At 38.3% G+C, this 286,611-nt stretch overlaps 7 protein-coding genes and 2 long non-coding RNA genes across 11 annotated transcripts; 7 read left to right on the top strand and 2 right to left on the bottom strand.

Annotated features, from left to right (window-relative positions):
• The first annotated feature begins 29,066 nt into the window (after positions 1 to 29,066).
• CXCL8 (C-X-C motif chemokine ligand 8) lies at positions 29,067 to 32,261 on the top strand. The gene is given in 4 exon segments (NM_001083951.2): positions 29,067 to 29,222; positions 30,182 to 30,317; positions 30,596 to 30,679; positions 31,112 to 32,261. Coding segments are annotated over 4 exon segments (306 nt in total). The 5' UTR covers positions 29,067 to 29,158; the 3' UTR covers positions 31,134 to 32,261.
• A 77,591-nt stretch (positions 32,262 to 109,852) lies between these two features.
• Positions 109,853 to 112,019, top strand: CXCL6 (C-X-C motif chemokine ligand 6). Its single transcript, NM_001081886.2, has 4 exons — positions 109,853 to 110,009; positions 110,170 to 110,302; positions 110,416 to 110,499; positions 110,863 to 112,019. Exons 1-4 carry the CDS (start codon positions 109,904 to 109,906, stop codon positions 110,879 to 110,881), a joined length of 342 nt encoding a protein of 113 aa, NP_001075355.2. The 5' UTR covers positions 109,853 to 109,903; the 3' UTR covers positions 110,882 to 112,019.
• Positions 112,020 to 120,757: 8,738 nt separating this feature from the next.
• On the top strand, positions 120,758 to 122,333 carry PPBP (pro-platelet basic protein). The gene is made up of 3 exons (XM_005608719.4): positions 120,758 to 121,043; positions 121,375 to 121,522; positions 121,664 to 122,333. Exons 1-3 carry the CDS (start codon positions 120,917 to 120,919, stop codon positions 121,809 to 121,811), a joined length of 423 nt encoding a protein of 140 aa, XP_005608776.2. The 5' UTR covers positions 120,758 to 120,916; the 3' UTR covers positions 121,812 to 122,333.
• Positions 122,334 to 126,675: 4,342 nt separating this feature from the next.
• Positions 126,676 to 127,640, top strand: LOC100630489 (platelet factor 4). Of its 2 annotated transcripts, none has more exons than XM_005608718.4 (3): positions 126,676 to 126,864; positions 127,138 to 127,264; positions 127,434 to 127,640. In XM_005608718.4, the coding sequence occupies exons 1-3, from the start codon at positions 126,762 to 126,764 to the stop codon at positions 127,534 to 127,536; spliced, it is 333 nt and encodes a 110-aa protein (XP_005608775.1). In that variant the 5' UTR covers positions 126,676 to 126,761; the 3' UTR covers positions 127,537 to 127,640. The 2 variants fall into 2 exon arrangements, with proteins under 2 accessions (XP_005608775.1, XP_003364722.1); XM_003364674.5 differs by having other exon boundaries at positions 127,135 to 127,264.
• Positions 127,641 to 147,858: 20,218 nt separating this feature from the next.
• LOC138923458 (uncharacterized) lies at positions 147,859 to 184,981 on the bottom strand. The gene is made up of 3 exons (XR_011437089.1): positions 184,935 to 184,981; positions 151,355 to 151,467; positions 147,859 to 149,991 (listed from the first exon to the last, which is right to left on the bottom strand). It is a non-coding gene; the product is annotated as an uncharacterized lncRNA (long non-coding RNA).
• CXCL2 (chemokine (C-X-C motif) ligand 2) lies at positions 163,949 to 165,288 on the top strand. The gene is made up of 4 exons (NM_001143955.1): positions 163,949 to 164,048; positions 164,144 to 164,267; positions 164,387 to 164,470; positions 165,273 to 165,288. Exons 1-4 carry the CDS (start codon positions 163,949 to 163,951, stop codon positions 165,286 to 165,288), a joined length of 324 nt encoding a protein of 107 aa, NP_001137427.1.
• A 23,264-nt stretch (positions 184,982 to 208,245) lies between the features above and the next one.
• Positions 208,246 to 237,961, bottom strand: LOC106783014 (uncharacterized). Of its 2 annotated transcripts, none has more exons than XR_001380480.3 (5): positions 237,709 to 237,961; positions 237,080 to 237,216; positions 228,626 to 228,691; positions 228,079 to 228,150; positions 208,246 to 212,766 (listed from the first exon to the last, which is right to left on the bottom strand). It is a non-coding gene; the product is annotated as an uncharacterized lncRNA (long non-coding RNA). The 2 variants fall into 2 exon arrangements; XR_001380482.3 differs by having other exon boundaries at positions 228,087 to 228,150.
• Positions 237,962 to 267,003: 29,042 nt separating this feature from the next.
• On the top strand, positions 267,004 to 269,081 carry MIP-2BETA (CXCL3). The gene is given in 4 exon segments (NM_001143793.3): positions 267,004 to 267,194; positions 267,290 to 267,413; positions 267,532 to 267,615; positions 268,405 to 269,081. Coding segments are annotated over 4 exon segments (336 nt in total). The 5' UTR covers positions 267,004 to 267,082; the 3' UTR covers positions 268,421 to 269,081.
• Positions 269,082 to 278,496: 9,415 nt separating this feature from the next.
• Positions 278,497 to 280,122, top strand: CXCL1 (chemokine (C-X-C motif) ligand 1 (melanoma growth stimulating activity, alpha)). Its single transcript, NM_001309480.1, is given in 4 exon segments — positions 278,497 to 278,674; positions 278,770 to 278,893; positions 279,001 to 279,084; positions 279,404 to 280,122. Coding segments are annotated over 4 exon segments (324 nt in total). The 5' UTR covers positions 278,497 to 278,574; the 3' UTR covers positions 279,420 to 280,122.
• The last annotated feature ends 6,489 nt before the right edge of the window (positions 280,123 to 286,611 follow it).

Raw genomic sequence — 286,611 nt, 5'->3', positions numbered from 1 at the left:
TAAAATTTTTTTATTTAGTATTATCTTGAATCTGTATGACAAATGTTTTAAAAATGGTTTTGTGAAGCTCTGGCCATTTCAACATCTTGAAATGTTCAAATACCAAATATTTGTTGAATTCAATTGCAATGTTCTACCTAGTGGCTAGGCAAAAGCTAAATGGTTTAGGTCTGAATTCTCATTGTAGAGAGTAAGTAGTCATAATATATTTATAAAATTAATATTTTAATCTTCAATCATATCCGTATAAAATTAGAGGTGACAGTGGCCTCACTTAGATATGGCAGCGTCCCTCAATGTTGAAGAAGCAGTGGCATCAGTGATGGTTTTCATTTGTCTTCGGGAACTGCATATGATTAACCTTGTTATACCAACAATTTTCTCACAGTTGTGATTCTAGTTTTGAGCAATTGCCCAATAAAAATAGAAGCAAATAATACATTTTTATCCTTTCTTGTCTCTTCATAAATCAAGCCGTATCTGTTATTCAACTGTATAAATTTGAATTAATTATTATTTTTAATCTCGTTAAGGGCAACAATTCTTTTTTTTTTTATTGAGGTGACATTGGTTTATAACATTATATAAATTTCAGTTGTACATCATTGTATTTCAGTTTCTGTGGAGATTACATCATGTTCACCACCCAAAGTCTAATTACCATCTGTTACCTTACACATGTGCCCTGTCACCTCTTTCACCTTCCTCCCTCCCTGCTTCCCCTCTGGTAGCCACCAATCTAATTTCTGTACCTATGTGTTTATTGTTTTGTTATTTTTATCTTCTACTTATGAGTGAGATCATACAGTATTTGACTTTCTTAATCTGACTCATTCCACTCAGCATAATACCCTCAAGTTCCATCCATGTTGTTGCAAATGGCAAGATTTCATCTTTTTTATGGCTGTGTAGTATTCCATTGTATATATACACCACATCTTCTTTATCCACCCATCCCTGGATGGGCACTTAGGTTGTTTCAAGTCTTGGCTATTGTGGATAATGCTGCAATGAACATATGGGTGCATATATCTTTACGAATTCATGTTGTTTGGATAAATACCTAGCAGTGGAATAGCTGGATTCTATCTGTTGGCCATCCATGTATCTTCTTTGAAAAAAGGGCTGTTCAGATCTTTTGCCATTTTTTAACTGGATTTTTTGTTTTTTTGTTGTTGAGATGTGTGAGTTCTTTATACATTTTGGGTATTAACCCCTTATTAGATGTATGGTTTGCAAATATATTCTCCCAATTGTTCTGTTGTCTTTTTGTTTTGTTGATGATTTCCTTTGCTGTGCAGAAGATTTTTTTTTTTTTAAAGATTTTATTTTTCCTTTTTCTCCCCAAAGCCCCCAGGTACATAGTTGTATATTCTTCGTTTTGGGTCCTTCTAGTTGTGGCATGTGGGATGCTGCCTCAGCGTGGCTTGATGAGCAGTGCCATGTCCGCGCCCAGGATTCGAACCAACGAAACACTGGGCCGCCTGCAGCGGAGCATGCGAACTTAACCACTCGGCCATGGGGCCAGCCCCAGAAGCTTTTTATTTTGATGTAGTCCCATTTGTTTATTTTTTCTTTTGTTTCCCTTGCATGGTCAGACATAGCATTTGAAAATATGCTGCTAAGATGTCGAAGAGCATACTGCCTATGTTTTCTTCTAGAAGTTTTATGGTTGCAGATCTTAGACTCAAGTCTTTAATCCATTTTGAGTTAATTTTTGTGTATGGTGTAAAATAATGGTCTACTTTCATTCTTTTGCATGTGGCTGCCCAGTTTCCCCAACACCATTTATTTAAGGCTTTCCTTTCTTCCTTGTATGTTCTTATCTCCCCTGTCAAAAAATTAGCTGTCCATAGATGTGTGGGTTTATTTCTAGGCTCCTGATTCTGTTCCATTAATCTGTGTGTCTGTTTTCATGCCAGTACTGTGCAGTTTAGATTACTGTAGCTTTGTAGTATATTTTGAAATCAGGGAGTATAATATCTCCAGCTTTGTTCTTTTTTCGCAGGATTCCTTTGGCTATTTGGGGTCTTTTGTTGTTCCAAGGGCAGCAATTCTTAATTGTTACCTGGAACTAAAGAAAGTCAGTGAAGACCTAAGTGGTCCAAAATTGGTCCAAAATGCCAAGCTAAGCTACACTTCAGTTTGGATGCGTGCAGCTAAAGGAAGCCTGTTTTATTCTGAGTGACTTTTCTTTTGGAAATTTACCAACTTGCAACGTGAAGGCGATTAAGTGGAGATAACAACTGTGCAAAATAACTGGCACTATGCCTGGTTCAAATAGGCACTTGGAAATGTTACTTCCTGCCACTCCTCTCTCTTCCTCCTGTTTTATCCCTTGAGCGTCCTGAATTATGCCTATTCAGCTACATTATGTCTGGGCATCATGACTATTCAGTTCCTTGAAAGGCATGCCTTCTGTTCTTGACCCCCAAGTATCTCCTTCTTACCCTTTCTTCCCCTATCTCCTCTTTTTCTTTACTTACAACTTCAAATCAGGACATTCAGCTTGTTGAAAGCAGATTAGTTCCAACACGATAATGCTTAGGTCACTAGGCACACAAATGATGCTATGCAACATTTTAAAAAAAGAAAGAAAAGAATGAAAAAAATCCCTAAGATGTTATGGGCATTGCTAACCTGTGATATTAGACCTAAGAAGTCAGAGGATGGCCCTTTCCTTTTGCACTTCCCAAGATCCAGTCCTGGGCAAAAAAGGATCTTGTTTCTCTAATCAGTTTGCTTGTCCTGGGAATGGGAGCAAGTACAGTCTTTTCTTCCTCCAAAGTGATTCTTGGACAAAAAGTCTTCAAGAACCACCACTCCCAAAAGTAGTTGTGGTGTTCAGGTTGTGGTTGGAAACCTCAGGGTGACATTGACCGGATGAGGCAAGAGCAACCTAATGACCCACTTCTGCCTCCTGTTATGGTCTTGGCTAAGTCCTTGGGCAGCTCTCCTTCCAATAAGAGACTCTGTGTCAAACTTTCCGTAGTGTCTTTAGGTTCCAGTTGGTTATGGTTGTCTTTCTGGGCTTGATATCTATCTGTCTTTACTTCTGACTCCAGGGTTTGGTTTTGGTTTTGGTTTCGGCTTTGTTTATCATCTGGGTCCTAAAACTGACCCCATTGTGTTTCTGAACTTAGTGTTGTCAGATCTTGGTTCCAGATATTTATCTACTTGCTCTAGTTCTTGATTCAAGTTCTAACTTTCCTTATGGTGGGAAAGATTTGTCCTTCAATCTGTGTCCCTTATACCTGCTTCCTTGTTCATATTTTCTTTCAAATGGACCTACTTGCTGAAATTTTCTTCAATATTCAAAATTCAGTTTGATTGCATGCTTTTCCAAGAAGCCTTTCCTAATCCTCTCAGTTACAATAAATTCCTCTCCTCTCGGCTCCAGTGTTTTCTGTATCTTAGTATTTCTCCAATTTTGTCTTAAATGTAAAACTATCTTGAAAGCAAAGATCTCCTTTGGAGCCTATTCCTGTGCAATGCCCTAGAGAAAGTAGTATCCTTGATTTACTGAGTTGAAGGGCTGGCCATTCCACCATTGTGATGCGTTGCAGTGGTCAAAGTTCAAGTGCTGACTAGATGGCATCTAGATAAGAGCTATAGGACATATGGCATGCAAGAACAGGCTTGTTCAATATCAGGCTTTGCATGGTCAAGCCCAAAACTTGACCATTGTTCCAAGGAGATAAAAACTTCTCGCTGAAGTCAAACACAAAGTATAGGACTCAAGTTTGAAATACGTTTCTAAGACTCAAAATGAAGCTGATGAAATTGTGTATTACAAGAAGAGAATGCCATGGCATTATTTTTCAGTTTCCATAAAACAAAGATGAGGGAGCATCAGCTGAAGATGAGAAGGGCTAAACGTAGGGAAATCTAAAGGAACTAGTACTTTTTACAGTGAGTAACGCACTTCATGAAGTCATTCTTCTACCACTTGTAAGAAGTTTATATAAATTCACAACTGCTCCTCTAGTATCCTTCAGTAAACAAGCAGTGGTATGGGAGAAAGAGAACTCGACTTGGAATCAAGCAGTCTGATTTAAGATCTAGCTTTGCACTACCAGATATGTGAGCATGGTAAAGTCACCAAAATGCTCTGATCTTTGTGTTGCCCTCACCCCCTGCAAAATGGTGATATAATAGATCCTGTGGTGCTCATTCCTATCCCCTTTCCCCTGGGCCAGTGCACCCACTTCCAGCTGCTAGGAATGCTGGCTGATAAGGGCTGATGGCTGCCCCCTTGACAGAAGAAATGCCCTTGTCTGAGGTGGTTATACACCCCACTCCATTCCTCTGATAGCTCATAGCCAATGAGTAGTTTACGTCGGTGATGGGGACTAATAATGCCTCTCTCACAAAGTTGTTAGGATGAAATAAGATAGCATGAAAATGCCTAGGATGCTAAAGTAAATGTTGACATTTAAAAAGAAAGAAAGAAAGAAAAAAAAGAAAGAAAGAAAGAGAGGAAGAAAGAAACAAATAAGAAAAATAGGAACTAAGAAAATTGTAGCTGTATGTTGTTAACCTGTAAGGTTAGAGTCATGATGTCAAAAATGTCATAATGACCTTTTAAACTTTCTAGGTCAGAATTCTAGGCGGAATGATTGGCACACTTTAATGACAAATTACGTCTAAAAACAAGCTTTCTAAATCATCAGGAGAAATGCTGTCTCATGGCAGTGCCAACAAGGTGTGAGACAAGAGGATGTTATCCTCCCTGTTAGTCTGTCTTCCTTAACAACTTCCTGGCAAATGACAAATACTCATTCTTTCAAATAAGTAGAATGTTTGACGTTGCTCATTTCTACTCTTGACCCATTAGAAGCTGATTTAAGATTTGGTTTGATTTAGGTCTTCAAAATAAGCAACTATGAGTAATTCTTTCAGTGAATGGTAGTGATAATAATTGCACTATATATTGAGTGTCTATTGTTTGTTGATTATTCTACACACACTCAGAGTATTGGTTAATCCTTCAAGGTAGTTATAATTATCCCAAATTTGCACATAAGGAACCAGAGATTTCCTCATTTAATGATTTGCTGAAGGTCACACTACTGGTAGGTGTGTTAGACTCAGGATGGGAAGCCAGGCTTGTCTCACCATATGGTCTGTGCTCCACAGAGCTGAATAGGGGTGGCATGAAGATATGTTTATGTCCACATTTTTATTTCATAAATTTGACCTAGGCCTAAACACCAGAACACGGAAGAAGAGTAAGTATTATGGTATGAACTGCTCTTAACTCAGATATTTACAAAGAACCATGAAAGGGATTCCTAAAGGAGGACTTTGTTTCTTCATGAGTCATAAGGGAGGAATTGAGTGGTACAATTATTTCATAAAACATGAGAATGGGGGCTAATGTGACAGACTGCTCTTAATACTTACATATTTCACAGCTTGAGAAACAACCCTCCCAACCCTGGGTTCAGGATTGCTCAATTTTTCACTGTCATTGTGGGTACATTGTTCAAAGGCAGAAAAAAGATGTAGGTAGTGATAGGTCCGGTAGACTCGGTGGCTGCAAAGATAAACACAAGTTACAAAGAACAGGATCAGATTAATCTGAGTTGAGAAGACTAGGTAAGATTTTTATTGCCAAACAGAAATATTTCAAGTCTCCCATGAAATATCTTTGGCTTTAGCCCATTTTTCAATGACTCCTCTCCAAAACTGGTTAGTGTTTGAAGAATGTTGATCATTTCCTCCTTCAAAGATGGTGCTCAAACAATTTGGTGCCTGCTAATGTGAATCTATTCTGAAAGTACATTTCAGAAGCACCAATGAATGGCTCATGAAAATTCTCTCTGGAATCACATTAATTGTATTCTTAACAATTGCTCAAAATTCAAGATGCTGATAATGATTGCTTAGTAAAGTCTATTTAATCTGGAGATTAACTCACTAACCTTTTCTAGATAGATTATAATCTTTCCCATTTTTAAATTCTTTTTTGTATATTTATTTTCCTAAGACTGGTCAAATCATCCCAAGGCAAGAGAAGAAATGTCAAAATGACACCCCAATAAACTGAAGACTAGCTGACCTAATAGGATAGTTCACATAAATAATGAGTTTAGACCTAATTTAGTTAAAGATTACTGAAAACTTTCCTGGTAATGCTTGCTTATCCTTGCTTCTCCTTTAGACCAGCATATTCAAGCTTGGTTTTGTAACAGCTCATATATCTTAAAGATGTTATGATTTTAAAACAAGAACATAGACATTAGAAATTTTAATTCTCTTCTGAAATGTACAATATTTCACATTTTTTTAAGGAGAGAGATCAAAAGCAAACCATGTCATGACTTTGTTCTAGCTATACCTTGAAAAACCTCAACTTTTTGTGAGTGATTGGATTGAAGAACTTTAAAGGATATGACATTCATTTTTTCTGACAGTTCCCTCAAATGAGACCAACCTGTTGAAGTTCCATATGTAAATTCATCACTAGGACAGCTGAAGAAAAAATCGTGATGATGAGTCTAACATCCAGTTTAGTAGATGAAGAATCTGATGTCCAAAGAGACTGAGTGGCTTTCTTACAGTCACAGAGCAGGCGAGCAGCTGAGCAAAAGCACAGAACCCAATTCCCTGACCTTCCAGCCAGTTTACACTACTTGGAAAGTACTTTTTAAAAAGGAGAAATTGAGTAGAAGCATTTAATATGCTTATTAGCCTTTAATGTTGCAGGACAGACTCCATTATCTGAGGTTTATCTGGTCTGCTAAGCATGCAACAAGATGATTTTAATAGCTAAGAGTTCTTTAAATGCTTTACTGTGAAAAAGTGACCTAAATCTCTCAGTAAAAGGAAAATGAAGGGAAACGATGTTTTAGATCTGTCCATAAGATGAAATCCCAAATCCAAGTCAGGTCATTGGATGTAGATTCTTTATAGAGGTCCTCAAATATAGCTTAGTCCTAATGTCATTAATAATGTTGTCCCTTTTAATATTTAGAGACTTTGTCCCACTTTGTAAATAGAAATGCCTTGCTCATGAAAATACAGCCAAATGTTTCTAACTTCTTGAATTATAGCTGCCTTTTAAGTTTTGAATACACATCATTTGCCAAGGTAAAAAATGGGAAATATAATCCATAATGTAGAATTTGGACTAGATCATGTCTAAGGACACTTATAGCTCTCAAATTTTAGGTATGACCCTGAGTAGCGCAGTAATTGCTATCTCTTATGTACAATGAGATTACATGGGATAAATTTATCCGTTCTGTGAGCATCAGCAAATGGGAGAGAAAAACTCTCATCACCAATGTTTATTAGTAGTCTTAGTATTCCAAAATCCAAACATAATAGAACTTTAAAACAGCCTGAAAACAAAGAGATTTAATAAGTCTTTCTCAAATAATTATTATAATACTGGGAAACTTGGACAATTAAGGCACATATCACTATCTGCTAATTTCTTCATTATACGAGGATTGCACATCGTGCAGCTTCTTTATTATGATGCTTCATGGACTAATGTTCTCTCAGATGTGAATCATGGATCATTGAAAGAGACTTGTAGATTCCTAGTCCTGGAAGAGCTTTGAGCTCATGGTGTGTGGTTAAGAAGGCAGGCCTTGGAATTTGATATCAAAGTTTGAATCTTATTCTGTCATTAGTCCCTGTGGCACCGTGGATAAGCTGCGTAAACTTTTCTGCCTCAGTGTCCTCATCTACAAATTGAGGATAATAGTAGCGCTGACTTCATAGGGTTGTTGGGAGGATTAAATGACTTACTACATAGAAAGCACTAGGGAAATTTCCTGGTACATAGAAAATATGCTGTTAAATATTCTTTGCTATAACTGCCTAAAATTCTCATTTAATAGTCAAGGAAAGTGAAACCCATCAGGATCAAGTGGTTTTCTTTACATTTCAGAAAACAGAGCTTTATCTGCCATAGATTTAAATCCATGTAATTAATCCCAGTGGATTCTACAGCATGTAATGTCATCTTGTGCTGACAGCTCATTTTGGACTTTGAAAATAACTTTTTTTCCATAAAAAAGTGAATTCAATCTGACTCATGTGATCCAGCATAGGATTACTTCAAGTCTGGCTTTATAAGTCATCAGAATATGTAACCGTCTCTGCGTGTTAGGAGAACTGGAAATGCCCTATGACAGAAGTGATTTCTCTCCACCCACAGAATGATGCCTGCAATTCGTTTATTTTAAGGATTTGTTTCCTGTTTCCACACGTTTTTCTGTCAGGGAGAACACTTTACGTTTTATTAATCATTTATGTCATATTTAAAAGACAAATCAAAACGGAGTTTTGAAAAGGGGAAAGGAGAAGAGAAAACAAGGGTCCTGGGCCTGAGAAGTGGAGCATAGAATTGGGTGGTTTGGGAATTTGATAGAAGACTTCGTCACAAGTTTGCTTGTAATCAACTCTCTGCTTGAGTACTCCTAAAGTAACACCTGTCCTGAAATTAACGAGTCTTACTCTGTTTGTAATGCACTAAAGCATGTGCGGGGCACAGTGGAGGACATAGACTTAAAGGACATGGTCACCATCCTTACATAGTGCCCAATCTAGTAAGAGACAGAAAACAATCACACATGTAATGACAGCAGATTACCAAACCCAGCAGAGCTGGTGGAAATGAGTAGGAGTCAGTGGGAAATCACAGTGGACCAGCACTTTTCACTCTTGCAACCAAAATACCTTTAATGGCCAAGGAGAGTGCATGTGGAGCCTAGGGATTGGGGACCTGCCATGGAAGCCTAATGGCCCATACAAGTGGGAAATTCCTTAGAAATCACTAGTTTAATTTTAATTTAAAGATTCCTGCAACACTTCCTACTTAACAATTTTTCCTTGATTATTACTGTTATTTTTTTGATGAGGAAGATTGGCCCTGAGCTGACACCTGTTGCCAATCTGCCTCTTTTTCCTTGAGGAAGAGTGGCCTTGAGCTAACATCTGTGCCCATCTTCCTATATTTTGTATGTGGGTCACCACGACAGCATGGCTTGATGAATGGTGTACGTCTGCGCCTGGGATCCTAACCTGTGAACCCTAGCCACTGAAGCAGAATGTGCCAAACTTAACCACTACCTCACCAGGCCGGCCCCTTTCCTTGATTATTTTAATGCACCATAAAAGTGATATTTTAATTTACTTTACACCCATTAAAACTGATTCTCCAGGGAGATGCCCATGTTGATCCTGTGGTTTCTTGTATAATCTGGTAGAATGCTGTGTAACCCCGAGGACCAGGGTGCTCCAATATGATGCTCAGGGGTATGAAAGCATACAACCTAACACCTACGGTCTTTCCTGTGTTCATGTCTCCATTCATCACCGCCGGTTGCCTGTATATTCCATTAAAGCCTATGACTTGTGGCCAGGAAGAAAGCAAGTGTTAGACTGGCCTATGCTTTCTCCTCCATACTCTAATTGCAACCTGCTGACATCCCAACACCATTTGGATCAATAACTAGCAGAGGGAGGAGAGGATCAGGGAAAAAGTAAACCCATGTAGGAGTTGCATGGTGATCACAACCCTTCAGAGTCCTTAGCACTGTCAAGTGTGCCTGTTGGGCCTAGCTTCCCCATTTGAAACCCAACATTTATAGGTTTATTTTTTTCTGTACTAAGCAGCAAAAACAAGGAGATACTAGAATATGACCATTCTGGGTAATAAATAAAGATAAATTGAAATAGTACGAACATTCTCTACTCCCCTCACTCTCCTCCCCACTTTGGACATTAGTCAGAGTTTTGTATAATGATGATATATGTTTATGTTTGTTTGCATAATAAGGAAAATATAATTTGTTATAATTTCCAGGCTGAACTTTTTTGTCCTTCAAAGTATTTTTTTTTGAGATTGAACTTTCAGAATTTTGTGTTTAAAATAATATGGTCTACTCTGTTAGCAATTTTCAAACATATAATACAGTATTATTAACTATAGTCACCATGCTGTACGTCACATTCCCAGGACTTATTTTTTATTTACTGGTAGATCCTAAAAGTTCTCATCACAAGAAAAAAATTTTGTAACTATTTGTGGTGATGCACGTTAACTAGATTTACTGTGGTGAACATTTCAGAATAGATACATATATCGAATCATTATGTTGTATACCTGAAACTAATATAATATATGTCAATTATATCTCAATAAACATATTGATATCACAAATATCTCAAATTCAGTATTTAGACATTTTTTAATTAAAAAATTTTAGTGGACAGCATTAATAAGTTTTAACAAAAACTCATTTGTACCTAACACCGTGCCTAGCATTTAATGTAATGGGCATTCAATAAATATTAATTCAATGGCTGAATGAAAAAACACAGTAATGAGTGAAATTAATCACAGAATGTCTTTTAAAGAACATAGCAAAAGATGAAAGAAAGCACTGCCATAACTCTATCCTAGGTAAGTTCTTGACATTTTCTATTACTTGCATATTTTGGCAAATTAATATATAAGATCTAATCATTAAAACTTCAAAGAAATGGTTTTGTTAATTTACCTAGAAATTCACATTTTTAAATTTATAAATGAGTCAAATGAATCATCATTTTTATTTACTGGTCATTGAACTACTCTGTATACTTAGTAAAAGCCTAGAACTCAAGAAAGAGCCACCTGAATTGTTTAAGGTAAATCTCGTCCTCCTTCTGTTTTAGGAGGGAGGGGAAAATGTTCTACTTCATCCCCATACTTGCCATTGTTTGTAGGTAGAAATTAGTTGAAATGTGTCTGTGTTGTCTATATATTTTTTTTGTTGATTAAACATCTATAAGTCATCTAGCTAATTGTTGATCATCTGTGAGGTACACAACTGAATTGTCATTTTTTTTTTTAAAGATTTTATTTTTTCCTTTTTCTCCCCAAAGCCCCCCGGTACATAGTTGTATATTCTTCGTTGTGGGTCCTTCTAGTTGTAGCATGTGGGACGCTGCCTCAGCATGGTTTGATGAGCAGTGCCATGTCCGTGCCCAGGATTCGAACCAACAAAACACTAGGCCACCTGCAGCGGAGCGCACAGACTTAACCACTTGGCCACGGGGCCAGCCCCTGAGTTGTCATTTTTTGAGTTAAGCTCCCTACTTGTATTCACGTACTAGGTAATTTGCACCCTGGTGAGATAGTGTTAATGAGGAAGAAAAACAAACAGAATTGGATACCCCATAAAGACTGGGCAACAATTGCAAAAAAATTAGGAGAAAATCTGTCCTGAGGGAGCTGGATCCCTCCTATCACTTTGCTTCATTGTTTTCAGTTCTGGGAAGGAGAGCGAATTTCTAAGACTGTCTAGTCCAGGTTTGCCTAAGGAAATAGAAATTGATTTCATATGAGTCTTCGAAAACATGGAGCCAGCATGAATTCTTTTATCTGTTACCACTATAGAAATTATCAGCACTTTTTAATAGAAATTACTAACGTACAATTTATTAGCACATTTTTAAAGACTATCTCAAAACCTACAAGTTTCACATGTAAAAATGAAGCCAGAACACTTTAGGGAAGTGGCTCTTTGGTTCCTGGCTTTTATGTGTTTATGAGAAGTTGAATGAACAATTGTTTTCCTGAATTTGGTAGATTTACGTTTAGATTCGACATGTCATCTGTATGAAAGCAGATGTGGTTAGCAGGGTAGTAGATGGAACAGAATTCATCCCATGAAAATCTCCCATTAGGTCACATTCAAAGGGGCTTTTCTTTCCATGACACCGTGTTTTCTTTCACATAAAGTTCTGCCTTTCTTGCTCCCTATCCTCTACCAGAAATACAAATAATTTGCATATGGAAAAAGTTTTTGCCAAATTTTGAGACATACCTCATGTAGCTTCCTCTATATCTTTTTGTGGCTCCTCATAACAAAGTTAATGTGAGACTTTTATACAATTGGTGATTTATCCATAGGAAAACAATGCCTTATTCTTATTCGTGAAGCATCCATGATTGAAAATTCATTGAAGAAAGGGGACTTTAAGGGGGATTTCTGAAATCCTTGGGAAATTCCACACATGGTCAAAGGTCTCAAGCTTCATGACTCCTGCAGCAGGTCAGCAGATGACATTGCCCAGGAATTTATATTGAGTCATGCCTCAGGAATTGATCATAATGGAGCCCGAAGCGAGCTATGGATGACCACAGTTGCCATTTGGCTTCTGAGCCAGGAGGACTCCTGGAAGAGTTCCTCAATTCAGGAGATGTTTTCATGTTCTCACCATGCACTAGGATCTTGGGGTTCAGTTCAGAACCTCTTACACGGAAGTCACTGTCCAGAAGGGAGAAATAAAAGCAATCGCTTATGATACAGTATGTTAGGCTAGAGCAGTGGGTCTTTAAGTCTGTTCTCTGGACAAGTAGTATCAACTTCACCTGGGAATTTATAGAAATGCTAATTCTGGGGTTCCCCAGACCTTCTGAAACAGAGACTCTGGGAGCAGAGTTGTGTGATTTGTGCTTCAACAAGCCTTCCAGGCAATTCTGGTGTGCCCATTAGGCTAGAGGGAGGCTCACAGAATTTGCAGAGAGCAGATCTGGAGACCTGAACCCAGATGGGGCGAGCCGAGGGCAAGGTGGAGAGTATGCCGCTGCCTAAATTTTGCAAAGGATCAGCAGGTTTGTTGATCAAAAGAAAAAAAAGGCGCGGGGTGGGGGGGCATGGAGGAAGGGTGTTCTAGACAGAGTGCATGCTAGGGTCACAGAACCAAGAATGGAAAGACTGAAGCTGAGAATGGAAGAGGAGACAGACCTAGAGAGGACTCTGGAGAGGCTAGAAGCCACCCAGTGGAGAAGGACTTTTTCCATGGCAAGGAAGGTAAACTATATCCTGAAGCTCACGGGGTGGGGTTAGACAGTGAAGATTAAAAAGAGGGAAATACGTGATCAGATTTGCATTTTAGAAAGTTCACTGGCAGGAATGAGTGAATGGTGGAGGGCTGAAGCTTGAGGTTAGACCGGTTTGAAGATCTCAATGGTATTCCAGAGAAAGCAGGGCTCAGCCCCGCACAGTGGGGCTAGGGAAGGAGGGAGGGCTCCAAATGGGAGAGGCGTTTAAAAAAAAGTGACTTAGTAAAACCACATGTTATATCACAAATGATAAAAGTAGGTACTGACAAGAGAGTGGAAGGTGAAATGAACAGAACATACAATTGTTTGTACAGTATAACAGAAATTTTGAAATATATGCTTATAAATATAAATACATTATTGGAAGAAATATATACCAAAATCTTTACCTCTGAGTGGTGAGATCACAAATAATTTTTGTTTTCTTCATATTTTCTTTATTTCTCATATTTTCTACACTGAATGTGAATCATATTTATAAACAGGAAGTACAAGTGTTAAGTAGGTAGGAAAGAAGGAAAGGAGGGACGATGGGAGGAGGAAGGAAGAGTCATATTTGACGGCTGAATGGGATAACATATGGGAAGTCAGAATGGTTTCATAAAAAGGAATAAATTATAATTGCTACAGGAGTCTTTTAAACTACAGCCTGTCTTAAAATTACCCACAAAGCAGTCTTGACAGGCTGTAACACCGAGCCCAGCAGTGGGATGTGGAGGGGGAAGAGGAGAGAAGTGGATATAAGGTTGGGGGCCGAGCTAGGGGAGTAAGTAGATTGTGCCCTTCCTGGCTGTCCATCAGGTCAGCCAGAGCTGCAAAAGTCACAAGAAGGGCATGTGTCTTTGAGTCTGACGTCTTGGATGGAGGCTGCCCTGCTAAAGCTCTGCCGGGGACTGGCTGCCCAGACCCTGACCCAACCCAGGCCTTGCCTCACTGATTCAGAGCATTTTCTGCTCTAGTTGTTGAGATAAGTAGATAATTTGAATGTGTTGGAACAGAGATCCAATTTTTGATTGTCTTGGCAGCTACTTGTTTTATTTTCTGGACACATTTCCCTGCTACAAGAAATGACGTACAGTTCTAAAAAAATAATTAAAATAATAGAAGAAATCTATGTAGCAACAGAGTATATTTGGCAGGGATCTAGGCGTGAGGGAAGTAGTGTTACCAGATGATGTTAGAGAGGTTTGGGATCATGTCACTCATGGAGAAGCAACAAACGGCTAGTATTCCAGGAAATCCTCATAGTAACAATAATGAATCCTATCCTTTATCACTGTACTGAGCACTTTACAAACATTATTATTTAATCCTCACAACAATCTTGTCAGTTTGCTGAATGCAGGTAGATGTAGAAAATGACAGGCTCAGATGTTTAAATGCAACAGTGAACACACAGACACACACACACACACAAACACACACAGAGGAAATGAGCAAGTGGACAGGTACAGTTCTGGAAAACTGAGAAAATCTGAGGAAGACAGGACCACGTGCTTGCCTAAAATGCTGACGGCATTTCCTGAAACTCTCCCAGCCCAGCCTTTTAGCAGCTCTTCCTTCCTAGACAGGAGTGTGGTGTTACTGCTTTCTAGCCACGAGGTGGGGCTTGTATTGGGACATACTGTACAACAGCAGGATGCTTGTGTGAGCATTTTCCATTTAGAAAACTTGCTGCATTGCCACCTGGATATGATTAAGCATCACCCCTAGTAGCTTACTACTCATCACCTTACCAGGCTGCAGGATTCCACGGCACCCAGCATGGAGTACGTGCATAGTTCAAGACCCACATCTGGAACGCTTATTTACCATAGGAAAGATAAAACATCTGAGTTTTTCAGAACTTCTTTTTCACTCTCTTTGGCATATTTATGAAGGTAGGTAGGGCGTTACTGTGCTATGGGTTATTCCAGAAAGCCCCTGAAAGGTAAAGTTGAGCCTGAGCTACTTTTTCTCTTTTTTCTTTTTTTAGAATACTAGTATATTGAAGAAGAGAAGCAGGGAAGAATAAAGAAGAAGAGGAAGGAGAGAAGAGGAAGAGGAAGAAGAAAAAGGAGAAGGAACGTCAAAACAAGATTATAAGACTTCTTTAAATAAATGAAATGCCTATATTTAATAAATTGCACTTTTAGGATTGCATAAATATATTGCAATAGATTCATGTTATTAAAAATATAAGCACTTCCTCATGCATTCACCCTCGGTGTCCCAGATGGGATAAATAAGTCAAAGTTGAATATTAAACATGTTCCATTTTCAATCCTATCAATATATCTTTGTGGCCGAGGGTGTGACTTTATTCAGTGATAACATCAAAGTTCAGCTTTAAGACTTTTTATGAATTCAAGGCCCAGGACAAACATACCCCCATCCCTTACCACACCCCTTTGATAAAGTCTTCACAAAGCACAGATGTTATGGAAAAGATCTGATGGAGGGGGTGGTGATAGGGCACATTTCACTCTTGAAAGCAGCTTCAGACCTATCAAAAGCTTTTCCTGATGTTTTCAGACCTCTTAATTTCTAAACATAAAATTATCTTTTGAATTATGGTTTTCTGGATTGAGGCCACTGTGATATAAACTCGCTATAGGCTCCTGGACCTATGCCCACCCTGGCCTTAATTCTGCAGAGGTCAAAGAGCCCAGGCTTTGGGGTCAGAGACCAGGGTTCCGATTTGAATTCAGATTTGAGCCCAGCTGCTTGTTAGCTGCATGTACACAATTTTTGCTACGTAAGCCTCAGTTTCCTCACTTGTAAAATGGAGATGATAGTACCTGTTAGAAAAGAAAGTTCAACAGAGTAAATTTGAAGATCTAACTGGCTTTATTAAACGATTCATGAATTGGGCAGTATCTCCTCTATGAAACAGAAGGGCACTCTGAGGAGCTGTGCAAAATGAAAAGCTTTTGTAGGCAGAAGAGGAGTGGGACAAAGAAGTCGTAAACAAAAGAAAGGATTATTTTAGGTAAGGTCACCTTCCTTTGGGAGAAGGGTGAGGGTCTGTCTTGCAAATTACCTCACCATGGTTAATCAGGAAATTCCAGACTGACTGGTTAAAGGTCATACTCCTGGAAGGGGTTGAAACTGCAATGAAGTCTTGGTTTGCTGTCCTGGGGGCAAGTGATTCCATTTTGGTCTTGTTGTTTCTTTTTTTTAACACAGCAAACACATAAATTTGTGGTGAGAACAAAATGAATTAACTTCTATAAAGAACTTAGTACACTCAAAACTATATACAGATTCAATGCAATCCCTATCAAAATTCCAATGGCATTTTTCACAGAAGTATACAAAAAATCCTAAAATTTGTTTGGAACCACAGAAGACCCCGAATAGCCACAGCAATCTCGAGAAAGAAGAACAGAGTTGGACACATCACACTTTCTGATTTCAAATTATATTACAAAGTCATAGTAATCAAAACAGTATGATAATGTCATAAAAATAGACACATATATCAATGAAATAAAATAGAGAGCCCAGAAATAAACACAAGCATATACAGCCAACTACTTTCCAACAAAGGCACCAAGAATACACAATGGGGAAAAAATAGTCTTTTCAATAGATAACGTTGGGAAAACTGGATATCCACATGCAAATGAGTGAAACTAAATCCTTATCTTACACAATACACAAAAATCAACTCAAAATGGATGAAAGACTTAAATGTAAGACTTGAAACCACAAAACTCCTAGAAGAAAGCAGAGCCAAAAAGCTCCTTGACATCAGTCTTGGCAATGATTCTTTTTGGATATGACACCAAAAGCACAGGCAACAAAAGAAAAAACAAATAAGTGGGACTACGTTAAACTAAATGCCTCTTCACAGCAAAGGAAATCATCTACAAAATGAAAAGGCAACCTATAGATTGGGAGAAAATATTTTCAAGCCATATAAATGATAAGGGGTTAACATCCAAAAATATATAAGGAACTCATACAACTCAATAGCAAAAACAAAACAAAACAAAAACTCCCCCCAAAACCCCTGCCTGATTAAAAAATGGGCAAAAGACTTGAATATGCATTTTTCCAAAGAAAATGTACAGATGGCCAACAAGTATATGAAAAGGTGTTCAACAACATTAATCATCAGGGAAATACAAATCAAAACCACAATGAAATATCACCTCACACCTTAGTATGTTTGTATTGCTATTACTGAAAAAAATTATCAATAAAAGATAAGGTATGTTTGCCAGGATACGGAGAAAAGGGAATCATTGTACACTGCTGGTGGGAATATCAATTGGTCAGCCACTACAGAAAACAGCATGGAGCTTCCTCAAAAAACTAAGAACAGAACTACTATGTGATCCAGCAATCTCACTTCTGGGTATACATCCAAGGGAAGTGAAATCAGGACCTTAAAGAGATGTCTGCACTTCCACGTTCATTGTAGCATAGTTCACAATAGCCAAGATATGGATACAAACCGAGTGTCCGTTGATGGATGAATGAATCAAGTCAACAAGTTGTACACCTTAAACTTATACAATGTTATGTTTCAACTATATCTCAATAAAGCTGGAAGAAAAAAAGAGATGGTGATGCATAATGGAATATCATTCAGCCTTGAAAGAGAAGACCTTGCCATTTGCAACAGCGTGAGTGAACCTGGAGGATATTATGCTAAGTGAAACAAGCCAGACACAAAAAGAAAACAACCTATATAATCTCACTTACATGTGGAATTTTAAAAAGTTGAATACATAGAAGCAGAGAGTAGAACAATGGTTAGCGGGGGTGGAGAGGTGGAGGAAATGGGCAGATGTGGTCAAAGGGTGCAAAGTTGCAGTTATGTAGGAGGAGTAAGTCTAGAAATCTAATGTACAGCATGGTGACTATAGTAATAATACTGTATGGAATATGGGAATTTGCTAAGAGTGTAGATTTCAAGTGCTCTCATCCCACGAAAAAATGATAGGAGATATATTAATTAGCTTGACTGTAGTAAGCGTTTTACTGTGTCTATGCATGTCAAATCATCAGGTTTTACATCTTAAACATATACGATTTTTATATATTAAAAAAGAATCTAGTACAGTGACAAGAACACAGTAAATATTAAACTACCCCTCCCTCCTCACTTCCCTTCCTGCCTCGATCTTCTCTACGCCACCAGGCACACTCACCACTTCATGTGACCCTGGGGTGTACTTGATGAGCTCCACTCAGGACACGGTTGGAAGAGCTCTATTAAGCAAGAATTGCCCCATACTCAATGTAGCAATATTAGTTTAGATACTTTCTCGAGTGTCTAAGTTGATGGAGACCCCATCCTTCCAATTAATTACACTTAAGACCTTCGTCATAAATGAATTTTCTTTTTGTCACATCTCATACCCAATCCCTAAGGAATTTGTGCTGTCTTTAAAACATTCAGAATCTGACTACCAGTTACCACCTCTGCTGTTACCACCCTGGCCTGGAGTAAACAATTATCGTCTCTCTCCTGGATTTTTACAATAACCTGTAACTGGTCATCCTGATTTACTTTTGTCCCACTACAAACTCTTTATTCCCCCTAGCAGCCAGAGGATCAGACCCGGAAATGGCTCTCCACTCAGAGGGAAACCCAAAATCCTTGGAATGGCCTATAAGCCTTGTCTGATCTGGCCCCTACTCTCAGTCCTGCCTTCCTGCTCATTCTTTCCCCCTCTGCTCCAGCCACAGCGGCCTCCTCACTGTTCCTGAAGTACACAACCATGCTCCCAACTCCAGCTGTTACCTCTGGTTGTCCCTTTGCCTGGAACATTCACTCACATAGCCACTTTTAGCCAATTCCTATACCCTTCAATTCTTAGCTCAACCTCAGTCTCTCGAGGAGGCTTCCTCTGACTCAAAGCTGTAATCTGCTCGCGCCCTCACCCACCTGACCCCTGACCCCCCTGCCCTGCTCTACTTTTTTCCCATAACATTTATCCACCTAAGACACTCTCTGAGGGTAGCCTTTTCTGTTTCTGTTATTCATTAGCATTTCCCAAGCAACTAGAAAAGTGCTTAAGATATAGAATGTGCTCTGTACCTGTCTGTTGAATGGATGAATAATGGGCAAGTGTGGTCTCTTTGAATGTACTTTCAAGTGATAGCCATCACATTTGATGTTTTTGCTTTCCAGCAAATCACATTTCTTTCTTTCTTTCTCTTTCTTTCTTTCAAATTGTTTTTCCAACTCTAACCGCGTTACTTATTTCACAATAAAGGTTTAAGAGTTGCAACTTATCTAAGAGTCATGGGGAAACCAAGTAAGAGGAAACGGTGTCAGGAGAGAGACGAGCACAGGAAGCGTTTCCTCTCATTCTTAGGGGCTGAGGATGGGGGTTAGGAGTCTGATGGGAACTCATACCACCCTCATGACCTCCAATTCTAGGCTCTTTCATTGTCAAAATATTTAAAATTAAGGCCCTTCTCCTCTTAGTTAATGAGAACCTTGCAAATGACACTTTTTAATTAGCTACATTTAAGGGCAAATGTAAATTCTGTTGAAGTTTTCCTGAATCTGAAGTTTGGACAATTATCCTCCCCTGGCACGAGTGGTCAAGTTTCCCAGAAGAAGTTTTCCATCTGTTACGCATCTTCTTTGCTTCTTAGAATAATACATCAGACAGAAGGGACTGTGTAGACAAATTCCCTCATTTTACAGATGAAAAACCTGAGCTCTTAACAGGAGGAGGAACTAGTTTTTCTACTAGATTATGTTGTCTCTCTTCACTGAATCAAGATGGTCTTCTCCAGCCTTGGATCCTCTCAGGCAGGAGACAGTGGGAGAAAAAAGGGAAATGTGCTCAAAACCAAGTCTATGAGTCTTAGAGACACATGAGAGAAACTTCCTGAGGCAGTACAGACTCCTTGCACTCTGTTTGTTCAGGTTCAAATCCTAACTCTGCCTCCTAGTTGCTGGGTGACCCTCTGCAGTTTACTTAACGTCTCTGAGTCTGTTTCCCCATCTGTTAAATGGGAATAAATAATACTAAAATATAGGGTTAATGTGAATACTACAACAAATAAAACATGGTAGTAAGATCCTGTTAGTACAATTATTCTTGAGTTAGGCTAAAATCTAAGTATGTCAAGTCCGGAAAAGAAATGTGCCACTTTAATTCTTCTCATTGGCCTTAGCTCTCCAAAACCTGCTTCATTTCTCCCTGGTTCTGTTTACTGTGTGCTGTTGAGGTCCTGCTTTTCTGGCTGAGTCTGTTAGTTCTTATCTATTTCTCCTCTCTCTTGCCTGTTTTGTTTTTATCTCCAACTTTGTAGGAGATGGTGCCAGTGGTGTTTTTCAGGTCCACCACCTGCAGCTGGGGAAAGGGAAGTACATGAAAAGCTCATCCAACTGTTTTGCAGTGAACAGTTTTCCTTTGTTTCAAAACTCCACTGGATTCTTCGGGTGGTGGTTTCCTCCTTCCTGGTTTAGGGACCACAGGAAAGAATTTAATTTTGATGAGTAATGTGATGCAGCTGAAAAGGAGAACTCTCTAGATGTGGCAAATAGTAAATTATGCTAGATAGGAAAATAAAGTACCTAGAAACAAAAGGGCCCAAACCTGGAAATCAGATAACATCAGGCACCAGATTAAGCAGAGATGGATGAAAAAGCTTTATATTCTTATTTTGCATAAATTTAGGAAATTCTGAGACTGGCTCCCATCTCTAAACCCAGATACAATCTGAATTATTTTCTAATTTTGTTTTTTTAATGTGAAAATATCACATAGTTTTTTCTTTTCTTTTCTTTTTTTTTTTGGTGAGGAAGATTGGCCCTGAGTTCGCTTTTGTTGCCAATCTTCCTCTTTTTGCTTGAGGAAGATAGTCCCTGAGCTAACATTTGTGCCAGTCTTTCTCTATTTTGTATGTGGGACATGGCCACAGCATGGCTTAATGAGTGGTATGTAGTTCCACACCTGGGATCCAAACCCACAAACCCCAGGCCACTGAAGCAGAGTGTGTGAACTCAACCACCACACCACCAGGCTAGCCCATGTACTTTTTTTCTTGAATTGTATCTCTATTTGACCAGCTGAGAGAATTTTGAAAGGACTAAAATTTCCCCCTCCCCCTCAGCAAACTTTTGCCACTGGCACTGCCTTGTAGCAGATTAGCTAAGAAGGTTGCATTAGTTGAAAGTTACACTCAGTTTTCATCTTTTTTGGATGAATTTGGATTTTACTCCTGTGAACAACAAAAAAAACTGAAGGTCATTCATACCTTGAATTCATTTGATATGAAGATTCTCTTCCTCCTCCTCATTCTTCTCCTTACACGTCTCCATCTTCTGTTTTGAGAACTCCAGGAATTTCTTTCTGAAGTCTCTGTCCTGGGCATACCCAGAGACAGCAGGTAGCAGGTGGAAAATATCATTTCTCTTTCAGCTGACATGACTTAAAGATAGTAAACTTGGGATTCAATCATTATTCTCAAGTGTTATATCTCCAATTTACTCTTTATTTTTTAATTTTTTCGTTGAGGAAGACCAGCCCTAAGCTAACATCTGTGCCAATCTTCCTCTATTTCATCTGTGGGATGCCGCCACAGCATGGCTTGATGAGCCATGTGTAGGTCCACACCCGGGATCTGAACTGGCAAACCCTGGGCTGGCGAAGTGGAGCACGTGAACTTAACCGCTACCCCACTGGGCCGGCCCCTCCAATTTACTCTTTATTGATCTTATTCATTAAGAGTTTTTAATGGAGGCCAGTAAACTTCCTGAAACTTGATGCACAACTTTGTACGTTTACACTTGGGTGGATTTAGGGGTAAGCCCAGGGCTTAGAACTTTCATTATATTTCCAAAGGATTTGGTGCTTCAAATAATAAAGGTTAAGAACCACTGAGGTGATACCTAAAAGGGAAGATAATCGGTTTTTAATTTCAGCACATTCAAGGTTACTTAGACTAAATTTGTGGGACACCATTCATGTTCACTCTGGAAATACCGTCTGTGTGGTCTTCTTGACTCTCCACAGTCTGTGAAACACAGGTGATGGGAAGGAGGGAGCAGCAGAGCCCTTCTCCGTCAGCAGACGTCAGTCACTTGTACCCCCGCCTGCTGCTCTCCATCCCTCCCACTGCCCGCTGTATTGTGCATCTTACCCCAGCCTGGGAGGTACCATAAGAGATTGGATGGTTAATTCACTAAAGGAGGAGATTGCTGCCTGATTGAACTAGTTAATTTTTTTTTTTTTTTGAGGAAGATTAGCCCTGAGCTAACATCAGAGGCCAATCTTCCTCTTTTTGCTGAGGGAGCCTGGTCCTGAGCTAACAACCGTGCCCATATTCCTCTGCTTTATTTGTGGGACGCCTACCACAGCATGGCTTGCCAAGAGGTGCCATGTCTGCACCCAGGATCCGAACCGGGGAACCCTGGGCCGCCAAAGCAGAACATGTGAACTTAACCACTGTGCCACTGGGCTGGCCCCTGAACTAGTTACTATTTTGTCTATCCCCCACTAAATGAGAGCATGAACTAAAACCGTAGTTTCCATACTAGATTCTTCGGAATTCACGTAAATAAGACAATTGTCCCTGAGGGAGAACAAAAATAGACAAAGATAAACATTTTCACTTCCTTTTGTTGACACTGCTCTTGCTGGGGAAAGTTCTGAGAACTGGGGAATTTGTACTTTCATTCAAGAAATGTTTATAGAGCACCTGTTCGGTGTAGGCTAGAAGCTGGCACGCGGCGCAGATGAGGTGGATGTGGGCTCTGACTCTGTGGAATTTCCAGTGAAGTGAGTGAGACATAAATCAACCAACAACCATACAAATGGGCTGAGAACTCCTCTCTTTAACAGACTCCACCAACGCAGAGTTTGCATTCCAGCCAAATTGCGTCTTAAACACTCCACAATCCCCAAGGCCTAAGTGGGGAGAAGAACTAGTTAAGGTGAGGCTCATATTTTGATGCCAAAACTTTAAAACAATCAAAGTTTTAAGGAGTGTTGTGAGAAACAAAATATAGGCATTACAACGTAAAACCTGTTTTTCTGCTTAAATTACTTTGTTCAGAATGCTAAGAGTTTCATCTCACCTCAGCTCTTTAAAATATCATGTGTCTATAAAAACAAAAGATCAAAATAATAAAGGAACTTTTAAGAAAAGAAGAAAAATATTCTTATAAAATTGTACCACCTTGAATCAGCACTTTTAAAACCACTTTTTCCCTGTCACTTGACTCAATGCCTTGGGTGGGTTTTGTTTACCTCAAGACACAATTAAACACACACGCAAGTCCAGTAACCTCTAATAGAGCAACTTCCCTTTCTGCCAAGTGATTTCATTTCCTATGATCTGACTTCATATGAAAGAAATTCTAGTGACAAATAGTACACAATTGTTGTCATTCCATTATCGTAAACATTGGTGTAAACAATCACCAAATGTTTTTAGTTAAATCTAACAAAGAAAATTGGTGCATAAAACTTTTATTTTATAAATTTAATGAAGAAAAGAAATGAATACAAGTAAATATTGACATTGAATTTTTTTTTCATATGGAAGATGAGCTGATCTTAGATTTCCCAAGTCCAAATGCCTGTTTCCACAACCAGCCTCTTCCTCCAATGCCATCCTTCAATCTCCATCTCAGAATCTCCGTTGATTTGGGACATAGAATTGGAAATGATCCTCAATTCTCTGTGTATATCAACAGTACTTTCTTTTTTGTTTTTTAAAGATTGGCACCTGAGCTAACATCTCTTGCCAATCTTTTCTTTTTCTTTTTTTCTTCTTCTTCTCCCAAAAATGCCCCAGTATGTGGTTGTATAGTCTAGTTGTGGGTCCTCCTAGTTGTGGCATGTGGGACGCCGCCTCAGCATGGCTTGATGAGCGGTGCCATGTCCGCTCCCAGGATCTGAACTGGTGAAACCCTGGGCAGCCCAAGTGGAGCACACGAACTTAACTGCTTGGCCACGGGGCCGGCCCAAACTGTACTTTCTTTTAATATATTAATATGAATTGAATTATTAGGCATAAAGAAGAAAGTTCTACAATGGAAAGAAAAAAAAAGGAAGCTAGGTGTAAGCGTTAAGAGATCTGTTGTGTCAGTAAATCTTTACTTTTTGATTGGTGAGCTTTTAAAAAAAATGTGGTTCTCTTACTCAAGGCAAAGTTAATTGTGACTTAAGTGACAGACTAGAGGGCAGGAGCACTGACATTTAGTGAGCACCTCCTATGTGCCAGGCACCACCTTTAGCAATTCCCATATATTTCTCATTTAACTCTCACAGTGATCCTCTGGAACTGGTGCTTTTCTCATGTTACAGATGAGGAAACTGAGACTCAGCGATATTTTAACAGCTTCTCGTGGTTGTTTGGCTGCTAACTGATGGGGCTAGGCTTGAGGTCAGGTTTGTCTTATTCCAATACCTATGAATACCTTTACATTTAAGTTATTCTGACTTGATATTGCTCAAAATCAATGTCTTTAGCTGTTTGATTCTCCAACTTGTTATGACTGGAAACTGTCTTTTCTTTAAAAGGTGGGACACTTTTAGCAGCATGGACCAACTCTGCTTAGTATTTTTACAAATTGTTAACTGGAGACACTTGAATTTGAAAATGGAGCTGAAACGCCCTTGAGGCACTGGAGCAGATTGAGTTATAATATCAACACAGTTCGCGTCAATGTCTTTTTATCTATCAAAAGAAGATGTGGGGGCTGCCTGGTGGCATAGTGGTTAAGTTTGCACTCTCTACTTCGGCAGCCCAGGGTTTGTGGGTTCGGATCCCAGGTGCAGACCTACACATCACTCATCAAGCCTTGCTGTGGCAGCATCCCACATACAAAATAGAGGAAGATTGGCACAGTTGTTAGCTCATGGCAAACCTTCCTCAAGCAAAAAGAGGAAGACTGGCAACAGATGTGAGCTTGGGGCCAATCTTCCTCACCAAAAAAAAAAAAGTAAGAATATGCTTTAGATCTTTCAGCTAACTCTGAGTTTTATTGATGAAAATTTCAGGGGGCAGGTATTTTACGTTAATGATCTTAGCATTAATAGCACTGTAAGTTAAACTCATTGACAAATGCTTAACATTTTGTCTATGGTCCTCTTAGTCTTGAGGATTGCTAAAATGAGACTAATTTCCTCGAAGTGAGAAAAAAATCCAGGTGAGAGTTGAGACTTTACTACTGGGACTGGAAAAGGTGGCTCAGCAGCAGTTGCAACATCGGCAGAGCATCAGCTTGTTCAAGGTCTCTCGGTTAATAAGCATGGGACAAGAACTCAAGTTCACCTCACTTCAAAGCCTACATTTTCCTCACCACGTTCTGCTTTGTTATGTAGTATAAGTGTGTTTGGGCTTACAAAAAAGCCCTAATTCTAAAATAACTATATGAAGTGCGGGGTTGGGGGTGTTCGTTGGTTCAAGCTACCATAAAGAAGCTCAATTCTCCTGTGGGAAGTTTGATGGAAGAAGAGTTACGTATACATGTAGAAAACGTAAACGTCTATCTTTGCCTTGGCTCTTGCTTGAGCTCTTCCCTTTCTTGGATGATCGACTTGGTGCCATGCCTTTAGTGAAGGTCTTTGGGTGCTCTTTGCTGTTCGGTAAATGCTTCTCATGTCTCAGGAGCTGGTTGGAACTCAGGTAAACAGCTCAATGGTTGACAGTTCCATGAACTCTGCACTCATCTCTAGTGGGTGACTAAACATTTGTGTTTATGTGCAGCGTTGCTCCTCAGTTACGCTTTTCAGTCCACTCTGCTCTATTTCAAAGCAACACGTCCTCAAACAGACCAGAGCCTTTTTATCCCCCACTTAACCCCATTTAGTCCTTCTACTTACTATGCAATGACTCAAAAGGCAACCTTTACAGAAGGAGGACAAGACCAAAATTACTGCCCCTTCTAGTCGCTTTGTCTTTGTCCATCTTCACCTCTGATGGAGAGGATCCTAGGACAGCCTGCATCAAAGTTACATTGTGAGAGATGAACGACATTTTGCCTTATAAATAAATGCACTATTCTAAAAAAAAAAAAGAAAAAAAAGAGCACCTAGGCTAAGTGAAGCTCATTAGCTCAACCTCTAGGATAATGTCAGGATGCAATTGAGACCCCGAGAGGAGGAAAGGAGGGACGTGAGGAAATGGAAGAGGGAGGGAAATGAGGTACCTATGCAAGTGGGACTCAGCAAAAATACAGCAGCAACCCTGAGGGGAAATAGAGGAGTGTTGGCAAACCTCCAGAACCCTGAGAACTCCTCAGAACTCTTAGTGCCACTCATTTGATTGGGTTTTAATGATGACGGACTGAACCAGTCACAGCAGTCTGTCCATATGAGAATATCTTTGCTGAACACACCAACATCACTGAAGCAAAGAGACTGGGAAATTTCCTTTAAAACTGAGGTTTTGCTTACCTCGATCTTATCTGGCCCTCAATTTTTCCTCTCCTCATTCCACACATTGTTTTTCATACATGCTCAACAACGTCAGGAACCCAAATGGGCCATATTCTTACATCTCATTTCTTTGTACTTGCTTTTCCCTCCGCTAGCAATGCAGTCACCCCTTCTCCCCACTCCACTGGTCTTACTCTTACTCATCACCAATATCAAGCCAATATTTAGAAGTTGTTTCTTCAGAAAACCTCCATTTATCAAAACTAATCAGAAGTCCTCTTCACATGCTCCCAGAGCTTCCTGTAATGATCTGTATTATACCATCTGTCACTGTATCTTGCTGGCTTGTATCACTAATTGTCCCTATCCTGCACTAGTCTGCAAACTCCTTGAAGTCAGAGGCTATATCTTATTTACATAGCATTCACATCTACTACAATACCTGGCACTAGCAGATAATCAATATACATTAAATGAATAAGTGAACAATCCAGTTCCTGAAATAGTAGAGTTAAAAACAATAGAAACTGCATTATACATAATGAACATTTACTTTGCTATAGAACGTGATGTAACTCAGGAACTATTTTGCCTTCAAGTCTTAGGTTGGTTGGAGGGAGAAAAAGAAAGAAACATGATTGAACACAAAATGAATACCTCCTTGGAAAACACTCAAACATGGTGTTCTTCCTCCACACACACTTGTGTGGAACAGCTTACTGCTTTATCAGTCTTCCTGGGAAAGAAGAAAGATGTTGAATCAAGCTGAATTCCTCATAAATTGTGTACTTGCCCAGAGATGAATAGACTTTTGCCATTATAAGGTCCTTCCTAGTGCTCCTTATCCAAGGAAACCCAGACTAATTTCTGAGGACCCAAGAGAGATGGAGTAAGAAACTTTACTGAGTCATAAAAAGATGCCTTATGTCCTAGTGTTCTGAAGAAAAGTTCTTTTGACTCCCCTTTTTGAATGTGCTTGTAGGCCAGGACCAAAACTAGTTAAATTTTTGAAACATCAATCCCCCACTACTTAGATACATGAACTTGGAAATGCTGTTGCGTTTCCTCATCCGTAAAATGAGGACATTATTACTTTCTGATTGCTGTGAGGATTAAATTTACACACACACACACGCAGTGAACCTGGTAAGTAAATTGAAGCGATGTTTAAGAAGTTAACTGGGGTCACTACTCAAATCTTTCAGCAAAGAAAGTTTTCTCCTCAGACCACAAATGTTCACATTCTGAAACCTCATTGCTCTTCATCTAATTTTCAATCATTTTTGGTCAAAGAGTTTAAGTTAAATCCTATATTACCATTTAAATTAGTTATTTCCACAAGTCTTCTGGAAGCCTATAGATTTGAAGGCTCTCCGTACTTCAGATTTTCAATTTGAATTCTAATACCATCTGATTTTGATCTGGAGCTTTAATTTTAGCAAACCATAACTCAAAGGGATGTTTCTATTTTATTATATTGCTCCTATTGCATGCCGGAATCTGGCTGAACTTGGTGTTTCAGAAACCAGTCTTTCATCAAGACTGCCTCTAAGGCAAATGAGATTTTAGGAAACAATTTTTGGCTGAATATCTTTGCAGTTTGGAAGTCAATCATCTGAAAAGAACAAGAGACATACAAGCCATAGCTCTTGGGGTAGATGAGAATTCACCAGTTTAAAAGTTAAACCAAAAAGTTTACGTGTATTAACCTTATGAGATAGGCAGGTTTTGTTAAGCACTTTTTTTAGATATAGAAAGTGGAATTCAGAATGTTTAAAAGCCACATAAAAATTAGGCTCCTGATCCAGAGTTTGAAGCCAGATGCTCTTTCCACTAAGGATACACTGCTGCCTTTTTGTTAGATGCCACCTCATTCCCACCCCAACCAAGCAGCCATAGGGAACCACGTCCTGGAGCATAAGTATACCTTGTTTTTTTACCAGTTGAGTGTCTTTGAACTGGAATGTGCTGTCCCTATGTGGAATGTGTTGTTTCCCTCCATCTTCCTCTATTAAAGTCCTCCCATCCTTCAGCATCCTGCTTGAACTGCTTATGTAAGAGTCTGCCCTCTTACCCCCTGTGGGAATTAATATCTTGGTACCACTCATCTACCTGTAGTATAGTCCTTATATTGCTTTCTTCTTCTGATAGACCAAACTCTTTAAGAAAAGCACTCAGTCTTATCCATCTCTAGATCCCCCACATTATTCAGAAGTTACTTTATAATTGTTTGTGGACTGAGCTCTTTCTTTGTACAGCAGGCATGCCTTTTCATTCTGTTAAACATACGCTATAACACCAAATCTTTTGACAAGTTGTAATTTTATCCTCGAGAGCAGTAATAGCTCCTGAAAACTCTCCAAAATGCTTAGAAAAGGACTTGCCATAAATTGTGTCACTAATAAAAGCGCTTGGCCAGAATATCTTCTGTATCATTACAGCACATATAATTTACCTAATGAAACAATTATGCCATAAAAGAATAATCATAAATGACCTTACTCTAACCCCTGACAGATAGTGCTATGATAAAATTACTTACAAATAAAAAGGAATACAACTGGTAATAATTTATCATACTGAGAGGCTTGAATATTTAAAAAGTATTTTTAAACAACGTTTTAAAATAAACGTGTTTTTAAATAAAATAAATGAAATGAATTTTTTTAAAATATCAAATAAAGCTTTAATCGTGCTGCATATTTGATAAGAGACAAATAGAGGAGTCTGATGACTCAGCTCTGCTCTCGAAGGGCGGGTGATTGATTGCATATTGTGGAATTTCCTCTGACATAATGCAAGAATGAGGGTGCACATATTCTCCAGGGTTGCGATAATATAAAAAGCCACAGGAGCTCTCCATGCGACACAAGTCCCCAGGGACAGCAGAGACACAAGTGTCTACGACAAGAGCCAGTAAGAGAGCACCAGAAAGACAGCATCTCGTCTGAACATGACTTCCAAGCTGGCTGTGGCTCTCTTGGCCGTCTTCCTGCTTTCTGCAGCTCTGTGTGAAGGTAAGCACATCTTTCTGATCCACAGTGTCCTTGTGTCTAAATGCGCTCCTCAGATAGCAAGGTTATCCTTAAGGCTTTGATAACAAACATCTTTTTTTCAGGAAAAGAAAGTAATCTTTTCAGTCATTTAATATTAAATTGAAGTTTTAATTTTTTAGGCTATATCTATACAACATTTAGAAAAGTATAAAGTTTGATTAATATAGACACTCTATTCCTATCATTCATATTTTATGGTATGCATATATTTCATATAAACCTATAATTTAGAGTATATCTTATTGGGGGCCAAGTTACCCATATTATCTTATTGACTGTTGATATTGAGCAAGGTAGCTCAGGTAACTTTACTCCATGCACTATTGTATTGACCGCTTCAAACAACTGTCAGTTCTTGTTTGGTTTAAAGACACGATGGCAGATTACAGACCTTCTTGGGGTCCCTCCTATGCAACAAATACAGCTTAGAATGTTTATGGTATATAGTTTCTATATTTTTTTCTTCTCTCTTAAGCGTTAAGGATTTTGCTAAATATAAGACATCTCTGTGAAAATCACTTATATATTTCTATTAATTCTTTCTGAGGGCAATTTCCTTGTTGGTGAATCTTAGTTTGCATACTATAAATAGTACTGTGGTATCACAGAGGATTATGCAACACCAAGTAGAAGAAAAAGTACCATGAGGATGTCGACATCCCACGAAGACAACTCCAAGTCTTTATGTAGAAAGTAATTCAATGTTGTCAGGCATGACTGTCTTTAAAACAGAGAAAAAGATTGAGGTCAGAGGCTAAGAGAATATCTAACCCTGAATTTCAAGAATGAGTTTGCTAAACATGCGATGTTTACCAAACACACAGGTACAAAATTATCGCATAGGAATTAAAGAGGGAGCAGATAGCAGAGCAGAGGGAGTAGATGCAACCAGGCGTTAATTGGCTTTATTTCTTTCACAGCTGCGGTTGTATCAAGAATTACTGCAGAGCTTCGGTGCCAGTGCATCAAGACGCACTCCAAACCTTTCAATCCCAAACTGATCAAAGAAATGAGAGTGATTGAGAGTGGGCCACACTGCGAAAACTCAGAAATCATGTAAGTACTTTCAAAAGGAATTGGATATTTTACTTTAGCAAACTTAGAGTCGAGGAAGGTGGAAGTATCCGACAAAGTTCTAGGTACTAGGATTACAGTAGGGAGCAAAACACAAAGGAAAATTCTTTGTCTGCCTGACATTTAAATATGGTACCTTCCATGACTAAAATAGCTTTGAACTGAGATTTTATGCCTATACTTAAGCATCCATGACTTGAACGGCAAAGGGAAGTCTGAAACCCACTAAATATCCATTTTAATCATCTCTCTCATTTCAGTGTAAAGCTCGTCAACGGAGCTGAGGTCTGCCTGAACCCCCATACAAAGTGGGTGCAGATTATTGTGCAGGCGTTTTTGAAGAGGTAAGTTGGCTTTTTCAAATTTAGATTCTTTGTCTATCCTGAGACATACAGTTCAAAAGTCAGCCTATAAATTTGCTGCTGCTGCTAAAAATCTCCTTGTTTAGGTATCTGCCTCTTTGATTAAAAAAAAAAATAGCAGCAAAAATAAGTTTATTGTTCTCGTGACGGGGAAGACCACACACCTCATTTTGTCCAGGGAAGTCTGAGTTTATCCCTGTGCCTGAGTCCTTAGTATGGCTCCCTTCATTCTCAGAAGTGTCGTGGTTAGGATGATAACTTATCTGCTTTATTTAGAGTTAAGAATATAGAGCATTTCTAACACATGAATATCTAAGACTGTATTAATTTCTCTATCAAATATATTTTCAAGAACCATATTTTCTCCTTATTAGAACATTGTTAATTTGTAATTTTTATTTTGTTTATTTTCAGAGCTGAGGGGCAAAATCCATGAAGGAAAAAAAAGCACCAAACAACGCGTTCTCCATGGTTTCCAAGAATTCCTCAGTAAAGATGCCAATGAAACTTCAAGCAAATCTACTTCAGTTCTTCATATTCTATGTGGATCTGGTGTAGGGTTGTCAGATAAAATACAGGATGCCCAGTTAGATTTGAATTTCAGTAAAATAATGAATAGCTTTTTCATTGTCCCACGCAGTATCTAGGACACATTTATATTTAAAAAAAAAAAAGAATTATTCATGTTTACAGTAAATTCAAATTTAGCTGGAAATCCTGTATTTTGCTGTTGTTGCTAAATCTTGCAACCCTAGTCTGCTGCCCAGGATCCATGAGTCCCTGTTCAACTAAGCCTTGGTTTCTTCTTTAATCCTAAACTGGAGAAAAGCATCAGCCACTATCCTCCCTCACAGAGAGCTGAGGACTGGTGGAAGCACTTTAACTTATTTTCATGATCATGTAAATTATTTTCCAGTGTAACTTATTCACCTATTTATTATTTATATATTTATTTATCCATCAAATATAGTAATTATTTTTGCATGAATTTGGAAAAGTGGGAAAGGAAGCACGGTTGATAGGATAATGTAATGATGTTAGAGTGAATTTATATTTATTTTAAATATTAAATTATGTTATATTACAGAAATTTTGATTTGCAAAATTAAAAAAAAAACAAAACAGGACCCCCAGTTAATTTTGATTTCAGATAAACAGTGAACATTTTTTTTAGTATGAGTACATCATTATTTATCTGAAATCTTAAGTGAACTGGCCATCCTGCTTTTGAGACTCCTGGTGTTGTCGGGTCTCTGCCAGCTCTGTTACGCAGTGCTGTGCTGGATCACCAGACTCCTGAGTTAAGACTGTCTTTTCTCAAAACTGCAAAAATTCACCAGGCAATATTAACAAAGTAATTTCTTGCTGGTTAAAACTTATTTATGATGTGCAAATAGATTCTCATAATTTAAAAAGAAATATTGTGGTTTTTAACTCTGACTTTTTTCTTTTCACTTTAAGATGGTTTATGTGTTCCCAAAGAGATTTTCTTCTACTGTTTTTGATAGCATGAAAATATAAATGTAACATTAAAACTTTCAAAATCAAATTTATTGTCAAAGTCATCCAGAGTTTGTCTTTCTTTGGTAGTTTTAAAATTTGTTGGGAATCTCTTTGTTTATATTAAAAATAATATTTTGATTTAGAAAACATAAATGTTTCCCCTTAGCATTTTGTATATTATGTAGAAAATCACCGATCTTTATTTGTTAAAAAATAGAACTCCTCTCCAGAAATGGGTTACAAATTGTAGTCTCTTACGCAGAATGTTGGAAATTTTCTCAACTCCCTATTGTGTACCATTTTGCTAGTAAGGTTGACTTCAGATTTTCAGTTAACCAGCCCACATGTCTGTACAGCTAAGCACAGCTGGGTACTCAGTGAAAGAGGGAAGGGAGCACACATTATAGGGCCCTTCTCAACTAACTGAGGAATAAAAACGACATGTATGAGGCAAAGAAGTTTAAAATATGATCATATGAAAACACATCGGGCAAAACTCTTACCAAGAAAAACGTAATAATTTAATGAAAAAGCTCAGTGGATGGATTTTACAACAGATTTGACACAGATGAAAACGTAATTGGAGAACTAGAAATAAAACCAGAGAAGTTTATCTGAAATTCATATCAGAGAGATAAAGAGGAAGGAACTTGGAAAAAGAAGTTAAAAGACACAGATGATCCAGAGAGAAGGTCTTATTGATGTCTAATTGGATTTTTACATGCAAAAGAGAGAGGAAAGAATCAGAGACAATATTTGAAGTGACACTGGCTGAAAATTTTCCAGAAATGATGAAAAATAACAATCTGCAGTTTCAAGAAATCCAATTTACCAATGCGTAATGTTCTATTCTAGTCTAAAAACAAAGATCATAGAACGATTCACATTTATCCACCTCTCAGCTCATTTGCTATTGCTGTTGGGTATTTTAAGTCCTGCTTTTTGTGTTTTAAAGCTTCACAATGTGGAATGAGGAAGAGAGTCCTCTCTTATTTTCTCACTAGTTAGTTGACATTGTAACCTACTTTTTCTATGTCATTTAGCTCCTTATAATGACTCTGGGTGCCTGCAGCTGCCATTCTTTCTATGGGGCAATGTTGTGGGTGGTGTGGAGCAAAGCTCATTCTCTTTTCCAATTCCCAATGCACATTAACACAAAAGTGTACAGTTTAATAGAATTAATAAAAGATTTATGAGTACTGCACAAACAGGAGCCAACTGGAAATTCAACCCCGGTATTGACTATTCCTAGAAACATTAATTGTTTCTCTCTAGAGGTGATTTCTGCCTGCCTAAATTCCTTCTCAGTCTATGTTGTGGGCCCTCTTATGCTTTCTCAGAGTTCAACCTAAATTTCACTTCCATATTCTCCTCTTCAAATTCAAGTTCCCTTGTCCTACCCACTTTGTATTCTCTCATCTTGTGGATTTCATACATAGTGAATAATACAGATCACAAACAAGTAATTTTAATAACATGTTGACAAGAGACATACAGGGTTCTTCAGAAGCAGATAGCAAGTAGTTATAGAACCTAACTAGCCTAGGCTTCCCTGAGAAAATCTAAACAAGAATCTGTAGGAGTAGGAGTTAGCCACATAAAAGGAAGAAGACTGTGTGGGGAAGAGTGGTCTAGACAGCAGGGAAGTAATTTGTCAGCAAGAGCATGACATGGTTTGAGAAGTGAAAGAATTTCAGTGTAATTGAAGTTTGGCATGACAGAATACGTACTAACAGATTAAGCTATGCTAAATGGACTATGGAATGCTCTAATGGGCTTACATTTGGAATTGAAAACTTCTAGTCGATTCCAATTTCCCACATTTTAAATCGTGAACATTGTAAATCATTCTTCTTTCTGGGTCTCCTTCCAAAAGGAGGTGGGAAGTCATACAAGTAACTCAAAAGTCTGATCTTCTGGGTTTTTAATGCCATTTGAAGATTGAATCATCAAAGAACTCCCAACCTTATACAAAACCTCTTACTGTGTTAAGGACACATCTATAATATGATCAGTGTCCAACCCTGAAAGCAAAGTGAAGACATCTGCACCAATCTGGTGAATCTTAGTAATGAATATTTGTTTAAATCTACTTAATTTTGTGTTTATCACTTTAAAATATGCCAAATGATTTTCTCCACTCTCTCATCTATACTGTCACCAAGACAGCAAAGTATTCCATCCAAAAGGCAAGTAAGTGGATCAAATTGGAGATTAGGTGTCATTTGAACAAGCCAAAAAGGAAAAATAAAAAACGGTAAGAGAGAGAGAATGTGAGAGCAAAAGTTAGAGAGAAGGAAAAACCAGTCAATTTGCTGAATTGAAAATTTTGCTTCATTTTGCTTCAATGATATTAGTAAAATTATGTATACAGACACAGGTTTTATTTGTATAGACACAAACTTGAATGTGCAACATATTATTCCATATCTTTAATTCATTTGTGTGGGTTATAAATTACAAACCTATTTTTACCAAGTAGAAATATGAATGTAAATATGCAGACACACATACACAAAATAAAAAGGTATGGAGAGAGAATAAAGTGTTCACCTTAAAATTACACTAATTAAAAAATACTATAATGCATACATCATACATAGACCATACAAAATCAAGTAATTTTCATAATTGCCTTTTTTTGGCTAGAAATGCATCAATAAATAGATTCTGGGCCATCCCCAGTGGCCTAGTGGTTAAGTTCCACATACTCCACTTCAGGGGCCTGGGTCTAGCTCCCAGGCAAGGACCTATATTTCTCTGCTAGCAGCCATGCTGTGCTGGTGGCCCATATACTAAAAAATAGAAGAAGATCAGCATGGATGTTAGCTCAGGGTGAATCTTCCTCAGAAAAAAAGAAGAAAAAATAGATTCATAGGTTGAAGTTACCTCAGCAAAATCTTTTATTCTCAAGACTTTGGTAAATAAGTAGATAATTATTTTTTACTCTAATTCATCTATTTTGCCATCCAGGCTATGTTTGAAAACTTCAGAAGAGAGAATGAAAAACCATTCTGCTTTTTGTTTATGGAGGTAACTTAGCAAGCAAAAATTGCTTAAGACTGTATTAACCCTGCAGTAACAAAAGGAAGCTTAAGAAAATAATAATTGCTCCATTATTTACTTAAAAAAACAGCCAGACAGTAATTGCCTCAGGTTTGATAACCATCAGCTGAATTTGCAGAGATCATAGACAACAACTATGGAATTTTTCAACATAGAGTAAATATCAGACCAATTCCTTCCCACAAGATTTACTGATGGGGCAATCAGGAATTCTCCAGAAGATTACTTAAGGGTCAAAGAATCCAGCTCTTAATGAGTTGAGAAAGAGGGCTTTTACGTTCTTTGCGTTTCCATTGATAAAACTCAACTTGGATAAATACTATTGTTACAAGACTTTCTCACGTTATTTGGTGAGATGATAGGTACACTTAAAGCATAGCAGGTTGGAAAATTAAAGATAAGAAAACATTCACAGATATTTGAACTCAAAGTTTGTTTCAGACATATCTAAAGAAATGTTCTAATAGCTTTGTAAAAGATTGTGGTGCCAGGGCTGAACATAAACTTTGAATGTATCTAGCAATTCTATCTCATGAGGCATGATTTAGCTCAAGTTTTAATCATGTTATGATGTGATTCTTTCCACCCTCTGCATTCCAAATTAATCTTCTGCCATTCACCTCATGCCGCTCAAAATACCATCAAATTTCTATTTTTAGTGTTCCCCTAAATAAAATATTTGTGGGTTAACTTTTGAAATTTTCTCTTGAAAAATCTGTGGCCTGGGGATGTGTGGGTTGACAGTTCTGATGCTGCTACAAATGTAACTGAACAATTTAGTTGAACAATTAAGTAAGTGGATGGCTGATGGTAGAAGCCAGGTTCCTTCTGCTACAGGAGGAATTTTCAGATAAGCAAGAGGAGGAGGCTGAAATAATCCATGTAGTAATGAGTTAAAGTTGAAGACATCACTATGAATTTGTGTTTAGCTTATATAGGTACAGATGGATACATATAGAAATGCTTACGGGTATGTGTATATAAAAGAGTTAGTAAACAGATATATTTCTTCCTTTGTCAGCTGAGAGGACCTAAAAGCAATGACACTCCAGTAGCAACAAGCATACCTAGAACCCAGGTCTTGTTTTCTGAAACCACTTTCCAACACAACAAACCAGGCTCTTCAGAGAACTGACTGATCACAGGACTGGGGCAGGAAAAATATAAGTCTTGAGCATCTTCTAGCTTCAGAGATTAAGGAAGTGACTCCCTCCAAAAAAAAAATTGATGAGGATATGTCAAAGAGGAACAGGAGCCAACTGAAAGCTGGAACTATCTCCAAAGCTGGAACAAATTGAGAACAAACTTAAAGAAGTAGTGTGTTATATCCCAAAACATAAAGCAAATATTCACAAGTCCATACCGATGAAAATAAATGGTTGACTAAATAAACAAATGAAGAAGAGGAGATAAATCTCCCATGCAGAAGAATTCAAAAAATTCATGTAGATACTCCTTCCTCAAGGAGGTGTAGCATAACTATGCACTCCTGAAGTGTGGGCCATGCATAGTGACTTCCTTCCAAAAAACAGAGTTCGGAAGGGGAAGGAAGAAGAGTAACTTTACAGAAGAGAAAGCTGAAAAATACGATGTCAGCCAAGGTCAACACGAGTAATGATAAAGCGTGTTGATAGAATGTAATGATGTAAAGAAAATGGCAGTTTACTTCTGTGGTCTTCCTCCTGAAAACCCAGGATCCTAATCTAATCATGAGGAAAACATCAGGCAAATCCTAGTAGAGAGGCATTCTACAAAACACCTGACCAGTGCTCCTCAAAACTGTCAAGGTCATCTTAAACAAGGAAATTCCGAGAAACTGTTACATCTAAGAGGAGCCTAAGGGGATATGGCAACTAAATGTAACATATCCTGAATTGATCCTAGAGCAGAAAAAGTACATCAGGTAAAATCTATGAAAATTTGGAAAAAGTATGGACTTTGGTTAATATTAATAATAATCAGTTTGGGCTGCTATAAGAAAGTACTATAGACTGGGTGGCTTATAAACAACAGGCATTTATTTCCCACAGTTCTGGAGACTGGAAACCCACAGCGTGGTTGGCTTCTAGTGAGGATCTTCTTCCCAGTTGGAGTCTGCTGACTTCTGGTTGTAGTTTCTCATGGCAGAAAGCAGGAGCCTGAGCAAGCTCTCATGGCTCTTCTCACAAGGGCGCTGATCCCATACGAGAGCACTCCACTCTCATGACCTAATTTCCTCCCAAAGGCCTCATCTCTTAATGCCATCATATTAGGGGTTTAAGATTTCAATATATGAATTTTGGGGAGACAAATTCAGTCCATAACAATAATGTATTAATATTTGTTCATTAATTGTAACAAATGTACCCTACTAATATAAGATGTTAACAATAGCGGAAACTAGGTATGGGATATATGGGAATTCTCTATAATATCTTCTCAATTTTTCAGTAAATCTAAAAATGTCTATTTAAAAAAAAAAGCAGGGAGATAGGAACCAAAATAAATAACTAACATAGTTTTCTGCTAGTCACAATGAACCTGGTACAGGAAGCTGGTGTGTGGGGAGCATATCTCTTAGGCAGTGGGGAAGCTAGGTTTACCACTAACCACATCTATACAACCTTTCATCCTTTCCTTGAGGTCTGCTACTAGAGTGTGCTGGGCTTTGAGAACTTGCCAAATATCTATACATATTTCTCAAAATATGTCAAGGGTCTACAACAATAATCATAATCATATTCAGTGACTAAACTGGTTAGAAAAGTGTATGTAACAGCCAAGTAGCATCAGCAGAATGGCATAGGAATTGTGGTGAACTGCAGAACACATAGTCTGTCTGGAGTCTTAATAATTCAAATAATCTTAAAGCACAGAGATTGCCAAGTCAAACTCCTTTGGTTTCCAGTTTGGACCACAGAGTTGACTGATAAAAACTAACCCCTCAATGGAATGTGTTATGTAATAGGAAAATCTGATACTACAGGTGTTCCTTCTTTAATTAATTCCATGGTTCCATTCACGCCTACTCGCCTTAGATTAGGATTGGATGATCAGCGTTACAGTCCATGTGTTAAGCACAGTATGTTTTAGCTTTTTTGCATCTGGAATTGTGGAGAGAGTTGAGAAATACAAATAAATACTATTCAATAAATATTATTGATAAGTCAAATTATTCTTCAATTCTTCAGCATGCCCAATTAAAAAGAAACATGGCAAAGGAGAGAAAAGGACTGAAAGAAATCAAGAGAATAATGTGTTAATGACTGCCTCCCTCCTTTCCTCTCTGTTTTCCCCAGCTATCTATAACTGGCCCAACCGATGGGCTAAGCCTCAGCTTCAGTCTTCTCAAGTTATTAAACTAAGACTGGCAGGATGAATAAAAATACAAGCACTATACCAGACTCCCTCAGGAACAGATTCCAGCAACCGAGTCAGCGGGCTATTAGCTCCCATGTTCTTCTATCTAACCACGTTTTCCAATAATTTCTCTTAATCAGTCCCTGTAGTAATGTCTCCTTATATCTGTGTTCTATACTGACTTGGGGCCAAAGAAGGACTCATTTATTCATGCACCACTCTGAATTTTCTCTGTAGTTACCCTATCGTTTACCTCAGTCCTCTCCAAGGCTTAGGGTTCCAGCTTTAGTCTCAAGCATTAATTGGACTAACTAGACTAGTCTAGTTCCCAACAATTCCACTCTTTCAGTCTAGAGACAATTCTTCATCCTCCTTATTCCCATGCCCCTAACTGAAATCCTACTATGTTTGGACATATTCTCACTCCCAGTACAAACTGAGCCATCGCTTGGAATTCCCTGCCCACTTTAGTGAACCTTGTGATACTACAAACTGCGTGAGGTTCCACCACCCTTTGGATATGATATCACAAACCATAAAGTTACCTTAACTGGGATTTTCTGCTGCAGTTGACTTAGTTGTCTCCAGCCCTTTCTGAGGCCTGTCTGAGCTCAAGTGCACAATTAGCTACAATCTGTTCTCCACCTTATCTCAACTTCCTATTCTTCTCCCTGTCCAATGTTGACAAATCTTAGTATGATTTGAACTGCAATGATGTAAGAAACCAGAACAGAAGCTAGAGAGAGAGAGACATATGGAGATGGAGAAAGATTGCATTAAATATGAGGCCTGTACATAGAGAATAAAATATGGAGACAAAGTTCCCTTAATAAGGCTTTATTTTGACTCAGCTACAACTCAATAACTCTTGGCCAGCACCTACTAAAAGCAAAAGCAAATGCAAATACCTTGGCTTTGCTTATGGCTTTTTTCTTGAAGCATATAATATTTTCTTTCCTTGCACTCTGTCTTGGCAACTTTAGTTTCTGATCATTTCTTTTTCCTCCTAACTACGTTCCCCTACTTGTTCTCTAGATGTAATAACAGACCGGATTTCCAGTACTGACCCTTGGCTCCCCGAGTTGACTGTTACCTGTACTTGCCCCTTGCACTGTGTCTGCCTCTGACTGTTTAGAATGTCCTCCACCCTAATTCTAAAATAACCTTGAGGTCTTTAACTTAACCCTAAAGAGCAAGGAACTTGGCAGCCTGAGACAGAGATAGTCTAGAAGTATTATATGTTGAGTAGACGTAGGTGAGGAAGAGTCAACGGAATCTCGATAAATTATACTGGGTTCTCAACTTAAGAAGCATAAGTCTGAATTCAAGCTTGACCTAGCTGTATTTCTTTACCTTTTTTTATCAAAGTTAGGAAATTTTTATATAATTCTAAAAGTCCTCTATCTATCTATCTATCTATCTATCTACCCACCTATCTAGGGTCACCTGCATTCCCTATTACATTAAAACTATTTTGTTGTGATAAAATATACATAAAGAAACATACCACTTTGATAATTTGATAATGCTTAGCTTTACAGTTCAGTGGTATTAAGTATATTCACATTGTTGTGCAACCATCACCACTACACATTACCAGAATTTTTTCATCTTCCCAAATGGAAACTCTGTTTCCATTAGACAATAACTCCTCATTCTCTCTTCTCCTCCAGCCCCTGGCAGCCATCATTCTATTTTTTCTGTAGCTATGAATTTGACTACTCTAGGTACCTAGTATAAATGGAATCATACAATATTTGTCCTTTTGTGACTGGCTTATTTCACTTAGCCTTATGTCCTCAAGGTCCATCCATGTTGTACCATGTGTCAGAATTTCTTACCTTTTTAAAGCTGACTAATATTCCACTGTGTGCATGTGTATATATATAAATATATCATATATATGTATATAAATATAGATATATCTCACATTTTGTTTAACTATTTATCCATTGGTTGACATTTGGGTTGTTTCCACCTTTTGGCTATTGTGAATAATGTTATGAATGTGAATTGTGAAAAATGTTACAAACTTTGGTATACAAATATCTGTTCAACTCCCTGCTTTCAATTCTTTTGGGAAGATATCCAGAAGTGGAATTGCTGGATCATATGGCAATTCCATTTTTTGAGGAAACACCATACTACTTTCCACAGCAGCGGCATCATTTCACATTCTATCAGCAATGCACTAGATTTTCAATTTCTCCACATTCTCATCAGCACTTGCTATTTCTTTCTTTCTTTTGAGGAACATTAGCTCTGAGCTGACATCCACCACAAATCCTCCTCTGTCTGCTGAGGAAGATTGGCCCTGAGCTAACATCTGTGCCCATCTTCCTCTATTTTATACGTGGGATGCCTGCCAAAGCATGGCTTGATAAGCGGTGTGTAGGTCACTGGGCCGGCCCTTCTTTCTTTCTTTTTTTAAAATAGTAGCCATCCTAGTGAGTAAGGAATGGTGTCTCAAGGCGATATTGATTCGAATTTCCCTAATGATTAATGATGTTGAACATCTTTACATGTGCTTATTGGCCATCTGTACGTCTTCTTTGGAGAAATGTCTATCTGAGTCATTTGCACATTTTTAATTGAGTTGTTTATTTTTGTTGTTGTTGAGTTGTAGTTCCTTATATATTCTAGATATTAATCTCACATCAGATATACGATTTGCAAATACTTTCTCCCATTCCATGGGTTGCCTTTTCACTCTCTTGATAGCGTCCTTTCATGCACCAAAGTGTTTTATTTTGATGAAGTCCAATTCATCTGTTTTTAATTTTATTGCTTTTGCTTTTGGTGTTATGTGTGTTAAAACTTTCGTAGTATTAGATATCTCCCCAATTTCATCTGTAGGATTTATATTATCTAAAGTCCTAGACCTTAAGTAAAACATATCTTTATGAGGAAGCAAAATCTTGACAGCCAAAATGCCAAAAGTTCCTGTATCCATCTGGGGATTGTTTTCTGGCTCACAGGTGTTTGTTTTATGATACAAGGACTAAGAACTCGTAAGAAAAATATGCAGTTACTGAATGAGCTCTCTGAGGAGGCTCAATCTTCTCTCTTTCTCATGAAATTCCCCTGCCAGGAATCATTGGATGTGGGTTGTTATGGTATAGAGGTGAGTATAGGAAAAAACATTGCCATAGAAAAAAGGATTTTAATCTATATAAAGATTTGAAAAATTTACAATCTTGAGTTGGGTTTGGAATGTACCATTTCTTAGCTCCATGGTGCAACACTCATCGTGAGGCCTTTAAAATTTCCCAGGATGCTGTAATACTGATCAATTTCTCTCCTGGCTATATTCCTCTAGAAGCTTAAGAAAGTCACATCCACCGAGGGGATATACTGCTAATAGCAACAGTAAAATTATTTCTGAATTCTGAATTTCTGTGAAAATGGTGAGTAAATAATGCCAGAAATTTTATGCAAATGCTATATTACCACAAAGAGTTAGTGACAAAGACACTTTTAATAAAATGTTCCCTCACATTTCAGTATAAACAACTATTTACTCTTCTGAATGGTAGTAATAGTCACGTTTCACTTTACATAGAAAAAGAACTAGGTGCATTTATACTTATTTCACCATTGAGACATAGAGTGTTGCCACTAAAAGTTGCATATAGATATACTAAAAATTATAATTAAAACCTTACATAAAGTCTTCATGGAACCCCTTTTTACAGGGGCCCATGGCCATACAAAATTACATAAAAGGATTCTTCTAAATGTAAGGAAGATAGTCCTTAGCCTACCAAATTTTAACATAAAGGACTTATAATCTTTGAAAGCCTGACAATAAAATATGTATATATATTATACAAACACACATTGCATTCCTATGCCTGTTATTTAATTGGTACTTTTATATTCTTCCATTTTAGTACAGCATTTTTGAGAAAGCTAATATTATCTCATCTGTAATTGATAAGACTAAAATTCAGAAAATTTTAGGAACTTGCTTAAGGTTACCTGAAGTCGAGATTCGGACTTAGGTTTTGGTCTCCAAATCAATCCTCTCTCTGCATTACGTCACAAGATCTTGTCAGGCTTACTCAAATCGGTTTCATAAGAATTTATTAACAAAGATTAACAAACATCTGTTAATCTTTGAGCCGGAAAATTCAGGTAATATGTATGAGTGAATAAGCTACAGTTATTTTCCTTGAGAAGTGTTGGCTAGAAAATAGTCATAGGTACAATTATTTGCCATGGGTACAGTCAAATGTGCTGTACCCCACAGGCACTGGCAAAGGCTGTACAGCTCTGAGTCCTCATAGATAATTCTGAGTAAGGATTTTGTACTGTCGCCGTTACCTTTATAACTTAAATGTCAGCTGGAGCCCCCTGCCCTTGGGAATCTGGTTAAATTTGACCTAAACACTGAGTCCAAGGCTTTGTAAGAATCTAGATTCTGCCACACTAATCCTGTAAGATTCCAAAATTTACTCATTCTTCTGTGATCATCACAGTGCAAATCCCAAATCTTCACCAGATTACTTCCTCAGACATCAACTAACTCTAGACTATCTTTGCATTTCGAAACCTGTCATAATATTAGTTGGGAAGGAAAGGGACCCATGGAAAATCATATGGTCTTCTACGGCTCACTGGTTCATCTTCTTCATTCTCTTTCTCTTCTCTCATCTCAAATTCTTCCACTTTCTCGCACAAAATAATTCTACTTACATTTAGCACCCTTTGGAAAACTCACATTTTCCCCTATTTGCCCATTACAGTATGTTTACCAAAAATTGCAATTTTTTTATGAGGAATTCTGGTAAATAAAATACTTTTTTTCTCTTTATATTTTCATCCATCTTTCTCTCTTTCCCTCATCTCCATTCTCTGGGGACATTGCATTTATATCAACTGAAAGAATTAATATTTAATTTAACTATGGCATAATCATACTCAACAAACTATAACCAGAGTCTATGGAAAAGTACTAGAATTAACTACAATGGATTTTTATTAGGAATTGGTATGACTACTAGAAATGCTAACATAGTAGACAGATCAAGATCATATTTTACTGTTACTGTTGTGGTGGTGGTGGTTGTTATTGTATTGATACTCTTTGCCTCACTAGATCACTTTAAAAAGTGTTGACTCCTTTTATTGAGGCTTTAAATGTTATCTTTAAAGAGACTTTTTAGTCTCTCATTCTGCAATTGTTGTGTTAATAATCCTTTTCTTAAAAACAAAAACTAAAATAAAATGTCTTGAGTCCATCACATGTACCAAGTGTTGTGAGGGCTAAAAGAAGCAAGACCTATGCTTGCTAAGCACTGAATTATGAAAACGCAGAGTTAGAATGTTGATAATAATCATCTAGTCACTTGTTCTTGGGAAAACAATCTGAAGAAATGGAACTCTGACATTTGCAAATCACTTGTCTCTTGCTTGGGAAGAGCAACATGTGTCAGCCTGCTAAAATAATTCTTCCTGTATGGTTGCAAAAATCCTCTCCAAGCACGTAGCCTGCGTTTACTCCAGTAAAAAGGTCATTGTGGGTAAAATGAAATCAGGAGAAGAATAGAACTTAGTCTGTAATAATTTGATAATCAGTGTACGTTATTGCCTTAGGTCTTGAAAACAAGTTATACAACCATGAGGAACACCTACACTTCCTCATTCTTTTTTTCCTGTACGCCTTTTTGCTAACTCTGGCCAAAATGCAGAATTTGCATTTGTCAGTCTGAAAGCAAGGCATATAGAATTAGGGGTCAGTCGGATGCTAAGAAAGGGCAGAACTGGGATACAAGAGATTTCACAAAACTATTTCTGAGATCCTTTCAATTCTGGAGATAAAACTCTAATGCTAGGGATGATATTATCCATGCTTCCAACTAAAGGTTCTTTTGATATCTGATTTGTTTGAAAAAATAAAATGAATTTGGGTCATTTTGGAAACAAAGCCGGGTGCATTTACTGTACATATGACTGAATTCTACACTCTGGCCTAGCAAAAATCTTATGGGACCTGAGTAGAAAGGAGAAGAGGCAGAAACCACTCATCCTTACAAAGTCAACAGAATTGGGAACCACCAATCTTGGCAAGCCTCCCAGGACAAAATAGTAGGAGAAATATGGCATTTCTGTCACCCTATGTGTGGTAGCCATGGAAATAAGTGCAAGGACTTGTCCTAGCAGATCATTTCCAAAGAACACTCAGGTTACTGTGGCTGCTAAAATTTGCATCACTGGTCCATAACTAAAGTGCTACTTCAGTAAGTAGTCACCTTATTCATCTGTGACTGCAAAGAATTGGAGGAGGAAGGGAAGACAACTATTAATCTATTCATACCAGAAAGATACAAAACAAGCAACGTTTCTAATTCAAAGGGCAAGCGAAACTTAATAAAGGGGTAGAATAAGCAATAGCAATCACTCTCTGTTATAGAATGGTGCAGAAACAAAGCAATTGGAGATCCATCTAAGCAGGAGCACAAGTGTGCAGGTGAACAATGAGCAACATCTGCTGAAGTGAACATACACATTCCTTATGACCCAGGAAGTCCTTTCTTAGGTAAACCCAATAGAAATGTGCTTGTGTATTCCTAAAAAGACATGTAGTGGAATGTTCAGAGCAATATTAATTGTAGTGCTAAATTGAAAATTACTGAAAAGTCTATCAACAAGGGAATATATAAATCAATTATAACATATTCACATAATGGAATATTTTACAGCATTACAGCATTGAGAATAAAGTATCTACAATTATACACAAGAATATGGATGAATCTCATAAGCATATTGTTGGGTTTAAAAAGCCAGACACAAAATCCTACATGCTATATGGTTCCACATATAAAAAAGAAAAATAGGGGCTGGCCCAGTGGCGTGGTGCTTCAGTTCGCATGTTCTGTTTTGGCTGCCCTGGGTTCACAGGTTTGGATCCCAGGCATGGACCTACACACCACTAATCAAGTCATGCTGTGGAGTTATCCCACATACAAAATAGAGGAAGATTGGCACAGGTGTTAGCTCAGCGATAATCTTCCTTAAGCAAAAAGAGGAAGATTGGCAATAGATGTGAGCTCAGGGCCAATCTTCCTCACCAAAAGAAAAGAAAAGAAAAAAACAGGCAAAAAGTAATATGTGCTTTTTAGAAGTCCAAATCATGGCAACCTTTGGTAGACAGGATGTGATTAAAGAGGAAAGAGGGTTCTGGGGTACTGGTAATTCTATGTTTCTTGATCTGGGAGCTAGTTTAGTTTGTTAAAACTCACTGAGCTTAAAATATGTGCCCTTTTCAGTATACCTGTTATACTTTAATAAAAATCTTTTTAAAATGTTGAATAAACATTCTGTGAAGAAGTGTAGAATAAAATGTGGGTGAAAGGGAAAGAGAGTTCATCATGGAACGTGAACCTAGGGGAGAGGATTGAGGGTGACTGTAAGTGGAAGAATAGATTAGGAATGGTGAAATTCAGGGCAACATCATAATTCAGAGAGATCAAGCTAGGGTGCAGTTTAAGACGTACTTCTATATATGTGAGTAAGTCCAGATCCTCTGAGAAACAGATGTCAAGATAGGATTAGATATGCAAGAAGTTTATTAAAGTAAATGTGTATGAAGGAAAATGGAGAGGGAGCTGGAGGAGGCTGGGAGACCCATCAGACCACAACGCAGGTCTGCCCCCGAGTGAAGGAGGGAATGAGGGTAGGTTGGATGGAGGCATCTTGGACTGGAGTACAGTTCAAAGGAAAGTCAGTAAGATCATCAGAGAATCCTAGAGCCTTGTCTCCATCATCGTGGCAGTTGTAAAAATGTACCCCTTGGATCTCAGGAAGCCTAATTGACTGTTGGCTTCAGCCACTGTGCTCTGAAATCTCCCACTGATTTTTCCCCAAGACCAGGCTTCCTAGGCATTGCTCCCAGCTGACAATGATGCATGGCAGGAATACTAAGGTAGATCCCTTCCTGAGAGATGCAGGTGTCCTCTGACTTTGGCTCTAGGACAAGGCTTGTAATAGTCTTGTGCTGGTAAAGAGCTCTCCAAAATAAAAGCCTTGATTTGTAGCATTTGCCAGTTTCTGAGATGTAAATACTCTCACCACAGCTCTTTTCAAGCTACCGATGGTTTTACAACTGGCTGGTAAAATTTCTGAGTATCTAAGAAATGGCTCTCAAGAGTCAGTATCAGCCAGTACGCCAGAGCTCATAAAGTTTTCCTCCATAAACAAAGGCACAACAAAAGTTTACTAGACCAGAAACCTCAGACAATTTTCAAAATAGAGAGTCTTGTGTTTTCTTCTTTTTTTTAAGTAAGATAAATGGCTAAAAGCTATCAAAGAGAGGATGCTCCCTTGAGTAGGCTGACAGAATTATTCGAGAGGACAGTTCTACTACTTGTGACTTTTCTGAGAAACTTTGCAACTTGTGGCATGTACAAGAGAATGTGCATCTCTCTGTCCTTATGTTGGCATCTCCACCTTAGTTCAGCCAAGTCTGCACTATTTCCCTCATTATGAATTCCCTCTCTCTCTTTTTTGGCACAGTTTGATCATCTGGAAGTTGGCTCAGGATGATGGCTGTGGAATAGCTTTTAAACTCTTGTGTATCAGAGAGCAGGGGAGGGGAAGAACAGTGAAAGTTATCACAAATAGCAAATATTGATATAAGCTTAATTAAAAAATCGTAAGCCTTATGGATCAGTTCATCCACCCTTAGCTAACCAAGTGTCTTTTCTTTTAATTGATTAACTGATTGTTCCACTGTTCCTGAAGGATTGACCCAGACACAACAACGTGTATCATTATTGCACAGACTTCAGCGAGTTAGCCAGTATATAGCTGAGGGCAATTTTTTTTTTTTGAGGAAGATTAGCCCTGAGCTAACATCTACCTCCAATCCTCCTCTTTTTGCTGAGGGAGATTGGCCCTGAGCTAACATCCGTGCCCATCTTCCTCTACTTAATATGTGTCACGCCTGCCACAGCATGGCTTGCCAAGCGGTGCCATGTCTGCACCTGGGATCTGAACCTGCAAACCCTCGGCCACCAAAGCAGAATGCGCGAACTTAACCGCTGCGCCACTGGCCTGGCACCTGAGGGTAATTTAACCAACAAAATACACTTGTCAATTGAGTCTCTAAAGCTTGAGCTGTTAGTTTTTTACTGGGGCCATAGTGAGGGATAAACTATAGCTCACACATTCTGGTATATGAATTTCAGCCAAGGTAAATGTCTTCTTTTAAACTAGTGGAGTCCAGTATGTCAGGCCCATCCACCCCAATGATGAGCCCTTTTGCTCATCATCACACTCCTCATCCTCCTTACCTTGCTCTGTTTGGGATTTTTCTGTAGCACTCATTACCTTCTACCATACCTGATAATTTACATATTTATCATGTTTATTGTTAGTTATTATTATTCCCTACTAGGAAGGATTTGCCTATTTTGTTCACTTTTGTGTCTCTGATATCTACAATAGTACAACAGTGCTTAGAATTGTGCAAAGCTTATGAGGGCCAGCCCCATGGCTAAGTGGTTAACTTCACGTGCTCTGCTTTGGCAGCCCAGGGTTTTGCAGGTTCGGATCCTGGGCACAGACCTAGCATTGCTATTCAAACCATGCTGAGGTGGTGTCCTACATAGCACAACTGGAAGGACCTACAGCTAGAATATACAACTATGTACTGGTACGCTTTGGGGAGAAGAAGGGAAAAACAAAGATTGGCCACAGATGTAAACTCAGGGCCAATCTTTAAAAAACAAACCTGTGAAGGGCTTAATAAATATTTTGAAAGAATGAAGTGGGAGTAAAAAATGAACTTCTGGTTTTGCAAGATGGCAGACAACAAAAAAAACCCTTCTTCTTCAAAAGCCTAGAGATGTTAGATAAAATATGGAAAATCTCCTTTTGACTGTGTACATGAAATAAAGGGAATCCCCATAGAACTTGCATAACATGTGAATCAGTAGTGGCTGATGGGTGGGAGAACCAAATTTATCTTTATGGAATAATCTCAGACTAAGTTGTGTTAGTCACAAGTAAACTCCTACCACTCTGTTTACCAGTGACAGGGTGGTTTGATCCCAGATAGCCTAACATTGTCTGTCTCTCTCTCTCTTCCTTTCTTCTACCCTCTCTTTCCTCCTTATTCTTCTCTTTCCTTTCCTTTCTTTTACCTCCTCTTCTTTCTCCTTGTGCCTCTTCTTTTTTCCTTCTTCAAATATTTACAGAGCGCCTACTATACACCAGATATTTATGATTTAGTGTCTTGGTGATAGATAGATAGATAGACAGATAGACAAAGATATGTGTGTATGTGTGTATGTATATTTCCTAGAGGAAAGACTTTTACCTTAACCCTCTCTCCTTTCAAAAAATAAATCTGTCAATAGATGGTCAGAAACAATGGTGAGTATGTAACATTTTGTTCATAAAATGCTTCATCTAATTCAAATAGCATAAGTTTCTGTTGTCCCCATCATTCCACATCTCCAAGTGATAAGTAGGGTCTGGTAGATGTTAGTGTTCCTCAAAGTAATTCATGCACTCTTCTTTGGGAAGTCCTGGTGAGAGCAAACAAGTGATATTTGTTGAGCACCCAATACTGAGCGCTGTGCTAGGTACTAGATACAAAGGTACAGTCATTTCTATGAAACCTGTTTGAGACTCAGAGGGCAAACTAAAAACAAAGCAGCATGACTGGAGCATAAACAGAGCTCCTACCTTTGACTCAGGGGCTTTCACTGGTCCCACACATCACTTAGAGGACAAAGATTAAAGTGTCATGAGTGACACCATATGAAAAAGTTGTAAAACACTGACTTTTTTAAAACTTTTCCCCAATGACTGACCTATTTATTGATCATTTACCTCTACTTTGGAAATGAATATAATAATTAGTACAACTTTACAAACTTGTCTTTATTTATAAGGCTTCTAAGTAGCACCAGTTTACTACTAGGATCACATATTGGGTTGAATTGTGTGCAAACCACCTCCCTCCAAATTCATGTATTGAAGTCCTAACCCCTAGTACTTCAGAATATGACCTTATTTGGATATAGGGTCATTGCATGTAATTAGTTTAGAGAAGATAAGGTCATCCTGGAGTAAGATGGGCATTTAATTCAATATAACTGATGCCCTTATAAATGGGAGGAAAATTGCCCTATGAAGATGAAGGCCAGAGATGGAGGTGATGCATCTACAAGCTCAAAATGTCAAAGATTGCCAGCAACTACCAGAAGCTGGGCAAGAGGCATGGAACAGAATCTCTCTCATAACCAACCAACACTGCTGACCCCTTGATTTGTACTTCCAGCCTCTGGAACTGTGAGACAACAAATTTCTTTATTTAAGTCATCTAGCTTATGGTACTTTGTTACAGCAGCCCTTGCAAATGATTACAGAGTACATAAAAAAAAAGTAGCAAATACTTTAGTGATAAGCAGCGCTGTGTTCTTGCTTGGTGCGGTTATGTGGGACAGCACACATTCCTTCTTTTCAGGAATCTGCTACTGAAACACTTTATAATAAAGGTTTTAGCTAGAAGTTCTCACAATATATGGGAAAAGAGTATTGAAAAGTTGTTAAGAGCATGAACTTGGACCAAGAATGACATAGCATTAAATCTCTGTTCTGCCACTGCACAGCCATGTGAGTTGGGACAAATAATTTTTGAGACTCAGTTTTGTCACTCTTGAAAACTGTATATATTTGCCTATAGCATAGAGTTATTATAAAACTATATAATAGGTAAGTGAATGACACATAAAAGGCAATCAATAAATGGTAGCTATTTTAAATATATAATCCTAAGTGATATGAAAGACTTCAAATCCTAAAGATGTAAGTTCTCCTCAAACTGATTTATAGGTTCTATGATGTCTCGACCAAAATTTTAATTGAAAGTTTCATGAAAAATGGAACTTGACAAGTTGACTCTAAAATTGATATGAAAAAAGGCCTAGGATAACCAAGATTCTTAGAAAGAAGAAGAGGAAAGAGAGGAGACTTGACATACTGCAATCTTAGGAATTACTAGAAATCCATAATAGTTAAGACATTGTGGTGTTGGCAAATACAGTGAGAGACAAACAGATCACTATATTGAGATAAAAAAGTTTATCTATTTATTTTAAAAATGAAAATGACTTTTCTCACAGCATGAACAAAAAAAAAGCAAATCCAAATGCAATCTTTAAAACTCTTGGAAGAAAATATAGGGGAATGTCTTTTTGACCTTGAGATAGGGAAGGATTTTTAAAAATAAGTTGTAAAATGTACTACCTGATAGTGAATAGATCTATCCTTAGAATGGAGACTTCCCTTCTAAATAAAGGTCCCTTGCCCAGAACCATTTCAGTTTATACCTTCTGTAGTGGAATCTGTTAGACTTATTAAATTAGGTAAAGAAAAACATATGAACATAGGTCTATTTAATGAACAACTTGTGTTTTAGAAGCAATGTCAGAAGATCTTGCATGTCTATGAATGAAGATTCTGACCTACAGGCTGTGAGATCATGAAAGAAGAGGAGCAATTGTTCTCTCAGCCTTTTTATCTGTATAGATTAAGACACTAATCAGATTAAAGCATGAAATGGTTATAGAGTGTTTGGATAATTTTTATTTTGGAACAAATTGGCTTATAAAGCCATGGAGGAAAGAATTCCAAAATTGCTTGCTGACCAAAATAGTATCTTCTGACACTTGTGGGTAACTCTGGTTACTAGATTCTCAAAGCGAACTCTGTCCCTGGAGAATGAGTTCTCAGAGGACAGATAAAGTTATGTTTAAGGAGCTGCCCAGCACTAGCTGGCTGAGCAGGTTTTCTCTTTTGGACTCTTGGTGAAAATAGACATCCAGAAAGGGAAGAGAAGGTGTTGATCTATGGCTAACTTGCCTAAGGTCTCAACTCCAGCCACTTCTTGTTCAGACTCTTGGTTCTGATTAAATATCACCTTCCAAGACACGCACACACACACAAATAGGTATGCTCAATTGACACACAATTCCTGAGCAGATTTATAAAGTCGAAAAATACACAGGCGCATTTCTGGACGTTAACGTTCTATGTGGTGTCCAACAAATTCTACAGTTTGACTGGAGTAAGTGGTTATACCACAAATATGATGAGTGCGGGAAAACCACCTTGCAATCTCTCAATACACTAAGATTATTTTAAGATTAAATTTGTTATTCATTATATGAAAATGGTATCCCTGAGCACTGGCTCCAAGTGCATTGAAATTTATTAGAACCACTTCTTATATATGCTTCATGGCCAAGGAAAGGGAGGCCAGGGAATTTTAAGATACAGGATTTACCCTCCAGGGGTAATCAAGATATCAACAAAGTATTGATATAAATTTCTGGTGTTTCCTTTCCTTCCTTTCTTTCTTTTTTTTAGTAACATTAAAAGTTTGTTTGACTCACTCTTCCTAGTCCCCTTTGGGTCCTCTATCAGAGCAGGTGTTAGCTGATCTTGTTCTTAGAGGTAAGATGGATTCTTATTGAGAGAGCTGAGCTTGGAAAAATGTGATCTATGCAATTGCACTACTTGAGTTAAAGAAATCAGTGTGCAGAGAACTGGATCATAAAATGATTTTCTATTAGAAAATCTTCCCTCTGAGGTGGAAAATTAAATATTTTATAGAGTTTTTAAACTTTTATTTTGTAAAACACTGAAATTTAGTGGAGAAAAATAAATGTGATAAATACAATTATGGAAAACAAACCAGAATTATTATGATGAATGTGAGCTCTATTTTAAATTAATAATCCTGATTTTCTATAGGAACATTCTGATGAGAAAAAGAAGAAAAGGATCTGACCTAGAGACAGAAGCTTGTTTAGTGTAAGCTCAATTAGAGATAATAAACAAATATATTAAAACTAACATCATGTCAAAAAGCCATAGTCGTTAAAAGGCTAAAAGTTTTATACATTAAAAACATTTTTTCCTCTGGGTTGAAGCCATTTCTAGCTAGAGATAAGGAAGCCTGGAAAAAGTCTGCTCTAATTGCCATACTTTTAAGAAAAATTAACCTTAGATTTAAGATTCCAAGATTAAAATCCTGTCTATTCTAGAATCTTTTATTACTGGAACTTTTAAATGAAAAAAATAAAGTGTGGCTGATTTTGCTCTCTACTACTTCTAATTAAGACAACATATTTAGCTGATTGAATTATTTTATAGGTTTGGGTTCAAAATATTTGAATATATACATTTTTATCCTCATGGTGATAGTGAATTACTACTATTCAGAATCAAGTTGTAAGTGTGAAACTTTAGTGAAAAAGTTTGGATTTTGAACAAGGACTGAAATGGGTAAAATTGTCTAAATTTCTTATATTTCCTTATATAATCTATCACTGTCCAAATTGATATTTGAAAGTATATAAATATGAGCACAAATTTGTAGCTAAATTATTTATTTGTAAATAATTAAAGTCTTTTAAAATTGGTTTCTATGAATTGCATACAATATTGCAAATTATATGGTCCTGTAAAATTATTCCACGCGAATTTTCTAGGTAGAATTAAAAAAAGTTTCTCAGACACATTCTAGTCTCAATGTTGATTGTGTTGTGCTTTTCTGTTAACTTAGATTTTTTGGCTTCCTTAATTGATTTTTGTCAGTTTGGACTAATACAATTCCAAAGTAAGAGTCATACATGTATTTATGAAAACATTTTTGGAGAAATTAAAAGTTTCAGTATGCTAACAGCCAGGAATAAAAGAAAACTGAAGTATCCAGCAATTCTAATGTTCGGGGCGGGGGCTGGGTCATCTGGGGCCACAGATAATACTTAAACAGAACATTGAAAAAATTAAAAATCCACTTACATTTGTCTATAGTCTCTCTCTTATCAGTTAGAATAAATCTAAATGCTAAATATCTTCCAATGGGTAAAACTTTCTAATAATTCATGTTGTGTTAAAGATCATTGCAACATACACCTAGTTAATTTAATTTAAAATATACTAGGTCCTCAAACATAAAGAAAATAAAGATATATAATCTGCCCGTGTGTGCTATCTATATATTTTTGTTTAATTACAAATGGTCTTGGTTTGTTATAACAATAGTAAAATAAAGTATTATGGGCATTCACATTTTAAACTTGTTATTTTAAAATAATTTTAGTTTTACGGAACAGTTGCAAAGATTGGATGGTGTTCCCATACGTGCTTCACTTAGCTGCCTCTAATGTTAACATCATTTATAACCACGGTATTTTTTATCAAAACTGAGAAATTAACATTAGTATGATACTATGAACTAAACTACAGTCTCTTTCTCCATTATTGCCCTTTTTCTGTTTTAGGATCCAACCCAGGATACCATACTTGGTTTAGCTGTTGGGTCTCCCTCAGCTCCTCCGATCTGTGATCACTTCTCAGTTTTTTATGACCTTGAGCCTTTTGACGAGTATTGGTCAGGTATTTTGTAGAAAGTCTCTCAGTTGGGATTTGTCTGATGTTTTCTCATGAACAGGCTGGAATTATGAACTTTAGGGAAAAGAGGCACCTGATGTCGACATTATTTATGGCTGATGATGTTAACCTCGATCATCCGGTTCAGGAGACATCAGCCAGGTTGCTCCCCTGTAAAGTGACAATTTCCCTTTGCAAACCTCATTTGTTGGAAAGAATTCACTAGATTCATCTCATACTTAAGAGAAAGGAGTATCAAAGCATTCGTGGTCATATGTTAAAATCAGCATGGTAATTAAACATTTTGGGGGGATACTTTGAGGTTATGGGCACTTATTTTTGATATCTTTATTAAATATAATTTTACATTAAGCTACAGTTTTTTTTTCTGTTTTCTTTTTATTAATGTTATGATAGACTACAACCTTGTGAGATTTCAGTTGTACATTATTGTTAGTCATGTTGTGAGTACACCACTTCCCACTTTGTGCCCTCCCCCCATCCCCCCCTTTTCCCTGGCAACCACTGATCAGTTCTCCTTGTCAATATGTTAACTTCCACCTATAAGTGGAGTCATATAGAGTTCGTCTTTCTCTGACTGGCTTATTTCGCTTAACATAATACCCTCGAGGTCCATCCACGTTGCTGCGAATGGGCCAATTTTGTCTTTTTTTATGGCTGAGTAGTATTCCATTGTGTATATATACCATATGTTCTTTATCCAATCATCAGTTTCTGGGCATTTAGGTTGGTTCCACGTCTTGGCTATTGTAAATAATGCTGTGATGAACATAGGGGTGCAAGGGACTCTTGGGATTTCTGATTTCACGTTCTTAGGATAGATACCCAGTAATGGGATGGCTGCGTCATAGGGTATTTCTATTTTTAACTTTTTGAGACATCTCCATACTGTTTTCCATAGTGGCTGTACCAGTTTGCATTCCCACCAACAGTGTATGAGGGTTCCTTTTTCTCCACAACCTCTCCAACATTTGCCACTCTTGGTTTTGGATGTTTTTGCCAATCTAACGGGTGTAAGGTGATATCTTAGTGTAGTTTTGATTTGCATTTCCCTGATGATTAGCGATGATGCACATCTTTTCATGTGTCTATTGGCCATATTTATATCTTCTTTTGAGAAATGTCTGTTCATGTCCTCTGTCCATTTTTTGATCGGGTTGTTTGTTTTCTTGTTGTTAAGCCGTGTGAGCTCTTTGTATATTATGGAGATTAACCCTTTGTCGGATAAGTGGCTTGTAAATATTTTTTCCCAATTAGTGAGCTGTTTTTTTGTTTCAATCCTGTTTTCCCTTGCCTTGAAGAAGCTCTTCAGTCTGATGAAGTCCCATTTGTTTATTCTTTCCATTGTTTCCCTCAACTGAGGAGTTATAGTGTCCGAAAAGATTCTTTTGAAACTGATGTCAAAGAGTGTACTGCCTATATTCTCTTCTAGAAGACTTATTGTTTCAGGCCTAATCTTTAGGTCTTTGATCCGTTTTGAGTTTATTTTGGTGTGTGGTGAAAAAGAACGGTCAATTTTCAATCTTTTGCATGTGGCTGTCCAGTTTTCCCAGCACCATTTGTTGAAGAGACTTTCTTTTCTCCATTGTAGGCCCTCTGCTCCTTTGTCGAAGATTAGCTGTCCATAGATGTGTGGTTTTATCTCTGGGCTTTCAATTCTGTTCCATTCATCTGTGGACCTGTTTTTGTACCAGTACCATGCTGTTTTGATCACTGTAGCTATGTAGTATGTTTTGAAATCGGGGATTGTGATTCCGCCAGCTTTGTTTTTCTTGCTCAGGATTGCTTTAGCAATTTGCGGTCTTTTGTTGCCCCATATGAATTTTAGGATTCTTTGTTCAATTTCTGTGAAGAATGTTCTTGGGATTCTGATTGGGATAGCATTGAATCTGTAGATTGCTTTAGGTAGTATGGACATTTTAACTATGTTTATTCTTCCAATCCATGTGCATGGAATGTCTTTCCATCTCTTTATGTCGTCGTCAATTTCTTTCAAGAAAGTCTTGTAGTTTTCATTGTATAGATCCTTCACTTCCTTGGTTAAGTTTATCCCAAGGTATTTTATTCTTTTTGTTGCGATTGTGAATGGGATTGAGTTCTTGAGTTCTTTTTCTGTTAGTTCATTGTTAATGTATAGAAATGCTACTGATTTATGTATGTTGATTTTATACCCTGCTACTTTGCTGTAGTTGTTGATTGTTTCTAATAGTTTTTCTATGGATTCTTTGGGGTTTTCTGTATATAAGATTATGTCGTCTGCAAACAGCGAGACTTTTACCTCTTCATTACCTATTTGGATTCCTTTTATTTCTTTTTCCTGCCAAATTGCTCTGGCCAACACCTCCAGTACTATGTTGAATAGGAGTGGTGAAAGTGGGCACCCTTGCCTTGTTCCTGTCCTCAGAGGGATGGCTTTCAGTTTTTGTCCATTGAGTATGATGTTGGCTGTGGGTTTGTCATATATGGCCTTTATCATGTTGAGGTACTATCCTTCTATACCCATTTTATTGAGGGTTTTTACCATAAACGGGTGTTGGATCTTGTCAAATGCTTTCTCTGCATCTATTGAGATGATCATGTGGTTTTTGTTTTTCATTTTGTTGATGTAGTGTATCACATTGATTGACTTGCGAATGTTGACCCATCCCTGTGTCCCTGGTATAAATCCCACTTGATCATGGTGTATAATCTTTTTGATGTATTGCTGTATTCGGTTTGCCAGAATTTTGTTGAGGATTTTTGCATCTATGTTCATCAGTGATATCGGCCTGTAGTTCTCCTTCTTTGTGTTGTCCTTGTCAGGTTTGGGGATCAGAGTGATGTTGGCTTCATAGAATGTGTTAGGGAGTACTCCATCTTCCTCAATTTTCTGGAATAGTTTGAGAAGAATAGGTATTAAGTCTTCTTTGAATGTTTGGTAGAATTCTCCAGAGAAGCCGTCTGGTCCTGGACTCTTATTTTTGGGGAGGTTTTTGATTACCGTTTGTATTTCCTTACTTGTGATTGGCCTATTCAAATTCTCCATTTCTTCCTGATTCAGTTTGGGCAGGTTGTAGGAGTCTAGGAAGTTGTCCATCTCTTCCAGGTTGTTCAATTGGTTGGCATATCGTTTTTCATAGTATTCTCTTATGATCCCTTGTATTTCATTGGTATCTGTTGTGATTTCTCCTCTCTCATTCCTAATTTTATTTATTTGAGATTTCTCTCTTCTTTTCTTGGTGAGTCTGGCTAAAGGTTTGTCGATTTTGTTAATTTTTTCGAAGAACTAACTCTTTGTTTCATTGATCCTTTCTACTGTCTTTTTTGTTTCAATATCGTTTATTTCTGCTCTTATTTTTATTATTTCCCTCCTTCTACTGACTCTGGGCTTTGTTTGTTCTTCTTTTTCTAGTTCTGTTAGGTGTCGTTTGAGGTTGCTTATGTGAGCTTTTTCTTGTTTAGTGAGGTGAGCCTGTATTGCGATGAATTTCCCTCTTAGGACTGCTTTTGCTGCGTCCCGAATGATTTGGTATGTCATGTTCTCATTTTCATTTGTTTCCAGATAATATTTGATTTCTTCTCGTGTTCTCATTTTCATTTGTTTCCAGATAATATTTGATTTCTTCTTTAATTTCTTCAATAATCCGTTGTTTGTTCAGAAGCGTGTTGTTTAGTCTCCACATTTTTGCACCTTTCTCTGCTTTTTTCTTGTAGTTGATTTCTAGTTTAATAGCATTATGATCAGAAAAGATGCTTGATATTATTTCAACTCTCTTATATTTATTGATGTTTGCTTTGTTTCCCAAAATATGGTCAATCCTTGAGAATGTTCCATGTACACTTGAGAAGAATGTGTAACCTGCTGTTTTTGGATGAAGTGTTCTCTATATATCTATTAAGTCCATCTGGTCTAATTTTTCATTTAATTCTATTATTTCCTTGTTGATTTTCTGTCTGGATGCTCTGTCCATTGGTGTTAATGGTGTGTTGAGGTCCCCTACTATTATTGTATTGTTGTTGATGTCTTCTTTTAGTTCTGTTAAGAGTTGCTTTACAAATTTTGGTGCTCCTGTGTTGGGTGCGTATATATTTATAAGTGTTATGTCTTCTTGGTGGAGAGTCCCTTTGATCATTATATACTGTCCCTCTTTGTCTTTCTTTATCTGTTTTGCTTTGAAGTCTACCTTGTCTGATATTAGTATAGCGACACCTGCTTTCTTTTGTTCATTATTAGCTTGGAGTATTGTTCTCCATCCCTTCACTCTGAGTCTGTGTTTGTCTTTGGGGCTGAGGTGTGTTTCCTGGAGGCAGCATAATGTTGGGTCTTGTTCTTTGATCCATCCTGCCACTCTGTGTCTTTTGATTGGGGAGTTCAATCCATTTACATTCAGAGTGATTATTGAGATGTGGGGGCCTACCATTACCATTTTGTGTCTTGTTTTCTGGTTTTCTTCAGTTTCCTTTGTTTCTCGTCCCATGGTTTAATCTGTTCTGATGAAGAGCTGCTACTCTCTGTTGTTGTCCTTCTACTTATCTCCTCTGCTCTCGGTTTTGTAGCCCTTTTCCTTTTTTGATTTTTCAGGAATGAGGGTTTTCCTGAGGATTTCCTGAAGAGGAGGTTTTGTGGCAATGAACTCCCTTAATTTTTGTTTATCTGGGAAAGTTTTTATTTCTCCATCGTATTTGAAGGATATTTTTGCTGGGTAGAGAATTCTTGGCTGTAGGTTTTTGTCCTTCAGATTTTTGAATATATCATTCCACTCTCTTCTAGCCTGTAAAGTTTCTGCTGAGAAATCTGTTGATAGCCTGATGGGGGTTCCTTTGTAGGTTAGTTTCTTTTGCCTGGCTGTCCTTAGTATTTTCTCCTTGTCGTTGACTTTTGCTAGCTTCACTACTATATGCCGTGGGGTTGGTCTTCTTGCCTTGATAAAGTTTGGAGATCTATTGGCTTCTGTCACCTGAAGATCCATCTCTCTCACCAGATTTGGGAAGTTCTCAGCCCTTATTTCTTTGAATAGGCTTTCTGCCCCTTTCTCCTTCTCTTCTCCCTCTGGTATACCTATAACCCTTATGTTGCATCTCCTAATTGTGTCTGATAATTCTCGGAGAGTTTCTTCATTTCTTTTTAGTCTTACTTCTCTCTCCTCCTCTGCCTGCAGCATTTCTATATTCCCATCTTCCAAATTGCTAATTCTTTCCTCCATATTATCGGCCCTACTGTTCAGTGCATCTAGATTTTTCTTAATCTCCTCTATTGTGTTCTTCATTTCTAGTATTTCTGTCTGGTTCTTCTTTATCGTAGCAAACTCTTTTGTGACATAGCTCCTGAACTCGTTGAGTTGTCTATCTGAATTCTCTTTTAACTCATTGAGTATTTTAATGATGGCTGTTTTGAAGTCATCGTCATTTAGGTTATATATTTCATTTTCTTTGGGATTGTTTTCTGTGTATTTGTTATTTTCCTTCTGTTCTGGAAATTTAATGTATTTTTTCATATTGCTTGATGTTGTAGATTTGTGCCTCTGCATAGAGATAGAGTTTAGTTGCTCCTTCTACTTGTTTCTGCTGGTGTGTTGGGGGAGCAGCTGTTTATACTGCACCAACCAGGAACCCTATCAGCTGTTGCTAACTGGGCCTGGGCCCCTCCTCATAGTCACAGTGGTCCTTTGGATTCCCTCTTCTGCCGTGGGGGCCGTCACCGGGGGGCTTCAGGCTGCTGGTGCCTACTGTTACAGCCCACGTAAATGTGCTCCCTCCTTGGGGTCTGCAATGGTGTTATGGGCTTTTCCAGCGGCCAGGGGTAGGATCACTTATATTTGCCACTCTATCACTGTCGGCACCCACAAAATCTCACTTGTCCACTATGGGTCACAGCAGAGCTATTGGCATCTTCTACACTCTGTGGTTAGCTCACCTAGCTATGCTACTTTTGTCCCGGTGTCTTCCAGCCTTGTGGCTGCTGGATGGGTGCTCTCTACTGGTGCTGTGCAGAGGCTTTCACTGAGGCTGCTGTGAGCCTGTAGGGTTTCCCCCTAGGCTATGGAGCCGGGTCGCTGGAACTCCACCCAGCCCCAGTCCTGTTCCCCAGGAACTCGGGGAGCCCTTTGCCCTGTCTGGAGGATAGCTGGAGATCCTGATTTCAGTGGTAGCTGCTCAGCTGCTGCCCTGCCTGATATTCTCCTCTCCGGGACCCTCCCAGTGTTGTGGATGCTGGGAGTGGCCCCTCCGCTAACGGCAGACAGAGAGTTTTGTCTGCTGCCCAAGTGGAACTCTGGAGCTTCCCCCCTGGGCCGCGGAGCCGGCCTCTGGAGCTCCACCCAGCCCCAGTCCTCTCTGAGATCTCTGGCAATCCCTTGCCCTGCTGGGCGGGCAACAGCAGCTGGGGGTTGCCGCGCCCTCTGGGATTCTCTCCGGGACTTTCCCGGAGTTGTGGATGCTGGGTGTGGCCCCTCCGCTAATGGCAGACAGAGAGTTTTGTCTGCTGCCCGGGCAGAACTCTGGAGCTTCCCCCCGCCGGGCCGCGGAGCCGGCCTCTGGAGCTCCACCCAGCCCCAGTCCTCTCCGAGATCTCCGGCAATCCCTTTCCCCACTGTGCAGGCAGTGGCAGCTGGGGGGCCGCCGCACCCTCTGTGATTCTCTCTGGGACCCTCCGGGTGCCGTGGACACCAGGCGGGATCTCCCCGCCAATGGCAGGGCGAGACTCTCCCCGCGGGCTCAGGTGTGTAACTCTAGAGTTTCCCCTCTGCATTTAGGAGTAATTGCGGGGGGTTTAGGTAGGGTTCTGGTCACCTGTTTCCACCGTCGCTCCTCTGGTGTGTGCTCGCTCCTGCCCTAGGTGTGTGTTGATCTTCTGGAGGCGTCCGTTGGAAGAAAGCCGCTTGCAGGTACTAGGCTGTTCGGTTGGGGTTGGAGAGTTTTCACCTATCTCCACCTCCTCACGGAGGGAAGTCTGTCCGCCTTCCGATGTATAGTCGCGTGGGACTCTCAGACATCCTGAGACGCTATCTGGATATCCTTTGTTAAGTGATGAGTGTCCAAATAATTGTAGACTCAAAGGGGGAGAGACAAAGAGGACTACTCATGGCACCATCTTGGATCTTCTTCCATTAAGCTACAGTTTTAAAAGTTCGAAATAATACCGTAATTTAAAAATATTTTATAGAATAATAATCATAGCTAACGCAGAGTGCTTACTCTTTGCCAGGCATTGTGCTAAGTGTTCTGTCTTTATTATAGCTCTATGAGGTAAGTACTATTATTTTCTACATTTAACAGATGAAAATACTGAGGCACAGAGATGTTATATAATGTGCCCATTGTTACATGACTAGGAAGATACAGAGCTGGGATTCAAAGCTAGGAAATATTAGTCTGGCCCAGACCCTGCCTTGTCCTCTTAAATGTGATGCTACACTGTCTTTCTTTGAGATGAATAGATAGATAGATATATCAAGGTATATTACAATAGGTAAAAGAATGTGAGGATAATATTGAGGATTAAGATTCAAGACTCAGGACAATATTGAGGATTAAGATTCAAGACTCGTAAAACTTTCCTACTAAGACTCTGAAGTTAAAATTAAATTGGCACATCTAAATGGTCTAACAGATTAATTTTAAACACAATGAAAGTCTCATTCTTCTAAAATTGGTATCTGGAATATATTGCAAACTGCTACATATCAGTAAGATGCAGAAAAACAATCTAACAGAAATGAACAAGAATATGAATAGGTAATTCACGGAAACATAATAGATATTTAGTGTCATTAATTATGGAGGAAAATCAAATTTAAATCACAATAAGATAGTATTTCAGATCCATCAGATGGTTGATAATTGGTAAATCTGGTAACACTGACTTTTGGTGAGGATGTGGAGAAATGGGAATCAGACTTGGCTGGAGGACGGATAAAGGCACACAACCACCTTGGAAAGCAGTTTGGCAATACCTAGTTGAAGCTGAAGACAGGCACCTCTTACCCTAGCATTATCCCTTGTAAGCGTCTGCCCTAGAGAAATTCTCACCCGTGTACATCAGAAGTGATGTATAATAATGCTCACGAAACACTGTTGATAAAGCAAGATGTGAAAACATCTGCTGTCCCTCAGTAGTCAACCTGATAAACAATGCCACGGGACAGAGTTAAAAGGAAACAACTCCATCTGATGGGATTAACATGGGTAAACCTTTAAAACATAGTTTTGAATTTAAAAGAAAAAGGTATGTTTAGAACAATGCCATTTATGCAAATGTTAAAGCTCCGAATAATGGTACTGTATTTATCATTAATAGAAACATGCATGTATAGTAAAGGTTCAGAACATTAATGAGAATGACATTATCATAGGATTTGGGCAGTGAAGGGGAAAAAGAATTGGCCAACAGGGCTTTAGTATCCATACCATTTTTTAAATTAAAAAAAACTTGAAGCAAATATATTATGAATATAATGTTGCTTAATCTCAGAGGAAAATAGATAGGAAATTGTTATATGTATATATATTTTACTTTTTTGTTTAAAAGCTTTTATAATTGAATGTTAAAAATCTTAATGTGTTTGTGAATGTTTTCCCTTAACAGAGCAAAAGAAGAGAATTTAAATATTTCCTCCACCAAAAATCCCTTTGGGCTTTTACTTGCCAAACTTCCTTCTTCCTTGTTATGGGAATTAGTAACCTCGAACCAGATCCATTCTGTGGTTTCATTCTGAAACAGAAAATTTAGCTGGTTTATATAAAGCCCTCTATTAACCTAGATTCTAAGCTAGAGGTTCTAAAAGGAAACTATTTTCTCTGGCACAGCTGAAGAAAAAAGCCAAAACATTTGGATGTTGATACAACTTCTGGTGAAACCCATAAAGGTCCCCGAGTCTGTAACCCTTTGTGGTGTCTGAAATGTGGGCGTTGGAACTCTCCTGTCCCACCCATCTCTTGGTGCAGGGGTCTTCAGAGCAGAGTGGAAACAGTCTGAGAACATGCACGATGCTGTCTCAGGATTAATATTGACTTAATGCACTGCTTTTACTTGTTTTCAGACTTTTACTACAAGCGGCTGTCTCCATGTTCACAAGCCAGAGGACGTCAGCCACGTGTTACTGCTGACAGTATTGTGCATTTTACTTTTCTCTTTTTGGCTTATGCAATACATTTATATTTTATAAATTTTTATAAACTTTATAAACAAAAATTTTTATGAAAAAGATATTTTTTAAAGGTATAAGTGTGCACTTTTGTTGAGAAACAAAGACTTTTTTCTTCATATGTAAAGGTGATGAATCCCATATTCAATACAATGCCTCATACCTTTATTGGGATTGAATAAAGGCTCTCAGCATTTATCATGACAGTTTTAGTAAACAAGCACAAAAATGTATGATTTTTCAGATATAAAAAAATGACATCTAACCTGTGTTATTTGAAGTACTCTCAATCCAAAGAAATGCTTCCTGAAGAGTATCTTTCAATATGTACAATGCATATTTGATATATTTTACATAAAGTCTCTAGAAGTTGGCTGTAGTTGATTTTGTTAACCTTCTAGAAAATCATTGTAAAAAGATTAGGAATGCAGCAGTGCTTGACAATTTGTTTTAAATCACTAGGGGAACATTAAAAGCATATTACTTTTGCTTTTTGAATTTACGTAATTTTAAACAAATAATACATGTTGAGCCAAAACAAATAAAACCTTTGCTTCTAAATAGTATTTTAAACTTAAGGGGGAAAAATTCACAAATGATGTCGTTTTCATTTCTCGATGTTTTAAATTTATAAAGTTTTCTATTAATAATGATGCTAAGGACTTTTTAAAATAGCCTTCATTTTCTTGTTTTGATTCCTACTTATAAACCGTGTCATTTATCTTTAAAACAAAACAAGTTTAAGAACGTTTGAAATTATTCAAATTGTGTTTTTCAGAGGAGAGGACTCAATGTTAGTCATCTTTGAAAATTTTCATAACGTTGGCTGAGCCTCACTTGCTGGAATGAAAAATTCAGATGGATTTGGTGTCATCTAGGCCTCAGAAAGAGCAAATGATGAAGCAGAGCAGTAGACATTGCCCCACATTTCATGGATGGCTGAGTGAATGAATCAGCTAAGGAGTCAGCAGCATCCCCCACAGCAGTCTGAGTCTGTAAATCTGCTGAAATTCCAATCAGAGCAACAGATGGAGTCTGGACAATATTCATGGCTCCAGAGGGGTGTCGGCTTCCTTCTCCAGATTTAAGGCATGCAATTTTGAGGTTAGTGAAGATGACACTGTTTCCTATTTGTGACAAATCTTAAGAGTTGCCATACTGGCATTCCGTTTGAATAAAGATATGAAAAAGCAGACAGCTCCACATATATCTTACATACAGTAAAAAGCATCCTTTTAAAGTGTACTACTTGATGTGTTCTGACAAAGATACTGACCCATCTAGCCACTCATGACCTTGAGCACGTTTTCATGTGCTTATTGGCCAATTATATACTTTCCTCTCTGAAGTACCTATTCAAAACTTTTCCCTGTTTATTATTAAATGGTTTATCTTCTTCATGTTGAGCTGTATGAGTTGCTATATATTTTGATTATGAATCTTATCAATAGATATATCAGAAATATTTTCTCTCTGTTTTTGACTTGGCTTTTCATTTTCTTAATGGTGTTGTTTGAAAAGTAGCAGATTGAAATTTTGATGAAGTCAAATTTAACAATTCTTTTAATTTATGATTTATGCTTTTACTATCCTTTGCCCATCCTAAAGTCACAAAAATTTTCTTCTGTGTTTTCTTCTAGACATTCATTAATTTTAGTTTTTATGTTTAGGTATATGATACATTTTTAATTAATTTTTCTTTGATGTGAAGCAAAGATCGAGATTCATTTTATTCCATGTGGATGTTCAGTTGTTCCATGCCATTTATTGAAAAGACTATCTTTTCCCCATGGTACTGTCTTGGCACATTTGTAGAAAATCAATTGGCCATATATTGTGTTCTAAAGATTATTGGTTAAGAGTTCAGCCCCTGGAATTAAACTCTCTGAGGCAAATCCAGTTTCAACTCTTCAGGAGAGTGACCTTGAGCAAACGTATTAATCTCACTCCAGGGAGAAGTACAGGGAAGAGCTCAGGTCGATAGCCCTCAGCGACGTGACTTGCCCAAGGTTATACATGTAGGTGAGGGGCAGAGCTGGGACTTAAACCCAAACCATTTGACCTTCTGCTCATAACTCATTGGACTCTAATACACTGACTTTATTATTTTTTTAGCTTTATTGCTATATAATTGACATAAAACATTGTGAAGTGTAAGATTTAAAACATGTTGATTTAATACATTTATATAATGCAAAATGATCACCACCATAGGATTAGCTAACGCCTCCATCATGTCATATAATGACCATTACTTCCCCGTGATGAGAAAATTTAAGATCTATACTCTTGGCAATTTTCAAACACATAATACAGTACTATTGACTACAATAACCATGCTGTACATTAGATCCCCAGAATTTATTCACCTTATAACTGAAGCTTGTACCCTTTGACCAACATCTCCCTGTTTCCCCCAACCCCCAACCCCTGATAACCATCATTCTACTCTCCGTTTCTATGAGTTCGTCTTGTTTAGATTCCACATATAAATGATTTCATACAGTCCTTGTCTTTCTCTGTCTGACTTATCTCACTTAGCATAACACCTTCAAGGCCCATCCATGTTGTTGCAAATGTGCAACATTTACACACTTATATATATCACATCTTTATTCATGCATCCATCGATACTTTTGTTTCCATATTTTAGCTATTGTGAATAATCCTGCAATGAACATGGGACTGCAGGTGTCTCTCCAAAATCCTGTTTTCGTTTCCTTTGGCTATATACCCAGAAGCGGAATTGCTAGATCATATGGTGGTTCTGTTTTTAACTTTTTGAGGAACTGTAATATTGTTTTCCATAGAGGCTGCACCAATTTACATTTCTACGAATAGTGTGAAAGAGTTTCCTTTTCTCCAGATCCTCAGCAACACTTGTTATCTCTCGTATTTTTGATGATAGCCGTACTAACAAGTGTGAGGTGATATTTCATTCTGGTTTTGATTTGCATTTCCCTGACGATTAGTGATGCTGAACACCTTTTCACGTACCTGTTTGCCATTTGTATGTCATCTCTGGAAAAATGTCTATTCAGATCCTTTTAAATCAGATTTTCTTTCTTTTTTTTTTTTTTTGCTGTTGAGTTGTATGAGTTCTTTATAGATCTTGGCTATTAACCCTTTGTCAGATATACAATTTGCAAATATTTCCTCCCATCCTATAGGTTTTCGTTTCATTTTCTTGATTGTTTCTTTTGCTGTGCAGAATCTTTTTAATTTGATGCAGACCCACTTATTTTTCCTTTTGTTACTTGTGCTCTTGGTCTCATATCCAAAAAAACCATTGCCAAGATCTATGCCAAGGAGTTTTTTCCCTATGTTTTGACATGCTGTGTTTCCATTTTCATTTGATTCAAGACATATTTTGATTTCCCTTTTCATTTCTTCTTTGACCCATTATTTGTTCAAGAGTGTGTTGTTTAGTTTCCTCATATTTGTGAATTTTCCAGTTTTCTTCCTATTGTTAATTTCCAGTTTCATGCCATTGTGTTTGGAAAAGATACATGGTATGATTTCAGTCTTCTTAAATTTGCTAAGATTTGTTTTGTGACCTATCATATGATCTATCTTGGAGAATGTTTCATGGATGTTTGAGAAGGATGCATATTCTGTTGCTGTTGGATGAAATGCTCTGTATATATTTGTTTGGCCCATTTGATGTAAAGTATGGTTAAAGTTTAAAGTTTCTTTGTTGATTTTCTGTCTGAATGGTCTATACACTGTTAAAAGTGGAGTATTGAAGTCCCCTACTATTATTGCGTCGTTGTTTATTTCTCCCGTCGGATTTGTTAGGATTTGCTTAATATATTTAGGTGCTCTGATGTGAGGTGCATTTAGAATTTATGATTGTTATGTCTTCTTGATAAATTGACCCCTTTATCATTATATAAGGAGCTTCTTTGTCTCTTGTTACCATTTTTGGCTTAGAGTCTATTTTTGTCTGATACAAGTATAACTACTCCTGCTTTCTTTTAGTTTCCACTTGCATAGAATATCTTTTTCCATCCCTTTACCTTGAGCCTGTGTGTCCTTAAAGCTGAAGTGAGTCTCATGTAGGCAATATATAGTTGGGTCTTGTTTTTGGTCCAGCTAGTCACACTATGTCTTTTAGTTGGAGAATTCAATTTATTTACATTTAGAATCATTACTGGTATGTAAGGACTTACTAATGCCTCTTATTAATTGTTTTCTGATTGTTTTGTAGGTCCCTCATTCCTTTCTTACTCTCTTGCCAACTTCGCTTGTGAACTGATGATTTCCACAGTGATACGCTTTGATTCCCTTCGCTTTAATTTTTTTATCTACTGTAGGTTTTTGTCTTTTGGTTACCATAAGGCTCACATAAAACATCTTATAGACAAATAGTAGTCTATTTTTTGCTGATAACAATTGAACTTCAATCACATACAGGGACCAGAGTAGACAGCAGTGGTGGCTGGAGCCAGTGGTGTGCTTCAGGTGCTCGTGCAGTAACAGGGGCCAGTTGCACACACATATGTAGTGATGGGGCCAGGGCATGCAGCAAGGGCTGAGGCAAGTGTGGGTACACTAACAAGTACAGAGCCCTGGCTATCAGCATGCAGTCCTGTGGCTGCTGGATCTCACCACGAGTGTGCAGCAGTGGAGGCCGATGATGGGGGTCAGGCTGGGGGTATGCAGATGCACAGCTGGAAGGGCTAGCTGCAAGTGAGTACAGTGATGCAGGCCGGTGACAGGACCAGACCTTATCCAGGCCCAGAAGAAGTTTGGGGGCCCTAGCTATTGGTGTGTTTTCCCATGGCTGTACAGTCTCTCCCTAGGTATACACATGACAGTGGAGTCGTGATAGGCATTAGGCCAGTGGTGTACAAGTGCACAGCTGAAGGGGCTAGCGCTGAGTGCATGAATGGTGGTGGGGGTCAGTCGTGGTGTCTTGCACTCTTGCAGCTGCAGAGGCCTGGGCTGGCTGTCAGTGTTGTCCTGGACTCTAATAGAGGCAGCGGATAGAGAGCAGGAAGGGACTTGGGTGACTGGCATCAGAAAACATGAATACCTATAGGGCAAAAGCTGGTGAAATCTGCAGGGGTGTCTATGACAGCTGTACTGGTTATTGGTGAAAGATGCTGAGTTTGTCCACAGAGCAGGTCACTGTGAATTGTGATTGCTCCTGCTGTGTGGCTGCTCCTGGTAGCTTCTGTTTTTCTGCCTTGTTCCTAACAATCTCTATATGTCTCAGCTTTGCAGGTCTGAGTGGAATGAAACCAACCTTCATGCAATGCCCCAAAGGCTAGGAAAGCTGATTGCTTACTGTGGTCTTATTTTCCCAAGGAGGGGAACCTTTTCTAACTGGGGACTTCCCTCTTGGCACTGAGAAACACCGGCTTGAGAGACGGGAGGATGCGGGCAAAAGGAAGCTGTCATCCTTCTTTTTTGTGTGTCGCTATTCTCGGGTTTTTTCTTCCACTGTGTTGCTGAAGTTTCTTAAGAAGGCTCCAGAGTTCCCCCAGAGCTGTTTTTGTTTGCGGATAACTGTCTAATTGTTGATCTTTGTGCGGAGATGGAGGCTGCGGTCTCCTGGGCTGCCATTTTCATGATGTCGCTCTTACACTGACTTTCTTAAAAAGCCACGACTCTTTTGAATTCATTCCATAACTTTGGGAAAATATTCACACTTTAACAAGTTAAGTTTTCATGCTTACATGTGAGAAAAGTGCAAGAAGCCTACCAAGTCATTTGCAGTTTTATGAGAATAAAATCCTACTCTTTGTTATTCCTATAAGTGCTCTTCCAACCAAAAATATTGACTCAGGATTCCAAGAAGAGATTTCTCTCTCTCTCTTTTTTTTTCTTTGATGAGGAAGATTGGCCCTGAGCCAACATCTGTGCCAATCCTCCTCTATTTCGTATGTGGGTAACCTGCCATAGCATGGCTTGGTGAGTGGTGTGTAGGTCTGTGTGCAGGATCTGAACTCATGAACCCAGGCTGCCAAAACGGAGCACACCAAACAACCACTACACCACCAGGCCAGCCCCTCTCATATTTTTAATATTCATTTCAGGTGTCTCTTCTGTTTTTGTGTTATATTTATGTAATAGCTTGAGATAATCAGCTCAAAATAGATTCATATGATATAAGTATTAAGAATAAATAAGTTAAGTTAGTTAATCAATGCAGTACATGGTATTGTTATTTTAGAAGTAGTGTGGCCTTTCAAATTCTTTAAATAAGGCTAGGCCCTCCCTAACTCCTGCGATTGTAAGTTTCTAAATCAAAGCAGAGAAGTTGAAATATCAAAGGCATTCTAGAGAATTTCACACACAAAAAAGAAGAAGCAAGGGCCAGCCTAGTTAAGTTGGCATAAGGGTGGCATAGTTAAGTTTGGCGGTTAGGTTGGCGCACTCTGCTTCAGTGGCCCAGGGTTCACAGGTTTGGATCCCAGGCACAGACCTACACACTGCTCATCAAGCCATGCTGTGGCAGCATTCCACATACAAAAAATAGAGGAAGATTGGCACAGATGTTAGCTCAGGGACAATCTTCCCCTCACCAAAAACAAAAAAAAAAAAAGAGAAGGAAAGAAACAATACCTTTTCTTGCAAGGATTTATCTCTCATTTTCACTTTGAATTTTAAAAAAGGCTTTTTTTCTTTGAAATCAAAATGCTGAGTTGTCATATTCTCCCTGGATAATAAATTCCACAAAGCTTGTGTCATGAGTATGGTGTGAAATGAAATTGTACTGCAAGCAAATTTGGTTTGGCAAAGCATTTCAGAGGTCACAGCAGAAAATTTATTTCTTTTGAAATATCCACTTCTCTTTTCTTTGAAATACATGAATTCAAAAATTTATTCATGAGGCCAAAACATTTGGAAAACTTCCCTCTTTCAAAGATAAAGGGTTGATAAAGGAAACATTGCCTCCCTTAACAAAACAAAACACAAGGAACCTCTGTGGCCAGAGGTTAGGAATCAAAGTGTGGCGAGGTGGTTATCTAACTCTAGGTGCCAGGCTCTGTCTTCCTGAGTTTCCCCTTGGTGGATCCTTCTCATGGTGACCCCCACTGCTCTTGTCCTGCTGGCTCCATGGGTTCATGGAGCTCCCATTTATATTAGATCCACACATAGACAAACCCCTTACTTTGGGTTTTCCTTAATATAATTGAGACCTAACGAAACATTTTTTAAAATTATCAAACAAAAAGAAGAGAAAAAATACACCCAGGAAATAATGTCCTAGAAACATGTTAGATCACAAAGTTTTATACAGCTCTGTAGATATTTTGTGGGAATTTCTTACTTTCTACCTTGAGATCTATCACCGGGTGAAGGCTAGGTATCACCTGTGACCTGATGTTGAGGAGCTCTTTCGGAGGCCCTTTGACTTTACATAGTTAAAACCAAAGGGGCAGATGCCCAGTCAGTAGTTGACAAAATTATGTCTCATTCAGTTACAGTTCTCTCTTTGAGAAATGGGTGGACATAATGTGTACCAACAGAGATTGGAGCTTTATATGGGCCCACCTCATCCAGCAATTAACCTCCATATAAACCACATATAGAGCAACAACATAATGTCAAAAATTCCACATCTTAGATGGCCATAATCATGTAGCTTACTCATTTATTAAACTCCTTCTATGTGCCAGACAGTGTGCTAGGTGCTGAATTCTACCCAAGGCAAGAAGTACATAATATTTAAAGCATTTGTTTTTAAAATACTTGAATCAGGTCTTATTTTACCTACAAAAGGATTTCACTCATTTTTTAAAATAAAAAGTCAAAAAGAATTTTGCATGTGTGGTAAAGTATACATAACATAAAATTCACCAATTTAACTATTCTTAAGTGTAAACTTCAGTGACATTGGTACATTCACATTGTTGTGCAACCATCACCACTATCCATCTCCAGAACTTTTTCATTTTCCCAAACTGAAATTTGCACTCATTAAGCAATAACTTCCCATTCCCTCCTCTCCCTACTAACTACAATTTTGTGTCTCCACGAATTTGACCTATCTAGGTACCTAATATAAGTGGAATCTTACAATATTTGTCCTTTTGTGAATGGCTCATTTCACTTAGCATAATGTCTTCAAGTTTCATCCAGATTGTATCGTGTGTCAGAATTTCCTTCTTTCCTAAGGCTGAATAATATCCCATTGTGTGGATATACCACATTTTATCTATTTTATGACTATGCATTCATGGACACTTGGGTTGCTTCCACTTCTTGGCTATCGTAAATAATGCTGCCATGAACATGAGTGCATAGAATACAAAGTTGTTACAGTTGGGAAACCACATTTGTTTGAATCCTTGACCAGGAAATCTAGCAACAAACATCTTTTGAAGATTTTCAGTGATCCCTGCCTTCCATGAAATAGGAAATATAAGAACAGCAGTCTCTTTTATAGCTGACACTTACACCACTTGAATACCTACAAATAGATAAGAGCATTCTCAGGAAAAGTAAAAAGGAAATATCTAGGAATATTTAAATTGAATTTAACCTATAATTTATCTTTAACTAAAATAATTAAATTTTTTTAAAGTGATGAGAACATTATTTAAAAAGTCAAGCGTACAGAAGAACTTGTAATGAAAATCTATCCCCTCTCCCCCCTTTCAGCCCCCCAGGAACAACCAGTTTTAAAGCTTTTAGCTGTTTTGTTCTGGTAGGTAAAGCCATATCTCTAAATAATGAATATGAATCAAGATTTTTTTATTTATACATATTAATGACTTTCTACTGACTTTTTGCTATGATGGCTGATAATCTAGTTCCCTTTTATTTGTCTATCACATTCTGTTCTATAATCATAATAAGTGACCTGGATTTGTTGACTATAAAATTTGTAAATCATTAAACGGTGTTTACCTATTCTACAAAAATATCATTTACTGAAAACAAAAGTACTATATGATAACATTCTTTGTTGCACAGATTTTAGTCTATCTTGAAATTCAATTTTCTTTTTCTTTTCTATTTAGTACTTATTCTTATCTTATTCTTATCTTGTCCTTTTCCCCCCCCCCAATTCAAATATTATATTTTCCCAAAGATGCTTCCAGGACTCCTCAACCTCCTACTCTAATCTGAACAGGTTATTCTCTGAGCTTTTAGATGTCTGAAAGTATATTTCATCTTCTACCCTTATGTGCAATTGATAGTTTCGCTAGATATAGAATTCTAGGTTGAAAATTATATTCCTTCAGTATTTCTACTGTCTTCTAGTTTCAAATTTTGCTAATAGAAAAGATGGTCCCAATCTGATGTTTATTCTTTGCAGTGACCCAGATTCCCCCTTACAACCTTCTTTAGAAAGTTCCCTGAAGATGTGCTTCAACAAATCAAGTGAATAAATCTGCAATGAGAGAAGACACAGGTTCCAGCAAATAATGAATTCAATCAGAGAACAAAGTGATCAGAGAATAATCTGGTCAGATTAGAGTAGGAGGTTGAGGGGTCCTGGATCAGAAGTCTTTGGGAAAATACAATACTTGAATTAGGGGAGGAAAAAGGACAACATAAGAATAAGCAATAAACAGACAAGGAAAAGAACTTTGTACCTCATAATAACCTACTCATGGGGGTGTGCATGTGTTTTATTATACTGAATGCTTGCAGAACTACTTCAGCCTGAAAACTCACATCCTTCAATCCAGAAAATTCTCTTTTATTATTTCTTTGATCATTTCCTTCTTTCCATTTTTTCTCCATTCTCTTTTTCTGGAACTCCTATTAGTCATTGGTCTAATTCTCGATGTTTATTTCCCTTTTTCTTATATTTTCCTTGACTTTACACTTACTTCTTCCTTCTGGGATATTTTTTAAATTTTACCTTCCAATCCTTTCATTGAACTCATGACTTCACTTGTCATATTTTAAATTTCCAAGAGTTTATTTTTGTTCTCTGATTGCTCTTTTTCACAGCATGTTATTCTTGATTGTGAAATATCTTCCCTAATCTAAGAATACTAGATTTTTAAATTTCTCTTCCATTTTTTATTTTATAAACTTTTATGTTAAAAGTTTTAGATTTACAGAAAAATTGCAAAGATAGTACATAATGTTTTCATATATCCCACATCCAATTTCCTCTGTTAACATTTTACATTATTAGTGTGCATTTCGTCAAAATTAATGGGTGGATATTGATACATTGTTATTAGCTAAATTACATTCACTATTCAGATTTCCTTAGTTTTTATCGAATATCCTTTCTCTGTTCCAGGATCCCATCTAGGTTACCACATTACATTTAGTTGTCAAGTTTCCTCAGACAAGTCTTGGTTATGACTGTTGCTCAAACTTCCTTTGTTTTTGATGACTTTGTCAGTTTTGAGAAATATTGGTCAGGCATTTTGTAGAATTTCTCTCAATTAGAATTTATATGATGTTTTATCATGATTAGACTGGGATTATTGGTCTTTGAAAGGAAGCCTATAAAGGTAAGGTGTCTTTTTTGTCGAGTCATATCAAGAGTACCATATCAACTTTATCATATCAACATGACTTATCATTGAAGTTAACCTTGATTGTCTGGCTGAGGTAGTCTTCATCAGGTTTCTCCACTATAAAGTTATTAGTTTTTTTTTGCTTTTTCCATCCTGTACTATGCGGAAGGAAGTCACTATGTTCAGCCCATACTTACACTCCACCTCCATGAAGGCAGAATATCTACACAAATTATTTGGAATTTTTCTGTGGCAGAGATTTGTATGCTCTCCTCCATTTATTTATTTATTAAGTGATTCATTTATACCAATATGAACTTATAAATATTTATTTTATACTTTGGTTTAGCCCAATATTACTTTATTTTTTTTGCTTAAATTGTTCCAGCTTTGGACATTGGGAGCTCTTTCACTTGGCTCCTATGTCAATTTGATATATCCCAGCATTGTGTGTGTGTATGTTTTCTTTTAAGACTTTCTTGGTTTTTCAAACTACAAGAGACTCCAGGCTCATATAATATATTTTGTGCTCCAGTCTTAGCATCAGCCATTTTTCCAAGGATCTCTCATTCATTTTATTGGAGAATGGTATTAGAAACCAAGATCTGAGCACTAGATTTGCTCATTGCTATTGGGGCATTGTTGCTTCTAGACTCATTTAGTTGACAAAGCAAGAAAATATATGTGTGAATACTAACCAAAGTACAAACACATACCTATAGATAATTCTATATGTAACTATCTGTATTTATATTAAGGTAAGCATGAGTTCATACTGATGTCAACACTAACCAATTACCGCACAGATCATTCAAGCCTCCTCCCCTTTCTTATCTCTAACTTCCCACGTCAACAGCCTACGTATGAAGAGTTGAATTGTAGTTACATTAATTTTACAATTAGTAATTTGTCTTATAGACTGGATATAATTGCATAAACAAGAAAAAATAACATTTAGGACATATATCTATGTTGCCTTGCATGCTTCTATTCACCCTGAAGTCAATAGGCATTATATTCTTACTGATTTGGATAACTCATTCTTTTCCTAAAAATTTCACACCCCTCTTGACAAGTCTATAAGTAATTAACCTGTAATATCAAAAGAAATTTGACATGCTTAATGATTGGAAGTTTCTTTTCTGACACCTAAATGATCTTCTGTTCACAAGATTTCCAACTAGCCATTAGGGGACCAATTTACACATTTTCTTTACATCTGGCATATTAATGTTCACACCCCATTTTCTCTGACCTGTATGTATTTTTGTCCTTATTCCATTAAACTATTACATTTTCATTAAGTTATGATTAAAGACACGAAGAGAGATCTTATATACAGATACTATATGCTCTCCAATTTACATTGACTAGTAATATTTTTGCAACCTAATCCAGAATAATTATCCAAAATAATTGATAGAGAATGTCAAAATTTACCTTCAGTAAATATAGACAATAGAACAGTTGAATAGAACTCCTCTGTAAGGTTGTTGCACCAAATCCACATTTTTGTAAGATGATCTACATTTAAATTTAAAAATTTAGGGGCTAGCCAGGTGGCACAGCGGTTAAGTTCACACATTCCACTTCAGCGGCCTAGGGTTTGCCGGTTCAGATCCTGAGTGCGGACATGGCACCACTTGGCACACCATGCTGTGGCAGGCATCCCACATATAAAGTAGAGGAATATGGTCACGGATGTTAGCTCAGGGCCAGTCTTCCCAGCAAAAAAGAGGAGGATTGGCGGCAGATGTTAGCTCAGGGCTAATCTTCCTCATAAAAAAAAAAAAGGAAAAACTTAGACTATTTCTTTCCTATAAATTCCAACAGGGCACAATTCCTTCTATGCACATTTCAGTGCTTAACCTGGAAGTGGCATGTTGGAATCTAGTAGATTATCACACCACAGGAGAAGCAGAGCCAACTTTCTGTCTTTGGATCTTATAAAATTTTTGTCAGAATAACAGCAGAATTCCAAAATGTTCAATAGTAAACTTGTAGCAGTGGGAAAAAGAAAAGACACTAATTACTCCACTCTTACTGAGTACCTATTGTGGGCCAACTCTACACAATAATGCCATTTCTTTGTAATGTAATATTACACTACATTAATAATGTAATTTCATAATGTTATTCAAAATGTTATGAATAACATGTAATGTCATGTAATATTCATAATGTTATTTGTATTATTTCAAGATCATTCAACTCTAGAAAACTCAAGTGCAAAGACAGGTCCCGTATCTTTTTACTTAATTGTCCAATTCCATTGGACAATTCCATTAGACAATTCCATTAGAACTAAGCTGTACCTCCAGGATAACCAACTTTATCAACTAGAGTACAGTCTTATATACAGTTCGTTTTACCTTTCAAATTCTTACAGACTCCACCCATTTCCAAAGTTACTTAGGTCAGCACCTTTTTTTCTTAACTCCTTCAGTGAGGTTATTTCATATATTTGTATGACAGTTAGGTTGTTTTGTCACAATCTGGAATCCATCCTACAATCTCCTAAACGTTTTTTTTATTGCATACCTTAAAGTTTACCCTTTGCACTATAAAATTCTGTGGGTTTTGAATAATGCATAGTATAATGTATATACCATTACAATATCATACAGAAAATTTTCACCATCTTAACACACTACTTGTGTTTCACTTATTTAAACCACTTCCCCTCCTCACCAAAAACCCATTGACAATCCCTGATTTTTTTTTTTTTTTTACTATTTCTATGGTTTTTTCCTTTTCCAGAATGTCACACAAATAGAATAAAATAGTATGTAGCCTTTTCAGACTGGCTTCTTTCACTTAGCAATATGCATGTAATATTCATCTATGTCTTTGCATGGCTTGATAGCTCATTCTTTTTTTGGCACTGAATAGTATCCCATTGTATGGATACACCAGTTTATTTATACATTCACCTATTAAAGTCATCTTGGTTGCTTCCAGTTTTGGCAGTTGTGAATAAAGCTACTATAAACATTCTTATGCAGGTGTTTCTACAGCCATAGTTTTCAAATCAGTTGGGTAAATACCTCAGAGCATGATTGCTGGAAAGTATGGTAAGACTATGTTTAGCTTTGTAAGAAACTACCAAACTGTAATCCAAAGTCCCTGTATCCTTTTGCATTCCCACTAGCAATGTACAAGACTTCTTGTTGTTCCATATCCTTGCCAGCATTTTGGGGTTGTCGGTGTTTTGGGTGTTAGCCATTATAATAGGTGTATAGTGGTATCTCAAGTCCCTAATGACAAATTATGTTGAGCATCTTTTCATATGGTTACTTGCCATCTTTATATCTTCTATAGTAGAGTGTATGTTCAGGTTTTTTGCCCATTTCTTATTGGGCTGATTTTTTTTATTGATGAATTTTAAGATTTCTTTACATATTTTGGATACAAGTCTTTCATTTTTATAAGATATGCAACCCCACGTTACTCTTAATTCAAATACAGCAATAATATATTAAGCACATACAATTTAAAAACTCATGGTGCAAGTTATTTAGAATACAGAGATGAAATATGAGGTTTTTTTCACAAGGAGTTTATAATATAGAGGATGTGAGAAGAATAAATGTTAAAATAAAAACAGCTCTTCAAGGGAGAGTATACAGGCATCACATAAATGATTTAGCCAACAAATGATGCTGGAGTTCACAGGAAAACAAGAGAGCTGAAGGGAGCTTGATAGTATAGCATCATGGAAAGACAGAGCTGCCAAAACAAAAGAATAAAAATTAATTATTTTGAAGGTAGTAGTGGTAAGAAAGAGTAATGGTTAAATGATCCCACTTTATAGCTGAGAGACAAGAAAGAAAAAGCCTGTTTGCTGTGATTAGTAAAAAATGGGACTTTACAATTTAAATGATTTTCTTCTTTTCTATGTCAACGACAACTAAATGTGTCATTTAGAAAGTAGGAGCATAAATTAATCAAAAATAATCATGCAATAGAATTTAATTAAGTATAATAATACTGGTATACTTGACAAGATACAAAAACATTATTAAGACACAGAGCAGTATAGTTAAAGTTTGAAAGCATTCAATGCAAAGTAGCCTGGGTTCTCTCACAGCACAGGCATTGTACATTTTCTATTAGCAGGAATGTTGCAATTTCAGGCTTCAATGGAAAGTACCTCCTTTCTCCCTCAAATTTCCCATTTACTCTCTAATGCCTGAAATTCTCTTTTGGGGGTCACCGCCCTTCCTTATTCCTTCAACACTCGGATTAAAATGCCAAAAACAATAGCTGTATCAACCAGGCAGACATAAAATTTTATAGTAAGATGTGTATGACTGAAATCAGATCTTTTTCCTGAGTGAGGAAAAAAATATTTTAACAAAGGGGAAGTGCTAGAAGGAAAATGGAGAGGTCTGAAGAAGGCAGTTAGGCGAAGAGGAAGACAAAGTCCCCTCCCTCAGAACTTGATTATGGACCAGGCTTGCCAGTAACTTTTGTGACCACTATTCTTGGTTTCACTGTAGTGTCTATTGTTTCACCTTAAGAACAAATGGCCAGTTATTTATCGACCTACCTAGTGTCAGAAGCAAAATCATCAGCATTTCAAAAGGCAAACATACTTCACCCATTCATGGCCCTGGGTGGAACCAGAAGTTGAGCAGATAGTATATACAGGTGTGGCTTTGCATTATATTATACCGACTGAACTTAAGGGAAATATGTTCCTTAAGTAATGATGCCTTCCTTTGTGGTAATTCCCAGAATAGAGTTCTGAAAAATATTATTTTTAGGGAACTCATTTTATTTTCTCTCTATGATTACTCAATAGGGGCAAACAATTGATATTCCTAAAATGTAATTTCTGGTGCTTTTGGCATCTCACCTCTTCCATATATTCCATTGCAATTAAAATAGTGAATTTTGTTTTTATAGAAACATAGAAGAAAGAGGAGATCTTCTGTGGAAATCCCTAGTAAATTTTGTATACTGCTTATCCATCTGTGTTTTTAAAGACAACACCAAACAGTGTATTTTCTTTGAGGTCAAGACAGTTTTGTTACATGATAAAGATAGCAAAATGACTATGAGAAACTGAGGAAAATCATGAGGAGTGAGCCAGACAGTAGGAAAACGTCTTACTGCCCCAGGACTCCAGACTTGCTATAGAAACTCCCATTTTTGTGTGTTCATTTGTTTATTTTCCACTTTATAGTTTTCTGTTGTTTAAAAAAAATGCACAGGATTATTTTTGAAGACAAAGTTTAAAAAATATGCATTTTCTATAATTTCAGGGTCATTCCTCTAGGGGTATTATCAATTCAATACACAGAAGAGTCAGTTCTGTATTTGCCAAATCCCCAATGAAGTAATAAAGATCTTTATTAGAATTCTTAGCCCCAAATGCATTTATTCTAACATTGTGTATGGCTATGACCCTAATACATCTTTTGTGCTTTTGAGAGTGGATTGTAAGAAAGAAGATTGTGGGGAGTGGTTTTTGCAACTGAAGTATGGTAATGATTACCAAAACTGCCAGCAATAACACATGGGGTCACATCTCTGCTGTTGATTTCTTAGAAGTCCCTGAGGATATTCCCAACCTCAAAAGAAAGTTAGGCAAGACTTCAGTAGGAATGAAAGTACAGAAAGTGTCAAGATAGTATATAGATACTGCCACAAATAGAGTAAGAACATACTCATTTTCATCTAGAAAGAACCAAGTTTCAAAGCTTCTAAGTTATTAAATCATGCACAGAAATCATAGGACTTGATGTTATCTATGGATGCAACAGGTAGTTATCTTGGTTATGCAACTTACAAATTGCTGGGGCTTCCACCCTTCTCTCTGGCTTTGAATATCTTCTCCCATTCACCTGTTGTTGATTTATCACACCTTCATTTTGGAAGTCTCTGGGAAGCAGATTAAGAGGCATGCCTCATTAGCATAAAGAGGTCCAGCAGGGAGCCCGCAGAGTTCCCCTGAGCCATCTTCCTATAGCGCCTGTTCATGGGTTTAAAGCCTTTAGAGATCTCCCCGGAACAAGCCACCTCAGTGGGCTGGGTATACAGTTTTAGTTAACCTCCTAGGAAAGCTCTACTCTTAGCCTTTCCCACATCAGCTGGTCCACTGTTAAACTGTGTTTTCAATTTGGTTATGCCCAATTTATGGAAACTGAGAGCTGACAGTTTTCTCTCTAACTTTTCTTGTTCTATGGTACGCACATGAATTCCTCCATTTCTGGAAGCTGAAAATAGCCCTCTTTATCTTTCCCATTCCAACCCAGGTACTGAGATGTCTTCGTTAATTTACAGTGTTAAGAAAAAGTTCTGAAATTTGGAAATAAGATTACTGCTTAACTTTTCAAAGCCATACCAGAGTATTGTCTAACAAGCTCACGTAAATTAAATCTCCCTCTCAAGGGAATGTAACTTTGTTTAATTTTCTATTATTACTGATTTGTCCAGCCTCTGTGAAGTTAGGTTTTAACTTGTAGAGGATTGATAAGTACAAATTGTTTTTGTCCATTAGTGATGCAAATTATCTTTGCCCAATAGAAAAAAATAACATCAAATGTTACACTTTTATTACCCTGTGGGACACTAATCAGATTTATCTAGCTTTGCAATTTAGTCCCAGCATTCTTTTTCCCATTGAACCAGCATTTATCATCTCTCTAGTTCCATTAATAATGAGTTAAATAACTCATTTGGCACTTTCTCACTCTATATCTGAGCCATGATTTTAAATTATTTTTAAGTGTATTTTGATAATAATAATGTGCGTTTATAACATGAGTTACTTATTCTTTCTGATCTTTCTTAAGATCTTTTCCCTCTTACTATTCTTGAGAACTTTCTCTTTATTCCCTCCTTTCTAAGGCTAAATACTCCCCTTCTTCCCAGAAATACCTTTTGATCCCAAGCTTAAGGCAGCTAAATTTTATTTAATAGCTAAAATACTATATGACTATTAAGAAAAGAGGTTAAATGTGGGGACTGAGCTGGAGGTCCTACTCCAGCAGTGGGGAGGGACTTCCCTGAAGAAATCGAGGTTCCGTTAAAAAGTACAACACAATGGTTAGTCTGGTAGTCACACTCCAGCAGTGGGGAGGGACTTCCCTGAAGAAATCGAGGTTCCGTTAAAAAGTACAACACAATGGTTAGCCTGGTAGTCACTTACGAAGAAATTAGAATACTTAGGATGACAAGTTATACGCATGAAACTTTTGGTAAAACCAGAGAGTATGGGAAGCAGCATTTATATCTAAATGATGTAGGGATATAATTTAAGAAAAGCCTAGTATGTGAGAAGGTACTGTGTGTGCCAGAGCGGCAACAAGTCAATTAGAATCTGGAGAAGCAAACAGTTATTAGGATAGCCTTACTCAAAGGGAATGTTGAGTGCTCAGATGCAAAGATGAATTGGAATTTGCGTTGGATATTTTAAGGTCAGTGTTACATAAACAGTTAAAGAGCTGGAGAAGGTTGTAAGTAAATACAGCACATATAAGGAAGGATGAATGATTTAGGAATCTAAGTGGTCTAATTTTAAACAAGCCCTAGCTAACGGCTTTTGTCTTTATAGGGGACCTATACTAATCTAACGTGTATTCCAGTACAATTTTTAGGTACTGGGACCTCATATTTGAAGGTTTTGTTTCATTTTTTAAATTTCACCATAACTCCATTTTATGTGCCAGGCATTTGCTAGATCCTAGGAAAATACAGATGCATGATTTAGTTCCTGTTTTCAAGGAACACACATTTTGGGGGCAAATAGATTTGCTTTATTCAAATTAAGAAAAGAATTTATAACGTAATTATATGAAAGCCAAGTAATAACTTTGAAAGGTAGCCAGTTTTAAGAATGTTATTTTTGGAGAATATCAGGTGATATAAAATCATAACCATGACTCTTTCATCAGTTTTCTATTTCATCCTTCATAAATGTAGGATTCACTAAGTATAGTCTAAAAATTAATTCATTCCACAAACACTTATTGAGCTTCATTAGCTATCAGACGCCGTGCTTGGTGGTGCTGCTGAGAATGCAAGGAGCGATGATTGAGGTATGGTTTTGCCCATAAACCATAAGTTTGTTCATTCTCTAATGGGAAAGACACACATAAACAGCCAGATGACAATTCTAAATGTTAAGTGCTGTAACAGAGCTGTAAATCAAGTCTAGTGAGAGCACAAAAGAAAGTCACTTCCTGAGAGGCTGAGAAGGCATCATGGAGGAGGTGACATTTAATCTGAATCTTAAGGGGTGAGTAGGAGTTTGTGATGTGGGTACATTGATGACAGAAGAGATAAACAGAGGCCTGAGAGAACGCAGTGCATCCTAGGAACTGTAAAATACTCTAATGTGGCTAGAGCATAATGGGCTTAGCAAGGACAGTGGCAGGGAGAAAAACGGGAGAAGGAGATTCAGAGTACAAGAGACTTTGGATGCTAAATTGTGGTTTGCAACATTTTTTTTTGCTTCAAGTGATAGATGATGTTCATATGTATAAGATGCACTCATGGATACAAGGAAGGTTGTCCATAAGCTTTAGTGCTTTAGCTATACATTTCAAAATGATTACCACAAGTCTGGTTACTATCTGTCACTAGAAACAGTTATAAACTTCTTTTTCTTGGGGTGAGAAATTTCAAGATCCACTCTCCTAGCTATTTTCAAATATATAATACAGTATTATTCATTTTATAATTGGAATTTTATACTTTTTGACCACCTTCACAAATTTTGCCTACCCCCCGCCTAAGACAAGCACTAATCTGTTCTCCATAATGATAATTAGTGACGTTGAACATCTTTTCATGTACCTGTATGTCTCCTTTGGAAAAATTTCTAGTAGGATCCTCTGCCCAATTTTTAGTCAAATTTTGCTATAGCAATTTTAATAAGAGAAGAAACCATATTGTCATAAAATTAGGAGTAAATGAAATGGAAATTAATAGAGAAAAAAACTATTGAGAAACCTGATTATGAGGGAAGGTGGAAAATTGGCTGGTGGTCTGAAGAAGTGGTAGGGTCAAGAGATGTTTTAGTAATGATGGGAAACTTTGAACAGGCTTGTGGGAGAAAAAGAAAAGAGTAAATAAACAGAGAAATATGATAATTGAAGTAAAATCCCAGAGATGTTAATAAAGAAAAGGATCTGAGCTAATAATCAACAGCATAGATAGTATCTTGGGCACCAAAGCCCTGCTGTGATGGGACATCAAGTAAGAGTGGGTGCCAGTGCAGATAGATATAGAGATGAGCAAAGGACAGTTAACTTCATGCTCTCTTAAGGCAGAAAGGAAGATTGTTTGCTGAGGATAAGGGGGAGGGGTCACAGGAGGTGGGGTGCTTAACAGTTATTATTGCCTTTGGTTCACTTTCCTTCTGGGAGCCATACCTTGATTTTCCTCTGAGGAACCACCTCCATTCTCAATCCATGGACTTTCCGAAGCCACTCTAGGCACATGGCTCAGGTCTAGTCAATCAGAATATCACATTCTTTTGCACAAAGTGATTGACTCAGGGACAGGTTTGAACTTGAATGGAAGAAAATGAGAATTTTGCTGGGAAAGTCACTTAATGAACTTAAGAACGTAGAGGGACTGAGATCACCAGCAACCATCCTGCAACTACATGGAACCTGAGAATGGAGCCACACAGAGAAGATGGAGCCAGGAAACCAAGGCTTGGGGACTGACAATAGTCAGGTCCTGGATTTGGCTAGACTTGAAACCAATTCTAAACTGCAAGATTCAGTAAAATAGCCAATTAATTCCCTTTTCTCAGAAAGCTAGTTAAGTTTGGGGTTTCTGACACTTGAAACGGAAAAGTTACAGCTGACAGAGTAGAAAGGCTGAACACAGTGACTACAAGGGTGAATAAAAGAGCTTCTCAGGGGAAGAAAAAAATATTTCCCAGCAGGGATGAGACACCAGTTCATTAGCTCTGATATCATCTCTAAATTTTCCATAAATTTCCAGAAGGAAAAAAAGGAGATCACCCTACTCTACTCAGAAAGGCTTGGGTTTCTGAAGCTCCTGTCAAGAAGTAATGCAACCTATGGTTGTATCAGATTTCCCCAGCTTACCATTTCACTTAACACTTGTAAATGAAGGTGTTTCATTGTTTGTTTAAACATTATTAAAAATAAATGAACAAAATGGGAAGCCTTGTTCTGTTCAAATATGAGGTCAATGAGCCCACAGAATTTGCATTGGCAAAGCTAGTGTGGCCGCATGCTATAAAGTGTGATGGTACAAACTTACCCTGCCCCCAAAATAAATTCCCACATCTATCTTCTTTCTTCCCTTCTTCCCATAAATATGCTTCTAGTGCTTTCATAAGGGTTAGTCATTTGATTAAGGACTATGGATAAAATGGAAAGCAAGCAGACACAGATCGTTTCCCTCATGGGATTACAGGCTAATGAGAAAGTCAGACAATAAGCTAGCAATCACACACACAAAATATTGCAACTGCAAAAGTATTACGAGGAGAGTTCATCGTCCTGTTAGTGCACACAGAAACAAAAGTTGATAAGATGATATTTATCCTCATTATGTGTGAACCACTCTGACGTTTTCTATTCCATTCTTTTCTATATCCTTAAAAAAAAAATGCTGGCCACACTTTCCTAAATTTATTTCACAACCTACTGCCATGCAGGATTTGGCTTACTCAGAGAAGTCAGAGAAGCTTTCTTTAAGGAAATGATGATTGAGCTGAGCTCAAAACGTGAGTAAGAGTTAATTAGGTCAAAGAAGGGAAGAAAAGGTCATAAGAGGATGCAGCAAGTACAAAACCTGGAAACAAGAGGAAGCATATGTGTACTTGGGACTGAAGGAAGGACAATGTTTGCAGTGTAGAGAGCAAGAGGGGGTGCCTGGTGCTTGATGAGGTCGAGAGACAGATGGCCGATACCAGGCAGGATCTTGCAGGCCATGACTAGAATTGTTGCCTTTGAGGGCAATGAGATGGCATTGAAATTTTATTCTTTGAAAAGATTATGTGAGCTAATCATGCAAAAATAACAGTAAGGATGGATGTGGGTAGAACACTTAGGGTAAGGAACGATCATAGCTTGGATCTGAATAGGTGGCAGTGGATATGGAAAGAAGTGTCTTCTCAACATTAAAAAGCTAATTCCTACTATAACACAAACAGAATGGCTTATAATACTGATTCCCAAACACATGTCAGTTTCTTCATGATCAATCACCTAGGGAAGCTGATTGACAATATAGATCCCCAGGCTCTACTCTCAAAAATTTTGATTTGATGAGTCTGTGGTGGAGCTCTGATATGTGTATATATTTTAAAGTCCCATGACGATTCTGACGTGCAGCTAGGATAGGGAAGTAGTAAGAGGATGCTTCTCCTCTTTCTTCTGTACTCACTTCTGGAAAGGACCTAATCCAAGTCTTTGACTGTAAATACCATTCATGTGATAATCATTCCTGAATTTATGTAAATTCAAGCCCAAACCTCTCTGCTGAACTACACACTCTTATATCCAACTATTTAATACTTTAGATCTTTTTTTTTATTGAGGAAGTTTAGTCATGAGCTAACCGCTGCCTATCCTCCTCTTTTTGCTGAGGAAGACTGGCCCTGAGCTAACATCCGTGCCCATTTTCCTCTACTTTATATGTGGGATGCCTACCACAGCATGGTGTGCCAAGCAGTGCCATGTCCACACTTGGGATCGGAACTGGCAAACCCTGGGCTGCCGAAGAGGAATGTGTGCACTTAACCGCTGCACCACTGGGCCGGCCCCAATACTTTAGATTTTTAGTTGGGTGATCTGTTAGGAATTTCTAACATTAACATGACCAAAATAAAATTTTAAATCCCAAGCCATTCCCCATCTAATCTTCTCCTCGAGTTTCCCTACCTCGGCGATGGCAAATTCCTACCTCCCCTTGCTCAGGCTAATCTCAGAGTTATCCCTATTACATCATGTATGTCATGCGTCACATCAAATTCAGCAGCAATTCCTGTCAGTAACACCTTTCAAAGACACCCCCAACCCAACAACTTCTCACCAGCTCCAAGGTTCCCACTACAATGAGGGCATCATCACCTCACACCTGAAATGTTGTAAAAGCCTCCACACTCTTTGCATCTTTCTTTGCCTTCCCATGTTCTATTTTTCACACAGTGTATGGTAAACTTTTAAAAAATAAAAGAGATCATTTCACTTTTCTGTCCAAAATCCTCCAAACAGCTTTGTAATTCGCTCAGAAGACATCCAAAGTTCTCCTCATACCCTACAAGGCACAAAGCCTCCAATCTTACCACCTATGACAACTTCTTACTGATAATGCTCAGCGTTGGCTGGTCCTTAAACAGACCAAGCAAACTCGCCTTGGGATCTTGACACCTGCTGTTCTCTCTGCCTGAAAAACTTTTTTCCCCAGAGCCTGCAAATTTTATCCTCCACTTCTTTCTGGTTTCTGCTCAAATATCATTGTATTAGAGTCCTTTGTAGATTACTCTATATAATATATACAGGCACATCATACATACATACACACACATATCATTTTTTTTTTCTTATTTGTCAGTTGTCACTCCCAATGGAATGACTGTTCTACCAGAGAGAAACTTTGTTTGGCTTATTGCTATATCTTCAGTGCTGGGAGCATTGCTCAGTACTTAGTAGAAGCCCAATAAATATTTGATGAACGAATGAATGGCATAAGGAAAGAAGAGATGATGAGACAGATATGAAGAAATGGATGGGGATGACTGGCAAGAGCATGGAAAATGCACAATGGCATCTCTGACACACCTGCCAGTCATTGAGAAAAGTCAAATCCTATCCTTCTTGGCAGGCAAAGTTGTGCATATGCAAAGTGGACCTTGGGAGATGCAAGGAAGATATCAGGCAGTGGTTAGCTGTATTGGCTCTGCTGTCAGGTGGCCTGGTTTTGAACTACAGTTCCACCACATTCCTGTGTGACTTTAGCCAAGCAACTCAACCTCTCTAAACCTTTATATGCTTATCCAAAAAGGAGCTAAATGAGTTTGTTGCTAGATGGATTAAATGAAGATAATTCCTAAAGTATACTTGGTATAAAGTAGTTGTCGTCAAATACTAGCTGGTGTTTGTTGTTGTATGGTAGGATGGGGCTGGCTAGTGGTGGGATAATGAAAGAAAGAGAAAAGAGAATGATGAAAACAGCCAAGAAATTGGACTTATTCTGCAGCAAATATTTACACAGGTAAGGTCTTTCGCACCTGTTAAATGCTTGTCTACTGTAAGATGTAAATAGAAAACCAACAGTCACAATCTTTCTAGTGTTGACTTAGTTAGACTTCAGACTTCATGAATAGAACTAAGGCATAATCAGATGAAAGTCCAGATAAAAAGAGGAAGGCAGTTGAGAAAAACTGAAAGCCTGATTCAGCAGAGGATTTGGTGCGTCATGTTACACCACATCCTGTTATTTTTGTAGAACGTTAACTGATATCACGTGTCCTAACAGTACAAGGATCGTTGAGATTAACTTTACTCAGTATCAGCAACCATTGCCAGAAACAACTAAGTCCTGCTTTAGTCAACACAGCCATCAGATGATGAAGAAAAGAACAAGTGACGCATCTCTTTATAGTCCCAGTATTTGAAGAAATGATAGATGTTATAGCATTATAGATATAGAATTATATTTTCTATTCAATCACAATAATAAAGATATCAAAACCTCTGTAAGAACATGTTTTAGTATATTTACTCAGTTATTTCTATTTTCTCCCCATTTCCTCAATATACCTACCTGAATAGGTTAGTAAATCAAAGTATTAGCTCACATCAAATCATACCATTTAAGATTTCTATGATTCGTAAGGGTGCTTGAATAGATTTGGAGCCAATTCACAATTTCAGTGTTTACCAAAATATTAAATACTAAGATTTGTATCACAGGGATCAATGCAGTTAAGGTAACCAGGTTGGCAAAACCTCTCTTAGAAATGACTGATCTCAGAAACGGAAATACGCAGTTGGGCATTAACATTGTTTTTATTGGAGATCTCCTATTTGGCACGCCCACATCTAAGACTGCTAAATCGACAGACAGCTCATTCTTACCTCTGTCATTAAGTATCAGGAGTTTTCCGTGAACCCTGATGTTGGATGAGTTGACCAGTAATACACGAACCCTTAAGTCAGATCTTGAAGCAGAAAAGTCTAATTGTTGAACCTGAAACAAATATTTCAATGTAAAATTCAAATCACATCTGCTGTGGGACTCTGGAGAAAGGTATCTGCTCTGAATATGGGTGGAATGAAGGTCTTGGAAAGGCTCCCACTGTGCGTGTCTATCTATAGAGAAGGAAGGCTAATGCAACTCCCTGTTTTGGTGGGCAACTGTGGCTTAGACAAAAAGGCCATCAACCAACCAACTGGGGCTATAGCAGCATGAGGTCTGGTCCAGGCTCACAGCTGAGTGGATCAACTCCCCAGCAGGTCCTTCTGTGATAAGAAGAGGACAAAGAGAGAAGTGAATGAGGCTGCCCTGATGATGAATGAGGAGGAAAAGTCTCTGGTGCTATTTAACTCTTCACACAAGGCAGAGTCTTGGCCTAGTCATTGAGGCATGGAAAGGGGATAGAAAGGCAGGACAGAAGGCAAGCTTGAAACATGCTACCCCAGTAGATTCTCTCTAGGCAGTGTGGTTCTGGATCCTGATAAATCAAATATAACTGGGAAATTAACACACCTGAAAATGGTTTAGGGGTGAAGGAGAATATAAATTCATAAGTTATTTCTAGGGAATAACGGACTTTGTAACTTAATAACATCTCACATGCCAAATGCCCACCTAGCCTATCATAGCCTTGATTTATTATAGCTTATGTTTAGGGTTTTAAATATTGTGTGTTTCAGGCTCATATGATGTCTCAGACATAGAGGAGGAGAGCGGAGTCACACATTTCCCAGTCTCAGACATGACTATCCCTAGATAGAATTAGTGGGAGCATCCTTCCCATGGCTGCCAAACTGTAAACTAAGGGGTCCATATTGACTCCTCCTGTATCTGCTGGTCTTTATGATACCACGTAGGTATGATGGGGCAGCTGTTAGACCATCTTTTTTCCTGCATCAGAGCCCTTAGATGAATATATAAGATTTGAAAAGTGTGAGAGGCCTAGTTTTGTGGGAACTGTCCAAGGTAGAAAGGAAGGAGGATCCCTAGGAACTAATCTGTAAGTCAGCACCTATGGTCACCAAATTTTAAAAACAAATCAAAAACAGAGAATTTTTCTCCAGCCAGAAGCCCGAGCTTTTTCTTAATTTTATAGATAGACTTCTGTGAAGTTTGAGCTATGGTTGAGAACCAGTGATTGGATATGTCTTGATGTTCATGAAAGAATCTCTGATATATCAAAAACTCTGGTTGTGGTTACAGAACTACTCCTTTCTGATAGGAGGCTAAATCATTTTAGAGAAATATAGCAAAAATAGTCAGTTAAAAGAAAAGGAGACTGATGAAAATATGTTGACAAGTTCCTCCTCTAGAGGTTGTTCAATGACCAAAGATTATCAGTACCTCTGATACTGTGGCCTTACTATCAAAGACTATTAAATGGATATTTGGAATATGGAGAAGAGCAGAAAAGAAAGGGAAGGGAAAGGAAACGAATGTAAAAGAAGGGCTATGTATGTTAAATCCTTAAAAATCTAACAAAGGACAGAGGAAAATAGAAACCTCTTATGTGCTGATGCTAAAAAAGCTATTTCTGAGGACAGTGGAGAGAGAAACAAGAACAGATTCTGGCAGATTAAATTCACTTACAAAATATGAGAACAGATGCTAGCTTCAGCTAAATGCTTCTATGGAGACCTATGTGAATTGAGAATGCTGAGTGACTACCATATCACCCTAATTTTTGGCTGCAGTAATTAGAATTTGGGAGAAGCAAGAGAGGGAAGTGGTATTAGAGGCTTAAAGTAGGGATAAAAGGAGAAGACCACAAAGTCATCCCAGGGACCTCAGCTCATACCTTGGTTATAGGCACTGGTGTTGTCATGACAGCATGTTGAAGTCATGCCTTCCATGTTAAAAGCTTTGAGGGTTGTGGGTAGCCAGGATTCCTCCCTAAGTAGAGTCTACATTTCCTCAATCCTTGAAAGACTAAGATCTCAGTGACATACTCACATCTCTGCTACCACCAGGAGGCAACTTAGTTACCCACCAGAGGAACCCCTGTTTGGAACTAAGAAAATGGCCTCTCAGAATCAGTTAGAGAAGGGCCATAAAGATAGAAATGGTACAGAGCTTTAGTCTCTTAATGACAAATTAGACTCTGAAGTACTGAAGTCTATTCTCTACCTGATAAGCCTCTATCAGTTAGAGAACAAACTAAGAGTAGAAGGAGGGATAATTTTAAAGACCTTTCCTGATTAATATCTGCCCCTCCTGTTGCTTAATGTTATGAGAGAACAGCCTTGCCCCTCATACAGTTGGTGATCAATAATGTCTGTGGAGTAAATGCGTTAATAAATTTACAAAATAGGGCTTTGTGTTTTGTAGTCCTGATGCTTTTTCAAGCTGGGGTGAATTATGGAGAGGCTGAAATTCTTTGAAGAAATTATGAAATTGTAACATTAAAGGAACAGATGGACGTGGATGCTATGTTGCATGGGGCTCCAACATGAACTATAATAGTAATGACATTAACAAGACTATTTTTATCTTCTCTGAGGTCGTGGTACATTCTTGAAAGAGTAGTCTGGCAAAAATCAATCAGCTCAGCTATTAGAAACTAGAGGTGGGGAGAAAAGAAAATAATTGATAATCCCTTTTACTCTTGAGTATCTTTTAAGAAGATCCCATGAATTGAGTCCAAATAGCTTTTAATTAATGAAAGCTTCATTACCTGTAGATAGTAAAATATATCAAAGGGGAATTCATGGCTAGGGTTACTGTACTTTCTCTACATGAAATAAATGTTGGCTTTTACAAGGCAAACAGGATATCAAAATGTTAAATGACTCATGAAAGTGTTAGAATAAATCTTGGATAATTTCTTTATTAGAGATTAGTGACCTAAAGACATCTGTCATAGAGTTGTTGGCTAACAGTTGGCTTGAGAATTATTCTATGATCCCATAATCCAAATTCCTCACTAATTGAAAAAAAGAATTCTGAAAAAAAGCGCGTGAATGTCTGTTGAGTATGATACTCTCAATTGTCTATCTAAGGCTGGCCAAAAAGCTGCCTCCCCACACCCCTCCCCCCTCCCCCTCCCAAGCAAGATGACTTTTTTGGCTTGCTACAAAATTAGTGTTTACAATTAAGGTGCTATTACCAGGTACCAACAGTTGATGAGAAATAGGGGAAACCCACCTTTGTCTGCTCAGTGGGGTCACTCCTGCATTTAAATAGATGCTTCAGGAGATGTTATCAGAAACCCCTTGTAGGTTTCACCACCTAATGAAGAAGAAGGTCTGTGGTGAGACCGACCTAGAGGAGGTAGAGTAACTCCAGCAATATGTTGTGGCAGGACTGTGGATATATCTTGTTTCAGCTGCAGCAGTCCTCATGTAAACATCCACTGTCCTGCACTGCAGGTATGTGTCAGTGATGCAAACAGTGGTGTCCATGACCATCGGGGGTAGTCTGTGCTGTCTGCACTAGCCTGGTTCTCCTGTGTGGTTTTGAACATTGTACTTGATGTGCACCTTCTGAGACTGGCTCTCTGGCCCTCCTGGAAATTCTATGATTCTCCCAGTATCTTTTTAATACATTCTTTTTTGCTTAAATTGTTATTTTTTTACTTGTACCCAGTGACATCATTATCATTAGCAAGATATTAGGATCTCATGAGAGCCTGCATGGAGTCTATTTGAATATATCTCTTGAAAGGGCCAGTTTTGTGAAATGTTGCAATGTGGAGCAGATTGAACCCCAGGAGGGAGTGAACAGCAACAAGAAGTGATAGTTGACATCCCCCCTTAACCACATCCCACCAAATACAGGATAAGAAACTTTCTTTAGGAAGCAGTGTGGCAGAGTGAAAAGATCATAGGCCTTGGAATCAAAAGCTCTACCATTTACAATCTGTAACAAGTTGATTAAACTCTCTGTAACATTTTTCCTTATATATATACAAAGAATATAATATAATAGCATTTGTTTTGCAGGGCTGTTATAAGAATGATAGAAAATTGGTATGAAGTATTGAACCAGATGTTGGAGAAGATGAGAAGGGATTGGTAATGCAGAAAGAAGGAAATGACTTGAACATGAGGACAAATATTCTGAGACTGGAGACTACTAAATGTTAGAGTCATCAAAGCACTGTTTTAGGCCATGGCTTCTTTCCAGTGCTTTCTCTATGCTGATGTCTCTCACACAATATGTCCAGCACAGACCACTTCCCTGAGCTCAGCACCATATGCATCTTCCTTCTTGACATTGCCACTTGGATATTTCACAGGCATTTCAAATTTTACAGGCCTAAAAGAGAAGTCTTAATTCTACTACCATCTAAACACATTCCTTCCCCAGTCTTTTACATCTCAATAAATGGCATCACTATACACTCAATTGTATCCATCAAATAGCTAAGAATAATTTCTGGATTTTCCATTGCCTGCATCTATCCTATCAGCAAGCTCTAAGGGTTGCATCTACAAAGTATGTTCATAATCTTCCAACATCTCTGCGTCTCCATTTGATAACATCCTGGTCCATTCATCATAATTTCTCATCTAGACCAGGAGTTGACAATCTTTCTGTAAAGGACCAGATAGTAAATAGTTTTGCTTTGCAGGTTATATGGTTCCTGTCACAACTATTCAATACTGCCATTGTAGCATGAAAGCAGCCATGGGCAATCATGGTTGGCTGTGTTTCAATAAAACTTCACTTACAAGAACATGTGGCAGACTCACAGATGATAGTTTGCCTATGCTTCACCTAAACTGTTGGAATTGCCTTCTAGCTTGTGTTTCTGTGTCCAAATGTTACCCTATTAGAGTTCCATGAAGAAGTCAGAGGTTTTTTAAAATGGAAAACAGATCATATCTTCTTGCAACATAAAATCCTAGAAAGGCCTTTCATTGCAAATAAAATGAAATATGAACTCTGTATCTTGGCCCAGAAAATTCTAAATGACCTGGCTTTTATTTGTTTATCCAACCTCAATACACTGTCCCCCTTTCTAAGTTCCAATCATCACCAGTCTCCTTTTAGTTATTAAAACACAACAAGCTCTTTCTGCTTTTTCCCTTTCTGTTCTTTCTGCTTGGAACCCTCTTCTCTAGGCTTTTTGCAGGGCTGTGTCATTTTTATGCTTCTAGAGTCAGCTTAAAATATCATCTCCTCAATGATCATTATTCTAATGCAAGCATTCTCAGCCCATGTAACTTTTTATCAAGTTATGAAATTACTCTGCCTCCTTCATAGCATCTATTACAATCTCTATCTTGTTTCTTTGCATTTTATTTTGACCTCTTCCACTAGATTATAAATTGACAGCCCTGTTCATCAGTGTCTTTAGTTCCTAGCACAATAAAGATTTTCAATAAATAGAAACTGAGTGTATGAATGAATGAATTGTAAGTAGACAAAGCCAGGTACAAATAAAGAAGAATCTGAAGACAGGGACACAAGAATTGAGGAAATTGCTAACAGAGAGAGCCAGTACTTAAAGAGACCAGATCAGAGAAAGTTCAAACTATTGCTAGAGGGAATAAGAGAAAGAGCTGACTGAGAAAAAGTAAAAGCCTTTACATGGCACTAAGTCAGCATAAATAATTTAGAAAACGTGAGGTGCTATAATCTGAATGATCATATGATTTTTTAAAATCCACTTGGCACATATGGTAGCCATTATTATTATTATAGACTCATGAAAAACATTTCATTATTATGAAACTCTATAAAGGTACACTCTGGAGTCTTGATGAGAGAAAGAGGCCAGAAAGGCCATTCTAAGCACTAATCATCTGGAGTCACTTTTTTATTATTTCGTGTTTTAAAAGAGCACTTCTCAAACATAGTGTACATGAGAATCTTCTAAAGAGCTTGCTCAAACATATATTCATGGTAACATGCCCCACCACCCCCCGCCCCCACAATTCTGATTTAATAGTTCTAGGGCAGGGCCCAAGAATATTTTTTGCTTATTTTTTTTCATTGGGATGTACTTCACATGCCATAAATTCACCCTTTTAAAGCACACAATTTATTGGTTTTTAATATGTTCACAAAGTTGTGCAACCATGACCACTAATTCCAGAACATTTTCATCATCTCCGAAAGAAACCCCATACCCATTAGCAGTCATCCCTCATTCCTCCCTTTTCCTGGCCCCTGAAAACCACTAATCTTTCTGTCCCCATGGATTTGCCTATTCTGGACATTTATATAAATGGAATCATACAATGTGTAGCTTTTTTCTTTCTGGCTTCTTTCACTTAGCATGTTTTCCAAGTTCATCCAAGTTGTAGTATAAATTGGCACTTTTTATGGTTGAATAGTATTCCACTGTACAGATATACCACATTCTGTTTATCCATTTCTTAGTTGGTGGATATTTCAGTTGTTTCTACTTTTTCATCATTACAAATAATACCTCTATGAACATTCATGGACAAGTTTTTGTGTGGACATGTATTTTCAGTTCTCTTGGTTATATACCAAAGAGTGGGACAGCTTGAACATATAGTAATTCTATATTTAACATTTTAAGGAACTGCTAAACTGTTTTCAAAGCTGCTGTGCTATTTGTATTCCCACAAGCAATGTATAAGGATTCCAATTTCTCCACATGGTCATAACACTCGATATTATCCGACTTTTTGATTAAAGCCATCCTAGTAGTTGTAAAGTAGTATCTCATTGTGGCTTTTTATTTGCATTTTCCTAAAGCAATAAGGATGTTGAACATTTTTTCATGTGCTTGTTGGTCATTTGTATATCTTCTTTGGAGAAATGTATATGTTAATACTTTGCCCATTTTTAATTGGATTGTCCTTTTGTTGTCGAGTTAAAAGAGTTCTTTATATATTCTGGATAGTAGATGCTTATCATATATATAATTTGTAAATATTTTCTCCCATTATGTGGATTGTCTTTTCATTTTCTTTATAATGTCCTTTGAAGCCCAAAAGTCTTTAATTTTGATAAAGTCCAATTTACCTAATTTTTCTTTGGTTGTTCTTTTAGTATCATATTTAAGAAACTGTTGCTTAATCTAAGGTCATGAAAACTAATACCTATGACATCTATGTTTTATTCTAAGAGTTATGTAGTTTAGCACTTATAGTTGGGTTTTTGATTCATTTTGAGTTAATTTTTGTATATGATGTTAAGTAGAGGTCCAATTTCATTCTTTTGCATGTGCATATCGAGCTGTCCGCCATTTGTTGAAAAGACTATTCTTTCCTTTATTTACTTGTCCTGGCACCTTTGTTGAAAATCAATTGATCATAAATGTATGGGTTTGTTTCTGGATTTTCAATTCTATTGCATTGATCTATTTGTCTATCCTTATACCAGTAGTACATAGCCTTGATTACTGTGACTTTGTAGCAGGTTTTGAAATCCGGAAGTGTGAGTCCTCCAACTTGGTTTTTTAAAATTTTTTTTTAAGGTTTTATATATTTTTTTACTTTTCCTTCTCCCCAAAGCCCCCCAGTACATAGTTTTATGCTTTAGTTTTGGGTCCTTCTAATTATGGCATGTGTGACGCCACCTCAGCATAGCTTGATGAGCAGTGCTAGGTCTGCGCCCAGGATCTGAACCTGTGAAACCGTGGGCCGCCGAAGCAGAGCATGTGAATTTAACCACTCAACCACAAGGCCAGCCCCCTAATTTGTTTTTCTTTTTCGACATCATTTTGGCTATTCTGGGCCTCTTGAATTTCCATATGAATTTCAACAGCAGCTTGTCAGGTAGGCAGAGTTTTTATTAATTCCTCAAATGCTGTGGGCATACTGGAATGGTGCTTGTGGTTAGATATTTAAGGTTTTAGTGCATACTTGACAAAGGATAAAGTATCCTGGGCTGTCATTGGCTGGTACTAAACTTACTCTAGACAGTGTCTAGAATCTCCACCCCAAATCAGGTGTCTGTAGGCAGCCATAACTCTGAACCAAATCTCAAAAACAAACAAACAAAAAACAAGAAGCAAAGCCAGTGGCAGCATTATTAGACGCATTACAAGTATAACAAGTTAGTACATATGTGGTGTAGTGGTGTCACTACTCTTATGACTTGGAATGAGGGGAGAACTCCAGTTAGTTTCTATTTACTTTCACGTTAGTACAAGGTCAGGCTTTCCTTTTTATACTATCATTGACCCTGTCGTAGGATTTTATTTTCTATTTTGAGGAAACCATATGCAGATGAAATGGGTTGTCCACATGGCATATTCTACAATGAAGTTGAGCAAAATTTAAATGAATAGGTAGTCATGATTACTTCTTGATGTTCAATAGATGACATGCTGAATGATGCTAAGGGTAGGTCTTTAATGGTGGCAACCAGAAGAGGGTATATAATTCTTCAACAAAGGTGATTTATAGTGCTCATTTGAATGAGGATGGATGATTTGTAAGTTTTAGGTTAGATCCTGTGTGGCTCCCGGGAGTGACACTGTTTTTGGCAGAAGAGCAGGTTTAGTACCAATTGCTCCATCATGGCCAGGAAAGGAAGACCTGGAGAGCTTTTTATAAAGTGTACAGAGTAAAATAGTGTAAAATACTATTGCTAATATTACTGTATATTAGTAAAGTTAAACAAGATAATAGTACAGCAAGAGTCTTACAGAGTAATTTTACGGATTCAGAAAGTTAATTTCATTCATTCTTGTGGGGGTATAGTTAAAGGAAGGGAGACATTTTAAAAGCTAAAAATAGAAAGGAAGGATCCAAATTGGCCAATGCTACAGCCCATATCGATGCACGGCATAGTCATTGAATGCAGATCTGAGTGCAGCAAGTTAGTCCTCAGTAAAACCCAATATTTGTACCCTGGACAGTTACAGAATATGAGGACTCCTAAAAAGGCATAATATGGCCAACTATGGGAAACCACCACCCTTCTTAGTCGTGACATGGTGTGGCATATTATTTATGTACAGTGTGCAAGAAGAAAAAATTAAATGAGCCTAATTATATAATTTATGAAACTCTCTTGCCACTGACAGAAATTAAAGCTAACAAATTTCAAGGCAAGGAAATAAGATATTCCTCCTAGAAACTGGGGCACAGACTCGAGAGAAAAAAAGGCTAAAGTAGACAAAGAAAAAGAATAATTAATGTTTAGGTACACCCCCAGATGAATGAATGAAATTAACATTATGAATCCATAAAGTTATTCCGTAAGACTCTTCCTGAATTATCATCTTATCTAATTTACTAACATGCAGTCATATTAGTAATAATATTTTACACTATTTAGCTCTTTAAACTTTATTAAAAGCTTTCCAGGCCTTCCTTTCCTGGCCATGATGGAGCAACTGGTACTTGCCCTTCTGCCAAAAACAATAAAAAACTAGATAAAATGTATTAGGTAACAGCTTTGATGCATTGCACAATAGGCAGTGAAGGACCATAATCATTGAGAGAATGGAAACACATGATGTGAGCCCCTCAACCATCCTGACACTCTGCCTTGGGGAATTTTCAACCTGCAAAGAAGGGGAACACAGAGCTCAAGCAGAGCAGACACCTGAAGGAAATGCAATTGCTGGGACAGAGTACTGGAGAAAATGGAGTACTGCATAGGGGTTAATGCAGTTCCCTGGCCAAAGCCTGGGCTACTCAATTACAGAGTAATACTCTGTGAGGCCTAGAAAATATGACCTATTGTGTGACTGAGAGCTGATAGTGATCCCAGAGGTCTTACAGTGCTAGGAATGTTGCAGCTCTGGCCTAGAAAGAGTAAATAGAACTTGCTGAATATCTCCAGTATTCAGGTGAGATGCCAAAATATCTATAATGTGTGCCCTAAAGCAAAGGACATACTCCAGGGTTAAATTAAAAAAATAACTCATCCTGCAAGGACCAAAATAATCTACCAGTAATGTAATACTTTCTAGAATAAAAATCAATATCTTTTAAAAGAAAACATTATTCAACTCCTGACAAGATTGGATATATGGTGTTCTGCACATAATCAAATATCATTAGACACATCAAGAAGCAGGAAAATATGACTCAAAATTGAGAAAAAAAGACGTCATTCAAATGAGACCTAAGGTGAACGAGATGTTGGAATGGGAAGACAAGGATTTTAAAGCACCTATTATCAATATTTTCAAGGGTTTAAAGGATAACGTAGTCATAACTAGTGGATAGATGGGGGATATTAGTAAGAAAATGGCAGCCATAAAAAGGTGGAAATTTTAGAACCGAAAAGTGCAACATTACAAATAAAAAAATTCTCTGAATAGGCATGAGAAGTTGAACACAGATACAAAACACTAAAAATATAATTAGAAAACAAAAAGCAATATGGTAGACTTAAAATAGCCACAGCAATAATTATGTTACATGTAAATCAACTAAAAATATTAATAAAAAGGCAGATATTGTCAGACTGCATAAACAAAGCAGGAGAAAATTACAAGTTGACTGTAAGAAATGCACTTTAGATATAAAGGTACATATATATGAAAAGTCACTAGAGGGAAAAAGCCATACTATGAAGCATATGAATCCTAGAGTGGCCTTATTAATATTAGACAAAATGGACTTCAAGAAAAGGAGTTGTTTTTACACAGAAATGTCAGAGATGAAGAAAGACTTTTCATAATGATAAAGAGTCAATTCATCAAGAAAATGTAACAATCCTAAATATGCATGTGCCTAATAACAGAGCTTAAGTTACATGAAACAAAACTTATCACAGGCATTTCTTCAATCACAGAGATTTTCATAACACTTGGTAATTGATAGAAGTAGACAAAAATATCAGTTAATCTACAGTTGTTTGAACAATATATCAACCAACTTGACCTACTTGAATGAGAACAAGATAATTGTGTCCATTCTCACCCTTTCAACCTTACCTTATGCTGGAGATTTTAGCCAGTGCAATAAAGCCTGAAAAAGAAAGAACGGCATAAAAATTGGAAAAGAAGTAAAACTGCAACCTGTGGAATGGGAGAAAATATTTGCAAACCATATATCAGATAAGGAATTAATATCCAAAATATATAAGGAACTCATACAACTCAATAGCAAAAAAACCAATAATCTGGTTTAAAAATGAGCAAAGACCTGAATAAACATTGTTCTAAAGAAGACACACAAATGGCCAACAGGTACAGGAAAAGATGCTCAACAGCATTAGTCATTGGGGAAATGCAAATCAAAATCACAAGGAGATATCACCTCACACCTGTTGGAATAGCTGTTAAGAAGATAAGAGGTAACGAGTGTTGGAGAGGATGTGGAGAAGAGGGGACACGTGTACTGTTGGTGGGGGTGTAAATTGGCGCAACCACTAAGATAACAGCATGTAGGTTCCTCAAAAAATTAAAAATACAACTATCATACGATTCAACCACCCCACTTACATCAAAGGAAATAAAATCACCATCTCAAAAAGATATCTGCCTAACCCATGCTCATTGCAGCATTATTCACCATAGCCAAGACATGGAAACAACTTGAATGTCCATTGATAGATGAATGGATAAAATGTGATAGATAGAAATTTATATTTATATCTATATTTACATCTATCTATACAATTGAATGTCACTTAACCATAAGAAAGGGAGGAAATACTGCCATTTGCAACAACTTGGACGGACCTTAAGAGCATTATGCTAAGTAAAATAAGTCAGACAGAGAAAGAGAAATACTGTATGATATCATTTATAGTGGAATGCAAAAAAAAAGCCAAATTTGTAGAAACAGAGAATAGAACGTAGTTGCCAGAACTTGTGGGTGGGGATGGTGGGAAATGTTGGTCAAACAATACAAACTTCCCGTTATAAGATGAATAAGTTTAGGGGATCTAATAATCAGCAAAAAGAAAAAGAAGAAGAAGAAGAAAGAAAAATTACAAAATCTACTAGAACTAATAAGTGAATTTAGTAAGATTTCAGGAATAAAGTAAATATATTAAAAATCTATTTTATTTCTGTATTCTAGCAGCAAATAATTGTAAATTAAAAATTTTAAATATGGTTCACAATAGCATCAAAATCATAAAATAATAAATTCAATGAAATATGTGCAAGAATTCTACATTGTAAATTATAAAACATAAAAAGGAAAAAAGAAAAGATCTAAATAAATGAAAAGATATCTATGCTCTGTTCATAGTTTTGAAGGCTCATTATTATTGGGATGAAAATTCTCCCAAAATTGACATGCACATTCAGTGCAGTATCAAATAAGAATCCCAGCAAGCTACTTTTGGAGAAGTTGGTGCATCCCTAATAACATCTATATATGTAAGCAAAGGAATTATAACAGCCTATATAATTTTGAAAAAGAAAAACAAATTTGGAAGAATCACACTATCTGATTTCAAGACTTACAAAGCTACATTAATAAGGACACTGTGGTATTGGTATAAGAAGAGATGAATAGATCCATGAAACCAAATAAAGTACAGAAGTAGACACACATATATACCATCAATTGAATTTTGATAATGGCTCCTAGGAATTTCAGTGGGAAAAGATCTTAAAAAATTTTACTAGAATAACTGGATATCTATATTGGAAACAAAAATGAAGCAATAAAGCTCAACCACTACTTTGAATAGTTCATAAAAATTGAATTTGAGGGGCCAGTCCCATGGCCGAGTGGTTAAGTTCATGTGTTCCGCCTCAGCAGCCGAGGGTCTCCCAGGTTTGGATCCTGGGTGGGGACATGGCACCGCTCATCAGGCCATGCTGAGGTGGCGTCACACATAGCACAACCAGGGGCACTCACAACTGGAATGTACTGGGGGCCTTTGGGGCTGAGGAGGAGGAGGAGGGGAGGCGGAGGCGGAGGAGTGGGAGAAGAAGAAGAAGAGGAAGAGGAAGAAGGAGAAAAAGAAGATTGGCAACAGATGTCAGCTCAGGTGCCAATCTTTAAGGAAAAAAAATTTACTTTCACGTGGTCCATATACCTAAACATAAAAGCTAAAAGTGTAAAGCTTCTAGAGGAAAACATAGGAGAAAATCATATTTTAACCTTGGAGTAGACAGTGATTTCTTAGAGAGGACACACAAAAACAATTATTAACCATAAAATTAAAAATTGGTAAATTAGACTTCATCAGAATTTAAAACTCCTGCTCCTCAAAGACACTCTTAAGAAAATGAAAATTCAAGCTATAGACTGGGAGAAATAGTCACAATACATTTATCTATAAATCAAAGGACTTGTAACTAGACTATAAAATGAACTCCCACAAATCAATAACAAAAAGACAAACAAACCAATTTAAAAGAAAATGGCAAAAAAATTGAAAATATACTTCACAAATGAAGATTTACAAATGGCAAAGCACATGACATCATTAGCAATCGTGAAATAGTAATTAAAAACACAATGATTTACTACTAAATGCCTACCAGAAGCTAAAATTTAAAGAAGAGCAATGATGAGGATGTGTAAGAACACTCTTACTTTGCTGGTGGGAGTGTGACAATAATTTGGAAGTTCTATAAAGTTAGATGTATACATACCCTGTGACCTAGCAATTCCATTCCTACATACTTACCCAAGAGAAATGAGAATATCTATTTTCTCTATTCTCACTTTAAAAACTTATCCCAAAACTTAGCATCTTCAAACGGTAAGTACTTCTTGCCTCAGGATTATGTGGGTTGACTGAACTCATCTGGGTGATTCTTTTGCTTCATGCCCCTGGAGTCGCAGTCATCTGAAACTTAACTGGGCTGGAAGGTGCAAGATGATCACTCACATGACTGTCAGTTGGTGCTGGCTTTTAGCTGGAAGCTCAGCTGAGGATACCAGCTAGAGTGCCTTGGTTCTCTTTCATAAGGACTCTGAAGATAGTCTGGGCCTCCCACATCCTAGTGGTTGGGATCCAAGAGGGAGCATTCCAAAAGACAAAGATGGGAGCTCCAGATCTATTCTCATAAATTACATAGCATCACTTCTGCAAATTACATTGATTAAAATCAGTCACAGGAGCAGTTCAGATTCCAGGATGTGAAAAATAGATGCCACATTTCAATGAAAAGAGTAGCAATAATTTATGACCATCTTTATTCTACAACACACAAAAATATTTATATAATGGTTATAGTCAATGTATTTCTAATAGGCAAATTTTTAGCCAAAAACTGGAAATGACCCAAATGTCCATCCGCAGATGAATGGATAAACAAATTTTGATATATTTGTACAATTGAGTACTTCATTGAGTTATTCAAGGAATATTCAACTGAATAAAAAGGAGTATGGAGGAATATTCACAATAACATGGAGGAAGCTCAGAGGCATTAAGTTGAGCAAAAGAAACCAGGCATAAAAGAGTACATATTCAATGATCCCATTTATATGAAGTTCAAGAATAGGTAAAACTAAAAATCAGAAAAGTGGTTTCCTCTGGAGAAGGGAGATTAAATGGAGAAGAGCACAGATTTCCTGGGGAGATGAAAGTGTTCTATATCTTGATTAATTGTTTACATTTTTCAAAACTCAACTGTACGCTTAAGATGTGTGATTTCACTATGTAAATTTTACCTCAATTTAAGACATAAAAAAGAAAAACTATATATAGTTTTAAAACTTTTTCATAGCTATCCTATTTGTTCCTCTCGAAAGTCTTATGGAGAAGAAAATGATATTGATATTTTCATTTAAAGAGGTGATAAATTGTTTAAGATCATACAGATAGTGGCATAGCAATAAGTAGATTTCAGATAAGGCAAGGATTCATGGCTGAAGAACACTTTTTCTCTTTTTCAAAATTAAAAAATAATTTTAAAAAGTTTTTTAAATAGGCTTTATTTTTTAGAGCAGTTTTAGGTTTACAGCAAAATTGAAAGTATAGAGATTTCCTATATATTCCCTGCCCCCACACATGCATAGCCTCCTCCATTATCAACATCCCCCACCACAGCGGTACATTTGTTATAAATGATGAACCTACATTGACACATCATTACCGTGCAGAGTCCATGGTTTACATTAGGGTTCACTCTTAGTACTGTGCATTCTATGGGTTTGGATAAATGCATAATCAAATGTATTCACCATTATAGTGTCATACAGAGTAGTGTCACTGCCCTAAAAATCCTCTGTGCTCCTCCTATTCATCCCTCCCTCACCCCTAACTCCTGGTAACCACTCATCTTTTTACTGTCTCCATAGTTTTGCTTTGTCCAGAATGTTGTATAGTTGGAATTATAGAATATGTAGTCTTCTCAGATTGGCTTCTTTCACTTAGTAATATGCATTTAAGGTTCCTCTATGTCTTTTCATGCACTGATAGCTCATTTCTTTTTAGTACTGAGTAATATTCCATCGTCTGGATTTACCAAAGTTTATTTATCCATTCACTTACTGAAGGACATCTTGGTTGCTTCCAAATTTTGGCAATTATGAATGAAGCTGCTATAAACAGGTTTTTGTGTAGACATAGTTTTCAACTCCTTTGGGTAAATACCAAGGAGCATGATTGCTGGACTGTATGTTGAGAGTATGTTTAGTTTTGTAAGAAACTGTCAAACTGTCTTCCAAAGTGGCTGTATCATTTTGCATTCCCACCAGCAATGTATGAGAGTTCCTGTTGCTCACATCCTCACCAGCATTTGGTGTCGTCAGTGTTCTGGATTTTGATCATTCTAATAGATGTGTAGTGGTATCTTATTGTTGTTTTAATTTGCATTTCTCTGATGACATATGATGTGCAGCATCTTTTCATGTGCTTATTTGACACCTGTATATCTTCTTTGCTGAAGTTTCTATTAAGGTCTTTGTCCTATTTTTTAATCAGGTTATTGTGTTCTTATTGTTGAACTTTAAGAGTTCTTTGTATATTTTGGATAAGTTTTTTTTTATTAGATATGTCTTTTGCAAATATTTTCTCCCTGTCACTTGACTTTTCATTCTCTTGGCAGTGTCTTTCACAGAACAGAAATTTTTAATTTTAATGAAGTCCAGCTCATAAATTCTTTCCTTCATAGATCGTACTTCCTCAGTTTAAGTTATGATTTCATTTTCAAACCATCATAGAAAGCTAATTGGATATACTTCGTATAAAACTTTCACAACTTTAATTTATTACAAAGAACTAACTTGTGTAAAATCATATTGTGGGAGATACCAGCTTTGGTCTATTTCTAGTACATTAGCCACTACTATTTTCCTCTTTTCTATGATATAATCCTTGGTTGTAGTATTCACCAATCTACTTCTCAAATTTAAATTAGGGAAAAATGAAAGCTATTCCCAAGGAATATTCTGTCCCAAAGAAAACAACTTCCAGTCTGACTTACTGAATTTTTGGAAACCAAAATGATTCAAAACAAAACATTTCGTTAAAGCAGTTTTGTCAATTTATCCTCCAGGGGAAGCCATGCTTTAAAATGCCAACTGCTTAGCAAGATACTCCTAGTCCAACATTAGCCAGAATTTCTAGGATTTTGTGACTTTTGGTTTGGTGTTGCAACACCTCTTATATCAGTGGGCTCAATTTCCTAATTCCAAACTCTTGTGAAAATAATATTTCAAAAATGTATAAAAGTAGTTCATTCACTGAGAATTGAAGTTCACATTTATGAAAAAATTTATGGCAAGAAATGAACATGAAACATATTCTATTCCTATTTTTCTCTTTTGATCTTTGTTTTGTTGATCTTGTTGTTTGTTTTAGTCTATTTGGGCTGCCAAACAAAATACTATAGACTAGGTGGTTTATAAACAACAGAAATGTATTTCTCACAGTTCTGAACTCTGGGAAGTCCAAGATCAAGGTGCTGGCACATTAAGTGTCTGGTGAGAGCCCACTTCCTGGTTTGCAGATGGCACCTTCTTGCTGTGTCCTCACATGGTAGAAGGGGTGAGGGAGCTCTGTGAGGCCCCCTTTATAAGGGCACGAATCCCCTTCATGAGTAATCTGCCCTCATGACCTAATCACCTCCCAAAGGCCTTGCTTCTAAATACAATCACACTAGGGGATAGGATTTCAACATATAAATTTGGGGGGAATACAAACATTCACCATGGCATAGTTGTTGATGGTGGTGGTGATAGCGGTGGTGTGTATGTGTGTGTTTGACCTTTAAGTACATGAATATTGTCTTGGATACTTGTCAAATGTTGAGTCTTTGCTATTTGCTCACGTAGTGACAAAGGAGGTAAAGAGAGGGTTTTGATTACCTAGGAAGTATATCAATCACACACATGAAAATACATTACAATTATTCCCATTAAAACAGCAATCAATGAGTTTATAATACATATTAAATGAGAATGAAAGATATTGTGAGTTCATGCAGAAGTAGATATTCTCCTAAAAAAAGAAATATGGAAGTAATGGTGGTCAAAAATGGTATAGTAAATGACCATTATTAAGCACAGTATTAAAAGTTTAATATCCATAAAGGACCTCTGAAGTATCAGACAAATGACTTCTCAAAAGTTATTTAAAATAGCCAACTCCTAAAAAGATTTTTGTTTTGCTTAGCCCAGATCAAATTTCTGAAGAAAGTAATGAATGCTTCCTATTTCCAAGAAGCGCAAGGCTTTTTGAAAACATTTAAAACTTTAATCCTAAATCTTTTTTTTCCTGTGTATCATCTCTTGCCACAAAATTTTTTGCAGGCTTGCACAGCTGAACAAGAGACAACTAGCTACCCCATCCACCCAGGAGGTGGCAAGGAAAAGCCTACCGATGATTACTTGGAGTTAACTCAGTTTGGACTCAATCAAGATTCATTGATTTACTCCTTTTTCAAGCAGATTTATTCTGAAATGAGCAGCAAAAAAATTAGATGGTGGACAGAAGGAGAGAATACCTTCCTGACATTTCGCAGTAAAGCTGGGGCAACTGTAAGCAAAGTTATTCACTAAATGATGCTGCCACTTACTGGACTTACAAGCCCATTGTGGAAGGAGACAGACCACATTGATAATGCAATGTTAATCCAAGAGTAACTGGCTTTTTCTTTTCTTGTGCATATAAGCAAGTAACGCTCTCCTCCACTTGAACTCTTTATTGATTAATAAATTCTTATACTGATATTCTCGATGTGTTTAACCTGATAATGCTATGTCTACATCTTTTATTACTGCAATCATGTAGCGCTTTTTTTTTTTTGGTGAGGAAGATTGGTCCTGAGCTAACATCTGTTGCCAATCTTCCTGTACTCTGTATGTGGGACCCCACTACAGCATGGCTTGATGAACAGTGTGCAGGTCTGCACCCAGGATCCGAACCCGTGAACCATGGGCTGCCAAAGTAGACCATGCAAACTTAACCACTACGCCACCACGCTGGCCCCCATATAACATTTCTCATATAAATATAATATAAAGAGTAATGGATATAAAGGAAAATAGAAATATACAAAAATATTCGAAAAAGCCTAAGCCATACACTAAATCACATAATTAGAGTCTTCTCTGATTTGTTGGAAGAGATCAATTTAGAATAATTTTCTTACACTCTTAACATCCAACACAATATAACTTAATAAGAATGTTCCCTTGTCAAATATCTCTGACAATCTCTAAGTCACAGACAATAAATAATTTGGTTGATACTTTAGTTATGTAATTTTCTTTCTTTCAACATCAAATATTCTGCTGGTTTCTGAATATTCATTCAAATAGTTCAGATTCCAAAGACTGAAAATACTGTTTGAACTGGCCCTAAGAATAACCAAGAAACAATCTGCAACATAGGGAAAAGCTAATTCAAAATAGAGGAGCTCAAATGGTTAGTGCAGTAAACAGCCCCATTCTTTCCTCCTAAACTTTAAGATCCACTTGTAACTTAAATAAAACTGCAAAATAAAAGGTTATCACCATCTGTCATCAAATGTTCATAGACAGCTCGCTACTGAACTTGGAACTTATGGGAGTTTCCATGAGAAATACAAAACATCAACACTGATTTTAAAGAGTTTTTGGTTGACTTGAGAGAGACAAAAGCAAAATTAAGGAAAAATTAAATTCTGTCTCATGAGATAGTTATTACAAGTTCATTAGATGTTCAAAGACGAAAGGTGGAAGGAATACATTTCAACTGGCTTTGTCAGAATAAACCTTCTCAGAAAAGACAGGACTTTGCACCGGTCTTGAAGAAAGAGAGGGATTTCAAGAGCAGGTGACAGTTTCAGGCTGCTTAACCTGGACATCTCTTGGATGTTTGACATCATTGTGGCCCCAAAGGCCAGGAGTCAATAGACTAAGGATTTCAACAGCTTAAAATATGGTTGTTGGGCAACACAAGCAAAGTGGTTAACCAGATGTGGACAGCCATGGGGTGTTTGCCAGAGACTATGAAGAAAGTGGTTTGTAATCTGGAAATCATTAAAAATTTCTCTAGTGCTTAACTTCCAAGCCTGGATTTTCCACTTCTTAACTCTTTCTCTGGCCTTACTGTCCCTAACTGAAAAATGAGGATGGAGGGGTTTTTCTTATTTCCCTCAAAGAGTCAAGAGGAGGCTCAAAAGATAAGGAGCACGAAAGTCTTTTGGAAGCTGCAAACTATTAAAAATGTTTTAATTCATACTACATTATTCTGTGGTATCATGATTAAAATTCAACTGCTTTTGACAAACAGTAAATCTTTCAGGCTATCAGGATATTGATGTCATTTTGTGGATTGTTGTATTATAGCTTGGGACAAAAATGACACAGTACCTTTCTCTACTATCTAGACACAGTGCAGGTAAGGCCAACAGCTTCGCTTTGAATTGGTGATAAAGAAGCAATTAGTTTTGAAGAGCTCTGTCTCCTGTAGTAGTAGTGCTGTCATTCTCAACTACAGGGAGTCTTTGGACCACCCACATTCCTACATGTCTTTGCAAAAAGAGATGCCTAGACAGGAGCCAGACATGGGCAATGGGCCAGAACGATTTCAATGAGAACCCAGGTTAAGTTACACATTGCTTCCTGAGGAGATTGGGCAAGCCAACGGCCCACTTCTAGCGGGGACTTTCTATTACCAGTTTCCTAGCTGGAGAAATTTTTTTTTTCTTTTGTGCCTTATATTCTACAAACTATCCATGGTAAACGGATTCAGAGCGCAAACCAGGTGAAGTATGCACATCTACGCATATCAGGAGGAAACGGAAATCTCATCTCATAACCTTCCTTTGATCTTACCTGGTGCCAAAATTAAATCATATGTTCACTTAGATTTAAAATAGCTTATTTGTAACTAACCTAAACACACCCACACACAAAAACCCCTCAATAACCTATGTCGTTAAAGGTTTATTATTCTATAGTTTATTCCCTGTGGTTAAGTTGAATTTAATTGCCCAAGATTTTTAGTCACATTTTTGAAGTTTTGTTTTATCCACATTCTAATCTCTAAAAAAGTCCATATAATAAATCTGCAGGCTGTTTTCCCGGATCACTGCTCCCAAGAAGGATGAAGGATTATATTAGCTGAGTCAGGTATGATGCTGTTGGTATCAGGAAGCTGTGCAGAACAGAGAACTCCCCATTCAGTTTCCCACAAAGTAAGGCCAAACCTCTCAGCCTTCCTCAACTAGAAAATTTCTTAAGTTTCCTTCTAGACTAAAACTTCTAAACATCTATGACACCTCCTCCTTGTTCACCAATGGAGGTGAAGTCCTGCCAAAGAAGACGTGTGGGGGAGTTAATAAAATTCCCCAAGGTCACAGGGACAAGGAAAAGAACTTCATTCCATGACTGTTTTCCGGTTGCCATTGTGTTTACTGATTGTCTTTGCTGGCCTACTGTGAGGACAAGGGTCTTGAGAACAATCTAGAAGAGGATCTAGTTAGATTTCTATGAAAGAAAGCCTAAGTGCCATTCCAGTATCAGAGCCATGCCTGTCATGGAGTTAGACATGTAACAGAGCCAGCCGCTAAAATTTCAGTGTTCTAACTACTCCCACAGATAGAGAGAGGAGCAAGAGGGAGAGGAAGCTGGAAGCTACTTCATCCTTCAAATTCAGGGGGCAGCTCTGGGCTCGCTCTGGACTAGAGCAGGCCTATGGAAACAGTCTTGGTCACACAACTGATTGTGAAGCTGCATGGTTCCAGAAGTTTTAAGGTGTGAGTCACCCTTCCCTCCCACAAAGTTGAGTAAAGCCAGAGAAGGTGCTGTCTTGCTGCCAGATTGATTCAAATCCCTAGACCAAAGTTTCAGATAAGCCCCTCAAACTCATCAGCTTCCCCAAATTGGGTCAATTACACACCTGGCTGAGAAGCCATCGCTAGATCAGCTCTCAGCATTGCGTTATTCGGGACTCGCCCCACCCAAGCCCACCTCTAACGAAGACCACACCTCTTCCACTTCAATAGTGCATTCTACTGCAGAAAGCAAGGCGTCATCTTGCAGGGCAATTTGCTGGGTGATTTTTGACAACTTTTGTTAAACCACCTCGACCCGCATATGCTTGCTAACTACAAGCAGAGGGTCTCCAGTAAGCACACTTGGATTGTGGAGCCTGATTCTGCCACTGACTTCAAGTGGGAGTACAGACACTTTCATCATATTACCTTAGCTTGTAAAGCTGGCTGAAGTCCAAAGAATCATAAACTAATTTGACGAACCTAGCATGACCTGCCTGCAAGCAGAAGAGGTAGGCCTTTCAGTTGCGGGTATATAGTTCCTGAATGATAATAATAACTAATAATTAGGGTTAAGGATGTACAGAAATTTTTCTAAAGTCAGAGCTCCTACTCCTTTGGTTTCAGCCTTGCTCTTTAGATGGAGATGAGAAGCATCTCGCAGAGGGCTCTGTCCCCCAGGAGAAGCTGGCCTTCCTAGCCCTGGCTGGCCCAGGGGAAGAAATCTCCGCAGGATTGCTCTTCATCCCCGGCGGGAGCAGCAGCTCCGTCCACCGCGGGGCAGGGCTACAATGTACTCCGCGGGGACCGGACCGGTTGCGGGCAGCTCCTCCCAGCCATCCTCCTCCCCAACTCCCGCTGCTCTGCCCTCCTCGACCCAACCTCCCTTCCCCCGCCCCCCTCAGTCTAGGGAATTTCCCAAGCATCCCAAAGCTTGCGTTTCCTGCCTCGGGGAAGAGGCGAGTGCAAATAAAAGGGTTGCGGAGGGCTTGGGGAAGCCACAGTGCTGTGGAGCTTCCAATCTCCGCGCCTGCTCTTGTCTCCTGGTCCCGCGCCCTCTCGCCGCGCTCTCTTCGCCGCTATGAGCCTCTTGCCCAGCCGCGCCGCCCGCGTCCCCGGCCCTTCAAGCTCGCTGTGCGCGCTGCTCGCGCTGCTGCTGCTGACGCCTCCCGGGCCCCTTGTCAGCGGTGAGAGCGCACAGCACGCGGGACGCCGGGCAGAGCGGCGCGCCCCAGCCTCAGCGGCCGCCGCTGCGTCCAGGGCGCGGGGAAGTGTCCAGGGCAGGGCTTGCTGGGGAAGAGCTCCCCCAGCAACCTGCCTTATTTCGATGTCTCTCTTTCTCCCCAGCTGGTCCTGTCGCGGCCGCAGTGAGAGAACTGCGTTGCATGTGTTTAACCGTCACACCTGGGATTCATCCCAAAATGATCAGTAGTCTGCAAGTGTTCGCCGTGGGTCCCCAGTGCTCCAAGGTGGAAGTCGTGTAAGTCCCTGTGCGCTGCGGTGCCCACTGTGACCTTGACAAGAGAGAAGTACCCCTAGCCTGGGTCTTCAGCCCCTGCAGCTCATGGATGCATCCCCTTTTTATCTCTGCAGAGCCACCTTGAAGAACAAGAAGGAAGTCTGTCTGGACCCAGAAGCCCCTTTGATCAAGAAATTCATCCAGAAAACGTTGGACAGGTACTTGTCACTTTGATCTTTGTGGTTTCTTAATCTCTCTTGGGAGTGTAGACTTCTCAAGGTCTTTATTGTCTGCAGGATCTGGCTACAATATTCCAGACCGTGCTTAGAATAAAAAGGTTGTTCGGGAGTAGAGAGGAAGGTGGTTCTGGAATGTCCTTGGAAAATCCTTATCAACAATCTCATATGTAATTGCCTGAGAGGTTACACAGAACTCATGCCTGAGATGTATTTTTTTGTTAGTATAGTCCTTGAGCCCACCCTTTGCTTTTTATTGATCTTAAGCTATATGTTTTGAAAACAGGTTGGACTAGACAGAAGTGTGGAAATTTGGCTAAACTGATATAATTCTTTTCTCTACAGTGGAAACAAGAAAAATTGATTAAGAGAAAGGACCACGCATTGAAAAACTTGCCCAGTTCTTCAGCAGAGCAGTTTTCTGGGGATCTGTAGACTCTGGAGACAAGAATCAAGGGCTGGTTTTCTCCAGTGAGTTAGGGTTCTTCATGAAGTCCCCACTTGGAGAGAGAGTTGGGAGGACCGACCTATGTTTGTCCCTGCGGCTTTGTGCTCAGCTTTTGAAGTATTTAGCATAGTATTTCCTGTTATTTATTTGTTGCTATTTTATCTGCTATGTTGTTGAAGTCTTTGGCAATTGACTAAATTGTGAGTCAAGAATCACTGGTTGTTAATCTTTCAAGGTGACTTGTATTTGAAGAATGTATTCCTCATAGTGTTACCTAAAAGGCTGTGGATTTAATATGTGAATGATATTTCATTAGAATGCTGTATATGGAGATAAACTGTTGTCTTCATTCTTCTCATGAGACAGGAATTATTTTAGTATTGTTACCTGGGGAATATGTTAGAGAATTTCCTTACTCTTGACCTTGGGATACTATTTAAGTTACATTGTATTAGAAACCTGGGTGTATCATAGAATATAGTGTATGGCCTATATGTGTAGAATGTATTCCCTTCTTTAGAATTTCTAAATGTTGAAGTTCTATAAGGACTAATATATTCTTTTCATATAACTTTAGACATTTGATGTCTTCTTAGTATGGCATAATGTCATGAATTACTCATTAAACGTTGATTTTACATGGTATTTATTAACTATTTTATCAGGAGTACTATAATTCTAGTCACTAAATATATGTTTTGGACAGATGAAGAAGCTAGGAAATAGGCAAATTCCTTATTTCTAGTTTTTATAGAAATACATTCTTTTAGTTTTTTAAGAATAACAGCAAATGTAAAAATGATCTATACTCTGAAAGTTTTGAAAACATATCCAGACTATTTGAATATAAATTCATCATTAGTTTTCAAAAAAGTACATAGCATTGCTAATATTTGTAGACGCTTATGGTGTATCTTTCTAAAATTTTGACCATTTGTTATAAAGAGTTATATATGCATCACATTTACTATGTTAAAATTACACTTTTTAATTGTGTGTCATTGGTGAATTGTACTTCTTTTGTTCTTTGGAAAAAAATAAAAGACATAAATTTACTCATATTGTTTCTTCATTCTTATACTGCTACAAACATTTTATTTTTCTTTAGTTCTACATTATTTTGACAATTAACCGTGCTCCTCTCTGGCTAGAAGAGGAGACCCTCATTTCCCAATGTCATTGCATTAGCCCAGCCTTTCTCCAAGCTCAGTCCCCTTTCAGTTACTCTTTGCGAGTACCAGCAGCCTCTAGGTTCTTTAGAAAATCCAAATAGGTTAAGACTTCCCTACCTTAAATCCTTAACTGGCTCCCTACTTCCTGCACATGAAATAAAAGTTGTGAAGCATGGCAGATTAGGCTCTGTCTCATCTGACTCCTGATTACTGCTTTAACTTCACTTCTCCCTGACATCTTGGCAGTCAGGAGTGTAGTTCCCTAACTGGGGGGGGTGTCCTTTCCTAGGTCCAGGCCTTTGCATTTGCTGGGGCCTCCATCCAGAAGAGCCTTATCGCTTTGCTTTTCTGCCTGTTGGAGGAAGCCTTTCCTTCCTTCAGAACTCAACTCAAACAATATCTCTTTTGTGAAGTTTGCCTTGGCATTCCCAGCAGAACTGGTGGTTCCATTTTGATGTTCCCATAGGATCTTCTAGATACTTGAATTTACTTGAATATCAAATATTGCATCGCTTTTATTTAATTGCAAGTTTCTTTACCCTACTCTACTAAGGGCTTTCCCCAAGCGTCAACCATATTTCATTCATTTCTGCATCCCCAGTACCTGACACTGATTGACTTAATGATTAGTAAGTCATCCTGACACTGAGGTTGTCAGATAATGTCCCCAAATTGATAACCTGGCTCATGTGGGTGTTGAATAAATTCTAACTTTTTTACCCTCTTTTCTCCTTCTTGTCTACAAGTAATCCAACAAGAGCTTAGGCAGACACCATCCCTTCAATCTATAACACCTACCCCTCACTTTCACCTGGATAACACTCAGCCTTCCTTTGGGGACAGTTTACCTGCCACTTAGGGCCTCTCTGACCCTTCCCCCCACCTGATTAAGGCCTCTTTTATATCTTCTCATAGAACTTTGTTCTTTTCCTTCATAACATTGTGTCACCAACGTGACTATAAAGTCTGTAGAAACTACATACATGTGGTCATGTATTTATTGTCTATTCCAACTTCACTGTAAGTTCCATGAGGGCAGGGACCATGTACCATGTTCATTCCAGTTCTTAGGACAGCAGTGCTTAAACAGATGAATGATCTAAGCTGAACAGGTCCCACTGTCTCTCTAGTACGAAAATAGAAATTTCATGTAAATAGCTCATTTTTAGGAAAAGCAAGAAAACAAAAAGGCCTGTAATTCAGGGCTGGCCCAGTAGTATAGCGGTTAAGTTCATGAGCTCGGCTTCAGCAGCCCAGGGTTCACAGGTGCAGATCCCAGACATGGACCTAGCACCACTCATCAAGCCACACTGTGGTGGCATTCCACACAAAATAGAGGAAGATTGGCACAGATGTTAGCCTAGTGATAATCTTCCTCAAGCAAAAAGAGGGAGATTGGCAACAGAAATTAGCTCAGGGCCAATCTTCCTCACAAAAAAAAAGAGACAGAGAAAGTAATCCAATTAGTAGACATACACACATGTCCCAATTGGATTAATATATTATATATGATTATATTGGCATGTATTTGTATATATTAGTATATGTAATATATCATTAGCATATGTATATCTAATCTAAGCTATTCTACATCTTTTCATCTCTCTCCTTATATATAAAATATCAGATGAATATATGTTCTATTATTATATATTTATATATATACATAATATATAGAGAGAGAAACAGATACAAAGATACAGAAAAATTTACAGTAGATTCAAAGGGATGGGTTTGTGGACAAGTTTTTCCACAATATAGCAAAGCACAAAATAACTCAAGTTTTTAAAGAAATTCATTAAATCTCTGTGGTCTCTTTTTGCTCTCTCAAATAGTATTTTTTTTCTTTGAAACTATGAATTATACACTAATCCTGGGAAAACACTAAAAAAGCAAATCAGATTACCATAAATGTTTGAACTATAAACTTCAATGTTTTAAACAATGCCTGATTTATCATATCAGCCCCAAAATACTCATTGAATAAGCACCTAACAATGATAAATGAAAGCATATTAAATGCCCTTTGCTTGGGCAAAATATATGTTTTGTGAAGAAATAAACATTACAGGTTACTTTCTCTTCATCATTATTCATGATGTTTGTTTTTCCCCAAAACAAGATTTATAAGCTTAGTTTGCTCATAAATCATAGAATAAAACCTATTTGTAATACCCTTGCAATTCTATTTGTCATGCTTATGCTATAATTGGTTGTTCTATAAAGAAAAAGATTACAGTATAATACTGCAGTTTAATTTACAGGAACCTGAATGACAGCTACTACTCACCAATCCTACCATTACTATTGATCCTGCCACTAGCAAACTCAAGGACTAACAAATCTGGAGAAAATTAATCTTATGTATTTCTTCTAGGGAAATATCTTACATTTTTCTCATACAAACCCCTAAATATTATTTTCGTCCATTATCCATCTGAAACTCTCTCTCACATATGAAATCACTGGGAAGTGAACAAGTGGTCAGCTAAAATCTACTCTGTTATTGCCCCATTCCAGACAATTTCTAATGTGTAACTAATGCCTTTCATTCTACCAGACTTTCCTGTTTGCCTCTGGGTGTGACACATCCATATAATCCTTCAATTCCTGAAGGTATGACAAGATCAATGATAAAATATGACTAGTGGCTTTGTTCTGCTATCACAGTTTTAATTCTGGCACAAGGGAAAGAATGGCTGTGGGTAACTCTCATATTGTACGTAACTTCAAAAATGCTTCCAGGATGTTGCAAATTGAGAAATCTGCCAGATAGACTGAGCACCTGGGGATTTCGATGTGCCTCCTGACTAAATCAGGGAAGACAAGGAGAGTGCACATGACTCTGCTTTTCGCTGATGGTCCTGGTTTGCGTTCCATCCGCAAAATTAATATTACATTCCTAAGAAGGATTGCTCATACTTCAAATACATAGCGTGAAATAATGACATAGAAAGACCTAGAGTAGAGGTAGAAAGCTTTGTTTCTACAAAGTCTAGAGTCCTGTTTCTTAAACATTGAAAAATTGTAAGAACCCTCCCTCCCGAAAAATCCATGTTCTTAATGGATGTGTTTCCACTGCCACATAAATGTGTGAGGACTGTTTCTGATACTCCTCTAGGGTTAGAAAAAGAGAAAAATAGTTGATTCATTCCCAAGAAGAGAGGGGAGTGACGCTTCTTTATGGTTTGTGGTGCCGTACAAAGTCAGAGCAATTGTGTTTCAAATACAGTTCTGAGTCCTTTAGTTATGTAACCTTGGCAATTTATTTAACATCTCCATCCCTCAGTTTTCCCATCAGTAAGATCAGTACAATACTACCTATCTCACAGACACTAAGGGCTAATCCTGGAACAAAGCAGATGGCTGATAAATGTTAGCTCCTTTCCCAAGTCTTCTAATTCAAACCCTCCTCTACAAATGAGAAAACTGAGAGTTTCATAGTTTAAGCACTACTATTTCCTTTAATTTATCAATATTCTTTGTACTTATGCATGAATGATTAATTTTTAGTCCTTGGAAGAATGTGTCTCCACAAGCCTTTTTTAAGAAGCTTCTGGAATCAATGCATTCATATTCTTTATACATTTTCTGTCATTTATATGGTAACATGATTGACATGTATGGGGTATTTTCCTTCTTATAAATATTCATCCATCAAATATCCATTTCTTAATAATCTTGTTAGATACTGGACCCTGTCTGGGGTCCTTATGATACAGAGATTACAAAGACGAAATGTTCAGCCTAAGTTAAGGTCTTTTGGCAGCAAATGTACTGAGTTTTCTCTAACAAAGCTCTACTCAGAAGCGGAATGAAAAGGGACTAGATTTTCTAAAAAGAGAGAGAAAGGATGACTTAGGTGGGATTCTCTGAGAGGAGACATCTGTGCAGAAAGTTTTCCGAGGTGTGCTCTAAAAATGCACATCTGTCAGGAAGTAAGGAAGCAGCACTGGGCGGAGGGAGAGTCGCAGGGACAACAGAAGATTCAGGAGAGCCAATGGGAAGTTCTGGAGCTGGATGGCCTTTCAGAGGTATTTCTGAATTGTGGCAAGGAAGGCAGAACTCTGTATCTCCTCATTGACCAGTCATTAGATGTGGGCTACCCCTGGACAGTGAGCATAATTGTGGATGAGACAGTCCCTTTAGGCTGTGGGCTATGCCAGAGATGGCCTCAGTTGTGAGCTATCTGCAGCTATCATTCCCAGCAGCTGCAGAAAGCCAGGGTGCACCACCCAGAGGACCCTGAAAGGGCATCTAGGTAGTACATCATGGGTTCAGAGGGCAGGGGAGGGGAGGAAAGGGGAAGAGAGGAAATAGGAGAGAAGAAAAAAGGAGAGAAGAGGGGAAGGGAGGAAGGTAAGGGGAGGGAGGAGAGTGGAGGGCTGTGTTTTGTTTTTTATTTTCTTTCTCTTTCTTTTTCTTCCTTCCTTTCCCTTCCCTACTCTCACCTCCCTCTTTCCCTTCCTCCTCACCTCCTTCTTCCCTCCCTTCCATTCTTCATTTATTCCTGAGAAGTAAAATGCTGCTACTTAAAAGAGGAGGTGGACTAAGGTGCCCCAGCAGAAATCTCAGCCAGCAGCCAGCACCTCCCACATGGATGAGGCCGTTATGGACTTCTCAGCCATTCCCATTGCCCTCCGACTGCAGCCACTTACCTGGACTCAGGCAAGATTGACAGCAGAAGACTCTCTCTTTAACACACAGAATTCTCAGAAGTAATAAATTTTTGTCGTAAGCCACTAAGTTTGGGATTGGCTTGCTAAACAGCAAAAGAGGATCATCATGCATCTGATGTTGAAAAAATAGCATTAATCAACCTAAAATTAAAATTCTCAGGCCCGCAAAACTTTTCAGTGCTTCTGTGTAATAGGACCCAGGAAGATAGTTCCCCTTCAACTCTCCCACCCTCCTGGCTCTCCTCCCACACCCACCCCATGCTTCACCTCTGGACGGTATGCATCTTCAACTGAATGAGTGCCGGAGTAATTGAGGTCTGGACCATTCTTGTCAACTCAGAGTTACATGGAAAACACATTTGGTTCCAGCACTTACAGGAAATCGTTTGTTGGCTAGTATTTCAATTTGCTGATTAAGGCACTTTAACAAACTGACCCCAAATTTTATTATCCTTAAGATTTTCTGTACCAATTGCTTTTATGATGAACTTGCAGGTGACAGCTTATTTCCTTTATATTTGAGAGATGTCAGTCAAAATGTGCTATGTAAGGCAGAGTTAGTAGATGTCTTAATTTTAGTGGAAATGTTCCTCCAATGTCTCTAGATACTTTCTTCTGAAATAGCTAACAGATAAGTTGTGTTTTGAGTCTTAGAAAACTTGTTAGTTTCCTGAATGACTCTGCTATTTATACAGTGACTTAAAGGAAAAAACGATAAAGTAACTTACCACAAAAAAAAAAAAAAGAAAAAAAGGAAAACCAACCAGGCTGACAATGTAAGATTCACAAAAAGGCTATCAAGTTATTTTTAAACTCAAGAACCTCTGACACTAGTTTTCTATCATGTATTTAAATTATAATTTTGTATACATTAACTTCTTTTCATTGAATAACCAATTTTGAAATATCTTTTACCCATTTATGTACAGTCAGTTTATCTTTGTCTATACTGTGTTTCTTTTCATGGAAATCAAAGAAAATAATGCGAATGGCAGTAACAGCAGTTACTAGTAGTAGTAATAATAATAGATTAGTATTTATATTTTATTGCTTTGTGCAAATATTTGAGATTTCACTTTTAAAAAAGAAATAGTTAAATGTCTAAGCTACACAACAAAGCGAACTTTGCAATGCCTGGCACGTAGCAGGTACTTAATTCATATTTATTGAATAAATAAAAACTAGCAAAAGTTAATTAACCTCAAATGCTGACTAATAAGCCTGTGAAATTTTAGTGACACAAGAAATTCGTTAACACTTCCTCATGAATCTTGCTGACGTATCTTTTGTGACAAAACACGTTTGTTGATTAAGACAATGACTGGATGATACTCTGCTACATATCTACCTCTTTCCTGGCCCCAACTAGCTCAAATAGTATCATTAGCCGAGAAGAATTTCTACATAGCTTCTTCAAAAGGATTAGGAATGGTTGAGTAATCTTAGTAAATGAACCAGGAAAGAAATCTTGATAGTGTTTTTACCAGGGGGAAAATGTCCAGTGAACCAACAAATATGGTAAACAATATATGCGGGGGGATTGTGATGGACAGAAAAAGAAAGATCCTGCAAATAATGCTAAAAACTTTTATACCTTGCTCAGGAGATGGTTTTGAGCTTATGTTTAAATAAGCATACATCTGATTTGTGAACCAACAATATTTCAATCACAATAATGGGGAAATGCTATAAAGTCATCACTCAGGAAGAACTAGAAAAATGGGTGCTCTCTTTCTTCTGTTTCCTGTGGTGATTCTCCCCACAATTCACCCCACATCTCAGCTCTGAGAAGGATTCCAATTTTCAGTTTAAGCTTTTCCTTAAGCTTGCTTCTTAACCTACGAATTTCTGGGATTGAGAGAGATGGAAAATCATTTTAATTTAATATGTTTTACTGCTAGACTGTAAATTATAAGAAGAAAACAAATGAGGTGGAGAAAAATAAGAAATAAACTGAAAAACAGAACCTAAGAACTTAAATAGGCTTAGTCAGTAACTGTTAAACAGGGATAATTGGCTTAAAAGTTAAAAAATAAGGGGCTGGCCTGGTGGGGTAGTGGTTAAGTTTGCTCCCTCCCCTTCAGCGGCTCAGGGTTCGCCGGTTCGGATCCCAGGTGTGGACCTATGCACCACTTATCAAGCCATGCTTTGACAGGCATCCCACATATAAAATAGAGGAAGATGGGTTCAGATGTTAGCTCAGGGCCAGCCTTCCTCAGCAAAAAGAGAAGGATTGGTGGCAGATGTTAGCTCAGGTCTAATCTTCCTGAAAAGAAAAAAAGTTGAAAAATACAAAGATTGGGAAAAATTATTAGTAAATATTAGCAATCTTTCTTTTGGCAAAAAGTAATCTTGTACATTTACTATTTTGAGAGTTTCTTCTAGGATTTTAAAGGTATAAAACAATAAGCAAAAAAGAAAATAGGAACTTTAAATATTGTATAAGATTTGTATATGGTTCTAAGAGGAAGACAATTTGTGGCCAGGGCCTCATCCTTTATGCCCATCCTTCCAAATCACCTTTTTATATCACAGGTACTTTGGCCATGTGGAGTTTGGCTTGAGAATGTGGCTGATTAGAGAGGAAAGAGAAACTTTCCTTCACATGATACATATTCATTGATTTATTTACTAACACTAAGACTCACTGTCTATTGCATTATCCTACAAGCTACAGGATACATGAGGCATCAAAGAAACCTTGGACATGCCTCTGCCTTCAAAAGTGTACAGTCCAGTTGAGGAAGCCAGTCTTATGGATGGGCCAGAGACCCAGACAAAAACATATACAAGCCAGCATGTGTGAGTTCACCTCTGTATCTCTGTGGAGCTTTGTCCATATCATGTAGGGTTTGAGATCGAGGCCCTTAATTAGGGTCTGAGAATTGAAAAATACAGATCTGATTACAGTTTGGATAATGCACAACTAGAAACACCCTCAGGGTGACCAATAAGACAGAGGTTGGATGACAATTGCCCAAGCCATGGAACGTCACGCAGCCATTAAAAAGAATGGGGTAGAACTCATTGAGGCAGCATGAATGGATGCTGAAAACATTTTGAAGGTCAAAAGCTGTATAATTATCCCATTTATATAGAAAGATCTATGACTACCTCTATGTATATATATGTGTATCTCTATGTATTATGTGTGTCTCTATGTATATGTATGTTTATAAACACAGATAGAATTGAAAATGAATGCCAAATTGTTACCACCAGAAAGTGGGAACGTGGAGTAATGATGAAGAGGAAGTTGCATGTTTTATTCCACGTATATCTGCAGCGTATGAATCTTTTAAAATAAATTGTTATATATTTCTCTGTTAGATTACAAATAAAAGGAAAAATAAAGATGCTGGGTTTTGCTTTTTGGGGTATATTTTGATGGTAGAAACAAGTAGTTTATTTTCTAACACAAGGGAGGATGTTTGCTTCCAGTTTCTGGATGAAATTACAAAAGGCAACACATTTGGAAGACAGAAAGAAGCCCATAAACTAATATGCAAAGTGAAGTTTTGATGGCAATTGGCTAGTATTTTAGCCACATACTCCAAAGGAACCCCAACATTTATCAACAGCCAGGGTAGGAATATCTGCTTTCCTTGACAACCGGAAAGGGACGATAACTCTCCTTTCCAAGGGCCACATATTTATGCTTTCAGGTACTAGTCAAGTGTCTATTAGGCCTATGAATTGCATTATAGGAAAGGCAGGGAATATTACATAGTTATACAAGGAAAATACATGCAATATTTCATTCCAGTTCTTACCTAAGGAGAGAGTTAAATATGTGTAAGGAAGATAGGATTGAGAAAGGAAGAGTGAAGTAATGCATAAAATGAAATTTAGCAGGAAATTTGACTTGCCTGGTGTTTATCTGGGTTGGGCACAATTCGACCACTGTTATACGTAAATTACCACACATCCTTACTTCCCCTATCCCTGCGCTTTTTCTCCTTACTGGTCTTGAGGGAGTACGTATAAAAGACATCAGGAGAGCTTGAAAAGCTACTTCGCTGCAGACTTCTAGGCAGAGATTCACCCCCACACTGCGCTCTCCTTGCTCTGGGAACAACTCTAGCTCAGTCTTCTCCACCATGAGGCTCAGGCCCAAGGCCACCTCCTCCTGTACCAGTGTCAGCCCACTTCAGGTCCTGCCGGTCTTGCTGCTACTCTCACTACTCCCGACCACGCTGGTTTCCTCCACCATCACCATCGGAGAAAGTAAGAGAAACTTAATTCCCTTACCTGAAAGTGGAGTCCCGCTTCCCTGCAGCTGTGGCTGCTTCTGCTGCAGCTGTGTCTTGGGGAAAGACTGTCCAGGCGCTCCTGGGGCTGGAGAGGCCATTATACTAATAACTCTAAATAGAGGAGCCATGCTTAATGGGTACTCAACGTGTGCCAGGCATTCTGCTAGAGTACTTTACTAAAGGCTTACAGATCATCTTCACAATGGCCTTGTGAGAGAGGTAGAATTCACAAAGGGGCCTGAGGAAACAAGTTAATAGATAAGATCCCTAAGACAATCATGACCACTAACAGAGTGGTTCCACAGTTTCTACCCTAGCCAAAAGTGTGGACGATGAGCTGTATGCTGAACTTCGCTGCTTGTGTGTGAAGACCACCTCTGGCATTCATCCCAGGATCATCCAAACTTTGCAGGTGATCAGGGCAGGACCCCACTGCAGCAAAGTCGAAGTGATGTAAGTCCCTGCTTCTGTTTCATTGCCTCTTTAGGGAAGCCCTCCACCTCTATCCCCACCAATGCTGGTTTATCCAGCCCCGTGGATCCCTTCTGATAGTCAGGCCTGCACACTCACAGATAATTCTTTTCTCTCTTGCAGAGCCACACTAAAGAATGGGAAGGAAATCTGCCTGGACCCAGGAGCTGTCAGAATCAAGAATATAGTCCAGAAAATTTTGGAAAGTGATGGATCAGCTGCTTCATCTGTTCACATTCTGTCAAATCTTTCTGATTCCCAGGAAGAGTAAGAGTTTGATGCCTTGACTTTCTAGAGTTCTTATTTATCCAGGATGCCAATTCATACTGGATTAAACTTTGGATATGTTTTCCACCTTGTCTCAAAAAGTTACATGTTATTCTGAGAAGGCTGGTTAACAGATGACAAGATGAAAGTAAGCAAGCCTAGTTTCAAAATATGGTATATGGTTTACTCTCTAAATTTTGGCTGAATGTGGTACTGTGCTTTGCATTTCTTTATTTAAAAATGTCTTTCCTAATACATTTGTGTTAACTTCTTTTGCTCTACTTTGCTGTTGGTCTAGATGTGCCCATGGTGATTAATAGATTCCATAATGGTCAATGATATTAGAAATTACAGAGTCCAGCATAGAACACTTGCTCAATAAATGTTTATTAATATGTTTAGGGACTTAATAACATTTTTCGTTGTCTTAGTCCTAGGATGTCTTGTTTCAAACATTCTCAAAAAGATTTTTATAATGTTTATTTTAGACTTCAAATCCTAAAAATAATAAAGTTGTAGAATGTGAGTCTTGTCAGCTGTGGTTATTCACTTTAAAGCAAATATATTTAATACTAGTAGAGCAAAAAATATACACGACAAAGAGTATTAACATGCTCCATAAAAAAACTCCAGTATTTTCTACAAGAAAAATAATATTAATAATAATAATACCAGTTCTGCATTGTTAGTGCCATCGAGTTGATGCCGACTTCTAGTGCCCCTGTGTACAGGAGAGCAGAACTCTGCCCAGTGTTTTTGCGCCATCCTCTCACCTTCCAGCGCTACATCAGACAACACTCCACTGCTATTCATAGGGTTTTCACGGCCAATTTTTTCAGAAGTGGGTGGCCAGGTCCTTCTTCCTACTGTGCCGTAGTCTGGAAGCTCTGCCAAAACCTGTCCACCAAGGGTGACCCTGCTGGTATTTGAAATACCAGTGGCATAGCTTTCAGCATCACAGCAACACACAGCCACCACAGTATGACAACTGACAGATAGGTGGTGTGATTACCTGACCTGACGGGGAAATGAACCCGGGCCACTGCAGTGAGAGCACACAATCTGAATCACTAGACCACCAGGGCTGGCTGAACACAGGTTCTACTTGGTGTTAAATGTTTTACCCCAGTGTGTTTGTACATTTTTGCACTTACTTAATATCTACATGGTTACAATTTTAGTATTAGAATCAGCCTTGCAAATAAGTACAATAGAGAATTTAAACTTTACTAGACTTCTAATTATTATTTTATAATCACCAGAACTTTTATTCCTCAATTACTTAAATTTACACTCACACTATTCTTACAGAAGTATTACCATAAAATCAAAATTTGTTATTGCTTTGTTGTCGTATATTATTAATTTTAAAAGAATTGCTGGTGAAAAAAACCTTAATTACTTTTTAACACTTTGGTATTTCACAATATGGACAACAATAGTCACTAGTTGAAGATTTGTGCCATTTTTAATGTACTATAATAATAGCTAAACTTTACAGATGACTTTTAGTATGCCAAGCATATTAAGTGTTTTATATGCATGAATTAAACAATTCTTACAAGATGGCTGTGATCTGCTTAGGAGCATGTCCGTTCTCTGGAGAGAAAATAACTGGGTAACTTAGTTCTACCACTTGCTAGCTGTGTAACTTTGGGCAGGTTGTGTAACATCTCGGTGCCTAAATTTCTTCATCTCTCAATGTGATAATTATATTGTGTATCTCATATGCTGATGTGAAAATTAACAAAGTTAATAAGTTCACAGTGCTGAAAATAATGCATGACACACAATAACCCATATATACATGTGACTGACTATTGATTATTGTTACTATTAGCATTCCCGGTATTACAGAGAAGAAAGCTGAAGTTCAAAGAGGTTAGGAAATTTGCCCCATGATCAGATAACTAATAGGTGACTGAGCGGGAATTTGAAACTATGCTCTTAACCACCGCACCACTTTCCTTGATTCTTTTTTCTCTAACAAAGAGATTACATTATATATCACATAATGCTATTGACACACAAAATAGGACTTGATACTTAATAGCACACTGCATATACTATGATGGTTATAGGAAAAGAAATATGTTCACCTACTCAAACTGTACATGAACTTTGGGGAACTTTCACGTATTAAGCATCTAGGTCACAAACTTTGCATATTAAAGTCTCCTTTTATTATCTCCTCACTATTATAAGCTCAATGCCTTAAAATGTTTTGTCTACAAACTAAGTGCATTTATTAAGTAATCGTTAACAAAAAATATACATAAATAAACACATAATAAAGCAGCAAATGGTCGTTTTCATTAGTTTTTCTCTAACAATTCTAAATAGTTCAGACATCTTGTTTATTTGTCTAGTGGTTTTCTACTGAAATCCATTAAGGCCAGCTCCTGAGACATGACACAGGTTTTGCACTGTCCTATTACCTCCTAACATGCAGACGGCTTTTATTTTTGTGAGTATATATTGAAGTGTTACATTTAATGCAGAGAGAGAACGATTTAATTGCCACTTACTACTTCCTGGATTCCTTTAACCTGCAAATATTGAAATCTGGGGGTAAGGTTGTACAAATCCAGTATGTTGCCCATCTATATCCAAAACCTCCCCTTTTATCCAGTCCCTCTGCCAGTAACCCAACTTGAGATTTCAAGTTTCAGTTCCATACACATGTATGAATTACAACATATTCTGTGCCAGTCATTGGGTTGGATGCTGGACATACAAGTCACAGAGAATAGGCAGACAGGTTGACAAATAATCACAACTGCATGTGACACATGTTAATATAAAGGTATGCTCCAACTCCACAAAGAAACGGACACAGGAACAAGTCAAAGCCTCCTCTTCATCATTTTCAACATTTACATTTTCACTAATGTAGTACTTCACATTGAGTCCCTATCAGTATGCTAGATAAGCGCTGGGATCTCTCTCAAAGACCTTTCCATTCGGGAAATGTAGTTTAAGCCCTGACAATGGTTCCTTTCGTTTTTCTTTTTGTAATGCAAGTGCCTGACCTAAGTTTGAATGCTGAGGCATCCACTTCAAAGAGGCACCCACTGAAGAGGGCTATCTCCAATAAACACATTGGCAGCTCCACAGCTAAATAAAGAGCCAGCCCCTACCCTCCACTAGGCTCCTTTGTTTTACGGATTTGGGTTGATTCAGATAACTGACCTCAAGCTTTAAATTCCTGCTCTTATCTTCATTTACCAGTAAAGAGTGAGCCCAGGAAACCCTACGCCCTAACCCTCAACTCCAATAAAAGCAGAAGCTAGGCCTGTACGCGCGCGCGCGCTCTCTCTACCCACAATCTTGCTGTGTAATTTCCAGGTCTTGTAGGTAATAAACCTTTATTTTTTCAAAGTTTCCTGATGGTTATTGCTGAAGGTCATCTTGCAATCATAATAAGAACCACAAGGGCTGGTCCAACCACAATATTGCTTACAGAAAGACTGAGACCAGCACAAAACAAGAGAGAAACCATTTTAAACAGTTTTACATACACACATATATATATCTGTGTGTAAATATGTATGTGTGTGTGTATGTGATCTGTGAGAAAAAGGAGAAGCAGAGGATGTTACAAGATACAACAGCAGGGAATACATTAGCTTATCTGTCAGGGAAGCCCCCTCTGAGGAAGTGATACTGAAGCTGACACCAGAAATATGACTAGGACTCAGCCTACTGAAAGGGTAGGTGGGAGGAGAGTAAGAGAAAGAACATTCCAGGCCCAGGCATTAAATTGCACATCCCTGCAGAAGTCTGGTCCTGCTGAGAATTAAAAGGTCAGCTAGTTCCACACGGTGGGCCCCTGATGCCCTTCACCACTGATCAGCAGTGTGACAGCCTCTGGCTTTGAGATGAGAGTATACTTGGCCCTGATCAACAGCCAAAGTCGTTTTTCAGGGAGGGGAACATGGTCCATATCGATCTCTGAATATTTCCTGTGCAGGATTCTGTTGTATACCCTCCAGCCTCTCTTCCACATCTTTACCACACAACTCCCAGATGCTCTGTGTCCTCCCGCCAGCATCACTGCTCCCACCGCCATGCAGCCCATCTCACCCTGTCATTGGTACTGGCCCACGTCACGGCAGAAACAGGGAGATGTGGCCTACAAGCTCTCCTTCCTGACCTCCCTTCTTGGCCAAGGGGAGCGGAGAAACATTTAGACATCAAGTTTTTATAGAAAGAATGCATTCAATTACTACTTTTATAACTTTTCTCAGAGTGAAAGGAGAGAGGAGGCGAACAGACCTTGCTTCCCAGAGTGTGTTGGATGATGACTGGTAGAAGGGGCTAGATCCACTCTGGAGACACGGGGGGCCCTTCACATTCAGATGAAGGCCAGCATCTAGCCATCACCTAGAAACCAAATTCAACTTTTTAGTAGCAAAAAAACAATTACACACTACACACCTCTAACACACACAGCCACCAAACTCAACTCAGTGGTAATCCACAAGAAAGGCAGGCAGCAAAGAACAGCTCCTGCTAAGGCAGTTGGGAGCTGGGAAGGGAGCAGAAACCGTCTCCATACTGTGCAAATTGCAACATGGTGACTACAGAGAACCTGCTATGACACATGACAAACATAACACACATTTTATAAGGTTCAAGTACTGTTTCTAACTGCACAAATGTGTATGTATGTGAATTCAATTGGGCTTGTGGATTCTGCTACCAGTTCCCAGCCAAGACTGCTGACCCTGGGCTCCCTTTTTTTTTCCCCCTAATCTTGGCTGCCCAGAACCCAGCTCTTCCCCGAAGTGTCTCAGCTTCAGCACCGCAGTTTTCCGCCCTCCGTCCCCGGCTTCCAGACATGACGGACTGAGGGTATAAAACGGGCCTGGGCAGTCTCCAGAAGCCACCGCCCTGAGGACCCCAGCCCCTACTGCCTCTGCGCTCTCAGCTTCTGCTGGCATCTCGAGACATGAGCCTCGGAGGGGGCTCCCGCGCCTCCCGCCCCTGGCCCCGCCGGGGGCTGCTGCTCCTGGGGCTGTTGCTTCTGCCGGTCGTAGTCTCCGTCGCCAGCGGTGAGAACAAAGCAAGGCGGGGAGGAAGCGGGGGAGGGACCGGGGGCAGCCCCCAGGACTTGGTTAAGGGCTTGCTAAGTGTGCAGGCGCTGTGCCCAGCGCTGCCCCGTGCGCTTCCTCATCTGGCCAACAATACTTCTTTCTGAAGGAGGTATGATTTGTGGATGAGGAAATGAAGGCCAAACGCAGTGGGAAAGATCCCTAAGGAACCCTTGGCCGCTCATGGAGTCGCCTCTCTCTCCCCTGCTCCAACCTCTTCCCCACCCCCAGCAGATCCTGAAGCAGGAGAGGGAGACCTGCACTGCCTGTGTGTGAAGACCACCACCCGAGTCCATCCTAAGCAAGTCCGCAGCCTGGAGGTGATCAAGGCTGGACTCCACTGTCCTACCCCTCAAGTGATGTGAGTCCTTGCACTTGCTTCTTCTGTGCCCGCCTTCAGCCTCCTCTGCCCTTCCCTCCTCCCCTCCACACCCTGCTCCACCCCCCTCCACACCCTGCTCCACCCTGAGCCTAATCCCCTGGTCAAAGCCAGCAGCTGAAAGGCGCGCCTCTTCTCCTTTCCCTCGCAGAGCTACGATAAGGGATGGGAGCAAGATTTGCGTGGACCCGCAGGCCCCCCTGTATAAGAAAATAATCAAGAAACTTTTGGAGAGTCAGCCACCAGCTGCCTAAGTCTATACATTTGCTATCTAACGTATTTTGGTTTTTTCATTTTCAATCTGTCGAATCTGATGTTTTTATTGTCCTTCAAATTCTAAATAAATAAAATAAATCAAGTTGTGGTATTGTCAAAATATTTCTGAGAAGAGCAAAGAAATAGTGTTGATGCATCACAATTTCATATAAGAAAAAAACATCTCCAGAATTTTAAGCAAAAATATATTTCGAAGGAAGTTTTGGTTTAAGGCTTGGTGTTATATGTTGGCGGATACATATTTGCCTACTTGATTGTATTACTTAATAGCTACTTATTTAGATATTAATGGTTAATTAGCTTTGTCACTAAATATTAATAGCACTGAAACTTTACTGGGCTGCTTTTTAAAAACAAATAAATAAATAAATCAGACTGTTTTATCCCCTTAAGATGTATATTCTACACCAATATTACAAAATTAATAAAAATAAAACAAGAATCTATACTACTTAGTGGACGTATATTGATACTTTCCAGAGAATTACATTAAACTATTTTACTCTTTCTTTCTTTTTTTTTTGGTGATGAAGATTGGCCCTGAGCTAACATCTGTTGCCACTCTTCCTCCTCTTTTTTTTTTCTCCCCAAAGCCCTAGTACATAGCTGTATATCCCAGTTGTAGATCGTGCTAGTTCTTCTGTGTGGGACGCCACCATAGCATGACTTGATGAGCAGTGCGTGGGTCCACACCCAGGATCTGAACCAGAGAACCCTGGGCTGCAAAGTGGTGCATGTGAACTTAACCACTTGGCCACAGTGCTGGACCATAAAATATTTTACTCTTTATTGATCCTTTGATAAAGTTGACATTTCACAAAAATGAAATATTAAAAACAGTTCTAATACTGACATTACTACCTGTAGTGAATCCCACAGGTGGCAAACCTACAGAATTGGTTCTTATTACACTCCATTTATAGACCGTGAGTGTTGCTCTAAACATGCAAATAGCTTGAATAGATTTTTCCCTGAGTATTCCAGGTTGTGTAAAACCTTATTGGCACCATACCACTGTTCAGTGAACTCCTTAACATTGGAGATGTTGCGATTATATGTTAAACGGCTGTGGAAACCAGCAGAGGTGCAAGGTTGTAATTTTATTCATGCTTTAGGAAGACACCACTCTACTTTGGAGAGAAAGGAAGGTGTTGCAAGATGAATATGTTGTTTGCCTACTGCTTCTGTAATAAATTACCACAAACTGAATGGCTGAAACAACACAAATTTATTATCTTACAGTTCTGGAAGTCACAAGTCCCAAACGTCGGAGAGGCTAAACTCAGTGTCCTCAGAGCTACGTTCCTTCTGGAGCTTCTAGAGGAAAATCCATCTCTGTCTTTCTCAGCTCCTAGAGACCACCTGCATCCCTCAGCTGGTGGCCTTTTCTTTCACTTTCAAACTCAGTCACTCTGACCTCTGCTTCCGTTGTCACCTCTGACACTTCTACTTCTTTTTTTAAAAAATTATTCTATTGAGGTCACATTGGTTTATAGCATTGTTTAACTTCGGTGTACATTACTATATTTCAGTTTCTGTATAGACTGCATCGTGCTCACCACCAATAGTCAAGGTTTTATCCATCACCATACATATGTGCCCCTTTCTCCCTCTCGCTCACCCCTTGTCCTCTTCCTCTCTGGTAACCGCGGATCTGTTCCGACCCTTCTGTTTTGGCTGCCTCTTAAAAAGACCCTGGTGATTACCTTGGACCCACTTGGATAATCCATAATAATCTTCCCATCTCAAGATCCTTAACACATCTCCAAAGTCTTGTTTGCCATATAAGGTAACATTTTCATAGGTTCCAGAGATTAGGGTGTGGAAATCTCAGGGGAAGGGGCATTATTCAGTCTATCATAATGGGCAAGAAAGAGAATGTAGTTGAGGCAGGAGAGAACTACAGATCCTTACTCATGAACTAATGTCATTCCAAACTAATGTGGCAATGTTGTGTAGAGGTGGGATTAGACTGCTGGGAGAAAATGGAGGGTGGTACAATTCAGTCTCTTTGAGGAGGAGAGGGAGGCTTTGAGATGACAAACTACTGAAATAGACACTATTTATAGAGACTTATGATGTGCCGGAGTATCATCTAAACTTCCACACCCGCTTTGAATTAGGTAATATTATTCCCATTGTAGAGCTGAGATAACAGTCTCAGAAAGGGTAAGGAACCTCCCAACACCACAGTTTGTTAGAGGCTGAGCAGATCAGCTTGACTCCTAACTCCCTGCTCTTGCTCTCACACTGTGGTGCCTGTTACACAGCCCAGTGACCAGTTAGCTAATTCTTCAGAGAGAAACTGTTCCATGAATCAGCTCTTAGAGGTGGAGTAGGAATTTGCCAAGGGACAAAGGGAAGAATGGAACAGCCACAAGATGAAAAATAAGCAGAAAGACACAAGGTCATTAAGTCATCAGCACATTTACCATTCCACAGAGCTGGAGTGTCTATGAGGAGAGAGAATGATGATCTCCCAAGTACTTTTTGCCTATTTGGTATTTTTCACCTTCAGCCCACCTTATACACAGTCACCCAAATTATCTTTCCAAAACACAGATGCTTCCCTGCATAAAACCTTCAAGGTCCAAAGTCTTTAGCATGGAACACAAGACTGTGCCACAGTCACGTCCCCTTTGTGCCTTAGTTTCCTCATCTCTAACATGGGGATGTTATGAGTGTCTACTTCAAAGGTTACTGTCAGGACTAAATGTATGATGTATGCAAAACACTTGGCATAGTTCCCTATACATAATCTGTGCTTAAAAATTAGCAACTATTGATTGTTATTATCACTCTCAATTTGGTTCTCAATACACCATCTCAGTCATTTTGGAGTGTTGAGTAAGGCATTTAACGGAGTAATTCTTGGTGATGTTGGGGAAGGGGAAAATTCCCTTTCCACCCTTCTTGTGTTCTTATGGCCAGATAATAAAATTGACGCATAACCAGATCAACAGGAAAAAAAACCCACTATTGGAGAACATAGAGAAATGATGCTTGGAGAGTGAACAAAGCAGACAAGAAACAATAAATTTGTGAGGAATGACAGGACAAAGAAACTTAGATTTGAGATACATAATTAGTGAGGAATTTAAGCAGAGTTTAAGCTTGAAGTAGTAAATTAGCAAGGTTTGTTTATTCTCGGCACAGAATTCCCCAGCTCTGGTGATAAGGATGTAGGGAGAGCACTTTTCACAGTGAAGATTTATTTCCTGCTTTCAGGGCAAAACAGAGACAGGAGGCCAGAATGCCCTTTTTGCTTCTCAAGTAACTTTTATCCAAAATACCCAGTATGTTATTGTGGGGTATTTTGGGGTGGCCTTCCCTGGGTACCGGCAGATCCCTTTAAAAGTAGAGCCGGTAGATTGTTTCATTTTTTTCATTGAATTAACGAATTAACCTTTTAGTCTTGAAAATAGGTCAGTTTAGTTAAACAGTTACTTTTCTATTTCAGGATGCCGTGATGCAGGTGAGCTCCCAAAGTTAGGTCTATGATGTAAGCAATCAGGTATTTAGTGAGAGGCGTTTCTATGGAAACAAAGATAAACAATGATTAATGATTGGTGCAAATTATAAACCAGTTTCTGAGCCAGGGGGCAGCCAGTCAAGAAGATTTCTAAATGTCAGAGTCAAAGCATCTCTTACAGTTTGAAATGTCTCTAATGATGTCATCAGATGCTGAGGTAAACTTTCTGCGCGGCTTACTCAGAAGCAGGCACGAAGGTGGTTTACACAAGGTCTGTTGTGGCAACCTCTCAAGTTTATAACAAGTTATGGAGCTTCAGTTTACAGGGCTTCAAGGAAAAAGGGCAGCTTTAGTTCTCAATGATTCCAAGTAAAAATTGAGAGAAAAATTGGAAACATTGGTTTGGAGAGTTGTAGCCAAATATTTGAGGAAAGTGGAAGAATTTAGGATCCAGTCCAATTTTTTGGTAAATAAAACCTCAAGGAAAATTAACAGCACTAGAATCTAATATCCATAAGCATGCATTATAATTTCTACTGAAATATAATTTTTCTTTCTAAAATCACCCTTATTTTATCAAAGATTGTCAAATTAAGGCTAATTTGTTTGCAAAGTAAGTCTAGTTTCAATAAATTGGCCTTAGTCATTTACATAAGTGCAGCAAGAATAGCGACTGATCATAGAGGTTCTTTTAAATTTTCTTTGATGGAACATTTAATAAGGAATCTCCGGGTTGAACTTTTAGTAGTCTCTTGAGGCTGAGAAGCCAAGCCAAATATTCTGCCTGTAGTACCTATCGATTTGGGTGCATTCCTCTCTTTTTGAGGCTCCCAACATATCTTGAGGTTCTTCTATCTTCCTTACTCACCTTGTTAGGCTGCCAGAAACCCTGTAAATAAGGTACCAGGCTGTTTTTCCAAGGGGCTTTATTGGCTTTGTAGAGTCAACCTTAATTCCTTAAAGCTGTTTGGTTATACCTGAGATTACGCATGTCTGTCTCAAACATGACATTCTAGTCAAAGCCTTAGTGATATAATCCATGTTTCCAATTGTGTTCTGTTACAAAGAAAACAGATTCTTATTGAACTTATGCAAATAAATATATTGTCATGAAAATAAGAATACTCAGAGAGTTTCTGAATTCTGGAGGCATCAAGTAGGGAGAAAAAGTAATTGTTTCAATTCTGCTTACAAAGGTATAATTCTCCAGATTGCTGTAAGTCATAGATGACTTACAAGAAAAGATTTTCTTAAATGTGGAAAAACATAAGATTGAAAAAATAGTAATATTTCAGACAAAAAGTAAAAAAAAATCGTAATCATTCTCATCAGTTCCTTCAGTCCTGTGTAATTAATACTTATTCTGCTGGAAGCCAGTTTTCCCATTTGCTCTCTCAACTTTGCCTGATGATGGAGGGTGATAGGAACAGTGATAATTTCAAGAAGTTTGTAAGGTTTTTGTGAAGGTTCATCTGATTTGCCCAGTGAAGTGAATGCCTCAATCACTGTAGATTGTGGAAGGTATATGCCTCAAGCAGGAAACATATTTTCTATTTTCATATTTGCCATTGTGAGGACATCAGGCTTGTGGCAGAGAAAGGCTTCAACTCATCTGGAAAACATACATGCAATAACAAGAACATATTGATAACCCATAGTAAGCTGTAGTTGAATGAAGTCCAGCTGTAGGTGCTCAAAGGACCCACAGGGACTTTTGAGGCCTCTTGGAATGGAAATAGTTTTTCCTATAATGGGTTCAGAAATATAGAAACTGAAAAATGGGTTTTTCCAGGGAGCCAAGAAGAACCAAGTGGGTGTCTTGGGTTTCCCATAGCCCTGACTTGTTAATTGACAGCCTTTGTTTACCCATCTTAATTTCTCTGATTCAGGAGCAGCCTGCTGCCATTTTACAAGGACATCAGGATGGCAAAAGTATGGCAATGAGGGGTCAATTTTTTTCTTTTTTTGGCAGAAGCAGAATGGACTTTACCTACATGTGTCATGACCTTTATAGATTCCATTGTTGCTGCCTTTGCATGAAAGTCAGCTAAGATACTTTCTTGATATTTAGTGTGAGCCTCAATTTTGAAGGCAACATTTTATACCAGAACACCTTCGACTTCCAGGAATTTCACATAAATTCTGAAATTCTTACAGCATAGACTTACATAGATACATCATAAAGAAAGTTAAGTGTTATTTCTTTTTCTTTTTTTTCTCTTTTTAAAGATTGGCCCTGAGCTAACATCTGTTGCCAATCTTTTTTTCTTCTTCTTCTTCTCCCCAAAGCCCCCCAGTACATAGTTGTATATTTTAGTTGTAGGTCCTTCTAGTTCTGCTAGGTGGGACACGATCTCAGCATGGCTTGATGAGTGGTGTTAGGTCTGTATCCAGGATCTGAACCAGAGAAACCCTGGGCCACCAAAGTGGAGTATGTGAGCTTAACCATTTGGCCACAGGTCTGGTCCCTGATTGTTATTTCTTCTTTGATAAAGCTTTCCATGCAATTTAACATATCAGATAAACCTAATTAGCTTAATATTCCTCTTTTTATAAGGAGGGAGAATAAATCTGTTGAAATGTTTCAGGGATCCTCTGAAAAATCTCAAAGTTAGTTAGAGGTCAAAAAAGACTTCATTTAGAATTTGATTTGGAGATGTTCATCAAGGATTTGATGTTTAAAAACGTCAAAGATTTTTTAAAACCCTTGCCTAAATACAATCACAGATCATTATGAAACTTAATATTTCATTACCTATTTAAACAAAGTGGCAAAAAGATTTCAAAGACAGATGTAGAAGGTTACATAGTTGCAAAGCATTAGCTCTTTTGAATAGGAAAGACTCAGCTTTTAATATAAAGCACAGGAAATAGTTCTGGTAAAACACAAAAAAGTAAAGAAAACCTTTCACAATCTCTTACTAGGAGCAGACCAATATTGCAAGAATACCTTGTTCTTTTAAGAGACAAAAAGAAAATTAAGTTCCAGTTTTATATAAATACACTATTGATATTAAAGCTTTTTTTTATTAATATTACGGTAGATTACAACCTTGTGAGATTTCAGTTGTACATTATTGTTAGTCATGTTGTGACTAACCACTTCCCCCTTTGTGACCTGCCCCTACCCCCCCCCCCCTCCTTTTCCCTGGCAACCACCGATCAGTTCTCCTTGTCAATATGTTAACTTCCACCTATGAGTGGAGTCATATAGAGTTCGTCTTTCTCTGTCTGGCTTATTTCGCTTAACATAATACCCTCGAGGTCCATCCATGTTGCTGCAAATGGGCCAATTTTGTCCTTTTTTATGGCTGAGTAGTATTCCATTGTGTATATATACCATATCTTCTTTATCCAATCATCAGTTTCTGGGCATGTAGGTTGGTTCCACGTCTTGGCTATTGTAAATAATGTTGTGATGAACACAGGGGTGCAAGGGACTCTTGGGATTTCTGATTTCAGGTTCTTAGGATAGATACCCCGTAATGGGATGGCTGGGTCATAGGGTATTTCTATTTTTAACTTTTTGAGAAATCTCCATACTGCTTTCCATAGTGGCTGTACCAGTTTGCTTTCCCACCAGCAGTGTGTGAGGGTTGCTTTTTCTCCACAACCTCTCCAACATTTGTTGCTCTTGGTTTTGGATGTTTTTGCCAATCTAACGGGTGTAAGGTGATATCTTAGTGTAGTTTTGATTTGCATTTCCCTGATGATTAGCGATGGTGAACATCTTTTCATGTGTCTATTGGCCATATTCATATCTTCTTTGGGAAATGTCTGTTTATGTCCTCTGCCCATTTTTTGATCGGGTTGTTTGTTTTTTTGTTGTTAAGCTGTGTGAGTTCTTTGTATATTATGAAGATTCACCCTTTGTCGGATAAGTGGCTTGTAAATATTTTTTCACAATTAGTGGGCTGTTTTTTTGTTTCAATCCTGTTTTCCCTTGCCTAGAAGAAGCTCTTTAGTCTGATGAAGTCCCATTTGTTTATTCTTTCTATTGTTTCCCTCAACTGAGGAGGTATAGTGTCCAAAAAGATTCTTTTGAAACTGATGTCAAAGAGTGTACTGCCTATATTCTCTTCTAGAAGACTTATTGTTTCAGGCCTAATCTTTAGGTCTTTGATCCATTTTGAGTTTATTTTGGTGTGTGGTGAAAAAGAATGGTCAATTTTCAATCTTTTGCATGTGGCTGTCCAGTTTTCCCAGCACCATTTGTTGAAGAGACTTTCTTTTCTCCATTGTAGGCCCTCTGCTCCTTTGTTGAAGATTAGCTGTCCGTAGATGTGTGGTTTTATCTCTGGGCTTTCAATTCTGTTCCATTCATCTGTGGACCTGTTTTTGTACCAGTACCATGCTGTTTTGATAACTGTAGCTTTGTAGTATGTTTTGAAATCGGGGATTGTGATTCCGCCGGCTTTGTTTTTCTTGCTCAGGATTGCTTTAGCAATTCGGGGTCTTTTGTTGCCCCATATGAATTTTAGGATTCTTTGTTCAATTTCTGTGAAGAATGTTCTTGGGATTCTGATTGGGATAGCATTGAATCTGTAGATTGCTTTAGGTAGTATGGACATTTTAACTATGTTTATTCTTCCAATCCATGTGCATGGAATGTCTTTCCATCTCTTTATGTCGTCGTCAATTTCTTTCAAGAAAGTCTTGTAGTTTTCATTGTATAGATCCTTCACTTCCTTGGTTAAGTTTATCCCAAGGTATTTTATTCTTTTTGTTGCGATTGTGAATGGGATTGAGTTCTTGAGTTCTTTTTCTGTTAGTTCATTGTTAGTGTATAGAAATGCTACTGATTTATGTATGTTGATTTTATACCCTGCTACTTTGCTGTAGTTGTTGATTGTTTCTAATAGATTTTCTATGGATTCTTTGGGGTTTTCTATATATAAGATCATGTCGTCTGCAAACAGCGAGAGTTTTACTTCTTCATTACCTATTTGCATTCCTTTTATTTCTTTTTCCTGCCGAATTACTCTGGCCAACACCTCCAGTACTATGTTGAATAGGAGTGGTGAAAGTGGGCACCCTTGCCTTGTTCCTGTCCTCAGAGGGATGGCTTTCAGTTTATGTCCATTGAGTATGATGTTGGCTGTGGGTTTGTCATATATGGCCATTATTATGTTGAGGTACTTTCCTTCTATACCCATTTTATTGAGGGTTTTTATCATAAATGGATGTTGGATCTTGTCAAATGCTTTCTCTGCATCTATTGAGATGATCATGTGGTTTTTGTTTCTCGTTTTGTTAATGTAGTGTATCACGTTGATTGACTTGCGGATGTTGAACCATCCCTGTGTCCCTGGTATAAATCCCACTTGATCATGGTGTATAATCTTTTCGATGTATTACTGTATTCGGTTTGCCAGAATTTTGTTGAGGATTTTTGCATGTATGTTCATCAGTGATATCGGCCTGTAGTTCTCCTTCTTTGTGTTGTCCTTGTCAGGTTTGGGGATCAGAGTGATGCTGGCTTCATAGAATGTGTTAGGGAGTGCTCCATCTTCCTCAATTTTCTGGAATAGTTTGAGAAGGATAGGTATTAAATCTTCTTTGAATGTTTGGTAGAATATTCCAGAGAAGCCGTCTGGTCCTGGACTCTTATTTTTGGGGAGGTTTTTGATTACTGTTTCTATTTCCTTACTTGTGATTGGCCTATTTAGATTCTCCATTTCTTCCTGATTCAGTTTGGGGAGGTTGTAGGAGTCTAGGAATTTGTCCATTTCTTCTAGGTTGTTCAATTTGTTGGCATGTAGTTTTTCATAGTATTCTCTTATGATCCCTTGTATTTTATTGGTATCTGTTGTGATTTCTCCTCTCTCATTCCTAATTTTATTTATTTGAGATTTCTCTCTTCTTTTCTTGGTGAGTCTGGCTAAGGGTTTGTCAATTTTGTTAATTTTTTCGAAGAACCAACTCTTTGTTTCATTGATCCTTTCTACTGTCTTTTTTGTTTCAATATCGTTTATTTCTGCTCCTATTTTTATTATTTCCCTCCTTCTACTGACTCCGGGCTTTGTTTGTTCTTCTTTTTCTAGTTCTGTTAGGTGTCATTTGAGGTTGCTTATGTGAGCTTTTTCTTGTTTAGTGAGGTGAGCCTGTATTGCAATGAATTTCCCTCTTAGGACTGCTTTTGCTGCGTCCCGAATGATTTGGTATGTCATGTTCTCATTTTCATTTGTCTCCAGATAATGTTTGATTTCTTCTTTAATTTCTTCAATAATCCACTGTTTGTTCAGAAGCGTGTTGTTTAGTCTCCACATTTTTGCACCTTTCTCTGCTTTTTCTTGTAGTTGATTTCTAGTTTCATAGCATTATGATCAGAAAAGATGCTTGATATTATTTCAACTCTCTTGTATTTATTGATGTTTGCTTTGTTTCCCAAAATATGGTCAATCCTTGAGAATGCTCCATGTACACTTGAGAAGAATGTGTAACCTGCTGTTTTTGGATGAAGTGTTCTATATATATCTATTAAGTCCATCTGGTCTAATTTTTCATTTAATTCTATTATTTCCTTGTTGATTTTCTGTCTGGATGCTCTGTCCATTGGTGTTAATGGTGTGTTGAGGTCCCCTACTATTATTGTATTGTTGTTGATGTCTTCTTTTAGTTCTGTTAAGAGTTGCTTTACAAATTTTGGTGCTCCTGTGTTGGGTGCGTATATATTTATAAGTGTTATGTCTTCTTGGTGGAGAGTCCCTTTGATCATTATATACTGTCCCTCTTTGTCTTTCTTTATCTGTTTTGCTTTGAAGTCTACCTTGTCTGATATTAGTATAGCGACACCTGCTTTCTTTTGTTCATTATTAGCTTGGAGTATTGTTCTCCATCCCTTCACTCTGAGTCTGTGTTTGTCTTTGGGGCTGAGGTGTGTTTTCCTGGAGGCAGCATAATGTTGGGTCTTGTTCTTTGATCCATCCTGCCACTCTGTGTCTTTTGATTGGGGAGTTCAATCCATTTACATTCAGAGTGATTATTGAGATGTGGGGGCCTTCCACTACCATTTTATGTCTTGTTTTCTGGTTTTCTTCAATTTCCTTTCTTTCTCGTCCCATGGTTTAATCTGTTCTGATGAAGAGCTGCTACTCTCTGTTGTTGTCCTTCTACTTATCTCCTCTGCTCTCGGTTTTGTAGCCCTTTTCCTTTTTTGATTTTTCAGGAATGAGGGTTTTCCTGAGGATTTCCTGAAGAGGAGGTTTTGTGGCAATGAACTCCCTTAATTTTTGTTTATCTGGGAAAGTTTTTATTTCTCCATCGTATTTGAAGGATATTTTCGCTGGGTAGAGAATTCTCGGCTGTAGGTTTTTGTCCTTCAGATTTTTGAATATATCATTCCACTCTCTTCTAGCCTGTAAAGTTTCTGCTGAGAAATCTGTTGATAGCCTGATGGGGGTTCCTTTGTAGGTTAGTTTCTTTTGCCTGGCTGTCCTTAGTATTTTCTCCTTGTCGTTGACTTTTGCTAGCTTCACTACTATATGCCGTGGGGTTGGTCTTCTTGCCTTGATAAAGTTTGGAGATCTATTGGCTTCTGTCACCTGAAGATCCATCTCTCTCACCAGATTTGGGAAGTTCTCAGCCCTTATTTCTTTGAATAGGCTTTCTGCCCCTTTCTCCTTCTCTTCTCCCTCTGGTATACCTATAACCCTTATGTTGCATCTCCTAATTGTGTCTGATAATTCTCGGAGAGTTTCTTCATTTCTTTTTAGTCTTACTTCTCTCTGCTCCTCTGCCTGCAGCATTTCTATATTCCCATCTTCCAAATTGCTAATTCTTTCCTCCATATTATCGGCCCTACTGTTCAGTGCATCTAGATTTTTCTTAATCTCCTCTATTGTGTTCTTCATTTCCAGTATTTCTGTCTGGTTCTTCTTTATCGTAGCAAACTCTTTTGTGACATAGCTCCTGAACTCGTTGAGTTGTCTATCTGAATTCTCTTTTAACTCATTGAGTATTTTAATGATGGCTGTTTTGAAGTCATCGTCATTTAGGTTATATATTTCATTTTCTTTGGGATTGTTTTCTGTGTATTTGTTATTTTCCTTCTGTTCTGGAGATTTAATGTATTTTTTCATATTGCTTGATTTTGTAGATTTGTGCCTCCGCATAGAGATAGAGTTTAGTTACTCCTTCTACTTGTTTCTGCTGGTGTCATGGGGGAGCAGCTGTTTACACTGCACCAACCAGGAACCCTATCAGCTGTTGCTAACTGGGCCTGAGCCCCTCCTCGTAGTCACAGTGGTCCTTGGGTTCCCTCTTCTGCCGTGGGGGCCATCACGGGGGGGCTTCAGGCTGCTGATGCCTACTGTTGCAGCCCACGTAGATGTGCTCCCTCTTTGGGGTCTGCAACGGTGTTATAGGCTTTTCCAGCGGACACGGGTAGGATCACTTATATTTGCTGCTCCGTCACTGTCGGCACCTGCAAAATCTCACTTGTCCACTATGGGTCACAGCAGAGCTATTGGCATCTTCTACAGTCTGTGGTTAGCTCACGTAGCTATGCTACTTTTGTCCCAGGGTCTTCCAGCCTTGTGGCTGCTCTCTGCCAGTGCTGTGCAGAGGCTTTCACTGAGGCTGCTGTGAGACTGTAGGGTTTCCCTCTAGGCTACGGAGCCAGGTCACTGGAACTCCACCCAGCCCCAGTCCTGTCCCCCAGGATCTCGGGGAGCCCTTTGCCCTGTCTGGGGGATAGCTGGAGACCTTGATTTCAGTGGTAGCTGGCCGGCTGCTGCCCTGCCTGATATTCTCCTCTCCGGGACCTTCCCGGCATTGTGAATGCTGGGTGGGGCCCCTCCACTAATGGCAGACAGAGAGTTTTGTCTGCTGCCCAGGTGGAACTCTGGAGCTTCCCCCCTGGGCCACGGAGCCGGCCGCTTGAGCTCCACCCAGCCCCAGTCCTCTCCGAGATCTCTGGCAATCCCTTGCCCCGCCGGGCAGGCAGCGGCAGCTGGGGAGCCACCGCACCCTCTGTGATTCTCTCCGGGACCCTCTGGGCACCATGGACGCCAGGTGGGGCCTCCCTGCCAATGGCGGGGTGAGGATCTCCCCACGGACTCAGGTGTGCAACTCTGGAGCTTCCCTCTGAGTTTAGGAGTAATTGCGGGGGGCTTAGGTAGGGCTCTGGTCACCTGTTTCCACCGTCACTCCTCTGGTGTGCGCTCCCTCCTGCCCTAGGTGTGTGTTGATGCTCTGGGTGCGTCCATTGGCAGAAAGCCGCTTGCAGGTACTAGGCTGTTCGGTCAGGGTCGGAGAGTTTTCATCTATCTCCACCTCCTCCTGGAGGCAAGTCCATCAGTCTTCCGATGTATAGCCACGTGGGTCTCTCAGACGTCCTGAGATGCTATATGGATATCCTTTGCTAAGTGATGAATGGCCAAATAATTGTAGACTCGACGGGGGAGATACAAAGAGGACTACTCATGGCGCCATCTTAAAATTCTTACAATGACAATTTAATTTTATAAAATGTGACCATACAAGGTAGGATTTCTTCCCTTTCTTTCTCTCTATTTTTTTTAATAGGGAAAGAAAATCAAATTTTAATTTTGTACCAGCGTACTTTTGATATTAAAACTCACTCATTTAATTAAATTCATTTCAACATTAGCATTGACCACATATAAAATCTCTTTCCAAAGACTTCTTTTCTATAAACTTCTAAAACTTCTCATGTCTATTTTAGTCTCCTGTTCTATTTTTATTTAGAAAAAAATCAGTTTATTTTTGGACAAAATTATTGTTTTTTTTTCTCAACAAAAATCCATCTCCATTTCTCATGCCTTTTGTATTACCAAAAACATTCATTTTATTTCCTTGCACATGGAGATTTTTCCTTTATTATTTTTAGTAGCTTTAATTACATATATTAATTAGAATTTTAACTTTTAGAAACCTTAATTTATAGTGAAAACTAAGAAGTAACCAATTGTGAATTGTATGTTATACCATATTCTTTAGGTTGACAAATTTGTGAATACATTTTATAACTTCTAGAAACATATTTTTTATAGTGCCATTTTTCTAAAAAACATAAAACATTTATTAATAGACTCAAGTTTATCTTTTAGTTTCTCTGTAACAGCCCAAAGTAGATAAACCCCTGTACAGTAATTAATGTTTTATTATTTTATCTTATCTGGAGACAATTTAGATATTTAGCGAATTTTCCAACATTTAATTTTATTTAGCAAAACTTGAAAGTTTCAAGTTACCAAAAGGTTTATGGAAGCTATTTTAAAGTATACATACCATAAAACATAATTATTGCACCTAAAAATCTTTATTTCATTAACAGCTATATAATTCATTTGTTCTTACCAATCATATTTCGATTATTCACGAAAACTTCATGAAGTATTAAAGCAATTAGCTGATATCTTAAGTTAATTTTTTTCTTGCTGACAAATTTTGTAACAGAGATAGCATGAGCTCATTTGACTAATAACCCAGGTAGAACAAAGTTGCATGTTTGCATTACATCCAGTGCCACTAACTCTGAAGACAAGCCAATTTTTTTTTTTAAAAAAGATTTTAGTTTTTCCTTTTTCTCCCCAAAGCTCCCTGGTACATAGTTATATATTCTTCGTTGTGGGTCCCTCTAGTTGTGGCATGTGGGACGCTGCCTCAGCGTGGTTTAATGAGCAGTGCCATGTCCGCACCCAGGATTCGAACCAACGAAACACTGGGCTGCCTGCAGCGGAGTGCGCGAACTTAACCACTCGGCCACGGGGCCAGCCCCAAGACAAGCCAATTTTTAATTAAACCAACAAGCTTTTATTTACCAAAGATTATTTTATGTCATGTTAACTTGGAAAATATTTGGATTAATTTTTATTATATTTAGAAATAATTTATATAAGCACTCACTTTAAGCTAATTAAATAGAACTCTTTAGAATCTAATTTTGATAATACCACCCAGAGGTAGAAAAATGCCATATCTGTAACATACATAGATACATATATATAGACAGATACAAAAAGAGATCTTATAACTTTTTTATTTTAAAAATTTCGGCCATGAATCAGGAACAGTACAAAACTCACTATCTTATAAATAATTGTGTCTCCAGCAGATGCAACAAGTTAACGTTACTTGCTTAAAATTTTTTTTGTTGTTAATATTTGTGAAGACTTTTAAAATTTATGTTTGCCTTAGACAAGGTGGCTGTGAATTAGATTTGAGTTGAGAGAGGCTCCCTAGTAGCCTGCACTTAAAATGAAACTCTTTTTTTCCTTTAATTTTGGCTTCACTGCTTGAGCTAGCCAGGCGTAGTCTCAGGCAATTGTGGGCTGTTATCTTCTGGAGTGTTTACATTCTAAAGACATGGTAAAATTTATAACCTCAAAGGATAGAGAGAGAAAAATGCAAGTTTTTTTTCATAGGAGTTTCAGGTAATTGCTGTTTAAAATTTTCCTTCAGTCTTAGGAATTGGGGATGTTCTAAATAAGAGTTCCTGGAGAGGTTACAAGCCTCTTGACATAAATAAGGGAGGTTTTGAGATCAGTGAAAGAGAATGGGAGGAATCTGAATCCCCTTTAGAGCTGCATTTTCAGTTTCACAAAGATAAGGACAATTGCTCTCAATTTCTCCTAAATTGGGTTGTAACTTAAATGACATCATAGGTTGATCTACCCTTCCAGTTACATTATCCTTAATTTGCTTCTTTCCTTCTGAGTACAGAGTTTTATTTTAACTTAGATAAGAAGGCCTATAAAGAATTCCTATCAGGCTCGGAATATCAGCTTTCAATTTGGCCATGTTTTGGCCATAGAGCTACTTAAAAAATTCCTTCCAAATATCTTTTCAGTTTCAGCTGAGAAAAATGGTTAAGTATTTCTGGCAGTATTAAACAATTCCATGGACCCAAGAGGCATCCTCAAAGGTTATTATCTTTCCAAGATCCAGAGTCACTTCCAAAGATAACCAAAAGAAAGGACTGAAGGCTTGCATGTATGTCCCAGGCAGGCAACAATTTAAGTCAAGCCCTCAGGACATAAACGAGACAAGCAAGAACACAATAGCTATCCCTGGGAGAGAAAAGGTCAACAACCAATGGGTCTGGATTTGGAAAAGAAGGGACAATGTGAAATTTTTTTTCTTTCTCTTGACTGAGCATGACAGAATAACCATTGAGTGGAGATAAAATGGCTGTTGTCCAAGGGACATAAATTCCCTAGGAGGGAGTTCTAGGATATTTCTGCATAAGCTATCGCATAGGAGGAACTGAAGCCTGATTGTGGAGGCCAGCAACGTGAGCTTTACTGCCTGTCCCAGGTGCTTCTGCTAAACTTATTTTCTGCTTTGCAATGTTTCCACAAATAATCTGTACACTCTTAGAGATTAGGCCGGAGTGCTCTCTGTAAATATTTTAGGAAAAAGAAGCTAAAACAAACAGATGGGGAAGGATTTTAAAAAGAGGGTTTTACATTGGATTTTCGTATTAGGTCTAAATTTTTTGTTCTCTCGTCTTGTTAGGGAGTCCCTAAATGTAGCTGTTACATTATTTTTTGATTTTCCTTCTGAAGTGCCAGACAATTGTACTTCCAATGTCCTGACTTTTTGCCATATCTGCAAATGTTTGAGGCAAATAAGAACGACTCTGAGTGGACTTTGAGTTTTGTTCTAATTTCTGACTTTCCATCTGGTTAAAGGAGTCTTAAGGGCTAGCCATTATACCAATATGAGAGCTCTCTAAAAATTTTTTCCAATTTAGAAATTTTTCCAATTTAAAGGATCCATCATCTGGACATTAATGCGTGGGATCTTAATAGCAACTCAAACAAATATGCCTTTTAACGGCTTCATCGTAGATGCAAGGGGCATCCCCAAAGGAGAGTACAAAGGATGCAGCTGTCCCAAGATCCAAAAAGTTCACTCCCAGAGTTAGCCTAAGCACTAGCCTGTTTTTAAACAGCTGTTCCAAAACACAAGAAATCATGTGTTTTCCCCCTTTTGAATAGAATAGAGTGTCTAGATTCCCTAAGCTCAGATTCATAACCTATTCGGTTGCCCTTCAGATACATATGCATCCTCTGGCTGGCAGAGACAAAAGACTATCTCTGGGAGGAAAGAATCAACAGAATCAAGAGTCCTCATCCCTTACCTTTACTAGAGTCACTTTCATCCAAGAAACTAGTTTAGCAAATATTTTCTCCTGCAAATCTAAATTTAGAGATAGAAAAAGATTCTCACCATTTTTCTTCCCATTGGATGCTGCAGACAGAGATCTAGGAGGCTGATAGGCTAGGAAGACTTATCTTTTTGCCAGCGTCTGTGTCAGATGTCCAGGATCTCTTAATTTGCAGTAACCCAAGGGAGAAAGCAGTTTTCCAGCTGGTGAGGTCTCCTGCCTGGCTCACCAAAACTGTTGGGGAAAAGGAAATCGCCTTTCTACTCTTCTTGTATTCTTATGGCTGAACTAATAATAAATAGACCCAAGACAAAGCAACAGGAGAAAAACCCAGTTTACTATGTACGTATTGGAGATCTTAGAGAAATGATGCTCAGAGAGTGAACAAAGCAGGCAGTCTATATATCTTTTACACAAAGAAACAGTACATTTGTGAGGAATGACAGGACAAAGAAACTTAGATTTGAAGTATGTAATTAGTGAGGAATTTAAGCAGAGTTTAGGCTTGAGAAGTAAATTAGCAAGGCTTATTTGTTCAGCCTTCTCACCCTGGAATTCCCCAACTTTGCTGATAAGGATTCAAGAAGAGCACCTTTCACATGGCAGATTTATTTCCTGCCTTCAGGGCGAACAGCGACAGGAGGGTGAGAATGCCCATTAGCTTCTCAAGTAACTTTAATTCAAAATAATGAGAATGCTATTGTGGGAGGTGTTTGGGGTAGCCTTCCCTGGGCCCCAACAGTGACAAGCAGCAAAAAATGGCTGAAATAGCAAGAAAATGACCTCAAATCGAATGAATTTTGGGAGGGAAAATATTGGAAATGAGCGGTGGGTGGTACAATATTCTTTTGCTTATGCTCTTTTCACTACCTGCCTCAAACAACACATTTAGTTGGATTTAATAATTAGTAGGTATGACTCAAAGGGCCAAAGGACCAAAGGAAATTTTGCTAAGTCAACCAATGCTGGTGACTTGTAAACACTCTCTTCAGAATTACCTTGGCTAACTACCCTGAGAAGTATTTCAAGCTGCCGCCTTTATCAGCCATGGAATTGGGAAAGGGCTTTCCTGCCTGGAAAAGCACAAGTCAGACAATAATTTATTGTAGTTCCCTGCTGCATAAACATTTATGAAGTGATAAAGATTGAATGTGCTTACCCTTTTTTTTTTTTGGCTGGCTGGAGGCGGTCAGCAGAAAATGTTCACAAACTTGGCACTAACTGCAAATTCATAGATTCCTATCAACAAAACCAAACCACCAAAGGAAATTTTGCTCTTGGAAGTTGTTCTGCATTTTTCTAATTTTTGCTTTTTTCCCTTCTAAGGCCTTTGCGGTAAAAAGTTTCCTCTTCACTCTTTTCATAGAGCATTGAGGGTTTAGTTGGTTTTAAAGATATGTCCACATTTTTTTCTCATTACAAAGGACAATGAATGCATACTCATTATGGATAACATAGAATATTCAGAGGAAATGAGAAAACTTTAAAAAACTGTAATTTCACTACTCAAAAATGTTTCTGCCCTTTTTTAAAATATTAGCCATTTGATGTGGTTATAAAGTGAACTGCTAATTTTCAGTAAAATACCATTGTACACAATCACAAAGGAAACACTTGGTAATTACTTCCGACAAGAGATTTTCACATATTGAGGTATATGGGATAATTATTTGGGTTCAAAAACTAATTTGGCTTGAACCAAAGGAGCCTGATTTATGGCCTATCAGACATACATTGTACCTCAGCTTTAACCATCAAAGTGAAGAATGTGATCGCTTAAGATAAGAATGCCTACATCCCTCCCAGGCGCAATTGTTAATCCCTTTCCTGACATCAGAGGCAGGTTGACCTGCTAATTTGTAACTGAATACCTTTTTGAAACTTTGACGAATATGTGACCTGGGCGTGTTTAATGCATGTTCTTTGTTTTAAAAAGATATAAGACTGTACTGAAAACCATGCTTCTCTGAACCCTTTCTTTATTTCTGGAAAAGGCTTCCCAGGGCTATAATCCTCACTCTCACTCAAGTAAAACTCACCTTGTCTCTCTTATCTATACAATGGTTCTTGGTTATTTTGTGTCAACATTTCATCGAGTTGAAACTAGTTAGGGTGCATTTCTGCCCCAATTTTGGGTGACAGAATAAGGTTTTCCTTGACCAGGGAAAGAATGTTGAACCCATGTGATCTAGTATTTATGTATACATTTACAGGTACTGTGTATGTATATAGTCACTGTGTGTATTTATGTATGTATATATGTATGTATGCATGGAAAAATTTTTACTTCTTCCTTTCTAGATTCGTTGGCTGATCTAATAATTAAATTGATAATAGGACAGACTAACAGGAGAAAAACAAACAAAAATTTAACATGTATACTCCTATATACATGGGAGAGACCCAGGAAAACTAAGTAAGTCTCCTATATGGCTGAAGCCATCACCTTAAAAACCATCTTCATCTAAAGACAAAAAAATGACGTTGAGGGTGGAGAGTCAGATATGAGAGGCTACCAGGAAAAGCACAGTAAACAAGGGTAAGGTTGTTCTACAGATTTAAGTCATTGCCTTCTGCATTGATGAGAATTTCTAGAAATTGAGTCATCCCTCTCTTCCTGGTACAGGTAGGAAGATGCCTTTACAAATGGAGATTTCTCTTATAAATGAAAATGTCTTTTACAAAAGGGTAACTTGTACTTAGTTTTTAGAACTTTTTCTGTGTCTGCAGTTTTTCAAAAAATAACCAGATCAAGATAATCCTTATGCCAAAGAGACATCTTTTGGAGTGGCAAATTCTGCTGCCCTACTGTACATATTCACAAACACACAAACACACACACACCCCTCTAAAACAAGTTCACAATACAGGAATATCTCATTTTATTGTGCCTCACTTTATTGCACTTTGCATATATTGTTTTTTACAAGACCCTCCAACAGCAAAAAGATTACAACTCACTGAAGACTCAGATGATGGTTAGCATTTTTTAGCAATAAAGTATTTTTTAATTCATGTATGGACATTGTTTTTTTAGACATATGCTATTGCACACTTAATACACTACAGTATAATGTAAAAATAACTTTTACCTGAACTGGGATACCAAACAAATTTGCGTGACTTGCTTTATTGTGATATTTGCTTTACTGTGGTGGTCTGGGACTAACCCTGCCATATCTTAAAGGAATACCTACACAATACTTTTTCTTGCTTTGTACAAAGAGTTCTGGTATTTTATTTTCTATACTATGCTATCTGACTTTATCCACTTTTTTTTTTTTTTAAAGATTTTATTTTTTTCCTTTTTCTCCCCAAAGCCCCCCGGTACATAGTTGTATGTTCTTCGTTGTGGGTCCTTCTAGTTGTGGCATGTGGGACGCTGCCTCAGCGTGGTTTGATGAGCAGTGCCATGTCTGCGCCCAGGATTCGAACCAACGAAACACTGGGCCGCCTGCAGCGGAGCGTGCGAGCTTAACCACTCGACCACGGGGCCAGCCCATGACTTTATCCACTTTTTAAAAAATGTTCACTGCAAGCCTTTAAAGTGATTTTACAACTCACTGATGGATTATAACTTGAAGTTTAAAAGCATTGCTTACTTGTTAATTAAAGATTTGTTGGAGAGAGGAAATTTCCCTCTTCTCGTTTTAGTTCTTTTGGCTAGTAATTAAAATGACATAAGACAGATTTACAGAAGAAAAACACATTTACTTTCATACCTACAGGGAACCCACGTAAATATGAGAGATTCCAAAGACAGGTAGAATGAGATATATATGTCATCCTGGACTAAGGAGAAGGGGTTAGAGGTCTGGGATTTCAAAGGGAAGGAAGGCAATTCACAGGAAGATGAATGGTAAACAAATGTTTGCTGGGATACCCAGAAACAATGAGACACAGAGAGAAATTTTAACAAACAGTCTTTGCTAAGTTCCTCCCTATCTACCACACCTAGTGCACATTATACTGTAGTTATCTATGGTGATAACTCCCATCCTGGAATAGGTCTTCTAACTAAATTCTTTTAGGCACTTACAGGAAAGGTCAAAGGTTTTTTCTGAGTCTTTTAGGCCTTGAGTTTTTTCAGATAGAAATGACCCACATGTTAAAGTGGCACATCTTGGTGTAGCCTGCCCTGAACCCCATCAGTTCCCTCCTCTGAAACTCCCCTGGAAGTTTCACAGTCCAGAAATTGAATTCGTAGAGTATTCTATCTCATTGAACTAGTTTCTTGTTTTAGAGAATAGGTCAGTCTAATTTAACAGTTGTTTCCAGTTTCAGGAGGTATTGTTACAGGTGACTCTCAAAGTTAGGCCTATATTGCATAAGCAAGCAATCAGGTATTTAATAAGTGACATTTCCATGGAAACAAAAGAAAAACAACGATTAATGACTGGAGCGAACTATAATCCCATTTTTGAGTTTTGAAGGCAGCTAGTAGAGAAGATTTCTAGGTGTCTGGCTCAAAGCATCTTTAGATGGAGTGAGGGCAGGCAGTGGCAATCTGACAGATTTTCCTGGTTTGCAGTTTGAATGTCTCTGGTGATCTTTCTGAGTAGCCCACATAGCACTAGGCATGACGATTGTCTATACCTGAGCTTTCGGGGTGATTTCTCTGAAGTTTATTTCAAGACCTTGAGCTACAGTTTGTATGGTTTCAGGAAAAGGGCAGTTTTAGTTCTCAATAATTCCAAGTCAAAAAATGGGAGAAAATTGGAAATGTTAGCCTGGGGATTTTTAGCCAGATATTTGAGGAAGCTAGAAGAATACAAGATGTGGTCTAATTTATAGATAGAAAACAAAACCTTAAAAGAAAATAAACAGCACTAGGATCTAATATCCACAAATGTATATTACTTAAACATAATTTTTTTCTCTAAAATCACCCCCATTTTTACCAAAGATAGCCAAATTAAGACAAATTTGCCTGCAAAATAAGTGTAGTTTCAATAAACTTGGCCTGATTATTTACATAAGTACAGAAGGATAGCAACTGATCATATAGGTTCTTTCAAATCTTCTTTGCAGAACTTTTATTAAGGAATCTCAGATGGAACTTTTAAAGGGCTCTCAAGACCAGGAAAGCCAAACCAAGGAGTTGCCACCAGATTTCACCTTCAATACCTCAAGATTTGGGTGAATTCCTCTCTTATCAAGGACCCAAAATATCTTGAGTTTCCTGGGCCTGACAGAAAGTGACCTTTCATACTCACTTGGTAGGGCTATTGGGAACTATGTAAGTGAGGTGCTAGGCTGTTTTTCCAAGGGATTTTATTGGCTCTATAAAGTCAATCTTAGTTCCTTAAAGCTGTCTGGTCATATCTAGGTCTATGTATGTCTCTCACAATGTGACATTCCAGTCAAAGCCTTAGTAATATAACTAATTTCCAATTGTGCCCTGTTACAAGGACAAAACAGATTTTTATTGAACATATTCAAATAACTATATTTCCATGAAATAAGAATACTTACTGAGAGTCTCTGAATTCTGGAGGTAGGGAGAAAAAGATAAGTGTTTCACTCCTGCTTACCAGAGTATAATTTACCAAATGGCTGTCAATCATAGTTAGCTTAAGAGGAAAGGTTTTCTTACATGTGGAAGACAAGAGATTTTTTAAAAAGCCATAAAAACTTATAATCATCCTCAGTTCATTTAGTCCCGAGTATTTGTTCTGTTTTCATCCAGTTTGTTTTTTCACTAGTTCTGGAAATTGTTGTCCAGTTCAGTTTTATGATCTTAAAGTTATCAGAAACTTGCACTTGTCAAAAAGTCCTTTCTGTGAATCTTCCTGAAGACAAAGCATTCCTGAAGGAGCACTTCTGCAAAAGTATCAGAGTAAGACAATAAGTTTCTGCAAATGATAAAAGATTTAAAAATGGGCATGGTTAGAGATTTGATGAGAGTTCTTTACAATGTATTTGGGAAAGAAATTTAGTTATTTCTATAACATACAACATTTCAAGATAATACCTAGAATTATGACTGATAACATTATACCAGGACGTATCAGACCTCTAGGAATTTTATGTAATTTCTGAAACACTTATAACCTACAATTATACAGATACAACGTAAAAATGATTTAGTATTACTTATTTGACAATGTTTTCCATGTAATTTAACATGTAAAATAAGCCTAATTAGTGTAACATCTCTCTTTTTACAAGAAGAGAGAGCAAAGTCTTTGAGATGTTTCAGGGGCCCTCTGAAAAATCCCAAAGTTAGCTAGAGGTCCAAAGGACTTCATTTAGATTGATTTTGTGAGGTTTGTCAAAAATATCAAAAGATTTGGACACTTGACCAAATAAGATCACAGATTGTTATGAAACAATACTTAATTATCTATTTGACCAAGATGAGAACAAAAGATTTCAAAAGTAAAAACAAAAGGTTACATAGTTGTAAGCTGAACTTAATTATTTTAATATTAAGAAGACTTTGTTTTCTAAGTAATCAAAGACCTAAGAAAACAACACAGGGCATTATTTTGATAAAAGACAGCTTTAGCCAGGCCTTGGGTCCCTCTGAGCCAAACTAACGCCAAAAGGGATGTGCCATGGGGTTAGGGATTGTGTGATGTTTTGACAGTGTACCTTGTTGCACAGAAATTTTCTTCATGTTGATAGGTCATCTAGTGTCAATCTAACCCATTCCATGACCAACTTATCCCAACATAGGAGTCTTTGGGTTAAATAGCAAGCACTTTACCAGCTCTTAGATGCTTGACCTGTGCCTCCCAGTTTTTCAGCTTTGGCTTCCAATGTATCTCTTATCAACACCTTCTACTTCATGTGTATATTAAACCCACAGCAGTTTGTCCAAACAGACACTGGTCTGGTGAGAACTGTGAGCTCACCAGTCTGTGAGGCTGGCTCAAACAGCAGGCTTATAGGGCTTACCCTTGTGTCTTGCCTTACGGTTTCCCTCTTTATGACAAACAACACAATAGACAGAGGCAAAGAAAAATAGTGACCATCTCTGGGAGGAAAAAGATTAATCAAAAACTGAGAGTACTCATTACCAAAATTTTACCAGAGTCACTCTGCCCAAGAAAGTACTTCCACAAATATTTTCTCCAACTAATCTAAATTTAGAAAGAGAGAGAAAGGACTCTCACCACTTTTGTTTCCACCAGACCCTATAGACAGAGATCCAAGAGGCTGATGTGGTAAGAAATCTTACCTTCTGCCAGCCATTGTCAGAGGTTAAGGATCTCTTCTTCTGTAGCAGTCCCAGGAGCAAGCAGTCTTCCAGCCCTTGATGCTGCTGCTGACTTCTCTTCTTAATTCTTTTGGCTGGTAATGGAAATGACATAAGACAGATTAACAGGAGAAAAACAAATTCAACTTTGTACATACGGGGAATCCACATAAGCATGAGAAATTCCAAAGACAGTCAGGCAAAATGAGGTATATATGTCATCCTGGACTAAAGAGAAGGAGTTAGAGGTCTGGTACTTCAAAGGGAAGGAAGGCAATTCACAGGAAGATGAAAATAGTAAATGTTTGGTAAACAATTGTTTGCTGGGCCACACAGAAACAATGAAACACAAAGAGAAATTTTATCAAACAGGCTTTGCTAAGTTCCTCCCTATCTACCACACTTAGTTCATACAATATTGAAGTTATCTATAGTGATAACTCCCTTCCAGCCACCTCTGATAGTCCAGTGGTTAAGATCCAGTGCTCTCACTGCTGCAGCCAAGATTCATTTCTCCATCAGGAAGCTGCACCACCCATCTGTAGGTTGTCTTACTGTGGTGGCTGCAAGTTGCTATGTTGCTGAAAGCTATGCCACCAGCATTTCAAACACCAGCCCGGTCACCCATGGTGAACACATTTCAGTGGAGCTTCCTCTCTAAGACAGTTTAGGAAGAAGGACCTGGCCACCCTCTTCTGAAAAAATTGACCATGAAAATCACATGAATAGCAGTAGAGCATCGTCTGAAGTGAGAGGATAGCACAAAAAGGCCAGGCAACGTTCCTCTCTGCTGTACACAGGGTCACTAGGAGTCAAAATCAAATTGAAGACACTAACAAGCAGTTGGGGAGAAGATCAAAGTTTCTGCCTGAGTTTTCTGGACTTTGATTGTTTTAGCTCAAAATAATCCACATGCCAAAGTAGCACATCTTGGGGTGGCCTGCCCTGAACCCCATCAGAGTCCATTTTTAACATTCCATGCTGGCGTCCACACTCTAATGAGTGCTTCCCAAGATACTTGGAGAGTCAGTAGGGGCAGGATGCTTGAGACCTGGAGAATAGTTAAATCACCTTCCTGTGGTCTACTTTTAGTCTGAATTATATTCACTGCCCATTCTGCTTCAGCTGTGAGCATCTTAGTTTGGGGTATAATTGAATTGAGGGCAAAAAGTACATTGCTTTCCAGGAGGGCTTGGGAAAAAAGCAAAGACATTTGGTGAATTTAATTGGTGGTTTTATACTTATTTCTTCTTCCCCTGTAGCTCTTTTCCTTGTCCTTGTAGTTGCTGACTTTAGCCCAATGGTCTTTTCAATAAGACAATCCTGGGTTACATCTCAGTTTTGTCTCTATGTGACCCTGAATCTCCTCAGTTTTCTTATCTGCCAGACAAGGTCTGTAATGTCCACCTCACAGGGCTCTAGAAAGGAGTAAGTCTCATTTATAACAGGTCCCAGCATGAGCCTGACTCAAAATTGGAAGCTTATAAGTAAAATTTACTTTTCTTCCATCTCTTTGGAGTTTTACCCTGAGAGCATGCATCATTTCCAAACAGTGGTGGCCACAATCCTTGAACTAATAAGCAACCCATTAAGAACATGGTCAACAAACCAGAACTTTCCCCTGCACAGAACCATCCAAAGCTTGGGTGCAAATAACTAGTTAAGAAAAAAGTTTAACATGGTAAACATAAACTGTGTTTTCCATTCATGGTAACTAAAAGAAAATCAAATTAAAAAACCACAATGTTTATCAACCAGCATATCTATAAAATTACAAAATATACGGGACATTTTGTAATCTGGAGCCTGGCTTAACTGTCTATCTAGTAAAGAAAATGAGGAAAAGAAATAAACTCTGGATCTAACATTGTCAAATATTTATTTCTTTCCCGAGGCAGACACAACGTGGGGATCGTGCTATTATTAGCCGGTGTTGTGGTAAGGGATAGGAACACTTGAAAGCATCAAGCAGAGTTGAAAGAATCAGCTCTTACTTATCATATGTGTTGGAGAACCAGTCTGCTTCCAGCAATTCTAGGGATCAGCTGGGGAATAAGGAATAAAGCAATTTATACGTATCTCCACAAAATAACCATTAAACGGCACTGTGATTATTTGTTTATCTGTTTGTTTTCCTCCTCTAGATCAGGGAATAAGGGTCATGTCTATTAACCTCTCTTCATTCTCACTTCCAGAAAAATGCCTGACAGAATAGGTACTAAATAAATGTTTGTCAAATATTAACTACATGAAAGGAGACAATAATGCAGTTGGTACTATGATATAACGGTGCAGCAGGTGCTGGAGAAGGCACTCAGCCAACACAAAGTTGGTCCAACATTAAAGACTCTGTTTCCCAATGCCTGACCTTGTTAGGCTCAGAGATTTCACCAAATTATTAGGAGACATTATAGCACACTCAGGCTATTTGCCCCATCAGTGATTTGTATGATTTTTTAGTTAGAGTCACACCTGTAACTATTAGGGAATCTGCTAAGAGTTCCCCTCATCTGTCCATCCACACTCACCATCTACAGATGCTATAATATGTGCTCATTAAACATTATTTGATGATAGATATTTACATTCCATGTATATCATACACATATGTAAAATACACACAACTAAGCCAATCCTTTCTCCACTTCCACCATAATTTCCACCCTACATAATTGGATCTCTTATTTCTTTAATGTCCTCAGCTACTTCAGAAATGTCAATCAAAGAACAGCTCAGTCATACAGCAGAGACACACCTTGAAAATAAGTATCATTCAGAATCCTCTGCCCCAAAGATTACCTAAATATATGAACAGAACCTAGAAGGGAAAAATAAAACCAAAACCATTTCTGGCCAAAGAACTGGGAGATAATAAACATCGGAAAACATTGTGGTCAACATGCTCAATATCAAGTTTTTACGATGATTCATAAATTTCCTGGTTGAAATCTGTATCTTTATGCTACGCATGCCATATTCTTTTGCAGTTTATACATTCATCTTTCAACTTCCTGAATTTTGTTTACATAACATCACAATGTCATACTGATATTTTCGTCTCTGAAACAACTTCTTGTGAGATTATTTCTAAGAAAAAAGTTTTCTCATTTCCTTATTTTCTACAGTTTTCGCAATCCTGTATCTTTTTGTTGTGCTATATGATCATGACATCATTTGTTTAGTGAGTACTACTTCCAGAAAGTTCAGGAAACAACTTTTACAAAATGGGGATGAAAAACAATTTATAAAAATGTTTTTAAAAACCAACAAGTCTCAAAAAAAAAAAAAAAAACCCCTGCTAACAGCTGATATATAGAATGGTTCTCAGTGTTAACTGAGATTTTAAGTATTTGTAGACTGGTCATATCATCAGATTATCAAGCCAGGAACAGAAAAATAAATGATCTAACATTATAGAAGAAAGTAGACAGGCTAAACGAAGACTTTTATATTAGAGGTTGGACTTTATCCAAATTTACATCTCCTACAACACCTATCACTTTGCCTGGTGCACATAAATGAAAGAAAAAACGTAAGGGATGAATAGCTACTTTCCATTCACTTCCTGCTCAGACTTTGTACCTTTAATTAGCTGGACCCTCCCCTCTATCATGAAGCAGATGGTCCACAAAGGCCAAACATATTCCAGCTCCATTTGCGGCAGTCAATCAAGACCTCTCTTGCTTTATTCCTGACATTGCTCCCGCTCTGTTCTAGACCTTGGCAGCCAGGCTCTGGTTTTGAATGTATTTGCAGGCCCCCCTTGTGTTCTTTGGACTTGTTGGCAGACCTTAGCCTCAGAACTTTCTGAGGATTTTAGTTCAGATTCATTTCTCCGGCTGCACCAGGTAGGACACTTTTCCCCAGCTCTTATACTTAATTCAAACTCTGGCTCATCTAGGTTCACCTATATCCCCTGGGGAGTTTTACTCAGATGCTGAGTAGTCAAAATAGGCAAAAGAAACTAAGGAAATTTAGGCTGTTGCAATCCCTCAAGGACAATTTCCTGATATCCTAACCTCAGGACACTTGGTTACATGAAACAGTGGCCTGAAACCATTTATTCACGCATTATTTCAGCAAACATTTGCTGAATGCTTAGTACGAACCAGACATATTGAAGATGGTGGATGCAAAAAGAAATGAGATATGATATCTTCTTTGAAGGGTAGCTAATCTAGCATAGGAGTATGTAAACCAATGGTCCCCCATAAGGTGCTCTGTGTCCAAGAGCCAAGATAAGCTCTTGGATGGAGTTAGGGACTTTCTGATGGAGGTGATATTTGAAATGGCTCCTGAGTGATAAGCAGGAACCTCTGGTGACTGGGCTATACCTTTCCTCCAGGTCTATCTCTCTGTCTCGCTGCCTCAGCGTTAAACTCCATGTTAAAACAAATAAACTGCTTATTTTTGTTCTCAGGTCATACCACACTGCTTCCAGCTTCCATGCCTTTGCTCATTTGGTCCTCTTTTTCTGGAATGGGTCCCGTACCCATTGACATTAGGTAGCACACTCCTCCAGAAAGTTTTATGACAGCTCCCACCCTTCTGAGAAGAGGAGTCAGATGCCCCCTCACTCCTTACTCTGAATGCCTATAAAGCTCTGTACCTTGCTGAGTATCATGGACCTCCAGACAACTCCATATCGTTCTGTCCTACTCTGGTAGACCATGAGTTCAGTAGTGGCAGAGTCTGTCTTTTCCCTCTTCGTAACCTAATAATTTAGTTCCTAGTTTATAAATGGTAGATAGATGTGGAAGGGATGAATGGATAGAGAGATTAAGTAGAGTAAATAGAGTAACTTGTGCTGGAAAGTTATCCATAGCAGAAGCGTGGAAGATGGATGGTGTTAAGCAAGACTATTTCACTGGCAAAAGATAGGCATCTGATTTAAATGGTCTTAAAAAAAAAAAAAGGAAATCTGTTGCCTTACATAGCTGAAAAGCCCATGAATAATTCAGAGCCAACTGGAGGACACAGGTGCCCAAACAAGGTCCTTAGTAATTTGTCCCATTTTATGTGCTTTCCTCTGGGCCAGCTTCATCCTCAGGCAGGCTCTCCTCAAGCATTGGCTGACCTCTAGGCCCCCATTTCACCAGTTTTGCAACCCCAGCAAGAATTAAGAACTTCTTTTTCAGTTGTTTGAACAAAGACTCTAGGACTGTTTCTCATTTGGCCAGGCTTAAGTCATTCTCCCATCTCTGAATCAATCAGTAGGGTTGGGGGTGGGCCCCGATAGGAAAGGAATCGAGAAATGGATCATCCCACCTGAATGCTATGGACTGAGAGCAGGTAAATCTTGGGTGTGTTACCCTGGGAAGAAAAAGGGAAGCCAGACATGCAGTCTCCGGGGGGACTGAGTGGGGAGGCTGACTCTGATCCCAGTACACACTCATGACCTTGGCCTGTAGGGGTCAACTGACCCAGGAATTTAATATCATTTTCAGATATCTTCACTCTTCTCCTCTCAGAGCCAGAGTCTCACATTAGAAGACGTCACTCTGGGGAAATAGAGATGGCAGTCGTGAGGGAGTAAATTCTTTAGGCAAGCTCGGGGTGGAGCAGAGCTACCCTGCTCATTCCTGCTTGCCAATCAGCATGGTTAATTCTCAGGAAGGAGCAGTGTCTTAGCCAAGCTGCCCCCACAAAAAGCAGAGCCTGAGTCATCACCTGCCATGCAGGCAGATTTATTTAGGGAAATGTTCCTAATGCATAGGACTGGAGAACCGGGAAGAGGGAAATAGGATGTGGGTAACTGGGATTCAATCCTGCTGGAGACCCTCTAAGAAGTCATGTAGAATATTTGCCTAAAACATGAAAGACAGGGAAACATTTATCGATTTCCTCCTGTTCCCTATTGGGCAAGAGATTTTCCACTGCAGTGATGGAGATGCTTTGCATAAAGTGGAAGACCCTGGTGCAGCCCAGGTGGGGAGCTGTAAATTTACACTTGCATGCAGCTGCTGGCTACAGCAATGACTGGGGTAAAACAGGGGGCCTGAAAGGTGTAAGCATCCTGAATTTTACTGTCATTTCTGAAAGATTCGTAATAACACAGGGCAAATGGAATTAGCCACCAAAGCTTTCACTTTAAAGGTTCTTCCATTTGTTTAAGAGTTGTTGCTTGCATGGATTTAAAGATTGTGCCTCAAAACCTGGCGTTCCACTCTTGCAAAAGTAACTGACTTGGAGAAACACTTGTTCAAACAGACAAAGAATTTGTTTATTGTATTAACAATAAACCATTAACTACAGGACTTTTGTCCTTACAAATATTTCTGCATTTTAGTTCATGGAGATCTCATGGATTCAAATGGCATATTAAGGAGCAAAGAACAACCACCAAAAAGAAAACTTTCCCTTTCACTTGATTTCTAAAAACAAGTGATTTTGACTGTCATTCCCAGGAATCAAATTCTACACACTCTATAAATATTGTCTGCTTCATGACAAGCTTTGTTTGCTTCATTTTTTTGGCAACTTCTGTAGATGAATTGAAATTCTACTCTTCCTTAATATTCTCATTTATGTCAGTTCTGGGTTGGGTCTGGAGACCATTACAGCCAAGACTTTCTGTTTTTCTTCAGTTACAAGAAATAGAGGAGAGATTTGGACAGCATGATTAATGGTGAAGACAAACTATGTAAGCCCATGAAACACAATGAAGTGGCCAAACTGGGGCCGCAGATATTTTGGATATTCATGTTTGAGCAAATATGGACTCAACAAAAATTCAGTTCCCTTTCTAGAAGCTATTGAGTAAAGCACTCATGTCCACTGATTTCATTTGGTGGTATTCTAAATTGATTTAGAAACCGAAACTTTTTTAGAAACAAATTTTTTATTTTGAAATAATTATAAATTTACAAAAGTTGCAAAGATAGTACAGTTTCCATGTACCCTTCACCCAGTCTCCCCCATTAGGAACAGTTTACGTTACCCTGGTACATTTGCCAAAGCTAAGAAACCAACACTGGTACATTACTATTAACGAAACTCTAGACTTTACTTGGATTTCACCAGTTTTCCAATTACTGTCCTCTTTCTGTTCCAGGATCCAATCCAGGGTACCACATTGTAGTTAGCTGTCATGTCTCCACGCTTTCCTCTGGACTGTGACCATTTCTTAGTCTTTCCTTATTTTTCACGACCTTGACAGGTCTGAAGAGTGCTAGTAGGCTATTTAATATTTCTCAATTTAGGTTTGAAGAATATTTTTCTCATCGTTAGACTGAGGTTGCGATCTTTTGCAAGAATACCAAAGAGGTGAAGTACCCTTCTCATCACACCATATCAGGGGGTACCTGATATCAAACTGACATCACGCTGATGATATTAACCTTCATCATTTGGTAAAGCAGATGTGTGCCAGATTTCTCCATAGTAAAGTTACCTGTTTTTCAGAATTGGACACTAAAAAAACATAACAAGCTATATCAATGCTGCAGGAGAAAGTTAGGTCATTAGTGAAACAAAACCATGGAGATGTGTGACCATTTTGCTGTATTTGCATTTTAGAATAAGTAAGTTTGAACCATTCAACCAGGGGAATAACAAACAGATGTTTAAAAAATCATTCCTCTCAACCCTCATACACTGTTGGTGGGAATGCAAACTGGTACAACCACTATGGAAAACAGTATGGAGATTTCTCAAAAAGTTAAAAATAGAAATACCCTATGACCCAGCCATCCCATTACTGGGTATCTATCCTAAGAACCTGATAACAGATATCTCAAGAGTCCGTTGCACCCCTATGTTCATCGCAGCATTATTTACAATAGCCAAGACGTGGAACCAGCCTACATGCCCAGAAACTGATGACTGGATAAAGAAGATGTGGTATATATACACAATGGAATACTACTCAGCCATAAAAAAAGACGAAATTGGCCCATTCACAACAACGTGGATGGACCTCGAGGGCATTATGTTAAGCGAAATAAGTCAGTCAGAGAAAGACGATCTCTATATGACTCCACTCATAGGTTGAAATTAGTATATTGAGGAGATCTGATCGGTGGTTACCAGGGAAAAGGGGGGGTGGGGGGAGGGTACGAAGGGGGAAGTGGTGTACCCACAACATGACTAACAAAAATGTACAACTGAAATCTCACAAGCTTGTAATCTATCATAACATTAATAAAAAAAAAAAAAAATCATTCCTCTCCAGAAATTATTAACCAGATACCACAGAGCATTCTGTCGTAGCATAATGGTGAAAAGTCATTCTCTCTGGGTTTGGGTCCCAGGCTCAATATTTTGTGACCTGAGGAAAGTTGCTTAACCTCTCTGCACCTTAGTTTCTTCTTTGTAACCTTAACATTCCATAAGGATAACAATATCTCCTTCACGGTTTGTTGGAGGATTGAGTGAGTCAAAATTTGTAAAACTCTTAGAGGAGCACAAAATAGATGTGCTGTGCCTTGGGGTGAGTGTAGAGGTTTAGTAACCTGCCCACAGTGTGTGGCAACTAAATAAAGGAAGCGGTCTGTTCCATATTGACTCAGAATCCTGTAAGCTCTTATAATTTGTCAGCTACTATGTTTGTTGAAGAAAAAATCAAATTTTCACTGACCTGTTAAAGTTTGTTCCACAGACAAAAGTTAAGAGAGTTTAGAGAAAAAAATAATCTCTTCAAGTTTTTCTGGCTTTTATAAATTTTATAAAGTGAGCCTGCATTACATTTACAATTAGAAAACAAAACTATACACCTTTCAAGTTTTAATGAATAACTTTTGTATTTCTGGGCCAGCTTCCCATCAAATCCCAGAAAATTATTGATAACAAGAGGAGTAACCATACAAATTCTCAATTATTCATGAGCTAGTCCCATACTTTACAACTTTTAGATTATTTCTTATTTCCTACTGCTTAATACAAATTTTAATCTCCCTTTAATTTTCCTGATTTTTCTCTCAGGATTATACCGATAAACACTATAGTATTTTTAAAGACAGTCATTCATTTTATAAATCTTTTCCAGTAAATAAGATGTAGAGTCTTTAATTTAAATTTCCTTTTTTGTGTGTGTGTGAGGAAGATTGGCCTTGAGCTAACATCTGTTGCCAATCTTCCTCTTTTCACTTGAGGAAGATTCTCACTAAGCTAACATCTGTGCCAATTGTCCTCTGTTTTATGTGGGATGCCACCACAGCATGGCTTGACAAGCAGTGCTAGGTCATCTGGGGATCTGAACCTGAGAACCCCAGGCCACGAAAGTGGAGCGCATGAACTACTACACCACCAGACCAGCCCTTCAAATTTCCTTTTTATAGATGAAATGATGGAAAGTAGGACTATAAAATAAATCAGTGATAGATGTCAGCAGTAAAAAAAAAAATCTCATATAAAAAATCTCAGATCAAGAAATCTCATAAGTGCATCTCCCAGTAGAGTACAGATGTGCCTTCCTTTCAGAAAGCCTGGTACAGAAAATATTAGATGTGGAAAGAAAAATTGGAGAGTTAACATTTTCATTATAATTTATTTTTCTTTATAGAAGAATTCTAAAACGATCTTCTGTTTAGGCGATGTTGGAGAAAGCTATTTCCATTTTATTTATTTTACAAACATTTATAAGTCACTTAATTGGTGCTGGCTCTCACAAACATTGATTCATTTCTCATAACTACCATTACAAAAGAAATAACAGACCTAAAATGGAGTCATTGGCCCCCCACCACAAGCAAACCAAGGATTAATTATGGTTTCAACCTATTCCAGGAATGTGATCTTTAAACAGTCAATCTGAAATCTCCTGATTGGCACAGTGAGGTTATCTGTATGATGAAGACCCCTGCCATTCCATCCTCCTCAAAAGAAGATGTCCTGGTCTGAAACAATCTTTTCTTTCTTTTTACTAATAGCTTCCTTGCCCCACCATTCTTCTGCCTATAAAAACTTTCCATTTCGTACAACTCCTCAGAGCACCCTTCAAGATGCTAAGTGGGCTGCTGCTGCTCGATTCATGAATCATTTAACAAAGCCAATTAGATCTTCAAATTTACTGGGTGGAATCATTTTGTTTTTTAACACTATGTTGGGGTAGGTAAAGAAATATTTAACAACTTGCAGATGATGGGGTTCAAGGCAGGCTGCCCCAAAATGTGCCACTCTGGTATGTGGATTATTTCGAGCTGAAGACAATAAGGGCTTAGAAGACTCAGGAAGAACACTTAACCTTCCCCCAAACTGCCTAAAAGAATTGAACACGGAAAGCCTGTTACAGGAAGGAGCTAATAACATAAAATAACTATAGTATAATATAAAAATAGGTGTGATAGCAAGGCACCAACAAGCCCATTTTTGATCCAGCAAAACTTGTTTAACAAACGTTTGCATTTCCATCTCCATGTAAATGGCCTTCCTCCCCCTTGAAGTCCCAAACCACTACCCCTTGCATCCTCCTTTGTGTTTAGCTGATGATGGTATTTAAGGTGGCAGCTTTGGCCATTCTGGCCAGTTGCTCAGTTTTCCTGGGTTTCTCCCACATGTACATTTTATTAAACTCTGTTTGATTCTCTCCTGCTAACCTGCCTTTTTATTTATTTGACCAGCCATAAGAACCTTAGAAAAAGGGGTGTGTGGGGGGGGATTCTCTCTCTTTCCCTTCACAGGTGATGGGTGGCAACTAAATCCAGGCACTTTGTTGCACCCCAATGGCTGGCTATGGCGGGCAGGCTCTGATCCACTGAGCTGGGCTGCCTAGTGCCCTGTCCCTAGACACTCATCCCTTGGCTAGAGGCCATTTCTTTCTCCTTCCCCCTCCCATCGTATTTCACATCTCCAAGAGGTCTGAATCCAATCTGAAGACCTACACTTGTTAAAAAGAAAACCACTGGCCCCAAATGATGTCACTCATGCTACAGCCCAAAGATACCAAACCTAGATTTAATATCTCATCGAACAGCAGTTTCAACCTCTCCTAGAAATGTAATCTTAATAGAACAGTCTGGAATTTTATGGTCAAGCATCAGTAAGGTAGTCTATCAGGTGGGCCCTCTCCATCCCCTCCCCACCCCCACAGAAGAAGAAGAGGCAATCTTCATGATAAAGACCCCTGCTGTTTAGTTTCCTTCTCCCAAGAGGAGATGGGCTGACCTAAAAAGAATCTTTTTTTTCTTCCGATAACAGCTCCCTTGCCCCATCCTTCTTCCTGTAAAAACCCTTCCCTTTTGTACAACTGCTCAGAGCACCCTCCTAATTCCTAGTTGGGATGTTGCTTGATTCATGAATTGTTTAATAAAGCCAGTTAGATCTTCAGATTTTCTCGGTTGGATTTTGTTTATTAACACACTTAAACCTTCTATACCTAATGTTGAGTCAATCAAAGATCTACAAAACATCTGGAGAAAACCTAGTAAAGGCATCAGGTAAAAAGACTGAAATTCCTGGTCAGAAAACAGAGACATCAATGTTTGCTTCCAGAGAAAGGGGGAACCGACACAGAAGGGCCTGGTAGTAAATGCAATTGGGTTTTACGTGTGACTCAGCATTTCATATTTCATCCCCACGTCCGGAGTAAGGCTGCTACACAGCAGGTACCCATTCTAGCGTCCATGTGCTATTTTGTCCATGGATAGACGGGAAAAGGTGAACCCTGTGAGCCTGACCAACCTGCCTCTCCGCAGCTTTAAAGTGATCTCCAGTCCCAAATTTCATAGATCAAGTCTGATCTCCTCATGCATGGAAAAGGAGGTGTCCTGAGAATTTTAGAAGTTCCAACATTTCAGGGAAGAAGGAAATTCAGCAGGTTACAAAAGAAGAGGTCACGTTACCGCCCTTAATTTCACTGAAATTAACACTGGATTCAGCTTTTGACACTGATTCCAGTTTCCACCACATGGAAAACACAACCAAGATCTTCGAAGTGTGATTTGAGAATATGCAACAAGAGGAACGTGTCAAACATTCTTCTCTGGAATCCGAGATGTCAGCTGTATTTTTGACAGAGAGCATTCACTTCAGACACGTAAAACATGCAAATCCAAAATCTTTAGAGAGACAGAGACTATATGTAGATAGAGGATAGGTAACAGCAAAATTTAACCCTTCGCCCCTCCTTAATTCTCCCAGGTCTGATAACTAAAGCGACATGATTCTGTCCCTCTAAAGCTGTCGCTACCTTTCGGGAGTCTCCCAGAAGGACCCGCCCTCAGTTCTTTCCCCTCTGCCCACCCCGGGACTAGGGGTCACTTGGCGCCCACGGTCCCCCCTCGCAGGCGGAGCTCCAGGGTGGCCGCGACTCACTCGCCTCGCTCACTCACTTAGGGAGGGAAGTGAAGAGTCCCGAGTAGGCGCAGTTACAGTCACGCAGGAGGTGACACGCGGTAGGGTGGCACCGGCGGGTCCCAGCACCCCGCCTCATCCTAGGGCGGGGCCGCGCTTCTTTCCGCACCCGGGGGAGACCTGGAGGTCCGGGAATTTCCCTGGCCCGGGGCTGTGAGGTCTGCAGCCCCATCGTGGATAAAAGGGGTGCGCCGAGGTCGGGGAGCCACAGAGCTCGCTCCGCCAGCAATCCCGCCAGCTCTCTCGCTCCAGGCCCCGCCGCCCCGACCGTCTGAGCTGAGCCCCATGGCCCGCGCCGCCACCGCCACCGCGTCCTGCGCTCCCCGGCTCCTCCGGGCCGCGCTGCTGCTCCTGCTCCTGGTCGCCGCCACCCGGCGCGCGGCAGGTGAGACCCGGCGCCCTGGGGTTCCAAGGGCGGGACAGGGATCGGGTGGGCCCACCGGGGGACAGTCACGCTAACCGAGTCCGTTCTCCCTGCAGGGGCGCCCGTGGTCAGTGAACTGCGCTGCCAGTGCTTGCAGACCGTGCAGGGGATTCACTTCAAGAACATCCAGAGCGTGAAGGTGACGCCGGCGGGCTCCCACTGCGCCCAAACCGAAGTCATGTAAGTGCTGCCGCGCGCCGCCGCTGCTACCGTCCTTGTGACCTGTACCGTCCCGATGCCCCCAACCCGACCCCCAGCCCGACCTCCTGCCTCACTTGGATTTTCCCCTCTTTCTGCAGAGCCACTCTCAAGAATGGACAGGAAGTTTGTCTCAACCCTGAAGCCCCCATGGTTAAGAAAATGATCGAAAAGATGCTAAACAAGTGAGTAAGAGCCATTGGTCACTGGCATCTGACTCCTGAAAACTGTATCAGAGAAACCCAGGGTTTAGCTGAGGAGGGAAAAATAATTATTTCTCAATTTAATTTGCCACTAAGATCATTAATCTGCTCTGGTGCCAGAAGGGCATTTCTAGTACCCTCCATCCCCACCCTTGACTCTATCCCCATTCAAATAAGTGTGGGTAAAGCTGCTTTCATTAAAATACTCATTGGGGTTGGTCAGTTATGCTAAAAAGCTTTTCCCCTGTTAGAAAACAGGCATTTTTTTTTTTCCTCAGTGTGTTCTGGGCTTCACACCTGAAAAGGAGAACCTTTGGTTTTCTGCAACTTAGGCCCTAAAGCTTAGCGGTGAAGAACAGGGACTTTGCAGTGACGCTGCGCTGAGTACAAACCTGGGTTCACCACTTATTAGCCATGTGGCTCAAGGACGATTATTTGGTTTATCTAAGCCCAGTCAAACAGGGAAGCTGCATGGGGTTGCTGTGAGTTACTGTGAGGCTGAAGTGAGGTGCAGTGTGACAGACAGACAAAGAGTCACGGGTTCTGGCTGTTTGTAGCCAATAATTCAGTTTTTCTAAATAAAAGCATCCTAAAGAAAAGCATCTTAAATAAGAGCATCCAAGAGCCTAGAGGTCTCTGCTACAGTATAGGGAGTAGCCATGTGGTGCCAGGCTGGGAAAATTTAAATTCAGAAAACTCTGGAACATAGTGGGGCAGGCCAGGAGAGGAATGTTGTGCAGCCAGCTTTCCTAAGCAGTTACTAAGTACATTTTTCTCATTACAGGGGCAGCTCCGACTGACCAGAGGAAGAAGCTGATCAGTGGCTGTAGCTGAAGTAGGCCCTGCCCTTACAGGAATCAAAGCAGAAAGAGAGAAACGGATCATCAGCTCCCGAGGCCGCCTGGATCAGGCTTAATGTGTTTGACTTCGCTTAGGAGGGATCCTCCACTATTTATTTATTTATTTGTTGCTTGATTTTTCCAAGATTCTATGTTATTATTTTAAATATAAAATAATTATGTAATTGAATCTATTTGTGCACTGTACCATTATTTTTATTGTTTATTTTATGCCAAACCCAAATTAGTACAATCCTGATTTGTATTTACTTTGAAGGTAGAAGGTTTGCAAACGCCCTGCAGTCATTAAACTAATATTTTTGAGGAGCCCACAACATACCAGTGTCTGTGACAGAGGCTGGGGAGTCGAAGCAATTAGACAGTGAGGTCATTGTCAGGGTGGGGGAATATGTGTGTACGTCTATTTTTCTAACTTTTTAAAGGAATGTCAGTTATTCTTTATTGAAATGATTTTATAGTATGAGAAGTGATTTTATAGTAGTATAGAAGTGAGAAGTGGTCAACACTTCTCATGCTGAAGCTTTCAGAACCACAATGTTCTAAATATCCTTTGGACATTTCATGTCTTCCTTGTAAGGCATAATGCCTTGTTTCATGTTAATTATGCAATGTTTCTTTATGTCTTAGAACACAGAGCTTTAAATATTTATTGATGTTTTTGCAAAAATAAACATTAAAATAAAGTATTTCAAAATAACCAATGTTTGTTTTGTTTTCTGGAAAAAAAAAGAGGGCCGTCTTTACTGGATAATGTGATGATTTACGTCAACATTTCTCAACGGTTTTTTCTCCTCCTGGGCATTCAATTTGCTACACAGATAAATGAAACTGTCAGCTATGCTTAATTTCATCTGGTGATAGCTGTCATTCCCCTTGGCTCTCACCCACCCAGGATTGTGCTTTTCCAAACTGTAGGCTGCCCCCTCCCTCCTCAGTGTGAGAGTCACTGATATATATTGCTGGCTTTTGTAAGGAGCTCCATTCTACCTCACTACTCAAGTTTACCTCCTTAAAAACATTTACATTCTTACAGCTATCTTAACAAGGACTCTTATTTAATTCCTTTTGCTAAATGATTCTTCAAACAATTATTGACAATTTAATAAAGCTAGCAGTGAAATGGTGGTAAAGTGGGTTTTTTCTTTAAAACTTAACTTGTGTTATCAATAGAAGAAGAAAAAGTGAATCACTGAGTACTTGACCTATGAAGTGATGTGATGGATGTTCCGGTTCAATTTTCTAACCTTCATTTATAAGTTACTACCACTGAGTTTAATGTTATCCCAGTCCGTGGTACCAACTTACCAGATAGAATGGTTTTAAGATTTGAGTGCATTTTGTATGGAAACTGATAGATTATTTAGACTGAGAAAATCCAGGAACTTGGTATTCAGTGCTGCCCCAGGATGACAGTAGCACTCCAGGTTTCCAAGACGGAAACAAAGTTGGTACGTCAAGGGAAGAAAGAGCCCTGTAAGCTAAACCAGTGTAATCCAGACCTGAAAAGGACGAAGGTTTGCGGATGTGTGGGACGTGTGCTTGGCTCTGACTCAGGACTAGTTGAGGGAATCCTGAGCCCTAGGTAAAAGAGTTCAGCAGAGGTAAGAAGGCAGAGCTGGCAGCCTAAATACTGGAGATCAAGTTCTGGCTTGCTCCAAGCAGCTGGGTAAGCAAGGCTCTAAGTAGCAAGAAATAACTGTGTGAGCTTCTTTTCCCTCTTAAAAAAGTTAAAAACAGTCAACTCTTCATAATTCCAATGTTATTAATTACAAATGAGATGAAAGAAAATTTGTGAACTGTACAGAAGTAAATAAAGGCAAAACATTCTAGAAGCTTCATAAATGCTAGCATTCACTTTCTAACTCCAAATCAGAGGTTGTTGGAAAATATTTACAAGTAGGACTCCAAGGGCTCAATAAAGCCCTCACACCTAAGACCGGTCCTTACATTCAAACACTGTCTTAAGCTTGCTGTACTGGCCAATTAGTTCTTGTCAATATGGAACACGGAGCATAAAAAGGAGGAAGGAGATATTTCTGTTCATAGGGTGGTTAAAGACAAAGATTTCAAAGAATCAGATTGACTTTGGAGTAAATTCCAGCTCTATCACTTGTTGACTGTGTGGTCTCAGGCAAATTTCTTGACTCCATCCAACTTCATTTCCCCTTCTGTAAAACAAAGACAATAACAGAAAACACTTTCTGAAGTTGTTGCAGGGATTAAGTATTATTAATGGCTTCAGAAATCTGCCATTGGTCCTCAGACCAATTTCATGGACGTTGTTTCAGTGTCAGTCTTGGATGAAGTGGATGTGTAGTGTTGTTTTCTTACCAAATTGCTCTGAGACTTTGTGAGTACAAAGCAGTCTCCCACTGAGAGTGTTATGGCAGGAAATGGGACACAAGAGTGTGTGAGGTGGTGGCCATTGGGTGAAGGAAGTAGGAAAAAAATATGTGACACATCACAACTTTAAGAGGTCATCAGCAGGAAGCAGCAATGGCAAGAATGACTTGAGGTTTCCTGAACAATGACACCAAAGAAGCTAGAGCCAGAAAGGAGGAAATATGGCTGACCCTATTCTATCACTGTGAGTCCTTCCTTGTGAGTTCCACTGAGATGTTCTCTCTGAACTTCCCGAAGTAACGGAAAAGACATTTGCGGTATGGCGGAGGTGGCACAACTGCAATAGTGTAATAGGGACAAAGATGATACTGTTTCTCTTTTCTCTGACTACCCACACAAATAATAAGGGGAAGGGCTTGTCCTGACTTTAGCAGTGATGCCCCACTCCATATCCCCTCTGTTTACCAGTGAGTTTTGCAGTTGCAATGGGCAACATCCATACATGCTGGCAGTTTCCCAGCCCAACCTCCCCTATCCTTCTGATTCTCTTCCTGACGGCTTTCTCTATTTGGGTGTGGTGAGGGAAGCATGGTAGAGAGACTTTGCTCAGCTCGCAGGCAGGATGGCCTATAATTTAATGCCCTCAGAGCAACCCTCATTGAGGGGCAGGAGTTAGTGGATGAATATTCTGTTTTCCAGTCCCTTGGTTGGACAGTTCTAGAGGTTACACTATGTATGTATACATATATTTTTTCAACTTCTCTCTTCTTTGTGTTCACATTTTCTTTTAAATCTTTGAGCATATTTGTAACTGATTTTTTTTTAAAAAATCATCCCATTCACAACAACATGGATGGACCTTAAGGGAATTATGTTAAGTGAAATAAGCCAGATTGAGAAGGACAATCTATGTATGACTCCACTCATATGAGGAATTTAAACATGTGAACAAAGAGAACAGATTAGTGGCTACCAGGGGAAAGGGAGGGGGTGGGCACAAAGGGTGAAGGGTGCACCTACAACATGACTGACAAACAATAATGTACAACTGAAATTTCACAAGATTGTAAACTATCATAAACTCAATAAAAATTAACTTAAAAAAAATATATATATACATATGTCCCTGTCCCATAGGAAGCCTGAGCCCGATCTTCTGGGGTTTCACCCTATCATGTGTAACTTAGTATTGATCAAAGAGACCCAATGGAACCTCGATGCCGATTTCTGGAGCTTTATTTTCTTGCATGGATCTCTCCTTTCTGCAGCTTTACTCCATAACTTCTAGTCACCTCAGTCTCCCTGAATTCAAATCTGTGTGTCTTCAACTCAACAAGACCGCTGTGCTCTGCTTCGGCTCTCCCGTCCTGCACAGTGGTCCAGAATTGCTCCAGGAAAAAGCCAGGGTGGTCATGGATCTAACCATGTTTGTTTCCTTTTCTCAGGGGCCCTAGTCCTCTGCTGACTGTTGTTCAATGCCTAAAAACAGTTGTTGCATATATTCTGTTGAGTTTTCTAGTTGTTTACAGCGGGAGGTTAGGACAGTTTCCTTTTACTCCAACATGGCTGGAAATGGAAGTTTTGATGGGACAATTCCCTGGAATGTTTTACAAGGTTTCTCAGAGGCTCCGTAGCAAGATTAAGCCTTAGTTACCTGCAGTGACATTTCACTTATAACATATACTTTATTAGCTTTTCTCTCTCCCCCATCCCGTATTCCCCCACTCCCTCACTTGTTCTTCCTATGATCATCTCCAAGATAAACTACAGCACACAAGTCTGTGTATCAGAATCTGCTTTCAGGGGAACCCAAACTTGGTCCCTTGGATTCCTCAGAAATTGGATCTCAAAGCAAAGACTTATACTCTTATTTTATTAAGGAGAATAATAGCAGAAAATCAGAAGGAAGGAAAATGTGAAGTAGGGCAGGGAAAAAGTGACAACTAATAAGACAGTGCTTAACCACAACCACACAGACCATCATCAAGTACAACTGAGTTCTTCACCTTCCTAGAGGCTATTCTGAGAGTTTGCTTTCTTATTCTGAGGAAACTAGGAAACCAACTCAAATCAAGAAATTGGAATTGCTGGATTTACATTAGAGTCATAATTCACTCCAACAGCAGGGCATCAGCCTCTGATTACTCTTCCCGTGCTGACCTTGAAGTCAAAACATGGAAGCTGGATCCATAAGACCCTAAAGTTCAGGATAGAGGCTAGAACCTACTAAACCCACATCCAGGACCTTATCTTCATCTGTGGAGAGGATGGTAGTCCTGGTGACATTTTGTCTTCCAAATAAAAAGTGACATTTTCCTATCTGGATATTATCTTTTTCCTACTGACTCATAGGTGTTCTCTACATATTTTGGATATTAATCATTTGTCAGATTTATAGATAACACAGCTCATTTTCCAATTTGTAGCTCATATTTTCATTCTTTCTAGGGGTCTTTTCAATTGACATGTTTGTATTTTTATTATACTTGATAATAGCAATATGCTCTGTTTAAGCCAGGAGTAGTTGGAATTGTTCCTTTTGCTTTCAACAGTTCCCTGAAGAAGAAACCACATAGTTTGGAGAGGAATAAACAATCAAGATTAAAACCAGGAACTGATCTTTTAACAGCCAAGTTCAAAACCTGAGAGATCACACACAAAAATCAGTTGTCTCATTTTATAGACGGCACCAGGGAGGCTCAGAGACCCCTAAGGAATTACCAAATGTCACAGAACTATTTTATTTAAAAATGGACTGCAACTCAACGTTCTGATATTTAGTACAGTACTATTTTCATTAACTAGATCATTCTCGTAACTGCCAAAGAAGATTATTAGCTTGAATCTTGGTTCTAGGATTGGCTTTCTAAAATTTGTATAAGCAGTTTCAGGGAACTAATTAAGAACTAATAACCCATTCATACCACAAGCTACTGTAGGGTGGTCTAAAGGAAATATGATGAACATTTGGCCAAACAATTTGAAGTAAAAAATGGGTTCAGCCACTTTGTGTGATCAGCTAAGTTACTCTGTCAGTTATCTATCGCCTCCCCAAAATGCAATGACTTAAAACAACCACTATTTTATTCTGGCTCATGACCCCATAGGTCATCAGTTTGGGCTAGGTGATGCAGCGGCTGGTCTGGACTTAGTTGGGTGGTTCTTCTGATGGGGTCTCTGGGGTCACTCGTGTGGCTGCAGTCATCTGATGACTTGAGCAGGACTGCCTCACTCACAGGTTTGGTGGTTGGTGCTGGCCATTGGCTGGGCCTCATGTCTCTAGCAGATGAGCTTAGCTCTCTTCTTATGGTGGCAGCAGCATTTCAAGATGGCAGGAGTGGAAACTCCTTGGCTTCTTGCATTCTTGACTCTTTCCTAGTTGGATATTATCTTTTCCTTATTGACTCACAGGTGTTCTTTACATATTCTGGATGTTAATCCTTTGTCAGATTTATAGATAACATAGCCCATTTTCCAATTTGTAGCTCATATTTTCATTCTATGATGTCTTTTCAATTAACCTAAGTTTGTATTCTGAATACACTTGAGTTTAGCAATGTGCTCTTTTCTAGTTAGCACTTTTAGTGTCTTGTTTCAAAACAATTTCCCTTCACAGAGGTCATAAAAATATTCTTCTATATTGTCGTTTAAAATTTTTGCAGGTTTTTTCTTTGTATTTAAGAATTTAGTCCACCTGGAATTGATTTTTGTATATGATGTGAAGGATTATCCAATTTTATTTTATTTTTCTATATGGCTCCTCAATTGTTCCAGCACTATTTATTAAAATATTATTATTTACCCACTGATCTGCAACACTACTTCTCGCATGAATTGAGTTCCCCTCAATGTGTGGGAGTGCTTATGACCTCTCTATTCTGTCACGTTAATCAATTTGTCTATACTTGTGTCCTATTTTCATTGTTAACATTTTATAATAATTCTTAACATCAGGAAAGGAAAATTCTCCCATCTTCAGAGTGGCTTTTCTTTTCTTAGGTTTTTACTCTTCCATATAAATCTTCGCAGCATCTTGAAAATTTGCACTAAATTAAATTATAATTTTGAGTGGAATTTCTTCAAAATTATACAGTAATTTGTAATTATTGATATATTTATGGGTCTGAGTTTTCTATTTCAAGAACATAGAATAGCTCTCAAGTTTTTCAGGCCTTCTCTAATGTCTTTAAACAAAGTTTTATAATTTTCTCCATAAACGCCTGCCATATCCTTTTTATTATAAAGAATTTATTTCTAGTCTAGTCTATATTTTTTTCATGCTATTATAAAGAACATCTTTATAAAATGTCACAGTCTTGCTATTATCAGTGATTAAACATAAAATTTTGTATTGATTTTGTACCATCAATCCTTTTCTTGAGTGGTCACGTCATCCGGGAACAATGGCAGCTCAGTTTCTTCTTTCGGAAAACTTGTCTTTTGTTTATCTTTCTAGCTTTGCTGAGTTGGCTGTGGTAACAGCAGACACGTTTGTCTGGTTTCTGCATTCAAAGGGCATACCTTGACCTTTTCACCATTATGTACAATGTTTTACGGCTATCCTTGTATTGGTGACTTGTTAAGGAGTCATTATATTATCATTATAATTTTTATTAGTTTTCATAATCAGATGTTAAATTATGTTATTTTCTTAAACCCTGGAATGTACACTTCAGGTCAGAGTATGGCAAGATAATCTGGTCTTCATGTAATGAATTTCAAAGGGGTGGAACTCTGTCATTCTGTGAAGTGTAGTTAAAAACTACAGAATCAATTTAACTGAGCAATTTATACTCCCCTCCCCAATAATAAATGAAGCTTTAACAAGGTCCTAAAAGCTAACAAAATTAGAATAGTTATAATGACAAAGAATATATAGTAAGTGGTTGATAACTGGCAGCCTGGAAGATATTACACTTGTGTGGATTTTTCAGAGTCTAGCACTGTGCCTCGTACATCCTAAGCCCAATAAATGTTTGCTGATTAGCTGATATCTCAAAAGACTCTAAGAAAAGATGTTATTCTTCAATTGATTAAAAATAACTGAGTTGTGCACACAGATGTGAATAAAGTTGTATTCTAAGAAGATGATTAATATAGTTTGAGAAAACCCTGTGATCATTTTAAGCATACGCATTTTATGTTGCAGAAATTCTAATGAAGAAATTTGAAGCATTATTCAATTAAGTACCGTTATTATTTAACCAAAGCACTCTTTTCTTTTCAGAATCACATGAAAGGTGGCAGATTAAGTTGTTTGAATCTTGAGACTAAATGAGTGATGAGTATCATCAAAAAGTTTATGGACAGGCACCATCATATTCATATTCTTGCTTTCTCTTTTCTTTTAATTAAATGTACATCTAAAATATATACACGCTCTGGTATAGATTAGGATAAAATTACAGTAAGAATAGAATAAGGCTATTCAGAGAATCTAAAAATGTGGTCCCCTGACCACCAGAATTAGCATCACCTGTCAACTTAGAGATGCAAATTCTCAGGCCTCACCTCAGCCCCACTGACTTGGAAGCTCTGAAAGCAGGCAGCCCATTTTAACAGCCCTCCAGGTGATTCTGATGCACTCTCAAGTTTAAGAACTACTGGTACATATCTTCTATTGAACAAAATATCCAAGTTTTACCTATGTTATAAATATCTCCATTGAATATAAAAGTGATTTAAAATTGCTAGAAGCTGCTGTATGCAGACCAGCTGGGCAGGCAATAGACCCATTTGATGAAAGAGATCTTAAGAAAAAATCCTCCCCCTTTTGAAAAAAAAATTATTTCTGACAGAACATTTCTAGAAACTAAACTTCAAATGGAATTTGCAAATTGGTGGATGGAAAGGGTATAATAAGGACTGGCAGGTGATATGGGAGCGAGTTTGGATTAACTTCTGAAAAAACCCTAGGATTTTCTTGGATTTTTAAGCTATAGCATTGGGTAAGAAGGGAGAGGTGACCACTCATAACAAAAAACTAAATTTCATGGTTTTCTAAATTAAAAAATAAAAAGGAAAATAAATTAAGGGTATATGGAGCTTATGATTCACCCGAGGGTCACCTTGACAGTTGAGTGATGCAAACTGTTGGGAGAGCTTGGGTTTTTTAATCCTATTGCTATGGTTTAGTGTTCCAGATCCACCAGCTACAGCTTATGTCGTTCTGGAAAATTCACTTAACATTGGGGATTCACATGTTTTCATTTGTTCTTACTTTGCTCTATCATGGGAGAAGTAGATATAATACATGTAAAGTACTTAATTATGGCTATTATTAATTTTCAACTTACCAAACACGTGGGCTTTTTTCTTTATTCTTTAGTGGGCTTTTTTCTTACAAGGGACTACACATGGGTAATCCTGTGTATCTGTATAGCTTGTATTGTAGTGCCCCTAGCTGATGGCCACACAAGGAACATCACATGCTATGGGTATCGAGAGCCCTTGGCATCATTGTGAGCTTGGACATCCTCCAGAATTTTCTTTGAAAGTAGCATTAATTTTTGCTAATTCAACTTTTGCTGAACTGCTTTCTCTACTTATTCTGGAGACCTAAACATTGTTTTCAGGCAGGTGACAGGCTACTTGTGAGGGCAGTAATGGAAGGAAAGTTGATGAAATTTCCATCATGTAGGAAGGATAGTCCCCAAAACTCAGATGGTAGGTGAGAAGTTTCCCTATTAGGGTCAATATATCTTCACAGATGCTACCTTTTCCATGCTGCCCCCTACCGCCTTTAGTCCATTTAACTTCCTAGTCGACTCTGGCCTTTGACCACTGTTTTTCTCTTCACCCCATCCTTTGATGTGATTCTTAATGACATCAGTATGGCTCTTTATTAACTTGTCAACACTCTGCTCTCTTGATTGCTCAGCCTTTGAATTCCAAATGCCTTAACCTCCACCCCATTTTAGTCACCCACAACCTTGGATCTCAGTATAAAGTAAAGTTGTTTATCTACATTGTTGAAAACTGAAATATCTCTTTTAGAAAAATTTTCCATTCATTATAAGATCTGAAATAAGAATGTACTTAAGAAGAAGGAAATGAGATGTCATACGGCTGTATTATAGCCAGCCCTGGTGGTTCAGTGGTTAAGATTCAGTACTCTCACCGCCATGGCCCAGATTCATTTCCTGGTCAGGGAACCACAGCACCCATCTGTCGCTTGTCATACTGTGGTGGTTGAGTCTTGCTGAAAGTTATGCTACCTGTATTTCAAATATCAGTAGGGTCACCCATGGTGGACAGGTTTCAGCAGAGCTTCCAGACTAGACAGACTAGGGAGAAGGACCTGGCCACCCACTTCTGAAAAACATTGACCATGAAAACCCTATGAATAGCAGCAGAGCACTGTGTGATAATAGTGCCAAAAGAAAGACAGGCAGGGTTCTGCTCTGCTGTACACAGGGTCACTAGGAGTCTGAATCAATTTAATGGCACTAACAACAACAGTTGTATAATAGAATTGTCTTAAATTTTAAGAATTTACTTTTAAATAAAGCAAACCTAATAGATAACATCAGCCAAGAGTAGAAGTGATCCAACCTAGGAAACTATAAGGTCATCATGTGGAGAGTGGAAAGGGAGGAAATTTATGACCATTAAGACCCAGGGAGGGGTCAGCCCTGATGGCCTAGGGGTTAAAGTATGGTGCACTCTGCTTCAGCAGCCCAGATTGGGTTCTCGGTGGCAGAACCACACCAGTTGTCTATCAGTAGCCATGCGGTGGCAGCAGCTCACATAGAAGAACTAGAAAGACTTACAACTAGAACATAAACTATGTACTGGGGCTTTGGGGAGGAAAAAAAGAGAGGAAGATTGGCATAGGATGTTAGCTCAGGACTAATCTTTCCCAGCAAAAGAAAAAAAGCGGGGGGGGGGGGGGAGGGGGATTCTTAAAAAACAAAACAAAGCAAAACAGACCCAGGGAAGATCACAAGGATGCTGCCTCAGAAAGAAGAGATGGAAAACACTGAGCTAAAGCTATGTCTAATCATTTAACTTCTTAGTAAAATTTCTGCATATACAACACCATATTCAGTGAATAAACATCACATTTCTTTTTACTGTTTCTGAAGAAAAAAATGTGTAAACAGATGAGTGATGCTCTCATGGAGCCAATGAACAGAAATGCTGCTTCAGAAAGTGTCTTAGTCCATTGGGGTTGCCATAACAAATTACCACGGACTGGGTGGCTTAGACAACAAACATTTATTTCTCACAGTTCTGGAAGCTGGAAATCTAAAGTCAAGGTGCCAACGTGGTCAGATTCTTGGTGAAGGTACTCTTCCTAGTTTACAGATGGCCATCTTGCTGCTGTGCCTTCACATGGTGGACAAAGAGAAAGGTAGTCCTCTGGTCTTTTCTTATGTGGGCACTAATGCCATTCCTGAGGGTTCTGGTCTCATGACCTAATTTCTTTCTAGCGGCCCTGAACTTTGGAGGAACACAAACAATCAGTTCATAGCAGAAAAGGATTCAATCCATAGGTACTGGAGCCCTCAGGACTTTCTTTTGTCATCTGTTGTGTCTTTGCCTCTCTCTCTCTCTGCTTTTCTGGTCTCTATGCAAGTCAGCCACAAAAAGTAACTTGCTATCTCTAAGAGTCAATTTCTAATTCTTGAGATAGAAGAGCTTATTGGCCATATTGATTCAGCTGTCCATATAGGTCCAATCAACTGTGGCCAAGGGACTGTGGTTACTTGGTGCAAACAAGACCATCTGAGACCCATCATTGCAAAATGCAAAAACAGTTCACAGAGAAGTGAGCATTTGTACAAACTGGGCAGGCACTTCCAAAGGATTCCATCCCTGCATGTGTGTGTCTGCGTGTGCCAGAGGGAAAAGCAAAACCAGAGAGACAGAAAGAGAAAACACATTTCCTCAATATGAAACTCTTGCTAAAGAGAAACTATTGCTCTTTAGAGAGGTGACATGCACACTGAGAGAGCCCCAGGCAAAAAGTCGAAAGAGTTGGGCTCTATGATTCTGAAGAAGTGTCTGAACTTCTCTGTACTCAGTTGTAAATGTGAAAACATGGCCAAACAAAACAAAACAGAACAAAATATCTCCATGCCTCATGGGATTTTTAAGAGGAGTTAATAAAATTGAGATTGCTTTGAAAGTTAGTATGAAAATTCATATATAAAGTGTCATTATTTTTATTGCTTTATGTATAGTGTTGTCCTTATTATTAAGAAAATTGTAAAGTTACTTCCCATTTAGTACTTAATAAGCCAGTTTTATGGTACTATCGACACTGCCTTATCCACAGTTTTATAGCCCAAGCCTCTAAACTGGAGCAGGTGGCAAGTTTTTGCTGTGGATCATGGCAAAATTATAATCATGTCATTAAGCTCTACTCTAACAATTAACTCTGAGACTGAGTTTGACAAAAGGACTATCTCAGGGTCACAAGTAGAAGACTAATGGTATTTTAGAATATAAAATTCCAAATTTCAAGAGAAAAAGATCCAGTTGGCACAGTTTGAGTCATACACCCACTCATGGTCTAGCCCCCTGTGGACAGGAGAGTGGGAACACACTGCGGAGACCTGGCTGCTGCAGCCACCCCAGGATGAGGCTGGCGATCTTCCAAGCAGCTGGCAGATAACTCGGTGGGGCCTCTCTACAACTCAGAAAGCACCTTTCTCAAAACTAAGGGAAGGGAAAGTGAGCGTGGCACTTCTGATTCCACAGGTGATTTTTTTTTTTTTTGGACAAAATAACCTAAAAACCTTTACACTACAAATCATCTAGAAATACTGGATAAGATGTGAAATAAATCCTTCCAAACGGATAGCTTAATTCCTCAGGATCTTTCCCCAGACCCCTAAAAAAGGAAGCAGAAACTGAGAGAGGAAATCTCCTAGGTAAATGCTGTGCGTTGTGCAGGGCGAGGATTGAAGGTAGTCGCAATCACTTAGCTAGATGTTGGCATTTTGATCTCACATTAGGACAGATGACATGATTGTGGATCTTTGTTAACATAGAGAGTTGTAACAAAGATCCTAGCATAAAATCAGAACCTTCAATAGAAATAAAGCTACTAAAGGGGCCGGCCCGGTGGCGCAGCGGTTAAGTTCGCACGTTCCGCTTCTCGGCGGCCCGGGGTTCGCAGGTTCGGATCCCGGGTGCGGACATGGCACTGCTTGGCAGCCATGCTGTGGTAGGCGTCCCACGTATAAACTAGAGGAAGATGGGCACGGATGTTAGCTCAGAGCCAGGCTTCCTCAGCAAAAAGAGGAGGACTGGCAGTAGTTAGCTGAGGGCTAATCTTCCTCCAAAAAAAAAAAAAAAGAAATAAAGCTACTAAAAAACACAGGTCTGTGATATGGAGTATGTCTACCTCCACATGGACAATGGTTGGGAAAAAACCAATTTCCTCCCTGCAAAGTCTCTACCAAGAGTCTACCCTCAGGTAGGTTTTGGATTCCATTATAACACCTGTATGGTCGGTGAGCTCCTAGCTAGCATAGAAGAGGACCCAGATCCATGTCTGGCAGAAATGCAAGTAAAACTGCCCTAGTAGAACATACCATCAGCATGGACCCCACAGGAGTCTCAAAGACAAAGCCATGCTGAAGACAAATCCATAGTCCACATTTACAAAACTCTAGAGGAACCATCCACCCTAAGCAGCAGTCAAGACCCACAATAAACAGCATCCCTAAAATCAAAAGTGTTCAAATCAACAAAGGAGACTGTTATAAATATGTTTCAAATCATCTGACATCAAAGAAGGAATAGAATCATAAGAAAATAATAAGATACTAGGAAACCAAGCAGATTTTGGGGAGGGGACAAATAGATAATAAGAAAAGGAACACCAAATTTAAAAAAACCTAAAAACAAGGGGACTTCTAAAAATAAAAGTATGATTACATAAAGTAAAATCTCATTGGATGGCTTCAACAGTAGATTAGATTCAGGTAGAGAGACAACTATTTTAGATGCATCTATGATGCAGCAGAGATAAAAATATAGAAGATACAAGAAGGCAGTTAAGAGACTTCAAGAATAGTATGATAATATCTAACTTATTTCTGAAAGGCATTCCAGACGGTGAATGGGTGAAAAGTAATATTTGAAAGGATAATGACTAAGATGAAACTCCCATATTCAGGAAGCCCAGTAGATGCTAAGCAGGAGAGAAAAATAAAACTCACACCCAACTACGTTGTAGTGAACCTGAAAGAAACAAAATGCAAAGATAAGACCTATGAATGAATAAGCATGCGCCACCATGTGTCAAGTGCCCTAGAAGAGGGACTCAAGGAAAGGTGAAACCTGTGGCAGGTCTCTAGGAATACATGGTTTTTCTAAAATGATTGCTCTGGATAAAATAGTTGTAGAAAAATATCAAATTGCTCCAGTTTTGTATACATGTTTGTAAGGAAGAATCAGGGTCACCACATTTGGCTTGTGTTAGTATGCCTAGATGTGAAACAGTTTCTAAGGGATACAGTGAACCATTAAGATGAAATCAGCGTTAGTCATTCATTTATTTATTTGACTAATTTCACAACAAATTTTTTGCTTCCTTATGTTTGTGGTTCAAACACTATACACCTAATGAATCACACGTTTTACATTTTTTCACTATGATTTTTTTCCTTTAGGTGCAAAGAGCTTTTCAAAATGTAACCTGCTGGGTACATTGAGAAAATATGCCTTCATTCCTGCTCGCCGCACCCATCTTAATGTGTTAATGTGGGAAAGTGGTAAAAATTAATAGGTGAAACAGGATTTGGAGCTGACAGACCCTATTAATTCTACTATTTACAAGTTACGTGATTTCAGATAAGTAGCTGTTCTGAATTTCAGCTTATTCTTCTATAAAATGTTAATGTCTACTTTAGAGAGTGATTGAAAGGATGAAAGAAGTGAATGCCTTCAACCAATTTATGCTCCAGAAGTCAGATCAAATTACTTATAGTCCCTCTGAAGGTACTGTTCCATTTCTTGGCTTAAAGCTTGTATTCATACTGCTCCCTCTACTTGGAGCATTTCCCCGTGTCCTGCCTCCTTACCCTTCACCTGACCTGACATTTAGAGGAGCTAACATCTGAAGAATGATCTTAGTTTGTATATCCTTTCCTCTAGGAGGCCTTTGTCACGCCCCTCAAGTCTAGGGTATTTGCTCTTCATCTATACAAGCTGTCAAAATTATAATGGCTTAACATTTTAGCTCATTTTACAGAGGAAGTTTTTAAATCAACACAAACATAAATGACTTGCCAAAGATTATAAAACTAGCTAGTGGCAGAGCCAAGGCATGAAGCCAGGAATCCTGATTTTTATCCCCAATTATCTCTATTCCTGCTACCTCAGCTAGCAGGGCCAGTTCCACCCTTGTTACACCCAGCTTCTGGGATGCTGAGACATATAAGTTCCAGAAAGAGACCCTCTGTGTATTTCTGGCTGAGGTGCATTTCTTCCCCATGACACGGTAATTCATCAGGCCATCTAAGACATCCTGACTGATAGTCCTTGCCAGCTCTGCTAGCCTCCCCCTACTGAATCATCAGATGCCATAATCTTGGTCTGGACCAACATCTATCTTCTGCATTTTCTTCCTGGTGCCAACAGAAACATGTTATCATTTTAATTTAGCCAAATCTCCTTCCAGAACTCATCATTCACACAGAAATTTTTCTCTTCTCTTGAGACTTAATCATTATCACTGCTGGAAAGAATTGTCCCCCTTCCTCTCATCACCACCAGTCACCAATCGGTCAATGCCCGACCCCATTGGCCAGGGAGCTCAAGGAGGAGAAGTTGCATTCATTATCTTCCCCAAACCCACTGCTCCTCTGTTTTATTTTGTTAAACTACAGTTCATCCATCTGTTTAAGCTGGGGACTTAGGGGTCATCCTAGAGTGACCCTCTCCCTCTGCCCCGCATTCAGCCGGGCTCCAGGTCCTGCCTTTTCAACTTTTTTAACCCTCAGTTAGCCCTCCTCTCTCTTTCCTCTGCCACTGCCTTAGTTCTGGCCTGCCCAAGCTTTCACCTGTATCCCTGAAAGAACTTCCTAACTGGTCTGCCTGACCCCAGTTTGTCCCTATCCCTCTCATTCACTGCCAAATGATTGTTCTAAAATGCAAATCTCACCAGGTGAGAAGGATCCCTCATCTATAAGACAGGTCAATAATTAAGAAAGACCATTGGTTGTATCCTTTATGAAAATTATCTCTTATTCTTAAGATCTGCCTCTAAACACATCGAATGGACCCAGCTCTGACTCGGTCCTCCTGGAGTCATTCAAATTATGATACTCCTGGGGTCATCTGGTCAAAAGAGAGATCCACGCTCCTTTCACATCATTTTATTCAATTTGCTATTTTTTACCCATGGGACAAAACTTACATTAGCAAATAGGTACATGTGCTTATATTTACTGAAAGAACATGTGTACATGGTAAAAATTCAAACAATGTAAGAGTTTGTACAGATTTAAAAAAAGGGGCGAGGGATAAGTTTTCATCTTACCCCAAATACTGAGTTGCCTGGTTTCCATTCCTAGGAGTAATGACTTTTACCAATTTGGGTGAGTATGTAGTCCCAGAAATGTTATCTGGATGCACCAGCATATTCGATGTCATAAATGAGAGCATTATTGTATTTCAGAACATCTATTTTTGTTTATCTATTTATTTACTTACTTACTCAAGATGGGGAGTTGGAGAAGAATATTTTATTGAAGGTATGCACCATTATTTGTTTAACCAGTCCATTCTGAGGGACATTTAGGTGTTTCTAGACTTTTTTTTGTACAATAAATAATGTTTGTGAATATTTACATATTCATTTTTTGTCTACGTGTTATGCATGTATATCTATAAGATAAAACCACAGAACAGGAATTTCTGACTCAAAGGGTACGTGCATTTACATTTTGATAAACATTGCCAAAACATTTCCAAAGAATTTGCACCATTTTAAACTCCATCTATTAGACTGTGAAAATGCTTATTTCCCAACACCCTTGTATAGTCTTTGATGGTGCTATGTTATCAAACTTTTTGACTTTGCCAGACTGATAGTGAAAACTACTATCTCATTGTTTGAGTATGTTTTTCTCTAATCATGAGTCATGTTTGGCTTCTTTTCATTCTTTTGCAGGTATTTATATTTTATAATCTGGGAAATTTTTCTGCTGATTATTAATCTTTTATGATTTATCTGTAAGATATATTTATATATTAAGAAAATAAGCATTCTTCTGCAAAATGAATTGTAAAATATTTATTTCGTACTTTCTATTTGTATTTTTATTTTGTTTCAATTCTTCTCCATGGAAAAATATTATTAGTATAATCAATTCATTAAATTTTTCCTTAGTGGTATCTGGAGTTTGTGTTTTGCTTCCAAGCACTTCCTCATTCTAAAACTCATCTTTTTCGAATCTAGGTGTTTGATCCGCCTGGAAATTATTTTGGTATCAGAAGTCAGATGAGATTTAGCTTCAGCTTTTCTAGATGTTTAACCATTTGTCCCAATTCCATTTCTTTGTCATCCCTTTTCCCCCCTGGTTTTAAATACCTTCTTTGGCATATATTTAACCTCTGTGTGAATTTAGTTCCAACTTCCTGTTCTGTTCTACTGACACCTGATTCTTCATAAACTATCTTCTTAATTTAAAAATTACTCTGCCGTTATATGCTTTAATATTAGGTGGAGCCAATCCTCCTCTTGTAACTCCCCATTTTCAAAGATTTCATGGCTCTTCTCAAATGTTAGTTTTTCCATGAGAACTTTAGAATCAATTTGCCTAATTCCAAAGAAATGAAGCTACTTTTATTTACAGATCAATATAATTAATGTAATGTATATTAAATAATATAATCTATATTGTAGATTAATTTAGGCAAAATTGATATATCTATACTACTGAGTTTTTCTATCTAAGAATTGAGTATCTCTTTCCTGTAATTCAAATATATGTATGTGTGTGTCTGAGCCTCAGTTTCTGCCTCTGTAAAATAAGAAGAAAAATGGTAGTCACCCTCCACCACCACTACCAAGGATGCTGTAAAGGCCACATGTAAAGTGCTAACAGGTGCCTGGCATATGTTAAGTTTTCAGTATATGGTAGCGATTATTTGTTGTTAATATTATTGCTATTGTTCACGTAGTAACATTGTTGTTAATTATCATCTTTTTGCTCCTTTCAGTTAAGATCTAAATATCATTTATTTTTCCTGTATATCTAAATCGTTTCAATACTTTCTAAACAAGTTTCAAACCTTAATGTTTCCTATTTATCTCATTGTCTTCATCATTTAATCATTAATTAACACCTTATAGTTGGCACGGTCGTAGAGGAAAGGAAACTAGTTTTCCTTTCCCAGGAGATCCACTTTAAGCCTCATGACTCAATTCTTCAAAAGATTTTCCTCAGTCATCTTTCTACCTTTAAAAAACTTCTGCTGGATTCCCTTTACTTAAAAAAATCTGCTAAATAAGAATTTATTGGGATAAAGAAAAAGGATACTGCCTCCAACCTTGTACCCATCTCCAAAATATATATTGTTTAAATTAGGACTGCTGGAAAACAGGCTTCTTAATGAGGGAGTCACATACAACGTATTTAAGAATAATGAACCTGTGTTTAAAAGCTCTCTTCAATCTGGAAGGTTTTAAAGTAGTTCATGTTTTAAAGTGGATTGATACATTATGACAGTGTCATCTTCTGGGAAGAACAAAGGTAATTTTAAACTTTAACATAGGTACGTGTGTGTGTATGATATACGCACACAAGTATATCCATGTGTTTGTATATGCACATATATTAAATAAAAACTATACATATAAAGTATTTTTATATTGAATATATTTGTATGTACATAAATACTTTGTATTTTATACAAAAATTATATATATGCTTGTATACACAATATGCTATACATATTTTTATACAAAAATAATATCAAAAATATAGTTTTTCACTCAAAAAGAAATTTAACCACATTACAATATATTTTGGATAATAGATGAGAAGATAATTCCCAAGTCCTACTATATTAACATAATTTCTGCCACATCTTAGTGCATCTCCTTCCAGTCTGTTTTCCTGTGTATATATACATTTTAGTTATAAGTATAATGGCATAAGTCAACTTTAAGGGACATTACTAAGAGGTTTCCTGTTAGATCAAGGAAACACCACCAGAAGAAAGCTGGAGGTGTAGTGCCTTGAGGGCAGAGTTGGGGAGAAGGGTTCATAAGAAGTTAGGTGGAGCCTGGCTCCCCCCCCTTTCCCCATCAGGGAATGGAATGGTGCTGAGCATTTTGTGCAAGGCTATCCGGAGAACTACCCACACACCCATAAAAAGCTAACATGTGTAGGCTGCTATAAAACAAAGCACGACCAGCCAGCGTCAGTGAAAAAAGAATCACAAATAGTACAAATTAAGTAAAAAGAATTTTTACCCTTTTTCTATATCCCTCTATCCCTGTTCTGATGCTAGAAAATACAGAAGCAGCAGCACAAGTAGGGGAGGAGAGGGGACAAGGAGAGGAATTTCAAAGTAGAGGAAGATAAAAAGAACACACCTTTGTGATTTCATCCAGGACTTTAAATGACTCCCAAACTTATAACTCCACACTTGAACCCTCTCCTGAATTCCAGACACGTACAGCTAATTTCCTACTCAACAGTTCCACTTGAAAGTCTAAGAAAGTGAACATGTCCAAAATGGTACTCTGATCACTCCCAACAACCTGATCTAGCTGCAACTGTCTTCATCACAGTTGATGGCAAACTCATCCTTCTAAATGTTCAGGCAAAAAGTCTTGGAGTTTTCTTGACTTCTCTTTACCCGCACATCACTTATTATTTTTGTCAGGAAATCCTGTGGAATTTACCTTTGAAATGTATATAGAATATGACCACTTCTCACCACCTCAACTACTACTTCCCTGGTTTAAGCTCATATTATCTCTCACCTGAAGATGCCATTATCTTCAAATTGACCTCCTGCTTCAATACTTGCACAGTATATTTCAAAATAGCAGCCATAGTGGTGTTTTGAAAACATAAATCAGATAATGTCATTCTTTTACTCAAAACTTTCCAATCATTCTCTGTCTCACTCAGAGAAAAACCAAATGGTTTTTAAAACGGCCAACAAGGCCTTATGTTACCTGCCCTGCTCCATTGTCCCCACCTCACCCTGCTGGAGTCTGCCTATAGACTGGTGGCTTAAACAACAGAAATTTATTTTCTCACAGTTCTGGAGGCAGGATCTGGGTGCCAGCCTGGTCAGCTTCTGCTGAGAGCACTCTTCCTGGCTTGCAGACAGCTGCCTTCTCACGGTATCCTCATGGGGCAGGGAGTAAAAGAGAAAAACAAGCTCTCTGGTGTGTCTTCTTATAAATAGACTAATCCTATTGAATCAGAGCCCAACCCTTATGACCTCAATTAACTCTAATTACTTTCATAAAGGCACTATCTCCAAATACACTCATATTGGGGGTAAGGGCTTCAATATATGAATTTTTGGGAGGTCCACAAACATTTAGCCCATAATATCCTAGCTAACAATAAGACCTCATCTCCTACTAGGTCCCACTTGCTCACTGTCCACATCCACATTGAGCTGCTTGATTATCCTTCAACAACTCATACATATGCCTACCTTAGGGCATTTGCATAGGCTCTTTCCTCTGCCTGGAATATACTACTTCCAGATATCCCTGTGGGTAACTCCCTCACTCTGTCAAGTCTTTGTTCAAATGTCAACCTCTCAATTAAGCCTACTCCAATCAGCCTGTTTACAATTGCTACCTACCCTCACTGGCACCCCTGATCCTCTTATCCTGCTGTCTCCTTTGTTGTTCCACACAACCTTCTAAGACACCTTACAAGGACCTGGATGTATAGTAAGGACTCAGATAGACAGGGGAGGGACAGTGAGAACCTGGTGAGAGTTGCTGCAACTGCCCCAGAGGACCAGGGGGTGGGGTACAGGGAGAAGGCCACACAGGAGCTGAGACTTGAAAGGTAGGTGGGAGCATTAGGAAGTAGGCCTTTACTAGTGAGTGGCCTTTGGAAACCAAATAAGCTTAGCCCCCAAAAATGAATACAATAGTAGAACCACAAGCATTATGATAAGGCAATGAGAGGAAATTTCCGGCAGGTGGACATTTAGGGGGAAGGTTGACCCTATTCTATTTGGGCCTTGAGACTATATTTCATGAGGATGTGTTCCCAGCTTGTTTGCTTGAATAATAGGATGTCACCCCATCTGACTTTGCTATTGCAACTTTTCTCCTTCATGTGGGAATTGTCTTAGGAAATATCTCTCAAAATACCCGTATTTTAACAACTGTTAAATAACTAAATTTTAACAATTTTTGTGCATGGACTTCTAGCTTCGTAGATGGATAAATGAGGTGGTGCAGGATTTAATACAACTGGCTGTTCAAGCCATGGACATTCCAAGGCAAGTCAAGTTTTTTCTCTGACTGCCCTTCTACCCCATCCTTTACCCGACACCCAAAATGGGTGACTGTCAATACTCTAGGCAAGCACTTCCCACATTTAGGAATTCTGTTTTCATATATATGTGTACAATGTCATCATATTTCTAGGAGAAATAACTCTTCCATAAGTTAGGTAGCTATATCAGGGTGTTCTAGTTAAGGACAAACTGTGAAAAGTCTGGGTAACTAGTGAGCTGGTAACTCTTACTTTGCATTGACTGATTAACTGATATCATTTTTGGGTGGCAGAGGGGGATGACCTAGAAGAGGAGAGAAGGAAGGACCACAGAGAACAAAGTTAGCAGAGAAGAAGCGATGTCACCCGTCCCACTTGAAAAGTCGTTTGAGAGCCCCTTTGGAGAAAACGGTGGTAGGACCAGAAAACACAGCCTGAGATACATGGAAAGATTCAGCACAAGCAGTGCTTGATGAATTTATCTATCAATTTAATTTTTAAAAATATTATGTTTACCTATATTGACGTGATTCATTTGGACAATGGCAAGAATTTTGTGGTCTGACAAATTTTGTCCAATTGTCTATAGATAGCAGATGAGCACGATCATCAGTGACCCAACACGGTGCTTCTTACCAAGTCTATTGGTAATCTGTCACTGCACATCTGTTATGAGCGCGTACACAGGCAGCCTCCAGTGTAGCCATGGTGCCTCCCTGTCCTCCAGGGGGTAAACTCACATGATATTTTACAAAAATGGATCAGTGGAAGAGGGAATTGGCCAAGAAAGAAGAAAGTGCAGTAAATAAATGAAAAGTGACAAATCTGAACACGAAATTCAAATCAAATGTAAATGCAGTTACAGAAGAAATAGCTGACCATGGGGATATTGGCACTGCTGTCTTTGAAAAGCTCTAGCTATGTAGCCAGAGGAACTTCACAAAGGTGAACTGATCAACATCACTGAGGAAAATGGTTGTGATGAAAAGGATGAGGATTTCCCAGAGGAAGTGATGTCAGCAAAAATCTTCACATTGAAGTAACATCAGGGATATTTCATGACACTCAAAGTACAAAGGATAAGATGATAAATGCTGATTCAAATTGAGGAAGAATCCAACAGCTAAGGTATAGAAAGATGCTCCGTTCATAGCATAATTATACAATGAGAAGAAGGCAAGCACTGTTTAAACTACTCTTGATAAGTTTTTTACAAAGAATTAAACACTTTCATATGCAAAGTTTATAATGTTTAAAATTACAGTGTACTAAATAAGTTTTAGTTTTACTATTTTTCCTCATTTCCCTATACATTTACAACTGACAATAAGAGAGATTTTAATGTTTTGACAAAAATTTTAAGGGTGACGGGAAAATAATAATTTTTCCCATAACTATTAAGATTGCTTTGCACAATTGCAGCTTGCACACTCATTTTTGTGGTTCTACACCTCCGTGCAAAGTGAGGACAGAACAGCCTATATCAGATAGGGTAAATACAGTAACATTCAATGAATGCTTCCAAATGCCAGATACTGAGAATGAAAGCAACCATTACTGGCTGAAATAAATATAGAAGGAAATTCTAAATTTAAAGTAGCAACAATAGTAATAATGACAATAGATAATACTTTATGGCCATTTACTCTATACCAGCACCTTAAGATATTCCGTTACATAAAGTTATTTAATCACCACAAGAATCTTATGAAGTAGGTACTGTTATTATTCCCACGAGCAGTGATACAGTAGAATGCAGAGATTTAATAATCTTGTTATACAGAATGAACAAAGAACTGTCTTAAGTTTAACCAGTTTCTAAGGCTAGGTTCTGGAAAATGGAGAGAAAATAGAATCTTTCACTTTCTTGGACCAAGCCAGTTTGAAGCTTATTAGTAAATGAAAACGTCATTTCATGTAACCTGGCACACTTGCATTTATGCATTCATGCATTTAATAATTCAACAGAAATATGTTGAGTGCCTCCATTTGCCTGGCCTACTTCTAGAAACTGAGGATAAAGCAAAACTCTGTCCTTGTGGAGCTTACGTCATAGTGGGAGAGACAAGACAATAACGAAGAGACAAACATATCACATAATATCAGATTATATTATGATAAATTCTGATATGTATATGAGAAAAATGAGATAGGGCAAGGAAGAAATTTTTCCCTTGGACAAAGAAATTGCTAAAATGTTCCAAAAAACTTTTCTGAGGATGGGACATTTGAACAGAAAACCAAATAAACTGAGAGAGCAAGTCACGTGAATATCTGGTGGAATAACCTTCCTGGCAGATGGAAGAGCAAGAGCAAACTTCCTGAAATGAGACTGTGAGTGGCAAGTTCTAGGAAGAACAAGGAAAAAAAGGTTGAAATAGTGAAATAAATGAGAGGAAGGGTCTCAGACATGAAGCTGAAGAAGTAGCCAGGGACTATTACAAAGGACTTTGCAGCCATGGAAAAGATTTTAGATTTTATTCTTAGTGTAGTGAGAAGCCAATGACGGGCTGAGAGCAAGAGAATGAAATGTTTTGTCTCATTTTAAAGTATCACCCTGGCTAGAGTGTAGAGAATAGAGAGTAAGGGTGGGGAGCAAGCAAGGAGGCAAAGAGACAAGCTTGGTTGCTTTTACAGTAGTTCATATGAGACAGTGATGGAGTCTTGGACTAAGGAGGGAACAGTAGGGAGAGTGAGAAATACTAAATGAGTGATATATCCTGAATATACAGTCAACAGAATTTGCCAATGGATTTGATGCAGATTGTGAAAAAAAGTGAAGAATCAAGGTAGGCAACACAATTTTGGTCTTAGCAACTGAGTGAATGGTGGTGCCTTTTACGAAATAGACTACGGATAAGTAAGTTTGTGTGGGAGGGTAACTAGAGTTCTTTTTTTAGACATGCAAGATTTGAGATGCCTGTTAGACATTCTACATGGAGATGTTGGACAGTTGCAACATCTGTTCTGCTGCTCAGAGAAAAGGTGAGAGGTATCTGAGTCTGGTGCTCAGAGGAAATGTGACAGGTGGAAGTATCAATGGAAGCATCATCAACAAATGAGTAGTAATTAAAGCCAAGGAACTAGATAAGGCAACCTAGGTCTTCATTGTAGATAAAATTGAGAAGAGGCCATGGGATGGACTTGGGCACACGCCAGCATTTTGGAGTCAGAAAGTTGAAGATGATCCAGCAATGGAGACTGAAAAAGAAAAAAACCAAACTTTGTATTTTATACTTGTATTTCAAATGACTAATGACCTTGCCTACAGTATAAGTGCACCAGACATATGACATCTTACAAAAGTCCAAATAATGGAGGAAAAATGTGTGTTATACTCTCTGAGAAAAGTTGCTTTTTTTATTACGTTTTATTTTTTATCTATTATTATTATTTATTATTTGTTTATTAAAAGTTTTATTACAAGTTTTTTAATTACAAGGACCATCTTAAAATTTGAGGTTTAATATCACCTGGACTTAACCATCCAGTGTGAATTAGGTTGACAGCTGGTTTACACCTGGTTCTTCTTTTTCCTTTCTGTGGAATCTCCTGGGTTATGAACTTACTAAAGGGAGTCTCTTACTAGACTGACCATTAAATGTAGGTGATCAAAATTAAAGTTCAGCTTGGGGGAAATTAGCAAATTTCCTTAGGAATAAGGAGTTCTTTCATGCTACACTTATTTATCTGAGTTCTTGATTTTCTCCAGATCTTAATCTAATAAATCTTTATTTTGTTGCCTCTTGAACTCTTAAAAGATTTTTTAAAAATATTCTGTCTCCCATTTTTATTTGTCTTCTATGGGAGTATGACTCCAAATAACCTAGCCTTCCATTATTGGAAACCAGAAGTCCCAATCCCATCTCTATCTGAGAAGATTTTACCCATGTTTTCAAAACTCTGCCACTGCTTCCATGATATTCTTCTTGACTGCCTCATATGTGTGTGATTTCTTTCTTCTTCAAAACCCATATCATCTCTCTGACTCTCCTCCCTATTAGTCACGAGTGCCCTTGGTGGTTCTCTTTTTATCTCATGTTAAATTCTTAATGGCAGGTGGCATGTCTTATGTCCTGAAGCAACTAGTTCATGCTTTGCACAAAGCAGACACTTAAGATTTATTTAATTAAAAAAGATTTCAAAGTATTGCTTGAGAAATCAGTGATTAAACAATCACTTCAGTTATTTCCCACATTTCTCAATTGCAACAACGAATAGACTTGAGCAATAAAAAAAGTTCCCAAGTCTTTTCCCTCAAATTCCACTTGAGTTTACATAAAGTAATGTGACAGCCCAGTTCATTCTTCTTCTAGCAACCGCCAGCTGCTGGAACATTCAATCACTATTAGTTCAACTTGTGATAATAAATATGCTTCATCAGTCCACTTCACAGAACTTATTAAGTAGCCGCAGTTCACAAAGAAAGAAGGAATTTGGCTCCCAAGGAGCATAATTCTATACAGATGTGATCCAGCAAGACCAAATGCTGGCCTGCATGACAATACGTGAAATGATGTGGGGAAGCAAGGAAATCATTTACATAAAACGTGAAACATGTGTTGCCTTGATTGCCTGTATATTCCAGGGGAAAATTGTTATTGGCCTGAAAATAATCTAAAGTTAGAAATCCCACAACCCAGCTGACAAATTCTAGGCTTGTTAATTACTAGCTCCTTAGTGAATCTAAGACACTGTGGATTGTAAGACATCATTATTTTACATACCATTTAGAAAGGGAAAAATCAGTCAAACAATCTATATTCCCTGTTAGTATTAAGCATATCATGATTTCAGTGACTTTAAAATGTGATAAAATATCCTTCTTAGAATCATTGAAATATAGCATGTATCTTAACATCTTTGAAGCTCTATTTCTCCACGGAGTAGACAAATGAGTATAAAAATACTTTCTCCATAAATGTAAGTTTCCTCGTCATCCTTTCTTTATCAGTCTCAATACTGACCCAAGGGAGTCCAAATCTACAGCAGCAGAATGAATAGTTGTATGAAGCTGAAGGTCTGTCACCAAACCCGCCCACAAATAACGGACCGCAGGTTGTGCAGGTTGAGCCACAGGCTATACAGCTCAGGAAAAGCAGTTCTTTCCCCCGTAAACTTGCTTCTACCCACTTATGATGTATCTACCTATGGAGAAGAAGGTGTATTGAAAAGTTAACTGATCCGGTCTTTCTGCTTCCGAGAGGAAGATCGAATTATTTGGAGGGGTGAATGTGTAATAAACTAACTGGATTTGCATAACTTAACATCTCTATCTTACCTTTCTCAGAGGAGCCACCTGCCCACCTATAGCATGTGATCTGCTCTGCTTTCTGCCATGTTTGAAAGTAGCTTACTCAGCAGGACATGACTGAGACTTTCCAACCCAGCTAGTGACTGGGTAGGTGCATCTGCTTAATTCTGGGGTTCAGTATTAGGAAGTTCACCTACCCACAGGTACAAACCACAATCTCTAATATCTGCTTTATTAGTAGTAAGGGTGATATTTTGGTCTCTTATCTACAATAATTTTTCTTATCTTAATTAGATCAAGACTCATAATTCAGGAAGTTGTAAGGGGTGTTATTTGTAGGTTCCCTAAAAGAACAACTGGCATACCCATCCTTGGCTCTGATGAGCAGGCAGGCCTCTGTACTAAAACCCAAAAACTATAATAAAGGTTACCTATTCAAGATAGCACTGGGAGGTTCAATTCGTCATGTCACCATCCCTTCCTCACCCTGTTTGACACAGTCATGATTACAACCCCAGCCTACATCTGAGTGTACTATTTCTTATCTGCAGAGGAAGGAGGCCACTCCTTTATTCTCCCTTTTCTCTGGCCTCTCTTAGCTTCCTCCCATCAGCAGAGCTGTCCAAAGCTTTATCTCTAACCCATGATGGACTTGGCTGTCCTCCCTTTGCTATTAGCCAGCAAAGAAGCAACCAGGCACTGATCCAAACCAACCAAAGGGCAGGCAGCTGCAGGCTATTAGAATGACACTGGCATTACCTAAAGGTTCAGCAAGGACCACATATTGACTCATTGTGAGCCATCAAATTGGGTGAATAAGGAAGTTTATCAGTAAAACCACAACCAACTTTGTTTGGCCACATTCTCAGAGACCAACAAACTGGGAGCAAAGGAAGCTGTGCAAGGATATCAAGAAGTGGGATATGAGGACAGCCAGAACATTGGACTGCAGGAATGTTGCCCAGCTCCATGCCCTCTTACTTCCTTGTATACATTCTGTATCAAAACAAATAAATTACATCTTTACCAGAAAAATTTAGCCAGAATGCTTGCTTTTGTTTTTTGTACCAGGGGAAAACATCCTCATACAGTCCACAGAGTTTCACATTACTTATTATAATTTGCAAATATTTTATTTAGTTGTGCCCTGCCTCACGTCCCCTGGGCCCAACCTCTACCCAGCCATTCATGCATGAAACCACTCTATGTAAGTACAACCTGATGGCACTTGGCCTTAGCCTTACACCACGTCTCTTGCTTTGTGCCCTGGAACTTCTCTGACATGGGGGCACCAAGGAATGAGAAGCAGTTGACCTCCTTTGTGCCATGAGTGGGTACTGGAGGATATTGGTGGGCAAATTCTCCCTCCTTCTATCCCTAGGGCAGATAATTTGGAGGCACATCTACACTGAGTACTATCACTGTCTCTGCACCTGGAACAGGCTGTAGAGGTCCCATCCCTGAAGATTAGAAGAAGCATGGACTGCTTCAAAAGGATAGAATAGCATTTGGCACTAGTGAATTTGGAACAATGCAGAGAGAGATGGTCAAACAAGTTTGTACTACAACTTGATCTGATATCTTTGCAGGAGAAAGGCACTAGACCTAAAAGAAGTATATCTATATAACTCTCTAACATAAAGAGATATTACTATCACCAATTAGAAAGAGAGAGTGAGGTGCAGAAACAAAAGTGAGACTCAGTGCTCACCGAATACAAGTTCTAGCCTAAGGCTGACTCTGCTTGCAATGATTTTTAAAATATTATTTTAGAGTTTTTGGAAGACTTACAGTACTTCTGGATTTAATCCATTACAACACACTAGATAGATGGAACAATTTTCAGTCATACAATTGTTCAATATAGGTAACTTATTTTACAAAGTTTCTCCTCTTTCTTTTCAAATCAAGATGGTCGAACTACCATATGATGCCAAGCACAGTGTGTTCCCAGCACAATGACAGATTATACATTTGTGAGGTTTTTATAAGTGAGACATTTCCAAAGAAAATCTGGGTAAGTAACGAGATGAAGTCCAGATCAATAATAGAATAATCGTGTCCATTCCTGGTTCTTTCCGAGCCTGAGCTTCCCCTGAAGAAGGAGTCAAGCTGTTATGAATCTACAGAGATGACTTCTTTCTCTCAAGGTTAGACATGAAGAAGGTCCACCCCATACCACTGCCTTCAGTCACAGCCCGGGAGACAGTGCTGAAAAGAGTTGGAAATGATTACAGATCAATCCAGCAGCCCAGCCAAATAGCATCACTCTGGAAAGTTGCTTTGGTGGCCTCAAAGGTCACACTTGTTCAGGATACACACTCGACTCACCTAGAAAAAACATTTTGAAGGGTTTGAAGGGTGAACTGGTATCATCTAGAAAGAAGAGGAGGAAACAGGACTTGGTCACTCAGAGAATGAAAAGCTTATTTGTGAGTATCTTCTCTTGCCAGTGACCAGCAGTCAATCTTCAGAAGAGAAGAGCAACAACTTCCCTTGGTGGAGTGTTGTCCCAAGCTGGGTCTGCCTTTTACCACTGCAGCGAGAATTTTTTCTTTCCTACCTCATTTTCTTATGTATTGCAAACACCATGCACCTACGTAAAGTCATTCTAGCAAGAGGTAACTTGGATTACAGACAGTAATAAAATCTGTGGAATCTTTCTTGGTTTTTATCATTAAAATCATCCAAATTCAGATCCTTACCAGAATAGACATTTACAAATTCTCAGAAAAGAATCCGTTTTTACCAAACATATCTTTGCAAAATCTATTATGGTTAACCTATTGCAATGTGCTTTATCAGTAAATCAATGTTACTTTTAGGAATAGTACATTGACAGATAAACCATCTACTCTGAAAGTTCAAGATGCAGCATAGCATTATGAAATGTTTTCACACTTTCAGGACCAAGAAGGAAGAACCCGTGACTGCTTAGTCTAAAACCAAACATTGTGAAATAATTTTAATGGTGCTTAGGTCAGATTCAGAACTTTGATATTTTGGAATTTAACATTCGTGCTGCACAATGATCTTTTAAGAGGTCCTTTCTAACATGGTGACATGATGGTGAACACAAATTACATTGGAAGAATTCAAAGTATTAATATCAATTTGCTGTCTGAGGCTGTTCAACCTGAGCCGGCGTGGTTTTCATATATGTTTAGGAAAATCTACTGAGCCTAAAGCAGAGAAATCACTAAGCCCCACTTAATTCCAGCCTGACTAATATATTCATCAGAGTAGGCTGTTAAGCCTCAATCAGTCAGAAATACTGTCTAGGTGAAAGAGTCTTCATTTCCTTCCCCCCAGTGAAGCCTGGCTTTGATCAAGAACTCAGAGTATTTTATCTTACTTTGCCAAACTCTTAAAATTGGCAGGAAACTGAGTTTTAATTGGGTAAAATAAGCACCATAACATTTAGAAGAAAAGAGCCGGTAGTGACAGAGTAGGGTCTAGACCAGTTGTTTTCAACTTGTGGTCTAGGGACCGTTGGGAGACTCTGAGACCCTTTCAGTGTGTCTGTCAGGTCAAAACATTTTCACAACTCTGAGATGTTACTTTCCTTTTTCCCCCTGACTCTCTCATGAGTATACGTACAGTGGAGATTTCCAGAGGCTATATGACGTGTGATGATGTCATTGCCCTGATGGCTAATGGAACGTGAGTTCATATTTTAAATTTTCTCATTTTTAATTTCGAATACAGTAAATATCAATGGTTTTAATTTTAAAGAAAGCTCTTTGGGGTTCTCAATAATCTTTAAGCATTTAAAAGTGTCTTGAGACATTTAAAAAAGAATGAAATCTTGCCATTTGCAACAACATGGATGGGTCTCAAGGAGATCAGGCTAAGTGAAATAAATCAGATAGAGAAAGACAAATCAGGTAGAGACAGACATATTATCTCACTTATATGTGGAACCTAAAACCAAAACACACAAACAAAACCAAAAGAACCAAGCTCTTAGATACAGAGAACAGATTGGTGGTTGCCAGAGGCGAGGAGTGAGTGCTGGGGTGGGAGAAATGGGTGAAGGGGGTCAAAAGGTACAAATTTCCAGTTATAAAATAAATAAATCATGAGGATGTAAATGTACAGCCTGGTGACTATAGTTAATAATACTGTATTACATATTTGAAAGCTGCTAAGAGAGTAAATCTTAAAAGTTCTCATCAAAGAAAAAACTTTGTGATAGATGTCAAATAGACTTACTGTGGTGATCATTTTGCAATGTATACAAATATCAAGTCATTATGCTGTACACCTGAAACTAATATAATGTTATGTGCCAATTATATCTCAATTAGAAAAATTGAAAAATTAAGAAAGTGAAACACTAAAAGAAAAAAGTTTTCTTAAGAGCATTTAAAAGTGTCTTGAGACCAAAAAATTACTAGTTTAGAACAATGCCGTCCAAAGAAATTTATTGCAATGGTGGAAATGTTCTATAAATCTGCACTGTCTTATACAGTAGCCCTATACGCATGTGACTTTTGAGCATCTAAAGTATGGCTAGTGCAATTCAGGAACTGAGTTTCTATTTTAATTTAATTTAAATTCAAATGTAAATAGCCACTGTGGGTAGAGACTACCATATTGGGTGGTGCAGATCTAGGCTCAGTGCCCTGACTCTTGACTTAATATGTTTCCCAATCTCTTACACGAGCTTCCTTACAGTTAGAAAGATTTTTTTTTTCTACTAACTGCTAAACTCTTGGCTTGGCTTGTGTGGTGGTTGTGAGGGGGTTGTTTAACAACAAATATGCAATAAGAATGTATCATGCATAGCTCTGGAATATGGAGAAATAGCAGATGAAATCTTTGACTCAAAGAAAGAAAGAAAAATCTTTTAGTGGCCTTTTTGGAAGTTATATAGAGTTTGAAAGATTGTTTCTTCATATCTCATCTTGAATCAACTACAGGCTTTAGGTAATAGTTTTTAAATTATAAATAGTATTTTGGGCTTTGCTTCTGTTGCAGTTACATAGAGACAAGAATGTAAGTGTTTCAAGTCACATAGGAAGGTCAGTTGGACTTTCAGACATGTTATTATTAAACTGGCCTGCTTTGATGTGTTGATAATTCACTAGGATCTGAATCTCAATTGGTAGAAACCCTGGATTTCTCAGCTAGTAGAACTGTCTGGATATTGTGCATCTGACTCTTGCTAACCATACTCCCAAGACATATATGACTAGAGGAGAGTCCAACCTGAAAGTATAAGCTTTGGATTGTGTGACCCTGTATGAGTTATTGAACCTCTATAAACCTGGTTTTTCCTAGTCAAATTGGATAACGATATTATTAGTGGCTTCTCTAAATATTGAGAGGAATAAATGAGATAATGCATGTAAAACACTTAGTACAACTCCTAAAAATTGTAAATATTCAATAATTGGCAGTTATTGCCCAAATTATTACTATTAGCTTCACAAATTTTACTTAACAAATCTTTATCAGGAGCCAACTATGTGCCAGAGAGCACGTTAGTGCTGGGGAATAAGCAGATGTGGTCCCTGCACTCACGGAGTTTACAATCTAGTCAGGGAGAGACAAACAATCACATGAATAAAATGAGTTCCAGATGGTGTTCAGCTTTCTAAGAGAAAAGAGCTGGATGAGAGATAGGACGTATAAGGTAAAGCTGTTTAGATTGAAAGGCTCAGAAAGACCTCTCCAAGGAAGCAATGCTTACGCCAAGACCTAAAATACCAGTAGGATTTGCTACCAATAGAAAAGTGTTCTAGGGCGTATTACTTGGGAGTAATGGTTAATAAATAGACTCTAAAATTCAATGAATAGTCAAGACGAAGGTTTATTTCTCTTTCACTTAACAACCCAGAGTCAGTAGTGAGGCTCTGCTCAGTAAAGTCATTTAGGGATCCAGGATAGAAAGGCCGTTCTGTCATCCTCCACAGTGACTTCCACCGTTGCTCCACCACCGCTATTTCCAGCCAGCAGGGAGGAAAAGAAGATGGACGTTTACGAAGAACTTCTTTAAACTTCTGCTTAAAGAAGTTTAAAGTGCAGCTTTAAGCTGAAAGTTACACTTATGCAGGAAGGTCAACTGGATGTTGAGACAGGCTACCATCGAACTGACCAGCCTTGGGGTGGTCATCATTCACTAGGACCTGGATCTCATTTATAGAAATCCTGGAAGTGTCTGGACTTTATGCACCTGATTCTTGCAAACCAACTCAGAAGAGATACATGAATGTAGAAGAGTTTCAACTTGAAAGTATAAACTTCTAATTGACTGAGTTACTGAACATTTCAAAGCCTATGTTTTCCTCGTGAAGTGGGATAATGATAATATCAGTGCCTTCTCTATATGCTGTTGAGAGAGTTAAATGCGATAATCACTTACGCTCATATCCTGTTGGTGTCATATGGCTTTGTAATACTGCTACACCTAGATGAAAGGGCAACTAGGAAACGTAGTCTCTCATGAGACAGTCATATTCTGAGTAAAAGGGAAAACAAACTGTGGTTTCCCCTAGCTGGCTAACACACAGGCAGGGGAAACCGAAAACATGAAACCCTAACACTGGAAAGAGCTTGACATACTTAGGAACTGAATGGAGATTAGGATGGCTTGGGAAAAGTGGTATGATGTGAGTCTAAATGACAGGATGCCCTCCTGCAATCAGTTTGCAACCCACTAGGAGAAACAGAGAAGCAAGCAAACATGATTAGAGTTATTATAATTGCAAACAAACACCGTGTCTTGGTAGCAGAGAATAGGAATAGGTTAATTTTTTTCTGGGGAGTTTTTGGAGAATGGGACATTTTAGATGCACCACTGTGACTGAGAATTTGGGTGTGAGGTGATGGGTGGGGGCATGGGGAGGAAGATGAAGAGCATTTAGACAGAGTAAAGAGCAAAAACAGAGGGAAGGAGCCAGGAATATATAAAAGTGGAGGAACCATGGATTAAAACACTATCCCAAAGAGGGTTTGCCTCTGCTACTCTTAAATATCCCCAAAAGAGAAATTCTAGCATGTTAACCATACAGCTAGAAAGGTATTATAAGAAAAAGATCATAGGGTCAAGATGTAATATTAAGTTCTTGAGTTATGTTCACAGAAAGTTTGAAAAACTGCTATCTTCATCTAACATGAAAGGGCCAACTTTATACATATTTCGAATGAAGGAACAACTCCTTTGCATGAAAATCTTGTTGAACAACCTAATAGTCCTGATGTGGTAGTTTTATCAAAAACAGAAAATATTGCTGCCATCTTATCTGAAACAGGCACTCAATACAGAAATGATTATTATATACACTGAAAGTAATTAAGTTCAATAACACTTAGACCTTCTACTGTCTTCCCCTCAAAGCTAAAAAACATGTTCAATATTTTTATTCACTAACTCAGACACTCATTCATTCAGCAGTATTCATGAATGTCAACAGTCTGCATCAAATGCTAGGCTCTGGGGACATTATAAGACACAGTCCCTGACCTCAAGAGATCCAGGGTCTCATCTGAACAGGAGAGGAACAAATATCTCAGTATAACTCTAGGCAGAGGGAAAGCCGTGATATTATCTGGGTATAAATAAGGGCAGAAGAAGGTGAGGCTTGCTCCACGCAGAGAAAAACAAGGAAAGCTTTGTGGGAAGACAACCACTTGAGATAACTTGAACATTGATTTGGATTTTGAAAGGCAAAGAAGAGTCTTCCAGTCTGCAAAAAAGAAAGTCATGAGTAGCTGAGTATGAGTATAGTTTATGGGTGGCAATTAGTCTAGAGTAGATGGAACAGGTAATAGAAAGAAGGAGAAATTAAGGTAGAATTTTCAAAGACAGTCAAATTGTGAAGAGTCTTGAATGCTGAGCAAAATATCTTTGAATTTGTTTTATAAATAATGGGAAATTTTTGCAGATCTTTAAGAGGGGGATGGACGTGAGGGCATCCAAGTTTTAGGAAGAGAGCTCTGGCAACAACATGAATGGTGGAAAGGCAGCTGAGCTCAGTGAGCACAGAAGCACTGTCTCTGCAGAGAATCCTCCCCTAGATAGCTGTGTGACATTGAACAAATGATTTACCCACGCTGTGTGCCTTATTTTCCTCATCTGTAAAACAGGGATGATAATGACGGCTGCTTCATAGGGTTGTTGTGCGGATTAACTGAAGTAAGCCATGTCAAGGGTTTAGATCAGTGCCTGACATCTAATAAGCCCTACATAAATGTTTATGCACATATAGCAATGTGTCCCTTGGAGAGAGTTAGAAACAAGGTAGGTGAACCAAAAACACCCAGTTTGTGCAAGTCCTATAAAGGACACTTGAGGGATAGGAGCAAGGGATCTGGAAACAGATTACCTGTTGTTCAGTCCTAGGTGAAGGGCTTCTTAATCTTTCTAAGACAATTCTTTTTATTAAAATGTATTCTGCAAGGAGCTTATAGCCATAACTCTTTACCCTTGGCTAACGTGCAGCCTTTGGGATGCAACTGACGTAGGGCAAAAAGAACAGACTTTGGAATCAGGTAAACCTGAAATGATTTCTTGTTCCGTCATTTAAAGCAATGTGAATGTGGGCATTTTTCTAAAACTAGGACCCAGTTTCCTCCTGAGATGATTAGAACACTTCCCACCTCAAAAAGTTATTGTGAAGATCATATGGAATAATTTACATCAAGTAGCTAAACTGGCGCACAGTGAGCATGCAATAGAAATCGACCCACCATCTTTTTCAAGCTCCCACTCACATCTGCTCTGAAAGATGCAGTCACATACCCTGACTTCAGCCTGGGTCTGTCTAGCCTCAAAGACAATCTTGGTGAGAAGCCAGGCAAGAAGATTAGGCACTGGTTTGGATCATAAGTTATGGGTTTTAGAGAAGGACCTAACCCCTTCACTTGCCAGACCTCTTACTGTCTCACTCCCACTAATGCCTAACCAAAATTAACCACAGACCGCCAATGGGCAGGGGAGCCATTGTGCAACACATTCAACTGGATAAAGCATGGAAAATAAGGAAAGAAGGAGGGGCCAACAGACAGGGCTGTTACAGGTTAAAAGGACAAAGGACAATTAACAATGGATCTGGGGCAGGAAACAGTATATACATTAATTTAGAAAGTGGTCATTTTTGTTTTCACAGCAAAATGCACAGAACTAGACCATCTAAGTGAGAAGCTTTCTTCATATTTGGGAGGTGCTGCGGTATAGTGGTTAAGAAAGCTGATTTAGGAATAATGGTTGTTGAGTTCAAACCCTGGCTCCACCACTTGTGAGCAGTGTGGCCTTGGGCCAGTTATTTAAAATTCTGAGCTACATTTCCTCAATAGTTTCTAAGTCATTACATTAATGCAACGATCAAATATTATAACCCATACAAAGCATGTGAAATAGCCCTGGGACACAGTTCAAAATGTTAACTATTGTAATTGTGATTTAAGTTTTTAGCTGAGTCAACACAGCTCAAATAAGGAAAGCAGAGGTATTCTCTCTCTATTGCGAGTGGTACAGATGCCAAGTAAGATGAGTTAGACATCTACTTACAGCCTGAACAATCTAATTCCTTAGATTTATTCAGTCCAGAATATTACTAAATTACTCTTCTGAAAACGACTTTCCTACTAGATTTCATCTTCTTTTCCCATTTAAAATAATTTTATTGTCCTAAACTTATGATATATGGTACTTGTTTCTTGAGAAACTACTCATTAAAAATGTTTATCTAGTGACTTGCTTCTCAAGTAACTTCAGGCTTGGCTATTGCTCGTAGATCTGTTATCTAGTTACCACCACTCCTCCTTGCGGTTTGGATCTTACAGCCTTTTCCTTCTTACTCAATGTGGTCATTATAATCTAGATAATACCCCTTAGAGACAGCAAGGCCATTTTCACCTTTTAGCTCTTTGATAGAATCCTCTTTACCTGGAAAGTGCTCTCTTATCCTCTACTTAGCATTCATTAAGGACCAATTTTGTGCCTAGACTTGTGCTGGGCTCTGAGTCTACAGATGCAGACTATGGGTTTTGCCTCCTAACAGTTTAGAATCTAACAGAAGAAACAAATCTCATATGCATGAAACAACCAGAGAATAGAGTCAAGGAAGTTATGAAAATAAGGAGGATAACATGGTAACACAGGCTGTGGGCCCACCAGACGAGTGAGAATAGACATGTATTGCTTTCTGAGAAACTGCAACCACTACGGCAAGGAAATGGAGAGATTTTTGTTGGCTAGATGGATGCTGGAAGCACCACAGCTGGGAGCATTATACTTCTTGGTTTACTGCGGCCTGTCTTGCCACACAATGCACTTTCCTCTATACAGACATTATAAATAGCACTTTATTTCCCTTTAATCCAAAGAGTAGCTGAACCACAAAGTACTTAAGTACATTGATAACTAACACGTTATAAGATATTGCAATGTAAAAAGAACTTTTGCTAATCTTGCCTTACTTAATGCTCGCAATCAACCACCCTATGAGAAAGTTACTATTATTTCCATTTTCAAACGAGTAAAATGAAGTTAATAGAAATCGAGCAAATTTGCTAAGGCCACTAATTTAGCTCATAACAGTTGCTTGTGGGTTATTACCATGTTCTATCACCAAAACTTGTGCTACAACATGTTGCCTCACATTTGGGATTAGAAAGAATGTGGATTTGTGTATGTGTGTTTGTGTGTGTGTATGTGTCTGTGCGCTGGAAGTGTGTCAGGACAACTGTTATTCTGTGAAGTAATCCACCATTCAGAACATTATTTCTAGAGGAAAAACATTTCAAGTGCTAACAAACCAATTTGGGTTAAAAATTTTAGAATACTATCCACTTATGAATTGGAAACTGATGACACAAAATGCAAAACTGGAGCTGTAGCCAAATAGTTTATGACCTCATTTTTCTGTCGAGCAAAAAGATGTCATCTTCCTTTTCAGCATATTTTTCCTTGTGCTGATTTATTAGATCCTTGAATATCTGTTAGTATAGGTCTATTTTTCTCTTTCATGTTAAAATAACAATCAATTATCCTGCTGGAAAGACAGGATTCCTTCTATCCATAATAGCAGGCTACTTTGGTTGTCCGTATAATACATTAGTTTCCAAGGAACTTGTCTACAATTTCTCATTACAAAATGGTGTTTATAATATATTTTACTTCATCTGTTTGGCTTTAAATTAAAACATATTTCAAAATTTATTCTGTTTTATATTCTAGTTTTTCTTACCTAAGTTCAAATTTTTGGTTATAGACCATCAAGCCATATTTGTTTCGGTGAATTCTCAAGTCTTCCAACCTCTTGGCTGTCTGTCCTTGGAATACCCCATCACCTCTCTACTGTGTTCCCTGACACTTGTGCCCCATCAGGATATTTTGTTTGCTAAGAAGTTTCACTAACGATTAGAGATAAATGTTAAAAAGCTTTTTGAAAAAGACTATTCCTTTTCCATGGTTCCAAAGATCTGTCAACATGTGGTTGACAGATTGAGACAGAACGAGTCGGCATCTTTTTCTTTTGGGAAATGAATGATCTAAGAGATGCAATGTCACAAAGTAATATTTTTATAAGGCCTTGATTTCCGTTAATGCCTCCACCAGTTGGCCAAGATTTTAGAATGATTTCAACTGTTTATATGCTAGAATATAGCAAATATTTTTCCATTATTTCAAAAAATGTTGTGAATATTACTATTAAAGCACACACACACTTAAAAGTTGACATGGGCTGCAAGCAGAATAGTGACTTACTTCTATCCCCACCTCTTCTGGAGAAGAACTTGACCTTCATTGACTGTTTTGTAATTCTCTTCATTGTTAGCACTTGCTATTGTAATGGAACTTCCCCCATAGTTAGCACTTGCTATTGAAAAGCAAAAGTTAAAGTAACTTGTCCAAATATGTAAAGTCATTGTCAAGGCTGTGGTTAGATCCCAGGTTTTCTGATTCCCATCTCCTAGTCCTGAGCTTGATACACAGCATTTTACTCCCTTTGATCCCTATTTCTATTTCTACCGGTACCAATATCTCATCTAAATAGGATGTTGTCATGGACAATACAGATGGTCTTTAACAGTCTTCTGTAGGCTCCCATAGTCATCATCTTGCAACCAACTGATCTCTTCCTGGCCCTTTCATTAAAAAGTTGAAACCATCAACAAAACAAAGAAACAACCCACCAACTGGGAGAAACTATTTGCAAATCATATATCTAACAAAGGGTTAATTTCCAAAATGTATAAAGAACTCATATAATCAACAACAACAAAAATGGACAACCCAATCAAAAAAAGGGCAGAGGATATGAACAGCCATTTTTCCAAAAAATATATATACAGATGACCAACAGACACATGAAAAGATGTTCAACATCACTAATTATTAGGGAAATGCAAATCAAAACTACAATGAGAAATCACCTCACACCTGTCAGAATGGCTGTAATTAATAAGACAAGAAACAACAAATGTTGGAAAGGATGTGGAGAAAAGGGAACCCTCATACACTGCTGATGGGAATGCAAATTGGTGCAGTCACTATAGAAAACAGTATGGAGATTTCTCAAAAAATTAAAAATAGAAATACCATATGATCCAACTATTCCACTACTGGGTATTTATCCAAAGAACATGAAATCAATAATTCAAAAAGATTTATGCACCCCTATGTTCATTGCAGCATTATTCACAATAGCCAAGACATGGAAGCAACGCAAGTGCCCATCAACAGATGAATGGATAAAGAGTACACAGTATATCTATGCAATGGAATACTACTTAGTCATAAAAAAAAACACAAACTTGTGCCATTTGCAACAACATAGATGGACCTTAAGGATGTCATGCTAAGTGAAATAAGTCAGAGAAAGATAAACATGGTATGATTTCACTCATATGTGAAAGATAAACGAACAAACACATAGTTAAAGAGAAGAGATTAGTGGTTACCAGAGGAGAAGAGGATGAGGGTAGAGCAAAAGGGGTAAAGGGGCATGTACGTATGGTGATGGATGAAAACCGGAATATTGGTGATGAACACGATGCAGTCTATAGGGAAACTGAAATATAATAATGTACAACTGAAATTTACACAATGTTTAAGCCAATACGACCTCAATAAAATAATTTTTTTAAAAAAGGAAAAAAAGTCAAAAAAATAGTTGAGATTTGTTTGCCAGCTAACCAACTAGTTTTAACCTGTCTTTTTGGTTTGCAATGTGGATTTAGCACTGTGTGTGCAACTGAGAAGTGGAGCTTATCTTTTCACAATGAATTTGTTAAGTTGCGGTGTTGAGTTAGGGTTTTGAGAACAGTCACAGTCTTACTTATCTCCAGGTCATGCTTGTGAGAGATTTTTGTGGGGTGGAAGATTTTCCCTTTCCCTCCTGCCTAGACACGATATGTTACAAACAATTCCAAGTCAAAGCCTGACCGCAGAGCCCAGCACCTGGGGAAAACCAGCGGAATTGGGAGAACAAGCAGCTGTCCTCCAATTCAAGCTCTGTTTGCCAAGACCAGTAAGATAAAATAAAAGCCTTCAGACACCAGAGAAGCTAGGAAAGCAATAGTTATAGCTTGAACCAGAAGATAGAAACTATATTTGAATAATATTGTGAGGCAGAGAGAATGTGAAAGCCTAGAGGAGAGAAACTAGAAAGTATCTAAGAAGAGCCAGACTTTCTGGGGTAAGTGGCAGCACAGACAGAACTCTGCATCCAGAAAGCACTAAAGAATCCAAAGCCTGCATTTGAGGAGTGAAACGGTTGACTTGGGAGAAAACACTGCAAGAATTGCAAATACTACTTTAACTTGTTAAACTAATACCAGCTGAAATAAACAGCTGGCCTCCATTTGGAAATTAACTTGTTCTCTAAGCAATTGGAAATTCAGAATTCTTCAGGGGTAGAAACCACTACAGAGGAGTAACTGAGGGTTTGACAGGCAGAGAGAATAGACAGAGAGTATCATGGAATGTTCTAAATGAATTTTCATTCAAAAAAACCTGGGGCTTTAAAACAAAATCATATCTTTTACACTTCTAAATATATATCCCCAAAGATAACTTAATAATTGCATAATAAACTTTAAACACAAAGATATCAATGTAATAATTTTATGGTGAAAGATGAGAGCAATGTAAACTCTTAAAAACAGGGAAATAGTTAATTAATGATGACACACCATAGAAAATGAAGTGCTAATATTCAAGCAATTTAAAATACCTAATATTGTGCATTGCAATATATCAAATGAAAAATATGAAAACTTTGCACTGGCATTATATTCTATATGTGCACAAAACTTTAAAAATACAGACAATGGTCATTTCTTAGCAATGCAATTATGGGTAACATTTATTTCTCAATTATTTTCGAAATTTTCTAAAGAACATGGGAAACAATCTAACATAAATAAAAACTCAAGATCTGCATTTGGCTCTCTGGCTTCTCATTTTTCCTAGTTTTACCATCTTCATATTTTACTATCCTTGTGATCTTAGGCATTTTACTTGAAGTTCTTGGGGCCTCAATTTCCTCATCTGGGAAAATAGGATAGTAATAACACCTATCTCATAGAGCTGCTTTAAAGATTAAATGAAATAATATAAAGTGCGTAGAACACTTCTGGCACATAGTCAACCATTTGACAAATTTTGCCTACTCATTACCCTAAAAAAAGAGAATATGTGTGTGTGTGTGCACACCCATATACATAATACATATTTAAGTTTTAAAACAATGAAAATAAATAAACGAAGCTCTCTATTCAATAAGGCAAATGAGTATTTTTTTTTTTAAAGATTTTATTTTTTTCCTTTTTCTCCCCAAAGCCCCCCGGTACATAGTTGTATATTCTTCATTGTGGGTCCTTCTAGTTGTGGCATATGGGACGCTGCCTCAGCGTGGTTTGATGAGCGGTGCCATGTCCGCGCCCAGGATTCGAACCGCCGAAACACTGGGCCGCCTGCAGCATAGCGCGTGAACTTGACCACTCGGCCACGGGGCCAGCCCCGGCAAATGAGTATTTTTAAAAATCCAATTTAATTACACTTAGTGTCCTTAAGGTAAAGAGAAAGATCTAGGGAGGCAACTGACAAAGCGTAGGCCAGTCAGAGTCCCGCGCAAGCAAAGCTTCATTCATCCCTGTTCCTCACGGATCACATTTGTCCAATTTTCTCCTGACTACTCAACGCTTTGGAATGAATTGAGATTATTAATAATGTTTTATAAATGTGATATGATACACCTAGAAATATAGATTTTCTAGACACCATTGAATGTGGGAAGTATAATGCTCAAATACATTTTTTTCATTCACTGAGGGCCACAAACTCCATCTTCTCTACAGGCCAGCTGTAGAAAGGGAGGAAATGTCAGAAAAATGCCTTGAATTGATTCTGTGTGTTTTTCTAGTGCCCTACAAGTTATAGTAGGTCTTTGTCTCAGTGTCTGTCTTTGATCCAAAAGGAACCAGTGGGTGGATTGAAGGAACTAATCCCTCAGAGAATAGAACTGCTGGAGAGCTCAGCAGTTCAATCCCAGTTCTCCACAATGATCTCTCTCCACGAGGCTGTGCGGTTGAGTAGACAAGCAGAGACTGAGTATTAGCTCTGGATTTACTAGAGCTGACGTTGGGCAAATTACTGAATTTCTGAATGTTAAATTTCTCATTTATAAATCAGAATCAATGGTAGTTAGTTCAGGAAGTTACTGAAAAGATTAACAAAATATTGCTTAGAGTAAAATAAGTTGTATGTAGTAGGCATCCATTAAGGGGTGGCTGCTACTGTACAGGACCTAGAGGACAAAGGGAACTGTAGAGTTTCCATAATGATAACAAGTGCTAATAATTGCCAACATTTAATATGTCAAGCAATATTTGGAGCACTTCACCTGTAACAATGCAGTTAATCCTCATGACAGCCTTAAGAGTTTGATAAGATCATTAATTTACCCTATATTAATTTATACAATATTAATTTTCTCTGATAGATAGCAATGCTACTAAGTATGAAATGTGGTTTGGAGTAACTTTGGAACTCCTTGTAACTCTATTAACACGTGTACTATAAAATTCTCTCTCTCTCTAGACTGTGAACTCGTCAATGAGAAAAACCAGATCTTTGTATTCCCTGGTTTGTCTGCCTTATAGAAAATATACAATAAATATATTCTAAAGAGAATCTATCTGCTTCGGCGGATAGAAATGAGTACTGCACTCAATGCAGAAATTCATTTCATTTAAGATTTCAGTGGCTACAAAAGAAGGGGCCAATTGTATCTTCTTCATTCACAATACTTATTTTCACACTTGGAGATGAGAGTTTTATAGTAATTATTAAGATCCATTCATCAGTTTGTATTGAGTAACAACAGAGACTTTTTTCTTGAGTGTTATGGATGATATTGCTACTTTTGAATCGCTGCTGTCAATTCAGCATTTTCATCAATTTCTGTTGTTTTCATGAGCCACAGAATCAACCACAACATAATCCATTCCTTTCATCTGGTTTTGCTCAAGGCCTAGTCCCTATAATTAATTGAATCAAACGTGTAGAAATTTTAGCCAGCTATTAGACAATAGAAGTAACCAGAGACCAGGCCACAGTATGAAGAGTCTGGTAAAGTGGCCACAAACATGGCTGAAGTCAGACACACTGAAATTTGCATATCAGTGAACCGCAAGCAATGTAATAGACTGCATTATTGCAAAAAGTCCTTATGTAAAATTCTTTTCTGCAGTAGAACATCAAAGAAAACAAATGCCAAAAATCTTTAAAGTCATTATAATAAGTCTGTTTGAACCCTCAAAATTTCCTTCGGAACATTTCTTGAAATCGGCGAATTGCCTTGAGACATTTCAGGTAAGAGTCAGGGATTAAATGACTTATGTACAATATATTTATTTTCTGATTACATAAGTATTTAAAAAATAGGACTTTGACATAAACTTAAAACATTCATATATTAAATGGTTTGTGGCCTGGGGTATCTAACCTTCTGAGTCATCATTTTATCGGCTTATGGAAATGCTATGATTGTTTAGGAGTGTGTTTTTATATTCCAACAGGGATATGGGGTAGTTAGAAAAGCTCTAACTTCCTTTAGACTTTTACTATTCAGTAATACAAATTGACCCTCATTTAAAAATGCAACTACCTATGCTAATGGTTAATAAACATCTCTTTTGAAATAAGCATACAACCTTTTTTAGAGAACAATTTTGATTGCTATTTGCAAGAATTGTTAATGTTTCTCTCTCATTCTTTTTGCAGAACTGGATTGGAGTTTAGATAGTCCCACCCATTTCAGCAAAGGATTATGATTTTTAGGAGATGGCTGGAGACAAGCCAAGTTGGTTGGTAAGGATCTAAGTATATAAAGACAGTATCATCTTAAATATAAACACCAGTTTCTTGGCAGTCTAAAGATCAATGTCCAAATACTACTAAATAAAAAGAAGGAAAAAATAAAATACTGAGAGGTAAGACAGAGGTAGGTTATTGACTACTGTAAAAGGGGAGATGCCTACATCTACTCTGCGAAGAAAAAGATGGTATAGAGTCTTAGCCAGACAGAAGCTTAAAGAGAAGTCATATATTCTGCAAAGACTTCTTTTGGAACAATATTCATCAAGAACTTGAGGGGTAAACTTGGGCTTCCTGAAGTCAAGGATGACCTATGGCTTCCTGGGATTTTAAAAACATGGTCTTAACCTTAGCCTGGAGATAATCAGATCTCCTGTCTAGACTTGTGTGAGTTCAGCGTGGATTTTGTAAACACAGAACTCTCTTGCACTATGGTTAGATGCAATCAGGCAATATAAGACTCAAGGAAAATAGAATTTTCCAAAGAAGTACTCCACATGAAAACAGAACTGCTAGTAGCTGCAGAACCTCACTCCCACTCCTTATGAGCTGAGAGGTGCACACCTCTACACATAGGCAGAGAATGGTAAGATCTGGGGTCTGTGGAGCAGCTGAAGGAGTGCGGGCAATGTTTGAAGGAATGCACATCCTTTATTAGTATTGGTTTAATTTTCAATTAAAATATCAATTCAGTAATACAATTTATGGTGAAATGGATAAAAATTTCGGTCCATAATAACAGGTATGCAAGACATCTCTCTCTTTTATTTTTCTGTAGTTCAGCTCAATTCTTCTTCCTAATCCTATTCTACCTGGGTGGCGGACACACAATCTCATTTGATAGTTGGTTGTTTCCTTTTCTAAGGATTATTTCTGAGTTAGGAGGTAGATTCAGAACTGAGATTGTAGGGGTACCCCTCCGGACATCACTGTCATTTGTCTACCTGGCAATCACAGTTAAGGTACACATTTCTAATCTGCTTGAATTCTCTAGGTACATAGCTTTCTCCACAACTTCTGGGGCAGGATCAAGAGGAGCTGAATCATTACATTTCTTCTATGCCATTGCCAGGGCATATTTCCACACTCTGTGAGGCCATGTGAGGGCTCCGCTGTCCAGACTCCTCTAGTAAACTGCTTTTTATCAGATCCCGTAAATCCATTTTGGATTTTACCTCTTCTCTAACACCCTTCTAGGAGAGAGAAAGCACAGAGTCCCTTTCTCTGGAACCCAGCAGTATCTACACTGCCATGATGCCCGTGCCCCCTTCAATTCACATCACCTTCATACCAGGGAAAACTTTTCTTGTCTCTAGAAAAGAGATAGATTTTCTCAACCTCAGCACCATTCACGTTTTGGACCAGATAATTCGTTATCGTGAGAAACTGTCTTACGCATTGTAGGATATTTAACAGCATCCTTGGCCTCTGCCCAACAGATGCCATCAACCCTCTCTTTCCCAAATCATGACAACCAAAAAGGTCTCTAGAATTTGCCAAGTGTCCCCTGGGAGGGAAAAATCACCCCAGTTGGGAACCACGACTCGAGAAGAAGCCCCCTATTGAAATCTCACTTCTTTCAAATCTTTTGTATAAGCTCTAAATTCTCAAAATGCCATATGGGCTTATCATACCACATCCAGACTAAGAGCAGGGGAACAATATTTGAAAGGAGAAAAAAGTAGTATATTAAAAATAAAATCCTTCCATAATAATGCGTCTTCTTGATCATATAATATCTTTTTCCTATTAAGTAAATGAATACTAGAGCTTGCATGAAGTCTTTGCAAGAACTATCATATTGTTGTGCTAATTATCACCTACAAGTGGGTGTAGAGCTAATAAGACATCCTCTGTATTGACAGGTAAATAATTATGAAGAAGTATATAAGCTTTTCTTCTTCTTTAATTGAGTAGTTTAAAAATTGTTATTGTAAAATATTTTAGAAATTCAAAGCTGTGTAAAAATAATCTAATAAATACCTATATGTCCACCATTCCTTTTAGAAACTAAAATATTACTAGTACAGTTGAAGTTCCCGTGGATTGTCCCTGATTGCATTTTCAGGGAATCCCCTATGTTGAATTTGATGATGAGATGTACATAATCATATGGAAGTTCTCCCTCCTGGGCAACAATGGTGACCCATATCGCTGCTCCAATATTCAACACTTTGGATTTGGCTATTGGCAGTAGAAATTTTCAAAATCAAAAATGTTCAGAGAGAATTAGGACGATAAGCTTTGGCTTATTCAAAGTGAGAAATCTTCTAATGTTCTGATAAAACAAAGGATAATAACTAAAATATCCACTCAAATAGCTCGATGTGTCTTTGAGATACAAGTCAGTTTCAGTCCCATTCTCCCGACCTTGTTTACAACCTCTTTCCCTCATTATACCAGCTGCCTGAAAGAGGAATAAAACATCTTAAGTTGAGAGCTGAGGGTCACATACCCTTCAGTTCTCTCTATAATTCTCTCCCTTCCCATTACTTTCCCTCAATCTCAGTCACTTTGTTCTTTGTAATAAAATACAAGAACTTCGTCACATTGTAGCTTTAATCCAAGCTCTTGCTAATGAGGAGAAATGTGATATTGAAGGAATAGTCACTCTTTCTCAATAGTCAGCCTCAAATATATTTTTATAAGATAAGAAATACTGTCAAAGGATAATCGTAACCAAGGGCTCTCTAGGACCAGTTCAAACTGACCTCATCTTATCAACAGAAGGTTTCAGGGTTGGGGGATGGGGGGAAGGCAAGCCCAAAATTTGCATGTAGCCAGAGCATGCAGAAGAGAAAATCTTGACCTGGAATGACCTCAGATCCAAAGACTCCTCTCACAACAGAACCAAAGGACTGGAAGGTGACCTGAACTTGAAAATCAGCCTCTCATCAGAGGGGAGGGGTCTGTTGTCTAGGAATATCTGGTATTAAAGCCCCTTCCACAACTTACCATAAATGTTTAAAACCTTACCATAAATGTTTAAAGCTCTCTCACCAGCGTTTTCGTGTACCAGCCTGTTCTCCCTAACCTCTTAAATTTTGCCCCAAATCCTGAATTGGGGACACAGATCTGAAAGCATGTGCCTCCTGGCTCCTTGCAGTTGGATCTCCTAATAAAGCCTTTTCTCAAAATCTGATGCTGTAATAATTGACTTCTTATGCACATTGGGTAGGAGAACCCACTTTTGTGAGTTAATGTAATAATGCTTTTATCTGCTGTCAGTAAAGTGATACAATTTCTGGGGAATAAACATACATGGAATTTGCAGTAGTACAGCCCATGTAGTGTTGGGCATGAACAGATTGGAAGGGAGCAAAATATCTCTCTCCCAAACGTGCTTCTTTGGCATAAGGATTAATTTATGCTGATTATTTTTAAGAAACAGCAGATATAGGAGAAGCTCTGAAAACCAAATAGAAGTTACTCTTTTGTAAGATAAATTTACATTTCTAAGGGAAATCTCCATTTGTAAGGATGTCTCCCTTGCCATACTAGGAAGAGGGGGATGACTAAATCTCCACAAAGTCTTATCAACGGAGAAGGCAGAGACTTAAATCTGCACTGCAACCATACCCTCAATTACTGTGCTCTGCTTGGTAAACCCCATAACTGGCTTCTCTCCCCACAACATCTCCTTTTGCCTTTAGTGGGAGATGGAATTTAAAGTGGTGACTTGGGCCATTTTTTTGGAGTTACTCAGTGTTTCTGGGTACTCCCATGTATACAGAAAGTATACATGCTATTAAACTTCTGTTTGTTTTTCTCCTGTTAATCTGTCTTTTATTACAGGGGGGATCTCAATCAAGAAGCTAGAAAGGTAAAGGAAAAATTATTTTTCCTCCCCTACAAGATCAAATAGTAATAACCCTAACTAACACTTAATGGTGACCCATGGAAAGGATGTGACACTGTGAAGTGAGGATCGGTTTCCAGCTTGTACTCCCAGTAGGAATTGTCACTTCCTGCTAACATTCTTTATGTCACTCAGTGTTGAGGATTCTCACCACAGCAGGGCCCTCCTCCTCCTAAAAAACATAGAGAGTTTGGGTTAGAAAAATGGAGTTACAAAATCACACAACTATTTTCCAAGATAATAAATATTATGTAATATTTTGCAGATCATATTGAAGGGAAGCAAAATTTTCTAAGAGTATGGAATAATAAAGACAACTCAATAACTGAAGTTTGATTTCTTAAATAAATGTATAACTACAGAATAAGAATTATTAAGGTTTAATAATATGGGCCCTGAAGCAGGAAATAGACATTCTTGCAAAGACAGAGGGGGACAGAAGACACATGGAACATTCAGAAAAGGATAAGAACCAGAATAGATGCTGCCTTCCTTAGATACTTTGATGAATGGTTAGCACCATTTCCTTGGACAAGAGGAGGGACTAAATAAAAATTTGTTGTATACTTGAGAGTTTGCTCAATGTAAATAGGTATGACAAGAACAAGCATATTTGTAAGTATTCTTTGTGTTTAAGCTTACCTTTATTTATTTATTTATTTATTTATTTTTAAAGATTGGCACCTGAGCTAACAACTGTTGCCAATCTTCTTTTTTTCCCATGGTTTTTCTCCCCAAATTCCCCCAGTGCATAGTTGTATATTCTAGTTGTGTGTCATTCTAGTTGTGGCATGTGGGATGCCAACTCACCATGGCCTAATGAGCAGTGCCATGTCCACACCCAGGATCCAAACCAGCAAAACCCTGGGCCGCTGAAACAGAGCATGCCAACTTAACCACTCAGCCACAGGGCCAGGCCCCATGAGTAAGAATTCTCCATGTTTCTTTTTTCCTTTTTCATCTAAGGATGGAGGTACATGTTCCAGGGTCTTTGTTGCATTGATTGGAGGAGGGAGTACCAGGAGGTTTAGAAGAGCAAAAACCTAGATTTTCTCTCTTTTTTTTTTTTTTTTTTTTACTGAGGAAGATTGGCCCTGAGCTCACATCTGTTGCCAATCTTCCTCTTTTTGCTTGAGGAAGGTTGTTGCTGAGCTAACATCTGTGCCGATCTTCCTCTATTTTGAATGTGGGTTGCTGCCACAGCATGGCTTGATGAGCAGTGTAGGTCCACGCTCAGGATCCGAACCCACTAACCCAGCCACAGAATCAGAGCACACTGAACTTAACCACTACGACACAGGGCTGGCCCCCTAGATTCATTTTTTTTAGAAAGAAAGAACAGTGAACTCATCCAAGAAAAGCCAATTGAAATTCAAAGATTGAAGAGGATGAATAAAATTATTAAGAAGAGGTGGCCGGCTCCATGGCCCAGTGGTTAAGTTCGCGTGCTCCACTGCAGTGGCCCAGGGTTCGGATCCTGGGCGCGGACACTACACCGCTCGTCAGGCCATGTTGAGGTGGCGTCCTGAATCCCACAACTAGAAGGACCTGCAACTAAGATATACAATTGTGTACAGGGGGGGTTTGGGGAAATAAAGCAGAAAAAAAAAAAATGGAAGATTGGCAACAGTTGTTAGCCCAGGTGCCAATCTTAAGAAGAAAAAAAAAAAACAGAATAAAAAAAAAATTATTAAGAAGAAAGTGTGGGGGAGTAAAATTTGCCACTCCAAAAATGTCTCTTTGGCATGAAAAACTTTTCTTTTACCTCCCCCTTAACTGGTTAAAAGAAGTTAGGTAGAGGGCATGTTTTGGGAAGAGAACTATCACCAGAGATAAATACAAAGAATACGGGCAAGGTGTGGTGGGGGCAGCTCAACAGTGACTGGAGACCCAAGTTCTCTCTGTACCCCATTGTCTCTGCGTGGCATGGCAAACATTTATTTACCAAATATCTGCTTTTCCCATCTTCTTGTAAATTGTCTGCCTCTCTTTTGAAGTCCCAGACCCATAACCCCTTCTCTTTCACTCAGAATAGCATATAAACCTCAATTTTCACCTCATTGTCTTGTGGAGCCCCTGTACACACACGATTAAATTTTATTTTCTCCTGTTAATCGGTCTCATGTCAACTTAATTCTTAGACCAGCCAAAAGAATTTACAAGAGTAGTGGAGAAATTTTTCTTCCCCAACAGCTGACAAACTCAGCCGGATAATCACTGGCTGGAAAAACAGCTTTCTCCTGAGACTGCCACAGATGAAGAGATTCTGGGACGTGGGACAAAAGCTAGCAGAAGGTAAGATCTTTTACAGCATCAGCCTCCTAAAATCTCTGTCTGTGGGGTCCAGTGGAAGGGAAAAATGGTTAGCGTCTTTTTCTTTTCCTTTCTAAATTTAGATTAGCAGGAGAACGTATTTGGGAAAGTAGTTTCTCGGGCTTGGCAACTGTGGTAATTTGGTACAGTACTCTTTTCTTTATTGATCCATTTTCTCCTAGAGATGGTCTCTGCTTTTCCTTTTCTTTGTCTTTCGTGCCACTTGTCACAAGGAGGGAAAACCACAGGGTAGGAATGCAGGTCTAGGCCTTAATAAACCTGTTGTTTGAGCTGGCCACACAGCCTGGTGAGTTCATGGTTCTCACCAGACTGGCATCTGTTTAGACAAACTGCCATGGGTTAAGATGCACATGAGGTGGAAGCTGTTGCTAAGGGACATCTTGGAAGCCAAAATTGATGGGCATGGGGCAAACATTTAAGAGCCATTAGGGCACTTGCCACCTCAAGAAGCCCCCATGATAGGATAAGTTGGTCACAGAGGAATGCGTGTGTTGACACTAGGTTACTCACCAACCTCAAGAAAATTTATTTGCAATGAGGTACTCTATAAAACAACACACAATCCCCAACCCCATAGCACAGCTCTCGTAAGTATTTGTTTGACAACAAGAGATCCAGGGCTTAGCTGTAGCTGTTAATGTGAATATAAGAAAAACCAGATGAGACTTTTTCTTGTCTCTTGTTCTGTGACCTGAGAGCTTGGCTTTATGACCTGTGAGAATGTTCTCTCTGGCCTCTGCCATCTAGAAGGTGCACTTACTGAGGTGCATCTGGCGGCCATTAGAAAAAACTAGAGTTCCAAGACACAAAGTCACAAGCCGCGCTCTCTTTGTCTGGCCGTGCCAGCTCTCAAGGGAGTTTGTCATACGACATCCCAGTCCATCAGAGGCCTTTGTCATATCAACCTTCATTATTTGTTACTGCTAGAAAAGCCTCATTCCAGTAGTGCCTGCCTGGTGCCACAAATTAGTGGATTTGTGACTGGAGGCATCCCACATTCCCAAGGGAGACCAAAGACATTGTTTTCACTACACCATCCTTACCACCTGTGCAACAAAGGCCTTTGCTTTCTTAGAGTATCCTTTGGGAATGAACTTTCTGGATCTTGTGAGGACTGCATTCTTTGCACTCTCTCGGGACACCTCTCACATCTTTTGTTAAGCCATAAAGGCTTATTGGTTTGAGTCACTATTGAGATTAATGTAAGATCCTACTTGTCAATAGTCAAGTGATGGATTCTTTAAATTGGCTATATTTGAAAAGAAAATTTATAGAGAGTTCTCATTCTAGACAATTGTTGGCAACTATGGAAAGACCAAATTAAAAAGTAGATACAAAGAAATATAACAACTAACAGAGATTAGACTTAAAAATTAAAGTCCACATCTAATGTAAATTCCCCTTCTTAAAAACCACCAAGGTAACAGGCAATCCTCCTCAGATATCTTTCATTCCTTGGTCAAAGGCCAAACTAAGGGCCATAGGTAAGGAATTTCTCAAACCCAGGGAAGATCCTCAAAAGATTTTATAAATAGGTTACCTCCTGAGATTAGTGGATAAATAAAAAAGGTGGAAAATAAGATGAAAGGCCACAGTCAGACTGAACTCATAACCAGAGTTGATATTCAGAGCCTGATAGAAAACTTTTCATCCTCTTCTCCTAAGCTAAGATAAAATTGTGTACCCAGAGGGGAAGAAAAACCTTCTAAAAGCACTTTCTAAAAGGATTTATGGATGGATCAACCTATGATTTAATTTAGAGTGCAACCCTATTCTTTGAGGAATTAAAAAAAAAAAAAAAGGCTGTCCTTGTTTTACTAATCTAGTCTTTACGGGATCAGAGGTGTGGTTCCAGAAACAATTCAAAGTTCACCTTCCCTTTTCACCAATCCCAAAACATCCCTTTTTATCTCAAAAGGCTTGTAAATTACTGGCCTTAGGAAACCCAAGTGCTTCTGGGAGGAACTTGGATACTTCCTCTGTGCCTTTGTAATAGATTTTCTACCCTAATCTTCTCTGGGACCTAAGAATCATTCTTTGAAATGCAAAAATTCAGAGAGGGGTTTTTCATCAGAATAAAAGAAGAAGGAGAAGAAACTATTTGAAATTGGGCTAATTAAAATCTTAAATATACTCTCCACAGATATTAGTAGAAGGCTTTGGGCATCTGAGCAGATGAACTTAACTTATTCCAACTGCGAAAACAAAATTTGGATCCAACTGTTCTTTTATAAAGTAGTGAGTTTTGTACTATTACACTCATCTCATAACTTCAATTTTTTCTAAAAAGTGAAAGCTATAAAATTCCTTTTTTCACATCTCTCTGTATGTTTGTGCACATGTCTATAAGTGTATATTATAGGTGTGTGATATTTTTCTACCTCCACATGGTATTACTAAAGTTAATTTGTAAAAGACCTCTATTTAATTGGGTTAAACATCAAGTACTTGTAAGAATTGGCTATTCTAAAGCTCTCAGAAATATAGAAACTAACCCCAATGCATTTCAGGTTCATGTGATCTGGGAAAATATTCAGTATTGAAATTAATTTAACTTCATTGGTTTAATTAAAATAGATATGTCTTTAGAATTTTCAACACTGAATATAAAGCAGACATATGATTCTTATTCTATCTGGGTTTACCAGTCAAATAAGTTTATGTTACATTTCTTAAAAAAAAATACATCAGCAAAAAAAAAAGAAATTGCTTAGGATGATGGCTGACTTTGTATAATTTCTCAAGAAGTTTATGTGAGTAATTTAAACAAAATTGTTGGGAGCAAATAATTTAGGTAGATGTTGGTGGGATAAGAGTTTTCAGGTGCAATAATTATGTTTTATGATATGTGTACTTTAAAATTTCTTCAAAAACCTTCCTGCTAACTTGAAACCTTAGAATTTTGCTAAATTAAATTAAATTATGAGAATTTATTGAAGATCTAGATCATTTCCAAATAAGATAAAGTAATGGGACATAAATTACTGAACATAGGGCTACCTACATTTGGCTTCTTATTACCAAGAAACTAAACATGCTTGGATCAATTTGTAAACATGTCTTATGCCATGCCCCAAATTTTTCCATGTGAAAGCACATGTTTTTAAAATTATAAATAGTATCTAATAAGTCTGTCAATTCACAGAATGCTAATTAAAAGATAGTTCATAATTGCCTACTTGTTAGTTTTCATTAGAAATTAAGGTTTCTAAGGGTTAAGAATTTTAATATGTGTAACTAAAACTACTAGAAATAATAAGGGAAACAACTCTTTCTGCAAGGAAAGTAGTATATATTTTAGCTAAGAAAGATATGGGGTGTGGAGATGCACTTTTGTTAAAAAAAAAAAAAATTAAAGTAAATTTGTCCTACAATAAAGGTGATTATCTGAAAATGGGAAGGAAGAAAGTAAAGGACAAATATGGACATAGAAAATTGAACAGAGAAAGAGGGAATTTTGTGCAGTCAAATTGGCTAAAAGTTAAATTATTATTATAAGGACTTAAAATTAAGCTTTAATACCAATAGTGTACTTACATAGAACTAAAATTTAAATGCATTTCATCTGCTAAAAGGATGTAGCTTTCTTGGGCTATTGGTCTGCTCTTGATAAGATATTGTAAAAGGTTTTTCTCTGTCTTTTAAAATAATCTGCCTAGAAAACTAGGATTCTGTGTTTTATCAAAATAATTTCCTGTGTTTATTGTCTTTATCATCAGGTCTTTAATTGCTTAAGAGAACTGAGGTATTTTCAATTTTAAGAGCTAAGTTTTGCTCAGAACTATGTAACCTTCTGTATTTGCCTTTGAAATCTTTTATCACTTTGACTAAATAGATAAGTATTATTTCATAATGATCTGTGACCCTATTTCATCAAAGATTAAAATTTTTTGATGTTTTTGACAAACTTCCCCAAATCAAATTCTAAATGAAGTCTTTTTGACCTCAATTAACTTTGAAATTTTCCAGAGGGTCCCTGGAACATTTTAAAGTATTTGTTCCCTCTTCTTCTAAAAAGGAAAATGTTAAACTAATTAGGCTTATTTGATATGTTAAGATTTCATGGGAAGCATTATCAAATAAGTGATGATAAACTTCTTAGGCTATTTTGCATGGGTGAATGTTATTAACTTAAGTATTCTAGAAATTATATAAAATTCCTAAAATAATAATATGTCCTAGTACGATGTTATCAGTCATAACTATCTTAAATGTTGTGTGTCACAAAAATAACCAAATTTTCCCATCAACCACATTATAATGTACACTCATCTGACCTTTAACCATGGGCATTTTTAAGCGTTTGTCATTTATAGACAGTTGGTTTACTCTGATGCTTTTGCAAAAGTGCTTCATCTTCAAGAAGGTTCATAGAAAGGGCTTTTTGACAAGTATATATTTCTGATAACTTTCAGATCATACCACTGAACTGGGTAAGAATTTACTGAAATCTAATGAGAAACTGATGTCTTCATAAAACTGCTAAAGATCAAAAATCAAGAATTTATTACATGGGACTGAACGAACTCATGAGGATGATTACAATTTTTAAGATTTTTTGTTTAAAACATTGCTGATATTTTTAATGTGTTGTTTTTCCAGATTTAAGACAACTTTTTCTCTTTTATCTTTAAGCTACCTTAGAACTTAGAACAAAAATGAAACATTTATCTTTTTCTCCCTACCTGATCTCTCCAGAATTTGAAAACTCTCAGTGAGCATTCTTGTACTTTGATGGCAATATAGTTATTTGCATATGTTCAATAAGAATCTGTTCTCTTTATAACAGGACACAATTGGTAACATTGGTGGTATTATCAAAGCTTTGACTGAAATGTCATGCTTGAGAGAGACATGCATAAACTCAGATATGATGATACAGCTTTAAGGAACTAAGATTGACTTTATGGAGCCAATAAAAGCCCCTTAGAAAAACATCCTGGTATATTGCTTACGGGGTTCCTGACAGTCTAACCAGGTGGGTAAAGAAGGTCACTTCCTGGCAGGTACAGGAACTTTAGGATAATTGGGGGACTTTGAGAATAAGGAATTTCACCCAAACCTGTAGGTATTTCAGGCAAAATCTGATGCCAAGTCCTTGGCTTGGCTTTCCTGGCCTCAAGAGGCCTTTAAAAGTCCAATCTGAGATTCCTTATGAAAAAATTTCAGCAAAGCAGATTTAAAAGATTCTACATGGTCAATCACTATTCTTACTACACTTATGTAAATAAATTGGACAAGTTTATTGAAACTACACAATTTGAAAGCAAATTAGTTTTACTGTAATTATTTTTGGTAAAAATGAGGGTGATTGTAGAGAGAAAAATTATGTTTCAAAAGAAACCATAACTCACTCTTATGCATATTAGATTATGGTGCCTTTCATTGTATTCTAAGGTTTTATTTTCTACCTGTAAAGTAGACTGCATCCCGAATTTTTCTAGTTTCTTCAAATATCTGGCTACAAATTCCCAAACTAATGTTTCCAATTTTCCTTCATCTTTTGACTTGGAACACTGAGAACTGAAACTGTCCTTTTCCTGAAGCCCTACAATCCGAAGCTAGAGGACTTGATGTAAACTTCAGAGAGATCACCACAACAGCTCATGTTTAGACAATATTCTTCATGCCTGTTGCTATGCAGGCCACTCTGAAAGCTTACCGGAACACCTGATGGCATCATCAGAGACATTTCAAACTGCTAAAGATGCTTCAATTCTGACATCTAGGAATCTTTATGGGCTGCTCCCTGAACTCAGAAACTGGTTTATAATCTTCTCTAATCATTAATCTTTGTGTTTCTTTTGTTTCTTTAGAAATGACTCTGATTGCTTGCATAATACAGGCCTAACTTTGAGAGACCCTCTGCATCACTGCCTCCTGAAATGAGTTTTTTTGAACTGACCTAATGTCAGGATTAAGAGACTGGTTCAATGAGAGGGAACAATCTATCAACTCAACTTCTGGACTGTGAAACTTCTTGGGGGAAGTTTCAAAGGTGCAGAAGAGCAAAATTTGCCACCCCAAAAAGTGTCTCTTTGGCATAAAGAAGTTTTTCTTTTACCTCTCCCTTGACTGCCTGAAAGAATTGAGGTAGAGAGTATGTTTCAGGAAGAGAACTATCACCAGAGATAAACACAAAGAATATGAGCAAGGTGTGGTGGGGGAACTAAGCAGGGCCTGGAAACCAAAGTTCTCTCTCTGTATGGCATGGCAAACATTTGTTTACCAAATATTTTCTTTTCCAATTTTCCTGTAAATAGTCTACCTCCCCTTTGCAGTCCCAGACTTCTAAACCCTTCTCTTTAGCTCAGAATAGCATCTAAACCTCAACTGCCTGAATGTCTTTGGGCCTCATATTCTTATGGAGCCCCCATACGTATGTAACTAAATTTTATTTTCTCCTGTTAATCTATCTCATGTCAATTTAATTTTTAGACCAGCCAGAAGAACTTATAAGAGTAGAGGAGAAATTTTTCCTCCCTGACCAAAGCTAAATGAGCTAGGGCTAAAGGTTTTGAATAAAGTTTTTGCTATTGATGGAGTGGAAAGATTTGGGGGAATGAAGTAGTAGGAGAGTTTTACGGAGATAGCTGAATGGAGTAAATTTCTAGAAATTTTGCTCTAACTCAAACCATGTGATTCTCCATGACCTTGTAGACAGATTCTGGTAAGCTCTAACATTACTTTCTAACTGAAATGAACCAGCTCAGGGATGACACCCAAAGGTTGAGGCACTGTCCTCCAAGATGTGGTATATGTATTCAAACCATGGCCATTATATGGTGCTAGAATATATACGTGGATCTGGGAAATAAGAGGTAGAGGTAACACTGACCTCTCCAACCACCATGCCCTGCTACCCGCTTGCAGATTTTGTGCTTACAGAACTCATGATGCTAAGCTCTGACATCTCAAAGATTCTGGTTTGAAGGAGAAGAACATTGGTACCAGGGCACACAGAAAGTGTTCCACTGAACCTAAAAGTACAATTGCCCCCTGGTCACTTTATATGACTCATGCTCATGGATCAGTAGAGAAATAAAAGAGTTGCTATACTGGTTGATATAATCGACCCTGATTATGATGAGGCATTAAGATTGCTGATACTTATGGGGACTTGTGATGTTTCTATGCCAGGGGAAATGGTCAATTTCAAAAACTGTGGCTGGATAAGGGCAAGACAACCAAAAGCTCAAACCCTTCAGGGATGAAGGTCTAGGTTACCCTACCAGGCAAGCAAGTGAAAGAAGTTCAATTTCTAACCAAGCATAATGAAAATCTAGCATGGATGTGGAGGAGAGAGATGATGAATGTCAATGATGGCCGAGAACCAGTTGCTGTAGTGGGGAGTATAGTTTGTTCCTCTAAGACTCAGTGACTGATTGAACTCATGTGGAGTTCCAGTGAATCTAAGTAGTGCAAGAAGCAGCCTCTGACTTTAATTTATTGTACTCCATATCACATATCCCATCAAATACCTCTGATCTCAGTCACAACTATGGGAAAGTGTTCCATATAATTTCAGATTCACTTTGCACTGGTGGCTGCCCACCTCAAGGGCAGGCATATTTCTGCATCTGCTTTCTAAGCTTTCCCTGAGGTAGTGGGAGACTGCTTGACTAATGTGCAAGAAGAGCTACGAGGAGGGGGTGAGAGTTAATGCCCCTGCAGGTAGTCCTCAACCACTGGGTGAGGAGAAGTGATGGTTATATACTTCAGACTCTAGGTCTTTAAGGGAGACAATTATAGAAGGCATTCGTGTGCTTCCTAGAAGTTCCAGGGGAATAGAGACTCTGTTACCCATAGCAGAAACGCAATGAAGCATGCTTACTTATATTGGCTTTCCACCCTTCCCTATTTCATTTCTCTACTCCCTCACTCTCGTGTCCTGGATCCTTCCACATACAAACTACCAGCACCCAAGGCCTTGTCTCAAGTTCTGATTTTAGGAAATTGAAAATTATGGCAATTCTTTAAAAAAAAAAAAAAAGATAAAAGAGCAAAAACATTATTTTGTCCACAGAAGTGCAATTCTTTCTGGGTGTTCTGTAGATTGCAACAGCATTTATCTTTCTATTATTCAGTTGCCCACTTTAAAGTTCTTTGGTTTGCTCCTATGTTCTCTTCTCTCTTTGTAAATAGCAAATTACCCCAAAATACTCAACTTAGTGAAGTCTAAGGGTGCTGATAGCACAGTCCCCAATACTCTGCCCCTCACTATCCTTAGTTTTATGTTACGGTAAACAAAGTTAAGACACCACCATAATTCTGGGATATGTTTAACACTTGCTCAAGAGGTTCTTGTTCTTATATTTTTCTCCCAAGTGGTCTGATTACCTCACAGTCCCTGTGGTTAGTTGTGTTTGGAGATTATTTGGCTATGAATTTAAACGTCTGAGTGTGGTCTGCTTTAGAAAACACTGGACTGTGAGTCAGAGGCCCTCAATTCCTTTTTATGATTCTACCCATCTTAAAGTTGGGAAACCTTGTACCCTCTCTAGGCAGTTTCTCCATCTGTAATGGAGCCACCCAGCACTTATCTGTGCCCTAGACTAAGAGAAACAGTTAATAGTACTAAAAGCCTCTTGGATACTTAAATCAGGAACAGACCTAATTCTACTGCACTTTCTTGTGCTTATAACCAAAAATATTTCTAATAGTTGTTTTATTTTGATGTGGTTGGAAATATGCTTTGACTACAAAAGAAGAAAGAATGATCTTTCGTACTTTTATTTAATAATTGAACTCTGATACAGGGAGATTAAATTATTTATAAGTGAGAGAAGCAAAATTATTAAAAATACTGAATGGCATGTTAGTTCTTTACATCTCTTTCTGAAGCTCATCCTGACCAAGTCAATACTATATTGCCTCCTAATAGCAAGGATGCATTCCTTTGGATAAAACAATGCATGAAACTGTAGGACTCTCCCAGAAAGCAAAGACTAGCATTTAGGAGTACACTATTAAAACATACACATAAACCTCTCCTGTACTAAAGCTCTGTGTATGAAAATATAGGTTGGGAGAGAGGAGGAGTATGGGAACAAAGGATTGCATGTGGCTGCAAAGCTCATTGCTTGCCATTTTAATTTTGCTGTAGGATAAGGGGGAGGGTTATGTTTATGCATTGTTAAGGTGTTGTTAAGAGGTAGTCTGTAATGAAATATAACCCTCATATATTTTCCTATTAGAGATGGCTTTTAGTTCTGCAAATTCTCTTTAGAGTTTGTCGATAAAAGTTTTGGCTCATTCGTTTATCTTAGAATTAAGCACTATAACCAGATCGGTGACTTATTTTATCTGTAGCTCTGAAGTGGGGATGGAGATGGGGCAAGGGGGTGCTGCTAACTTCTATTTGGAAGGAGAGGTGGAGGCTCTGGAGGGAAGGCTCTGATCTGCCAGAAAATGGCGACAAAGCTCTAGGTGCCAGAGACACAAGGACAAAGGGCAGGCAAAAAGGCTTGGTAATGAGGGTGGAAAGGTGACAAAAAAAAAACACTGTTTAACAATTGTGACTTTGCAGTTTTGCATAGTGAACTCGCAATAATATGTCCAGGTTAGTATGAAGATGAAAAATCTCCTCCTTATCAATTCATCCCAGTTTTCCCAGTCAATTCTGGTCCCCAACTAGAAAAGAGAGAAAGGGGTTAATTTAAAAGAGCTGTAAAAGAATGAGTAAACTCTGTATTTTACTGCATACACACACACACACACACACACACACACGAGTGTTTGAGCTCGTTCCCCCCGTCTTAATTACTAGTATACTAAGAAACATTAGGATTTATATCCAGAAATATTTATCTTTTATAATTATCATGCAACACATCAAGACATGCACAGAAGAAATTGATGGTTCAAAACAAGAGAAATGAGACAGCTACTACAGAATTATCTGCAGGACGGGATTAATTATGAGGCGCCTTTTGAAATAAAGTTAGAAGCCTGTATAAAATATGCCCTAGGGCCAGCCTCAGTGGTCTAGTGGTTAAGTTCAGCATGCTCGGCTTCAGTGGCCCCGGGTTCGGTTCCTGGACGCACACCTACACCAGTTGTCTGTCAGTGACCATGCAGTGGTGGCTTTCTCATATACACAAAGAAGAAGATTAGCAACAGATGTTAGCTCAGGGCAAATCTTCCTTAGCAAAAAAGAGCCCCAAACTGATAAGTACCTGCATTTCAAGTTAAAATGATGATTTAATCACCAATTCTTATAACTTTTACCTGTCAATATCTTTTGAAGCAAAGCCAACCACTCCAACCCTGTTGTCTGTATCCATATATCTGTCACCTGGAATACTATTACAAGCCAACTTAAGTCATCTTCAGGCTGGCCTGGTGGTGCAGTGGTTAAGTTCACATGCTCTGCTTCAGTGGCCCGGGGTTCACAGCTTTAGATCCCGGGTGCGGACCTACACACTGCTCATCATGCCATGCTGTGGTGTCATCCCACATACAAAACAGAGGAAGATTGCCAAAGATGTTAGCTCAGGGATAATCTTCCTCACCAAAAAAAAAAAGTCATCTTCAGCTCTTCTCTCTACATCCAATACAGCAGGAAACCTTGTTGGCTCTACTTTCAAAGTTTAAGCTCTTGCACTGCCACCCTCCTGGTCTGGGCATCATCTTCAGCCGCCCAAATGACTACAATAGCCTCTTAACTGGTATTCTTAAGCTCACACGTCTACTCTTGACACATTTTCCAATGAGATCCTTTCAAAATATGTCAGACCAGGACTCTCCTCTGTTTACATCCACCATTGGCTCCCCTCTCACTCAGAGTTAGTGTCTAAGTCCTTAGAAATGAGTCACAAGGTTTCACATGCTGTGGCTCCCTATTCCTTCTCTGACAGCATTTTTGACAGTGTTTTTGCCCTTGCTCACTCACTCCAGCCACACTGGGCTCCTTACTCTTCCTTAAACATACAGCAGCCAGGCTTCCACTTTAGGACTGTTTATTCTGCCTGGAATTCTCTTCCACCAGCTATCTTTTAAACTAAACCCCTCACTTCCTTGAGATCTTTGCTCACATCTCCTTTCTCCGTGAGGATTACTCCCTCAAGCTGAATCCTTTGTCCTCTGGACATATCCCTCTCAGTTTCTGAGCACATCCTTACTTTCTGGCATAAGAAGCCATTCAAGGCTCACCTCATACGTTCCCTTCAGTTGCTCCCAAGACTTCATTAAAATCTTGTGCTCCTGTATAATTCAGTTTGTGGATATTGCTGGCAAAAAGAGATGACATGGGAGAGAGGAAGTGTCCAGCATCATCCCTTCCATTGACATCTGCTCAAGGCAGTAGCTGCCTGTCACAAAGGGCCATAATTCAGATTTCTAGACACCCACAGCACCTACATAAACTCCTTTAGGACTCCCTTATATCCTGGATTCCATTTTTTTGGTAAATGTTTTATTAAATGAATTAAAAAATAAATACATTCATTTGTGTCCTTTTAATATGATGTGGTCTCCTAATATCTTGAATTATATCCTTTCATATTTGAAGCCCTAGATTTAACTATAGTTTCCAGAATTTAGTAAGTGCTTAGTAAATATCTGATCAGGGAAAGGAAGGGGAAGGACCATCTTATCACTTCTATCAACAGTTCATATAGAAAATATTGAATGATATAATATGCGTAAAGGCTGTAGCCAGTGCCTGGCAAATAGCTGGTATATTACAGGACTAACCAGAGTAAAAGCTGAAGAGATTTCTGAAATCTGCTGGTTCTGAGATACAAACAGCAGAAAAATATTTTTCGTTTACTACCTTTTCAACATTCCCATTGACAACATAGTAAACTGGTAAAAAATTATGAGAAAGTGTATTTGATGTTATTCCTATTCAATCTCAAATTTTGAACAGTTTTAAGAAAACTATTCGGAAGTAGAATGTTATATTGAGCTTTCTTGATTCAGTCAGCACAAAATAAGTGATTACCAAGAAATCACGTGTAAGTACTGAATTAAAACCACAAAACTGATGAATTCTGAGCAAAGACTATAAAATCCGAGAATTAGGCTTAACAGTGTTTACCTTAAATCTATGATTGTCAAAACATTGATGTAGTTTCACACAGACTAAAGGAATGTTATAAATAAATTAATATCTAGGCTAGTTTTGGAAAATAACTCCACTTAAAACTGTAAGAATGAATCAAAGTCTAGGACTGTAATTAACTCTGCCTGGACACAGAAGGACAGGCTAGTGGAAGAGCACATAGATGGAGTTGGTAATAATGATAAAGTTCTAGTTCTGATGCTCATGATGCTCACTCATGACTGTTCATTTTTACCATGCTTTTCATTATGCTTTATACTTTATATCTTTGGTAAATGTTTCTTTTGCATGAATCAATCACTGCACAATAAACTAGTACATAGTCAATATTTTGGAAACTACTGACCTAGTGTATCTAATTCCTGGTTGCAACATATGTTACTGTTAAATGGGGATAATAATACTTATAAAATTGTGGTTAAAATTAGATAAAATAATATATAAAAATATGCAACAGAGTGCCTGGTGTATATATATTTTAGTCTTCAAAAGTGCGATTTAGTTTTTGGTAAGTTTCAAAAGATCATGCATGAATATTGCATTTGATTGCATCTTGAAATGTTTTAGGCATACAACTGCATTCTTGATGAAAGTGGCTGTGTCTTAATAACACATTTACCTTGGAAGAGAAACACTGAACAACTTTCTCCAAAATGCAGGGAGAATATTAAACATGTGCCCGCCATCTAGCATTGCAATGTTACCTAAGGTCTTAATCTTGATGGCCTGCTGCAAAAGCCCTCACCACAAATCAACAGAATTTTAACAATTCATGTAATACGTAAAGCTGGAAATTCTAGGCATAAGGTGAGTCACATTTAATTAGGAATTGTGATATATCTACACTACAATTAGACTACCTAATTTTACTTTACTACTTATAAGACATGCAGGGAAAACTTCTGTAGATGACTAAGTTCCACAGTTTTGTCTTATTTCTGCCTCTTTTCTTGAGATAAAAAATCAAAGATGTAGCAGAGTGCACACAATCAAATCAAGTCTCTCTCATTTACTTTGAAAAATCTATGAACTCACTCAAAAAATACAATTTTCTATTTTTCTGGTTAAAATATATACTCAGACCATCTTACTAAACTCCAGGCTGCCCTCTTCCAAGCAATCTTGGGCTGTCCACACTTCTGACCACCTCTCCCTCTGCAAAAAGAAATGTGGAAGACATTGTGCCAATTAGAGCAGGGTTTTGAGGTTCAATTCAGAATCAGTTGAGAAATATCAGCAGTGATGTTTGGATCTTTCCACTGAAGATTAAATTAATTCTTTCCATTATCCCATGGTATTATGAGCGAAAGCAATGATTGTAATAAGAGGTACTGTTATGTCCTTACCACGTTCCAGGCAAAATGTTCACGCTTTACATGCATTCTCATTTAATTCTCACAAAAACCTACACAAAGTAAGTATAATTACCTTGAAGTGACTTATCTAAGCTACCCCACTATTAAATTAAACTGGAATACCAAACTTCTGACCCTAGAGCCTAAGACTTGTAACCACTTGGTAGTACTTACATGGTCAGTTCCACTGAATTAATTCTTTTACCATCTATTCAAATATTATCTATCAGTTGTCGTCAACTGCCAAGCATTTTCTCTAACACCACATTACTTACCCTGGAAAGAATTTTTCACTGACTGGAAGGAAATTTCTGAGGCTCCATCTTAAGACTTCAAGGATACTGAAGTAAGAAGAAGAAGTAATGAATTAGTCATGATCTTATAAAACTTTCGATCTGAGGCTTACTTGACAGAACCTTACAGGCTACATAGTCTGTAATTTTTCCCTGTGTTTCAAGTAGAAGACGATAAAGAGGAAAGGGTTCTGAAACTCTTTTACAAGTACTCAGGAAAAGCAAAAAAACAAATAATTGTTAACTAACCAATTTACAGAGGAGGGAAAAGGTAAAGATTAGAGATTTTTCTCAGCCAAGCATGCTAGGCCATGTACTACTTGAAGTGTTAACGTGAATAGGATGATTTATTTACTACTTTTATAGAGACTAGCCTTGAAGAAAAATGTCTAAACACATTTAACAGCCTTCTTGCCCATTTTAAACATACGAAGCTTGCTTTTCTCTCTTCTTCTAGCCAAATAGACAATGGATTGTTAAGTGAACCACCTACACTTTGGATTGTTATTACCATGGATTTTTCTGCAATATCTTCTTGCTCTTTGATTCATTTTCCGTGAACACAGAGCCAAGAAGGATATGGATTTGGGGCCACCTTGTGACGGCTTTGGAAAAGTCCTGGAGCCTGAATCCTGAGCTTAGAATTTAGGTTTCCTTTCCTTAATTGTTACTGTTCAACAAATACCTTTTGCAAAAGGGTATCATATAGCAATGACTGAGTTTTACCGATGAAAAGATGGTTACCAGTATCTCAGTAGAGTCAGTTACACATATTGACTGCCACCTCCATAAACCATCTAGACACATTATATCATTTAACACTCACAATGATCCTATGAAGTAAGTGCCATCATATCTCTATTTTATAGATGAAGCCACTGAGGTTTAGAGAGAATAAATAACTCATGCAGAGAGCAAGTGAGGTGTTAGGAAGCCTCAAAATATTCTGGTTGAAAACGTGAAAAAAAAGTTGTTCTACACGAAAGTACAAAATTACATGAAAATATTGAGACGTAAATCAACATACCATTTGTAACATTTTAAACCTTCAAATTGCATCTTAATAGCATATTTTGTTTTAGAGACTCTGTTTTCATAAAAGCACAAAATAACAGAAAAGTACAAAAAACCTGGAAGAAAACCATAAGAACTGATAATATTATGAATAAACTCAAAAGTGTAGAAATTAAGAGGCATAAAAATATTCCATTTCCCATACTTGTCCCCTATGATCTTATTCTTGACCTTTCACTGATGTCATGTTAAAAGAGGATTTGTGTTTGCATGTGTGAAAACAAAGAAAATATTCTCTAGCTAAAATTAATACTAAATATCGCTGTATTCCATTTTCAGTGTACCGGAATTATCACTGAATCAGAAGTCCTATATTATTCCTTCAGGGATCTCAGACAACATCTTCAAAAGCAGAGTTGTTACTTTTCCCCTATTTTGTCGTCTATATTTCGTATCTCTAGTGATGGCTGTAGGCATGCAGTTCTGCTTGCCAGGTCCTCCTTCAAGGAGGAACTTGCTCTCCCAGCTGCAGAGAGCTGCCTCCACCAACATCACGCACTTCCTGGTGCAGCCTGCATCCAGTGACTCAGTGAGAGTATAAAGGGGGGTCATTTCAGCTCCAGGTGGGACAACAATTTTTGCTCTGGGACTTGCCATGCTGGGTTGTCTATGTAGGGCTTGAGTAGCAGTTTGACTGTTCTCTGCCCAATCCTGCTTCTTCCTCCTTTTTTCATAGGTTTTGATCCTTAATAAACGTCTTGAACTCTAAAATCATCTCAGAGTCTGCTTTCTATTATTTTATTGTGATAAAAAACACAAGACAAAAAACGGACCACCTTAACTTTGTTTAAGTGTACAGTACAGTAGTGTTAACTATATGCACATTGTGGTACAACAGATCTCGAGAACTTTTTCAGCAGAATCTGCTTCTTGAGAAGCCAACCTGTGACAACAATTTCTTTTGGGATCTAAACTCTTTCAGATGTTTTGAAGTGCTGCTCCCCTTTCTCAGTAATGCCTTAACCAGGCTTGCAATATAAAATTGTGATGAGAAAAGATGACAGACAACACATAAGGTAGAGTATTTGCAATGATCACACCCCTTTTTCATGGGATCTGTGAATATTTTCCATGCAACTTAAAGAGTTAGGTTTTTCTTTTTTCTAGCCCTCATGAGAAGCAGCTAGGAATAGGAAGTCTCTCTCTTGAGAAATTTTAAGCAAACAGCTAGAGGTATTTTTTATTAGAGAGATGCCAAAAGCAATGTGGCAGGTATCTAATAAAGTTGTTGACTTAAAGCTTTCCTGAAGTCCTGGACACTGTATTTGGAGTTTTAGAGTTAATTGCATTTACTCAAAATTGGCGTCACATCGAAACTCCAAGCTTTGGTATGTCTATCTACAAAATAGGGAGATTAAGCTATGACAGTGGCTTTCAATCCAATTGTAATAATTTAAAGATGGCTGAGAATTTTTTGCTATTTCTTCCATTGAGAGGTGGAATCTAATTCCCCTCCTCTTGAATCTGAGTTGCTATTTGTGACTTGGTTAACAAATGGGACATGACATGAGTGATGTGACGTGACTTTCCAGCTAGAACAGATGAAGTCTTGCAGCTTCACCTTGGTCTCTAGGACCATTGTCCCTGAGAGCCTCTGAGCAGACAAGTGTTTTCCTAGGAACCTGAGGGGTGAGGTTGGAGGAAGGGATTACAAGGGACAGGAGGGAAATTTTGAGGTTGAAAGATATATTCATTTTCTTGACTCTGGTGATGGTTTCATAGACGTATACGTATATCAAAGCTCATAAAACTGTACATTTTAAATATGTGCAGTTGTTGTAGGAAAATGACACCTCAATAAAACTACAAAAAAAGAGAGGGAGAGAGAGAGACATTGGTTAGCTCAGAGAACTTCCCCAAGGGCCAGAAAGCCAGACCCAGAGGATCCATAGCTGAAAAAATAGTCATCTGAATTTCATAGTAGCATGAGGCTGACAAAGACAACACATCTGTCCTTCACTGGACAGGGACACCACACACTGCATCATGGATCCTTGGACTCCGGGCAAGTGATTGCTCTCAGGAGAGTGATCGCTTCTGGAGCTGCCTCTGAAAAGGGAAGCCTCTTCTGTCTCTGCCTCCACCCATTGCCGGAGTTAATCTAGCTCTTCCAGGTGACTTTTACCTTAGACCATCTTCTTTTTAGGTGCTGAATCATATTGGGACTTCTCAGGTAAGTCCAGAAGCATCTATTTAAATTCATGGAAATTTCATTGAGCAAGCAAAACTGGTTTTCTCCTTGTCTTCAATAGCTTTTGGTATCTGGTATTATCCTCTCAGAATCTCACTATGAAACCCTGGCTTCATAGCAAGCTGAACGGTTCATGACAGAGCATGGCAACTAAACATTTGTCAGCCTCAGTTGACCAATAGAAGTATGGAAACCTACAGTCAGCCACATTTTTCCCAGGATTCTTTTGCCCTATGACAATTTGAAATGCATTATGATAATAAGATTCCATAATAATTGTATTTTCCAACCGTTTTTTAATAGATATTCTTAGACCACTGGTCTCTAACAAAACAATTCTCCAAGGTTAATAGCCTTGAATTACTCGATGTTATGGTTTCTTGCTTCCCTTTTACATATCAAGTATCCTTTCCATCTAGAGACTATGCTTTAGCCCTAACAGAAAGCATCCCCTCTAATTTGTCCTTCTATTTAACTATTTATTTGTTCATTAATTTGATAAATAATTATGGAGCATTGACTATATTATGTACTGGGCACTAGGTGGTTCTCTCAGGACTTGAGGTGATAGAAAAGTCAGATATTTGATGTAAAATGACTTTACAACTACATTTATCTTTAATCCATGATCTAATATGGTAGAACATGACCTTCTTCCTAACCTGTCTTCTACATGTCAAAGAGTAAATTCAAGTAGACTTTTTTAAATTTAGTGAGCCTTGGAGGGCTTGCTAAAATACGGGTTGTTTGATCCTAGCCTCAGAGATTATGATTCAGTAGGTCTGGGTAGGGCCTTAAATTTGCATTTCTAACAAGCTCCCAGGTGATCCTGATATTGCTGATGCACTGACCACACTGAGTAGCATTGAACTAGAGAAACTCTCTTAGTCTAGTGTGTCATTGTGAAGTGCTTAGGTTCTTCACCATTTAGAACTCTATGGCCTTGTCTTGACTGGCACTGATTAATAGTTTTCTTTGTATCATAAGTGGTTTCTATGGTAGCCATGAAACTTGGCTTGTGGTGATAGCAATTGATATATTTATCATTGGGCTATTGGTCTTTGCATTAGTTGGGAGTAAGGATGGCTCAACTCATAGGAAGGAACCTGGCTATCCACAGTCCCCAGAGGCTTTAACTAGGTAGATATGACCTCAACCTGCTCTCCACGGCCATTTCAGTGCTTCCCGCCAAAGCCTGAGCCAGGACTTCAGTAATAACTTCCTAGTCTTGTTTCATTGGTTTGTTTAATATGCCTCTACTACTGCACCTTTCTCTTTCTTCTCCCAAATTTATACTGTTAATACAAACACTGGGTGTGAGGTGGTCACTCACTGTTCTCAGTCCAATTAAGTTTCTACAAAACATTTAACTGGAGCTTGAATCTTTTCCCACTTACTTTGACCAAATTTTCCTTTTTTTCTCTCTTTACTGCCTGCAACAAAACTTTTTCATCATCAACAAATAGAGTTATGTCTTTTGTTATTTGACAGACTTCACCATTAACATAAATATGTCTGTGATCTTCTCCATATTTCCAAAGATCTTTCAATTGGCCTTTAAAGGAAAACACCTAGTCATAGAGGCATTGAGAACTTCCAGCATTGGACTCTGCTTAAAGATTTTTCATAAATAATCTTCTCCTTTCAGCTTAGTAACTGTCAAATACTATTATATTTATGTGGGATGATTTAGTTATATTTCAAAATTCTCTTTCCTGGTTTTTGGAAAAACATCATAGTTTTGGGGACCTCAAAACTTCCATCATAGACATTATCAAACTCTTAATTGCAAGTTCTAGCTTCTAGTTTCAGAATAATACAATCTTTTAAAAAGTATTTTGAAAGTAGGCATTCACAGGTGCTGATTTATAGATTAGTTCCCAATGATCCTCCTTCTTACTACTTTGGACAGTTCCCATAAAACCCAGTAGACCTCACTCTCTATCAAATATATCCTGTGCGTATACCCAGATGCTCTGTTCCAGGTAGAAAGTAATTTAGAAAGCTGCTTCATCACGTCCAAAGCGGTTATACAAATTTACATTCCCCTTTGGGCAATGTATGAGTTCCCATTACCCTTAGAATAATGCTCAGTGTTATCTGATGTATTAATTCTTAGTACTTCATCATAGTTTACTATGCATTCCTCTGATGGCCAATGAGCATTAGCATCTCCTTATACGTAGATTGGCTTACATTAAGTTTCCCTTCCATGTGAATTTCCTATATTTGTTCTCCCACATTTTGTAATAAATTGTTTGTCTTTTTCTTATTGCTTTGTTATAAGCGATTAATTGAGTATGCTGAAAACTGTGGAAAAGTGAAATTTTCATCATGTTTAAAATTAATCTGTTGGAGACACATTTTAGATATATCCAAATTATCCTTGACTTTACTAAGTCTTAATAGGAATACTTCTCAATTTGCTTTACCTTTATTCAGAGCATCCAGTCTTTATTCTATTATACCAAAGTACTTTTATCAACTCTAATACATCTTGATCTATGTATATGTAGTTCTATGTATCTGTGTATCTATAGATATATAGGATTAGCCAAGTAATCACAAGCATATCACTTAACTTCTCTGTGCCTCAGTTTCATTATATGTTAAATTTAGAAATGATACTATCAACTTGGAGTTGTTGTGAGGATTACACGTATGCAGACAAGAAACAGAACACTGACAATTAGACAAAGGTATATAACACATAAAGAGAATTCCAACTCTACTCATTCCTTGGCTTAAATTTTCTTCTTGTTTTTAACAGTTTATTGATGGATTTAAAAATATTTTAAAATATTTAATATATTTTTGAAAGTTATTTTCAGAAGTCAATCTAGCCATCTGTTTCATTTGATGGAAACATAAGTTTGAAGATTTATGTTTCAAACCCATAATTGTGTGCCACATTTCCTTATAGTATGACTATATCCCTTCTTATAGTCCTCAAAAAAATTCATTTATTTTTAGAACATGAAAAACATTTATGAAGGAAACTATTATTTTAGTTATTGAAAATCGTTACTAATATAGATATTCCTCCTATTCTCTACCACTCAACTCACTTCTTAGGCCAGTATCTTATCTGGGAGAAAGTGGATGATAATCAGACCCTCTCCTGAAGCTAATAATCTGCTCCAAATAGACAGCATGGTTGGCTTTGGATAAAGTGAGAATCAAAATGAAGAGGAATCGGATCTAAGGAAGAAGTTAATTGTTTGAAGCCCAATTGTCAGTAGAAGTAACCATATGGTAATATTTTTAAATCTCAGTTAACTGCAGATGTAATCTCATGAAGCTGTCTTGAAATAAACAGCAGCAGGAAGCAACAAAGGGAAAAACAAATTCTTCAAGTTCTACAGAATCAAGATCATCAGGACTTCTAATGCAATCAATATCCTGGCTAGTCCAAACCTAATAATGTCTACATTATATCTTATAATCTGTACAGCATAATTTGGTCCAGGTATCCTAAAAGAAGGGTGAAAACAGTATGGTAGCTGGAACTAAACATCCTGACTGGGTTCAATCAGATTATCTTTTATTTGAGCACCTGCATGGTTTTACTACCCTGTTACTATTCAGATAAACTTTAGCAAGTTATTAAACTTCTTTTATCCTCAATTTCCTCAGTGATAAAATGGGAATGCCATCTACTTCATATGACATAATTAGATACATAAGAAAAGCTGGTAATTTCATGCTAAGGATCATATAGTCAGAAGATTTTCTTTGTTTCATATATGTAAATTTCATTTCCTTATCTGGCTGATAAGCTCATCATCAATTATATTTCCTCCTCCCTTTCGCTGAGAGCCGTGGAAGGCTAGCTGGCCTTACTGAGCACAGCTATTGATTGATGGATAGTCTGAAGTCAGCCTTGGGGACAAATACCTAAACTATGAAGTACTTTTCCTAATGCCTCATGATGGGGACTTGAGAAAAATTCCCAAACTAAGAGACTCAAATATATAAATCCTCTCTGGAATTAGTTCTGTATTTTGAAAATAAAAGTATAACAGTTTCCATAGAAGATTTTAAATTTTCTAAGTCGAAATATGATTGATTTTTTTAAAAAAAGCTTTCCAGAAAAGTTTACATTTGTAAGGAAAGAAGATAGGAAAGAAGAAAAGAAAGAAGAAAGGAGAGAGGAAGAAAGGGAAAAAGGGAGAAAAAGAAGGAAAAAGGGAAAGAGGAAGAAAGGAGGGCAATAAGAAAGGAGAGATAATGGAACAAACATGTATGTTTCCGAACTATCAAAATGGTAGAAGAAAAAAAATTTGGTTTTGGGAGCTATGAATAAGTCTCTTTTAAAAATTTGAATAAATAAAACGATGTGGACAAAACACTTATTTAAATAAAATAATGACAACTTATGGTACATAATAAATAATTTTGACCAACAAACAATGACACCGAACACATTGTCAAGTGAATCCTTGCTATTTTGTTTTTCAAATATAATGAAACTACTACAGGGGTGCTGCTCTTGCCCAAGAGTCTCACTGTTCAAGGTATAACCGAGTAAAAATGAAGGCAGGATAAGAGAGTACCAGCTGAGAAGAGATGAAAACAGTAGCATCAAAAGTTCTCTGATATAACATCATTAAGAGTCTAAAATAAACATAAATGTTCTACCAGGCCATTATATTATCCTCTTAATATTTTTTCTCTATAATTTACTTATATTAACATTTGGTCAATCTATCTATATATGCTTGTATATACACACATATGTATTACATAATATTTGAACTAAATTATATGTGAAAATACTATTTAACGTGACTATTTAAAAACTTAAAGCATTTTACATGTCTTCACAATTTTCCTAGGTAATATGAAGTGGTATATTTTTACCCCACTTTAGAAATTCGGGAGAAACTAAACATAATGTTGGTTTCTAGACCCACAGAGGACCCCAAGCTATTGTCTCAGTTCATTTCTCCCTAAAAGTGGTCACTCAGCTAGGGATTCAAGTGTAAGTAGTTTACTTACACTTACACTGGAAGTGATCGCAGCAAACATGAGGTGGAGAGGGGGATGTTGGTGAAAGAAAGAGAAGGCAATCAATAAAGTGTTGGTTCTCGAGCAAGTTATTGGTATGGGTTAAACGGAACTTCACTGGAAACGACGGAAATAAAACATGTGCTTCAGCGTGATCTCACCTGAGGGCCAGGGAGCTGGGATGTTTATGCACTGCCCCAGTGAATCGTTAGTTAAAAGATGCTTCCAAGGGGGTTAATTTCCCAGTATTTCCAGCCAGTGGCTCTGCTGGTGTCGTGGACTCCGGTGGCCTGGAAGACTAAATACAGTGAGCGCGGAAGAAGTGAAGATAGAGCGATACGTGTGGGGATCCAACAGCATTGCCTAGAGCTCCCATTTTATTTCCTTAAAGTATCGTTAGCACATTCACTGAGAAATTTTTGGAAATTATGAAAGAATTATCCTTTAATTTTTTTACCATTTATTTTCCTCCTCCCGAAAAGCAATTAAAAACAATGCATTAAGAAAGCGTAAAGGAACTTTTATTGCTGTGCTTTTTTTTTTGAGAAATTAATACTCTTTTAGGTTTATTGTTTTGCTCTACATTTTGAGCTGTTAAAAAAGCAAAATTGCTATTGCTGCTATTTTTTCCTATCATTGAAGAAGAAATGCGTGAAAGAAACCTTTTAAGTAGCAGCAAAAAAAAAAGAAAAGGGAGTGCGATTCCATCATGTAACTGAGCTGACTTTTCTGAACCTTCCTTATTAGTTCCACGAAAAATAAGAATTCTAATTGAGAACAATCAACTTACCTCCTCAAAACTATCTGTACAAGCTTCTGCACCCACTTTTGCTGCAGGTCCAAGCAAAGAGAGGTCTCTTCATGAATGAGCTTCACACTAAAAAAACAGAGATTTTTGAGATGAATTATTTATCTGGTTTGAGATATTCCTTGCCATTAAAATCATGGTCCTTTGGGTTCGGTGGTGAACTGATATGATCCCAACAGGATTTCTTCACAATTTTCTGGAACCCACGGGTACTTCGTGTATGCTGCCAAAGGCCTTTGGACCCAGTCGTGGCAGTAAAAGGAACTCCCTGGTTACCTGGTGTCAGATTGCTAGGGTTAGTCAACAGGCACCTGGAGTTCTCCAATTGCCCTAATTCCCAATCCAAACTTAATTGTTACTTCAGAAATTTTCTCCTGCTTCTCTAATTACTTTAGCTCTGCAGAATGGAGGTTAGCCACCTCCCCAGACTGTGTTTTAGAATTTGCTTATATCAAATAAATAAAACCATTGCTCTGGAAAGATTTAACTTCAGAAGTAAGGGGACATGGTAGCTAAAACTAAACAGACATCTGTACCATGTTAAGTTTCATAAAGACAGAGATTTTTCTTGCTGCTTTTTCACCACTGAAGACCCAGCACCTAGACATTCTATATTTGCAGAAGCAAAGTAACTAAGCACTTTTGACAGCATTTACATGATTTCTCAGTTTTTACAGTGTGATCTATTCTGAATCATTCTTAACTCTTTGATAAATTTGGGATGGAAAGGAATGGAATGCGTCCTCATGCCCCGGCATTGAAGGGCTGCACTAATGCTTGGCACAATGGGAGCTATGAAAACGCTAGGGGACTAGGGACTGATTTCATGCAAGGGCACCGCTCTGCTAGGTACTCTTGAAACTCTGATGTGATGATTTTGAAGACCATGGAAAATGTCTTAATTTTAAGAAACAAGTTGCTGCAAATAAAAGATCTAATTTTTTGGCTAACCCTTGACATTAATTTCCTTTCTTTTAAAATGATTCACACTACTATTTTGAATAGCTTTCTATATAAAGACTAATATTTGGAGTTTTTAAAATTAATATTGAACCTCCATATGGCACTTTTTCTTCTATTTGATTTTGCAGAATCTTCTGTGACACCATAATGCTATTTATAGGAGGTAAGCTATGATCTTATCAACAAAGAACTCACCTTCAGAAAGAATTAATAGCAACATATGACTATTTCACAGAGATGTCTTATATTTAAAAAAATTTTAATACTAAGAAAAGAAAAGAGCAAGTATGGAAACCACATGATAAAAACACAATATTATTTGTTATAGAACAAGATCTTAGGAGGGTCTAGGATCCACCATGGGGTCTTCAAAACAGACAGGTAATGATAGCTGTCTAAGCCTTCGTCAACAGAATGCTGAGTAAAAATACATGGATTACCTGGTTCAATGTTAATAGACGATATTTAAAATCAACTGTGACTCCCAATGGAATATAATATAAATTATAAATGGATATAGGTATATATTGTGATCCATAGGTCTATAAAATTCAATTAATATTCAGATATATAAATATATGTGTTATAGAACAAGATCTGATTTTTAGCACTGCAATGCCTACGTCAATTCAAATATTACACTTATCTTAGAGGTATGAAGATGGCCCCTAAGTAATTCAAAATCTAATTCAAATCTTATGAATTAAGCATAGTAGACACAATGCCTAGGGCCCATGATAACTTTAAGGGGCCGCGAAAATGTTTCAATTTCTTTTAAAATTAAAATATAAAAACGAAGCTTTAGAGTCAAAGAGAGTATTATTTTTTATCACAACAGAAAAAGATAAAATTTGGGGGGCCCACAAAAATCTGATAAATGTTGCCTAAAACAGAAAGAAAAGTTTGAAGTATTTAAAGTTACATCAACAATAATTTTTAGTATGGATGGGAGAGCCCCCAGAAGGTAGACGTGTCTAGGGTCTATGAAAGTCATTTGCAGCCCTGTCATATTAAATGAATGCAAACAGAGTTTTTGCTGGAATAAAAATAATGTTCTCAAAGCATTTTGGAGAGCCTTGATTTCTGAGGATCACAATTAGAAGAAAGAAAACTCTACTGATCAGAAAGATGTGCCTACCTTTACACGGTGTTACAGAAAGCATGAAACTGCCAAGAGAGCAATAGAGAAATGATCAGCTTGGAAGTTATGTTTACACTGGATCCTTGCTTTCCAGGCTCCTACAGCCCCTAGACACTGGTGTGCTTAGCTGTCTCTGAGGACTTGTGTTCACTGGAGTGCTCCTGGGGCCTTTTATATTATTTGCAACACTAAATGTGTGGGCCTTCATCCTTGCACTTAACGTTACTGGAAATTACACAAAGTCTGATATGTCCCCCTGTACTTTGAAACTAACTCTGAGAGAAACAAACACTCCTAGGTCTTCTAACACATTTTCAGCATGCTTAGCTTTTAACCTGACTTAGTTTAATAACTACTTTGTTTAAGGTACATGTCTTATTCTGTTTGGGCTACTATAACAAAAACACCGTTGACTGGGGGGCTTAAACAACAAACATTTATTTCTCAGAGTTCTGGAGGCTGGGAAATCCAAGACCAAGGCACCAGCAGACTTGGTATCTGATCAGGACCCACTTCCTGGTTATAGATGGCCTTCTTGTTGTGTCTTCACATGGCAGAGGAAATTAGAGACCTCTCTGGGGTCTCTTTTATAAGGGCACTAATCTCATTCATGAGAGCTCCACCATCATGACCTTCAGATGGATAGTTGGATAGATAGATGGATAGATGGATGGATGGATGGATGCATGGATGCATGGATGCATGGATGCATGGAGAAAAAGAGAGAAAAGTATTTCAGGATCCAAATCTAGGATCGTGTGTTGTATTTAGTTGTCATATATTTTTAGTTTCCTTTATTCTGGGACAGAATTTCCTCAGTTTGGATTTGTCTGATGTTTCTTCGTGATTACATTCGTTTTGGGCAGCAATATCTGAGGGTGCTTCATATAAGGATATATTCCTATTTCCATATGCACAAATAATAGTTAAAAGGATTTTGCACCCCAGAAGATAGGACATTAAAGTATCAATTTATGTCCTAGAAAAAATGACTTGCTAAATGAAACTCTCTTGCTCTGTTCCCTCTGCTCTTCATCTTATTTTGAAGAATAGTTTCAGTTTCTGGTATAATGAACACCGCCCAAGAGACTTTATAGTAGTCACAATTGTAAAGACTTTATTCCCATCTAGCACATTTCCTCTTTTCTGGAGCTCAATGCCACAGTGAGCAGCTGCTCACAGAAGGCAGGGTGTGGAGGAGGGAGGGGTGAAATCTGTAATAAAGGGCTCACTAGCAAAGCAAGGCAAATGTTCTAAGTATTTGCTTCTTCACGTTTTTAACTTCTATGTTTTTTCTGAACTTGATCATTTGTTCAATAATTTAATAATGTCATTTAATAAAATCAGTTATTAACTATTTAGTAAATATATTTTCAGCATGTTATATGCCAGACATTTTGATAGGTGCTGTGAATACAACAGTGAATAAGAGACCATTTCTTCTTTTATAGACCTTGAAATCTAGTGAGAGTATGGACAGGCAAGTAAAATGCAATGGGTGAAGTGTTACAATACAAATAGGTGCAGAGGCCACGGGAGCACATGAACAGGACCTTTCAACCATCTGGGGGAGTTGATTTATGAACTGAGCTCTAGGTCTGAGCTTGAAGTTCTTAAGGCAAGGGTGGCATGGAGAGGAGAAAAGATGTTGCTCAAGAGGAAAGCGCACTCACACCCCCAAGTGCTCTCCTCCAGAAACGCTGGGCCTGCTCATAGAGCTAGCTCTGATAGGAGAAGGTACTGAGTGGAATTTCAGGCCACTTACTGACTCTTCTTGGCAAAAAATGACCCTCAAATTTGAACCTTTGAACACTCAGTGAAGCTGTTGATATTACTCCTAGGTGCTTTGGCAAATATATGGTATTGCCTATTTTTTAACATCAGTGTAACTATTATTATTAATATAATTTTGAGTATTATGGTTCATTTTCCAAGGGTTCAGAAAAGAATAAGCAGCTGTGAAGGCAGTTAATGACTGGGTATTTTACTACAATTTCCTGTTCCAGCACATTCGAATTCTCAACACATACAAGCAACCAGGGCATCGAATGCTATGAGTCAGGGGAGCAGAGCCTAGGGCTGGACGGGAACTGGGCAGACCTGGGGTAGCCATTCATGGGTCTGACTTCAGTAGGGCAACATCTATCCAAGAAATCAGACTCAGAGACTTCTGCTTTCCTGTGTACACGTTCCCCTTGTAGTCAGCTCAGCAGTCAGAGCTAAACCAACGGAGAGAAAGGAGAACGCAACTTAATTTCTCTCCTACCTCGGTTCCTATCTCGTGTTTACACCCCTCACTTACTATATATCCAACCTGGGTGCCATAGCCTATAATGCTTGCTTTGTAGAAACTTCTAGAACAGGTTAAGTTAGAGAGGCTTCTGTAGGAATCATAACTCTGTTTCTTTTTATGGAATCATTCTTAGTTCTCATACACCAGAGTATATCTCCTTAACAGCTTTGAAATCTGTCTCCACTCTTCCTTCCATCCTTGTTTTCTGAACATTTGTCATAGTTCTGCATTACTAATATGATTCATTTTGAGTATAGAAAAATATAAAAAAGAAAATAAAAACTATCTGTCATCTCACTATCCAGGGATTATGGCTGTTAACGTTTTGATATATTCCATTTCAATCTTGTGTGTTATGTGTGTACTATAATTTTATCTCCTGGTTGTTTCACCTCCTATTGTGTTGTCAGCATTTCTTAACATCAGTCAGCACTTGTGTGTCATGATTGCCCTGTCAGCATTTCTACTTCTACTTCCACTTGTATCTATGAAGTATTCCAACATGTAACTTTATCTAGCCTTTTTTTAAAAAAATTCTTAGTGAATTTCTTCTCCCTTTCTAGCCCCACTGCATTGGACTAAGTCCTCCTTTCTCTGACCCAGATTACCACAGAAACCTCTAAGTGGTCGAACCTGAAGCTTTCCCCCTCCATGATTCACTCACTTCTCCCAAGTGAACTTTTTAAAACATGAATCTGATCATGTCTTTTCCCAGCTTTAATATTCAATGTCTACCCCCTTGCCGTGGTCTTCAGGATACATTTTACATTCTCTCCCTGATAAAAGTTTTTCTCTGCTTGGCCGCTTCTGGCTTCTCCAGATCTGTCTCTGCTCCTGCCCTCAGCTTTCATCTTTCAAATTCTAGTGCCTCTGAGTCCTTGCTCATACTATTCCCTCTGTCTGGAATACCCTTGCTCTTTCTTTGCATGGCAAAACCTATTCATCCTTTAAAATTCACCCCAAGTAGCAGCACTGCTTGGACACTTCCTGGAAGTTTGTTCCTTCAACCTCCACCTCACTATATGAGCTAAGTTCTCAAGGTCTGTCTTCCCTGGCTGTGAACCTTTCTATTGCCCACTACACACTTTTCTAAGTGACTTCTTGGTTTTTTCCCCTTAACAACAGGAGCTGAATTTGAGCTCCAATCACATCATACAGCATGAACACTCCAGAAAAATCTACTGAAAAGAGGAAATCTTTTGTAGTAATTCTGGCCCAGCAGCCAAGAGTTGCTGGGTCCGTGGCCAGCTTCCTTCTGTTGACTCCATTCGAATGTCGGCATGCCTCACTCATGACTCACGACTCGCTGATTTCTGGACAATGTCCTTTGTCGACATGGCTATGAAACCTTGTCTACTTGTGGAATTTCCCAAAGATTTTAGAATCTCCCTTCAAAATCCCTTTCCCTAAACATTTCTATCACTGATGCCTCCAGAGGAAAAGAGTAATAGGGTATCGTTACCCTGAGGATAAGTCAGCTATTGAAAAAAATCTCCAACATTAACTTTGCTTTTAGGAGCTACAAAAGAGGAAGCCAAATGAGAGTTAGTTTACAAATTTGATAAATTAAAATTTAGCCTGCAAATTTTAGTATAGCTGATGAGAGTGTAGTTTGGGTGGAGATCGAGAAAAACAGAAAAAAATCTATATGACTAATTCAAAATACCACTTCAGTGCCAAAGAAAGAAAAATCTCTTTGAGCCTAACCTAATGGAAGCTTTACATAAGATCACTCCAGTGATCTAGGTAGGATTTACCATTTTGACCATACAACAGAATCTTCTTATATTTGTCACTGTTACCAGTTACTAGGGTCACAGGTACTAACCTGAACATAAGGATGAATATATTTACATGCTTTAAACAATGATGCCACTCAGGTAGATAAGAACTTCACCTTAGCCACAGGTGGATCTATTGTGAAGCTAATTAACTTAAGCTCCAGGACCCCTCACTAATTCAGCCTTTTCTCAAGGATTGGGAGGGGCCCTAGCAAGGGTCATATATTTTTATAAAATTTGCTGAAGTCATATATTTTAACCAAATTGATTAGGACTGCTTGTTTTTCTCACTCCCACTTCCCTTCTTTGCAACTGTCCTTGTAGTGGGTGACGTTGATATAGCTGTGTTTTTGAGATCTGGCTAAGGGGAAGTTGAGTTGAGGATATCTAAATTCAATTTATATTTAGTGACATACATTTTACTGGTTCACAGTCATGTTATAACTGTTTTTACTAGCCATCCCCGTACGAGAATAGCCTCTAGGAATATTCCTCTGCTTACCATGCCTGATCACCCCGCCTCCTGATGCGGAGATCAGAATGGGGCTTCAAGTACACAACGCCACAATGAGGCAGATGTGGGAGAAACAAGGTTGAAATACACAGAGCCAGAAGCTAGTCCGGGGAAAATTCTCTCAATCATCAAAATGAAAATTTGCAAGCTGAGGATTCAGTTTACATCAACCCTAGACAAAACAAACCCTCTCATTCTGGGAATATACTCAATAATGCAGGCTGTACAATTATAAATGTTTCCTACAGTTTTTTTCCTATTTGACTCGAATCATGTTACATGAAATCTCTCCGAATTCCTGTGTTTGTAAAAGATGCAATTGTAGTAACATGACATATACTAAGTACTTCTGAGTATGAAATCACATGATTTACTCACCCAGGTATCTATACGAAAAACAAATTTTGATCAACCATACTAACAGAAAGAATAAACTACCGCTCTGTTCTTCGAATAGAAGATTATCTTAAAAATCATTGTTATACAGGGGCTGGCCGGGTGGTGCAGCAGTTAAGTGCACACGTTCTGCTTCTCAGGGGCCCGGGGTTTGCCGGTTCGGATCCTGGGTGCAGACATGGCACCGCTTGGAAAAGCCATGCTGTAGTAGGTGTCCCACATATAAAGTAGAGGAAGATGGGCATGGATGTTAGCTCAGGGCCAGTCTTCCTCAGCAAAAAGAGGAGGATTGGCAGTAGGTAGCTCAGGGCTAATCTTCCTCAAAAAAAAAAAAATGAAAAAGAAAAAAAGATCTTAAAATAAAAAATAAATCATTGTTATATGAAGAGGAGATCAAGAGCATGTAACCAAAACTGTAAAGTATCTTAGAGGGGTTTCAGGCAATTTTTTAATAAACACATACTATTTTTCTGGATTCTCTGCGGTATTTTTCAGCTTTATAAATTTGTAATTTGTTAAGATTTCTTTTCTTATCTAAAATAAATATTCATTTTTATACTGTAATTTGTATTCTTTCTTTTAGAGTGTCTCCATAATTGTATGAGCTTCAGGCCCTGCAAAGCCTGGATCTACCTAATTTATGACTTTTTTAAAGTTTCATGTGCACATTGTTCTGTTGCTATCTTCAACAGAGTGGCCCTTGTCCCCTCACGTGGAGTCACATGGCATTCAAGAGCAGCGCCTACAAAAGGTGGTCCTCCCTGGGTTGGAATCCACTGCTAGCTATGACTTACCCACTGCGTGACCTTGCTGCTCTTTCTCCATCTCCATTTCCTTACCTCTAAAACAAGGGTAAAGAAGGAACTCAGAAGAGAGGGGTGAGGGATAATTAAGGTACATTTTTGTAAACCATTTAGCCCGGTGTCTAACACAGAATATAGACTCAGTAAATCATAAGTATCATTATTAAGGCATCACAGAAATTCAATTATACTTTTCACGTGAATTATTCATCATTTTGGCAAGACTTAGATCTGCTTAAAGTAATATTCTAAATTCAATCTCAGATCCACTAACGGAATTGCTATTGTAGTCTCTTTTATATTAAAAAATAATCAGAATAACTAAATAGTAGTTTTATACTAGTTACATATTTGAAGAAGAAATTGTCCAGAGAATCTAATGTATAACATGGTGAGTACGGTTGATGACACCGGGTGGTATAACTGAAATTAGTTAAGAGAGTAGAATTTAAATGTTCGTACACACACATGAACACAAAAGGATAAATTCGTATGTGAGGTGATGTGTGTGTTAATTAACTAAATAGAAGGAATCTTTCACAATGTATAAATTTATCAAATCATCATGACACACTTTAAATATCTTACCATTTTATTTGCTAATTATACCTCAATAAAGCAGGGGGAAAAAGTCTTTATATTCATAATCCAATAAATTGCTTTAAAATGTTTTAAAAGAAAATACACAGTCCTCATATATATTTAAATACACTCAAATGTCTCCCCTGACTTTTTTTTTAAAAATTACCATCATTTCCTTGTTTCAGGGAAATGGTATTTTCATCAAACAGCGTGATAGTACCATTTACTGGGCAAGGGCATCTGCCTGGCCAGGCTGGAAGAGCACAGAAACAAAAAGTCTTGTTGCTCTAACTTAGAATGCCAGATCCCCCCACTTGCTGACTGCGTGACTGAGGACAACCTCTCTGAGTCTCAGTTAACTCACGCAAAAAGGGCTAATAATCCTTCCCATGAGGTTAGTGTAAGAATCAAAGAAATCAATCCGCAGAAAAAGCCAGCATAGTGCAGCACACTGCACTGAGCAGATACTCAATGTATATTTTAATTCCCACTCTCTTTGCAGCTTTGCTCAGCTATCATTCTTTATTGTGATCTCTGCTATTGTGACCCGTAAACATAGACATTAATATGTATATTAATAATCTCCTACATTTGTGAAACATTTTGGAGCTTTCATAATCATCTGTCATTGGTAACAGCGATGCTGACTGGCTTACCTGTGGTCACACAGCTAGTTAATTACAGAGCGGACACGGTGGGCCCCATTTGTCAGACTCTAGGTCCAGCAGATTACCCATTCTCCTCTCTCTCCCACAGAGCCTCTCCCGAAGCTTTCAGGATGGTACATCCAACAAGCAGCCCTTTTTAGAAAGCAAAAGTGTGCTGGGTCCACGAATTATTACTTTGGACTGGAAAATTTCAGACATACTTAAGACAGGATTCAAAATTTCAAGAGAAAATCATCTGTTTCCCTGCCCTGTTCCTTACTTTCTCAGAATGGCTCTTCATCCCAGTCCTGATGACTCATCTTCTTTCCTTCAGTTATCCTGCTTATCTTGAGGGCTGTGAAGCCACATGGGATATGGCCATGCATGAGAAAACGAACCCTGTCTGTTTTGTTCTCTCATTGTCCCAAGTTCCTATAATATTGCCTGGAATACAGTAGGTGCTTAACATATAATTGTTGAATGAGTGAATTCTACTTAACAAGAATGAGATTCTGACTTCTGACCTCACAGAGGAATCTCAGGCAGCTGTGAGTTGGCCCTTAGTCTGAATTCTTACAGCACTTAGGACAGTTTACCTGGACTTGCTGTCAGGTGTCAGGTAAGGTGTCAGGTGGCCTCCCACCTACACTGTAAACTATTCTGGGCCAAGGGCTGGACCTTGTCTCTTAGGGCAAGAGTACATAGCTCAATGCTCAACCCCAGCAGGTGCATAATAAGTAAATGTATAATTCCTCTTTGAGAAACTGATATTTTAACAAATTATAAAGACAATTTCACAGGTATATTTCCACCTAATGAAGTCAATTTGGCTTAAACCATAGTGATACGGGTAATATTTCTTTTTAAAAATCCAGAATGTCAATGTCTTAATCTAACCTGTATGTTGGCATCCTCTAACCAGAAGGCTCTTTCTGCTAACACCTGAATGATTAGAAGATTGGATGAAATTAAAGGCAAAGGAGGTAGAGAGTTTTGAGGGTTATGTCATCCAAGCCATGATGAGGCCTTTCAGAGACCAACTCCTTATGACCCATTCAGGGTCCCCCCTCCCACCATACCACCTTTGCTATTTTGATGCTTCTGGTAACTATATTTCAATCTGTAGATAGTATTTTGTTTTTAAAGATTTGCACCTGAGCTAACATCTGGTTGCCAATCTTCCTTTTTTTCCTTTTCCTTCTTATTCTCCCCAAAGCCCCCAAGTACGTAGTTGTATATTCTAGCTGTGGGTCCTGCTGGTTGTGCTATGTGGGGTGCCGCCTCAGTATGGCTTGATGAGTGGTGCCGTGTCTGCACCTAGGATCCGAACCAGGGAAACCCCAGGCTGCCAAAGCGGAGCGTGCAAACCCATATAGATAGTATTTTTAACAGAGGGGAATTTTACACAAAAAATATTTAGAGAAAACAGTGATCCAAACCCTAATCAAAAGAAATGCAAAAATAATTTTAAAAATGACATAAAATCAAAAGCTTTCCAATCTAGTTTGGGATAATGTTCTTCCGTGGCTTCACAGAGTTGCTCCTCCAATGACTTTCTTTTGCATGACTTCTGAGTCACCCACCCCTCCCTTCTTCTATGAATTTTGACACCACACTTTCAGAATCAGACAGCAAGATGTCCAATCCCAAATATGTTTTGGAAATTAGAAATTTTTTAAGTCAGAATGTCACAGAAAACAGAGAATGTGTATAACCAAGGTTGTAAAACAACATGCAGCCAGACATTTTCCAGGGCAAGTTACCTGACGATGGAGTGCGGCAAGTGGAGGTCTTAACTACATCCAAATCGCTCATGGTAAACATAGTCCTCCTCATTTTCACACTCTATTCTCCAGGGGAATGAGTCAACTGCCAACTCTTGAGAAATACCAACGAAAAAATCTTTTGATCAGGGAAAGGTAAAGCTATCAGATGTATTCAACATGGCGAAGAGTAGTTTGACAGAGCTATAGTGTCTCAGAAAGAGGATGTTAGGGAGAGGGGGCTCAAAAAGTTTAAAACAGGTCATTCAAGGAAGAGTACTGACTGGAATTGGGCAAAGTGGCTGACTGATAGTTCAGATTGGTGGACAAATGAGGTGAGGGTCTTGACATGAATTTTTATAAGCAACCTATTGTCTGATGCATGAGCTATTAGCCCACTTAAGCAGATTGTTGGCCCAGATAAACTAACTTACAAGAATTTCCTGATGCAAATAAGTTCTCTGTTGAATTATAGTTTCATTTCTCTAGGTAAGAATTTCCTGGAACATGGAGTTAAGTCATGCTAACACAAATAGTCTTGGTTCTTAAAAGAAAGCTCTAGAAAAATAAGGAACTCGTCTGAAGCTCCAACATCTAGTACAGTTCTGAGCGTAAGTAAGTAAACACAGAAATGTACCTGGTAGTCAAAAAATATTTGTTGAGTTAGATGAACATTATCTTGGCCCTAGTTATAATATTAAAAAAAAAAGGCATTGTTGCAGATTTGAAAATTCTTAGAAGTTAGAGTCAGGGATTTGAATTCTGGTCCTGCTTCTACCACTATTTCTCTGAACCTGTTTATTTACCAGATTAATGAGTAAATTAGACAAGATTATTTCTAAGGTCCCTCCAGGTCTAAAACAATTATCTCTTTCCACATTCACTTGGGAATATTTAAGCCACCCACAAATATGCACTCTAGGGCATACAGACTTCGGCTGTTGCTTAGACAAAGCAGTATGTTCTAGGATTGGAGCTGATTGGGAGAGCTAGTCATTGAGAATTCTCACTTGTCTTTTAACCGTAATTGGGACAACAGAATGCCTCACCAGCTCCAGAATATATAGGCAGTGGTGCCCATATTTATGATTCCCAGAGGAAGAAATCTTACATCTTCTAGCATTCCATTCCCAGAGCTTTGCTTGTGCAAAAAAAACAAAAAACAAAACTGGTTTCCTCTGATCACTCCAGTGAGAACAAACTCCTAAGAATCTTCTATGCATGAAAGTTGTCTGTGCATGAATAGTGAAGCACAAGAAAAATCAAGAATAAAAGAGGAAAACAGCTAAGGGACGAAAAATGTCCAAGGGATCCAAGCAGAGGACAGAGGAGCAGAGGACAGAGACTAAAGGAAAGGGGAGGAAATAAGGGAGCAAGTTTGTGCAGAGCTGAGTGAGATTGTACATAGTAGTGTGTTGGTAAAGCAACTCTCAAAAAAACCCCCAGATTTGTAGTATTTGCTGATTTCCATGGTGTAAACATGCTCAAATTTATGTTACCAAGAATTAATAACTGGCTAACAGAATTCCTGACAATTTTAATACTCAGCTCTTGCAATGGTGTGAGCTGGCTTAAGCACAGTGATGACCATAAGCAACACTGGGAAATACTCACTGACCAAGAATGAGTTCCTACAGGACCCTTGGGAGGATAACTCTCAGTTACAGCCTCACATCTGCGTTTTTCTTTTAATGAAGCTATGACTATGTTTTACTCTAGGGCATTGATGTGCATATCCTGTTTGTCAAGAGGAGATTTTGAACGGGGGCTCAAAAAAGTGAAGTGGTTTGACCCCTCAAATGCGAGGCACCTCCGTTCCCTGGTTTAGATGACAATTACTACTCCTTCAGTGAATTCTGGCCACTCTGGGACGGAGGAAGAGTGCGAAAAAGGAATAGAACATCAGGTTAGACCACCCTGTGTTCTCACCCTGCCCCTAGGCCTCTCTCATCCCAGCCCTGCATGTAAGGCCTTGGCCTTTTTGTGAAAGAAACACTCCTTGGCCCTAGCTTAGAGGAAATTTGAAAGAGCTAGGCTCTAAAGTAACCTAATATCATCCCTAGTCTAGGCCAAAGAAAATCAGAAAACACTTGGCACAAAGAAGTTGTCTTCAAGAAATTATTTTCCATGTTATATTTGCACAAATTTGTCATAGGCCTGCCATTTCAATAGAAAGGGAAAACAACATGACCTTGAGTCTGCTAGTATGCTGTTGCCTTTTGTGGCCAAAGTCAGACTGCTTCTCGTCTTGCTTCATTTCTGCTCGTCTTAGTGCACTCAAGGCTGGCAGATCTGAGGCTTGTTGTGTGCTCATGTTATGTAACAAAACTTCATTTTGCTGATATTTTGGTTTGTTGAGCTGTGAGCCTGACAAGTTGTTCGAAGCACAAAGCAGCATTTCCTGTGGCAATTTCAGGCAGAGAAAAGCTTTAGCAAATGTTAAGTACCAAAGGTTCACTTGGCAAGACTGTCTGACTTCACGTTCTTGCTCTAAGATCTGAATTCCTCTCTACTTAATACAGTGACATTGTTCCTATGAATTTAACATGAGGCGCAGCTGTCTGCGAACATATCCCAAGACACAGGATGACCAGTGCAGACTTCTGCCCTAACTGTGGAAGTCTCCCACCAGGAAATGACAATTGCTGTCCTGCTGTTAATTCATGAGCAACTTGACGTCTCTTGAGTAATAAGGGCAAGTTGAGAAATAAACTTCCTGCTGTTGAAATTCTTATACCTTGGAGTACTTCAATAAACAGAAGCAACTAACTGGCATTTTTTACTTAATAATGAAAGAGATTTGCTTAAAACTAGACCAAATGAATTAACTTAGAACAAGTGAGTTGAATCAGGTAGATTCTTAAACCACTAGAAAATAGACCTGTCTCCCATTGCACAAGTTTTCAAGGATACTTTGAGGAACCACTGAAGGCAAGATGATAATTCTTTGTTTTTCCCAATAATGGCATATTGTGTTATGTGATTAAGAATTGGTTATCGTTAAAATAATATTTTATTAATTGGCCAAAAAGTTATACTTGAAAGAAAAACATGCATCTTATCCCTTAATGTGGCTTTCCAATCTGAGGTCTTAACTATTAAAACTTACTATCTGCACTCCATTTTTCTTCCCTCCCAAGGACATTCTATTTCAAGTCACTAAGCACTGTTGCATTCCAAGCACTATAAAATGAACCCTTTGTATAGATAAAAACATAAATAGAAAATAAATAATTCTTGCTTACAAAAAGCAACAAGTCCTCTGAGAGGGTATCAAAATGAGCACAAATTTAAATGCATTATTGTAAAACTCAACTTTTTTCCAAAATTCATGTCCTCAGCCTTTAGGATGCCTTTCCAGAAATCCTTCCCCAAATGCATTCCCCAATATCTATGCACTCAGGCCCATCTCTAACAATTGTGAGTTCTTGAGGGAGAGTTCAAAGAGAGGCCCACATTCCTCTGCCTAAATATTTGAAACTTTCTAAACAAGCTAAAATGTTAGATAAAATTGTTACCACACAGAATCGGGGTTCTCTTGCCCAATGTGCAGAAAGAGCCAGTCATCACAGCATCAGCTTTGAGAAAAACAAAAGCTTTATTGCAGGATCCACCTGCAAGGAGACAGGAGGCAATGCTTTCAAATCTGTCTCCTCAATCCAGAGCTTGGGGAAAAATTGGGGGATGAAAGGCAGGGTGCTCTGAAGTATGGAGATAGATGATTGGAGGCAAGAAGAAATGAGAACTGATTATCTGTGCAAGAGCAAGACAAGCTTCGTGACTCTTCATAGGATGTATGTTCACAAAACGGTGGTGTTATCAGGGTCTGAGGGAGTTTCCAGCCCCTTGACTTCAAAAGGGTTGCTTGTTGGGCATTTGTGCAGGCCCAGTTGGTGGGTTGGTGGTCTCAGCTGGCCTGAACTGGACAAGAGGTCACTTCTCAGTTCCTGAAAAACCACTCTCAATTACTCTGTTGATAAGATGGGGTCAGTTGAACTGGTCCTAGAGGGCCCATGTGGCAGAATAGTTCTATCCTTCTACCTTGGCCAATATATATCAACAACATTTTAGAAATATGTAAAGCTATGGATTTTATTTGGTAATAGTCAGCAAAATATCAACGGCAACTAAATTTAATTATTCCACATATCTGGTTTTCTGTTATCATGTGGGCCATGTTTGAATAAAGACAACATAATTTATGATTTATGCTATACTTATGATACAGAATTTATTTTTCTTGGCTACATTTCAGCAAAATTAATTCTTAAGATTTTATAATTGAAATTTTTACACAATTTGTTATCTATAGACAATCATGCCAAATGAGGTGTTACTTGAATCATTAATCCTTACATAGCTTTGTTATTAATTTAAATTTGGTGGTTTCACTCTGCTAATGTAGTGACTTGAATTGTCAATGAGGTTTCTAAAGTATTACTTAGATTCAAAAGTGAACTATGACTTTTATATCATGTTCCCACCTGGTAATGAGTTGCCTAGGATAAATTATCTAGATTTTGACCTTCCAGAATAAATGAGAAGACATGCAGTAGACAGATTCCTTCAAGTTGTGTTTGCTGAGAGGTTGGGGAAATTGTTGGTCATAAGGGTATGTGGCCCTCTTCCCCCAAGCTTCTTAGGTCAAGTCCCCTGGGAAAATTACATTTTTTTAAAAATAAACTTCCAGCTCCTCATAGGCATCCCAGGGCAGAAAAGAATGCAAGGGAGACCAACCACCATCTTTATTATTCATTAGCCTCCCCAGTATGTTACCCTGGGAAAACTCAGCCTTAGGACTGAATTTTGTTAGTCAAGAGAGTGGAGATTTAGTGGTAAGGATTTTTAGGATGTTAAAGGTCATTTGAAGCCCACACTGGGCTTTGGTTCCTCATGTGGCAGAACTGCCCATGTGTTCTCTGGGACATTTATTTTTTTGTATGTTTGGGATAGGGAAGACTTATGAGGCTTTGGCTAAGGACAGGGGGCCCTTCTTTCCTCAGTCTAACGGCAGTACTGGACCTTATGCAGAATCAACCAAAAAATGATACACTTTTTTTTATTTATTTGTCTATTCTATCTTCTAGAATTTAAGATCTGTGAGAATAGGGACAGTATTTGACTCCTATTTTTATCCCCAGTTCCTTACATACATAATGTCTGGCAAAGTACTACATTATTATTGCCTGTTGGCATGCCTGTCTGCTCAATCAGACTGTCTCTTATGAAGGAAGCTATAGATATTTTGATTTCTGGATCTCAGCGCCTCATCCAATCTTGGAAACATGGTCACAGCTTAACAAATTAGTGCCTTGGTTAAGGTATGTGTAACCTTAGAATTGTACCCCTACTTTGCAAGAGAGGGGACAAGATAGTCCATGTCCCACATGGTGTTAATATTAGTTTGGCAAACATCCAAAAGAGGTAAGAAGAAAATATAGAACAAGAAAGGCATTAGAACACAGAAGTGGCTCCTAGTCTCCAATCCACCATTTGGCTACCCCAATTTCACTTTCTGTTTCAAAGTCTCCATTTGTGAATCTTGGACTGCCAGTTGGCCAAATCCTCAAAATTGGCTAAAGAACTGCCTATCCCTTGGGCATCCTTCTCTTTTCCCTCTCTCAAGGACTTTTCCTTCTTTTATTCTCTTTTTCTCACCACTTTCTAGGTTTCCCCTTCTTTGAACTCATGATCAACCCTTCATCTTCACTGGGTTCCCTGCTGGACGTCACAGAGATAGAAGATTAGGAAGGGAAAAGGGGCTGTCACAGTGTTTCACACACTGCCAAGATTAATTATTTTGTTCCTTTTCTCAACTCTCTCTTTCCAAGAAGGTAACAGGACTATGGAAGAACGGTTATAGTCTATACTTAGGAAACTAGTAAGCACTAGTATTATGATATTGCAACCATAGCAACGATTTCTGTACTCCAGAATGGAAAAAAGCTGCACAGTGCTGCACTTGAAATGTCCCTGCCAATATTTGTCCTTTTAGGGAAAACAAATTTAAGCCAAAGTCCAGTGGGATATTCCTGGATGTTTTGTTCTGCATAAATCTCTTGGGACCTTTGCACTACCAAGGGGTGTGATCAGAGAGCCACAGTGATGACTGATATTAAATAATTTTCTTTTTGGTGGGATAGGGTCCAATTTAATCTGTTTTTAAAAAAATAAAGAAATTTAAATTTTCCCACACACTCAAGTTTATGGAGCAAAATTGCAAACTCACTACCCAATGTTTGAAAACTCAAGAAAAATATTTGGAAGACAGTAGAGATTAAACTGCAATAAGGGTAGATTGATAGTTTAGAATTTAAAACAAAGCCACTGACTTTGCTTTTTTTTATTGTAATTATCATACAACAGAGATAACAGAGATAACTACCTCTTCTCTCATAAAGATTTGCCTATTTTCCATCTATTTTTACTTAAGCTAAAGGAAAAAAACCTATAAAGATGTCACAGAAAAAGATTATACCCTAGATAAACATATTGTTACAGAAATTCCTCTGTAATCCAAAGATTTTCTATTTGTGTCCAATGACTAACTTATGTATAATTACATTTAATTTAACAAAATCCTATAACAGAAACAAAGAATATCATCATATTTTTTATCTTATGGAATTAAAATTTGTCCTGAAAGATTCAAAGCATACTTCAGGCTCAAAGGTAGAGTTTTCAGAAGAGTATTGCCTCAGTGGTGGGGTCAAATTAATCCTCACCTAAAGGGTATTTTGAACCCACACTAACAAAGTTTAAAATCAAGCCTTGAAAGTATCAAACTTATCCCAAGTAACCTAACTACATCCCAGAACAAAGTGAAAAAATATTTAAAGTAACATAAAAGATATAATTTAAAAAATCATATCCAACATAAAATTCACAATATTTGACATCCAATCAAAAATTACAAAATATGCAAAGAAGCAGGAAAATATCACTATAATCAGGAGAGGAGAAACCGTTACAGGAATGGCACAGATGATAGATTAGTAGACAAGAATGTTAAAACAGTTATTATTAATATAAGCCATATGTTCAAGAAAACAGAGGAAAGGAAGAGCATAATGAAGAGAGAAATGGAAGAAATAAAAACACCCAAGTCAAACATTTAGAGATTAAAAATACTATAGCTGAAATGAAAAGTACACTGGATTACTTATCATCAGATTAAACATTGCAGAAGAAAAAATTGCTGAACTTGAAGACTAGCATTAGAAACTATCCAAAATGAATCACTGAAAGGAAAGACTTTAAAAAATGAAGATACCATCAGCGAACTGTGGGACAATATCATGCAGCCTAACATACATAGATCTGGAGTCTCAGAAAATGGTGGAGGTGATGAGAAGCCAGAAAAAATACTTGAAAAAATGAGAACCAAAAATCTTCCACATATGTTGAAAATTATATCCAAGAAGCTCAGTAATCCTCAAGCAGAAAAAACATGGAGAAAATAAAACCAAGACACATTACAATCAAATTGACCACACACACACACACACACACACACACACACACCCAATAAAACAGTGACAAAGAGCACATTTTAAAGAAGCTAGAGGATAAAAACCACACTACAAACAGAAGAACAAAGGTAAAATGAAAGCAGCCTTCTCATCAGAAACCACGCAGCCCAGGAGACAATGAAATACCATCTTTCAAACTCTGAAAGGTACTTAATAACCTAAAATTCTAAACTAAAAAAAAAAATGTTTTAATGGCAGAATGAAAATTTTTTCAGACATATAAAAGATGAAGAAGGTTCATCACCAGCAGACCAGCAATGTTACAAGAAGTGCTACAGGCAGAAGTAAAATACTAGATAGAAACTTGGATCTTTACAAAAAGTAAAGAACATCTGGAATAGGAAATGTGTACATGAATATAAAAGATATTTTTGTTATTTGTCTGTCTAAAAAAATTGACTATTTAAGACAAAAATAGCAACAATATATTGCAGAGTTTATAACATATGAAGAAGTAAAATGTATGACAACAATAGCACAAAGGCAGGGAGAGGGAAATGGAAGTATGCTGTTGTAAGATTATTACATTATATGTAAAGTCATCTTATATTAAGATAGACACTGATAAATCCTAGAGCAATTAAAAAAAGATAGCTAATAGGCAATGATAGGAAGTGAAACAATAAAATAATACTAATTAATTCAAAAGGTGGCAAGCAGGAAAAGAATTAAAAAGAAAAGAAAATAGATGAGACAAATAGGAAAAAATAGCATGATGGCAAATAGAAACCCAATCATATTGAGAATCATATTAAACGTAAATGGAATAAATACTGAAATTAAAGGCTGAGCTTATCAGACTGTATAAAAAAGCAAAATCCAAACATATGCTATCTACAAAAACTCACTTTAAATATGAAGACCCCAAACAGTTTAAAAATAAAAGGATTGAAGAAAATTTACCATATTAGCAGTAATCAAAGTAAAACTAAATGCCTATATATGTAGGTTTTAGAGGAAGAAATGTTGCTAGGAAAAAAGAGAGTTGTTTAATAACGGTGAATTATCAATTATTCAAAAGGACATGACTATCTTAAATGGGTATTATGGTTGTTAAAAACCATATTTTTGTCAAAAGTCATCAAATTTTACACTTAAAATTTGCCAATTTCATAATACGTAAACAAAATTTCAGTAAAGCTGACCAAAAAATCCACAATCCATTGATCATAGTGCCTTTCACATTCAGTGTTGTATTTGTCCTCTGTCTTTTTGAACAGCTAAATGAACTTAATGCTAGATGGGGCCTATAGTATCTCATCAGTTTGATTTCCATTCTGAGCATCAGAACACTACTGCTGGTTAAGCAATGAGTGTTGCAGTCATCAACTCCTACAGTTCTCCCCATAGAACTTTCAGATATTTATCCAGTGTCTCTATCATTTTCCCCAGGATAGGCCCACACCATTCATTTCAAAAAATATTCTATAGAGGGCATCTTGCTTTGTGTCAGAAATGGTGCTATATACTAGGATTCAAAAATGAGTCTCTGCCTGTGCTCGTAGGCTAATAAACTTCCAACCTAATGCTGCAAATGTCTGCATGAATTAGGAACAAAGCACAATGAGAAGAGGGAGAAGAGAATGATTTACTCTGTCTGAGTGACTTTGCAAAAGCATAATCATAAACGGTACCATCTTTTAAGTACTTATTAGATGCCAGGAATCATCTCTAATCTTCCCAGTAACTCTCCAAGGTCGGAATTGTAAAATATTCCCACTTTACAATTGAGGAAGCAAACTCAAAAATCTTAAGGGACTTGCTCAAGGTTACACATGTAAGAGGCAGAGAAAGTCTGGCTGATTCCCGACCCCTTGATCTTTCTACCATATCGTGCTCCTCGTACAGGCAAATGATCTGTAAGCAGTTTCTTCATAGAGGTACCAACATATGAGCTTGCCCTTGAAAAAGAGAGTTGGAATTGACTAGTAGTCGAGGGAAGAACAGAACTGCAGACAGAGGGAGAAATGAGTGCAAACACACTAAACACACTCTAAAGTGTTTGGAGAAGAGTTTATCATTCTGTATAGATGGAATATATGCAGAGAGGCAGGAGAGTAAGTTGGAAAGAGAGTAGACAATAATTTTATAATTATAAAACTAATTTTATAATTAAAAAAATTATAATAAGACAATAAAGAGTTTTGCCCTCTTTTTGAATTTCCACCTTATATTTCACCTTCAACAGCACAAGAATTATCTTGCTAAAATACAAATACAACAATGTCACTCATATGTACAAACACTCAAGGTTTCATTTTTGCCCCCATGTAAGGTCCAAATTTCTTGGCATGCATGGCGCACATGCCTTGTTTTCCTAATCTTTGAAATGGATATATTTTGAATATCTATTTCTTGGGCTACTGAAGGAGATTTTATACACACACACACAATCTCAGCCCTATTCTATATATAAAAACATAAATGGTATGTTTTTACTAAATGTTAGTGGTTATTAATAATTATAATTATGTCATTATTATTATTGCTATTCTTTGTGCTATCATACAGAGTCTGGTGGGTTGAGTCAGACATTTAACAAAGATATTTTAGTGAAAATAAGCAAGGAGTGTTGAAATTGAAATACAAGTACCTCAATTGACATTTTAAAAAATTAACACATTAGGAAGTGGGGTGTCAGTAACAAAATATTATGGTTTTACTTTTTTCTTTATTTCCCTTTTGATGCCTGCCACAGCTAATATACTTAGTTGGATACAATAGTCAGCAAATATGTGCCAACTGGTCAAAGAACCAAAACAAACTTTTCTCCATGTTTATCTTTCTTTCAGTTGAACTCTGCTGAGAACATTGTGAAGCTGTCACCCTTATCAACAAGAGCATCAGAAGCAGGCAGTCCTGTCGGGAAAAGCACAGGTTGTACGGCAACTTACTGTAGCTCCCTATTGTGCAAACTTTCAAGGAGTGATGAAATGAAAATGGCATTACTTCAACTTATTTTTTAACTGGAAATTCTCAGCAGATAATATCTTCAGACTAGGAACTTATTATATTGTCACAACCTTGGTCGATGAAACAAAACCATTGAAGGGATATTTTTGCTTGTAGAAGTTCTTTTTCTACATCTTGAGCATAACGGGTTTAATTTTACACAGTTACTCATGTATATAAGAAACAAAAGCTTCACAAAATAATGCTTAAGCTAATTATATGTGATGCATTATAGTATTATCTTTTTTTTTTCTATCCTATCACATTTAATTCCATGTATTTTTAAATACTAGTTACAACCCACACAATTGATTTTATGGCCTACAAATGCAACGTGACTTGTAGTCTAAAAGTATTTCTCCAGTCTGTTATGACAGAGCCACGCTTTGACAGTCCGTTTGGAGTCTACATCCTTATTAGTGCCTTCAAAGATACTTGGAGAGTCGGTAGGGGTAGAATACTTAGAGCAGCTAGGCTCTTTGCACACCCTGCCTATCATCTACATCTTTCCATCTGATTATCAGATCCTGACCTAGTATTGGAAGTCTCTGGGAACTCCATGGGATGAAGCATTTGGGGTTGAGTTGGCACAATAGGTAGGAGGATTTCTGGGCTGTCGACACTCCGGGGGCTAGTAGCTGTCATCAGTCCTACATTTCTGTTAGGTTCCTGGTACAAACTAGGTTGAATATTCTTAAAAATGCATTGTTTCCAGGAGGGCTTAAAATATTGTACTCAACAGACTTAAGATTTACATAGTGTCTTTCTCCCCCAATCCTTCTTTCCTTGTCCATAGAAAGACTGGCTTTGAACCAATGAGCTCCTGAGTTAGACAGTCTTGGGTTTGAATTTTAACTCCACCTGTAAGATCTTCTACCCTAGTTTCCTCATTTATAAAATGAGAATATGAAAATCAACCTCATAGCATTCTTAAAGTTATTAAAATGACTGTGTGAAACCTCAGGCACTGCATCTCACCTAGAATTGGAAACTAACAATAGTACTCTCCTTCTCTTCCCTTGTTGCTTTATCCCCAGAACACATATCATTTTCAAACAGCAGTGGCCACAATCCCTGAGCTAACAAGCAACCCACCAAGGACACTATAGACAAGCAAGAATTGTGCTTTGGCAGAAGTACCATCTAAAACTGTAAAAAAATTTAGCACAATGAATAGAAATTTTGTTTTCCAAAAAACCAAATAAGAAAGCCTGCAAAGTTTGTCAACCACTATGTTTATTAGACTGTAAAGTATACCGAGAACCTGGTGATTGAGAGGCTGTCTTAACTTTCTCTTTAGTAAAAAAAATAAGAAATAAACATAGTCTGTAATCACGTCAATTATTTATTTCTTCACTGGGTCAGACACAGCAAGGAGATTGTACCAGTGTCCAGTTTTGTGTGGGTGGCAGCAAAACTTGAAAGCAAAGGAGTCACCAAGCATAAATGGAGTTAGGACTATCCTGACTTAATTATCAACAGTGTTAGCTAATTTGTCTTCTACTAGGTGATTCCAAATTTGGCACCCATCTGTCATAACTGGGTCTCATGATTCTTTAACCTGCTCTACTTCAGAACCTGCAAATGACACACTAGCTCAGTCAGCCACAAGCAGGACCTCGCCTTTGACATCATTAGCTTCAAATGGTGCCACAAGATTACAGATACTGAAAAGCCCTTCTGAGACCACAACCTTTTGTCCTTGTAACTCTTCTACTCTCGAACTTACACTGAGCATGCTTGAACATGCTGAACATCCCATAGGGACCTGTAAGTCCCTCCAAGAACCCCCCATCACCACCTTTTTTTCAGTGTATCATCCCTTTCACCTTCCAACTCAGCCTGGACTCGCAAATTACTCTCCACATAGTTTACACGAGGTTAATCCTCATTCTTGCTCACTCCCACTCTTTTTCCCTGTTTTTGTCCCTGAACTACAAAATATTGCTGAAGAGATGAAACTGTGTGAATTGGTATCAGTGTAATTTAACGCTTTCTAGTCTTAGGGGAGCTTTCCCTGATATTTTATAATCCTTTTGTTCATTAAAGTCAACTACCTTTGGACTTTCACAAACCGTTCTCCCAAATCCCTGCCATTTCCCTCAAACACCCGGTCCTGTCATTGGCCCTGGCCACTCAGTAGACAACCTGTCATCCTACTTTACTATGATGACCTCTAAACTCACCCCTCTTCATCCTCAAAATCTCTCTGGATCTTCACATTTTTCTTCTTCTACTTTCTTGAAATTGAAGAATATTAACCCCTCCCTGACCTCATTTGCAAAGTATAAAGAGTCAATGAAATTGATTACTTAACCTCAGCTATGGAAGTACAAATTCATGCATGACTTATTTCCTTTACTTTTAACAAGTATTCTTAATTTTAGTTATTATTTCATTATTTTTTCTTTAATTAGCAATATTTTATATAAAATTTACTTTCCAGCACATTTTACAAATGTGAACTGATTCGATTTTCATAATAATCCTATGAGAACTGTTTTCAAGACTTTAAAAGGAGTAAAAATGTCTAGGTTGGCTGGGCTGGTGGGATGCAGAAAGGAAAATAAATGAAGCAGACACAAGGAGAAAAGCTGCAATGAGAGATTGCATGGTAACAGAAAGAAGAAACTCTATTCCTGATTTTCCGTTTCTCAAATTTCAGTTCCATGTAATAACTGTTGCTATTTCTTGCCCTGGCCATATTTTGACTTCTTTCTTTGCCTTCTGTATGTACTAGGTTTTAATAAATAAAAGTTTTAATTCCCTGTAACCAAACAGTAATACACGCAACACACACACATGCTTTGTATGTCTCTAAAAATATATAAATGCAAGTAAACAGAATCAAGAAGAGTAAAACAAAAAACAAAAGTATTTCTGATGAAAAAACATGTGAGGGTGTAGTGAAAAACATTGGAAAATATACTATGGACAACTTGATTCAAAAATCAAGTTATTGATTCTTTATCCATAATTGTTCTAGGCAAAATCTGTACTGTGAAACCCTATGTGTGACACATTTATTTGTGTTTTATATACTCATCTATCGACTTCCTAAATTTCGCATCCATAAAACTAAAGTCATCACGATGTTTTCATTCTCTAAAAACATCTTCTTATAACATAGACTATTTCCATGAGGAAGTTTCCCCTTTCCCCCTGCTTACTTCTCTTTTGTAAATCTGTCATATCACCATTTCTTCCTGTTACATTATATGATCCTGGTAGCATTTGTTTAACCAGGACAACTTCCATAAATATTTAAGAAACAATTCTAGAAAGTAGAGATGAAAACCTAATTTAAAGAAATTTTTTAAATCCTTTGAAAATTTTCCAAAGCCAATAGTTTTGAATGTTACTTAGTGTAACTTGAAATGATTTTAAATAATTGCAAATTGCTAAAATCATCAGAATATTTACTACAGGTACAACAACAACGGAAGTTACCTAGCATACAGGAGGGAATGTATTGGTTAGATATTAAAGAATGTCAAAAGTTTGGCTTCTATCCAATTTTGCATCTCTTTTAAAACCTGTCATAGAACTTTATAAAAGTCAGGGCTTAGTAAAGATTTACCAAAATGAATATCCACTATATTCTCGTTTTCTTCCATATCCTGAGCCTTTTATTGACTCAGACCCTCCCACATCCCACTTAGTAAACGGTGGATTTGTGCACATAGGGTCATTGCATCACCTTGAGAAGGATTTTAAGAGCATTCCAGTGGAAGGTCCACATATGGCCTTCAGTCCTGCCTCACTCTCCTGCCTCCATCTCTCCCCTCTCCCTGCCTCATGGGTTAAGCTCCAGATATATGAATTGCTGGCTGCTCCCAGTAGACACAATGCTCATTCTAACCTCAATGCCTTTGCCCATCTGGTCATCTCCTTCTGGAATATTTCCCCCATCCTTTAATCTCCCTGTTTACTTTGGAAAGTATCATTCATCCTTTAAGACTCAATTCAAGGGGCATTTCCCACAAAGAGGCTTCTCTGAAGTTCTCTTAGAGTTCAGCCCACTCCTTTGAGAAAAAAGGTTAGTTGTCCTATCTCTGGGCTCCTATCATATCCTAGGCATACTCTTCATGGGATTTACCAGGCTGCATCATGATTTTCTGTAGATATATTTGCCTCTCTTATTAGACTGAAAGTTTGGTGGCAGTGGAACACATCTTATACCTTTTTGCATTCCTAGAACCTAACTTGATTCCAAATTCATAAATCTTAACGCAAAAGTTAATAGTTGGAGAAAGGAAGGGAAGAAAAGATTTAAATAGTGAAGAAGTCCATCTGTTAGAAAGATAACTTTAGCATTGACATGAAAGACAGAAGGCATTTTTCATGACTCTTTTACTGTGAGTGATGGAAACACAACTCAAATTGGTTTAAAAAGAAAAGAGACTCAATTGCTATATAACAATAAAATCAATGGATTAGGTAGGGCAAAGCTAGATTCAGGTGCTCAAACAAGGGCTCCAGTAATCCTATGTCTGTGTAGGCCAGTTCCGTGCTTTCCTCTGTGACAGCTCCATTCTCAGGCAGGCTCTTCTCAAGTAACCGCAAGACTCCAAGTTTCCATCTTACCAGTTTGGCAATCTCAACAAGGAGCAAGAGCCTCTCAATTCCCTTTGTTCCTGCACAAGTGGCTTCGTCACTAAATTGGCCAATCGTAAGTCATTGCTAAATATGCGACTTTATATTTAATCACTCTGAACCCATATTGGCCTGGGCAAGAGCACAGGCAGAAAGGAGGGATCAACGCTGCCTTAATGTGACAAACTTCACCTCTTGAGCTCTGAATTGAAGTCATCTTACCTTAATCCCATGGACTGATAAAGGCAGAAGTGAAGATTTCCAGAGGAAATCCAGGGTTCTGTTTTAAGAAGGTGGAAGGGTGGTGCCAGACAGGTGGAAACAGCAGATGCAGTAGAGATCGGATGGGAAAGTTAACTCTGATGCTCAATTGGGTGCTCTTAGACAGAGGGATAAGAGATCTTGGGATCCAGTAAGAAGTTCAGTCATCTTCATTTTCTCCCTTCAGACCAGAACCATTAAACAACAAACTATAGCTGTTAGGAAATGGATGGGGAGGGGGTGGTAGTTTTGTCAGCAAAGCTCTCAAGGCAAACCAGGATAAACCAAAGCCACACCACTCATTTTTGGGGCCACTTGGCAAGGTCAATGCTCAGCATGGAACAGCGACCCTAGATTTTGCAGGTATATGACATTGTATTAGTCAAATCTGAAAGATATAATAAAAATTTATAGAGTAGAATGGAATTTCGTAAACTGAGCTTCTATTTTAGAGATAACGTCATTGGGTTAGTGATTGCATAGGTGTACATCTTGTGCAAATAAAAGTGGCATTCGTGTTAAAACAGGAAGCAATTTGTTTATAATGGTGGGCTTCATAACACTGGTGCTCTTAAAATTTTCTGAGGCTTCGTATGGGGCTGTCATAAATTAAATAATGAAAAGTGGTACATTATGAAAGAAAAAAAAACCCTTTCTACTTCCTTCCTGAAAGCAAATGATTTTGATTAAACAAGTTCTAGGAGTCACATTGTAGATAATTCTACAAATAATAGCTTCATTCTTGACATATGTCATCATTTTGGTTGATACTGTAGATAAGCTGAAATTCTACTTTTCCGCAGTATTCATTCACGTCAAAACTTTGGGTTGGGTCTGGCAATCATTATAGCTAATCCTTTTTACTGTTGGGGCAGCCAGCTGTCAAAGCCCAAGGCAGAGAGAGTCATTTCTTAAATATTTTCCCATAAATGGATTGGGGAGAATTTTACTCTTATTCCCATTTTATACGGGAAGTAATTGAAATTAAAATTTCAAACAAACAATGAATTTTTAAAATCTATTCAAAGATCGTCAGAGAATAAAGATGTACCCTCCTTTCAAAATTCCTGATGCTGAAAACGTAAAAGATAAATTAAAAAATGTTTCCTTGAAAAATTTTTTTTCCTGTTTACATAAGGATTCACCATAGAGTGTTTCTGTTTAGGTAAGTGTCTTAATCAGTTCCAGCTACTATAACAATATACCATACACCGGGTGATTTAAATAACAAGTTAAATTCTAGAGGCTGGGAAATCCAAGATGAAGGTGTCTGCACATTCAGTATCTGGTGACAACCCTCTTCCTGGATTGCAGATAGTCGCCCTCTTGCTGCTTCTTCACATGGCAGAGAGAGAGAAGCAGCTCTCTGGGTGCCTCTTCTGATAGAGGCACTAATCCCATTATGAGGACCCCCCTCACGACCTTATGTAAACCTAATTGCCTCCCAAAGGCCCCATCACCTAATACCATCTCAATGGGGTACAGGGCTCAAATGTATGAATTCTGGGGAGACACAAATATTTATCTATAATAACAAGGTTTTAAAACACTACTTCTATTTTGTTTCTTTAGCAAATATTACGTAGTATTTAACATGTGCTGCTGTTTTACAAATGTTAATGCACCTAATACTCATAATAACCCTGTGAAGTGGGCACTTTTATTAGCTCTCTTTTACAGAGGGAAAACAAGAGCAGAGAGAGATTAAATAAATTGCCGGTGGTCAGATGGTCATGCGGCAAGTAAGTGTGTGGCTGAGATTTCAGTCCTGCCAGTCTTCCCAAACTCTCTGTTCCTGAGGCTTCTTGTTCTTAAGGTGGCCCCACCTCCTCTTCTCTCAGCACTGGCCCAACATCACACACATCCCTGAGGCCTGCATCTACCCTGGAGAACCAACTTCAACCAACTACAGTTTAATCCAAAAAGGGATATTGAAGCCGATGGTGGAAAGTGATTTACCTAGTGAGAAGGCTCCAGCTACACAGATTTTGAAATGCTTGATTGCCATTCTTAGAGAACTAAAGCACGTTGATAGTTATTTCTCAAGAGAGAATCAATCCCAGGAGGCAGGAAATTCAGACCATGTGGAGTGGAAAATGCCAGGAATCTGGTATTTATACATTTCAAAAAACACTTCTGTTTGCTGCTTAGAGGAGTAAAGGCAAGAGTTGCCAAGTATTGGCTCTCTGGTGGCTATGATTCTTTCTGTCCATGGACAGTACTAGAAAGGTGGGCCTCCTGACCCAACACCGCCTCTCACAGTTCCAGAATGAGTGTCATGAATGAAAACACAGCCTCTTATACAATAAAAAGTTGCTGCTCCAAGAATTGCTAGAGTTTGGGAAGTCTCAGAATTTCAAAGAAAGTAAGGATGAAAGAGTACAGCACTGTGTCCTAAAATAAACAGTAACCTGTGGCCGTGGTTTGTCCCCTCACCCTACCACCCATCCCAACGCAGAAAAACATGGCACTAAGTGTGATTTATTTGAGATCATAAAACACTAGGAACAAGACACATGTTCTTACATGTAATCTGAGATGACAGATGTATTTTTAAAGAGTGAGCTTATTTCATAAATGAATAAAATCTGCAAAACCCAAATGAAAGAGAAAAGAGGATCGATAGGCTGCCATTCTCGCCTCAACTTTTTCAATCTCAGCAACTGAGATGTCTTTAAGAAAAGTAACTGTCTTCCTTAAAGATGTGGAGCAGTCCCTACATCAGTCTAACGGGTCTGACCCTCCTCGCCTGGCGACCAGGGGTCACTCGGCTCCCACGGTCCCCCCTCGCAGACAGAGCTCCAGGATGGCTGCGACTCACTCCCTCTTTGGGGATTTCGGGCGGGAAGTGAACAGTCTCGAGTCCCCGCAGTTACAGTCACCCGAGAGAGGACACGCGGTGGGGCGGCACCCGCGGGTCTCCCAACTCCGCTCCACCCAGGGGCGGGGCCGCACCCGGGAGAGACCTGGAGGTCCGGGAATTTCCCTGGCCCGGGGCTGTGAGCTCTCCCGCCCCGATCGTGGATAAAAGGGGTGCGCCGGGCTCGGGGAGCCACAGAGCTCGCTCCGCCAGCAATCCTGCTAGCTCTCCCGCTCCAGGCCCCGCCGCCCCGACCGTCTGAGCTGAGCCCCATGGCCCGCGCCGCCACCGCCACCGCCACCGCCACCGCCTCCTGCGCTCCCCGGCTCCTCCGGGCTGCGCTGCTGCTCCTGCTCCTGGTCGCCGCCACCCGGCACGCGGCAGGTGAGACCTGGCGCCCTGGGATTCCAAGGGCGGGACAGGGATCGGGTGCACCCACCGGGGGATAGTCACGCTAACCGAGTCCTTTCTCCCTGCAGGGGCCCCCGTGGTCAGTGAACTGCGCTGCCAGTGCTTGCAGACCGTGCAGGGGATTCACCAAAAGAACATCCAGAGCGTGAAGGTGACGCCGGCGGGCTCCCACTGCGCCCAAACCGAAGTCATGTAAGTGCCACCACGAGCCGCCGCTGCTACCGTCCTTGTCACCTCCACCGTCCCGATGCCCCCCACTCTACCTGATCCCCACTTCCTGCCTCACGTGCATTTTTCCTTCTCTCTGCAGAGCCACTCTCAAAAATGGACAGAAAGCTTGCCTCAACCCCGCAGCCCCCATGGTTAAGAAAATGATCGATAGGATGCTAAACAAGTGAGTTATGGTTTTTATTCACACATGTGACAAGAACCATTGGTCACAAATACTGGTATCTGCCTCTTGAAAATTATATCAGAGAACCAGGGTTTAGCTGAAGAACTGAAAATCATTATTTTACAATTAAATTTGCTATTGAAGTCATTATCTGCTCTAACGCCAGAAGTGTATTTCCGATGCCCTCCATCCCCATCTCTCCATCTCCATTTAAATGAGTGTGGGTAAACATGTATTTCTGAAAGATTATGTAGCTTTAGGCAATGATGCTAAAATGGCTCCTACCCATTAAGGAACAACAATGTTTACCCCAGTCCCTAATGGGCTTCAGACTTGACAAGTGGAACTCTTGCTTTTGGGCAGCATGGGCCTCTAAATCTCAGTGGTGAGGAGCAAGGAGTTTGCAGTGAGACCTCCCTGAGTTCAAGTCTAGGATCCCTGTGAGAGTTTTTAATCCTTTCTTCCTTAGCAAAGTGGGGTAGATAATAGTAGCTATTCCATGTGTTTGTTATATGAGGCTTAACCGAGGTCATGCATGTAAATCTTTAACCCAACGTGGCAGTCAGTGAGCTTTTTCAAGCTAATAATAGATTTGACTCCACAGCCCCACTTTTTCGCAAAGGAAGAGCAAGTTCTCTGCCATACAGGGCAATAGGTAGAGCGGGACCTTCTCTGGATGCAGGGCTGGGCCAAGGATTTGCATGCAGAAATCCTTTCAGCCTAGGGGCCAGTGTGAGAAAAAAAACAGCTTTCCTCAGTGCCTGTAACATAACCTTGTTATCATTACAGAGGCAGCACCAACTGACCTTGAGAGAAGAAAGAAGCTCTTTGGTGGCGATTCCTGAAAAGTGGTCCCTGCCCTTATTGGCACTGAAAACGAAGAAGAGAACAATTGTCTTATGGCAACACTTAGAAAGGGTTTAGTGTGTTTGACTATTTTGTGTGAGAATTCTATTTATATATGTATGTATGTATTTATTTTTCAAAGCTTGTATTTTAATATTTTATATGTTAGTATTTAAAAATGAGAATATGTTTAATCAAATATAATCAGTCCTGATTGCTATTTAATTTGAAGATGATGGGTTTTAAGTGTCTCATTAAACTGATACATATCAGGAGAGCACTGAGTGCCAGGCACTGTGATGGAGGTGGGGGGTGTGGGTTGGGAGAGGGGGCTCCAAGCAATTAGACAGCAAGATCACTATTAGAGTCAGACAAAGTGTGTGCACATCTTTTTTTGTATTTGTTTAAAAGCAGGTCAGTTGCTATTTATTGAAATTATTTCACATTATGTGGTCAACATTTTTATGTTGAAGCTTCCCTTAGACATTTTATGTCTTGCTTGTAGGGCATAATGCCTGGTTTGATATTCATTATGCAATGTTTCTCTATCTTGGAACAGAGAAGTTAAAAGTGCTGTTATATTTTTACAAGTGACATGAAAATAAAAGTTTTGTAAAAAATAGCATGCTTGGGTTTTGTTTTATTCTTTATGATCTTTAGTTCCTCATGGCTGCCCAAGGTATTGCACAGACTGTAGGTCATGCCTAACTTTACACCTGCTCCGGACTGTTACTTCCCATACATTTCTCGTACTTAGGAAGGAGTGTTTGACACACTGCCTTCCCCAACCATCTTAAGAATCCCAGTTTTATGTAAAATATTGCTGACCAGTTCATTATTCAAAATTACTTCTTTATAAACTTGAATTTTTATCAGTATTTTAACAAGGGATCCCACAAATATTTTTAGTAAGTGGTTTTCAAACAATTATGCAAATAAATTCTGTTCCTTTTATTGAGGCAGGGAGCAAAAGGCAGAAAAGTGGATTCTTCCTCAGAACTCAAACAATTTATGCTATTTAAAACAGCAATAATAATGATCTATGGAGATACACACTGGAAAGTAAAATAATGACAAAAATAGCATAAAGGACAGGTAGGGAGATAGAGGGGTTTAGAATATGTTTCTTCAATTGTTGGAGAAAATATTAACTTAAGAAAATTGTAATGTAGCAAGAATATATATTGTAATTGCTAGGATAACCACTAAGAAGGAAATGCAAAACTTTGGATTTAAAAATCAAAAAGGAGGGGCCGGCCCAGTGGCACAGCGGTTAAGTTCACACATTCCACTTTGGTGGCCCAGGGTTCCCTGGTTCGGATCATGGGTGCAGACATGGCACCGCTTGGCAAGCCATGCTGTGGCAGGCATCCCACATATCAAGCTGAGGAAGATGGGCACAGATGTTAGCTCAGGGCCAGTCTTCCTCAGCAAAAAGAGGAAGATTGGTGGCAGATGTTAGCTCAGGGCTAATCTTCCTCAAAAACAAAAAAGTGAAAAAGGTGATAAAATGGAATAAAAGAAAATATCCAAATAACACAAAAGAAGGCAGAAATGAAGGAGTAAAGGAACAAAATAACAGGAAAGCAGGGGAAAGGACAAATCTTCCTTACAGAAGAATGCCTAATAATTTAAGTAGAATCTCTCTCCTCTTGAAGATGGAGCTTAATTCCCCTCCCCACGTGAGTATGGCCTGGGTTTTGCGACTTACTTCTGAAGAAGAGATTAGGAAAAGGGAAAAACTATAATATTACAGTGGAGAAATCTGGCAGATACCATCTTAACCAAAAGACTAAGATTATTATCACCAGTTATGTCGTGTGAACATCATGCATTCCTTCCACATGGTATGATGAGAAGGGCACTTCATCTCTATGATAGTCTTCTGGAAAACTCATATGCCCAGTATAATCAGGAGAAAATCATCATAAAAAGCAAATTCAGGAACAGTCTACAAAATATCTAACAAGTATTCCTCAAAATTGTGTCAGAGTCGTGAAAAACAAAACAAAGCTGAGAATCCATCACAGATCAGAGAAGACAAAGGAGAAGTGATGACTAAATGCAATGTGGTATTCAGGATTAGATCGTGGAATAGAAAACGGACAGCAATGAAAACTGGTGATGTCTAAATCAAGTTTAGTTAACATAACGTACCAGAGCTAATTTCTTAGTTTTGACAAATGTACAATAATTATGTAAGATGTCAACATTAGATGATACTGGGCAAAAGAGCCAAAGGAACTTTCTGTACCATATTAACAAATTTTTCGTAAATCTAAAATTATTACAAATTTAAAGTTTATTTAAAAAAAGAAAGGCTATATAGAATAGCAAGATAGTAGACTTAAATCCAACTATACTAAGAATTAGAGTAAATTTAAACAGAATAAACAGTCTAAATAAAACTCAAAAGTTATCAGACTGTATAAATAAGACAGAAAATCTATACTGCTTAAAAAGGACACACTTTAAATATTAGAACACAACTTGAAATTAAAAGAATTGAAAGTTTTATATATATTAATAAGATATAACAAGTGTTGGAGAGGCTGTGGAGAAAAAGAAACCCTCAAACACTGCTGGTGGTAATGTAAACTGGTGCAGCCACTAGGAAAACAGTATGGAGATTTCTCAAAAAATTAAAAATAGAACTACTATATGATCCAGCTATTCCACTTCTCAGTATTAACCCAAAGAACATGAAAACACTAATTTGAAAAGATATACACACCCCTATGTTCACTGCAGCATTATTCACAATAGCCAAGACCTGGAAGCAACCCAAGCACCCATCCACAGATGAATGGTTAAAGAAGACGTGGTATATATATATATACAATGGAACATTATTCAGCCGTAAAAAAGACAAAACTGTGCTATTTGTGACAACATGGATGGACCTTGAGGGTATCATGTTAAGTGAAATAATTCAGATGGAGAAAGACAATTACCATGTGGCTTCACTCATATGTGGCAAATAAACAAACAAAAACATAGACACAGAGGACAGATTGGTGGTTATCAGAGGGGAAGGGGATGGGGGAGGGCAAAAGGAGTAAAGGGGCACATGTTTTTGGTCATGGATGGTAACTAGATATCTGGTGGTGAACATAATGCCATCAATACAGAAGTCAAAATATAACCATGTACACCTGAAATTTTATAATGTTATAAACTAATGTGACCTCAATAAAATAAATAAGTGAATAAATAAATAAATAAAAAGAAAGTGTTATATCATACAAAAACTAACTGAAAGAAATCTGGCATGGATATATTAATTACTTATTAATAAGTATTAATCTATTAATATAAATTATTAATATATTAGTTAATACCTGACATATTAATTAAGGCCTAATTAATATATTAAGGATTAAGGAAAGAAGCAGTCAGAGACAAAGAAGGCTGATTCAAAGTAAACAGAGGGCAATTTTACAAATGACAAAATAATTCTAAAATTTTATGAACTAAGTAAAATACTATCAAATTACATAAAGCAAAATGGAGAGAAATTAAAAAGAACGCTAGATGAAAACGTAATCATTGTTAAAGATTCTGGCAACTGTTTCAATGCTGAATAGGCAAAGCAGTAAAGAATCAATAACAGTATAGAAGAGTTAAGCAACAGATCAACAAACTGGCCTGAGTGACATATACGGACACTTCACCCAACAACTGCATAAATCACACAGGGAATATTTTCTAAAAGAGACCATATATGGGCCATAAAGAACATATTCACAAATTTCAAAATGTTGAAACATTACAGAGGACATTCTTTGGTCATCAAGGTTTTTATGATGACTTGCAATTTTTCTAGCTGGAAAATGTATCCATACAGTGTGTAATATGGTTGCTGTGGTTTATAACTCATCTCAACTTCCTAAATTTTGCTTCCATAATACAGGAAGCATCAAACAGGGTCATCATGTTGTTTTCATCCGTTACAACCATATTTCCATAGAGACATTTCCTCATTTCCTTTATTTATTTCTTGACATATTCTTTTGTAATTTTGGCGTTCCTGTATTTGTTTGGTTTATATCATATATAAGATAATTTAATTATTCTTTACTGCTTCCACAAAAGTTTAAAATATAATCTTAAGAAAATGGAAATACAAAGTTTATATCGAAATCCATTCTTTTAGAAGCCTTGGAATAATGCCCAAATCTAATATAGTGAATGGTGCTCACTGTTAATTGAAATGTCCTTAAATAATTATAGATTGCTGAATTCATCAAGACGGCTTTACTATGGGAACAGAAGAAAAGACCAGCTGCATTGCAGAAGGAAGTACGCAGTTAGACATGGAAGAAGAGCAACACATTTGGAGTTTCAGTTTTATCCACTATGTGTTTTTTGCAAAACTGACCACAGTCTCTTGTATGTTGTGTGTGCATAATAAATGTCGTTTGAATTTTATATCTATTTTCCTCTCATTTTCTGGACATGCCCTGAATCTTTAGGTTACTCCAGACTTCCCCATGGTAGACTGCCAATAAAGGTCACAGTGTGGTCTGTGCAAGAGGGCCATGGAAACACCTTGAGATACACGTAGAGGCTTGCCAGAGGACGTAACATACAAACTGGGTCCTGACAGACAAGCAGGATCTTAGGGGCACATGGCCTCCAGTGTCCCAGCCCTGCCACCTCCTCCTGCCTCATTCTCTCCTCTCTCCCTACTGACAGAATGAGCACCAGCTATATGAGCTTCTTGCTACTCCTAGCCTCATCCTGCTCTTTCCAATAGCCACGGCTTTGCTCACTTGGCCCTCTCTTGGAATGTCCTCTGCCCCTCAGTGCTCTCATTTACCTGGGAAATTCCTCCTCATCTTTAAGATTCACATGAGTGAGCACCTCTTTCAAGAAAACTTCTCTGACAATCTCTCACAAACCCGCTCTCTAAGAGTTGGATTAGGTGCCCCTCCTTGCTCCTAACACCTCAGGAATGATTTACAGTGGTATTTACCACACTTAAAAAAACCCTGATACATTTATACATTATAATATGACTGCCATAGGCAATAATTAGCACCTCTATCACGTCACATAATTATCATTTCATTTTAGTGGTTGGAATAATTAAGATCTGGTCTCTTAACAAGTCTGATGATTCTAATACAATATTGTTGTCTATATACATTTCACTGTGCGTTAGATCTCTATGATTTATTTACTACTCATTGCAAGTTTGTACCCTTAAATAGCATCTGCCCTACCCTCCCACCCTCATCCCCCGGTAATCACCATTTTACTGCTTGTTTTTATGCTTTTGGCTTTTTTAGATTTCACATACAAATGACATCATACAGTACTTGTCTTTCTCTGTCTGACTTATCTCTCTTAGCATAATGTCCTCAAGGTCCATCCATGTTGTCACAAATGGCAGGATGTCCTTCTTTCTCATGGCTGAATAATACTCTATTGTGTATGTATCTTTGTGTATATATATATAGTGTCTGTATGTATATATATATATCACCATCTTCTTTATCCATTCATCTGTTGATGGGCGCTTAGGTTGTTTCTATATCTTGGGTATTGTGAATAATACTGCAACCAACATGGGAGTACACATATCTCTTTGATATCCTGTTTTCATTTCCTTGGTGTATATACCCAGAAGTGGAATTGCTGGATCATATGGTAGATCTATTTTTAATTTTTCACCAGGCTTTTCTAAAATTTTCTATTTGTACATTTCATCTCCCCAATTGCATTGAGAATTAGAGGATAGCAGAGTCTATCTTATTCCTCCTTGTATCCCTGACACCTAACTTCGATCACACCTTGTAAATGCTGAGGAAATGATCAATGAAAATGCTGAAACAATTAAAGAAAGAAAGGAGTTAAATTCAAGTTGAAATGCCTTCTGGTTAGAAAGATAACTCTAGCAGTAAGTGGAGTCAGCAACAAAAATCCAACTCAAATTGGCTTGATGAAAAGGAAAATCACTTGACCTATCAAATAGAAAGTCTGATGAGCAGATGAGACAAAGCTGCTTGCTGCAGTTCAAAAATTCCCTTCGGTCTCTCTCCAGCTCAGGCTGCTTTTCTCCGTGCTGGCTTCATTTCAGGCAAGCTCTCCTCAAGCATTGGCAAAGCCCCAAGCTTCTGTTCTACCAGATATAACTCAGCAGGAAGCAACGGCTTGTTTTTCCAACTATTTTCTGACAAAAAGGACTCCAGGGAATTTTTCTGACTTGGCCAGGCTTAGGTCACTTGCCCAACCCAAGAGTGGCTAGGGATTGGACTCAAACTGGAAAAATTGACCAATACTACTTTGGGTCATCAGCCCACTCCTGGAGCTTTGAAACAGAGTCACTCTGCCTGCATTGCCCAGACTGGGAGAAAGAAGAGACGGTTCCCAAAGGAAAACCAAGGTTCTGTAACCAGAAGAAGGAAGAGGAACTCAAGCCAGGCAGAAATGACAAATGTCCTAGAGACTGGACCAGGTGGATGACATTGACCTTGGACAAACTGTTCTGAACTGAAGAAGTGGATGGATCCAGGGATTGAATGCCACATTCAGGCATCTTCATTCTTCTTCCCTCAGAGCCAGAGACATTCTACCAGAAGCAGTGATTGTAATAAAATAGGGTTGGCAGTTGTGACAGCACAATTTCCCAAGGCCAGAATGGGGACTGCAGCACTGCACTGCCCATTCCTGCGGCTCCATTGTCTCAGGATGCAGCAGCAACTCTGAATTTTAAAGGCAGATTAGACTGTGTCAATCAAATCTGCAAGATGCAGTAAATACGGTAGCTCAAAATGGGATCTAGCAACCAACGCTTTTATTTTAGGGATGGCTCTATTTTAAGATTGGTAATTGCAATAGTTTAAAGTTCGGGCATACAAATCTGTCATTCAGCTCATAAAATGACTAATTAGCTAGGGAAGACACTTGTTAAAACAAGAAAGAATTGGATTATTTTAGTAGGCTTCGGAACACCACTGCTTTTTAAATTTTCTGAAAAATAAATATGAGGCTTTTAGGAATTATGAGAATTAATATATCATGAGGTAGGAAAACACCTTTCTTTTGTAAGATGTGTGTCAAGAAAGTCTTAGACATGAAGTTATAGATAATTCTACAAATATGAGGCTGCTTCTTGAAATGCTTCATCCTTTCGGCTCCTACTGTAAATTTTTTGATGCTCTATTCATTCACCTTGAGTGTTCGTTTACGCCAATACTTTGAGTTGGATCTGGAAAGCATTAGGGAAAACATTTTCTGTTTTCTTAAGTCATAAAAAGAGTAAAGTTCTGAGTAACCTCTTGATAATGCTGACGGCAAAATATTTCAGTTATTTAAACATGACGAAGTGCCCAAGCTGAGTCAGCAGAAAATTGTGACCTTTATTTCAGCAAATAAGTGCTGACTAAAATGCTCAGTTCCCCTTCTGGAAGCTCCCAGGGTGGAGTCTTCGTTCCCTCTGACCGGATTTGGGAGGTGAAGTCGACTGATTTGGAAAATCAGACAGACAGATGAATAGATATGGATTTTATTAAATTTAATTATATCATATTCATACCACAAAAGAAAACCCTTGCTGTTAGTGGAATAAAACACTAGAGACTTCTGAGTAGTTTGCTACTTCTACGCTTTAGAAAAGGTGAACTTGACCTATTCAAGCAGGAAGATAGCAAACATATTTAAACAAAACAAAACTGCCCTTCTGAAGTTGTCATTTGTCTCAGAAAAAAAAAATTATTGTGTAGTGGTTAAAGTTGCACTGCCTGGAACTCAAATTCTGAATTATATTAACTGCGAGACCTTGGCAAATTACTTAAATTCCCGGCCCGTGAGTTTCCTTGTGGAGAAAAAACCAGTAACCATTTCATGGGGCAGTTGAGCAGACTAAGTGGGTTTTATACATATATATGTCAGTTACTAGGGATGTTGAAGAAAAAGGAAAGATCTGCTAAGGTTTGCTCCTTGGACAAACATTAAAATGTCTGAACAGCAATCTCTTCATGTTTTCTGTCTTTCATAAATTTTTTGTAATAAAAAGATATACATCTATAATGAGAAAAATAAAACTATATTTTTAACTTTCAAGGAATGGCTATTAGAGTAGATTTCTGAGCTACTGATTATTTCAAGAAAACACAGTATTTCCAACTAAGAATCCCAGAAAAACAAGCAGTGTCTATACAAATTCTCAACTACTACCGAGTTACTTGTATATTATAAACTTTAGGTCATCTTTCATTTCCTACTCCTTTTAAAGAAAAATTTTAATTCCTGTTCTTTTTCACAGGACTGTACTGATGAATACTGAAAAAAAAACTATAAAGACAAATCTTTATTTACAATATAGTCATTTATAATCTTTTCTAATAATTGAGATGGGACATCTTTACTTTTATTCACATTTTGTAGTAGAAAATACTAAAACTAGCTTTATAAAATTACCTGATAATTAAAATAGACAAAAATTCATTCTAAATTTTCTCTTGAGGAAAAAACTAATATAAACATTTTATATTGGAGGCGTTTTTGGTTTTTGTGGGGGTTTTTTGCAAAACTTCTTTTCTCTTTGTACAAGGATTTTTATCCCAGGTGAGTTTTAACTTAGTAATATGGAAAAAGCAATTTCTATTTTATTTATTTAAAAATTATTTATAGCATGTAATGTGTGCTGGTGTCTTACAAATGTTAACACATTTATCCATGATAACCTAATTGAAGTGGATACTACCGTTTATCTCCATTTTACAGATGAAAAACTAAGGCATAGACAGGTTAAATGTCACGTACCCACAACTGGCAGAGCTGAAATTCCTCCCCTGGCACATCTATAGGTTCCGCCCCAGCGCACACACCTTTCCACTGGTCCCCCCATACCTCTCGCTCGTCTGCATCCAGAGTCACACCTACACCATCTGAAACCTACACATAATCCAATAAAGGACATTAAAACTGACGGTGAAAAAATGAGCTACTGAATGACAAAGGCTCGAGTTAACAGCTTGAAATCTTTTATTAGAAATCAGTAGAAACAAAACATGATCGCAATTATTTCTCCAGAAAGGAAATCAAATCCCTAGAGGCAAGAAAGTCCATATAATATGGAAATGAATGAGATTTGTGTCCATTAAACAAGGAAGTGGGATTAGATTCGAGATCCAGCACTTTGACATGACACAGGAACACGCCTCTTTGCGGCTTAAATGAGCAAAGGGCGCTACTCCCACTAGCCATCAGATCTCATATGCCTATGACAATTTTTGTGCTTGGACAAAACTACAAACTGTAGACCCTGCGACTCAACGCAGCTTTCTCTCCCCTCAAAAACTCCAAAATGACCACCAGCCCCTTATTTCATGGATTAATCAACGCCCTCTACACCAAAAAGGTGGTACTCTGGATTTACTCGAGCTCTGGAAGTTCCAGAATTTCACAGAGGAAGTAAACTATGTAGGATTACGACACTTTATGCTAAATTAAACACAATTAAACTTTTGACTCTGGTCATCCCCTGCCCCTGTGAGATGACATAACACCAAATGTGAATTATTTGTTCTTGTGGAATACCAGGAACAAAGAGAACATTCTTATGTATAATCTAAGATGACTGATGTATTTTTAACAGAGTGTATCTATGCAGACGTAAACAAAATCATCTCATCGTCAGAAGATATTTACGCGTACGTAATAAGTGAAAAATCCGTTCTCCCCGCCTTTCCCCACCTCTTCCCCCCCTTAATTCCCCCAATGCTGATAAACTAACGTTCCTCAGGACGCATGTCTCCGTAACAAGTGACACCGCCTCTTGCAAGGCGACTCATTCTCCCTTTGGGGATTTGGGGAGGAGAAGTGAACAGTCCCGAGCCCGCGGAGTTAGAGTCACGCGATGAGGCGGCACCGGCGGGTCCCAGCACCCCGCCTCACCCAGGGGCGGGGCCGCGCTTCCTTCCGCACCCGGGGTAGACCGGGAGGTCCGGGAATTTCCCTGGCCCGGGGCTGTGAGCTCTCCCGCCGCGATCATGGATAAAAGGGGTGCGCCGGGCTCGGGGAGCCACAGAGCTCGCTCCGCCAGCAATCCCGCCAGCTCTCCTGCTCCAGGCCCCGCCGCCCCGACCGTCTGAGCTGAGCCCCATGGCCCGCGCCGCCACCGCCACCGCCTCCTGCGCTCCCCGGCTCCTCCGGGCTGCGCTGCTGCTCCTTCTCCTGGTCGCCGCCACCCGGCACGCGGCAGGTGAGACCTCGCGCCCTGGGGTTCCAAGGGCGGGACAGGGATCGGGTGGGCCCATCGGGGAACAGTCACGCTAACCGAGTCCGTTCTCCCTGCAGGGGCCCCCGTGGTCAGTGAACTGCGCTGCCAGTGCTTGCAGACCGTGCAGGGGATTCATCTCAAGAACATCCAGAGCGTGAAGGTGACGCCGGCGGGCTCCCACTGCGCCCAAACCGAAGTCATGTAAGTGCTGCCGCGCGCCGCCGCTGCTACTGTCCTTGTGACCTGTACCGTCCCGATGCCCCCAGCCCGACCTCCTACCTCACGTGCATTCTCCTTTCTCTCTGCAGAGCCACTCTCAAGAATGGACAGGAAACTTGTCTCAATCCTGAAGCCCCCATGGTTAAGAAAATGATCGAAAAGATGCTAAAGAAGTGAGTTTCCTGTAACCCCAGGGAAAGTACTTAATCACTGAATCGCAATAATATGGGGGAAATAATAATAACTACTTCACGGGGTTTGCTATGAGGCTTAAGGGATGTCATGCATGTACTTTTTGAGCATTATGCCCTGGCTTTTTGAAGCTAATAATACAGTTGTGACCACAGGCCCCCTATTCCTAATTAAACGGCATCAGGAGCCTGGCATTTTCTGCCACACAGGGCAGCAGTGGTATAAGTAGTACCATTAAATGCAGGGCTCTGCAGTCATTCTTTTTGAGTCCTGCTAACCGCAACCATTTTCTCATCACAGGGGCAGCGCCAACTAACCTGGAGAAAAGGAGGAAGTGTACTGGTTGCTGTTGGCAGCCTTAAAGAAGAGAAACAAATAGTTCTCGGGGTCACCTGGACTGTGTTTAATGTGTTTGTTTCTTATGAGAGTTCTTCTATTTATTTACATAAGTATTTATTTATTTATTTTTCAAAGCTTGTATATTAACATTCTAATATTTAAAGATTTGAATGTTTGCTGGTTCACTGTACTGTGTGAAAAGGTTATTTTCACGTTAAATCAAAGTTAGTTCACTCCTGACTATTAATTTGCAGATCATGCATTTTAAATGTTGAAGAACATTTATTAAACTAATATTTTGGGGGAGGGTTTGAGGGGGGAGACCACACTATATGTGCACTGTGATAAAGGCTGGGGATAAATAATGGGAGAGATCCAAGTAAATAGATCACTGTTCAGGTAGGGGAATGTATGTGTATATCTATTTTTGTACTGTTGAGAAGAATGTCAGTTGTTATTTATTGTAGCAATTTCAGTATGTGGTCAACATGTCTGATGTTGAAGCTTTAAAAACTACGATGTTCTAAATATCCCTTGGACATTTTATGTCTTCCTTGTAAGGCATAATGCCTTGTTTAGCGTTAATTATGCAGTATTTCTCTATGTCTTGAAATAGAGAAGTTTAAATATTTATTGATGTATTTTTACAAATACCATGAAAATAAAGCTTTTCACAAACATTTCTTGCTTAGGTTTGTTTTTTACTTTTTGACTTTTTGTTCATTCTGAATACCCCAGTGCTGTAAATTTGTAACAAACTGTAGATCATACTCATTTAAGACCTGCCACTAGCTGGCACTCCTCTTTGTTTCGCTGATATTCATGAAGGCATCTTTGATGCTTTTTCAAAGTCCTTATAGGCCCCCACCCTGAATCCCTATTTTGCATAAAATATTCATTTTGTTCCAATATACCAACCTGTTATTCAATTGTAGCTCCTTAAAATTTTTCAAATGTTCATACATATTTTAAAAAGAGCTCTCATTGAAATTATTTTGTTAAATGGTTTTCCAAACAATTATGCATTTTTTTGCCACTTAATGAAGTTGGGAACTATATTGTAGTAAAGTGGATTCTTCCTCAGAACTCAAACAATTTGTACAATGGGGGGAAAAAAGAAAAGAAAAATTGAGTGGCTGAGTGCTGCATCTGTGTAAAGGTTTCACTGAGAAGTGCTTCATTTTCTAACCTTCATGGAGAGATAACAATCACCAAGTGTAATGCTGTTTCAATGCCTCACAGGTAGGGTGACAGTTTAAATGTTTTTGAGCCCATAAAATTGAATTTATCCATTGCCCCAGGATGACAGGAGCATGTCCAGCTTTCTCAATAGAAACAAAGGCTGTCATCTCATGATAAAGCTCTGAGTCACCTGGAAAGGAACACACTCCAAATCTGAAAAGAAGGAAAGATTGTGCACATGTGGGGAGGGCCAGCTAGGGTGTGTGCTTGGCTCTGATTCAGGACCTTTTCCTGGGCTCTTTTACAGCCCTCAGCAGGAGGAGGAAGGTGGGTACACGCCCGGGCTTGTTCTGAGCAACTGGGTAACTGCAGACAAGAAACACTCTGAGCCTCCACATCCTTCCCTGAAAATCAAGTACAATAGTGTCTTCATAATTCCAGTGGCACGTGCTCAGAATGAATGAGGTAAGATGTCACAAGGTTATTTCACATATGAAGTATATGGGGTAACTATTTGGGTTCAAAAGTAATTTGACTTGAACTAAAGAAGCCTAACTTATCGGCTATCAAACATGCACTATGCATCTGCTTTAACCTTTAAAGAATGCACTCTCTTAAAATAAAAATGCATACTTCCCGTCCTTCGTCCTGTTAGTCCCTTTCCCAACATCAGGGTCATGTTAACCTGCTAATTTGCAACTGACTACCTCTTTGAAACTTTGATGAACATGTATCCTGGGTATGTTTAATGGATGTTCTTTGTTCTAGAAAGGTATAAGACTGTACTGGAAACCATGCTTTTCTGGAATGCTTTCTTCCTTTCAGGAAAAGCCCTTCTCGGATTACAGTCCTCACTTTGGCTTAAGTAAAGCTCACCTTATCTCTCTTGTATGTAGAATGGTTATTGGTTATTTTACATTGACATTTATGGTGTGGTAGGCAGAATTTCAGAGAAACCCACTGGAGACCACCTGGAATCTGCTTTGAACCAGGGCTTGGTACTAGGTGGGCCCATTGATTCCCTCCAGCTTCACGGCATTCTTCAGGTGCCTCTGTGAGTTTCTCCTGAAACCAGGACCTTCTTATTTAAGTTGTACGTCCGAACTTTTACTTGAGCTGTGCCAAGTCTTAAGACTAGGTGTCTTCAGGGGTACTGGTACATATCCTAGGTAAGAGGAAGCTAGGGGGAATTTTCTAGGCCAGGAAAGCCCAGGGGGAACTTTAGAGTAAACAGGGGAGGCTGACCTTTTTAATTTGGCTTTACATTGGAAAGAATTGTGTCTATAAAGTCTGAACGAATTGTTTAATAGCAAAATGAGAAACTGAAAACTCATTCAGTTCAAAGAGAAGGGACACCAGTTCCTCTCAACCATAAAGTGTTCTCAGGCACCTGAGAACCTCGTGGGAGTGTCTGAAGTTGAGCCTCACGATGCGCAGCAGTCCCATAGGGGATTCCATCATGATCATTTGCTTTAAGTAATTGACAGGTTGTCCAGGGATGCACACCTGAGGATCTGAGGATCGGTTGTCCATGTGCTCTGAGCCCCCATGGTAGTTTTAGAATGCCAATGGGAGAAACCAAGACATGCAAGAGAATGTTCATGACCTTTTCTGAGGAAGATTAGCCTTGAGCTAACATCTGCTGCCAATCCTCCTCTTTTTGCTGAGGCAGACTCCTCTGAGCTAATGTCCATGCCCATCCTCCTCTACTTTATATGTAGGACACCTGCCTGCCACAGCATGGCTTGCCACGTGGTGCTGTGTCCACACCTGGGATTTGAACGGGTGAACCCCGGGCTGCTGAAGCAGAACATGCGAACTTAACTGCTGCACCACCGGGCCAGCCCCTGCTCACGACCTTTTTAAGGGAGTGACACTCACAACCAGCACCCTTCTGACCCGCTACACAGTCCTTAGAAATTGTTCAGACTTTATAGTAAAACTAAATTACAAGAAAATAGGAAATCACACTTCTAAAAGCTGACCAGTTCCTGAATTGGCAGGCTCCCCCTGGAACTCTGACTGGCTTCACATGCAATACATATGCAGTGATACTTGCAAGTGCTTAACAAAATGGGGATAACTGTAAATGGTTGGATCTTTGGATAAAGATAACCTGGGATAATTTAAAATTACAGTGGCAATTGTGGGGCTCCTTTGAGCCTCTAAAACTTGTAGATTGGCCATTAGAAGGAACATTCAAATTAGGTAAGATCATTTAAGAAGTGCACTTATTAAGTCAGGCTACCTTCCAAGGAGGACCCAATATGAGCTCCACTCAGTGTGAACAAGACTCTGAGAGATTTTCTGAGAAACTGCTACCCTCAAACAATCAAGGGGAAACTAAAATTAAAAAATTAATGGAGTTGTTTAATGCTGCCAGAAATAGTTACTGCTTGTCCCAGCTGAAACCTGACAAGATATTTGACAAGATTTAGTAACACGATCAGAAATTTAGCCAAATTGGAAGCTGATATTCAAAGCCTGATAAGATTTTGTTTTCTTCATAAATTAAGATATAACTATGTACCCAGAGGGAATAATGTAATTGGATGAGTGTGTTGGTCCTTTGATAAGCAACTAACCTCCCTGTTTCTCTCAAGAAACTTGTGACCTTTCTGGGAGCTATTATCTAGACCATCTCAGATTCCTAAGACTGGAAGAAAAAAAAGATAGAAGTTTTGGAGATACAGACTGCTATGAAAGCACCCTTGCCCAAAATTCTAAGGAAAATTTTGAAAACAGAGGCTATAAAATCTTTGTTGCATCTGTCTGTTGTTTATGTGTGTGCCATATATATGTTATATATGTCATACTTTTCTAGTTCCAGATACTGATTCTAATTACCATCTATAATTCTATAATTTCTAAAAGAGTTCCATTCAATTGGCTAAAAGTAAGCACTTATATAGCTGTAATAGAAATTGACCCAAAAATCTTTGGTAAATGAAATCTTATTTAAGTTTGTTGGTTTGATTGCAATAAGCATGTCTTCAGAATTATCAGGATTGGTTATGAGGTAGACATGCAACCTTCATTCTACTTGGGGTTATTAATCAAATAAGCTGATGTTATCTCTGTTCCAAAATTTGTCAGCAAAAATAACTTAAAATGATAGCTGCTTTTGTCTAATGTGTCATGCAGTTTTTGTGGGTGATCTAACCAGAATTTGTGAGAGGAAATGATTTAGGTAGATGTAAATGGGACAAGAGTTTACACATAAACTTTTAGAGATAATTACATTTTATGGCATGTGTACTTAAAATAGCTGCTAAAATCTCTTTGGTAACTTAAAACTTTAGAGTATTGCTAGGTCAAATTAAATGATGGAAAATTCATTGAATATCTAGATTATTTCCAAATAAGATAAAATAAAGAACCATTAACTGCTTAACAAGTTTAAGTTTACCACTTTTGTCTTCTTATTACAGAGAAAATTAAGATGTTTGGATCTATTAGTAAACGTGTCTTATGATTTACTGAAAGATTGTACTATGGAGTAGCATATGTTTTTAGAAATTATGAAAAGTATTTATAAATTTGCCAAGTCACAGAATACTAATATAAAAGGCAGTCCATAATTGTTTACTTCTTTATTTTTCGCTAGTAATTAAGGTTTCTAAGGGTTAAAAATTCTAATTAATATATGTAATTAAAACTGCTAAAATAATAATGAAAGTATATTAATATGCAAGGAAAATAAAATGTGTTTTCAGTAAAATATATATATTTTTATATGGAATTTATGATATATATGAAATGGAAATGCATTTTGTCAAAAAAAAGGAAAAGCATAGGACAAAATCTGAATGTCAAAAGAAAGATATAGGAAAGGGAATCTTGAGAGAAGAGTTTTATGAATGGTTTCAAGTTGGCTAAGATCGGAATAAATTAATTAAGTAAATGAGTTTTAGTATCAAAAGTAAGCTAGTGCAAAATTAGAATTTGATTTTCTCTCTCTTAAAAAGACAGTTTCCAGGGACTTCTCAAAGAATTTTTCTCTCTTCCTATAAAGAGGAAGATACTAAACTAATTAGATTTATTTGGTAGTTAAATTGCATGGGAAGCATTGTCAAGTAAATGATGATACACCTTTTTAGGTTTTATTATGTGGCTAAACACTACTCATTATCTTAACCCTGCAACCTTGCTTCTAGTACTACAGGGGGAAAATGACTACAGCTGTGTTTTATTATTTAGAATGGTTTACAGATGGGTATTACTTCAAAGATAGGGAGGGACATTATGGGACTGAGTATCCTGTCCAGCCTCAAGAATGTCCACTGCTTTCTGTTAACTCTACTAACCAAGTGAAAGATTTTCTTCGATAGGCTCAAGAAATCAGAGAAAAAGAGAAACAAATATGGCAAGAGAAAGGAGGAATTTTTGACATAACTATGCAGATGCGATTCGGGCCAGATAATAAACCATAGTGCTTATTGGAGCACAATTGCCACTGTGCCAGCATATACATCAATTAACCCATTGAGCACCTGAAAAGATGATTTTATGGGGAAAGCAATATGTTTGGAAACTTTCTCCCACAGTGGCTCATAAAGCATATGCTCATTGTACTATATGTCCAAAATATTATCCTGTGAAAACAGTTCATGGGTCGCAAGGTTACTTTCCTCTTCTTAAGGGACCCTTTGAGGGTCAAATACCACCGTCTTAAGGATATAAATATCTTAGTAATGATCTGTGTATTCTCACATTGAGTTGAGGATTATTGATCAAAAGGGGAAAAATGTTGAAATAATGAAGATCAATAGTATATATGGGAGTAAATGAGGAAGCCATTTGGTTTAAAACTTATTTGACCTGACCTTGTCTTTCCAGAAAGGCCTGACATGGACTGTTGAACATGCATCATACATCTGCTTTAAACACAATGTATTAAAGCCAAGAACGATGCCCTTAAAGATAGGGATGTTGCCTTTCCCCATAAAAGGATTTCTTTAAGGATAAGCATTTCTTCCCAGAAACTAAGGATTAATTACCAACCTGCTCTAGCTCATCTCATGACCGCTGACCTGCTGTATTCACCTTGTGACCACTGACCTGCTGTGCCAGTAAACATCTCATGACTGTAGTAAGAGAGATTTCTGTCATAAGTGACGTATGTTCCTTGTCCTAAGACAGTATGTACCCACTCTGTATACCCTGCTTCTTTGGAGTTCTTCCTTCTTTGTGAAGGTCACTTCCAGGCTATAGTTCTCAAAGATAGCTCATATAATACACTCGCCCCAATTTTGATTTATAGACTGATTATGGATTATTTGCAGTGATAATTCTGTACCTCATGGCCATCTTCTTCCATCTTCAAAGCTATCAGCATAGCCTCTTCCTATCTCTTTCTTTCTCTCCTTCTGCTTTGTCACATCACTTTCTGTCTGAGTCTGACTCCTTCTGTATCCCTTTCATAAGAATCTTTGTGATTTTATAAGGCCTATTCAAGATAATCTGGACAATCTTCCCATTGCAAGACGCTAAGTTAGTCACATCTGTAAAGATCCTTTTACAATGTTAGGTAACATATTCACAAGTTCTGAGGATAAAGACAAGGACATCTTTGGGGAACCATTATCCAGGCTTCTACATGAGATTTAAATTTCAGTGTTCAAAGCATTTTCATTAGGCTAATGAAACGTACATACTATAGAAGGAGAGTTGGAGATTGTGGGAGGAACCAAATGGTACCAACACTGGATGAAATTCAATATATATGACCACGGTTAATGTTCCTAAGTTAAATAAAAGCAGATTTAGGTACTTTCTCTACACTGCTACTAGAAATCTTCAAAGTAAACCAAAATGTATTTATTACATAACTGGGGGGAAGACATGAATACATGAATGACCGGAAGAGTAAGAGGAAGTTTTGGGTCTGCATTTATCATTGGTCCTCTGGCTTGCTCTCGTAGATTTCAATGCATTCCTGGAAAAGCAGAAACGGCAAGAATGGGTATCACGTTAAGTTGTCTGTG

Source organism: Equus caballus, chromosome 3 (assembly GCF_041296265.1).
Source record: "Equus caballus isolate H_3958 breed thoroughbred chromosome 3, TB-T2T, whole genome shotgun sequence".
NCBI lineage: Eukaryota > Metazoa > Chordata > Mammalia > Perissodactyla > Equidae > Equus > Equus caballus.
Note: the sequence above shows the minus strand (reverse complement) of the source record. Positions and strands in the feature narration are given on the sequence as shown.

Coding starts and splice junctions, on each gene's coding strand:
- CXCL2 (NM_001143955.1), top strand. CDS start 163,949: ATGGCCCGCGCCGCCACCGCCACCGCGTCCTGCGCTCCCCGGCTCCTC. Junction 164,049..164,143: donor CGCCACCCGGCGCGCGGCAG/GTGAGACCCGGC, acceptor TTCTCCCTGCAG/GGGCGCCCGTGGTCAGTGAA. Junction 164,268..164,386: donor TGCGCCCAAACCGAAGTCAT/GTAAGTGCTGCC, acceptor CTCTTTCTGCAG/AGCCACTCTCAAGAATGGAC.
- PPBP (XM_005608719.4), top strand. CDS start 120,917: ATGAGGCTCAGGCCCAAGGCCACCTCCTCCTGTACCAGTGTCAGCCCA. Junction 121,044..121,374: donor CACCATCACCATCGGAGAAA/GTAAGAGAAACT, acceptor GTGGTTCCACAG/TTTCTACCCTAGCCAAAAGT. Junction 121,523..121,663: donor TGCAGCAAAGTCGAAGTGAT/GTAAGTCCCTGC, acceptor TCTCTCTTGCAG/AGCCACACTAAAGAATGGGA.
- CXCL6 (NM_001081886.2), top strand. CDS start 109,904: ATGAGCCTCTTGCCCAGCCGCGCCGCCCGCGTCCCCGGCCCTTCAAGC. Junction 110,010..110,169: donor TCCCGGGCCCCTTGTCAGCG/GTGAGAGCGCAC, acceptor CTTTCTCCCCAG/CTGGTCCTGTCGCGGCCGCA. Junction 110,303..110,415: donor TGCTCCAAGGTGGAAGTCGT/GTAAGTCCCTGT, acceptor TTATCTCTGCAG/AGCCACCTTGAAGAACAAGA.
- LOC100630489 (XM_003364674.5), top strand. CDS start 126,762: ATGAGCCTCGGAGGGGGCTCCCGCGCCTCCCGCCCCTGGCCCCGCCGG. Junction 126,865..127,134: donor CGTAGTCTCCGTCGCCAGCG/GTGAGAACAAAG, acceptor CCCCACCCCCAG/CAGATCCTGAAGCAGGAGAG. Junction 127,265..127,433: donor TGTCCTACCCCTCAAGTGAT/GTGAGTCCTTGC, acceptor TTTCCCTCGCAG/AGCTACGATAAGGGATGGGA.